This window comes from Lemur catta, chromosome 4 (assembly GCF_020740605.2).
Source record: "Lemur catta isolate mLemCat1 chromosome 4, mLemCat1.pri, whole genome shotgun sequence".
Lineage (NCBI taxonomy): Eukaryota > Metazoa > Chordata > Mammalia > Primates > Lemuridae > Lemur > Lemur catta.
In genome coordinates this window covers 42,371,952-42,660,309 of record NC_059131.1, presented here as the reverse complement: position 1 = coordinate 42,660,309, position 288,358 = coordinate 42,371,952, and the positions used below count along the sequence as shown (strand labels likewise).

Here is a 288,358-nt window from a genome sequence, read left to right as displayed (position 1 = left end):
ATCTATAAGATCTTTATTTTTACACATATGTACATGTATTATGCTATATGTTGTGTCTACATGGTAATATATGGTGTAGTTAGCCAAAAATCCCCTAAGGAATTCTATTCAGATTAGCTTAGATAAATGAGCACTCATATAAAATATATACTAACGAACCCAAATGCATTTTAGTTCATGTGACTTAAGTAAATCTTTAATAAATAATCTGTTTTTAAAATTTTTGGTAATAAAAATTCTTCAGAATTGTCAGCATACATTTTTACCTGGGATTACTGGTCAGGCAGGTTTATATTTGTTGTTGCTATATGTTTTAAGGTGTCAGGGTTTGACACAAAGGTTATAAAACTATAAACCCAGCCTAAAACCGAACGATCTTTGCTTGTGTAATTCTTTGATAAGTAAGACTAATTTAATATTGTTAGCTTAATGAAAACAGCCATATCTTCTCAGTTGTCAACAAAATATCCATATATTTAACTTTAAGGTTCTTACTTAGGTGAAGACCTGATATTAACAGGCTATAAAAATGGTAATAGGGAAATAACTTGAAATGATGGCTTGCTTTGTCTAATAACACAGTTTTCATAAGTAATCTAGGTGAATAGTTAAAAATAAATTAGGTACTGTAAAAGAGATAATGTTTATAAATAAATTTTTCATGTAATTTGATATTTTATAAGTTATATTGAATTAAGCAATAGATATTCATTAAGTGTCTGAGTTATTTTCAAATAAGAAAAACTGAAACATAAAGTGCTTTACATAAATATAAGTTTATTCTAGGCATCTTCAATTTCGTAGAAAAACTAAATATATTTGGATGTATTAATACACATAAAAATTATGTTATGGAAAAACATGGTTTTATAAATTATAAAATGGTTCTCATCTATAAAATATGGATATGTAACAGTTCAAAATTGCTTGCTAAAAATTAAAGTTACTAAGATTCAAAATACTAATTAATATATATAATTCTATATACAAGGTGTAACACAAAATGTGGTTTTGATGAGAAAAATAATAAGGCATAAAAATGGTGCTTTGTTGGAAAAAAGTAATTTTGCCTAATTCAGATGTTATTTAAAGATTGTTTCAAAATATGAATTTAAGAAGGAAATAGAAACAATATAAAAAAGAACCAATAAGTAGAAGAGAGATATATGAAGAAAGTATGGGTATGAAGATGTATTTCTGGTAAAAAGATTAAAAAGAAAAAAAGAATAGTTTTGTATGAGAAACAATACTGTGTGATAAATTTTTTTCTTAAAGTGACTAGTTATTTAAGAAAGAAGTACAAGACAAAGTATAAAGCCTAAATATGTTAGAGTAGGTCTAAGCAAGTCATGATAAGGTTCATGAAGGATGAATTTATGAAAGGAATTTTGTATATGATCAAATTGACTATAATTAGAATGGAGTTATTTATATCTTTCTTTCCAAAAATTGAGTTTGATATTAAAAGTACACTAATACAAAACTAAAAATTTGGTCCCCTACATTAGAACAACAAGGTTTTCTTAAAATATTGAGCTACTCTTAGTAAAACTGGCACAGGTTTTTATTTTTAATTCTAAAATCTACTTCTTTAGCAGCCATCTTCTGAAATGCAGAAAGTTTCTATTTCTGCCACATTTCTTCCTGAGATCCATTTAATTCCCCTAATTTCAGATTAGAAATGCTGTCTTTTTAATTCAAAATAGTAATCTCATTTCTTGAGGTAGAATTTTCCTTTTAAGGCTTCTCAGATTCATATCTCAGAGTTCAAGTTTTGCTCTATCTTGAAGCACATGATCTGCAGCTCATGGATCAATGCCTTCAGCTCTTTATCCCATTGAGAAGTCCTGGGATGATAACTCTGCCCTTCAACTTTTTTGTCAACTTATGTTAACTTTTTTTTCCTTCTAGTTCTAACACTGTTGTTATTGCCTGATGCTGAAATGTTTATAATGAAAGCCTAGAAAAGCAATGTTTTCCTTCAGTATAACTTGATTCTGTACTCTTGGCTTTTCTTGATGTTCCTGAATTGTTCCATGTAACCAGTAAACTTCCCACGCTCTTACTAAGAGCCATGTATTCCCCTGCTGAAGGTACTAGTTTTCTTGTTTACATTTCTCTGTAATATAGTGTACACTTATAGCCTTGGACACACTTTTTCCTTTGTCTGATTAAATTCAAATATCCTTTTATACCAGGTTCAACTTCCACCTTACCCAAATGGGCTTCCTGTAAGGAAAAGTAATCACACTGCTGGAAGTTTTTTGTGTTTTTTTTTTTTTTTTTTTTTTTTTACCTTTTTGATAACTGGCCTTAAAAAATGAAGATTTTACTTTTTATTAGGATAATTCTTTATGTTATCATTATTAAGTATTTTGATTACTTGGAAAAACTAATCTTTGAAAAGATTAAGGTTTTTACATCCATGTAACTTCCTGTACTGTGTTTGAAGTCTTGATTATCACTCTGGTTAAAGAAATGACTATGATATCATAGTGACCTGTGATCCTGTTTTGATCAAGTGTTTTGAACATTTTGCTATCTTTGTCAGGCTTCCGTAGGATCAAACTTCTAAATTAAGTCTTTTGGGCCTAGAATTAACTCTGAGATTTCCCAGTTGGGCCCTGGAGAGCATCAAACAATGGATCTCTCAACTTGTAGAGATATCAAATGATTAGGATTATTTTGTAAGTTACATGGGAAACAGTGTCAAATGATGAGTGATACTAGATCTTGCAGTTACATTTATGGGTATGTTATTGATATAAACATTTCAAAAATTACATAAATTCATAGAAATCTAATATTCTGCCAGGTGCAGTGGCTCATACCTGCAATCCCAGCATTTTGGGAGGCCTAAGCAGGAGGATCACTTGAGCCCAGGAATTCAAGACCAGTCTGAGCAAGAGTAAGACCCCAATTCTACAAAAAATAGAAAAATTAGCCAGGCACTTGTAGTCCCAGCTACTTGGAAGGCTGAGGCAGGAGGATCACTTGCCTGGGAGTTTGGGGTTGCTGCAGTGAGCTATGATCACCCCAATGCACTCCAGCCTGGGCAACAGAGCCAGATGCTGTCTTTAAAAAGAAAAAAGAAATATAATATTTTATCAGTCATAATTTTGGTTGCTATGTTAAATCTTCTTTAAAGTTATATTTGTATGTATGAATATGTTACTGATATATTTTAAAGATTATGTGAAATTTATAAAAGTCCGATGGTTGGGATATGACTCTGTCAGTCATGAGTCTGGTTGTTATCTTAAAATGCTGTATGTAATTAAAATAACTACACTTCCTTGCCCATTGTGAACTTTCATCAGATTTTAATCATGACTATTCTAAGTTTTTGTCATCCACAGTTATTGTTTTGATTTTTCTCTAAAAGCATCTGCAATCAGCTATAGTCCAAAATTTATTTTCAAGAAAAAGATTCTAACAAATACTGTGGAACACAGGCTTCTAATAACTTTAAGATCAATGGACTAAATAAAAATTTCCAGAACTCTAATAAAGAAAATGAAGGGTTCACGAAACTGCTAATTGAGATCAAACAGAAAAAAATTATTACATGAGATTAAGTAACTGAATGAAGAATGTTCTTATGACCGTTACTTGAAACATTTTTGATTCTATACTGAAATATTCTGTTTTCCAGATTTAATCTGGGAAAAAAAAAACAGTTTTTGCTGTTAAGCTATCTGTAGTTTACAGCACTTTGGTAAAGTGTACTTTTGTGAACAAACATGGAAGCATTTGCCTTATCTCCCTACTTGATTCCAAAATTCAGAAATTATTTATGAGTATTCTTATGGCAATATGGTTATTTGCATCAGTCCGACAAAAATCTGTTCTCTCTTTATAGCAGGATACGAGTAGAAATAGTAGTTATATTACCAACGCTTTGACTGGAATATCATATTTGGGGATGTGCACCGAATGCCAGGCTTCAAGGGTTCCTGGCCTTCAGTGAGTAGATTAAAAACTATTACTTCCTGACAGGCCCAGAAACCTTAAGACTGAAAGGGAAAATCTAAAGTCTGCCTTGGTTTGGCTTTCTAACCTCAAGAGGTTTTAAATCTGAGATTCCTATGTGATTAATGTAGAGAGAACAAGTTATATTTCTAAGGAAGTTATAATACACCTGTTATTAGATTATAGTTCTGTGTATTGTTTTCAAGTTCTTGTTATCTGCCTATAGATCCTAAATTTTTCTAGATTATTCCAATTCAACTTTCTTCTATGGAATTACTAAAAACAGGAATTACTCTGTTCCTGAAGCCCTGTAAGCTGATACTAGATGAATTTTAAGGAGCAAGTCTCATTCCTTGATGTATGAGCCACACAGAAAGTTCACCAAACCACCTGATGTCATAGCCAGAGACATTCAAACTGCAAACCAGGATAAGAAGTTGACATTTTCACACCAAAGACAGCTTTTACCAGATGTCAGAACCAGATTTTATATCATAATGAGACTCTTACCCATCTTGATGCCTGCCTTTTTCACTTGGCAGGATAATAGTGTAATTGAAATTTCACAATCAGTAGCTTCTGCTGGTGGTAACTTGAGAGAGCCTGACCTAAGAAATACTTTTAGTATCTGTTGCTAATGCTACATGCTGTACTTGCATAACTTCCTCCTGGGAAGCTGAGACCCATAGACATAAGATAAGAAAACAAGCCACATGGTTATAACAGTTCTCACCTAATTTCCTATTGTCATTTTATTTATTAAATTGGTTGCCTTTAAGCCTTGGTTCATGGGCTCAAAACTGTTATGCAAACTGGGATTGTCATGTTACTATTAATTTTATTTTGTATTTTCCCTTTTTAAACTTTGCATCTGTTACTTGTTAAATTTTTGTGGAAATACAACTCCTAACAGAATAATGCTGGCCCAGCACATGGAGTTGATAGCGAAAGACCAGAGAACAGATGAAACTGAACTTAACAATAAACTCCAGGTAAACTTAGCCTGAGAGCTACTCCCTTCAGACCTCCCTTATTGCTCAAATGTGGCTAAAAGGAATTTGAAACTGACTTCTAGCCACCATTTACTCTCTTCAACATGGGATCAGACCAGCAACCCAGGACAGTGTCCATCCTGGTACCAAAACCTATTTACAGTGTGATTGGTCACTGATGCTTTTAGAGGAAGATCTTGATCAACAGGGGAAATGTGAAAGCTGTCAGAATCAATATGGAGTCCCTTATGTTAAAAAAAATCCTGACAAATAGAGCTGGGGAGGGCCATGCATAAATGCCTAATAACAAAAACTATCACAAAAAAACTCTGCAAAACCGCAACCCTGCACAAAGGCCGTCATGATCTTACACAAAAAATACTTCTGCAAAGACATCTGCCTAGCAACTGCCTATCCACCTCCAACTGGCATCACCCTTGTTATTGATCCTTGTAGCCAGGGATAATTATCTCAAAACAATTTTGTAATCCTCATCATTTTTCCTTTAGAAACCTTTTTCTTCCTTTACCTCCCTGAATAGACACATAGTTTACTATGGCATGTATATTCCCATTGCAATGCCCTATTCACAAATAAGTATCATTTTATTTTAAAGAGCCCTTGTTTGTTATTTATATTGACATTAGTAAACCAAAAACAGGAGTAGGGCTGGTAGACACAATGGGTAAGTAAACTGCATTAAGGTCTTTTGTTCCTGTTAAAGGAATATTTCTAATAGAAAACTATTTATGAAAGTTAATTTGGAAAATGACAAAGTCTTCTCAACAGCCCTAATGTCACATGATGGGGACCAGAAATGACTCTTCTCCATTTCTAAACAAGGTAAATAGGGAGGAATGAAAAGTTTATACTAAGGATACCTAAGGCAGCCATGAAAATTCATCTGGATTTAGAAAGAACTTCAATGGAGTAGGTAATTAAGCATTAAGCAATTAAGATCGAATGTTTATAGCAGCACAATTCACAATTGCAAAGATGTGGAAACAATCCAAGTGCCCAGCAATACATGAGTGGATTAATAAAATGTGGTATATATATACCATGGAGCACTACTTGGCTATAAGAAACAATGGTGATATAGCACCTCTTGTATTTTCCTCGATAGAGCTGGAACCCATTCTACTAAGTGAAGTATTCCAAGAATGGAAAAACAAGCACCACATGTACTCACCATCAAATTGGTTTCACTGATCATCACCTAAGAGCACATATAGGAATAACATTAATTGGGTGTCTGGCAGATGGGGCAGGGAGGGGATGGGTGTATACCTACATAATGAGTGCAATGCACACCGTCTGGTGGATGGACACATTTGAAGCTCTGACCTGGGGGGGTGGGGAGGAAGGGAGGTAAGGGCAATATACGTAACCTAAACTTTTGTACCCCCATAATATGCTGAAATAAAAAACAATATTTCCAATTTAAATTGAAAACACATCACACATGCTTGTATGATTCTTCTTTGGATCACTGAAATGCACTCCATTTAGACCAAACATCTAAAGGACACTGCTAAATATAAAATATAAATATTTTTTAAAACTCTTATAATGCAGTAAACATTTCTGTAGATTGAAGAATATATTCAATTGTACAAGGTTGAACAATGAATAAAAACAGTAAATATGCTTTTGTTTGCTTCTTAGAGATTAGTGTAGAGCTGTTGAATATCAGTTGCAACTTAATAACATACGCAGATTTGGGGTTTTTTTTTTAATTGCTCAAAACTTGGCACATTTTTTTCTGTTGAATGAAACCCCATGCAATTAGCTATAAGGAAAGCTACAAACACGTTAGGGCCACTTTACCTAAAGAGAAGTAACTATTCATACATCATCAATAGCATAGTGTGCATCACTTATCCTAAATCTAGCAGACCATTCCAAAAGCAACTACATCATTCACTTCCTATTCAAAAAAAAAAAAAAAAATTTAGTCCCTCCAGCAGCAGTTCTCTTCCTTTTCCCAAGAAGTGTTTGAAACACTCTGTGTTGAAATTACACAAAGGAAACAAAACAAGTGATCTTGTGAATGTCACAAAATGGCAACAGAGAAGTCTCCTAGCAGCCCATGACCACTTGGGAAGAAGGCAAAATTAAACATCTGCTACTCCAAAGAAATTTTTTTTTTTTCCTTAAATGGTCCAAGTGCCAATCTGGAGATTCCATTTTGAAGTCACTGAAGTTATATCAAGATACACTTTTTATTCAATGAGAGCACTCAGAGGTGGGTGGGACAAGTTTCCATGTCAAATAAATCAAAGTAGATGATAAATAAAAAGCAGAAATGAAAAATGATGTAATACAAAGCTATTTCACTCTGCCAGATGCTTCTGTAGCAAACAAGAAATCCCAGCAAGTCAAATGCATGTCCTGTTATCTTCCCAATAGCTTCAATAATGAGTTATTTGGTGTGGAAGCAAGCTTGGGCCCCTGCTCTTGACAGTTTTATAGTCTTTGGTCAAAGTTTTCAACAGCGTTTGGGGCAGGCGTGACTAGGCAGCTAGATTACACATACTGACTTTCCACTTGCAGATACACAATATTTACTTTTCAAGATGAGCCAGTAAACCAGCTGAGCAATTAGGCCACAGATTCTTTATGCCTCATGAAAGCTAAGCAGACTGTCAACGTAAAAGCCTCAGAAACACATGCAGGCTGGAATCTCCTCTAATGTGTCTTCATATAATCACTATGAAAAAGACTACTGATCATCAGTAGTCTTCTATATCACAACTGAGTATCTACCAAGCGGAGAGTTCTGGTTCTGTGGGTTAGGGAGACCCACATCCAGGCAGTAAATAGGATGAAACTTCAGAAACAGAGGCAACATTTTACAAAAAATCTCCTAAACTCCTCTACCCTCCCTGTCATTTAGCTTGTCATTCGAGTTTCTCCACATTCAATTTTCTCACCTTTTAAACCAATATTTCCTTAAAGAAACCCTCTATTCTAGCCAAGTTGATCTTCTCATGGTCCCCTGAATATGTGGTGTGTATTCCCACCTCTCTGTTTCTGCTCAGAGCATTCGCTCCACTTAGAATGTCATCTTCCTGCCCTCCCTATCTCTCCTTCCCCATCAAAACCCCACACCTCCATCTAGACCCCACGCAAATGCCACCTCCTCCATGAAAACTGCTTGGCCACAGGGATTTCTCTCTTCTCTGACCTCTTGTAGCATTAAATGTTTTACACTCATTTGATACTAATACGGCTACATGAATATCCTCATACTATCACAGAACTTTTTATTTATGTGCATTTTGCCCACCCACCAATGGGCCACTTCTACTTGGGTGGCTACCATACTGCAAATTCAACAAATCTACTGCCAAGCCTGTATCCTTCTTAAACTTCTCCTACCAGAACCATCATTTACACATTTCAGCCAGGCTCAAAACCGTGAGGTCACCTGAGTCTCCTTCCTCTTCCATGTTTCCCATTCAGTCAGTCACCAGGGCCTGTGAATTCTAGCATCATCATTTCTCTTACAACCCACCGTTTCCATTTCCACCGCCAACATCCTCGTTCAGGCCTTAATTTCCTCATCTAAACTATTTCAAAAGTCTCCATGGCCCTTCTGTCTGCAGTTTCCTTACCTCCAATCCAATCTAAGCACCCCAGCTAGATTAATCTTCTCAAGTACAGCTCTGACACACATGATTTCTCCATAAACATCTTTAACGACATATCAAGGCCTATCAAATAAAGCATAAATTCCTTAGTCTGGCATAAACTAGGCCCAGTGGAATAGATGCTGTTGTGTGCCACCTAGATCCTCTTATACCAGGATATTCATTCCCCCAGATGCCAGCAATGCTGGCCTCTGACGGGCCATAGTTTAATCCTTGTCTAGAAATTGCCCTTGGCAAAGGAGCTATTTGGATTGAGTTTTGCCCCCTCCCCAGGGGCAACACGCCATGACTGATTGCTGTGAGAATACAAAGGGCCAGCCCCTTTGCCTCAATTCAGGACAACTTTGTAGAGCTACGCCAGCTTCTGAGTGCCACATGAGATCAGCTGAGGGCCCTATTGCAATTTCATTTCAGTTCAACTTCTCCTTCTGCCATATCCTGCCTCCCTCACTCCCTCACAGAAGTTGATCCCAAAAGCAGTCCCCAATGAACTGCCAGTACTGGAGTCTTCATCTCAGAATTTGTGCTCAGGGAACTCAACCTAAGACACTCAACCACCTTTCTTTTGTATTTTCCACTCTTTTATTTTGTGTATCCTATATTCCAAACTGGGTGATCTGCCATTCCTTTAAGACACCTCATATATTACCACTCACTCATTCATCCAAAAAGTGTCTACTGATTATCTAAAATGTTCCATACTATAAGAGGTATTGGCCTAAAGGAATACAGACAAGTAAACTGGCCATTAGAATACAGTATGAGCAGTGATTTCCCAGCTGAGACCAGAGGAGGAGCAAGGAAGAAGGGTGTGCTAGATGGAGAAGTGCATGCACAGAGTCTGGGAGATATGAAAACTCACCTGGTGGGTCAGTGAATTGCAAGTGAACTTCAAAATGGCTGAAGCCCACCTGGCTTGTGAGCAGCAAGAGATGAGCAAGAGAGGTCAGCAGGTGCAGAACAAGAAAGGTAAGTAAGCCTTATTTGGGAATCTGGACACCATCCCTAAGGCACAGGAGAGCTATGAGAGGGCTTTAAGAAGAGAAAAAACACAATGATCATATATGTACTTTAGAAAGATGGTTACAATGTAGAGAAAGAATGAGCTGAAGGAAAAGTTGAAGGCAGGTGGCTACTGCAGTCATCCAAGCAAAAGAAGGTGAGCTGACCCAAGGAGATAGCAATGGAGACAGAAAGACCTGGACAGATTCAGGAGATATTAAACAATGTATAAATTAAATTAAATTAAATTAAATTAAATATAAAGGCTGTGATGGTTTTCTGTGTGAAGGGTGATGGGGAGGGAGGAGTGAAGATTATACCATGGTTCTGACTTGAATAACTGGATATACATTGTTCACTGAGGTAGGAAATTGAGGAAGATGCAGATTTGGGGAGAAAGATAATGAGCTCAGTTTTGAACATGCAGAGTTGTATATATAAGTGTGAACAATGCACAGATATATAGGTCTAAATTCAGGAAAGCAACCTGGCATCACCAGCATATATAGTCATAGAAACCTGGGGGTGATATTGAAAAGAGCCATCAGAAAAGCAGGAGGAAACCCAGCAGAGTGTGGTGTCAGAAGCCAAGAAAATACTTCAAGATGAAGCAAGTGGTCGACAGCATCAAACATTGATCAGGCCAAATAAAATAAAAGAAGTAGAAAGAGTGTCTACTGATTAGAAACACCTCTGTGCCTTTGCTCAAACTATTCCTCCAGTTTGGAACATCCCCTCCCACAACCAGAGACCATAGAAACATTTTCCATCTTTCAAGGATCAGCTCAAATTACCTCACATTTGCATGGTGAATTACTGAACATCATCACACGTTACCTCATTGACTGATGGTAAGATTTTGAGGGTTAAGACCATCTCCTATGTATCTTGGCATCTCCTTCAGCTCATTAAAATGTGGATTCTGCAGCTTTAGAAAAGGAGCAAAAAGTGTAGGGAAAGCTTCATCAAAGAACAAAACCTAAGCATAGGAAAAGCCAATCCACAGGGCAGAACTATTGTTTCTCCCTGTCAGCAAGAGTGTACACAGAAGACAAGCCCATGTCTGTGGAGGAAAGTCATGAAGAAATGTGCTTGATTGTTTAAAAAGGAGCTTGATATAGTCTTCATCCCCATATGCCAACTTAGTACATGAAATGACAAAGACAAGGCCACACTGGCTTCTCACTGTGACATTAATTTTGTGGATCTATCTAGTGCTAGATCTGGAACAAAATGCTCACATCTTCCAGAGCCTAGCTGCCCTCGCTCACCCTAAGAGCGAGGCCATGAATAGCCTCTGATAAGCATGCATTCCTCTTCTGACTGGTGGCTGTTTTTCTTTGTCTTGTTTTTTTTTTTTTTTTTTTTTTGAGTGTAAACATCTAAAGAGGAAAGCCTATTTGAATAGGTGCAAGTGCCAACTTCATTTACCCCCTCATGTTTAATGAGCCTATTTTGTTTTATGGGTACTTCAAAAGAGCTGAGAGGAGGCGGCTACATACAGAAAACATGAAGCAACTTGCTGAGCCTTCATTGTGAGGTCAAGGACTTCTTTGTCAACACATAGCAAACACATATCCAAACCCAAACTAGAAGAGAAGAATTCTTGCTCCCCTCCAAAGTGTCAACATGAGAGAGAGAGTTTCAAGGCAGCTTGAAATTCTCAGGCTTTCAAGGTCGCCAACACAGTAACAATCGAAACAGTAGTAATGTGGTACATTTTTTGGAGACATTCAGGCCAGACCTCCAAAATTTGCTGCATAACTGCAGGGACAGGAATTATTCTTCCCTTCCCCCATTCCTGCCCAAGCAACATTCCTCTTACATTCTCAAGAGGCCCTGGCATTTAAAACACTGGCAAATATTTACCCAACGCCAACAGAGCACCTTAAATACGGTGGGTCCTTGATGGTGGTGATGCTCAACACCACTAACAAATAGCCCTTTAAGCAGTACTTTTTATAAATGAAGGGAGGGCAGAGTAGAGAAGACAAAAGTTCACAAGAGTAGAAATTCCCAGCAGCTTCAATCTGCAATATGTTGCCTAAAGAAACATCAGGTCAGTAAGAAGTTAGTAAATACATATTAACACTAAGCACTGCAGGAGTGTGGGGGCCCCCTCTTTTTCTTGCCTCATTTTGTTATTTTGGCACTGCCTCCATATTAATACTGCAGATACCACTGCATACTTCACTTCTGGATGCCTTTACCCCTTGTACTGTGATTTCCACCGACAACCCTGAACAAGTTGAAAACAGAAGATCCACTTCATACTAATCCATCCTCTGAGCGCCCAAGGACACATGGCATCATAAAAGTGGAACTAGCTGTATAAGGAGAGCATTTCAGACAGGAGAAAGAGTCTTATAAATCAAGAAGGAAATTAGGGATTTAGTCCAATGCCAGCATTTTACATGATTAAAAAAAAAATTTTAACAAGCTGAGACATGAGAGAAAGTGTTTTACCAAGATCACGTAATTATAAGCATCTTCTCAGAATTAGTTTTATTCTCTGTGTGTTCTGGGTTTTTTTTAATTTTTTTTATTTCAGCATATTATGGGGGTACAAATGTTTAGGTTACATTTATTGCCCTTGCCCCACCCAAGTCAGAGCTTCAAGCGTGTCCATCCCCCAGATGGTGTGCACCACACCTATTAGGTGTGTATATACCTATCCCTTCCTCCCCTCTCCCATCTGCCCAACACCTAATGAATGCTATTACTATATATGCACTTAAGTGTTAATCAGTTAATACCAATTTGATGCTGAGTACATGTGGTGCTTGTTTTTACATTCTTGTGACACTTCACTTAGGAGAATGAGTTCCAGCTCTATCCAGGATAATACAAGAGAAGCTATGTCACCATTGTTTTTTGTGGCTGAGTAGAACTCCATGGTATACACATACCACATTTTATTAATCCACTCATGTATTGATGGGCACTAGGGTTGTTTCCACATTTTTGCAATTGTGAATTGTGCTGCTATAAATGTTCTAGTGCAGATGTCTTTATTATAGAATGTCTTTTGTTCTTTTGGGTAGATGCCCAATAATGAGATTGCTGGATCAAATGGTAGATCTACTTCTAGCTCTTTAAGGTATCTTCATATTACTTTCCACAGAGGTTGCACTAGTTTGCAGTCCCACCAGCAGCGTATGTGTGTTCCTATCTCTCCGCATCCACTCCAATATTTATTGTTTTGGGACTTTTTGATGAAGGCCATTCTCATTGGAGATAAGTGATTTTTCATTGTGGTTTTGATTTGCATTTCCCTGATGATTAGAGATGTTGAGCATTTTTTCATGTGTTTTTTGGCCATTAGTCTATTTTCTTTTGAAAAGTTTCTGTTCATGTCCTTTACCCACTTTTTGATAGGGTTGTTTGATTTTTTTCTTTCTGATTGTCCCGCATTCTATATAGATTCTAGTTATCAGCCCTTTATTAGATGTGTAACATACTAATATTTTCTCCCACTCTGTAGGTTGTCTGTTTGCTCTCATGATAGTTTCGTTGGCTGTGTGGAAGCTTCTTAATTTGATCAGGTCTCATTTATTTATTTTTGTTGTTGCTGTGATTGCCTTTGGGGTCTTCCTCATAAATTCTTTGCCTAGGCCAATGTCTATAAGAGTTTTTCTTTAACATTTTCTTCTAGAATTCTAATAGTTTCACACCTTAGGTTTAAGTCTGTTATCCACCATGATTTGATTTTTGTGAGAAGTGAAAGGCGTGGGTCCTGTTTCAGTCTTCTACATGTGGCTATCCAGTTTTCCCAGCACCATTTATTGAATAAGGATTCTTTTTCCCAGTTTATGATTTTGTCTGCTTTGTCAAAGATTAGATGGCTATATGAGGATGGTTTTATATCTGGATTCTCAGTTCTGTTCCATTGGTCTATGTCCCTCTTCTTGTGCCAATATCAAACTGATTTAATAACCACAGCCTTGTAGTATAGTTTGAAGTCTGGTAAATTAATACCTCCATTTTGTTCTTATTGCCTAAAATTGCTTTTGCTAAACGGGGTCTTCTCTGGTTCCACACAAAGCGTAAAATTATGTTTTCTACATCTGTGAAAAATGGTGTTGGTATTTTAATAGGGATTGCATTAAATGTGTAGATCACTTTGGGTAGTATAGACATTTTAATAATGTTGATTCTGCCAACCCATGAGCATGGTATGGCTTTCCACCTGTTTACATCCTCTGCTATTTCCTTCCTCAGTGTTTCGTAGTTCTCCCTGTAGAGGTCTTTTACCTCCTTAGTTAAATATATTCCTAGGTATTTTATTTTCTTTATTGCTATTATGCAGGGTATTGAGTCTTTGATTTGGTTCTCAGTTTGATTGTTGTTGATGTATAGGAATGCTACTGATTTCTGTACATTGATTTTGTAATGTGAGACTTTGCTGAATTTATTTATCAATTCTAGTAGTCTCATGGCAGAATCCTTGGGGTTTTCTCGATATAAGATCATATTGTCAGCAAAGTGCTATAGTTTGACCTCTTCTGCCCCCATTTGGTTGCTCTTGATTTCCTTCTCTTATCTGATTGCTCTGGCTAGGACTTCGAGCACTATGTTGAATAGAAGTGGTGATAGAGGACAATCTTGTCTGGTTGCAGTTCTAAGTGGCAATGTTTTCAATTTTTCCCCATTCAGTATGATGTTGGATATGGGTTTTACCATAAATGGCTTGTATCGTTTTTAGGTAAGTCTCACCTATGCCTATTTTGTTACGCATTCCTATCATAAAAGGATGTTCAATTTTGTCGAATGCTTTTTCTGGGTCTGATGAGAGGATCATGTGGTCTTTATTTTGCTTCTATTTATGTGGTGAATTACATTTATAGATTTGCATATGTTGAACCATCTCTGCATCTCTGGGATGAAGCCCACTTGGTCGTGATGGATTATTTTTTTGATAAGCACCTGAATTTGGTTTGCTAGGATTTTGTTGAGAATTTTTACATCTATATTCATAAGAGATATTGGTCTGTAGCTTTCTTTTTTTGTTGCATCCTGTCCTGGTTTGGGTAACAGGGTGATATTGGCTTCATAAAACGTGTTGGGGAGGATTCCTTCCTTCTCAATGTTGTGGAATAATTTCTGCAGGATAGGTACCAGTTCTTCTTTGTAGGTCTGGTAAAATTTGGGTGTTTATTTTGCTAATCCACGTGTAACACTGTTTTGAGTACTTTCTAGAGGGAAGGTCTTGTCTTGATGAATTTCCTCAGTCTTTGCTTGTCTTAGAAAGTCTTTATTTCTCCTTCGTATACAAAACTTGTTTTGCAGGGTACAAGATTCTAAGCTAGGCATTATTCTGTTTGAGAAGAGTGAGTATGGGGCCCCAGTCTCTTCTTGCTTGTAAGGTCTCAGTTGAGAAGTCTGCCCTTACTCTCATGGGTTTTCCTTTGTAGGTTACCTACTTCTTTTGCCTTACAGCACATAGGAGGGCCTCTATGGTGGTTATTTTGGTCAGTCTGATGACTGTGTGTCATGGTGTCTTCCTAATTGCAATGGATCTCCCAGGAGTCCTTTGAGTTTCTTGTACCTGAATATCTAGATTTTTGGCAAGGCCTGGGAATTTTTCCTCTATTATATCTTCAAATAGCTTATCCAACTCTTGTGTATTTTCTTCTTCACCCTCAGGGATGCCTATGATTCTCACATTAGCCCTCTTCACATAATCCCACATTTCTTGTAGGCTTTGCTCTTTTCTCTTATTTCTCTGCTCTATCTCTGTGACTGACTTTTTAAATTGGAAGGCATTATGTTCAGTCCCTGAAATTCTTTCTTCTGTTTGATCTACCCTGTTCTTGAGGCCTTCCACTGTGTTTTGTAATTCTTTGAATAAATTCTTCATTTCCAGAAGTCCTGTTTGATTTTTCTTTAATATTTCAATTTCTTTAGTGAATTTTTCTTCCAAGTCCTGGATTTTTTTTGTGGTTTCTTTGTGTTGGTTATCCATTTTCTCTTGCATATATTGAGTTTTCTTACAATCCATGTTCAAAATGTCTTCTGTCATTTTAGTATTCTGAATTTGGTTGATGTCCATTGCTAGAGAGCTAGTGTTCCCCCTGGGGGTGTGCTTTCCATTTGATTCTTCATACTTCCATAGTTCTTTTGCTGATTCCTTCCCATATGGATCAGCTGTTGCTTCTTACCTTTAGATTTTCGTTTGGATAATGAAACACCCTGTTTAGTCTCTGAGCCAGTAGGTGGTGTTTGTGGGTGAGATTCGACCACACTCTGTATGATGAGTCAGTAGATGCAGTTGAAAGATGTACAGAATGTCCTCCCTGTCAGTAGGTGGTGCTTGCTGGGAGGAGCAGGATATGGTATTGTTTTGGGGTCATGTAACCAGCTCTTTTTCCTCTAGAGAGGGACTCTAGTGCCTCAGGTGGTGGGTGGGGCCCTGGTGTATCCTTGGTGTGTCCTTATTCTCCACCTCAGTGGGGGTGGGGGGAGAGTGAGGCTGGGCAGAGCTGGGTTGGTTGAGCCTGCCTTCAAGCTCCACAAATGCTGTTAGCAGGGGTCAAAGGTCTGTTCTCTGCTTCTGGGAAAAGCTGCCAGGGATGGGGCTGAAATGGCCCCACTCAGCCAAATAGTCTGCATGTGGAGGTGGGGCTGTCTGAGACCTGCAGTCTGAAGCAGGCCTCACTCCTTTCAACCCTCCCCTATTCCGTGGTTTCCCCCCAGCCACTGCTGGCAGGCAGGATCTCAAGCCAGCAGATCTCCCCTGGCTGTGATCCAGGCCGGGAGGTTCCCTGCCTAGGATCACAGCCTGAGCTGGGAGCATGGCCCTGCCATGGGAGGAGGCTTGCCCCTCAAGCACACTGATCTTCCCCTGAAGGCAAACACACCTCAATAGGCTCATTCACAAATATCCCTTCTGTGCCCCTGGGCAATGTGATCAGACCTGTGTGTACAGGATCTGGTCTGCAGGCCTGTCCCCTGGGTCCCAAAGATCAATCCCTAACCCTGTCAGGGAGAGGAGTGCTGGTCTCAAGTCACCCACGGGGTGCCCAAGCTGGATGGATGTCTCTCTGCCTCAGGATTTGCCCCGCTCTCCTGGAGTCACCTGGGCAAGCGGCACCTGGGAGGGCTGGTGGGTAGGGAGCTCACAGTGTGAGTACCGCTCAGTCTGCCATAGGGCCTCAAAAGGAAAGATCCCATTCCCTGCAGATGCCTCTGGGTGGTGGCTAAATTGTCTCTCTCAGCAGCCGCGGGTAGAGAAGGGGGAGAGGAGAATGAAGCAATATGGCACCTGCCGATTGGCTCGGGTCTGTGGGCCAGGAGGTTCCCTGATGGAGCTGGGAGCCTGGTGCCCTGTCCACACAGGGCTCACCACTCACTGGTGGCAGCTGTCTCTGGGCTAGTGTTAGCAGTTCTCTCCAACCACTCAGGAGCCCACCAGCAGTCCAAGATGCAAAGGAGGAGAAATCTAACCGCTCCACCTACCAATGTCGCTGGTCTCCAAGCTTCTCAGGGACCTGTCTCCTTCCACTTCCCTTCCACATTTTCTTCCCGTGAGTCTCCTGTAGTTTCAGGCACCCTTGCCACCACCCTCATGTTTGTCTGCCTATTTATTGTTTTTCACTTTCTTTTAAAATCTATCTTTCTTGCAGAGACACTCTGGCTGGCAATTTTTCTCATCCGCCATCTTGCCTGTCTCTCCTATTTTTTGTTCCCTCTGTTCTTAATAGCTGCAATATAAGAATCTTATCACAATATAATTTTATGCTACATTTTATCATCTTAATCACCCAAACACACACACACACATGCACACATAACTCACACCTGTCTCAGAGGCCTTCAGGAAGAACATGGATACAGAGGTTAAACAATTTAGACAAGAAAGAACATTCTCCAAACACTAACTATATATTAAAATGAGGAGGAAGCTATTTGGATTCAATCAGAACATTCTCTCTTGTAGCTAATAATAATAATACATAGCATTTTTTAGATGCATTATGACATCAAATGCTGACAAAAATCCTATGAAATAGCACTATTATTATCCCCATTTTAGAAATGAGGAAACCAAGGTTTGAAGAGGTTAAGTAATTTTCCCAAGGTCCTGGAGGTCCTGTGGCTAATCACTGAAAACACAAGGATTGGAATCCAAGCTGTCAGAGACTTCCTCTTCTCCACGATGCTGCACTGCCCAGGTTTAGGCTTAACATACGCAAGTAAACAACATGCATGAGACTGATTGGCAAATAGATCTCTCAGAGCTTTAAAAAAAAGTTTCATTCTATATACAAAATTTGAGATTTTTCCTCTTTTATACTATGTCATAGAATTGCTGACCTAAAACAGAAGAATTCAACATCTCACAATTCTCAAGCTGCCTTTTCTACTGAAGCGTTGCATTTTATTTCACTAGCTAATTTTGATAACTAATTAATATGGTTGCTTCCAGCTTAAGAACTATAGTTATGCACTTATTTTAATATTTTTCAAGAACTTGGAAGTTAATAACAGTTAAGTAGCCAGGTTAACCAACTGGATCAAAATAATTCAATAATGTGGACTGTTACTTCATAAAATACAAAAGTGATTAGAAGTATTCAAAACATACAACTGGCCAACCCTTAATGACAGGTCAATTCTGGATTATCTGAGAGAAATTTCTCACAATGTTATAATGAACCAACAGTTAGTTTTAATCAAAATAATAATAATCAATAAAAATAACAGTGGTAATAATTAAAATTTCACATGATAAAATATATTATTTTCTAAATTTAATAGAAGAATAAAATATTCTTGAAAAAATTTAGATGGCAAAATTTTGACTTGGTATGAAAAAACAGTCACAAAAAGAAAATAAAATGGGCTAAGGTAAAATCAGTAAAATTAGATATACATGAAAACCTCATAAATGAATAAAATCCTCATTTTAATTTATCTCCAAAGAATTGATCCTGATATAAAAAGTTTCAGAAAAAAAATGGAAAAATTAGAAATACTGTAAGTATGTATATAGAAACTTGGTGAAAGAATTATAATAATTTAGTGAAATTTAGTGTATCTCTCACCATAAAAATATGGTCAAAATGGCGCAGAGTACACTAATACCACTTCTATTCACCATAGTGCTGGAATTTCAAGCCAGAAAAATTAAAGATGTTCATTTAGCCTCCAATATAATTTGGATATTTGTTCCCTCCAAATCTCATGTTGAAATTTGATTCCCACTGTTGGAGGTGGGGCCCAGGGAGAGGTGTTTGAGTCATGGGGGCAGATCCCTCAGGAACCCTGAGTGCTGTCCTCAGGGTAATGAGTGAGTTCTCGTCTATTGGTTCCCATGAGAACTGATGGTTAAAAAGAGCCTGGCACCTCCTCCCCTCTCACTCTTCCCTTCTTCCTCTTGCCTTGTGATACCTGCTCCCCTCTGCCTTCTGCCATGAGTAGAAGCTCCCTGAAGCTCTCACCAGAAACACATGCTGATACCATGCTTTTTGTATAGCCTGCAGAACCATGAGCAAATGAACCTGTTTTCTTTATAAATTACCCAGCCTCGGGTATTTCTTTATAGCGATGCAAAAGGACTAAGACAGCTTCTCTGAAAAGAGCTAAATCTTTTGATGACTTAGGAATTTTTTGTCTGTTTGTCTTTCAGTTCAATGTAATCTATTAAGTTCAACTATAATATTTGAGTTGGAGAATCTAAATGCACAAAAAGAGCTTACTTGCTCCACCAATCCCATGAATATTTTTCATGGAATCATGGCACCTAAAGGGAGAAGGGACCTAAGAGAAGTCATCCCCTTTCACACCCACAACTCCGAGTCACGCCATGTCTCTCACTGGAGTTCCCTTGAGCAAGGGCAATCTGTCCCATATACTTTCAGGGGACTTGGAGGAAAACTTCATGAAAGTTCTTTGATAAAAGAGCAAAAGAAGGTTATGTCTCTCCACAGAAGTCTAGAGAAATAGGAAGAGATGGGGGAGAAAAGAGAGGATATGTGGAAACAAGCGTTGGGGAATAGATACTGGGAAAAAGAACAACTAGGGAATATAATAAAAATGGAAACAATTTTTTAAGTTCTGGAAACATGTGCAAATTGGGATAGCCCAGGATATGAGTCAGAAGAGGCTTGGTTTAAAAAAAAAAAAAAAAAAAGGACAACCAAAGAAAAAGAAAAAAAATGAAGATGGCTTTGCTGTTTTAGTTGTTCTTTTACAAACATAAGTTTACATTTATTAAACAAAACAAAAATTAGAGTTGTCACAATGTACTATATGTATAGGGAAAAAAATTTTGAGATAAAATATAGAGTCCAAGAATATATGTAAATCAGATGGGAAAAAATAAGATGCAAAATAAACCATACCTTTTTTGTTTATACATTTGTTTTTAAAGAAATCACATGGAACAGCTAACATGATTCCTTCCAAAATATTTCATTTTCCTTCTCTTCACCAGCTTCTTCACGGTGTGTCCACCCACACACCCTGATGTTACTGGCACGTAAATCAAATCTTTCATAAAAATCAGAAATAAAAAGTATATGAGCACAGGAGGTTCCTGACATTGGCAAGATTCCAATCCACACATACTCCTGGGCCTGATCCACTTGCATACTTTAAGAAGTCAGTTTGTTCTTGGTTCATTAATGCAGAAGGTGCTACCAGCCTTAATTTATGTGTACTAATATGCTCTCCATAACGAGCAAAATTTCTCTGACAAGTTACTTCAGAATTGTCATATGAGATATTGCTGCAAGGTGTGTAAACTCTTCCTAACTACAAATTTGCAAGCAGACAGTGAGTGAAGTATCAGAAGATTTAGCAAATCTGGCTCCATGCGTTTATGACCAACAGTAACGTGAGAAACTATGCAAGGATGCACCATTGTGTTGAGTGTGACATCTGAGCAGGGAAATCATCTCTTCTGACAAGAAACTTGCATGCAACACAGACCACTCCACCCTTCAGAAAGATCTAATGCTGACCAACAATAAAGCAAATAAGGCTTCTCTCAAAACAAACAAACAAACCAAAAACTCTTTGAAAGGGACAAGATGCAGATCCTATAGAATAATCTTAGCTGAAAAAAGGTCCAAAAGGAGGCACAGTAACTCCCCTTCTGCCAGAGGCTGACTCCCAGGGAGGGGCTCCCAGAGCAGTCTTCAAGTCTGTTGACTTGTTTTTTCAAGCTGTTAATGTAACTTGCAGCTACATTGGTTTGTTTTGTTGTTGTGACATGGTCTCCATAGATGTGCATTGAAATTGTGCCCAGCTGTGCCGAAGCCAAGAACCATGCAATCTGGAGGTTGTGCAAGCGAGATTACAAGGCTCCAAGGTATCCAGTGCCTGCGCTGCTCATCTCTTCTGCTTACCTCGAAGCTTTGCTTGTCCAGCCTGGGCAACCAAATGCTGCATTAGGACCAGATCCAAATGCTGTAGAAAAGTGGCCGCATTTGCAGAGAAGGAATAGAGCTTTATCTTCAAATCAGGGCTTTCTTTGCATATCTAGAGAATAGTCAGTGATAACCAGGATGAGTTTAGTGATTGGTTTTGTCAGTTGTCCCTCTTCCTTTCTATACAGAGCTGAACTTTTTCATCTTCATTCTTCTCAGGAGTCCATTGCCCTCATGTTTTCTTCATCCCTGCTCCCTCTCAAGAAATATACTCTCAAGAAAGAACTTGATCACACCAGACTTAGCACATACAAATACAGAACATCTAGCTAAATTTGAACTTCAGATAGACAACAAATAATTTTTTAGTATAAGTATGTCCCATGCAACATTTGCGACATACTTATACTAAAATTTATACTAAAATTAGTCATTGTTTATTTGAAACTCAAATTTAACTGCTTGTCCTGTATTTTATATGGCAGCCCTACTCTAAAGAGTAAATGATTTGTGATGTTTTTACCTCGCCTAGGTATACTGACTGAATTTTAACTTAGGGTCAAAGTCCCCATACCGTAAGCCAAATTACTAATTAGGAGATTTTGGCAACAGACTGAAAGAAAAATATATCAGGTAAGCAATCATTTATTATTCCTAGCCCTAAGGAGTCATGATTTTTAAATTGCAAAGGCCTCCATCCTCAAAACAGAAAGCATGGTTTGATTCTTACCTGCTTGGACTTAAGGCTACTCGATCAATGTTTAATTCAAATCAGACAAAGTGATCGTTCATGTTAATTGGTGCTCTCTTCTTCTGGATGGAGGAATATTGCTCAGAGATATAAGCCTCTGCCCCAAAAATATCTATTCCGCCAGTGTTTTCAGCACACTAGAGACACAGATGGTGACAGCTGAGTATCCCAGGCCTCAGCTCACAACTTACCAACAAAGACTTTCACATGTCATACACATTGACAGAGCCAAGAATGAAACATACACCCTTCAAATCTTCAGAAAACCTATAGTTGGAGACAGGGAGAAGGAGGAGGTGTGAAAAGAATGGTAATGAAAGAGAAAATAGAAAAGAGAATGGAACAAAGCAAAGAAGAAAATTAACTTGATGTAAAAAATGTAAATGGGAGTGAAGTGTAAATGGGACACTTGAACCAACCCCAATTGCCCAGAATAGGTGGTTGCCACTGGTTGAGTTGAGGATCTCTGGGAAGAAACCTTTGAAAGAGGCTAGAAAAGAGCTTATTCAATATACACTCCAGCCTCCTTCTGGAATGCCTTCCTGTGTATTACACAGGCAGGTAGACTAAAAACTACCGTTTTCCAGGCTCCCTTGCAATCTGGGTATGATTTAGGTTCCATCATCAAATGCACTTTCAGAACTTGAATTCAGAACTGAGAGAGGCAAGGAAAGGGGCTGGACATACCCATCCTTCTGCTGCTGGGATGGCTTGTTAACTCCCCAGTTTAGCAGAAACAGCCTCCTGACCACAGCCTCTCCCGATCAAGGCAAGTGACGCAATTCCCCTGATGGCTTGGTTGTGGTGTGGCTTGAGGATTTCCTGGAAACTCCAGCCTAAAGTGTGTTTCTTCAACCCCCAGGCCGTTTCCATAGGCCATTAAATACTCTGTCACTAATACATTTCAGCTCGAGCCAGCTCCAGTGGAGTCTGTTCTCTGCAATTAAACACTAACTGATACAAGCCATTGCCCTACTAAAATATCTATTCCACTAGTTAGTGGTCCTGAACTAGAGATAATTTTTCTCCCTACCTAGAGGCACTTAGCAATGTCTAGAGACATTTTTAGTCATCATAGCTGGGAGTGGAGGGGGGGCATGGTAATAAGTATTACTGGCATCTAGTGGGTAGAGAGAGGCCAGGGAGGTTGCTGAACATCCCACAGTGCGCAGGACAGCTGCCCACGGCAAAGAACTATCCAGCCTAAAATGTCAGTAGTGCTGAGATTCAGAAATCTTTTTGTAGCAGACAGAGCACCCAGTTTGAAAATTTATCATTAAAAATGCAATATTTTCAATGTTGGCTTTGAAAGCATCCTCTTTTACAATGCAAAAATAGTCCTCAAAGAAAGTACAGGAAAGTTTTGTTTTCAACCAATATGATGATATGTTATTCTCTTTATTCCAAGATTTACATGATTTTCACATTTTAATATTTCTGAAACCATGTCATGACCCAAAATAATTAAGGTGTACTTTTAATGTGGTGATATTTTTTTCTTGTTCTTCCTTTTTTTAAAATCAAAAAAACTATTATTAAATCTATACTACATCTTAAAACTGGTGGCATCTTAGAGTCAAGGAACTAGGATAGTCGAAGCAGGGATTTTCCTGAGGATAAGCTGGCCACATTGCATGTGGAGAAGGAGTACTGAAAGTGGCCAAGGCACCTTGGGCTCACTCCTGGCTGCACAAGAGAATCACTGTGGCACTTTTCCTTGGTTTCCATGTGAAGCCCAGGCATCAGTTATTTTTTCAACGCTCTTTGCAAGCCAGGGTCAAGAACCACTACTTTAGGGCACCTTGAAGGAGATGGATAAAAGGGGAGAAAGGGATGCCACTATCAGGAAAGACAAACAAAAAGTGATGGCAGAAAATCAGACGGACCTCCGAGCTCCACTCTCCTGTCCGGGACCAGACCTCGTTATTATCGCCAGGCAATTTGCTAACACTCCAGGCTTGTAGCTCTTGAGTAACTTTCCTCAGCTCTCTAGGGCCCAAAGAAAATTACAACTGGAGAATTTAACTAATAATGGATCCCGACAAGAAGAAACAGAATATGCTTTCATTTACTGCAAACTTAGCACACATTCAGAAGCAAGATGTATCTTATAAATACATTTCCTGTAACTTGTAAACACCTCATTCCTCCACAAAGTCTAGCTTCTGCCTTGAATGAAGAAGTGCTCAGTATTTGCTAAAGTGGATTAAATCTGCTCCCTAAAAGTGCTACTGCCTCTTTTAAAAGGGAGAGCAAAAATTCAAGAGAGAATAGTAAGGGAGTGCAAATGACCTAGCCCATTCTAATTGCCATCTTTATCTAGCAATGGGAAGAGATCTACGTAGGTTCAAATACATGTTGCCTGAGAAAGTTGCTGCTATTGCCAACCCAACCTCCCCATTTATTTGTTAAATTTTTTTAAAGGCAAAACCAACACAATAAATTCTACAGTGTCCCCTAATTGCCTGAAGACCCAAAGTGCAGACTTCTAAAACCAGACAGTGGCTAAGATCCTGAAACCATGCTCTGCTAGACCCAGAGGGTGTGCTTCGGCCCTGATGCTGCCAAGGAGTTGGTTTCCAGCAGTTAAGTCTGAAACCCTATCCTATCTCTTTAGAAGCAATCATTCTCCTAATTCCAGCAGAGTCAGATTTCCTTTGTTTTACATTTATTTATTTAGAGACTTCTAAATATATGCTGGTCTGTTGAAACAGCCTCTGGGCCCAAGTACAATAAAAACATTAATTAAAACACACGATTAGAAACACCCAGCAGCGAGCTTGGAACAGCATCAAATGAGCTCTGCCGTTGAAGTGTCAGTCATAGAAAATAAAGCCTGTTGGGGACCTGCAGTGTGCCCCTCCGGCTCCTGCACAGATTCCTGACCAGGGCTGAGGTGAGCTCTCCCTGCCGGTGGATGCCCACACCCGATTAGTCCATTTCTCTCCAAACTCTTTATTTGGCACAGTCTCTTCCTGTCCGTCCTTTCATTCTGCAATGGACTAACGAGAAATTTACAGAATCCCCAAGCCTGGCAGAGATCTGGGCACGGGAACCTTACATAACCGTTGCTTTGGCAGGGCAGGACCAGAAGGGACGGGTGCCCTCCGCTGAAGTGTGCCCTGCAATTTGTGGGCATTGTCACTCCTCTGAGACTGTCTACGCTTGCTTCTGGCTCTGAACACTTCTGAGTCCAGAAACAGCAGCAGAATTAACATAGAATGCACAATGCAAGAATCAAAGGGAACACCAAGAGGATACCATAGATTCAGACAGTGTAAACACTGCAGATTTGGGGAGGAACCCATCTACAAAATAGAGGTAGTAAACCTTCACTCCCTTGTGGCATAAAAAATTCCCTAAATTACAAATTTGTTTACACAGCTAATTAGACATGAAAACTTTAAATCTAGCACAGGCCTGTTAAGAAGTAAGATCTTGTTATATGCAGACATGTTCTGTCAAGGGCTCACATCCTGCAAAGGATGCCATCAATGGGAAATACGACTTTACTGTAAGTCCTATCCTTTGCTTAAAGGCTCACAAGTGAAACAAAAGCAAAAGATCTTGCCTTCCTTCTTTATGTATAATCTTCCCACAAGCCTCCCATCTTAGAAAAACAAGAAAAGAGATTTGAAAGAAAACAATAGCAGATCAATGCTAGGTAGGAATAGTATTACAAAAGTGGTGGGAACGTATTATTTACTGTTCCACAGGATTCTGTATTATTCATTCCTCTTTATTTTTCTTTAATGACAAATGTGCCAATATCTTATTACACAGACGCTACCACCAAAGTAGATAAAACTGCCTTTTATCATACATCTGGCCCAAATTATATCTCTGGAATCCCTTTTCCATCAACCACGGTATTTTCTACAATTTTGCGATTTTTGTTGAATTGGTTGTGTCTTGTGTGCGCCTGCTACTGCATTCTGAAGTGCCAGGCTGGTACCTAAGAGGAAAAATAACATTTTTCTTCACTCTTAACCCACATTCTGACTTCTCATGCTGAATTCAATCCCCAGCTAATTAGTTCAAGAGCAAGCAACTTTAACCAAAAGTCGGTATTACTTTCCTGTTTCTGAGAGCTGGGCTCTCCCCAAATGTAGGTCTCTTGTTACCCTTTGCATTTTAAATAAGCCATTTTGGAGCATGGCTCTTGTTTTTTCTTTAATATATGCGCCCCTTGGGGCTGCGATGAAGCTTGGGATGGCTCCCTGCCGAAGTCAGGGCAACAGGACGTCTGCAAGACCCGGCTTTGTCCTGCAGTTGGCGTCCATTGTGGGGTCCCAGCGGAAGAGCGAGGTTACAAGTCAATCTTCTCAGAAATGCAAGGTCCCCAATACTCTGACATAGAGTCCTCAATCTCACTTAGGTTCCTCTATTTTGTTTTGTTGCAGTATTTCCTTTATTGATAGTTCATCGAATAAAGTATTCCACGGAAGTCAATTTTTCAGGTAACTGAAAGACTTGTTAACGTAAGAGTTTGATGGAAATTCTTTCTGAAATGTTAAATGGGTACCTGGGTCTCGAACAAGGTACGCTAAATGTATTCAACTTTTTCTTGGTGATTTAGGGTCATCTTTAAACTATAAGTTATCACATAGGGATATAAAACAATAACAAATGCATAGAATGATTTGCCCCTACATTAAACAGCCCCAGGCCACTCTGATGGCTTTTGTTACTTTGGCAAATTTTTATTTTTTTTTATTTTTTGTCTCCTCCTATATTATCAAACTATCAGTGGTCACTTTGCACTGATGTTCATATGTCAATCTCTAGAAGAAAACTTTCAGTTTATTCCCTTCAGTTTACAGATGGCTAGAAACTCAAATATACAAGTTTGTTGTAACAATATCTACCTTAAAATAAATCAGTTCTACGTGGTATTCTGAGGCTCTGCTTTCTGCTCTAAATGCATAAGCATCAGTGCATGAATGTATGGTATCTATTCTGATTGCACAAAGGCCTGTAGGACTTAATTCCAGGTCTTTATCTGTATCCCACAGAGGAGAGATTGCCAGATACTTGTCCTCCAGTATTGTACGGTCAAGTTCAATAGTGAGCAATCAATTTGGTCCCTCTCAGATTCTTCTCTTTCCTTCTTACTCTTGTCTTTTCTTTGTCCCTCTGATTCCTGCTTTGAGCCATTTCAATAAGCACTAAATCATCCACTAAAAGGAAAGAAATCATTAAGGAAGGAGCAAAACATTTTCATGTATACAAGTTGAACTTTGGATTTGTTTGTTTTGGTTCGGTTTGATTTGGTTTGGTTTTTGGTGAGGGGAATGATGAAAATACATTTAAAATTTGAGAATATTTAAGTATTTTAATTTTTAAATTTGCTTCTCATCAAAACGAAAGCTTTAAGGTTGGCTATATTCACATAGGTACCTTCCACTCTCATATGTGGCATTCTCTCCTGATCATAAAATCTTAACAACTGTTTGGAATTCCTGTTCAAGATGATCCAGGCCAAGTTGACCTGGAATGTTAAAAGAGCCCCCCAAAAAGGTAAAAGCCCTTATTCAACGCTACCCTATATGACGCTGGCACTGGTTCAGGATAGGGTGATCGGCTCACCCTGGTCTGCTGAGGACCATCTGAATTTGAAGCCACAAGTCCCACATTCAAGGAGCCTTCTCAGTGCTAGGTAAATCGAGACAATTGGTCACTCTACTGCAGGGTGATTTCTCAAAGGTCTCTCATGTTTCCCTCCAGATAGAACTTTTTATCTTCAAAGCATTTCTAAGAATTCAAAGACACTGTCTTCTTTTTTCTTTCTGCCAAGTTTGTCTAGCTAATTCTTTCATAGTATCATGCCTAACATCGATCTCCTCTTTTCTTGTTGCTACCAACTTGGACCTTTATGCCCTGCTTCTGGGCTACTTCCATGAAGTCTTCCTGTCTTCACTCCAACATGCCTGCCACTTTCAGATTAATCTTTTTAAAAATCCTATTTTGCACAAGGTTCAGTTGAAGTCCCAGCTCCTCCAGGAAGTCCAGCATCTTCCCAGGCAGGAGGGGAAAGAGTGGCCAGGGAGGAATAAGGAGTGGCAGGAGGTATTAGCTGCTCAGCACTGGTGGGAGTGCTGTGGGGCCAGTGGAGGGGCTGTCACCTCCCAGAAGCTGCTAAGGAAAAAATCAAGACAGGATGCAGAGGGGAGAGACAAGCAGAACACTAAGGTCAGTAATCCAGAAACGGAGTCTGAGTCAATCACCAAACCAAGGAGGTCTAGCCACAGACAAAAAACAGCCAATGTCAATATGGACATCCAAGAGCCAGGGCGTGCTGGGCCCAATAGAGGAGAAGCAGGAGAGCCGTACCAAGCAAATCCAAAGGACAGCCCACTTTGCCCCACAGCTAGTTCAAAGCAGGGCTGGCTGCAGGACAAGGGAAAGCAACAGCAGAAGCAGGAACTGCCTGTACCATCCTCTCTGCAGTTAACAGGTGCTAATTTGGAAAGCTGTTTATATTTTAATGTATGCATCCCTTAAATGCAAAGACTATATCTTAGAATGCTCTGTATTCCCCACACCTAGCACAATACGTAGTCAATAAATATTTGGTTTGAATGATAATATAATGTACTCCCATAATCTAATGGCCATGTGTATAGAAAACCACTCATGAGAAAGCTACAGTGACTCCACTTCTGTTCAGGAAGTCTGGAAGCCATCTGCCCGGTTGGGGTTTAAGATACACTAATCAGCAAGTACAGAGTGGACCCAAATCCTCCCATTTCTCTTTTTAAAACTTCAGAGCAAACATCAACTCTCCTACTTCCTTTTATATCCTAGTTCAAACCCCAAGCATAAGAAGAAAAAAATTAACAAAACAAACTACCTTTCATCAAGACTGCAAACCAAGCCCCAGGCCCCAAATAGCCTTATGTTTTCATGCTATAGTGTTTATTAGTACTTGAAGTTCAACCAAAGGGAATGAAAAATTGATCTACTTGTTCAGTTTCTCAACTTGAGAGTTTCCAGCACATATGCTAAATCACTTCTTGAGCATATGTTGTGATGTGTTCATGCTGAGAATCCCTTTAAAATGGCCCAGTCTTCAAAAGACTTTGCTAAGAATTTATTTTCCACTCAGTAACATTTTTTTTAAAAGATCCAAGTTAAAATCAAGGCCTATTATGCTAGCTTTATGAATGTAATTACCTTTCTTTATTGACTGATTTATGAAGTCCCTGGAGTAAACAGGAAAAAAAAAAAAGTAATAGTTAAGATTTACAAATAATGTACTATTGGAAATAGCCTCAAGTGAGAGCCTTGTTTTAAATGCCAAAGTAAACACCTGCAACTATCAAAGGGGGCTACTGTATTTTGTTTTCTATCCAAAAAATTTTTCAGGTGTAATTTTGGAAACTCTCTAAAAAAAACAAAAAAGGAGGGCCTCAAAATAAATCTCTGATAGGAATTTACATGACATGCATAATGTTGAAAATATTCACCTGAAGAAGGGGATTACCCTAAACTTTGTAAATCATCTAAACTAGGATTTCTCGATCTCAGCACTATTGACATTTTAGACAGGAGAAACTGTCATGTACACTGTAGGAATACAGCAGCATCCCTGGTCTCTTCCCACTAGGTGCTGGTAATAGCTTGCCCCCTCCTACCGCTACAAGGTGTGACAATCAAAAATGTCTCCAGATGCTGCCAAATGTCCCCTGGAGGGCAAAATCACCCCCCTTGAGCTCCACTAATTAAACTAGAGAAACTTTTCTTAAAATGTGAAGGATCTTAAAACATCAGATTTGGAAGTGCACAGCGAAGAAATCAGTGATGCCACTGAAAAGATGCACAAACAAGGCAATCAGCTTTGACAGACAATAGAAACAATGCACAGAAATAAACACACCTGAAAAATGGAACCATGAGATCTAACCTGTAAGAACAATGGTATGCTGAAGAAAACCAGAAAAGCCAGCATCAGTAGAATATTTGAAAAAGTATTTTTCTTAATCTTTTATCTGGGTAAAAAAAAAAAAAGCCACATCAGTCTGGATGAAAAAAGTCAGTTTTGCAGAAACAGTCTGCAAAAAATGACAACTCCTCTTTCCCCTCCAAAAAAGTGATTGTAATTTGTCATGTTTATCATTTAAAGGAAAAGATTTTACAAATTTCCAAGAAGTCAATACTAATTTGGAAAGAGGTCAATATTTTTATGTATGCATCCTTGAATGTGAAAACTAGCTTAAAACTCTGTATCCCCCACACTTACCACTATAGGTACCCCATAAATATTTTATTTAAGTGATAATGAAAAGTGCCTTCATGTTCTGAGAAGTTTTAAACAAGACATTTCAAAGTGTGGGAGCATGAATGATTTTGAACCTCTCGCCCGTAAATAAGAAAAGCTATATGGAAAACCCCAGACAAAGCTCAGCAGTAATATTAGAGTGGGAAAAGAAATTGTCAGGGAGTTAAAAAGTTCTGAGTTAAATCCCAGCTTTATTGGCCCTAGATATGTAACGTTTGTTCTGTTTACTCCTCCTTGGAACAAAAACAATAATCCTACCTCAAAGGACAGTTGAGATAATTATATAAGATAAAGTACACACAGCAAGGGGGAAAAATCATCTCTCTTGAACTCCCTAAGAAAATGGAATTCTCACCCCAAGTGCAGCACCTACTTACTAACCAAGGTAACTTTTCTCTTTGAAGTCAAAATCTCAAATCATAGCAGTCCTAAAACAAAGTGTCAGCAAAGTCCCACACCAACAACAATAATGCAAGAAAAAAACATCAAGGAGAGCAAAAAGGACAGACATTTAAGAAAAAGTGGATATACTAATAATAATAGGTCAATATAAAGTCATTAGTTAATTTGGTAATCTTTTATGGAAACTCTAGGTATAAAGAGAAAATTATAGCTAAACAGAAAATAATATCTCTTCTATAAAGTATTTTAAAACTTTAATTGTAGAATTTACTAATAATATTTTTTAAAAACAGTTCTGTATGTGTGTCAATGCTTTTTCAAAAAAAAAAAAAGATTGATTAAGCTAAATGAGTTTGGTTAAAATCCTCTTTCAACTTTAATTTTAAAAGCTTTTCAACTAAGGCTACCTCTGGGGTCATGGAAATATTCTATTTCCTAATTGGGGTGTTGGTTACACAGGTGTATAAATTTGTCAAAACTCACCAATTACTAACTTAAGATCTTATATTTGACTATATATGAAAAATATTATATATGTGTCTATATATACATATATAATATATATACATTTATGTGAATATATGTATTTATATTTGTACATATGTATCTGTGTTTGTATATATCTTTGTATGTATATTTAGATATATAAAACTGTTTTAAATTTTTTAATATAGCAATAAATTTTGGCCCAGATATTTTTCCTCTCCCTCAAATTGGTCTGGTCAAAATAATAAATAAAAAGAAAGAAAATTGATTCATGGAAACCATATAAATATAAGTTATTAAATATGAAATGTCTGACTTCCTTAAGTACTAAGTAGCTGATATCTCTGACATTTCACTTCGACATTCTTGTTTTATTTTTATTGTGAAGGTATATCTCGTTCTTTCAAAAGCATGGTTTGGCTTGTATTATCTTTCAGCTTTTTTTAGAGCAATTTTTGTTGCTTTTTTTTTATTCAGGATATTATGGGGGTACCATGGATAAGTCAAAAATTCATGTTATTTTTAATATGAGTTCCATCATGGAACCAATGCTGCACATACAATTCAAAATATCAACGAAGTTTTTGGGAAGAATGTGGTTAATGAATGCACAGTACATTGATGGTTTGAGAAGTTCCGTTCTAGTGATTTTAATCTTGAAAATGAGCCACGTGGGCGACCTGCGACCAAGGTGGATAATGATGAGCTGAAAGCTGTAGTGGAAGCAAATCCATCTCACCTACCCATGAATTAGCAGCAAGGTTTGATGTTACTATTCCAACAATACTGAACCATTTGAAACAAATTGTCAAGGTAAAGAAGCTGGATAGATGGGTTCCACATCAATTAAACGAGTGTGAGAAGAGAAATCATCTTGAAGCTTGCCTTTCTTTGCTGTCACAACATAAAGGCAAACCATTTCTACACCACACTGTTATATGTGATTAAAAATGGATTCTTTTTGACAATTGCAAGTATTCAGCACAAGGGCTGGATAAAAATGAAGTGCCGAAACACAGTTCGAAACAGAATACTCATCTAAAAAAGCTAATGGTGTCTATTTTTTGGTCTAGTTCTGGAGTTATCCATGACAGCTTCATGAAACCTGCTCAATCGATTACGCCGGATGTCTACTGCAACCAGCTGGACGAAATGATGAGGAAGCTTCAGATTAAGCAGCCGAGATTGGTCAACAGAGACAGGCCAATCCTCTTGCAAGACAAGGTTCCACCACATGTTACAAAAACAATTCTGCTCAAACTACAGGAGCTGGACTTGGAAACTGTCATTCATTGTATTCACCGGACTTTGCACCAACTGACTACCACTTCTTCCAGGCTTTGGACCACTTCTTGCAAGGAAAAATATTCAATTCTCAACAAGCTATGGAAAATGCCTTTTGAGATTTCATCACCACTTGCTCTCCAGGCTTCTTTGCTGCTGGCATAAACAAGCTACTGTTAAGATGACAAAACCATATGGATAGTTTAGGTGCATACTTTGATTAACTGTACCGCTTTTCTTTTTTGAGATATAATAAACTAAACTTTTGACTTAAAATTAGACATTTCATATTTAATGACCTAAATAAAAAGAATTAGCACAATAGCCTTAACTCCCAAGATCACCAGCTAGATTAAAAGACAAGATTTTGCTTTCATTGCTTTTTGTTGCTATTGTTGGTATTATTTTATTTCTAATTGTTATCTGCAAGAGAAACACTTATATCCAAGACACATTAGTAGTGTTTCTTACCTATTTGGGAGTTAGGTTCAGAATCCTTTGAGTTAGGGTAGAGAAATGTATATAGGCATATATAGAAAATTTGGAATACACTTCCAGATACCTTATAGGCCAGATGAAAAACTTTCAATTTACCTAATGGTCAATGGCCTATCATTGCTGTATGACTATAAGAGAAATATAGGATATTATCCTAGTAACCAATAAGGGTAATTTCTTAGCACATATCATTAATAGAAATGAATATGGTTACTATATAGTGGATAATACAGATTAACAATGAAACTTAGCAATACTGAATTGTTATACTGAATGTATCTGAAACCATATAGCAAGACCATACATAAAAGAAATTTTGACCAAAATGCTAAAAGAAATTAAGTGAAATCATAACTACCAGACAAATAATCAAATAAGTCATTTTCTAAAAGAAAACTAAGGAATGAATGCTAGAGCAGCAATAGTGAATGTAAGCAATATCAGCCATAGTTAAAAATTAAACATTAGCAAGTTGGTGTACCTGATTTTCAAGAGATTTAGAAAAGAAATAAAACCCAAATTCAAAATTTTAAGAAATTTGCAGATGGAAATTTTCAGATCTCAGAGATACAAATAAACAACACTAAAAAAGAACAGACTTGAAAAGACCAATAGTTGGCTGCTTGCAAACAGCCTTCTGTGACCCTGCTCTAGCACCTACCTCTGCAGCCTCACTGCCAGCTGCCCAGTCGAACCAATGTCCAGAAACACGGGACTCTTTCTAATGCCTCACTTTTTAAAAATGAATGAATAGCCAAAGATTATCAGATATTTGAAGAAAAGCTTTTTTAAAAAAGAGTCCAAGACAAATACTGAGGAAAAATTATTTCAATATCAAACTATCTGAGGGTAAAATGGAGTCATTTTCAGACACACAAAGTCTCATGCAAATTCCTGGGCACCGTTTCTCTGGAAGGTACTGAGTAATGTACTCCACAAAAATGATGGGGTAAACCAAGAAAGAGGAAGATTCAGCACAGTAGAGAGAGAATTCCTTGAGAAGGAATGATGATGGCATCAAAGTGAATATCTCGTAAACAGGTAGGTCGTAGGTCCAAGCAGCAACCAATCCTAATTGAAACAGGAGGACCAAAGCAATAAAATACATTCCTCCAGGAAAAAAACAACATGGAACTTGCAGATTATCTTACAGATTTTACCACATGGAAAGCTGTAATGAGAGCCACTTTAAAAGAAGTTTGTAGTTTCAAAAAATATAAAAACTAAGCAAATGAAAAAATAAAACAATTATTAATTTCAAAAAAACTTGGAAACTGTATAAGAAATGCAATTATAGTATAAACTACATACTACATATATATGTACAATGTTTTGGTATATTTAAACTTTATGTAGTGTATATAGTATAAGCTAGATATAATTTTTAGTATAATCCATATATGATATAAACTGTATATACACATAAGACTAAATAGTATAAACATATAGTATAAATTATATATATAAACTATATAGTACAGACAATAGACATCATATATAGCCTATACAATTATAAATACATAGTATAAACTATTTATTATATACACATTATAAACTACATATTATATACATATACAACAAACTATATATATATATATAACTACATAATAGTTGTTATAAATCACTAAATATGTGTTCAACAACGATTATGATAGTAATATTTTGGAAGGAATGGAGTGAGGAAAGGAGCTGTAAGAGGGCCAAAATAAATAATATTTAAAAATGATGAATCAAGTAATAGCAGTATTTGCATAGTATTTTGATACTAAAAGTAAATACCAGATTAAACAGCTGAAAATTTTGAAAATGGTTACCTGAGGGAGGCAGGGGCATCCAGAAGGATAGGAGGCAATGTGGGGTCGAGGAATTAAGAGAATATTATTTTTTTCTATAAGCCTCTTCGCATTATCATTTAATAACTGTGTACTCATTCCTTTGACTAAAAAGGAAAATATTAATTTTTTTACAAAAGGAAAGAAGGGAGGGAGGAAGGAATGAAGTTATTTCCTTCAAGTAGATTTATGTACATGCTGTAATACTGTAAAAATATTTATACAATCATAGTTCTAGGCACTACAACTCTAGAAGAAAGTGACTGCCCCCCAACCCCAGCTTTTCAGTCTATAAAACACTCACCCTTAGAGTTGAAGTATTCAAGTTCAAGTTCAAACCAAGTGACTATATTAAGTCTAAAAACACTGGTCGATGATTAGTAGGAAGGAACCCTGGGCTGCCAGGCTTTGATTACAATTACTTCTCACACCCTCTCCTATGTGTTTTATGTGGGTCACATTCTCCCAAAAGGATTAAGGACCTAGGACACATCTAACTGCTTTGGCAATCCTCATAGTGCTTTATATATAATAGATAATTCAAAAATTTAATTACAGGTACAGGAGGGGTCGGACAAAGCTATTTAATTAATGGGTATAGGAAGATAGCAATTAATACCTTATTCATAGGGATACAAGAAGAAAATATATCATTCAGAAAATAACATCATTGTAAGCATTCCCAAGGATAAGTATGCATGTTCACTAACGAGTAATCCCAGGAGCAAAACAAACCCTCTATTACATAACTCTTATTTTACCTTTCTTAATCTTTGGGTAATTAACATGGAAAAAAAAAAAGTTGTTTTCTGGGCCATTCCACAGACAAATAGTTTCCCAGCAGAAAGAGACAAGCAAATAAGCCTGAGCATGTGATGGACTTGGAAAGCAATGAATCTTAACAAATTTGCAGTTGAATTATTGAACTATTAAGACGGCACAGTGAAACAGAAAGGATCTGGGTAAATAAATAGGGTTTTGTTACCTTTGTTTCTTTGCAAATTTTGTTTGTTGCAGCTGCTTGTTGCCATGAGCACCCAAAGTTATGACACTGCCATTTACACTGGATATTTTTATTTGGAAAATAAGGTTTCACTTACATAGTTGAGGTTCATCAACCACATGAACTGAGAGTGCAAGGTTTACCCACACACCATAGATTTATTTGGTAAACCACTGATCTTGTTTATTTTTAGATGAACTACAAAAGGGTGGTTCTTCGGTTTAGAGAGTCTTTTCACTGATTCATTCAACAAATATTTTTAGAGTATCCACTATGTGCTACATGCTACAGTGTACTATGGGGCCCATTGGCTAAGTGCTAGAAATAGGTGCAGAGCAAAACAGAGCATTTACAATCTAGTAGGTTAGTTGGACAATTAAGCAGTTAAACAGGCAATTATAACAAGATAAGTTAAGTGCTTGTTACATACATAGCAGAAGCACCCGACATATCCTGGGGCCTCGGGGTGGGGAGGGCTTAGTCAGGGAAGCTTCCCAAGGGAAGTGATGTTGAGTGGCACTTCAGGGATGACTAGGAGTTATCTGTGCCAAGGAGGATGAAGAAGGTGCAATGAGGCTGAGGAAGGCCAGAGGCCAAAGAAGGCTGTAACGAGGACACTGCAATAATGGAGTAAGGAGACCGTGGTGGCCTGGATTTGGGGGATTGCAGCAGTGTTAGAGAAAAAGAGATTTGAGAGCCATTAAGGAGTCAGAATTGACAGGATTTCATGACTTATTGGATGTGAGAGATGAGGAAAAAGAAGGAAGGAGACACAGCTTCAAAACTGGGAGCGTGGTAAGTACCATTCACTGAGCTCGGGCACACAGGAGGGGGCAGTTGAGGAAGAGATGAGGATTTCAGTTCTGAGTATGTTGAGTTTGAAGAACATGGCAGACATTCAGCTGGAGGTTTCTAGTAGGCAGTTGGACTATAGGGTCTGGGCTGCAGATGTACATTTGGAAGATAGTGATCCCAGAGCAGACAGTTTTGATAGCCACAGGTTTTGATTAGATCACACAGAGAAAGTCTATAGAGTGGGAAAAGCAGGCCCAAAGACAGACTCTGGGGCCAACTGACCTTGAGAGAACAAGCCAAGGAAGGAGATCAAGAAAGAAGCCGAGAAAGAATAGAAAGGAGAGAGTGCTGTAGGGGAGGGGGAGAAAAACACATTCTCCACCTGGAATCCTACAAATTAAACTGACAGAAGACAGAGTAACAAGAGAAAAGGTGTAAAAATTTGATTTGATGTGTAGTTTTTATGTGATTCAGGGGTCTTCCTACAAAAGAAGTAAAGATGAAAGAAGTAAATAGGCCTGACAGTTTATAGATTGTGGAGATTGGGCAAGACAAAGGGAAGAAGGTTTTAGGCTTCTAAGGGCTACTAACTGTGGGTAAAGATAAAGGGAAAACGAATGGAACGTAAGGGCTGTCTTAGCAAGGTTTGTTTGTTAGGGTCCATCTTGGTGCCGACTTTCCATCTTCTTCATGGCCATAAAATCTACCCAGGAGAAAGGATTTGTGGCACTTCTCATTTTTCAAAAGTTTCTGCTTATAGTAAATTCAGGAAGCTCTAGAAAGACTTCTTTCTGCATCTGTTGATTCTCCATTTTCTTCAGCTCAAAACGATCCCTATGCTGCAGTGGCATATTTTGGAGTGGCACAGTCTGTTCCCCTTCAGTGGTAAAGCATCACACACCAGAGGGAAGTCAATTCAATTCAACAAATATTCATTGAGCACCTACTATGTTCCAGGCACGTGCTACGGGGCAGTGAGGACAGAGCAGTGGGAAACACAAACCCAGTCGTTACCATCAATAAAAGAGAAACCGGCCGTGGGATTTGGGGCTGTAGAGAGCTGCGTGGCTTATGCAGTAGCCATTTCAGTGGGGGCGAAGGTGAGAGGTCGGGCCATGCTGGGTGGAGGTGAGACTGGGAGGTGAGGAGGTGCAAGTGGAAAATGGAGATAACTCTTTCAAGAAGGATGCCCATGAAGGGAGGCAAGAATACAGAACGGTCACTAGAGGATATGGGGAGCTGAAGATGATGGGTTATTTTGTTGGTTTCATTAATTTTATATTATATGAGAATCTTGAACATGCTTATATGAAAAAAGAATGCTCCATAGAGAAAAAGAGGTTAATAGAAGAGAAAAAAGGCAAGGGGTGGAGGGGTGGGTAGTTGATGAAGATGGTGTCGGAGAGGGAAAAACAGGACATGGGGTAAGTAAGGATGTAGCTTATCTTGTGAGCCTTCCCTGTATCATCCCCTGCCCTGTCCCAGCCCCATCCCAGCTCTGGAGGGAGCAGCCAGCTATGTAAAGATTATCCCGCTTCACTCCTAGAATCACCTACAAGAGCCTCAAATGCCTAAACAAGTGGAATTTGGAAATAACTGATAGTACTCTCATGCCTCAGAGCCAAAGACTCAGGTATTTCACAAGACTGTCCACAGCAGCCCTTCTTCCCCACCCCCACCAGGCCCTGAACTACGGGGTGACCAAGCCACCTCTCTGCCCCCTCCCACCAGCCTCTCCTTGGGCTGGAGAAGTTCCTCTGCTTTTCCCACATCCCCAAGATACTTGTAAAAAGAATGGGGGGTGGCGGGGAGGCACTGAGGAGAGAAGCCTGCCTTATGTCCCAGGTACCTGATTCGCTATCCACATATCACACACAGACTCCTGCAAACCTAGGCCTTGGGCCCGGATCCTATCCTATTCCTCACTGATTTTGGAATAGGTTTCCTGGCATGACGCTGCTTTACCCAGTCACTTTATCCTTGCTGTTCTGCAATATAAAATCACTCCCTGGCCAGTCTCCCCAGATGAGCTCCCCTGGGGGCACCAGTGCCAGCTTGGAACTGGACCAAATTTACCTCCCTTCTGCTTGACCTTCACCAACCTTCCTCTAACTGCCCCATGCCCAGCTCATGCTCTCCTGGGTTCACCGCATGCCGTGAGGTCAGTGCTGTCAGCACCTTCGATGGGATACCAGGGCTGATAAGGAACTTTGCATGGCCTTGACTCTGGTGGCCTGGACTTGGGGGATGGTAGTGGTTTAAACAAAATAGATTTAAGCCAGGCAGGGTGGCTCACACTTATGATCCTAGCACTCTGGGAGGCCAGTAGTACATACCTGTAGACCCAGCTCCTTGGGAGGCTGAGGCAGGAAGACTGCTTCAGCTCACAAGTTTGAGTTTGCAATGAGCTATGATGACGCCACTGCACTCTACCTGGGGCAAAGCGAGACTTTGTCTCAAAAAAAAAAAATAGATTTAAGTGAAATCACCTCCTTTTGCTAGCCTAAAATCTGGATTATTAATAATATTACAGGCTGTCCAAGTGGATATTGAGCTGGGACTTGACTAATTGTTGACGGATATGAAGGAAAAAACACTGAATCAACCACAGCTCAGGTTTCCACTTGCCATTTATTAATTCTGTGGGTTTTGGCATATTGCTGAACGTGTCTCTGAGACTTACTTTTCTTATTTGCAAAATGGGGATGAATATAGCTATGTTTTAAATATTTTATGAATGACCTCATGTAATCCTCACAACAAGCTGGTAAGGCAGGTTCTATTAACAGCTACTACTTGATGATCCAGGTTTAAACCAGATAGCCTTATTCCAGAGCCTGCACCATTAACCACTGTGCTCAATTGAGCTAATAATACCTTCCCTCCAATTTTCAGGGCCATAGAGAAGAGCACATGAAGTAATGTGTAAGAAAACACTAGGAAGATTATTGCTAAATGGGTACAAAATTGCAATTTTGCAAGATGAAAGAGTTCTGGCGATGGATAGTAGTGATGGTTGCACAGCAATATGAATGTACTTACTACTGAACTGTGTGCCTAAAAATGGTTAAAATGGTAACTTTTACATTACATCTATGGTACCACAATTAAATTTTTCAACTAAAAAGATACTTGATAATTATAAAGTGCCACACCCATGCAAACTATTAATGGTGTTTTTAATTCTATTTAATTTATAAAGCAGCAATTTTCCTAAAAGAAGATTTTATGTGATTCACTTTCAATCCTCTGAATGTCTAGAAGAGATGACGGAAAGAGAGGAAGCCTAGTGTAAAATGACATGTCTGTACGTCAGTAGCCTCAGTGGCAGAATAGAAATGAGGAGGGGAAGTGAGTCTAGGTTGGTTTTACATGACAGTCTGAAGATTCCAGGCCTGACTGCAAATATATTCCCTAGCCACCTTCTGCATTGCCCAACCAGTGTCTTCCAAAGGGGAAGATCAATGCTGTGGCTCAGGAGACCACATCGTATAAGCCCAGTTGCTAATCCGCTCATGCCCGTCCACTTCTTTTCAGGCTGAAGCTACCACCGATGATTGCCAGCATCGTGGGGCCCATTCCCAGCAACATGCACTTTCCTACCTCACCTCTGCTACCGTGGGCCTTTATATCATTCATTATACCTATATCATTAAATTCCCTATGGCATCTTCCTTTCTTCTATAAATAATTTTTAATAAAAAGTACATATTCATTATAGTAAATTTAGAAAATATGAAAATCAAATTCTCCTGGCTAAGTATTAGATATTGGCCCAATAACTCCAGAAAAATATTTTCTGATTCTCTCAGGGATAAAAAAAGTGAAGTACAATCCTATTTTGAGGGTGAATTAAGTTCCACAATTTTCCTTAAAGGTTTATTATCTGACACTCTGGTTGCATTCCCCCCTTAAAACAATATCATGAAGGGCTATTAGGTTTCCAGATCAGCTCAGAAAATCCTCCTTAATGTCTAATGGAGCCGAACTATGGTGTGATAGAGCTATACCACCAACCTTCTAGGAGGCAGGGACTTTGCCATTTCTGAACCTCCAGCACTGGCACATACTGGACACCAAGCAATGGCAATCTCTAACTTTGCCTTTCCACGGAGAGAGGAACTGACTTTTTGGGCATCTCCTCCCTCAAGCAGCACTAACAAGAGGACCCAAAGTTTCCATAGTTGGAAGGAAGATGAAACTGTCTGGGTTAAACAAGGGAATAGTCATCTTTAGTGTGCTTGATACTGAACTACATCCCTACTGGGATGAACCACCATAGCAGTCCAAGGTGAGAGACCCGATCCCTTTCCCCAACCATCTAACCCCAAATTCCATCTTTCCTCTTTGATGTGTAGATGCAATAGACCGTCCCAAATTCAACAGATGCTTGTGCATTGTCCAGAACCCCTTCCCTTACACCCTCGCTGGTGATCCAATGTGGAAGAAACAGCCAGCCTTGGCTGAGAGCTTGGGCGACATTGCAAGGCACATGAGGCAGGAAGAAGTACTGCCAAGATTTCATTTCTGTTTTTGCTGGTCTCTACTGTGGTTTCCAATGAAAAGAAAAGTCTTAAGAAGGTAAAGTTGGCAGGGCCATGCTGTGTCAATGGGCTACTTTCAGCTTTGAGGAGCAGTTTTTTTTTCCCTTTTTCTAGGGGTACAGTCCTCTGGAAGGTTAGAATTCATCTCTGGCATAGTACTTCACTGGAATCAATTGTGTATGTTTAAAATTGTGCTTTTAATGTTATTTTAAGTACCTATTTTATAATTTCAATAAAACCACTCTCAAGCATGATGTAATGCTGATTAATGACACTGCTCTGGTACACCATGAGCTTTCAGTTCTGCCTTGTGCCTCAGTGCTCACCTGAGGCATCCCATTAATCATTGTTATGCCACAGTCTGTCCTATCATATTGCTTAATTACCATTTCTGTTACTCATTCATCTACTCTATTAATCCCCACAGAACAAATTCATCAAACCCTGAGGCCCTGAAGCAACAGTATTCCTGGTCTTGCCAGAACCTAGCCCTAGAAGCAGCTTATCCATAAAAGATGGAAGGATCCCAAGTCTCTTGATACTCAAGAAAAACTAACCCTAACACATCACCTCTATGCAAGGGAATCTTGTCTCCCTTTCTTCTTTGCAGACCCAAATTTTATCCACCTTTCAAGGCTCAGCTAAATCCCTGCATTCTGCATAAATTCCTCCTTCGTTTTAACTCTTAGTGCCAATATCACAATCTATATCACTCAATTATTTTATTCTATTCATTGTAGTTTTTACATGAATATTATATATTAATTCCACTATACTGAATTTCTTTTGGGCAGGCTTCATGTTTAATGGTCTTTAGTAATCATGAATAATAAATAATAATAACAACACATTTTCTATTTGATATACCAGAAACTGGGCTCAGTGGTTTACACAGATTATCTCAATGAATTATGTCAACAATCTTTGATGGAAATACTTTTATTGTCATCTTCACAGAGGTGAAATTGCCCGTGTTTACACAGCTATTAAGTAGTAAAACAGATATACAAATGCAGGCAGCCTGAGTCCAAAACCCAAGAACTATACCATTAAGGACCACTGCATCTTCGCATAACCTTCACAGTGCCTGGAAGTGTGCTAATCACATTATTAATTAGCTAATTGTTTCTCTTGGATGAAAATCCCCATTCTGCGTAATTGAAAGAAAAAGAAAGAGAAATATGTAGATCTAGAATAAAAACATAAAAGGGTAAAAAGTCTAAACTTGAAAGACAAAAAAAATGATTGGCAGGTATTTGAAGTGGGAGAAAAGTATTCAATAGACCAGGTGTACACAATTCTACCTTTTACAAAAGATATTTCCATATAAAAATTTAAAATTTTGAAATTTAATAGGAGTATGGTGAAGTCATAATGTTCCTTGATAACAAACTTTTATTTTAGGAGACATAATAGTGACTGGACCAATAAACTAGAACCAAGACGTTTCTAGACACTTCATCACTGACTCATACCCACCATCTCCTAATCCTCTTCCCTCATGTAGTGAATGAACCCACTTGCTCCTTCTCCTAGTGAGGAGCTAAGAGCAAAACTGCATGTGCTCTGATCTCTTCCACCAAAAACTGAACAGTAGGATGTGCCAAAATAGGAATGGACTTTCTAGTCGTAATTTATTTTCCAATATAAGAATCATCAGAAATAATCCTTTTTATTTCAGAATATTTAAAAGATAGATATATCATTAACTCTCAGAGAAGAGATATTTTAAGTTACTGCACACTTACGCAAATTGTCTTATTAGTAGGCAAAGCAAATTACATAGCTGTTAAGATAGGCTACCTGCTGGAGAGCTTCAGTTTCACCAGCTACATTTCATATCCCATTTTTGTGCATGTGTATGCATGTATATATGCATAGGAAAAAATTTCACCGAAGTGTTTTAGCGATTATCTTTGAGAAATAGAATTTGGGATGTACTTATTTAGATCATTTGAATTTTTATAATGACCATGTGTACAGTTTTACCAAAAATTACACATCTATTTATCTTTATACCTTTGACTTAGGAGGTGGTTTGTACCATTTGACCAGTTAAAATTGAAAACCTGCTGGATATCTGGAACATTTGAGACCACTGTCAGTCACATATGCCTTATTGCAAGGGTTGAGAGAGTAGGTTTTGTCAGGAATGGTAGGAAAAGAACAAGAAGACTTTAGCTGCTAGGAGTGAACCAAGGATGGGAATACACCCAAAATGAGAAAGGATCTACCATGCTGAGTCCAGGAACACCTCCAACTAGCTTTGCCTACTTCACGTTATCACATAAACCTGGAAACTGACATTGTCAGACAAAATGAAGTTAGCGTACTCAAAGTCTAATTCAGATTTCAATACTCATAAATCATACAATTTTGAAAATTAGACACAGTGAGGTCAAAGAGCACACTCTAAGTGAATACCAAAGGAACACTTTTACCATCTCTTCCTCAATTCAACACATTTTCACCTTTTTGGTGTATATGAGGATTGTTTGTACATGCTCACAGAAAAAGCACTAATTATTCACATAATCACTCAGCTTTTTGGTTTTATATTGCCTTTCTGTATTTGATTTTTTTTCTTAGCTAAATATTGTCTTCAGAACTGAATCTCAGGGAAGAGCAGATTTGTCTAGGATTCCTCACACTTGCTTCCAGAATGCTGGTCAACATAAGAGACATTAGGTAAATAGCACTCTTCATTAACACCTTAACACCTTAGGAAAGGTGTCTATAGCCCCCTCCAAGGCACAAGAATGAAAAAAACAAAATCAAATTCTATAAACAATTCATGTAGGCCTAATAAGTGCTCAGCATTGGCCTGTAGCCCTGTCCTGTAGAGGTACATAAAATACTTTTCAGCCATTGTCATATAGGTCTTCAGAACACTTTGGTGAGATAAATAATTAGCAAATGCCACAAGGAGCTGCAATAAGTAGCATAAACCAAAGGAGAGGGAACCTGTCCTGCATATTTGGGGACTCAAGGAAAACTGAGGCCTGCTACCTCCCAGTTTGATGTTCCATTCACTTCAGAAAACCACCTTCAATTCCAATTTGTATCCTAAAAAACTGTCCCAAGAATCATTTGTTTCTAGTGACTCCGGACATTGGCAGAATTGGAGAAGCCCTGGAAAATCTTTTAACATTTGCCTCTTATATATGAAGTCTCATTCAAAAGACTGATTCTAAACACAAGGAGGCTTAACTGGTAATATCTCTACTTTGTTTAAATTATTATTCAATGTTCCAGTTTTCCATAGACTTTCCTTTAACCTTTTATAATTACTGTCATTGCAAAATAGTCTTGGATTAGCTAACTTGTGCCATCTAAAGGCTACAGTGAGAACCTCTTTGACCAAAAAACAAAAACAAAAAAAATTCATATCAGACTTTCTACAAAATGAACTCAACAAGGAATTCATGTTCTGTGTGAGGCTAAAATATAAAACAGATAAGTATTTAGGCAGATGTTATGGATATTATTTCAAATTAAGATAAAGGAGAAAGAAAGTCAAGAAACCTCTAAGCCCTAATCTTAGCTTCATTGCTGACCAATTGTGGGATCTTAGGCAAGTTATTTTAACCTCCCTGTCCTCAGATTTCTCATTTGTAAAACCAAAAGGCTGAACATGATTTCAGAAAAAAACTTGCTAACATAATTTTTTAATTTTATGAAAAGAAAATCTTAAATTTATAAATATTCACATGAAATTCAAGGAAAATGGGTAGGTTAAAAGAAGGATCAGTGTCTATTAATGCAGAAGTAAAATAAGTTAGAGGATTTCACTCCTTTCCCACATTTTTAAATAAATATTGTAATTCAGAGGATCTCTCTTCCATATGTGTGTATGTATTGTTTATTGTATATAAACACTTTGACAGATACCGACCAGCTGTTTATCAAACTATTTCCTCCTTTTTCTAGGCATGCAGTGGTATACATTGTCCAGGCTCCCCCATGGTTAGACATCAACTATGGGATCGAGTTCTGTTAAAGGAGTATTAGTAGAAAGATATGTGGCACTTCCACGTCTATCCCATAAAATCCTCATGTGTGTGACCCTCCACACTCTTCCTCCTTCTGCTGGCTTAGTGTGGATGTATGTGACAAGTTTGAGAGGAACTGGGCATCTCAGTTACCACTTGGAGGAGACTCATCTCTCTACCAGAAAAACCTGTTTGGGATTTCTGTGAACAAGAAATAAACTTATTTTACGTTTTAGACATTATACATCAGTGGGTTTGTTACATTGTGAGCTATACTCTAATACAACAATAACTTTTTCATTCAAATTGGCCAAGGGCAAATATATGTTCCTTCTTTCTGGGATCCTCTTTAAAAATGCTAGATCTAAAATCACGTGACACATATGATTTTCTTTGTGCTGTGAACTTCAATAAGAATGTGCAAATCTTGTTACCTCAAGTAAAAGAAAGCATCGTGAGCCACAGTGTTAATAAATAGGATGACATAACCCGAGCTGAAGGAAAGACAGAAGCAGTTTCTGAAGTAACTCTTAATAGGCTCAATGGCTAGTACAATGTCATCCTGTACATAGCTGATGTTCAAATACATTTCTTGAACAAAACAGTGAATGAATGAATGGCTCACAAATCTAATCATTTCTAAAGTGGAGTATGAAAAAAGAATCAATATTCCCCATGCCATAGAATGGCTGGATTATAATGTATTCAGGACCAGAAGGTTATCAGCAATGTCTGTCAGTACAAGAGAAAAATGAATATCATAATCAATTCTATATTCTACTGCCTTATTGGTCCAAGAAGAAACTGGGGTATGTGGACATTTATTCAATAAACCCAGTGTAGACTTCTACCATGAGCCAGGCTCTGTGTCCCTCCCCCAACAGGTACGTGTCCCTTCCCTCCAGCGCAGCTCTTCACGTGGGACCTCAAGACCTTTCAGGAAACCTCCTAAGGCTCCTAGTCCCTTCTGGCTTTTTCAGTATTATCACCCTCATTAACAGAGTAGGACTGTGATTCAGAGCACAGACTCTGGAGTGGAAATCTGCACCTGACATTTTTAATCTTGGAAATTTGGGAAAATTACTTGAGCTCTCATCTTCTATTAATAGGAGTACTAACAATATCCACCCCTGTGGTTCTTGTGAAGATTCATTGAGAAACTCCAAGTACGGCACACTGCTTGGCACACACTAAGTTAATCCTCAATAAATTTCAGATATTATTTCTCTTCCTTAAGCATACAAAGTTTTAAGATGTCAGGCACCAGTAGAAATAACACCAGACAGCAAGTCAGAATTCCTGGGTTGCAGTTTCAGTTCTGTTGTTAAATAAATATTTTAATGTCACCTCTTGTCCCTGAGTCTCAATTCTCTTATCTTTTAAACGAGAGGAATGGCCAAATGCCTTGTGTTTTCCCTTTCAGCTCTATGATTTCATGTTCTATGTCTTATTCAGGTCTCTGTAATCGAATGCTCAACACTTTGCTCCACACATAAAGTACAGACAGACAATTACATAACCTCCCTCTGACACCTACTCCAATTATTTTAAGCCACAAGAGTTTACCCCTGGCATCTTTGCCATATGGTAAAGTGTATGGAAAGAGGAAAGGCAGGTGGAGCCAAACAGGACTCAGATGCCCTATCAAACACCCTGAGGGCAGATGTTACAGCTGAGAGTGGGACCCATAGACACATCTGCAGAGAGCATCAGTATCTCACAGAAACTGCCACATTAGTCTAGCAAAGCACCTTAGAGATAAAGAGTAGAATTCTAAGCACAAAAAGCACTCAAGAAATATCTGTTGCTTTGTTTATTTATATAGAATACTCATTTGCTGACCCTAAAGGACTGAATTTAAAGAGACTAGGGAGGGAGGAAAACATATGTTTCTTGCTTCAAGTAAGGGATTATATATTTTGTTTCCTTAGGGCCAATGCTTAGTATTAGTTCTCAATATATATATGTCTGATGAATTAATAACCCTGGATCTTCTGGCCCTGCATTCAGGAATCCCGGCTGCTAGAATTTTGTGAATTAATATTTATAATTTCTCTTAATGAAGATTGTCATATATCATCATAATAATGTGCCCCAATGAATCAATTCTCCCTGTGTTTGTGCTCCTTCTCCTTCTCCAATAAAAAGGTGAGGACTTTTTCTTCACCCCTTTGAATCTGGGCTGTCCTTGTAACTTGCTTTGACCTTCAGAGTGTCACAGAGGTGACTTTGTAAGGTTCCAGACTTTGGACCTCCTTGTAGCTTCTGCCTTTGCTCTCTTAGGACCCAGCCACCATGGAAAAATGCTTGGATTTGAATACTGAGGACAGACCATGTAGAGAGGGAGGCCCCAGCCTTGCAACCATCCCTGCCAACATCTCAAACATGAGGGTGAGACCATCTTAGACTACAGCTAGAGCAGACCCACCAGGTGAATGCAGGTTCATAAAGGAGTCTGAACAAGACCCGTAGAAAACTTCCCAGCCACTCTACAGAATGACAAGAAATAGTAAATTGTCGTTGTATTAAAACAACAAGCGTTGGGGTAGTCTGTTACACAGTCATGGACAGTCAATACAACACTATTTCTGTACCAGGATCAGAACAGTCACACAGTAAGGAGTTTCATGAAAATATGATTATACCAGCAGTTCTGTAAGACAGAAAAAGGGAAAGGGGGGGAATTAAATATTGTATATGATAAATAACAAAATACCAGATTTAGTCAATATGCAAATTACATAGGAAATGCAATGCAGGAATCAAATACCACCCAAATCTATTTATTGGTTTTGGGGCTCTGCAGAAAACAGTTTCTCAACTGTAGATTTTTAAAATTATTTATCAGTTATTACTCATTGTATTAGTTATCTGTTTCTGCATAACAAATCAACCCAAAGCTAGTGGTTAAAAAGGACAGTAGTAATTTATTATTCTCATAGTTTCTGGGAAATCTCACGTATGGGGGAGGTTTGGTTGGGCAGTTGTGACTCAGGATTTCTCATGGTGTCACAGTCAAGGAGTAGGCCAGGACTACAGCCATCTGAAGGCTTGATCGGGACTGGAGATGAGATCAAGACACTTCTCAGATGTCTTGCTCCCATGGCTGGCAAGTTGGTTCCTCTCCACTTAGGCCTCTTCTTGCAGCTCCTTGTGCATCCTCGTTACATAGCAGCTGGCCTCTGGCTTCCCCCAGAACCAGAGATCCAAGAAACCAACGCAGAAGCTGAAATGCCTTTTATGACCTAGCCTCCAAAGTCACACTTCATCACTTCTGTCCATATTCTATAAGGCACACAAAACAGCTCTGACTTAATATAGGATTGAACTACACAAGGGCAAGGATTATTGTGGGTCCTCCTGGAAGCTGGCTTCCACACCTCTTATTGCCAAAACAAAATTGAGAGCTTATACTAAAAATGCATATACATCAAAATCATTAAAAGTAATGTTACAAAGTGAAATCAGAAACCATAAAGAGGCAAGAAGGAAATTAATTCTGTCTGAGCCTTTGGGTAAGATATTTATTAAAAGCCCATAATTCCTTAACAGAAACCCTTGACTGTAGATATGTTTCAGAATTTAGAATTGTTTAGATTTTAGAAAGATAAGGAGATGCACACACCAGGTATTACACAATACCCTCTAGTGGGGCCAGAAGCAACAACCTAAAATCAAACACATTGTTATACATGCAGCAAAATGTATGAATTCTCAAACTAAGTAGGATAAAGACTTTAAATAGTCTCACATCCATTTAGGTCAGATTTTGAAAACAAATTTTTCTTAAAAGTCTGAGTTTTTAGAGCTTTTTGGATTTTGGATCTGAATTATGGATAAGGGGTTGTGAGAAGTTGCAGCTATAGGTCCCCCTGGATTGCATACCTCTGTCCCTACTTCCAGGCCTCGCCTCCTGTCAACTCCCTTGTACTGCTGACTCAGTCTGTCCCACATACTTGAATTCTCACAGCTCACACATTCATATCTGAGGGCGCCTGAGGACCTATTTTCCTGTCATCGACTTCCATTCAGGGGCTGGGCTGTCGTGTTGCCCAGCCTACCCCAGCCTCTGTTTTCAAGTTTGTAGCAGCCATTTTAGCACTGACAGCTCACGGTAACTGAGCATAGCCTAAAAAGTAGGACAGTTACCACACTTGGGCCATAGATTTAGCTGAGTTTCCCGACAGTGAAGATAAAGAAGTGTGTAAGTTGTTTGAAAGAAACCAATGTTTTCTTTACCTCAAATCCTGATAGGAATTTAGGCAAATGTGCTATTAAAAAGGACATATTTCTAATCTGCTAACGGAGGCATCCAAAGCAAGACATGACACCTGCAAAAGCCACAAAGTAAAAGATTATTAGTTTGTCTGAAATAAAAATATGCAATTCTAAGCAGGGTTAAAAGACGAGTGACACATTGGTTGGAAATTTTGTAGCATGTAAAATAGAGAAAGGATTAGTGCGAGCTCCTACAAGTTAATAAGGACCAAAAGACTAATGAATAGGAAATTCACAGAAAATATGTTTAAATGCCTGATAAATACAAGAAAGATTCCTGACATCACTAGGAATGAGGAAAATACAATTTTAAAAAGTGAGGCACTATTTTTTATCCATCAGATGGGCAAAAATTCAAAAGTTTGATAATATAATATCAAGTTTTTATAAGGGTGTAGGGAATAGCACTTTCATACTGTACTAGTGGAAGTAGAAATGGTACAACTTTGCAGAGAGTAATTTGGCAATATCTGTCCCAATGTTAAATGCAAATATCCTTTAATCATTGATTTCACTTCTAGGATTCTATTAGCAACATGAAAAAGATACAAGTAGTAGGATTTTCACTGAAGCATTGCTTGAAATAGAGAAAAATACAAATAACCGAACTCCATTAATAAGGGACTGGTTTAAAAAAATTATGATATAACCCAAGAGTTTGCAATTTTTGGTCCTTTGGCCAAATGTGGCAGCCTGTTTTATACTGTCTGCCAAAAAAAATGATAGTTTTTAAAGAATTAAGGAAGATAAGAAGATGAAGAGGAGAAAGAAGAGAAGGAGAAGAAAAAAGAGAAGAATATATGAGAAATATTATATGACCCAGAAAGCCTAAAATATTTACTCTCTGGCCATTGGTAAAACCAAATCATAGAACACTAATCACACCATGAAGACCAAGGGAAAATATGGGTAGCTATGGTTAGAACCAAGCAGTGAAATGGACAAATTTATCCTATTCCTATTATCCTTCAGGCTACTGTGCCAATACCCAACAGTACTTGAAGATATAAATCTCCCAATGACCCTTTTATATTTTTTTAATTTTTTTATTTCAGCATATTACAAGAGTACAAATGTTTAGATTACATATATTACCTTTGCCCCACCCAAGTCAGAGCTTCAAGTGTGTCCATAGACCCTTTTAAAGTTCACGAGGTATTTAAAACATGAGCCCCATTAAAACATACACACACAAATTCAAAGTGGCTGTCTACATTGATCATTATCATTAGCATGGATATACATGCACCAGGTATAATCAGTGACTTGTGAAAACTTTTTCACATTTTAATTCGTTGAATAGTAAATAAGACAGCAGACTCTAAACACCTGCAGTGAAAACAAAGGCTGCTGAAGGAAATTTGTTGAAAAGATCTGCTATATACCCTGCTTACTTCAGAGAAAAGCAATGAACACCTGGTTCTTAAACTAGAGCAATTACCCAGGTGCTCTGGATGTGGGAATCTAGGGCCAGGAGATGCAATGCAGGTGTTTTAGGGCCTGTTAGAGGGAACTATTACATAAGGTCCTTTTACTTCAGAGAATCTTAGTTATCATTTGTAGATTAACCATAGTGGTTGACTTAGTAGACAAGGGGACAGATCATTCCTGGGCTGGGCAATGCAGAACTAAGGGATTCAAAAGAAAAGAAACATCTCCAGAGCCAGGACTTGCTTTGGTGGTTTGTAATAGAAAGAGGTGGTTCTACTCTCTACTTCCTGTGGGACCCTTCTGCAACTTGGGCAAGTTCTGTAACCTCTCAGCCCCTGTGTTGCTTTACCCATAAAGTAGGAATTTCTACCCTGCCTGCCCAAAAGTAGGACTGAGGCAGATCACTTCATGAGGACTGATCTAGCAACAAGACCTATGATTCTGGCTTGAATTCAAAAGTCATGACTTTTTTTGGTTTTTGTCACAAGAGCCATTTATATTCTTTCTTTGTTCTAACAATGCTGATTATCCATGTCTTCCTGATTTATGAATTTGTAAATTTTAATAGTAACCACTTTTGGCTCATGCTTGTAATCCTAGCACATTGGGAGGCCAAGATGAGAAGATCTCTTGAGCCCAGGAGTTAGAGGTTACAATGAGCTATGATCGCATCACTGTACTTCAGCCTGGGCAACACAGCAAGACCCTGTCTCTGGGGGTGGAAAAAAAGTAAACTTAAAAAATTAGTAACCATTTTCCACCAGGGGTAGAGGATCCAGTAAAGTGAGTAATAGTGATCAAACCCTAACCTGTGTTCTGTTTACCGCACAAGAAAACCCAGGCTGATATTTTCTTTTTCAATAATAGCACCTTGCCTGTAAATATTGCTTTACAATTGACAAGGTCTGGACAAAGTAAGTAGCTGTATCTTTACTTGCACACGTGGATACCAAAGTCAGCTCCAGAACCTAGATCTCTTGGCACTAAGGAGAGTTCTCTTTCCATTATTTTCACCTCCAGACTTCAGTTAAATGATCCTGGACTACTGTGAATAAGAATTTAAAGGCTTTTGGGGGAAAAAAAAAATCTCAAAACCCACTCTGCCCACTGTGCTGAAAAGAGCATGAGCCTTGGAGTAAGATACACCTGGTGTCAAATCCTGGGTTCCTCACTCTCAGTTACCTTAAATACTTCTAATTCTCTGAGTCCCCATTTTATCTATTTTATATATGTTGTGTATATATATATATATTTACACATATGTGTTTATGTATCTGCTCTTCAGTGCCTCAATGCCAAGTTTTAGAGTGTGAAAGGAAAATAATCTGAGTATAAGCCTTATATCAAGTTAGTGGTCCCGCCCTTTGGCCTAGCATAGACAGTATGGTATTATAAACCTTCTACAGGAAAATAACTTTCAAACACCCCAATAATAGGAGCCTCCATGCATATCAGTTGTTCCACTGGATTATCATGGATACACAGGAAGAGAAGCCCTGAATAACCAAGAGACAAAAAAGTGACCTGAATAATTTGATTAAATAGGGAAATAATGTCTCATTGTTGGGTGTTGGCTTTTATTTTATTTTTTTAATATTTGCAGCAGAAGAAAAAATAGTGGAAAGATCCTAACATCAAAATGCTACCCATTTGCATCATACATGGCATAGCTTAAACTCCAAAAGCCAGGGAAGTTGATTCATCTGCCCAGATTTCCCATGATTTTAGCAGTTTAAAAACAAAACAGAACTGGACTTGACTCTCACAAAATATTTTTCTTAAAAGCCTTGAAAAAGATCCTAATAGTTTTCAAAGGCCAGGCCTTAAAAGCAAAATGATTTTGCAAAAGCCAAGTCTGATTTTGTTGAAACTACCACAGCCAAATGAAAACTACACCCATCTTCGGTGAGTTAGAGCAGCAGCCGAGTGGCATACCGAGCAAACGCCAAGGCTACGGTAAATCTAACTTACACGGGGAAAATAATGACAGATGAGATGTGAAGGAGCTCAGAGTCAAGCTTTATCCCCAAACAGAGACTCATTAAGCACACAGTGTACTAACCACAGTGTACCCCACAGGGATAAATTCAGAACTCTTGGCATATGAGATGTTAGGGCTGGAGCAGCTCTGAACTTCTTTTATTAAGGCACGAAAAACATGAGAAGCATGCCTCTGAACCTGAGCCAACTCGTGAGGCTGCCATGCCCTCCTGTTTGGGCAAGAAATTGAAAAACATTTAACCTGCAGGTGATTATCTGTCTTCATCATGTTATTCTAATTTGTATAATAATATTCTGAAGTTAGAAAATTAAAGATAAAACTTAAGTAAATGGGATTAGGTGAGGAAGACCCTATATCTCAACCCAAGTTCACATTGCCAATTATTATCATTAATATTATTTCACCTACCTCCCCTAGCAATAGACTTCAGCAGGTACTCTAGATTTATGTGCCCAAAAATGAATTGCATAGATCTGTTTTGAAGGAAAATTCTGTGTTTGAGGAACAGATATATAAGGCAACAATGCTTATAAGAAAAACACAGTGAAAAGAAAAGGGCAATGGAAGGATATTGAAAAACTAGGATAAACACAGTGAGTGATGAAATCACATAATGATGAAATCCATAAAGCAGGATTAGGACATGCATACAGAGGAATAAATTTAAAATAGAGAAGGGGAAAGAAGCAGACATAAAAAAAATTTAAATGACAAAGAAAAGAAGAGAAAAGGGCAGAGAAGAACAGAGAGGAAGGAGAGACAAGCACTTACAGGGCAAGAAGAACATACTTGTACCCATCTTGGAAAGCCCCTGGGGATGGGTATATTCACACCTAATGGGTGTGGTGCTCACTGTCTGGGTGTTTGGCATGCTTGTAGTTCTGACTTGGGTGGTGCAAAGGCAATATATGTAACCAAAGCATTTGTACCTCTGTAATATTCTGAAATTAAAAAAAAAAAAAGCCACTGGGCAATGGAACAAAGTGATCTTGGAAAATGATTATCTTCAAGATGTTTTACATTTGGATTATTTGGTCTTCTATTAATTGCAGAGGATAAGGTATTTTTAACTGTGTTCATATGCCAGCCAATGTAAGTCAGAGCTTTCAAACTATCAATGCATAATTACGCCTCCGAACTTTTTTCCCAGTGAACATATATGTAGGTAGAAAAAGTCAATATAAAGGTACTATAATGGAAAAGTATGATGAGTATTAAGGAGTCTAGTAGCAATAAATGTGCATAAGGAACACAGAAACACCTACGCTTTCCACCAAGAGAAATATAAGGAATTTCAAATAGAGGAGAGCGCAGTCTATTAACTGTTAAGAAAGCTTAATATCTTGGCCTTATGTATAATAGGAGCAAAATTAGACTGATACATAACTGGTCCATTTCTTACAGAGTAATTCTTTCAGTCATGTCATTCTAAAGCCATCTTAACCAAAGAAATTCTAAACGGAGAAACTCAAAGACTGCAGTCAGTATCCTCAGTGTGGTACCATGCACCTGTGGTCCCAGCTACTCAGGAGGCTGAGGCAGGAGGATTGCTTGAGCCCAGGAGTTTGAGACCAGCCTGGGCAACATAGCAAGACCCCATCTCTACAAAAAAGTTTTTAAAAAATTAGCCAGTCATGGTGGCACACACCTGTAGTCCTAGCTACTTGGGAGGCTGAGGTGGGAGGATCACTTGAGCCCAGGAGTTCAAAGTTACAATGAGCTATGATCCCACCACCACACTTCAGCCTGGGCAACATAGTGAAGCCCTGTCTCTAAAAAAAAAAAAAAAAGAAGATGCCTTCTCAATGCAAATTTTTGAAGCCAGCATTTCTTTAACATCTAAAATGCTGTGGTAGGCAGAATTTTGGCCTGCATGATCTTTCCCCTCTGCTATTACTCCCCTGGTTATGTTACATTACATGGTAAAAGAATGTTACAGATATAATGAAGGTTTCTAATCATCTGACCTTAAAATAGGGAGATTATTCTGGATTATCCAAATGGACCCCAAATATCACATTTCCTTTTAAAAGCAGAAAAGGAAGTCGGAAGTCAGAGAGATGCAACAGAAGAGGGAGTCAAAGAGATTGAGGGCATGAGAAGGACTTAATATGCCAATACTGACATCAAGGTGAAGGGGTCACGTGAAAGGCATGAGAAGGAACTAGACACTGCCAACAATCTGAATAAGCTTTTGTCTTAAAATTTAAGTTTTATTATTCAGGTATGGACAGGCCAAAAGATCAGGAGACAACTGTCTTTGTATTCTCCACAGGAAGAAATGGGTGAGGCAGGGTAAGCAGGTTTAGAATTGGCTAGTTTGAAAAATACCACTGGGCTCTGGAGCATAGAGGTTGTCCCTGGTTGCCTGGCATCTGGCCCTGAGGCAATTAGAGCAAGCAGATAGCGGCCCAGAGTGTGAGAGTCTGATAAATGAAGTGATTGGAGCCAGGCACAGTGACTCAGGCCAGTAATCCCAGCACTTTGGGAGGCTGAGGTGTGAGGATCGCTTGAGGTCAGGAGTTCAAGACCAGCCTGGGCAACACAGTGAGACCCCATCTCTACAAAACATTTAAAAATCACCCAGGCGTTGTGATGTACGCCTGTAGTCTCAGCTACTTGGGAGGCTGAAGCAGGAGGATCACTTGAGCCTGGGAGTGTGAGGTTGCAATGAGCTAAGATGACACCACTGTACGCTAGCCCAGATGACAGAGTGAGACCCTGTCTCTAAATAAATAAATATTTTCTTTTAATTTTAAAAATGAAGTGATTGGGTTATGGGCTCTGGATTTGTTCATTTGCATATGAACGGTATGCTCAAAGGCAAGTCATCTACTATCTAGAGGAATTGGCTAGCCCAAGGAGGTACAGGCTCTCCAGAGCCAGCAAGGTCCCAGATGTCAAAGCTTCAGAAATACAGAAAATAAAAAGGCATGATTAACACAGCTAGGACACAAATTCCCACTAGTCTCCAGAAAGGAATGCAGCCCTACCCACACCTTGATTTTGGCTTTGTGAGATCCTGAGCAGGGAATCCAGCCATGCCATGCAAGATTGTGTTCTACAGATCTATGAGATAACAAACAGATATTAAGCTGCTAAGTTTGTGGCAATTTGTTACAGCAGCAAGAGAAAACTCATACATATGCCAAGTCTTCGTTTGTGGCATGTTTCTAATTAATTCTTTGGGCATGTTATGTTCTGCAGTACTTTCTGCCACTTTCACAATTACAAAAGGCTAATTAGATAAGCTATCTTCAGTGACTACTTTTGGCAGGTTTACATCAAGCTAAATATAATGTGAAATTTTTAATGCTATTCATCATTACAGCTTGGAGGAAAATTAAATCAATATGTGCTTAGGAAATTACTTTGAGTTTGTGGAGCTCAGATTCTTAAAACTTTAAAGCATTTTAAGGCCATGTAAGATATAGCAAGGACTGATAACTGCAGCAAACACTATACATTCCTATTAGAAAATATTAGCTGTATTAACATACAGATTTGGCCACAACTCCAGATCAAGATGATGTTATAAATTCATCCTCTGAGCCACTCCTCACTCCAAATAAGCCCAGGGCAATGAAATATAAAATATAAAAAGTAAAATTTTGAAGAAAAAATGTAGCCAAGCTTATAAAAAGACAAATATATCTGTGGGTCGAAAAAAAATTCATTCATTCATTCATTTAACAAGCTTTTATTAATATTTAGCATCTATGTGACATTATTGTACACAAAGGATACTGAGCTGAACAGAACAAAGTTCCTACTCTTATGGAACTTAGATTCCAACAGAAGAAAATTCTAACAGAAACACAAAACAATAAACCAGGTAGATGCAGCAGGCACAGGCAGCCAGGAACTTGCATCCTTAAAGGAAACAAGACTAGAAGAGCCCTATGTGAGGCAGAAGACAGGAGCCGGTCGCCACACTGCTTGAAGTAAGGGACTAGGATGGAAAGGAAGCTGGAAAGAGCTATATCTCTGGACCTTCCTCTCAATTTTGCTGTGAGCCTAAAACTTCTATAATAAAATTAAGTCTTTTTTAAAAAGTTAAAAATCTTGGAAATGAAAATTTAGTTTAATTTTTTTTTTTTTTTTTTTGAGACAGGCGGTGGCATGCTTATAGCTCACTGCAGCCTCCAACTCCTGGGCCCAAGCAATCCTCCTGGCTTGGCCTTATGAGTAGCTGAGACTACAGGCACGCACCACCACACCTGGCTAATTTTTCCATTTTTTGTAGAGATGGGGTCTCACTATGTTGCCTAGGTTGGTCTCAAGCTCCTGGCCTCAAGTGATCCTCCCCCAAAGTGCTAGGATTACAGATGTGAGCCAGTAGGCCCAGCCCACAGTTTAATTTTTTTAAAACCATAATAATTGAGATAGTAGAAGAGAGAATTAATAAATTACAAGAGTACTGAGGAATTTACCCAGAACTCGTAACAGTGGAATAAAGAGGTACAAACACATTATAAAAAATATGGAGGATCCATTAGGAGTCTCCAACATATACCTAATGGGAGTGCCACAAAAAGCACATTGAGGAAATGGTATAAACTTTCCCAAAATAGTAGAAATAAAGTAGTCTTCAGATTAAAAGTTCATACCAAGTGCTATATAGGATAAGTGGACAAATTAGGCCTGGAATTGTTACATTGCAATAAGATGCTAAAGTAAAAAAAAAAAAAATCTACCCTTAGAATGCACATGTTTATTTTTAAAATCTTTAGAACTCTAAATACAAGAGTTCATATACTGATTGAAATGTTCCTTAACAGCTCTGAAACTGAATGGAAGACACATGTAAGTAAATTTGGAATTTCCACTTAAAACTGTCGTAAGAATTGTATAACAATATTAAATTTATCATGTCTTACTAAAATGCCTCTCTATTTCAGTGATTCTGTGGAGTAATGATATTGAAATAACCCAAAAAGTTGAAATAGAGGAAAAAATAAAGTCAAACATAGGGAAATGAAATATTAAATTGCTTGTATTATCTGGAAAAAGGGTAAGGTTTTTATTAACTTCAAATTTTGATAATTGAATTATGCATGTTGTATAGGATAATTACTAAAAGATTACAACTACAATATATAGGTATCAAATTAATGATTTAAAAAAATCAGCCAACCTGGAAAAAAGCAAACAAGTAGAGAAAAGAATATAAAGTAGGTATATCAAACAGAAATAAATAAAATGACAGCATTAAATAAAAATATATCAATATTTACCTTCAATGTAAATAGACTAAATGATCCAGTTTTAGAAACAAAGACTTTTAACCAGGATTTTAAAAGGACATTGAGAAGTTGAAAGTAAAAGGATATAAAAATCGTATATTATACAAATAATAAAATAAACCTGGTGTATATATATTAATATTATACCAAATCAACTATAAGGGAAAAAAGTATTAGAAATAAAGAGGCTTCATGATGATAAAAGTTTTAATTTATCAGGAAAACATAATTTTAAATTTGTATGTACCTGATAACATGGCCTCAAAATATGTGAAAAAAAAACTGAACTACAAAGAGCAATAAAGGAATCCACAACTATGCTGAGTGATTTGGCATGCCTCTCTTGGCAAATGATAAAAACAAGCATAGGACAAAGGACAAAAAATTTGAAAAACACAATTACCACCAAATAGACATACATAGAACACTGAATCTAACAATTGCAATGCACATTCTTATCAAGCACACCGGAAATGTTTACAAAAATTGACCATAACTGGACCATACAGCAAGTCTCAACAAATTTCAAAGAATTGAAATTATATAGAGAATGTTCTCTGACCACTATACATTTTGGAAAGATAGCTACAAAATTTACCATTTTTCTGAGAAAGTATGAAATGGGTCAAAAAAATAAATAATGAAAGAAATTAGAATATAATTTAAATAAATGATCATGTAAAAACCCGAATATCAGAACTTTAAGATCCAACTAAAACAGTTCTTAGAGGGAAACATATAACTTAAACTGAATAAATTAGAAAATAATAGAGACTGAAAACTAATAAGCTAAGCATTTATCTCAAGAGATTAGAAAATGAGAAGCAAAATAAAACTGAAAAAAGTAGAAAGAAAGAAATAATAAAGATAAAGTAGATAGAAATGAAATAAAAAACAAACAATGGAGAAGAACCAAAATAGTAAAAATTCCTTCTTTGAAAAGGCTAACACAATTAACAAAACTTTGGCAAAACTAATCAGGAAAAAGAAAGAAGGAACAAATGAAAAATATCTGAAGCAAAAAAGGGAACACCACTAGTGAGGCTACACAAATAAAAAGGGTATATTATTGACAGCTTTTGTCAACAAATTTTAAATTTTAGATAAAAATAGAAAAAAATTCTTTAAAAATACCATATACAACTGGAATCAAAAAAAAATAGAAAAGTCTAAAGAAAGTCCTATAAATATTAAAGAAATTAAATCAGTAGTCAGAGTCTGCCCCCCCAAAAAACTCTAGGCCCAGATGATTTACTGGTGCATTTTTTTTTGAGGGGGGATTGTTTTTTGGTTTTGAGGGGTTTTTTTGGTGGGCCCATCAGAGAGATAGAGACAGAGAGACAGAGGGACAGAGAGAGGAAGGATGGGGCCCCATTACTGGTGCATTTTACCAAACATACAAGAAATAAATAATTTCCATTATACACAAATTCTTCCAGAAAGTAGAAAAATAGGAAATACTCTCCAACTCATTTAATATGGTTAGCATAATTCTGATACCAAAACCTAACAATGACATTATAAGAAAAGAAAATTATAGGCCAAACTCACTTATAAGCTGTGATGCTAATTTTATCTGTTAATTTGACTGGGCCATGGAATGCTCAGATTAAACACTGTTTCTAGCTGTGTCTATAAGAGTGTTTTCCAGTGAGATTAGCACTTGAACAATGTAGTCAATAAAGTAGATTGCTCTCCCCAATATGGTTGGGTATCCTCCAATCCATTGAGGGCCTGGGTGGAACAAAAGATGGAGGAAGGAGGAATTCACCCTTTTTTTCCTACCTTACTGCTTGAGTTGGAACATCTCATTCTCACCTCCTCAGGCCTTCAGACTTGTACTGAATTACACTACTGGCTTTTCTCTCCCTCCAGCTTGCAGACAGCAGATCGTGATACTTCTCAGCTTCCATAATTGCATGAGTTAGTTCCTCTTAATACATCTTGTTTTATGTATATATTTGTTCTGTTTCTCTGGAGAATCCTGACTAATACATGAGCATAGATGCAAGAATCCTAAGCTAGTAGTTAGCTAGACTTGATTAACAAACCCAATCTAGCAACATATAAAAATAATAATAGATCATGATCAAGTTGGATTTATCCCAAAAATGTATGGTTGGTTTAATATTGAACTATTAATTAATGTATTTCACCATGTTAACAAAGGAGAAATTGTATTATCATTTCAATAGATAGAGATAAAATCACTTAATAAAATGTAACATCTATTTATGATTTGATGAAATAAAACTGGTAGCAAACTAGGAACAGAAGAAAACTTTAATCTGATAAAGAATATTTACAAAAACATACAGCAAACATTATACTCAATTTAAATGCTGGAAGTTTCCCACTGGAGATCAGGAAACAGACAAGGAAGTTTTCTATCACCATTTCTAGTCAACATTACACTGAAGAGTCCAGCCATAAGGAGAGAAAAAGAAATTAAAGTAAGATATTACAGTAGTAGGTCTCAACAGTGGACCTAAAATGTTCAGTAAACTACGCTGTAAACAGAAGTGCTGTCATCCAGGCTTTGTTGTTCCGTTTATAGAGCATAGGCAGGGTAGATTTAGCATAATTCTTAAGGGCCCTAGGATTTTCAGAATGGTAAATCAGCATTGGCTTCAACTTAAAAGTCACCAGCTGCATTAGCCCCTAACCGGAGAGTCAGCCTGTTCTTTGAAGCTTTGAAGCCAGATATTGACTTCTCTCTAGCTATGAAAGAACTAGACAGTGTCATCTTCCAATAGAAGGCTGTTTCACCTACATGGAAAATCTGTTGTTTAGTGTAACCACCTTCATCAATGATCTTAGCTAGATCTTCTGGAAAACTTCCTGCAGCTTCTATGTCAGCACTTGTGGCTTCACCTTGCAGCTTTCTGTATGGAGATGGCTTCTTTCCTGAAACCTAATCAATCAACCTCTGCTAGCTTCCAGCTTTTCTTCTGAAGCTTCCTCATCCCTCTTAGCCTTCATAGAATTGAAGAGAATTTGGGACTTTCTTGAATCAGGCTTTGGTTTACAGGAGTGTTGTGGATGGTTTGGTCTTCTATTCAGACCACTCAAATTTTCTCCAAATCAGCAATAAGGCTATTTGACTTTCTTATCATTTATGTGTTCACTGGAATAGCACTTTTAGTTTCCTTCAAGAACTGTTCCCTTTGCATTCACAACTTGGCTGTTTGGTGCAAAAGGCTTAGTTTTTAGCCTATCTTGGCTTTCACCTTCCTCACTAAGCTTAATCATTTCTAACTTTTGATTTCAAATGAGAGACATACGACTCTTCCCTTCACTTGAACATTTAGAGGCCATTTGGGGTTATGAATCTGTAAAGAAGAGAAAAATGGAGCAAAGGCCACTGGGTGGTGCAGTAAGAACACACACAGTATTTATCTGTTATGTTCATCGTCTGATAGGGGTGTGGTTCGTGGCATCCCAAAACAATTACAATAGTACCATCAAAGATCACAGATCCAGATCACCAGCAGATGCAATAATAATTTAAAAAGTTTGAAATACTGCAAGAATTATCAAAATGTAACACAGAGACACAAAGAAAGCACATGCTGTTGGGAAAATGATGCTAAAAGACTTTCTCCACACAGCCACAAACTTTCAATTTCTAAAAAAGACACAATGTCTCCTCATTAATATAGTGATAAAGAGATTTAAAAAATAAAAAGATAAGTTAATAATTTAATTTTAAAAGAAAAATAAACACAATGTCTGCAAAGTGCAATAAAAACTAAGCACAATAAAATGAGGTATGCCTGTAACTGGCATAGAACTAGTATCCAGAATATAAAGAAACTAAACTCTTACAAATAATAAGGAAAACGTAGATAACGCAAGAATAAAATGGTTAAAAGCCTCAAGCACTTCACAAAAGAGGAAATCCCAATGACCAATACCATATTTTTAAATGTTCAGTTATTTATCAGAGAAGTGCATTTTAAAAATGTGATGAAATACCACTACTCATCCAACAGATGAGCAAAAATGTAAAAGTCTGATAATATAGACTGTATTATACAACTTGTATTCACTGTAATAACCATATTAACAGTCACCAAAACATAGAGCATCAGGAACTTACATAATGTGAAAGGTATAAATTGGTACAAATGCTTTGAAAATGTGTTCCATTATCTAATCAAGTTGAAGATATGTTTACCTTATGGCCCTGTAATTCTACTCCCAAATCTTTTCTTTATTGAGACAGGGTCTTGCTTTGTCACCCAGGCGAGAGTACAGTGACAGCATCATCACTCACTGCAACCTCCAACTCCTGGGCTCAAGCATTCCTCCTGCCTCAACCTCCCAAGTAGCTGGGACTACAGGCACACACCATCACACTCAGCTGTTTTTAATTTTTTGTAGAGACTGGGTCTCACTGTGTTGCTCAGGCTGGTCCTAAACTCCTGGCCTCAAGCGAATGTCCTGCCTCCATCTCCCAAAGGGCTGGAATTACGAGCATGAGCCACTACGTCTGGCCTACTCCCAAATCTTTATCTTTGAGCTATGCATGTTTAAATGTGCCAGGATACTTGTACAAGAATGTCCACAGAAGCATTGTTTATCATTACCCAAAATGGGAAACAATTCAAATGTCCATCAGCAATAGAATGGATATAAAGTGTGGTCTTAATCAGCAACAAGAATGAACAATCCATAACAACAACAATATGAATAATTCTTAGAACAAGTTCAATAGGAAAAAAGGCAAGTCACAGAATACATACAATAATGATTCCATCTATATAAAGGTCAAGAACAGGGAAACACGAACTATATTATTCAGGAATGTGTACCCAAGTAGTAAGATTATAAAGAAAAACAAGGAAATTGTATCTATAAAAGTCAAGAGAGTGATTTTCTCTGGAAGAAGAAAAGGAGCTTGGGATTGAGAGGAGGATAATTGATAAGACAGACACAGGAAGCTTCCTAGGTGTCAGCAATGTGCTATTTCTTGATCTGGGTGCTGCTTACATGGGTGTTCACTTTACAGATATTTGTTAAACTGTACATATAATGTACTTTTGGTATGCTATATTTCACAATATTAAAATTATGAAAATATTTAAAAGTCCAAATGGTCTGAAGGAGAATAAATAAGTCAATCTCCCAGTCAAAAGAGAAGCCTGCGATTTTGAGAAGAGACACCTCTAAGGGCCATAAGTAGATACATCACTGAAGACTTTTTGAGCAGTGATATAGTTTGGATATTTGTCTCCTCCAAAGCTCATTGGAAATTTGATCCTCTGTGTTGGGCGTGGGGCCTGGTCAGGTCATGGGGGCAGATCCCTCATGAATGGCTTGGTGCCTTCCTCTTAGTAATGAGTAAGTTCTCCCTCTGTTAGTTCTCACAAGATCTGATTGTTAAAAAGAGGCTGGCACCTTCCTCCCCACTCTCTCTTGCTCCCTCTCTCCCTATGTGACATGCCTACTCTGCCTTCTGCCAGGCTTGGAAGCTTCCTGAAGCCCTCACTAGTTGCAGATGCTGGTGCCATGTTTCTCATACAGCCTGTAGAACTGTGAGCCAAATAAACCTCTTTTCTTTATAAATTACCCAAGCTCAGCTGTTCCTTTATAACAACACAAATTGGCTAACACAAGCAGGGAATAACTATGAGACCTGGGCTTCAGGAATTTTAAGCTAGCAGCAACACGGTAAAAGAGTCTGAAGGCAAGAAAACTGTAGGGAGAGAAGGGGCTCAAAAACGGATTGCATCTGTTAGATCAGGGTGGGTATGAGAACTTGTAGGGAGGTAAATTACACAGAACTTACCAGCTGGTCAGCAGAGCAAAGAATAAAGCAGAAAGAAAGATCAACTATGGCTCTGAGGTCTCAATCCTGGGTGACTTTTTTGGATGGTTAACTCAAAAGGGAGGCATGTGAGGTAGGGCAGATTTGAGCACATAGGTGACAAGTTCCATTCTGTACATAATGACACAGAGGTATCAGGAAATTGTCCCACTGCTGATCCTTTGCTGCCCATCGGAATTGTGGGCCTGTTAGATACTGGATAAATACAAGAGGGAGATTCCCTTAGTAGAGAAGGATGGGCCATACATATAGATTTGGGAGCCAACCACAGACAGCCAACAGTGGATCCCCGTGGACTGGATAAGTCTAACAGTGGATAAAAATGAGGAAAAAGAAGAAAAGGATGCCAAGATCAGATCCTTGAGGAACAACTAAAGTTATAGAGGAAGAAAGATGAGACAGAAAAGGAGCTGGCAGAGAGATAGGAAAACCAGGGAAAGGTAAAGAAGCCAAAAGAGAAAAGAGTCTCAGGATTTGGCCAATAGCAGGGAAAAGCACTGAGAGAAAGAATTGCTCAGTGACTGAACAATTATTAGTCAACCTTGTGAGAGTGTTTCAGCACATTGTTGGGGGCAGAAGTGAGGCTGCAAATGGTTATGGAATTTCTGAATTCCTCTGGATTAAAACAGAGGATACAAACATGATTCTTTCAAGACTTTTGGGAGTGAAAAGGTGAACTAAAGGAAAGTAACATGAGAGAATCATAAAATCAAAAGAAAGACAACCATGGTTTAGGCAGATAGGAAAGTTAACAACAAAAAAATATAAAAGAAGCAAAAAGGTGGTCAGAGTACATAAATGAAGGAACAATATTCTGGGAGCTGAAAGAACACAGTGCAGGAAATAGTGTTTGAAAGGAGGAAGAACACACCCTTGTCAGAAGCAGAAAGAAGACCTTTGATATTAAAGTGTGCAGTGTGAAAGGAAAACTCAGACAAAAGTATCACTAATAGAAAAGTGCTCTTACTTCTAACATGTTGTAATGGAGCATAATAATTAAAAGAATTGGTTCCCCAAATAAAGAATATAGCAGATATTTAAGGGGAAAGGTGCAAGGGTACCAAGGTAACAGTATTTATGGTCTATTTATGGCAAAAACAGCCATTGCCTCACGTATTACTGGCTCAGCAAGTATCATCACCTATCTGAGGACAGCAGAAGTCAGGAGTAAATTTGCTTCCAATAGGGACTTTTCAGAAAGAACTGAAACAAGATTTCATTATTGCAACTTTGACTCAAATGGTACAAACACAACTTATGTAACCAAAACGTTTGTACCCCAGTAATATTCTGAAATTTTAAAAAAAATTCATTATTTCAGCGCTGTATTAGACAAAGTATCCTTGCTTTTTTTGTTTTGTTTTTGCTGTTGTTCATGATGTACTATTCATGTTGTTCTCAGAGTTAAAGTCATCTGCAGTCAGTAAGTGTCACTATATTAAAGTGTGGACCTTGAGGAAAACCCAAAATGCTTGAGAAGTCCAATGTGGCAAATATGAGAGGGAGCCAGCTGTAGATTGCATTCCAAATATTCTAAAATATCAGAGATAGTGAAAACAGGAAAGTCATCCAATCCATCCTTATTAATATATGTTTGAGGGAAAAAATGAGGCCTAGTAAAATGACTTATTGAAAAGCAAAGTTTGGAACATAGGGCTACCAACCTGTATAGTCTAGTGTTCTTTAGGTCGTAACGCAGTATCATGTAAAATTAAAGTCCTTTGGAGCCCAATTCTTTCTTTGTGAGTGACATAATACATGCATGGGAATGGAATCTTAGCATGAGCAGTAGAAGGCACACAGCATTTCTTTTTAAATTCCTAAAACAAATTAGAAGTGCTATAGTAATACATTTAGAAGAAAAAGTTATCCAATAGTATAGAATTTTATGTTAAACTGGCATTTTAGAAAATATTTCCAATATGTCTAGCTTCCTAATTTCTAAATTTAATCAGGAGCTTATTTATTTAGAGTGAGATAAATTAATCCTAAGAACTATTAAAACAAATGTACTTATTTGATCTCATATTAAGTATGGAAAATTTTTAAATCTCTTGCTAATATCAAATCACATTAGTAAGCTGTTTTGAAAATGAAAAGAAGTTTAAGTACAACTTGAAGACAAGATTAAAAGGGCAAAGAAATACTTCATTATTCTTCTACCACATTTTCATCATATCAAAGAACAGTGAAATCTGTTAATATGTGTAAAATAGCCAAATGAAACTAATCAACTTATAAAAATGAGGAACCCATGGAAAATATGTCTATAAAACTGTGGCACCAGTTTTAAAATAATCAGTTTCTGTTTTTAATTATCTTCCAATTTACAGAACAGCAATCTGAATACATATTCTAAGAAAAACTGTAATTAGATAAGGCCCATTTTCTTAAAGTTATTCATTTTAGATTTGAATGTGAAGAACTGTCAAAAATAATATGAAGGCAGCTGTTTCCAATTACACTTATTTTGACAACTGACAATGAGTAAACAAACCAAAAATAGTTTGATATTTTAAATAACATTGCTTCTTAATACTAAACAAAATAATTAAGCTTCATATTGGTATACAATTTAAAAAAAACATGTCAATGTTTAAATGGAAAGGAATTACTTTCTCAAGTTCTCAGAAATTCATTTTGATACAAATTCAGATATATGGTTGACAAAGTATATTTTCATAAACACAAAAATTCCAAAGAAGTAATGCCTGTAAGTCAGATATTCAAATCCACTCAACACAAGCTTTATAAAAGATTTCCACTATCTTTATTTGAAGAATGAGTCAAAATACATTGTTAATACAATAATAGAATAAATGTAACTCTAACCTCTTAAATATTTTTCATTCTGCCAAAAGTAGATTCCTACCCTCATTCTTAAACAAAAACAAAACAACAAAATCCCTGTATAGCAGAGGAACTTCCACTTTCTGACTTTCTATTTGGAAGGAATTTTTTTTATGTATCAAAACAAATGTATAAATAATTCAGATGAGGCCAAAAAAAAGGGGGGGAGGGGAAGGTCGGAAACATGAACAAGAGAACTAGTTGTCAAGCATACAAAAGACCTAGAATAATATAGCAAAAACAATGCAGCAATCTGGTTTTTTCTCATCTAGACTACTATGAAACATTGGGGACACCATTTAATCTTTGTATCTTTTGGCTAAAACATCTTTCAAATAAGGACCCATCCTTCCTTCATTACAAATCTGCAGTTTTCTTTAAAGCTTTCATTAAGACCTTCCAACGGAAGTAGTAGGGTTTTCTCAACAGAAGTGAAGATTCAAAGGCAGCTTTCACCTTATGCATGACATCCTACAGACCACTAGGAGCCCTGCCTGCTCCCAGATAACCACGTCCAATTAGCCTGATGCCACCTAAAATTTCCACTAATTTATTGTAGTAGCAGAGTTTATATGGGGATAAGGAACTAATTCTAAAAATTCCCATTATTAAAGTACAAAATGTTAAATTCATGTTAATTATTTTTCCAGCAAACTAGCTAGCTGTGCCTGGCTGGGAGCAGATAATAAGGGAAGGTGACACTAAACTATTAAGATTTCGGGTCAGTGGATATCCCTACTATGAATAGTAAGGGCAAGGAAAAGATTCAGAACATCCTAAAGGCAAAACCGTGGGGACACTGAAGGTGGGGTCCTTAAACAAAGCCACGTGGGAACAGCCATGTTGTACCAGACACTTGCGGAGAGCAGGAGAACCAAAGAACACCATTTTCCAACTTCACCATCTTATCGCCTAAATATTTGCCACTGCCAGAGGTAGCTTCATGCACAGTATAATAGTATTATTGAATGCACCAGAAGAAAGCAATATGTCACAGTAATGTAAGATTTATGTCTTTCCATATTTGGAAAAATGGCCTATTTCTTCATATAAATCTATGGCCTTCGTTCCACCTTCATATACTAATTCTGCTTATGCCTAATTCCTTACCTGCCTGGTCCTGCAGCAGGTCAGGCATAAACCACAGGGCCCGTTGGGACCATCCTAGCTTAACATTAAATGACTAGGCTGAAGTCCAGAGGGAGCCAGGAGTAGCCATCCTTGAGTATTTCTGAAATGAAAAGCCATGACTTGCCTTATTTGTCAAGCCATTCCATGGACTAACATTAGGATCAAAACCAGATGGTTAGCCTGTTTAAAGATTTCCCTGTTTTTCCCCAGAAAAAAATACACCCTAGTTAGCTTAAAAACTATAATCTAATTTTTATCTTTAAAAAAAAGTAAATATTTCACACACACACCAAAAAAACATAATTTACTTGGGTGGAAGGGAGGGGAGGGATAGAAAAGGAAAAGAGAAATAAACTGAGGTTTGTGTAGGGCATATGTGATTTGAACTCTGGACATAGACATAAGATCTTTACCATTAGTAATTGTTCTGCTATTCTGGGGGAGAGGAAAGATGAAGCTAGGGCTGAAAACAATTCAGGATCGACCAGAGATTAAAACACTAATTCCAGTGCGGGTGGGGGACAGGATTCAGAAATACTGGAAAGCTTTGTTTTCCTCACCCTGTGTCTTGGAACCGCCAGATCAGAAGTTGGCAACTCTAGATTAAACATCATAACAGCTGGGATGAGGAAACTCTTCACAGAAGGGCCACCCCAAAAGTCAGGAATGAAAAAATGCTAGAGGAATAAACACAAGGAAATCCCTCAGGAAAACATATCTGGCCACTGGGTGGGTATCAGCTTTGTGTCATACTTGGTATGCACTTCAATTTTTTTCCTTTAAAATAAGGATTTTTTTTTCCTGTCAGAAAGTTTTGTTTTTAGGTATTTGCCCATCTTTCACAGAAATTTCAATTCTAAGTAAACATTGCTTATAGGGCTTTATTTTGAGGGGGAAATGAGCCTAATCCCCTGATCTAGGGTTAAAAAGATTCTCTCTAAGAACCATTGGCTAGGGAGGAAGAAAGGAAATGTTGAATAATTTCTTCTCTTGGTAGAAGCAAGTTATTTTTCTACATCATTTATCCTGAAGGGAGTACAAGATTATTGCTGAGTCCTGGGATAGCTTTTGGTGGAAGCACAATAGCTATCCTACCTTCACTCTGCATCATTTCTCTATGCCTCAATCTATTTAAATTCCTTCCAATGCCTCAACGTCCAGTTCTGTCATCTTTCCTCTCAAATTATAGCTTGTTTTTTAACCACAGAAAAGCTATTTCTACACAAGAGAAGCTGTACATTAAATTTGGCCCTAAATGTTTACACTTTTTCATTCACATGATTTATTATTAATGGCCCTCTTCCCACCTTCTCATGACCTCTAAAGCGCTTCATGTGGTGTGAAAACTGAGGGCATTTAACAACTACAGCAAGGTAGGAACTTAACCCATGAACGGGTAGTCAAAGACCCTGTAAAATAATCCTTGATCAAACAAGGATCAAAATCAAGGACAGAAAAAGGGTCCCAATAGACAAGAAAAGATCCTCAACAGAGCTTTCTCATCTTAAGGAGGATCCAGAAAAACAAAGGTTTCGTATACAACGTAGGCTTTTTCCCCATTGAACAATCAATTCTTTATGTAAATGTGAAAGAAAATTTCTGGAATGTATTGACTTAAGTTGCCACATGGTTATGTTTCTTCTCTATACTAAGGAAGAAATGGAGTTCAAATACAATAGATGACAGTTGTCTTAGACTTTTTTTAACTGACTTAAGGAGAACAAGGTACTAGAATACGGCACCAAAAGGTCTCCTCTGGAAACTTCGAAGAATCTAAGCTGGTTATCGGACAGGGCTTCCTGGAAAAGCTCGGTGAGAGCTCCTTTAAGCCAGGAAAGGCTATATAGAGTGATGTATTTGAACACTGGCTTGGCAGTCAGGCATATTCTGGATGTGAATTCTGCCTCTACCAGTCACCACATCAATGATCTCAGGCAAGTTATTTAGCATCTTGAAGCCTTGGTTTCTCAGCTATAAAAATGAAGGTAATACTAACCTCCTCAACCAGGTTGTTAATGAGAATTAAATGAAATAATATATGTAAGTTCTGACACATGAAAAGCAGACAGTAGTAAAATAGCTGAACTGTATCTAGTGATGACTAAGTTTCAGGCACTGTTTATACGTATTCTTAACTTAATCTTCACAACAATCCTATGTATTACATGCTACGAGTAGCCACACGTCACAGGTGAAGAAATTGAGGTTTAAGGAATTTGCTTGTGCTCCATTCAGTTAGGAAGTAGTAAAGGTAGGAGTCAAATCCAACTCCTCTTACCCACTATGCAGCTTAATGCTACTCTACTACAACCATTATTACTGCTATTACCATTCATTACTCATCTGTACACTCCCAGTGCCAAGCACAAGCCTAGCATAACAGGCATTCAATAAATACTTCTTGTACCAAATTTAATCTCTCAGCATTACTTAGCACTTCAGCAGGAAGTGAACAATCCAATCAACCAAATAACTTGTACTCATATTCACAATACCAAAAAGCATGATTGTCATTTTTTCATTGGATTTGTTTTTATTAATTTCAGTGAACTGAATGAGAGTTTGGGTAGATAGAGTACATTCTACTATTCATGAGTGTCAAAAGAAAATTACAGACCAATATCACTTATGAATATAGATGTAAAAGTCCTCCGCAAAATACTAGTAAACCCACTTGTAATCCTAGCACTGTGGGAGGCCAAGATGAAAGGATCATTGAGGCCAGGAGCTTGAGACCAGCCTGAGCAACAGTGAGACCCTGTGTCAACAAAAAATAAAAAATACAAAATTAGCTGGGTGTGGTGGCGCATGCCTGTAGTCTCAGCTTCTTGGGAGGCTGAAACAGGAGGATCGCTTGAGCCCAGGAGTTGAAGGTTGTAGCGAGCTATGATCAGACCACTGCACTTCTAGCCTGGGCAACAAAGCAAGACTCTGTCTCAACAATAAAAAAAGAAAATACTAGCAAACCAAATCCAGCCACATATAGAAAGAATTATATACTGTGATCAAGTGGGATTTATCCCAGGAATGCACAGTTGTTGAACAACTGAAATCAATGTGATAATCATGAGTAGCCTCAAAGACATGACATGTAGCATTCTGCCATTTTACTAAGAAGCAACTTGGAACCACACACCAGTGTGCAAAGGCCAGTCACGAAGATGTGCCTGGTGTGTGCACTGAGACGGCTCACTGAGAAGGCAGAGTTGGCTTTTTCTACAGATCATTATCTTTGTAATGACTCCTATAAAGTTGTGAAGGCAGAGGTTTCTTTGTGGAAAAGTGGGCTCAAAAAGTCAGCCTACAAAGCTATAGCAGTATTCATGAATTTAGGAATTCAAAAAATGATTTGGGACAAATCACGAGTAGATATTAAGGCTATACCATATAGAATGTGATAATTGTGAAAACTAAAATCAGGTCAAGTTAAAGCTACCCAGGTGGAAGACCAAATGAATTGCCAAAAAATTCTGGTGCAAACTTTCAAAACCTAGTTCATCTTTATCTTATAATTTTTCTAAGTTGTATTATGTTCATGATTTTCCATTTAATTATCTTCAGAAACTTTTAAATGTTACAACATTTTTGCATTTTCCAAAGTAGTACAAGCAATCTGATGTCAAACCAACTATAATAAAGGATTTAAAATGTGCATAAAGAAAATATGAAATTGCTTTGCATTATAACATTAACTTAACCACATTACAGAGTAAATATTGGGTTCTTTGAACATCATAAGAGTAAACTAATGGCTCAGAAACAACATGTGTGATCTGACTAAATTAGTGTTACTATGGAAACGTGATATTTTCAATTTCCTGACCCTTAAGATTGATTTCAACACTGCAACATGCTGTGTTTTCCATTTTGCTGCTATACTTTAGGACAATAGAAATGCATACTGCAAATCAAAGTTATTAAAGACTCAGTTTAAGCTGAAACCAGGAAATAAAAGTAGGAAGAACTATATTCTTCTCTTAAAAAGTTCAGTCATATGTCATCTATGGTTTATTCCATAACCCAAGTCCTCATCCGGCTTGTCTTTATTTTTCCCAACAGTTTGCTGGCAGATTCACAAACTCAAAATAAATAGAATTTTTCCACTATCTAATTCTGAATTTGGCAGGGTAACTCAATGATGAATCTATTCCTACCTCAAAAAATGTTTTCCTTTATACATTTCACTCACCCATACTCAAGTCTGTAGACTAGAGAAATAACACAACTTTATCGTGGGAGGTATTTCCATCAAGTTTCTCAGGAATAAGTCAAATGAGAATTAAATCTTAACATCTGAAATTGCAAATAGGAATAATCCATTTGTTCCACCATTTTCCATCTTGGACATATTCCAGGCCATCTGAGGAGAAATCCCATAGGCTTTATGACTACGAAGAAGACATTCCTCATATCCCAAACTAGTAAAAGCCATTCACGATAGAAGGTAGTACAAAGGCTCACAGCTTCACTTAACCCACAACCCAATTATTTTTGAAAGTACAGACATGTTCACAGCTCACACAAACTTTTAACCAGCTAACTTATGTAGGACTTACAGTAGTAAAATAATTTAAACAATATTTTTTATTATTTCCTTCACTATACACAGGTAAGTGAAGGATTACTGTTATTCAAACATGCTTTCTCTAGTAATTTTTTCTTACTTTTTCTATTTAAACTTGGTCCCAGTCACTCTATACCTACCAAGTCTACTTTTATTTCAAATCCTTTCAAAAGAGTCTTAAAAGCTTATTCATTCTAGTTTGGAATTAATACCAGGGAAATGACACAACATGAACCACCCTGTTTGTTCCATGTAGGTGCCTGGAAATAACTTATAATTTCTATATGGAAAAAGACAAACCTGGGTTATATACATGGACTTTTACTGTGGAATCTCTTAGCATTTCTTCTTCAAGCATCACTTTCAGTTTATGTAAGGAAACTTGTCCCCAGGGTGTTATTTTATGGGAATTTATGGATTCATACTGTATAGAGCCTCCAAATTAAGTTTACCAAAGCAATTTTGACCATGTCGCTACCTTACTCTAAAACCTTCAATGATCCTCTTTCTTTCCTCCATAGCCTACAGGCTAAAGTTCCAAAAGGCCCTCCACAATCTGGCAGAAATTAATGACCGGGTCCCTACTTTCTACGCTCTCCATGCAGACTCTCTCTTCCAACCACGGCAGGGAGAACTTACAATTCCTAAGCAGCAGAACATGAGGTGTGCTGTGGACCAAAGAAAGCTGTGTATTGTATTGTATTCCATCTACTCTTTTTCCAGTGGGAGTTTTATTGAAGTTATCCTGTTCTTTCTTCACAATTACATATTGGTTGTGTAGGAAGTACACTCTTGAAATCATTAGACTGTGAAGAATTGTATCCAGACACAATGAAAAAGAAGGGACAAGACCCCGAGAGCCTAGGCTTGGAGCTTGAATTAACTTTAGATGCTCTCCCTTTGGAGAAGGGTTGCAATCCATGAAACAGTGTTCGGGTAGGGAGGAGGACAGGCATGGATGCTGAGTAGCCTGGGACAGACTGTAGAGGACTCTGCGGTTGCCTCCCCAACACACTGTCCACCCTCTTCTGTGGACCAGCTATGCTGCTTGAGTGGCAGCAACACACATCTCCAGCTCTAGGTGTATCCTCATTTGTCTAGGCCAGTCGTTGTCATCCTATCCCCCTCACAACAGACATTGGCTCTGTAACCTAGACCTAAGACATTCAGTAGCTGTTATTCTTCCAGCCCCTGTGGTTTAAGGATGGTATAATCAGAAAAAATCCGAGAACTCAGTTTAATGGCTAAAAGAAGCAACTTTCTTCTGGATTCAAACAAGGAATCATGTGGCCAGGTGTGGCAGCCAGCCTCCAAGATGGCCCCCAAGGATTTCCGGCCTCCTGAGATTTACACATTTGAATAATCCCCCTCTCACAGTGTATCAGAGTTGGCAGAGTTGGTCTATATGATCAATAGAAAAGGGTAGAATTGACATACTGTCACTTCTGAAATGTGTTACAATCTCTCTCTCTCTCTCTGAGAGAAGCCAGCTGCCCCAGCTGCCATGCCATGAGAAACCACATAGAGAGGCCCATATGACAAGGAACTGAAGTCTCCACTACAGCCATAAGAGTTGGCTTGGAAACAGATCCTCCAGTCCCAATAATGTTGACTGGCATCTTGATTGCAGCCGCACAGGAGACCCTGACACAGAGCCACTCAGCTAAGCTGCACCTAGATTCCTGACACACAGACACTGTGAGATAATCAATGTTGGTTGCTTAATCTGCTAAGTGTGGGAGTAATTTGTTACTCAGCAATAGGTAACTAATACACCTCAGGAACCACCTTGCAACCAAGAACACCAGGCTGAAGGTATAGAGCAGGTCGTGAGGCTCACAGAGAAAGGGAGCAACAACCTGAGTTAACCCACTCCTGCTCACTCTACCTCTAGTTCTCTTCGGTTACATGAACCAATAAATGCACTTGATATTTTTAAGCCAGTTTGAGTTAGATTTTCCAGTATCTGCAAAGAAAAGTATACTAATGCAGAATTTGTGTGGGGGTACTCAATGTTCCCAAATGTCATTTCCAAACTACCCTGATCTCTGCCGGTTTGTTCATGTCAGAGTCCTTCAGTCTCTGCCCACTTATTCTTACCCATCCTTCATGGCACCATTCAAGCCTTACCTTTTCTGACCTGGCAACCAGTGCCAGAGGGTCACTAGATAATCTAAAATCATACAGTACTTTTGTTGTCACTTCGTTTATTTGGCACCTGTCATACACTACTCTATCTTTAATGAGCATATGTTTATCTAGATTGTCACTTCCTTAAAAGTAGAAACATTTTTATATACCCTTCAGTGGTATTTACCATAAAAGGCACTCATTAACTACTGACTGTTTGAATCTATCGGTCAGGACTTTTTAGTGTCCTGGCAGGTCAGATGCCAAGATACCTGCTGCGGCAAAAGAAAAACTCAGAAGAAAAGAGGGGGTTACCTTTTTGTTCATTGGCTATATTTTCTCAATTTCATCACTTTCATATACAATAATGCAGGATTTTTTTAAATGCTACTTGGTTCCTGACAATATCATCCCATAAAACTTTCTGCATATTTGAAGAGGATGCAAAGCTGTCCAGGTAAGCTACAGTTGAGAGAGAGGAAGGAGAGAGGGAGAGAGAGACAGGTAAATGTACTAGCCATTCTGAGGAGCCTGAATTCAATAAAGTAGGAATACAAAATGTCCTTTCCTCCCATTTACTACTTTAACCCTGCTCTGCTGAATCTCCCTTTCCCATCCCTTAACATTCTAAGCAGCTCCCACAGCTTTGAAATAACTACATTACTACAAAGTCCAACCCCATTTAAAACCTCAATTTCAGCTCCTCCCTCCCCATGGGTAGCTCAGGCATTGGTGGCCAAGGGCTGAAATAGAGAAGAGGCATGGTCTCTACCTCCCTTCCCTCTTGAGTGGTGGGCTTTGGGGTGGGAGATAGCAGAGGAAGAGGTGACAGGGACAAGCGTCTCACTTCAGTGCTGCAGTTGTGGTCTTCCCTTGGCTAATGCTGTCGGTGGGTCTCTGTGCGATAGGCATCCCAACACTGGCTCTTCCATGGGGTACATCTGTGAAAGTTTGTTAGAGACTCATGGGAACCTCCCCAGGGGGGTGGCTTCCTGCTGTGGGAGCTCCCTCCACCTTGCTCTTCTCCTGCCCCCAGGTGTTACCCCTGGCATGACCCCCACCGCCTTTTGAGCAGGGTACCGCAGGTCAGCTAAGCCAGGATACTTCCCATGGTGGCTTCTTCACCCCTGGGAAATCCATATACATTGCCATGCTACAAGCAGGGTGCAGGCCACATCACTGCCTCACTTCTTTCTGCCTCACTTTGCTTCTCCATTTCTTTACCCTCATAGGCACTGGGGTCAGATCAGCTGGTCTGATGACTACGAAATAAAATATCATTCTCCTCTTTTAATCCCACTCTTTGTCGGCAGTCCTCGGAGCACCCCTGCTTTGGTTTCAAAGGGGGAGCCACTGTACTTCTCACTCAGCCAAAGACTCGCAACTCTAACCATATGTCTGTCTCTCTGACTCCCCTTGTCTAGTGAAAAGTTTAATGGATTGGGCATGAGGAGTGGTTCAGTTTCAGATGATGACTAGGGAAATGCAGAGTCAGTTTGTCTGACTCTTACTAAATCCTGGAGACGGTTCCTCACCTCCAACATGCAGAATATGAGGGACCTGGTGCCTCTCTGTCCTTAGCTTTGGATCCTAGTCACCCATTCTGAGACACACATCACAGAAAGGGAACCTGGTGTGGTGGAAACAGCAGATTCTTGACTTTGCTTATCAGTGTCAGGTAGCCCAGTACTACTGTGGCGTCTTTTCATTCTCCACGTCCATATTTTCTCAGCTGTAAAATGAGAATACCTGTTACTTGACCAATCGGCTTCACACATACACAGGCTAAATGCACAGAATCATTAATTGTGTATATAGAAGAGCATTCAGTAAAAAAATATATCAGTGATGTCAGTTTCTTAGCACTGGTTTATAATCCTAGCTTGTCAAATATTATGTCTGAGGTAATAAGACTATTGTGAAGATTAAATGTGATCATGCATGAGGAGGGCTTGGCATAGATGAGTAAGTGCTCAATTAATATTATCCATCATTATTATTTTTATCTCTGTGACCTTAGACAAGTCATTTAAGCCCCCACGTCTCCATTTCCTCATTTATAATTGAGGATAATAATAGAGTTCTGAAGAGTCTATGAAATCATTTTATCTGAAAAGCAATTGTAAATTTCTTTGTAAATGTTAGATAGTATTTATGAACAAGGACATTGAACTTTTAAAGTATTTTCCTCTTCTAAAATGCTATGCATTTACTATTTGGTATTTATGAAGAAAGAAAAGAAAAATGTTTCCTTGTCAACAGAGTGTGTTGGAGTCATTAATAAATAAAATCAGCAAACACTGCCTCATTTTATCCATGAACTCACAAATTTCCACACAGAGTAAAAGAATGTTCTTCCCTTATATCATACTTTCAATTCTTATCTGTTCTCCAAAATGTTTTACTTCCTCAATGTATGCATTTCAAGCACCTCCAAATAACTTAAAACAGAAAGGAAATTATTTAATATACAAGGAAAAACTACTAAACAATCAGCCAACAAACTTTAGTTACAGGGGTTACTTGTTCTAATTTTTCACATCTAAGGTCTTACTAAGAAATTTTCTTTCTTCCATACTCCCTTTAAATATGAACATTAATCATATCATGAAGATATTAGCTCCATTTTGGAAATCCAGATTTTACCATATTCCTTTCCTGTTTAGTAAGGTTTAAAGTGTATTTTTTTTAACTGAGGTATTTTAATTTACATTCATTGGCTAGTCTGTCAAAAATATCTTGACTGCATCAGCCAATTGAAATTTGAAAGAGACATAAATCTAAGTTTCTATTGTCACAACATACCATAATTATTTATTGCAATCTTTCAGTACAAAATGAAACAAACTCTCCAATGTCTGCCTTTAAGAAATAAAGTAGCAGTTAACGTATTTGGGCTACTTAAGACATTCAGACTCACAATTATTTCTAATTATTAAGCTTTGAAAAAGGAGATTTGTCTTGGGAACAGAATTGATTTCACGTTTGAAAGTTGGAGCCTCTGTGCAAATTTAATTTGCAAGTGGCTCTATTTTTCCATCAAGCAAAATATCTTCTGAAAGGCCTTCCCTAGATACTTACATGGTCCTTTGCAATTTGAGAAGGGTTTCCCATGCATTATTTTATTTGATGTGTGAGATTTTTGGGGAGAGAAGCAGAGTAGATAAGGAAAATGAGGCTCAGTGACTTGCTCCAGATAAGAGGAGCTGGTAGAGCAAAAAGGAGAACATGGATCTCTTCATTCCCAGCCCAGGAATCCTCCCACCGTAACAGGCTGCTTCAGAAATCCATGAAGTTATCTGAATCCTGAGAGAACATCTCATCTATCACCTGCCATCAACCAGTTAAAATCATGCCAGTTAAAAATTAGCCATTTAGGGACCAGGTGCAGTGGCTCATGCCTGTAATCCTAACACTCTGGGGGGCCGAGGCAGGAGGATCGCTTGAGGTCAGAAGTTTGAGACCAGCCTGAACAAGAGTGAGACACCCATCTTTAACCGCCCCCCAAAAAAAGTCAGCCATTTAAAATCATGCCCCCCAAAAAGTAATAATAAAATCACATCCAGCATTAAAAAATTCTTACATTTTTCATGTATTTATTCACTCATTGAAAAATTATTTGTTGAGGGTGCACTATGGGCCCAGCATTGCACTGGCATTTGGCATGCAGTGGAGTAAACCAGTTCCTACTCCCTTGGAGCTTACAGTTCATGGAGACAGAAGCTATTCACGTAGTCCACAAGTCAATAGATAATTCCAAACCGTGAGGAAGGCTGTCCAGAGTGAGCAAGGCATGTTTTGAAAGTGAGACCTCACCTTAGCTAAGGTGACAGGGAGACCTCACCTTAGCTAAGTAAGAGGGAGGGCTGGGATATGAGGAAGCCGTAGAGAAAGGAGGCACATCCCAGGCCAGAGAAAGACATGCCAGGCTAGAAGAATCACATCTAGAGAAGCCCTGAGGCAGGAGGGAAAATTGAACATACTTTATGATAGCAATTTTATTTAAGCAAAGGGGGAAAAGTCTAGTAGGAAATACACCAAAACATTAATGATGTTTTCTTCTAGAAAGGGACCAGCAGTGTTCATTTTCTCATTTATGATTTATTGACTGTTCCAAATTTTCTACATAAAAATGTAAGCTTTGGGATCTGGAGGGAGAGAGTCAGAATAGAAAATCCAGCCCAAAAGACTCCCGTGTGAGAAAAGAAGGGGAAACAGAACCCTCTCCCTGTCGCTCCAGAAATCCAGGAGCTAGAGTGGGAAGCTGGAAGAAAACAGCACAAGAACATAATTTGCTTTGACAATTTAAAAGCGCCCTGAATCCTCAACAATGTATAAAGCTGTGAAAGAAAAAGAACTAATGTATCAAACTCTATTATATGGTAAGCACCACACTACATTCTTTATAGCATTTTCTGGAATAGTAATATACAGATAATGGTGCCTATTTCCACAATTTACCCTCCAATTTTATTCCTTTCTCTCACACTGACCTATGAGATGATCATTATAATTCCCATTTTATAAAGTGAAAAAGACAGTGAAATTTATAGAGAGCTTAAATAATTTGCTCAAAGTCAGACACCTATTAGGTAGAAGAGCTGAGATTAAAAGAAAAGCTCTGACTCCACAGGAGCTCCTAGGATTCCTGTCACCTGGGTAAACATGATAGGGATTGTTTACATTAAGATATCCCTGTAAGAATTGGAAAAAGCTATGACTGTGGTTGCTTTGTTGTTGGCCAAAGAGGATAGGACTGTGCTGGTAGGATGGTATGAGGCCCGTGCAAAGCACAGTATTTTTAAACACTTATATAGTGTCAGGGATCGTTCTAAGTGTGTTAAAAATCTCATCTGATTTACTTTTCATAACAACTTTATGAGATAGGCATTATTATAATATTATTCCACTTGCAGATAAGGAAACTGAGTTATAGAGAGGTACAGTAGCTTGCCTAATACTACACAAAGCTGTTATTCAAAGTAGGAAAGCTGATGCCAGAACCCGTAAACACTAAGCTATGCTTCATCTCCTAAATTCTTAACTGACTCTCTTGGTCCCCTCTATATGTGAATGATCTATTTCCAAAACTCCTTCCATGGGCTGGTACCCTTGCTAAGACCAGGGAAAGACAAGTTTCCTTTAGAAACTTGAAGCAGGGCCAGGCAGTGAATCATGGCTGCAATCCTAGCACTTTCGGAGGCCCAGGTGCGAGAATTGATTGAAGCCAGGAGTTCGGAACCAGCCTGAGCAACATAACAATACCTCATCTCTTCGAAAAATAGAAAAATTAGCCGGGCATGGTGGCACATGCCTGTAGTCCCAGCTACTTGGGAGGCTGAGGTGGGAGGATAGGTTGACCCCAGGAGTTTGAGGTTGCAGTGAGCTACGATGACACCACTCCACTCTAGGCCAGGCAACAGACAACAGAGTTAAGACCCTGTTTCCCCCCCTCCCAAAAAAAGAAAGAAAGATAGAAAGAAAAATGAAATGAAATGAAACTTAAAACCATAGAAACCACCTGACCCTGACTACCATTTGCCTAAGGGTCTGAGATCTAGCCTGAGGGAAGTCTACTCCTGAATCTGAGTGGGGACTAGCCAATAAAACCTGGGCTCTGATTGCCCAAAAGCAGTTTGCCTTGTGAAAACCAAGTATCTAGCCTAGTGGTTCTCAAACTGTAGCTATTACATCAGAATCCCTCAGACGAACTGTTAAAATGCAGATCAATGGGCCCACTCCAAGAAGTTCTGATTCAGTAGGTTTGGGGTGGGGCCCAAGAATTTGCATTCAAACAAGTTCCCAAGTGAGGCTGGTTTGCTGGTGGAGGAACCACACTTGGAGAACCACTAGCAGGACAGTCCTGAGAAGCAGGACAGTCCTGGGAAGCAGGACTCACAAGAGTATCAGCACCTTGCCCCAAAGCCCTGAAACTGAGAGTACATCTCATCTTAACTCCCTGACCCCATAACCTGGTTCTAGAGTAGGTAAAAGATGGAGAAGAAACTGTGGCTCTCAAATCTGCCGTGAACCAGGATTGGAAGTGTTTCCTGAAAAACAAAAACAATCAATTTTGGGGTGGTGGAAGTTTGAATGTTTTTCTTTTTTCTTTTCTTTTCTTTTTTTTTTTTTTTTTTCCTATTTGGAGGGAGTTCTGATTGCTATGTCATTTGGGTGATTATTTTTAATGTGAAAGGAAAAACAAGATTTACCCAAGCTTTAAAATGTTGGAGGGAGTTACATTAATCCCAAAATCTCTAATTAAGTTCACCTACAAATATAAAAAACAATTCCATTTTACAGTTTTGAGTTTACCAATGTCCCAAAAAAAAAAACAAAAAAAAAAACCCCTAAAGAAGTAAATTAAGTAACACCCGAGCGCCCTCTAGTGGGAACTGAAAGCTCCATGTCCAAAGGCTGCATATGTGTGTCCTATGCTAAATAAAGGAGAATTCCATTAATTTTTTTAACCCTTTGAAGTTGATGAGTGGTTTTTTTTTTTTTTTTTTTGGTTTTTTTTTGTTTGTTTGTTTGTTTTTGAGACAGAGTCTCACTCTGTTGCCCGGGCTAGAGTGAGTGCCGTGGCATCAGCCTAGCTCACAGCAACCTCAAACTCCTGGGCTCGAGCAATCCTCCTGCCTCAGCCTCCCGAGTAGCTGGGACTACAGGCATGTACCACCATGCCCGGCTACTTCTTTCTATATATATTTATGTTTTTAGCTGTCCGTATAATTTCTTTTCTATTTTTAGTAGAGACAGGGTCTCGCTCTTGCTCAGGCTGGTCTCGAACTCCTGAGCTCGAACAATCCGCCCACCTCGGCCTCCCAGAGTGCTAGGATTACAGGCGTGAGCCACCGCGCCCGGCCAATGAGTATTTTTTATATTAAGGACAAACATAAAGAAAAAGAGTGGTGGGAAGAGGTATTTTAGAGAGCGCTATTATGAAAATAGAAGGAAGTTAAATGTTAGATCGTGTAAATATATGTCACTCCTCAAAGTTTCACCTACTAGTTTTAGCATCCATTGATGATTTTGCCAGAATGAATAATTGCCTGAATCAATTATTACTATTATGGCAGAACATATTTTTATTTACATTATAGGCTCTAAAGCACTTTAACAATATGTTGCTATACAAATACAGAATTCTAGTAAACTCTTGAGATTATCTTGTTCTGCTGGTCTCCCTTGAAAATGCCTAAGACTTTTATTGAAGTCACAGGCCTGTGTCCATGTACTTGACATTTTGTAAAGTGCCCTTACCTACTGCATGGACCTCTCTGGATTCAAATTAGTATAGCACATACTTGGATGTTCAGAGCCAGGCCAAATGGTGTCAGTATAAACCAGTTTATCTATTAGATTGCTTTATTTCTATAGAAGCAGTACCATCTTCTCAATTCCTTATCGTCCAATCATCTATAACCTTTGACCTGAGCCCCACCCTCAAATGCAAGGAATTACCCACTCTTTTTCGTCACTGGTCCCTCCTCCCCATTCCTGTTTCTAGCATCCTGGTGCAGTGTCCTCACTTTCTCTCTGCCTTCAATCTACCTCTAATTTATTTTACATAAATACCTGAGAATAGTCTTCCCAAATCACAGCTCTGTTCACATCATTACCCAATGCACATTACAGACAGAACCCCAAGGCTTTTTACGACCTGGTTTCAACTTACCTGGCTTTTGCACACCCCTATTGACACATAGGAACTCCCCGTTGTTCCCAAACAATATCCTGAGGGTGTGTGTGCCTTTGCTTAAACATTTCCTTTCCACCATATCCCTGCATCCAAATCTTACCAACCCTTCAAGGCCTAGATGGAATCTTCTTTATGATTGTCTCTCTCCTGACTCTGCAAACTGGAAATTATTTCTCCTCCTCTGAGTTTTGTATTTATTTTATTCTTCTGAGTTGTTTTTATTTCATTTCAAAGTACTAAAGGAATACAAATGTTTTTGTTACATGGCTTGAGTCATGGCTATAAATGTGCCCATCACCTGAATAGTGTTCATTGTACCCGTTAGGTAGATTTTTGCTCCTCCCGTTCTCCCCCCACCCTCCAAATGATTTCCAATGACTTTTACTTCACTCTATGCACTTGTGTGCTCATCAGTTAGTTCCAATTTATTATAGAGTACATATGGTGTTTGCTTTTCCATTCTTGAAATATTAATACTTCACTTAGGATAATGATCTCCAATTCCTTCCAAATAGCTGCAAAAGGCATGAATTCGTCCTTTTTTATGGCTGAGTAGTATTCCATGGTGTACATATACCACATTTTGTTAATCCACTCATGAATCAATGGGCACTTGAGTTGATTCCAGACCTTTGCAACTGTGAATGGTGCTGCAATAAACATTCAAGTGCAGGTGTCTTTTTGATAAAATGACTTCTTTTTCTTTGGGTAAATACCCAGTAATGGGATTGCTGAATCAAATGGTAGGCCTACTTTTAGTTCTTTGAGAAATCTCCATACTGTTTTCCATAGGGGTTGTACTAATTTTCAGTCCCACCAACAGTGTATAAGTGATCCTTCGTCTCTGCATCCATGCCAGCATTTATTGTTTTGGGACTTTTCAATAAAAGCCATTTTAATAGGAGTAAGGTAATATCTCATTGTGGTTTTAATTTTCATTTCCCTGATAATTAGTGATGTTGAAGATTTTTTCATGTTTGTTGGCCATTTGTCTATCTTCTTTTGAAAAACTTCTGTTCGTGTCTTTTGCCTACTTTTTAATGAGGTTTTGTTTTTTTCTTGCTGATTTGAGTTCTTTATAGATTCTGGATATTAACCTTTATTGGATGTATAGATTTTGAACATTTTCTCCCATTCTGTAGGTTGTCTATTTGCTCTGTTGATTATATCCTTAGCTGTGCAGAAGCTTTTTAATTTAATCAAGTCCCATGTATTTATTTTTGTTGTTGCTGTAATTGCCATTGGGGTCTTAGTCATAAATTCTTTGTCTAGATCAGTATCTAGAGGATTTTTTCCTATATTTTCCCCTAGAACTATTATGGTTTAATGCCTTACATTTAAGTCTTTTATCTAGCTTGAATTAATTTTTTTGAGTGGTGAGAAATACAGATACTGTTTCATTCTTCTGCATGTGCCTATCCAATTTTCCCAGAATTATATATTGAATAGGGATTCTTTTCCCCAGTGTACATTGTTGTCTGCTTCATCAAAGATCAGTTGGCTCTAGGTAGATGGTTTTATATCTAGGTTCTCTATTCTGTTCCATTGGTCTATGTCTCTATTTTTGTACCTATACCCTGCTGTTTTGATTACTACAGCCTTGTAGTATAGTGTGAAGTCTGGTAATGTGATGCCTCTAGCTTTGGTCTTTTTGCCTAGAATTGCTTTGGCTATTTGGGCTATTTTCTGGTTCCAAATGAAGTATAGAATTATTTTTTCTAGATCTATGAAATAGACTAGGTTTTTTATATTTCAAAATACTAAGGGGGTATTGCATTGAATCTGTAAATCACTTTGGGTAGAATGGACATTTTAACAATGTTGATTCTACCAATCCATGAGCATGATGTGTTTCTCCAATACTTTGTGTCATCTGTGATTTCTTTCCTCAGCATTTCATAGTTCTCTTCTGAGTTTTATTTCTAGTTCCTCTGTGCCATTTATTATTTTCAACCCTGTGTTACAGAACAAGGTAGTTAACAAGTACCTCAGACTTTGTGTCACCAAAGCTGACATCATCTTCTCACATTCCAAATCTCTCAAACACCTGGGAGTCATCCTAGAGTCCTCCTTTATCCTCACCCACTACTTTAATCACAGACCTAATTCTGTTCTCCCTGAACATCTCTAACATTCACTCCAATTGTACCCTCTTGCGATGCTGTAATTCATGTCTTCTCATCAACCATGGAACTACAGCAACTAGCCTCTTTCTTGTTTTCTGATCTTACCCCTTCAAATTCATCCTCCACACTACCACATGAGACATCTTTTGGAAATTCAGATCTCTACATCACTCTCCTGCCTAAACCTACAGGAAGACCTGCAGTTTTCCACTTCCTACAGAGTGTAATCCAAGATCCATAGCACAGAATCACCCATCCTCTAGTTCTGCATTGTACCACTTCCACCTTCATTCTACAGTCTAGTAATAGCAAGCTGATTCCAGTTTCCTGAACACACACTTATTTTCCAGTTCTCTGCCTGTGTTCTGCCTGGATTGCTCTTCCTCTCATTCCCCCTCTTCCAGAGCTTCCACATTGTGTTACCTCTGGGACACCATTCTTGGTTACAATGAGTTGTGCCAGCAGTGGCCCCTGGTACCTTCAGCCCCACTTCTGTACCTGGTGAAGTCATACTTCATCCTTGGTTCAGTTCAAACTTCACCTTTCCCAGGAAACTTCCCTGGAATTCTTCAGTAGTCTGTGCAGAACGCTTCTATCACAGCATCTTGCCGTATTTTTTTTTTTAAGTTAGGTGGTTGTGTATTACCAGACTTAAGGGCAAAGTCCATGACTTATCTTTGTAGCTCCAACTCATAGCTCAGCACATCATCCATTCAATAAATGTTGGCTAAACTGAAATGCTATGTTCATGCCATCTCACTTTCAGGATGGTGATTTGTTAGAGAGGAGGAATTCTGGCTTATAGTACATATCTTTACATTCCACAGTCATACACAAAGCTAACTGATATCAGAATCTCCTGAAGAGGTTTTTTTTTTAAATACAGTTTCCTAGAATTGAGCATATTACAAAGGTGCCATTCTATATCATCAAGGAATGGATTGCAGCCATTTCTCTGATAGTGTAATTTTAATGATTTTCTTAGGATATATGATCAATTGTTTGTCAATAATTTGATTGTGATTAGTGAGCTAATGCTGAGTAAGTAAAGGCAATCTGTAAAAAGCGCAGGACACAGCCACTTTGCTGGAATGGGCAGATACTCTGTTAGCATCTCATATTTATTTACCTGGGCATGTGTTTGCTCTAATGTTTACCTTTGGTGTTTGTGAGATGTGCTGCAAGTAAAATTGCCAGGTCAAGATCCAAGTTTAAAAAAGAGAATAAGGCCCTGGAGTGAGTGGAATGTAATGGACATGAAGAAGTTTGTCAATTTTAATATAATTTATTATTTTTAGTATTAAATAACTAAATTCATTTATATTCAATTTCCTTTATTATTGAAATCCCTGCAGCAAAAATAACTTGGTTATTGCCCACCTAAAACTCTCTAGCCTCTAATTTCCTTTTTCTACTGAAACAATAGTTTTGATAACATATTTACATAGTGAGAAGTATCTCAAGAATGATACTATTGAGTTATAGCAGAAGAGATTATATTCAATAAATGGTGTTGGCTAACTTCATGGAACTTACAGATGAGGGGAGGAGGAAATCATTAACATCAAAATGACTAACCTGAACACTGAATTCATCTTTTTTTTTTCTAAATCCGGCCTTCTTCACACCTGAGACAGGGATATCCTGTCTTATTTGACTCTTCCTGCTCCCTCTTTCCTACATCCACTGTATTACCGAGTCCTATTGATTCAACCTCCTAAGCATTTCATGAATCTGCCCACTTTTCTCTAATGAACTTCCAATAGCTCAGGTTAGACCCCGATCACCTCATATCTGAATTTCCGCAATAGCCTCCTAATGAGTCTCTCTCCCTACATTCTTGCACTTTTCCAATCCATTCTTCCAAACCGTAGCCAGAGTGATCCTTCTAAACACAAATCCAGTCAGGTCATTCCCCAGCTACACTCCTTCAATGGCTCCCATTGAAACTCCTTAAGGAGGCTCACAGAACCCTGCCTTTTCTGGCCCCTGAATATTGCTCCAGCCTCATGTCTTGCCACTTTTCCCCTCAAGCATTCCTTTCCAGATACAATGAAGTTATCTCAATTCTCTCACATCTTAGCTTTCGTATATGTGTTGCCTTTGCGTTAACCCCCCTTTTTCTATCCCTTTATCACTTGCCTCTTTACTTCCTCGAGAAAGCTTGACCTGACACCCCTCCCTGCTGGTTTGTGTTGGATTCTGATCTCTCTGCTCCCTAAGGCATCTTATATTACGGCCATCATAGTTGCTACTGCCCTGAATGGTATTTATCTGTTTACTTCTCTCTTTTTACCCACCAGAATATAAACCCACTGATGGTAAGTATTGTGCCTCTCATGTTGACTCCCATACCTCTAGGCTTAACATAATTCAATAGTTAATTGGTTGAACGAATGGATGGATGAATTAATAAATAAATGAACAGTATGATAAGTGTTATGATAAAAAATTATCATAGACCACCCTCAGGTTTAATGACGCACTAGGCCTCACAGGACCCAGAAAAGCCATTATGCTTATAGTTTACTACAGCAAAAGAATACAGATTTAAATCAGGGGGAAAAAATGTTCATAGGGCAGAGTCCCAGGAAAACGAAATGCAAGCTTCCAGTTATCCTCTCCCAGAGAAGTCTCACAGACAGCACTTAATATCCCCAATAGCAATGTGTGACAATACATGCAAAGTGTTGCCAACCAGGAAATCCCACCTAAGCCTTGGTTCCAGGGTTTTTACTGGGGGTCAGTCACAAAGGTATGGAGCATGGGTATGACTTATCTTACTCAGTCTCCCGCCCCACGGCCCCCCTCCCAGAAGTCACACTGATACAGTGTAGTCCAGGGCCCCAGGTATATAAAAACGGACATTCACCACAAATCACATTATCAGCAGAAACTATTTGGTATAGCCCAAATTCTCAGGTATAAAAAGATACTCTTTAACAGAAAGTATATTTCAAGGGCTCAGAGCTCATCTCCCAGGAGCCATTCAAGGACCAGTCCTGAAGATCCCTGGAATGTGCAGGGTTTGGGCAAGCCAGGCCTCCTGAGTTAACCCCTTACTTATTACAGAAACTCAGTAGACTATGGTGGGCTAAGAAAGGCCTGCCAACAGAAATAACATCTGAGCTGTATATTAAAAGACAAGTGTTAGCCAGAAGAATTGGAGATGGGAAACACTTCAAGCAAATGTAGAAACAACATAAGCAAAGCCACTGAAGCATAAGTGAACATGGCTCTTCAGGGAACTGAAAGTAGCTCCTGTGGCTGAAGTCCCCTCTACTCACAGATTCTCAAGCTTCCATGAAGTTCCTATTGTTGCTTCTCCCCAATCCAAATTTATCTTGTCTTTAAGCTGTCTTTTGTTTTGTTTTTTTTATTTTTTTTTTAGAGATGGGGTCTTGCTCTTACTCAGGCTGGTCTCAAACTCCTGACCTCAAGCAATCCTCCTGCCTCCGCCTCCTAGAGTGCAAGAATTTCAGGCGTGATCCACCACACCCGGCCAAGCTGTCTTTTAAAAAAAAACTGGAAAAATAATTCCTACATAATGCCATATTTTTTTAATCTACTTTTTATAGTATGCAGAACCTTTTTTTTTTTCCTCCTCTAGTCATGAAGATAGAGCCATGCAGACCTTTATACCCTCAGTTTCTCAAATAGTTTCTTTCAAAATATGATCTACATTTATTTTGAAACTCAAAAACTAAGTATCATTTTGTTTCCTCTTTTTAAACAATCTCTCCTATGGGTAGTTAGATCAATGTGCCCTAGTTACTTCCTGAGTGGGAAGAATGGTAGGATAGCAGAAAATATCAGGAAAGAGGAATAAGCTGATATCTCAAATATAATCTCGCTACATTTGTGAATGTCCTTGCCAATTTATCAAGATAAGACAGAGTCTTCCATATCATTTGAATTCCCAACAGCACGTTGCTCATGAATTTATACTAGGCCAAGTCTGCATGGCATGCTCCACTATTCTCTACAATTAAATAAAATGATAAATGTGAAATCAGCATATTGCCTATACCCAACAGCCTCGATAAATTATTGTTGAAACAGAACCCCAATACTTTAAGTACCATTTCAAATTTATCTCTTTATCAAAAAGGGTAACAACTTGAGTGTATATAGAATTCAAGGCTTGAATGAAGTATACTATCTTACCAATGTTTAAAAAAATTAATTAGGGCCGGGCTTGGTGGCTCACACCTGTAACCCCAGCACTTTGGGAGGCCAAGGTAGGAGGACTACTTGAGGCCAGGAGTTCAAGACCAACTTGGGAAACATAGTGAGACCGTCTCTACAAAAATATTTAAAAATTAGCTGGGTGTGGTGGCTCATGCCTGTAGTCCTAGCTACTTGGAAGGCTGAGGCGAGAGGATTGCTTGAGCTCAGGAATTCAAGGTTATTGTGAACTACGAGCAGTTCACTGCACTCTAGCCTGGGTAACAGTGAGACTCTGTCTCCATAATTTAAAAAAAAAATTAATTAGGAGGTCATTAGGCTGAGACAACTCTAGCACCCTGGATTCCTACTAGCAAACCAAAACCCAATTCAATTGTAAACACTAAAATGAAATTTAAGCTTAACCAATCAGAAACTGCCAACTAACCTCTAACTAGGGACTTTCCACTTTAACCAATCAAATATTTTGTTTGTCTTGCTCCCACACAGACCTTATAAAAGTTGTTCCCTAATTCCCCCTTGGTGGAGTCCTGGACCAACCACTTTAGGTCTAGCACTGCCCAATTCGTGAATCTCTGCCTGTGCAAATAAATTCTTTAAAATTTTAATGTGCCTAAATTTATCTTTTAACAAAATCAACCAAACTTTACAAAAGTTAAAAACTAAAACTAGACTCAAACTGTACAAAAGGAATTCATATAACCAAAATGTTGGTACCCCCATAATATTCTGAAATTTAAAAAAAGAAAAAGAAAAAAAGGGAGGAGATCCTGCTACTTGTACACATGGATGAACCTGAAGGACACTTTACTACATAAAAGAACCAGATACAGAGAGAAAAATATTGCTTGATCTCATTTATATCTTATTTAGATTATATGAAATCTAAAAAAAAGAAAAGTTCAATATACAGAGATGGAGAATAAAACAGTGGTTACTATGGCCGGGTGGGGGAGAGGAAATGGGGAGATGTATGTCAAAGAAAACAAAGTAGCAGATATGTAGGATAAATAAGTAAGTAAGTCTAAACCTAAAGGACAGCAGAGGACTATAGCTAATACAGGCAGACCTCATTTTACTGCACCTGGCAGATATTGCCTTTTTACAAACCGAAGGTTTGTGGCAACCCTGCATCCAGCAAGTCTGTTGGTGCCATTTTTCTAACAGCATATGCTTACTTCTTGTCTCTGTGTCACATTTTGATAATTCTTGCAATATTTCAGATTTTTTTCATTATTATTATATCTGTTATGATCATCTGTGATCAGTGATCTTTGATGTTACTTTTGTAATTGTTCTGGGGCTCCAAGAACCTGTACCATATAAAATGGCAAACTTAACTTAAAAAAAAAAAACTAAAATTTTCCATAAGAAAATATTGGAGTGGGCAGGGGTTGGGGGTTGGGGATGGATTAAACTAGGCTGTATATCTAAGGCCAAAACCAAATTAAAGAAAGCCTAATGAGAATCAGGCAGAGGCCTAAAAGAAATCTCAAATACCCTCTTCACTCTGATATTCCTTTGTTTAGAGTCTGTATTTAAGGGGATAAAATGTGAATGCATGTGCTAAAGAAATTGCTGGGTTTTCTCATGTAATGGTATAGGCTTCGTGAATGGTTAGCGGTATTAAGAATGATGCACATGGAAAGCTGAAAAAAGAGATAGGGATTGCTAAAAGAAAGAAGCTGCAAATGTGGGTGCTGGAGCAGAATTTGTGTGAACTTAATAATTTTTGAAAGCTGTATAAAAGACTGAAAACGACAACAAAATATTAAAGTTAATATTACTCCTCAGCTTCAAAGCCTCCTCCCTCATAAGACGGATGCAGATGTATAACCACAAAGAGAGATTTTATTTTAAATGTAAATATTTCAAAGAGTATTGTATGACCTTGAACGTCATTTCTTTAAAAAAGAATAAGCTGTGCAAAGCTAAAGGCTTGTGATTTTACTGAGAATTAATGCTGATAATGTAGAGCTATTTTGCAAACAACAGTCCATTTATTAGCAACAGCTCATGCCTGGCTGCAGAACCACCTGTTTCATATCCAAGACACAGTAAGTGTATTTTAGTACAAACTCTTTAAGTTACTCTAAGACATTCTAAATTTGGACCAACATTATCGTCTTATCCAATGAGCCAAAACTCAGATGTATGGATTGCTTCTCTCCTGATCAGCTTTGTATCAATTGTTAAAGGGAACCAGAGAAAATCGGCTGAAGGATGGTGTCTGCGTTGTTCCTGAGCTAACATTAAAGTTGGCTTATTTCAAAATCAGATCAAAGACATAATTATTCCGTTACAAAAACACAGAACAATTTTAAGGAGCAAGAGAAAATGTTAATGTGAGCTGAAATTCCCGCTAGCATAATCAACCAAAAACAACTCCAAAAGTCTCCTCCAAATTTTAATTCACATTAATTACAAATGACAAACACAGTTAATAGAAGCCATAATGGTCTGAACTAATTTGACTAAGCATGCAATGCAGTGTTGGCAAGGTCAGGCTTTTTTGCTCAATTACTGCTCATTCATGCTGACTTTACAGAAACTGTTTTATTTTTTAAGAAGGAACAATGATCCCACTATCCTAAGAACAATTAACCAACATGAAAAGCTAAATAACAACCCAATGGGGAGATTTCATTTAGTTACAATCCTAAGGACACACAAACAGACACAAAATTCTATTTGTAAATTGATTCTGTTTATCACAAATCTGTAAAACTTTCCATGAGACAGTTTGTGACAATGTATGAAGGCATCAAGAGTGTAGTCAATACAGGAAAATCCATCCACCAGGACAAACAGCAACAATTGGTGGTGGCAGTAGTAACAACCAAAATGGCGATTGGAGTTAGCACAGCATAGAGCAGCATCCGTGAAACTGTGGATCTGGACTCTGGATACTGAACATAGCTGTTTTGAGATCTGGAAAAATTAGAGGGGATCCCCTCTTTGGGACAGACCATTTTCTGATTCTCTTTTATTAAGATGAAGGGAAACTTCAGTAAACACAGGCTGAAAGGTTTTTACTATCACTTATTCTCAAAAAAAAAAAAAGAAAATGCTGCAGCAAGTGTCACCCAAGCATTGTCTAACCTGGTGCTATCTTCTGCCTTAAGGTGGGAGTTTTTAGTTACCCTAATGGTCCAGAGCCCCAAAACTGTTCAGTTGGCTAGTTCCTGGGGAAGGTACAAAAGAGATGTCTGCTGCCTGTACCAGCAAGGCTGGGTGACCACTCCAAAGGCGGGAAATGTTCTCGCCCCTGTTACTGCTTTCCTCACAGCAGAAATTGTGGGCCAGTGGTGCTATCTGCTTTCTCAGTGGAGCTATCTCACAGCTTTCTTAATGAATTCATGACAATGAGGAACAGGTGTTTTCATTTCTTAAATAAAAATATTTAAAAGGAACAAAAAATTTTCGCAAGCACACTTTTTAAACACTTAACTTTTCACAGACAATGTGTGAACATGCTCTGCTTTGATTGTTCCAAGTACACAGTCTACATTCTGGGCAGTGCAGCACAGTGTGCACCACATGTACAATCCTTATGAAAACTCTGTGCAACTGACATTGCTACATACACGCACATGCACCACGTATTATTTGGGACTTTCTTAACTGTAAATGTCAGAAGTCCAACACAATTTTTTTTTAAATATGTCTGCTGATTCACATTTCTGGAAACAACCCAAATATCCACTAACTGATAAATAAAGAAAATGTGGCATATCCATATGATGAAATATTATTCAGCCATAAAAAGGAATGGCATACTGATACATACTACAACATGAATGAATCTTGAAAACAACCACCATCTTTTATGCCCACTGCTGCAATTCCACATCCAATCCATGGATCCCACCATTTCTCACTATTCATCAACTTTCTCTTGGCTTTATATCCTGAACTCCTTGTCTAACCTAGATTTTACAGTCCAGTCTTTATAATCACTCTTTTGCAAATATCCATAATGTCTTTGCCCTCTCGCCCTCTGTCATCCTTGCCTAGTGTGTTAGTCAGCTTGGGCTGCCATACCAAAATACCATAAACTCACTGGCGTAGACAACAGAAATGTTCTCACGGTTCTGGAGGTGAGAAGTCCCAGATCAAGGTCCAGCAGGGTCGGTTCCCAGTAGGGGCTCTCTTCCTGGATTGTAGATGACTGCCTTCCCACTGCCCTCACATGATGAGGAGAGAGAGAAAAATGCCCGAAAGCTCTCAGGCGTCTCTTCTTATACGAATACTAATCCTATCAAGGCCCCACCCTTATGACCTCATTTAACCTTAATTAGTTACTCTAAATGCAGTCACATTGGGGATTACAGCTTCAACATATAAATCTGAGAGGGGACACAATTCTGTCCACAGCACCTACTAAAACCCCAACCTTAGATGAATCCTAACCCCCACTATTTCCATGCCTGCACTAAACAGTTTGCTTGAAAACTTTGCTTGAAAAAAATTCACCCAACTGAGTAGTTTCCCTTAAAATTCATGATTACGAACCTCAAAGGGCATGCCACAATGCACCACTGTCTGGTCATCCCTCGTGTTTACTGAGTAGACTTACTCCTCCATTCCCCAAAATAACTTCTTTCCTAAACTTCACTCACCTTCTCTTCCCCAACACCCTATTCTCAGCTGCTGCCCTTGCCTCAAACTTCATTAGAGACTGAAGCTAAATAAATTTCCCTGATCCCCCCTTAGGCAAACCTTCCAACTCACCTGCATCTGTTTCCATCCTCACATTCTCTCCCACTACAGAGACGGCAACTTTCCTCCTCCTGGGTGTATTACAGGATGTTGAATGACGGCTTTTCATATAATATCAAAATTTGAGTTAAGGCTCCCAAACTGAAAACAGTGAGTGATAATTACCCCAACATTCTATAAAATATAAGATAGCAAAACAAGTCCATAATTATCAACTCCCATCACCCATTCCAGACAAAAGAACACTAGGAATTTGGAAGTGGGATTGAAGGGAGTTACTGAGGTAGAGACTTGCCAGCCTAGTTAGAAATGATGTGGCATTTTTCTTCCCGTCCCTGTGGAGGAAGACAGGCCCCCTTGGCCATCCCCACCCTCAGCCAAACCAAGCAATGGGAGTCCAGGAGAACCACTGGTAGAGAATGAGGAAAAGATTGGCATCTCCCTCCCCAAACAGACATTCAGTAAGCCGTGCAATAGTCCTGTGTTATCATGAAATAGGAACCAAGCCCAGGAAGCGAGTTCTCAGGAAGACCTGACATATGTCCCCTAGAGCTAGAGGACCTGGGAGAGTTTAAATCGACTTTTTCATGTTTGATTGCTGAACATTTTAAACCCTACCACTTTGTCTTACCCTAGAAGACAAAGCCCTACCTAGATCTGAGCAAGCTGACAAGAAAGCTCAGGTGCTCCTTCCCTTGGCAGTGGTGGGAGATTCAAACCATGTAAGCCTCTGCCCACCCTCACACACGGCCTCTCAGCCTAGCCCCACTCCAAAGCCACAATAAAAACTCCAGGCCAGTCTCCTCTTCCTGCTCTCTCAGGCCGTCTTCAGACCAGGTTGTGAAGCCTTTCCTGCTCTCCCCAAAAGCCTCATTTTGTCAGCAATAAGCCTTTCTGTAGTCTCTCTCCCTGTGTGTATGTATGTGACATCATCAGTCTTGACATCCAAACCAAATTTGGGGTGAGGGTCCATCCTACTACTACAAAGTGGTCATAATAGGGACACTTAAGATATAGACACTAGGGCCTGCTTCCCACATAGAGAATTTGGAAGGCAGAAGTTGACTGGAGCCACCTGAAATGGCAGGGCAAGAAAAGAGGTCACTAGTTGAGACAAGCTACAATTCTACCTGTTTGGGGGGCAAGAATGTATGAGACAACTTAAGAAATCCATGTGGAAGGTACCTCACCTGAGAGGGCCAAGAGCCAGAACAAGAGGATCTCAGCAGTAAGAAGCTGTGCCACAGACCACGAGAAGCAGAAGTTGGGAGGTTAAAAACGGTCACCCAGAGAGCACCCACATTAGGAAACTGTGCAGTCTGCTGGTCCCAACAGAGGTCACCTAGATAACCCACACCTATACCCCACATCATCGCCAACTTTTAGATGTCTGCAGCAATGGCAGAAGAGCCATAAAAATCATGGGGGAAGATCAGGCAGGGTAGGTCACACCTATAATCTCAGCACTTTGGGAGGTGAGGTGGGAGGATTGCTAGAGGCCAGGAGTTCGAGACCAGCCTGACCCACATGAGACCCCATCCTCTACAAAAAATATAAAACTTATCCGGGCATGGTGGTACTCACCTGGAGTCCCAGCTACTCAGGAGGCTGAAACAGGAGGATGGCTTGAGCACAGGAATTTGAGGTTGCAGTGAGACATGGTGATGCAACTACACTCTAGCCTGGGCAACAGAGCAAGACCCTGTCCCTTTTAAAAAAAAAAATTTATGGAGACAAAAGGAGGCTAAAAAATAGTGAAAGAACAAATTATACCGTTTCTCACCTCTCTGGAGGTGGAGAAGAGTGGTCTTGAATTGCATGTGAGGCCTCTGGCTTCTGCTTAGGCTGTAGAAATCTGGAAAGAGTATCCCACCCTTACAGCAATAATAACAGTAACAACAAAACCAGACAATCTGAAAATTCACAACTCTTCTTGACCCCATGAGAGAACTGAAGATATGAGGCAACCAACTAGCTGGAAATCTTAAGAAAGATGGACACCTCCAAAGAGAAGTGGGACATGAACTCTTACCTGGCACAGTCACCACTAAACACCTTGGCAAGAAGAATTCTACCACATATTTTAACTAATTGCTAACAACTGAGGGTGAGGTATTGCTATGGACTAAATTGTGTCCCTCAAAATTCATATTTTGTAGCCTTAACCCCCTATATGATGGTGTTTGGAGATGGGGCCTTTGGGAGATAATTAGATTTAGATGAAGTCATGACAGTGGAGTCCTCATGATGGAATTAGTACCCTTATAAGAAGAGATCAAGGAATCATCTCTCTCCCTCCTTCCCTCCCCCTCCCCTGTCTTTCCCCCTGACATGTGAGGACACAGAGAAAGTGGCCATCTACAAGCCAGAAGAGAATTCTTACCAGGAACTGAATCGGCCAAACCCTCCATCTTCAACTTCTCAACCTACAGAAGTGTGAGAAATAAATTTCTATTGTTTAAGCCAACCAGTCTGGCCCAAGCCAACTAAGAAAGCTGCCCAGAGAATGTAGAACCCCCAGGGGCCCCAGACATAACAGGAATTTGCAACAACTCACAAGCTCTTCTCCATGGACATCACTGGGTAATGGCTGAGACAGTGTGCCTCATGGCACAGGCCTGAGGAGGGAGGACAGCAGTCACTACGGGAAAGGCAGAAGCCCCACTGGACTCCTTCCTCCCTATTTCTCCAAAGGAACAGATGCCTTAGAAACTGTGGGGAGGCAACAAGCACTGATACCTTTAAGACATTGTGAGAACCCATTGCAGCTGGGGGAAGAAATAGAACACAACCCTCTACCCCTGGGGAAGGGCAGAACACAGACTCAGAGCTGGGAGAGGCATGAGCACTAAAAACACTACCCCAACCCAAGACCCCAGAACAGAGTGCCTGCCTGAGACTGAGGGCTAATCACAACAGACAGCAGCAAGCCTCTTACCTCCCAACTCCTGGCTAACAAGCTTCTGAAGAGAATTTAATGAAAGGGCTATATACAGAGGGGAGGACAGGTCCCAGGGCTAACGAGCAATGCTGCAGCACTGAGGGACTAGCAACAGTGGGAAACTCTTATGGCCTGAGCAGCAAGGAGGAGAAGCAGTAGAATTGGAGTGAGAGCTGCAACCAGGAAAGTCGGGCTATCTGGTAGGAGCTACAGCAACAGAGAGACAGCCATTGCCACACCATAAAGAATTATGGCTCCTCATTTTTAGTTTCTCTCTCCTCTTGCCCTCTGATCTCCGGCTGGTACCTCCCATTGGCTGACCCAACCAAAGCCAGACGGCCAGGGAGCTAGGGCATTGCAATCCATAATGATCAGTGCTCTGGGGCACAGAGCAGAGCCAAGAAGGGTGGACAATTGATGGAGGGGGCAAACAGAAAATACCCAGTATAATGCATCCTAGCACTCCTCCTGCATCAATGCTGGCTCCAACCCCACAGCCTTGGCAGCTTCTCTCTCCTCATTTCTTTTCTCTTTTCTCTCTACTCTCTCTGTAAGTGATGTCATACATTTCCATGGTTTGTGATGTCAATGGCATGATGGTTACTTTTATATGTATATTACCTTAGTCCTCTCCTCTCAGTCCTACACTCAGATCCTACTAGCAGTGGACAGCTACTCTCAAGTGCCTCAGACATTGAATTTCTGACCCACCTGAGCCCAATAGTCTTAATTCCTCCCTCCTTGTATCCAATTCATCAGCAAGTCCTATCAATTCCACCTCTAAAATATATTCCAGACAAAAACATACTCTGGGGACAAGAGTCCCTATTCAATAAATGGTGCTGGGAAAACTGGATAGCCACATGTAGAAGACTGAAACAGGACCCACAGATTTCACCTCTCACAAAAATCAAATCACGGTGGATAACAGATTTAAACCTTAAATGGGAAACGATTAGAATTCTAGAAGAAAATGTAGGAAAGACTCTTACAGACATTGGTCTAGGCAAAGAATTTATGAAGAAAACCCCTAAGGCAATCGCAGCAACAACAAAAATAAACGACTGGGACCTGATTAAATTAAAAAGCTTCTGCACAGCCAAAGAAACAGTCATGAAAATAAACAGACAGCCTACAGAATGGGAAAAAATTTTCACATACTACACATCAGATAAAAGACTGATAACAAGAATCTATTTAGAACTCAGGAAAATCAGCAAGAAAAAATCAAACAATCCTATCAAAAAATGGGCAAAGGACATGAATAGAAATTTTTCAAAAGAAGACATAAGAATGGCCAAAAAACGTATCAAAAAATGCTCAACATCCCTAATCATCAGGGAAATGCAAATCAAAACCACAATGAGATACCACTTAACTCCAGTGAGAATGGCCTTTATCAAAAAATCCCAAAACAACACATGTTGGCGTGGATGCGGAGAGACAGGAACACTCATACACTGCTGGTGGGAATGCAAACTAGTGCAACCCCTATGGAAAGCAATATGGAGATACCTTAAACAGATTCAAGTAGACCTACCATTTGATCCAGCAATCCCATTATTGGGCATATACCCAGAAGAACAAAAGTCATTCTTCAACAAAGACACCTGTACCCGAATGTTTATAGCAGCACAATTCACAATCGCAAAGATGTGGAAACAACCCAAGTGCCCATCGATCCACGAATGGATTAGTAAACTGTGGTATATGTATACCATGGAGTACTACTCAGCTATAAGAAATAACGATGATACAACATCTCTTTGGTTCTCCTGGAGAGAGCTGGAACCCATTATACTAAGTGAAGTATCCAAAGAATGGAAAAACAAGCATCACATGTACTCACCAGAAAACTGGTTTCCGTGATCATCACCTAAATGTACATCAGGGAAGGATACCAATTGGATATCAGACTGGGATGGGGGGAGGGGGGAGGGGGTGAGTGTATGCCTACATGATGAGTGCGTTGCACACCCTCTGGGGAATGGTCATGCTTGAAGGTGCAGACCCGGGGAGGTGGGGGGGGGAGGGGATGGAGGTATGACTACATGATGAGTGCCAGGCGCACCGTCTGGAGAATGAGAACAGACGCGCTTGGGACTCTGACTCGGGGGGATGGGTGGGACATGGAAAATGTGTATAACCTAAACTTATGTACCCCCATGATGAGCTGAAATAAAAAGGAAAAAATAAAAAAATAATAACAAAAAAAATAATAATAACAAAAAAAAAATCATCCACTTTAAATAGGTGAATTGTGTAGTACACAAATTATATCTCAATATAGCGGTAAAAAAATAAAAGTAATTTTCCTCCCAAAAAAATAAAATAAAATAAAATAAAATATATTCCATATCCATCCATCCTTTCTCCTTGTCACCCCATGCCACCACTTTACTCCTCATCGCTACACTTCTCCCTTGTCCTCCTCGAATCCATTCTAGACTTAGCAACCAGATGGACCATCTCAAAATGAGTAGATCATGCTACTTCCCTGTTTAAACTTTCTAGTGTTTCCCCACATCCTGTACCATGCTCTGCCTTCCTCTACCTCATATCCGCCACACTCATGCTTACAACTCTATACCTACATCCTCACAAAAGCCAAATTCTGTCCTGACTCAGGGGCAACCCTTCCCTCACAAGTCACCGCTCCCATGTGGCCTCCATGTTTCGGAAGCTTTCTTCTTCTCATCCTTCAGTTTGGTTTAAATATCTCCTCCTTAGGAAGGTTTTCCCTGATCACCATATTTGAAGTTTGTTTTTCCTCCATCCCATTATTCTCTCTCTTTTACCTCATTTAAATCCTTCTTAGCATTAACCACATTCTAATTTATCTGCTTATGTGTTTGGTTGTGTTTTTGTCTGTCTCTCACACTATATTGCAAGCTCCATAAAGCAGGGATTATGCCCTATGACTGTCTTGACACCTCTGTATCCCCTAAGCCTAGCAGAGTGCCTGGCATAAAGTAGATACTCAATAAATATTACTACACCTTATCATGTTTTCCACGTGCCAGGGACTATGCTTAGTTCCACAAAAAATAAGATTGTATTTAAATATAGGAGCCCCAGGAGGTAGGTATTATCATTCCCATTTACAAATGAGGAAACTGAGACATAGAAAGGGGTAAGCAACTTACCAATAGTCATGTGTGTAGGAAGTGAAAGAGGCAGTCTGATGCCAGAGCCAGCACTTTAACTGCTATGCGATACCTATGCCCACATTCACTTCCACAGATGAATTAATGACTATATAAATAATTAGGTCATTAAATATGAAATGTCAGATTTCAAATCAAAAGTTTAGTTTATTATATCTCAAACAAGAAAGAGTATGGTTAATCAAAGTATGCACCTACACTATCCACACAGTTTTGCCATCTTAACAGTAGCTTGTTTATGCCAGCAGTGAAGAAGTCTGGAGAGCAAGTGGTGCTGAAATCACTAAAGGTGTTTTCCACAGCTTGTTGAGAATTTAGTATTTTTCCTTGAAACAAGTGGTCTAAAGCCTGGAAAAAGTAAGTGGTAATCAGTTGGTGCAAGGTCTGGTGAATACAGTGGATGACAGAGAGTTTTCAAGTCTAGCTTCTGTAGTTTGTCCAGCATCATTTGTGCCACTTGTGGTTGAGCATTGTCTTGCAGGAGGATTGGCCTGTCTCTATTGAGCAATCTCAGCTGCTTCAACACAAGCATCCTCATTATTTCGTCCAGCTGGTTGCAGTAGATACCGACTGTAATCAATTGACCAAGTTTCATGAAGCTGTAGTGGATAATACCAGCGCTGGATCACCAAACAGATACCATTAGCTTTTTTTGATGAATATTCGGTTTTGGACTGTGTTTTGGCACTTCATCTTTATCAAACCATTGTGCCCAACACTTGTGATTGTCAAAAAGAATCCATTTTTCATCACATGTAACAATATAGTATAGAAATTGTTCACCTTTATGTTGTGACAGCAAGAAAAGGCAAGCTTCAAGAGGATCTCTCCTCTGACACTGTTTAATTCATGCAGAACCCATCTACCCAGCTTCTTTACCTTGCTAATTTGTTTCAAATGGTCCAATATTGTTGGAATAGTAACATCAAACCTTGCTGCTAATTCACACATAGGTTGAGATGGATTCGCTTCCACTATAGTTTTCAGCTCATTATCCACCTTGGTCTCAGGTTGCCCATGTGGCTCATGTTCAAGATTAAAATCACTACAATGAAACTTCTCAAACCATCAATATACAGTGCATTCATTAGCCACATCCTTCCCAGACATTTGATTGATACTTCAAGCTGTCTAAGCTGCATTGGTTCCACAATGGAACTCGTATTCAAAAATAATGTGAATTTTTGACTTCTTCATGGTTTCTCAAAAATTGCTCTAAAAATAAATTTGAAAGATAATCACAAGCCAAAATATACGTTTGCAAGTCTGAGGATGTACATTCACAATAAAAACAAAACAAGAAGTGTCAAAGTGAAATGTCAGAGATATCAATTGTCAAACTTAGTACTTAAGGAAATCAGACATTTCATACCTACTCTAAGAATACAGTGGAAGGGCAGACATAGATTGTATCCCTAGGTCTGCCTGGGGAAGTCAAAAGGGAGAGTACTGAAGACTGAGTTTGCCAGATTGACACATGGGAGGAGTGTGTGCCAAGCACAGAGAATCATACATGCAAAGGCACCGAGGCGGAAGAAAGAGTGGCGTGTTGCAAGGGAACAGGAAGTTCAGTGTATTTGGAGTATGAAATGAGAAGATGTAGGGAGGAAAATAGGTAGTAAGTAGAAGTTGATGAGGTTAAGTAGGAAAGATTTACTCTATGCAAAGCAGTTTAAATTGTATCCTATAAAGACTTAGGAAGCCACTGAAGAAGTTTCGTCAGAATGGAGACACAATTACATTTGTGATTTATAAAGATCTCTCTGAGAGTAGTGTAGAGCTTAAAGTTGAATAGGCTACACTGTTTCAAGAGAAAATATTCTCAAGGACTCCTCAGTTTCTGTGATACTTTTAATTATAATGTTACTATATAACAAGATATACACTCCATGTTCTTGTAGCTTTTAGACAATCACAAAACTAAAATAAATGTATAAACTGTCTAAACCAAACTACAAACCAAATTAAAATTTAATGAAACATAATTTCATGCAATGATGGTTTACTCCAATGAAATTGCTTACTCAAAGCATGCAATGGTATTAACTATTTTGATGCAGGTCCATTGCAGTTTGAAGAAAACCAGAAAAGGATATCAGAGAAATATTGTTGGTAGATTTAAGTTAGATCACTTTTAATGCCCTTTAACAGTCATAGATAAATTCCCTTTAAATTATATTTTGGCTATCAAACCACACTTGGTGTAACTATACTTCTAGAATCTGACATCTCTTAAATTGAACTTCATGGATCATAGTAGTAGTAGTAGTTACAACCTCAAGAATTTAAATTTTTTATATTTTTGCTTCTGTGCTAACCTAAAAATGTTTACTGTAAACATATTCTGTATCACCTGTATAACTACTTCATAACAAAGCTCTGCCACAAGATTTTAGTGCCAATGTCTGCTATTGAGTTTATGAGCTTATTACTACTATTTCAATTGTTTTGGATTTATGTGAGGAAACAGAGGTGAGCTTAAGATGTGAATGCTGCTTTCCAGCATTTGTAGCTGGATGAAAGCTAATTGATTCAAGGAGTTCTAAAGGAAAGAAAGGTGTTCAATATTCTGAACAAAGGAAACTAGAGGAAAAATTAAGAAAAGGCTGCATCAAAGCTGAATCTACCATTTATTGAGTGCTGACAATGTGCTGTGCTGAGTACTGTCATATCCACTGTTCCATTTAATCCTTACAAAAAACTTGTAAGCTTTATATTATTGCCCATTTTCATGAAGACACTGAGGCTCAGAAACATAAGATCACACAACCAGCAAATAACAGAGATAAAAGATTGAAACCATCTGGGACTGACTCCAAGTCTACTCTCTAGCTATAATATTAAGCAATACTGTGTGAATGAAAATGATTATATAGTACTTAAGTGCATTACCAAAAGATAATTTAGTATTCTTACTCTATAAATCCAAAGTCATGCTGAATTGTGGCAAGTAGATTTTCTGAGATTTGCCTTTATGAAAGGTTTCAATGGATTAGTCTTGAAAACACTGTGGCAACTCAAGGTAAAGTCAAAGGGAGGAAAGGCAAAAACTTTTAACACTAAATACCTATAAAAAAATTAATGGTAATACCTTCTATGAGCATGGAAATCCCAAAGCAGTAAAAGCAAGGTGTCATGAAAGCAAGGTGTCAAAAAGCTGCTTTGCCACCAAATCACTCATTTGGAGCTCAACATGTTTTAATTCTTAAAACTATTGTTGAATGTGTGTTGGGTTTTATTGCTGTTTGGTTTTCTTTGGGGAAGTCGGTTATGACCTTAAAAGGGATATGTATATCATAATACAAAAATGATGATTCGTTCATTCAAGGAACAAGAATTCCTAACAGAATAGATTAGAAGGGGTGGAAGAAATTTACATACTCCCTAAAATTTATCAAATTCAAATTCCAAAAACTTTTTTATTTCACAAAACATTTATTTTAAATAGTAGCTGACATTTTGCATTTAAGAGTTGGTTTAAAAAATATGAACGTTTGACCAAAAGTGGCAAAGAACTGAATTGCTAAATATCAGAAACAAAAATGAATCAGAAACGACAAAAATTTGTAAAATTATGATGTAGGTCACTGAGAAATGAATAAATTTACTAGAAATCAGTTAACACAAACCTCTGCAGTAACATATTTATGTGAAATTTATGAAATAAAAGCCAGGGCGGAGGAGGGGAGAGGGTGATCTCTTTCTATGGCCCACCACACAAATTCTCCTAATTCTTAGTTCATAGAGCCAAATAATAATAATGTGTTGCCCTATGACTTCTATTATTAGAAATAAACATAAATTTACTCTACTTATTAAACACTTCCATTAGTCTAGGACTTTCTTTTAAAGTACGATAACACAAAAAAAGTATTATTTATCTAATTGCCCTTCACTGGAGGATAGAGACAAATGACAACTCAATCGCGTTCTGGTAAGTTTGACCCTCTCTGGGCTTCGTACAAAGTGGCCAAGGTATCCGCTTCCCCTGCTTCCCGCAGGCACCGGTGAAACGAAACCACATGAAGCTCCGCCCCGCGGCCTGCGGAGTGAGCCAATCGGGGCACAGCCCGGGCTGAGCGCGTGCCGAGTGTCATGGCGGCCTGCAGGCGCTGCTGCTCCTGCCTCCGACTCCGGCCCCTGGGCGAAAGTCCCCTCCGTCTGCCAGGGCGCGATCGGGCACTCACCCAGTTCCAGGTGCGAGCACTCTGGAGTAATGCGGGGTCTCGAACCGTGGCCGTTGACCTAAGCAACAGGTAAGGAACAGCGTGCCTTCCTTGTCTTTTCACAAGGCATCCTGTCCAGCCAGCTCGGGTACATTCATCTCCCAGGGTAGAAATCTGTTAGCTCAGGTCTCTTTAATCTCACTTGACCTCCAACCAAAATTCCAAATTTCCCTTTCCGGGTTTGGAGTCTGTCTTCTCAGACCCTCCCCCTTCCCGCGCTGCCTCTGTGCCCTTTGCTTCTTGAACCTCCCTCTTGCTGTTCCGGGATTCCTTTCTCCAGCCGATTCTGTCTGTCCACCCGACTTCGTTCTCCTTACTTTCAAGGACCCCTAGGCTCTGAAGTGGGAAACATTCAAAGTCGGAAAAACGAGTTGAGTTGACAGTGTATGCTCACATCATCCAGTCCAATGGATTGCCCAAAAGTGTGGCCACTATAACCCTGGGTAGGAAGGGAAAGGAAATGTCAGTTTATTGAACGCCAGGTTGTTTGTTTGTTTAGACAGGGTCTCACTCCGTTGCCCGGGCTAGAGTGCAGTGGCATCATCATAGCTCACTGCAACCTCAAACTCCTTGGGCTCAAACGATCCTCCTGCCTCAGCCCCCGAGTGCCTGGGAGTACAGGCACGTGCGACCACTCCCAGCTAATTTTTCTAGTTTTCGGGAGAGACGGGGATCTTGCTCTTGTTCAGGCTGGTCTCGAACTCCTGGGCTTAAGCAGCCCTTCCGCCTCGTCCTCTCAAAGTGCTAGGATTACAGTGACCACAGCGCCTGGCCCTAAATTTTTTACATGTAATTTTTAAAAATTTTGACCCCAGTTAATAAAAAAAAGCCAAAAAATCTGGCTTTGGATCCAAGCCTTGGTCCCTAACTTAATGAGTGACTGACCTTGAACAAGTTACTTCATCACTTTCTTGTGCAAAATGAGATGAGATTGGATTCAATCGAGGGACTGCAAACTTTTTCTGTAAAGGGCCAGATAATAAATATTAAGTGTTTTAGGGTTTGTGGACTACACACTGTGTGTATATGTGTGTGTATTTACATACCCTTTAAAAATGTAAAAAACATTCTTAGTAGAAGAGCTGTACAGAAACAGGCCATGAGCTGTTGATTGCTGACCCCTAGACTAGATGATCTCTAAGACTCATTCCACCCCTGGCATTCATTCATTCTGATTTTGGGGGGGAAAGGACATCTTCTCCATTCTTCAAGTACTGCACATTCTTCTCTGAAGAAGTGCCCCAGAACATTTCATTCAACAGACACCTACTATGAGATGGGCACTGGGTACTCAGAACAATGAGATTCAGTTCCTACCTTCCATATTTTCCATAAATAATCTACTTTGACTCTTTCATTTATTAATCAAGCTGGACATCTTTTGTAGCTAGTTCTTTTTAAACTTGCGATATATGTTGAAATAACTAGATGCATAAATGTCATACCTGTCAGATAGGTCAATTCTTTCATCTTTAAGGTTGTCATATGCAAAATTTATTGAGTGACTGCTATGTACCAGGCACTTTGTTAGCATATGTATTCTTTACCACACTCTGGGAGGTTACTATTGTGGTAGGCATTTTTCAGATAGTATGTTTAATGCTTACAGCATATTGAGCATCTAGTATGTACAAAGCACTGGGGATAAAGGGGCTGATGAGAGAGTGAGAAAAACACACATTCAGTGCTGGGAAGATTAATGTGGGAAAGATGTGGCCAGGACACTAAGGGAGCACAAAGGAATACTTATCCAGTCCTAAACTTGCCATGGGAGATGAATCTTGAAGGATAAGGAGGAATTTACAATGATTCACATGGCAAGGACAAAGCAGAGAAAGTGGCAAGTGCAATTGCAGAAAGGTGAGAGTGCATTTTAGGAACTACAGGTAATTCATTAAATAAGAATTTTGCAACAGACCAAACCATGAAAGTCTTTTTTTTTTTTTTTAGTTTTGTATTACTGAATATTTCTTGGTGGAAGTTGGAGAATGGTGGCTATATTCCGTATCACTCTGCAAATGTTTCTAAAATGTTCTTTAAGCATCTCTCCCTGAAGTTCTACTTTCTGTGGCAGATGGCTCCTGTCTTTTCCCCCCTCTCCCTTGGCTACCCCCTTCTACTCTTTCCACCAATAGGATCTCCCTGTTCATCTTATCATCCTTTTTATTATTTTTTAAAAGTATTTTTGATTAGGTATTTACTCACATGGTTCAACATTTTAAAAGTTCAAAAATCTTCCATACATTTCCATAGCCAACTAGTTCCAATCCCCAGAGGCCACTGATGTGTTATTGATCTTGTGTGTATTAGGAGGTATTTTATACATATAATATTGGAGAGTAAATTGGTGAGGTGAAAATCAACCATGAAATATAAAAGTAATAACATGGGCCAGGTATGGTGGTACATACCTATAATCCCAGCTACTCAGGAGGCTGAGGTGGAAGGATCGCTTGAGCCCAGACGTTTGAGACTAGCCTGGGCAATATAGTGAGACCCCCATCTCAAAAAAAAAAAAAAAAAAAGAGTAATACCATGTTTTTACCAAAAATAAAACTGAAAGTGCATGGACAGAAAAAAATTATATAGGTTAGTTTAACATCAGCTGAGATCATGAAATATAATGGAAAGCAATCACCTGGTTCTTTGCATAATGTAGATTGCACATACCTGGAAGAAAAACAGGTTGAATTTGGGCAATAACCAAGGTGGGACCATAGGGCTATCTAATCTAATGGGTATCCTAGGACGCCAAAAGGAGAAACTGGTTACAATTCTGGGTAGGTTCAACAGAGGGAACAGAAAGTAGGAGGATTTGGTGTTTCAACAAATATATAAATCCAGCATACATATTAATATTTGTGAACATCTGGGATACAGTAGACTTGTTTGTTTTTCTCAGTGATGCAGTCAGTTGCCAATGTAAATATATAAGCTTTAAAAGCTTTACAGGGCTTCCCTGGCTCTACTTCCCTGCCTGTTGATACCTGGGAGGCCTGGCTCTTAGGGAGAGGATAGTAAACTCGTTGGCTTGTGCTTCTGAGTACATGTGCTCTCTTCTTCTCTGATACAGTGCTAGTTCCTACATTTAGATGGGGCCGTTTAACTGATTTTCATTAGTGGAACCGGAGAAGAAATGACATATGTCATCTATAGACTAAAGTAGTCCCTTGGAAGGACTTTATTCCAATGAAGCCTACCGTTATTCAGAGAGAATTCATGTTCTTGACCTCTGTATTCTACTGCCTTCTCTTGTTTGCCTCTACAAATCATATCACCATTAAAGAATAAAGATTTGCCATCAATGAGCATATTCAACAGAATATGCCAACATGGGCAAAATGCTGAGGCAGTAGCCCCATTAGTGGAGTTGAACTTTGGCTTTTACAGCTCTTCTTTATTGTGTCTTAGGACCACTTAGATCTAGTTAGAGATCCTACACTCCCCTTCACAGGGATCACTTAGGTATTCAGAATTCATGTTAGTAGATGGAATGCCAATTCCTGGTAGGTCTCGAGAAGTACTGGTAGCATATTCTTTATTCAGGATTAAACAAAATTTCAAGACCCCAAATTTGCATTTTGCCACATAAAACCTTAATACTGATTTCAGCTATAGGTTGATGCGGGTCTTTATGATGCTATGTAGTATGACTGGCTCTGAGCATCTCATTCCTTTCATCTGTTCCACCTGTTAATCCAGCACCAGCCTTCTCTCTGCACTTCATCATTCCCATCAGTCAGGGGAGACCCATTTTATTATAGGCTGTCAACATTATAACATCTGTGTTGAATAATAATAGAAACCCAACTAAAATTTCTCAAATATTTCCTGCATTTAAAAAAAATCCTCATATTTGAAGGTCAGGGCTGATAGTACAAAAGAATTGCATTTATTAACATACATGCATTAACTGTACATGCTTTGTTCTGACTTTGAAATTTAACAAAATGAGTCTGAGTAGGTAAATATGCTTTGCATTAACTCAGCTTCTAGCAAAGGTATTTAATGGGTGGAAATACTAAGGGTTGTCTCTTCATCCCCTTGGTATGTGTACAGAATAATCTTATTTGGAGCAGGGCATTGGAGGTGTCTGCATGTGTGTGTTTCGTTTGTGTATTTTTAGCACCAGAATATGATAGAATGTTTCTGAAGCAGAGCTCATGGGACTAGAGCATCTTCCTCAGTATGTTCAGGGGTCACTGACTTGCTTTTGTTTCACAACACCCTGTGATGAATCTTGGGCTGTTTGACAAGGAGTTTTGCTGGTCTGTTTCAAGACTTCAGTAACCTCTTTTTGCATTCTTGGCAGAAATGGTAATACAGCTGACAGTGCTGCCTATCTTACATAACTAAAGCAGCTTTATTAGGGTATAATTCACATACCATACAGTTCATTCATTTAAAGTGCAAAACTCCCTGAGCACAGTGGCTTATACCTGTAATCCCAGCACTTTGGGAGGCTGTGGTAGGAGGATCACTTGAGCCCAGGAGTTCAAGGTTACAGTTAGCTATGATAGGTCTACTACACTCCACCCTGGGTGGCAGAGTGAGACTGTTTTTAAAAAAAAAAGAAAGTACAACTCGATGGGGGCATTAGTATATTCACAGAGTTTTGCAACCATTACTACAATCCATTTTAGAACACTTCGTCACCCCAAAAAGAAATTCATTAGCAATCACTTACCATTTCTCCCCAACCTCCACAGCCCCAGGCAATCACTAATCTACTTTCTTTCTCTATGGATTTGCCCATTCTGGAGATTTCATATAAATGGAAACATATTTATGGTCTTTTGTGACTGCCTTTTTCTAGCATAATGTTTTCAGGGTTTATTCATGTTGTAACATGTATCAGTACTTTATTCCTTTTTATGGCTTAATAATAATCCATTGTATGGATTATACCACATTTAGATTATCGATTCATCAGTTGATGGACATTTGGGTTCTTTGCATTTAGGGGCTATTATGAATAATGCTACAATGAACATTCATGATAGTTGTGAAGTAGTACTTCATTATGATTTTGATTTGCATTTCCCTGGTGGCTAATGATATTGAGCATATTTTTATGTACTTCTTGGCCATTTGTGTATCTTTTGGAGAAATGTCTATTCAAATACTTTGCCAAGTTTTAAAATTGAGTTGTCTTTGTTGTTAAGTTGTAAGAGTTCTTTACATGTGCTAGATATAAGTCCCTTATCAGATATATGATTTGTAAATATTTTCTCCTAATCTGTGGCTTTTCTTTTACTTTCTTGATATTCTTTGAAACATGAAAGTTTTTAATTTTGATGAAAATTGATTTATCTATTTTTTTCTTTTGTCACTTACATTTTTGATGTCATATCTAAGACTTTGTCTAACCCAAATCTATGAAGATTTATTTCTATGTTTTTTTCTAAGAATTGTATAGTTTTAGCTCTTAGCTAGTCTAGCATTCATTTTGAGTTAATTTTTATTTTTACATGAAGATTTACTCTTTTTTGCATATGAATATCCAGTTGCCCTGGCACTGTTAGTTGAAAATACTGTTCTTTCCTCATTGAAGACTAGTCTTTCCCCTATTGTCAAGCATGAAGGTCCTTGTAAGCAATATTTAGGGTTTTTTTTTTTATTGTTTTCTTTTTTGACAAGGTCTTGCTCTGTCACCTGGGCTAGAGTGCAGTGGTGTCATCATAGCTCACTGCAACCTCAAACTCTTGACCGCAAGCCATCCTCCTCCCTTAGCCTCCCAGGCCTGTAGTCAGTTACTATACCTGGCTAATTTTTCTAGTTGTTGTAGAGACGGAGTCTTGCTCTTGCTCAGGCTGGTCTCAAACTCCTGGCCTCGAGCAATCCTCCCGCCTTGGCTTCCCCAAAGTGCTAGGAATACAGGTATGAACCACTGCACCCGGCAAGGGGTGATAGTTTATCCTAAAAATAATGGGAGAAATCTTTAAGTAGGGAAATGACCCTGTTTGTTTGCTAAAAGGTTACTGTAGTCAACAAGGCAAGGGGTGACAGGAGACTATACTAAGACAGTAAATGAGAATTAACATTTAGGGAGGCAGTTAGCTTCTGAACCCCCCACCCCAAAATACTTCGTCTACAATTCAGATTAATCCTGTGTCTTGGTTTCTGTATTCCTTAAGCAGCTCATAAATTCCCCTTGTACTTTTGATGATGATGATGAATTTTATCCCTTATGGTTTGTTTCTTGCTGGAGGTTAGTAAGAGGAGACTCAGTAGCCTTTGGTTCTTCTGTTAGAATCTTTCATTATTTTATACTAAGCTGGAATTGTACTGATGACCTAAGAGTTTTATATTGCTTTTTTATTTTTAAACAGAAAATTAGAAATATCCTCTGGAAAACTGGCCAGATTTGCAGATGGCTCTGCTGTAGTACAGGTAAAAAGTCCAGGTTTTTAAATTTTCATCTTAAAAATGGTTATGGAGTCTATTACTGAGTATCTTTAGAACACCATGTAACTTCTTTAGAATTGTGGTACTGGAAATTAATTCAGATATTACTAAGATCATTTCAAGTGTCAGAATCATTCCAGACAACCACAGAGTCAGGGAGCTGGATGGCCTTTAAAATCCCTTCCAAACTTGGGGTTCTGTTTTATACTGTTAATAAATTCTGTTGTGCTTTTCTAGAGAAAGTGATTTTGGTATTTTCTTCAATAGTAATACTTGGAAATTTTTTTCTTTATAGCATAAATTTTCTCATAAGAAATAGAAAATATGATTCAATTCATTAGATGTGACTAAACTACCAGTTAGCTTTTTTTTCCTTTTCATTCTATAGTTTTTTAAAAGCTCAGGGATCAAGACTGGATTACTTGTGAATAATTATTTTCATTGTAATCATGTCATAGAATAACAGGTCTATTTCCTTGAGTTTAATTGGAGTAAGGATTCATTCAGTTGCTACTTATATACTAATATCTGATTTCAAAGGAATTTACCAATGTTGTTCATGTTTAAGTCAGGTGACACTGCGGTGATGGTCACAGCGGTCAGTAAAACAAAACCTTCGCCTTCCCAGTTCATGCCTTTGGTGGTAAGTATTTGCTGATTTATTTGAACTATAATGTAATGTATATGTAGAATTTGTAATCTTTTTATCGAGTGTCTAGTGAGTGAAAAATATAAAGTTTGCATAACAAAGGGTTTTTCTTAGTTGTATGATATTGAGTCATTAGAAGAATGTAAATTGGTTACTTAAGAACCTATTGTCATACTAGTGGTGAGGATACCTTAGAATTTGTAATGTCCAGGTACGTAAGTTGATGTGAACAGTGGAAGTGTGTCAAGTACTTTGACATTGAATAAGCCTTCATAGTTTCCCTTCAGTATGAGTCTGTAAATACAGTCTGCCCTCTGTATCTGTCAGTTCTGCCATCTGTGGATTCAAACAATGGTGGATTATAAATATTTGGAAAGACCAGGCGCAGTGGCTCACGCTTATAATCCTAACACTTTGGGAAGCCGAGGCAGGAAGATCACTTGAGGCAAGGAGTTCTGAGTCCAGCTCTGACAACATAGTGAGACCCCATCTTTACAAAAGAAAATTTAAAAATCAGCCAGGCATGGTGGCATATGTCTCTAGTCCCAGCTACTCTGGAGGCTGAGACAGGAGGATGGCTTGAGGCCAGGAGTTTGAGGTTGCAGTGAGCTATAATGATGCCACTGCACTCTAGCCTGGGCAACAGAGGGAGACCATGTCTCAAAAAAAAAAAAAAAAAATTTTTACTTTATTTTTTTTCAGAAAAAACAATTGTACCTGCTCCAAACATGTACAGACTTTTTCTTATTCCCTAAACAATATAGTGTAACAATTATTTATATAACATTACATTATATTATTTACATTGTATAATATTAAGTATTACATGTAATTTAGAGATGATTTAAAGTATACAAGAGGATGTGCATAGGTTATATGCAAATACAACACTATTTTATATTGGCAATTTGAGCATCCGTGGATTTTGCTATCCATAAGAGGTCCTGGAACCAATCCCCCACAGATACCAAGAGATGACTGTATGTGTTTAGTGAAGAGTTCCTTAGGATTTTATGCCTTCTTTCCATTATGAAAAGGAGAATGCAGTTATATCAGAGTTGATGCAAAAAAAGCAATGTTTGACTTGATCAGAATGAGGAACTGTGGGGAATAGTGAGGGTAGGTACTCATCTGACTACTAAGTGGGAGACTTTTTAAATTAATTTGCTGAAACATTTCTGTCACCTCTCCTTCCCCCAAGAGATACAAAATGCTTAAAGTAAATAAAATATTCTCTACTCTTAGTCTAGAATATGTTGTTAGCAACCTCAGGAAAATTAGTATTTACATAGTTCTTGGGGTATAGTTTGTTACTTAAAAAAAGAATCATATGAACTTCATTTTTTTACTGCTACTTCAGGTTGATTACAGACAGAAGGCTGCGGCAGCAGGTAGAATTCCCACAAACTATCTGAGAAGAGAGATTGGTACTTCTGATAAAGAAATTCTTACAAGTCGAATAATAGGTAAGATATTAACAGAGGCATTAATCCTCTCTGATATGTCTATGTTAGCATCTCTTTCTTTCCATCTGTGTTCTATAGTATATCTTAAATTTTCCTTCATTGCAGTAACATCACCTAAGACTATTCACTCTCTCTGTTCATTCACTCATATGTGGTATCCATGAGAGAAAAAACTTTTGATTCTTCACTACTGAATCCACTATACCGATATACTGTATACTGCTGGCACAGAATAGACATTCAGTAAATATTTGTTGACTGAATGAATGAATCTCTATTGAGCATATGAATTCCATGGCCCATGCTTCCACTCTGTTGACTCTATTCCTAGGGTTTTTCATTTTCACGTTAAGCATAGTAATTCCTAAAAGCATTATGTTTATCAACTACTGAAATATGTTTATAACATTCCAAATCTTTGACATCCCTAAATATTGTGATTGTTTATAGTTTTTAGCTGTTCTACCCAGGAATTGCTGGTTTGTGTATACTTATATGCATTCTTGCTATTGGTCTTAAGTCTCTTTCCTCCACTTCTATATGTAAATGATGCCTTTGGAACCAGAAGGAAAAGTTGCCCTGCAATCTTTGCACTTAATGTGCTGCTACCCTGCTTGTTTTTTGTTGTTAGGGCATGGTGTGTATTAACTGAAGCATTGGCATTTATCTATGTCCGTCTTAGTAAATCAGTCCAAGGGGATTGTTTTTGTTTGTTTGTTTGTTTGTTTGGTGTACAGAACAGCTACCTATATTAGTTCAAAAGTTTTGAACTGTAGAGGAATGCTGTCAGTACTATTTAATGTCTTTTTTCTTTCTTTTGGCAGATCGTTCAATTAGACCTCTCTTTCCAGCTGGCTACTTCTATGATACACAGGTAGGTTCTACTTTAGTTTTATTAGTTTCCAGATCAACCAAAAATTACTTAATTAATCTCTGTAATACTTACTAGGCTAAACATTATAGAGAATATAAACTAAGAATTTTCGATGATGCTGTTGTATTTTACATTCAGTTTTTTAAAAAAGATAATACTTTTAAAAAGCTAACATTTATTCAGTGTCAGTTTGAGCTGACATCTGAATTATGAGTAAGAGTTTGCCAAGGTGTGTCAGGGAAGCATTCCAGGCAGGTGGATGGGAAGTGAGAACGCCCTGTGGCCAGAAAGAAATTGGTGAGTTTGAAAGGTCAGCATGATTGAGGTGGGTGGGGACCAGATCAGCCTGGGCCTTGTAGGTCAGTCATATTAGTTATAGACTAAGACAATCAAACACAACTAAGTTTTATTACCTGTGTTTATTACTAAATCCTCCAAACCTACTGAATCCTCTGAATAATATGCTTTATTATATTTTAAAACTTCCTAGGTCAGGCACGATAGCTCACACTTGTAATCCCAGCACTTTGAGAGGCCAAGATGGGAGGATCTCTTGAGGCCAGAAGTTCGAGATGAGCCTGGGCAATATAGCAAGACAGTGTCTCTCCAAGATGTAGGAGAACTTAGTGGTACTCACCTGTAGTCCCAGCTGCTCAGGAGGCTGAGGCAGGAGAATGGCTTGAGCCCTGGATTTCAAGGTTATAGTGAGCTATGATTGCGCCACTGCACTCCAGCCTGAGCAATAGAGCAAGACCCTGTCTCTCAAAAAAAAAAAAAACTTTCTGAATATTATTTCATTCAGCATAATGACCCATATACTTTAATTGAATAACCATTTTATTTGAAATAAATAAATATGCCTTGTAATACATCTTTGCAAGGATGTCACAGCCTCAAGGAGGTTATTTTCTTAAGTATATGACATAGGCACATCATTCCAGTACAAAGTAATTCATTGGTTTGTTTCATATATGCTTATAAACAGAAGACAATATTTTTACATACTAGAAATAACTAACCTTTACTGAGTACTTGCAACATGGCCAATATTATGGTAAGTATTTTACATACAATATTTCTGTAATTCTCACAAGAATCCTTTAGGAAGATGCCATTATTTTTCCCTTTTAAAGATAAGGAAACTTTTGAGGTTTAATTTAAGTAATTTACCAATATCAATGAGCATTTAGTTAAATGATAACCAAAATTAAGGGGTTTGACTAAAAAGCCCATGCTTTTAACCATATAGTGCTCTTATATTTTAGGCCAAGATATTAACCTAAATGATAATTCTGCCAAATCAAGTAGATTTTTTTTAAGTGCTTTGAATTTTTTTCCATTATACCAGGTCCTTTGTAATCTTTTAGCAGTAGATGGTGTTAATGAACCTGATGTCCTAGCAATTAATGGAGGTAAGTATAAAAGTAGAGATTAAAATTATCACTGATTTTATAAAGTGGGAAAATATTTTAATGTCAGCTTTTATTTTTCTCTTTTTTTTTAAGCTTCTGTAGCCCTCTCATTATCAGATATTCCTTGGAATGGACCTGTTGGTAAGTGAGAATTTGAAAATAAGAATGTTTTTTCAGTAAATGATGGTGGCATGTAAGAGCAATAGCATTCTAAGACTCCTTTTGGGTCTTTCAAACATTTTCTTCCTTGCCCTGGGTTTTTTTCTAACAGCAATATGTTATGATGTTATAGATTTTTTGTTCCTAGATATTTTGATTTCTTAATTGCCTCTTTCTGTTAGAGGACCTTTTTTTTGGACTTGGAAATTGTCAGAGTACATACTCTTTCAGGATAAAACAAACATGTATGTAACTTATAGCTCTTACAAGTTGTAATCATACAACATAAAATGATTCATTGAGTAAATAATTATTGAGTGTCCTAAGTGCTAGATACTGACACAGGCACTGAAGGAACACGCAGACTAGGCCCTAGCAGTACAGACAGGAAAAAGGCAGTGCTTGCTTTCAGCATAAATAGTAGAGACAGGTAATTATTTGCAAACAGTACTATTATAAAAGCATAGTCAAAGTGCTAAGAAAATGATAGAAAAGAGCAGGTTTAGTTTTGCGGGGTCAAGTTGTCAAGGAGGCCTTCTCAGAATAGTCCACATTTAAGCGGAATCTTAGAATCAGATGTTAAGAGAATACAGTCTTAACCAGGAGATGTACATGAGCAGAATTACAGAGGGATGGAAGAAATGGTATATTTTGAGCAATTCAGAGTGGTCCAGTGAAGCCAGAGGTAGGGTGGGGTAGGATGATCTGTGGGTCTTAAATACCATGGTAAAAATATGGATTTTGTTCTGGGGTCACAATCAGAGATAGGGGATTGAAGCCATTGTGGGTATAATGTCTTGAAAACTGGGAGTTTTTATTAAAGAATTGCCAATTGCCATTTTAGGGGCAGTACGAATAGGAATGGTTGATGGAGAATGTGTTGTTAACCCAACACGAAAAGAAATGTCTTCCAGTACTTTAAATTTAGTGGTTGCTGGAGCACCTAAAAGTCAGATTGGTAAGTAGTTTAAATACTATATTTGTTCTGGATTTTACTTACAAGTTTGAGCTTCTTAAAATGAATTTTAAGGGTTTTTTTGTATGTGAGTTTCATCAATACCCATAAAGATTTTTGTTTTAACTCTCTCCTATTTTGGTAGTGTTTTTTATTTTATTTTATTTTATTTCAGAGATAAGATCTTACTCTGTCTCCCAGGCTTGAATGCAGCTTCAAATACCTGGGCTCAAGCAATCCCCCCACCTCAGCCTCCTGAGTAGCTGGGATTACGGGCACTAGCCACCATACCCAGCTCAAATTTTGATAGTGCTCTTGCTTCATATCAACCAGTACCTAAAATTACAGAATGTTATACAACTTTTAATGAAGTATATAAAAATCTTTATGTACCAAGTTAATTTCAGTAGTTATTTTTAGACTAATAACTTAGTTACTAATTTAAATGACTTAGTCTAAAAAGTTCTAAACCTGATAATAAATTAATTGTTTTATTAGTTTAAATATTTTAATTTGGCTAATTCAGTGATTCCAAGCCTGTTTGGTGTGCTCTGAGAAAGAGATGACCTATTTCTGGCAGGTGGAAAACTAATAATAAAATAGAAGAAATGCACTGACCATTTCTTCACTTATTCCTTATAATAAACATGTCATAATTGCATGAATGAAAATCGGCCTCGTTCTGTGGAAGGACAATGGGCTTTAGCAGGCAGAATGACCTGGGTCTGAAACCTGGCTCTGGCACCATAACCATGTGACCTTTGGTAAATTATATAAGGGCTCTTCTCATCAGTTTATTTTACTGTGTGACATTTGATGTCGGGGACTTTTTGACGTGAGATGTTCTGATGTGGGAACATTTTGATGAAACATAAAATATTAAACTTTTAGTGCTTTCCTGCATAAGTAATGTATGAAACACCTCATTTCCAGCTTCTACATTTGGTCAGTAATGGAGTTAGAATTAGGTAATATATGATACACAAAACACATTTAATAGGAGTTATATGTTATTCATCCCTTAGTTGGGGATTGTGTTGTCAAACCAAATAACAAGGCTTACACAAGATGGAAATTTATTTTCTCTCAGGTAAAAGAAATTGCGAGGTAGTCCAGAACAGTAATAGTGGCTCCATGATGTCTTAAGAAATCCAGATTCCTTCTAGCTTTCTGCTCTGCCATACTCAAGGTGTGATCTCATCTTCACACTTATGAACTGGCCACCAGAGCTCTGGCGAACTCATCTGACTTATAGGCAAGAGGAAGAAAAGAAGAGGAGGATAGCAGAATATCAGGTGCCAGCCTAGCAAGTCTACCTCCCTTTTAAGGAGCCTTCCCAGAAATCCCCACATAGCAGTTTCCATTTATATCTCATTGAGCAGAACTGTGACACACAACTGCATCCTTGACTGTAAGGGACCCAAATTTTTAACTTTATATAATTTTAATTAATTTCAGTGCAGATAGCCATATGTGGCTAGTAGTTACTATATTTGACAGTACAAATCTATAGACAAAAAACTGTAAGGAATTTTCTTATGAAGTATTTTTAGAAAGGAATTGCTTTAAATTTTAATTAGTAAAAACAAAATTTATTTGGGGAGTAAACACTTTTCTCTACCATATTCTTTTCACATTCTGTTTTTAAAATCCATTTATTGAGATATATTTTACACACATTAAACGCAATATTTTTTTTAAATCTTCAATTTAATTTTATAAAAGTGAGAGAGCATGTCATGGAAATACAGATGAGAACAAGAATATAGCCATCTCAGTATCATGGTATCAGAGGAAGTTTCCTTATGCCTGGAGTGAAATATTGAAACTTTACCTTCCTTTACCATCCCCCATTTGTAACATAATTGTTTCCATATTCCTCCACATTTAGAACCACATCAGGCATTGTTATAATTTTTGCTTTTGCTTCAACTGTCAAACATAAATTAGAACTATGGTCCCCAACCCCTGGGCCACAGCCCGGTCCCTTACAGTCAAGGGCGCAGTTGTGTGTCACAATTCTGCCCAATGAGATATAAATGGAAACTGCTATGTGGGGATTTCCAGGAAGGCTCCTTACAAGGGAGGTAGACTGCATCACTGCCTGAGCTCTGCCTCCACCACCACCCTACCCATGCCCCACCCCACCACCATCATCACCCCTCTGTCTGTGGAAAAATTGTCTTCCATGAAACTGGTCCCTGGTGCCAAAAAGGTTGGGGACTGCTGATTTAGAAAGCTCAAGATCCATTTTTATATCTGTTTGGTGGTCCACCACTGGTATTATCCACTAGAGCTTCTGAAACTTAGTCAGTCAGTGGATGTCTATGGCAACAAATTAGACAAAATGATGAGGATGCTTGCAATTAAGCAGCTGAGATTGGTCAGTAGAGACAGGCCTTGACAATCCTCTTACAAGACAAGGCTCAACCATGTGTCACACAAATAACGCCGCTCAAACTACAGAAGCTGGACTTGGAAACTCTCTATCATCCATTGTATTCACCAGACCTTGTACCAACTGACTACCACTTCTTCCAGGCTTTGGACCACTTCTTGCAAGGAAAAATATTCAATTCTCAACAAGCTGTGGAAAATGCCTTTCATGATATCAGCGCCACTGGCTCTGTAGGCTTCTTTGCTGCTGTCATAAACAAGCTATCATTAAGATGACAAACTGTGTCGACAGTGTGGGCGCATACTTTGATTAATTGTACTGCTTATTTGAGATAGATAAACTGCACTTTTGATTTGAAATCTGACATTTCATATTTAATGACCTCATACAATGGTAAAACCCAATTTTGGCACTTCCCTACTTTACACAGGAGTTTTATTATTATAAAACCATAAAAGCAGCTATAATCATGCCTGTAATCCTAGCACTCTGGAAGGCCGAGGCAGGGGGATTGCTTGAGCTCAGGAGTTCAAGACCAGACTGAGCAAGAGCAAGACCCTGTCTCTACTAAAAATAGAAAAAATTATGTCAAGCAGAGTCCTACAGATGGTAAAGAAGAAAAAAAAATAGAAAAACTTAGCTGGGCGTCTTGGCTTGCTACTGGAGTCCTAGCTATTTGGGGGCTGAGGCAGGAGAATTCCTTGAGCCCAGGAGTTCGAGGTTGCTGTGAGCTAGCCTGATGCCACTATACTCTAGTCTGGGCAACAAGACGAGACTCTCTCTTAAAAAAAAAAAAAAACATAAAAGCAACCTTTTTATGATGGTCACTAGGGTCCTCTATATAGTTGTCTTATTTGAAATAGGATGACTGCGAAGATTTCCCCTCATGTGCAAACATTAGACAAATGTGACAGTAAGTCACAGTTAAGTGGGAGATCACATCAAATAATTGTTAAACAGGAGAGATTTATTGGATTCCTACTGTGTTGCATATTTTTACATTTTTTTAAATACATATTAAAAATAAAATACATATTAAAAATAAATGTACTTGTATACTTTTAAAAGTTGAGTTTTATATTATGTGATTTATATCAAAATAAAACCCTTATTGGCCGTGCTCAGCTCACGGGAGGACTGCTTGAGCCCAGGAGTTCAAGACCAACTTGGGCAATAGTGAGACTCCTTCTCTACAAAAAAATTTAAAAATTAGTTAGGCATGGTGGTACACACTTCTAGTCCCAGCTACTTGGGGAGCTGAGGCAGGAGGATTGCTTGAACCCAGGAGTTGAAGGCTGCAGTGAACTATGATGACGCCACTGCACTCTAGCCTGAGCAACAGAGCGAGACCCTGTCTCTAAAAAATAAAAATGTCACTTAAAAGTATGTGCATAATTTAATTATTTTTTTCTGTTTCATTTTCTATGAGAAATCCCTCATTAAATTTAAAGAGAATATAAACCTAAATTCTAATATCAATGTTTCTTTATTCATTTACTGCTGTTTATATTTTAGAAGTATGTTGATTCTGAGGAAAGAAATCAAGGTGGATGTATCACTAAAATAAAATTGATCTATACTATTTATGTCATGTCATGGTATTTTAAAATGTTATAATGGTAAAAGATTCAATGACAGTCATTATTTTTCTTTTCTTCGAATAGTTATGTTGGAAGCCTCTGCAGAGAACATTTTACAGCAGGACTTTTGCCATGCTATCAAAGTGGGAATGAAATATACCCAACAAATAATTCAGGGCATTCAGCAATTGGTAAAAGAAATTGGCGTTACCAAGAGGACACCTCAGAAGTTATTTACCCCTTCACCAGAGATTGTGAAATATGCTCATAAGTAAGAACATCTGTACAAAAGAAAATATGAAATTGTCACCAGATTTAATTTTCTCTTGGGGGAAAAAAACCTTCCATGGAAGTATTGCCCATGGATTACTTCACAAATAGCATTTTTCTATCTCGTCATTGTCATAAGTATCTATTTAATGCCTTAAAAAGAAGAAATCCACATCCCTCTTCTAGGGCCTAACTTTGAATCTCAAATTAAAGTTAGAATGTGTTTATTGGTTAAGGTACAGGTAATCCCCATATCTTTCTTTGTTTTGGAAAAAAGAATAAAGCATAAGATATTTGAATATCTAAGAAAACTATTAGGGTTCTCAAAAAGATATCAGATATAATACCACTACATGCCAAGTGGTTAGAGCAGTGCCTGGCACATGGGCACTCAGTAAATATGAATCAGTCACTAGAAAATTATTTCATTTTATTGGAAATAAATTGCAAAGATTTGGCCCAGTGTGGTGGCTCATGCCTGTAATCCGAGCACTCTGGGAGGCCAAGGCGGGAGGATCGCTCAAGATCAGGAGTTTGAGACCAGCCTTAGCAAGAGTGAGACCTCCATCTCTACGAAAAAAATAGAAAGAAATTAGCTGGACAACGAAAAATAGAAAAAATTGATGGGGCATGGTGGCACATGCCGGTAGTCCCAGCTACTTTGGAGGCTGAGGCAGGAGGATTGCTTGAGCCCAGGAGTTGGAGGTTGCTGTGAGCTAGACTAACTCCATGCCACGGGCAACAGAGCAAGACCCTGTCTCAAAAAAATAAAAGAAAAAAGAAAAGGTTAATATTTTCCCTTAATGTCAGTCTCACATCTATCAAGTCAGAAATTAAAGAATTGTGTAAACTGTCCCTAACAAAAGAGTTTCCTGTGATAACTCAGCCAAAGTGGACAGAATGGAAGAAAGCAAGAGGTTAAAAACAAAGTATGTGTGAAAGGAAAAATCTAAGGTGGGAATAACTGAACGATTAAATATAAGAAGGGTGGATCATAGCACCATGTGTGAATGATTCCCCCTGAGAGGTGGAAGAAATTTGTGTTCTATATCATGAAAAATAAACAGCAGTAATAAACAGGTATATATAAATATTTTTAATTATTTGTGAAATGGTTATTAAATTTTTCACTGTTATTAAATATTTGTTTTATTTGTTATAGAAACTGCCTCATGTTTCCAAATATTGTTATGCCTAACATTTATTTTGTGCTTAATATAGACTTGCCATGGAGAGACTCTATGCAGTTTTTACAGATTATGCACATGATAAAGTAGGTATACTTGAATTTTGTCTTATATTGTCCTAGGAATACTTTTTTATCATAACTCATGTAATTTTGCTTGTGAATGTTAGTCCTATTTTTATTAAAACTCTAAACAAAAAGCTGAATAAAAGCCTAGTTGTTTCTCCAATTCTTTTGTTTATTAATACAAGTTTTAGGGAAGTGTGCAAATATATTTGAATGAGCTAAATACATAATATTTCTCATAAATCAATGACTCGTTCTAATCTTTTAAAGAATATTACCATTAGAGAAATCTGAATACTCTTATAATGTGTTAATTGTATAATAATTAAAAAATAGAAATGCTAAATTTTGCCATTTATATATGATAAGTGAACCTCAACTTTCTTTTAGATTTCTAGAGATGAAGCTGTTAACAAGATAAGATTAGATATAGAGGAACAACTAAAAGGTGAATTTTATTTATATTTTTTTACTTAAAAAATTTTAGAACAAATAATAGGTTTTTTTTAAAACTTTTGGTTGTAAGTTCTCAAAGAAATCAGTTGTTCTCATTGCTTGTCAGTTTTGTCTTTAGTAAACTTGCAATGATACATCACAAAGTTACTGTTGAATTAACTTCTTCTATGAATGTGGCTAGCAGCACTACACTTTATACAGAGTAACCTTGTAAATGTGGAATGTTCCAATCTTCTGGATCAGACTCTTACCCTCCAAGATCTGTAGCCTTGTATCCTGTCTTTTGAAGCTCCAAATATATTCTTGGAAATTCCTGAGTTCTTGATTTGTGAAAATAGCAATACTAATAATACTTTGTGAGGATTTAATGAATGAATCATTTACATCTATGCCTACCATGCACATAGTTAAGTTTTCAGTAAATGCTAACTGTTGCTGCTGTTATTCTTAATATAATATGGAATTATAACATAAGTTTTAGATAATTTAGCTCTGCAGAAATTTTTAATCAAGGGATCTTATTGTATAATATCAGTGTCACAGAAACTGAATGTGAATGAAGCATGACATACAGATCTTGTTAATTTTTCTTATAGACAAACATCCTCACATGAGTATCTTTTTTAAGATTGAAAATGCTGCTGTTAGCATTGATATTAAGGCCATTACTTGCAATTATCATTGAAAAAGTTTAGTCATTTCTCACTACATTTCATCCTATTTATTAAGAGGGAGAAATTATATAGCACACGTTGCCTTATTTAAAAAGAAAAGTGATTTGTATTTGTATTACGCATAGACTCTTTGGGTTGATAGGATAATATTTTAAATGTTTTGTTGTTTTCCCTTCCAAGTGCAACCCAGTTAAAGCATAGAAGTTCATATTAAAGTATAATATTAAAAATTACTCTTGTGTGATAGAGATACAATACTTAATATATTTCTGTGGCCATTTCTTATTGTTATTTTAAAGATATGTTTAAGCTGGACGCAGTGGCTCATGCCTGTAATGCTAGCACTCTGGAAGGCCAAGGCAGGAGGATTGCTTGAGCTCAGGAGTTCGAGACCAGCCTTAGCAAGAGTGAGACTTTGTCTCTAAAAAAAAAAAAAGATTTGTATTGTATTAAAAAAAAATTGTTCCCCAATTTGCAGAGTGAGATAAAGATTCCTAAGGCAAAAGAGTGAGGACAACTACTCTTAAAACTATCAGACCTTTTCATAAAGCTTGGCTGGGTTTGTCAGGTAACATAATACAACAGGGAGCTGATTTCAAAACACTGTTGTTCTGGTAGAAAGCAAACCAAGTTCCCAAGAACACATTTGAGGTACTAGGTGTTTCTCACTTGCTTGAGAACGTTTGACTTCTCTACTTTGTTTACCTGAGAACTAAATGTTCAGAGTCAGCTCCCTTGGTTTATTCCTATAATTAATTGATTTTGGGCTGTGAACTTTAGAGAAACTCTATCTTCTAAAAAGAGAAAACCTTTGTTTTGGTTTGTCTTTTTTCTACAGAAAAATTTCCAGAGGTCGATCCATATGAAATAATAGAATCCTTCAATGTTGTTGCAAAGGAGGTTTTTAGAAGTATTATTTTGAATGAATACAAAAGGTAAATATAATCTTTTTTGATGGAATTGAAGCATTTGCTGTCTCTGCAAGTGGGAATTTACTCAAAAACTGGCTTTTTTCAAGTGAACAGTAAAGAATTACATTTGTTTTATGAATGGGCACCTATTAAAGAAAGAGTATGTGGCTTGTGTGGATGGATGTGTGACCATCTCTCTTGGCCTTGTGTGTAGAGCAGTACTCCATAGTCTGACTGCACGTCAGGATTACCTGCAGAGCTTTTTAGTAACACAGGTGTACAGGTCACAACTCCAAACAGATTCTGATTCAGTGGGACTTCAAGTGGTACCCAAGTATTTGTATAGTTTTTTAAAGTTCTGCAGGGGATTATGACATGCACCTGCAGTTGAGAACTTTGAGATAAAGAAATGATGTGATTTTTCTGATTTCCAGCATGGCTTTATGTATTTATTTCCTTTATTACTATAGGTGTGATGGTCGAGATTTGACGTCACTTAGGAATATAAGTTGTGAGGTAGATATGTTTAAAATTCTTCATGGATCAGCATTATTTCAAAGGGGACAAACACAGGTAATATATGTAAAAAGTTACAATTATTTACTGAATTAAGATTGCTTCATTAGATCTAACAGCAGTATATTATGTAGATGCTATGGGGTTTTATTATATGGTGTGCATTATTTATTCAGATCAATATCTGGGTTTTCTTAATATACTTTGACAAGTATATTAAGAGGTAAAATTGTATTTTTGAGGTAAAATTGCCATACAATAACTGCACATGTTTAAAGTGTATGATTTGATAAGTTTTCACATGTATACAACTGGGAAACTGTTACCACAGTCAAGATAATAAACATACCAAACACCCCCAAAAGTGTCCTCATGCCTCTTTGTAATACCTTCTTCTTGCTCCCTTCTTCCTCTAGACAACTACTGATCTGCTTTTGTCTCTATAAATCAGTTTGCGTTTTCTAGAATTATCTGGTATTTTTATTGTAGTTTTCTTTTAATATTAGGTGTACAAAATTGAGTCACTCATATTCTGCAGTTTATGGCATATTGTCATCATGGGTCTGTTCCCGCCCTCATTTGTTTTCTCTGTTTAGCCTATAACTCAGTCCTGTTCTTTTTCTTTACATAGGCACCCACTCTTTTATATTTAACATATATTATTCTAGTTCACGTTCTGTTCATTTATTTACCTCTATGTTTATCCATTGTTTATGGTATTATACTTTATACCTTTCTTTTTATTACATTAATCACTGCTTTAAATTCTCCAATCTGATAAGTATAAAGTGATATCTTGTTGTTTTAATTCGTATTTCCTTGATTACTAATAAGGGTGAACATCTCTTTATATGGTAGCCAATCAGCATGGTCACTGTATAAACCATGCTCTGGGGGGACTGAACACCTCTGGGCACTATTTTCGCATAGATGGTATCCCCTAGAGTGATACAGTACGGTAGCCCTGCTGCAAGTTTGCTGTTTTGTCAATTTTCTGTTCACATCTTTTGGCCAATTTTTTTCTTTTGTTAATATGGTTTACTGTATTTTACCTGCTATTTTGCAGTAATTTCCTGTATGTTTTAAATATTTATCCTTTTCAGTAACAAACCAGACTTTATATAAATGTCTACCTCTTTGTTGTTTGCCTTTTAACTTTGCCTGTGGTAGCCAACTGTATGTCTAGAGTAGACTTGAAAGCTTTAGTTTTGATATAGTTAAGACTTCCCTTTTTCACTTTTGTGGTTTATCTTTTTAATACTTGTTTTTGTTTTTTATTTTTTTATTGTTGTTTTTGATACAGAGTCTCGCTCTGTTGCCCAGGCTAGAGTGCTGTGGCGTCGGCCTCCCTCACAGCAACCTCAAACTCCTGGGCTCAAGCGATACTCCTGCCTCAGCCTCCCAAGTAGCTGGGACTTCAGGCATGTGCCACCATGCCTGGCTAATTTTTTCTATATATTTTTAGTTGTTTGGCTAATTTCTGTCTATTTTTAGTAGAGACAGGGTCACACTCTTGTTCAGACTGGTCTTGAACCCTTGACCTCGAGCAATCCTCCCGCCTCGGCCTCCTAGAGTGCTAGGATTACAGGCATGAGCCACCGCGCCCAGCCTGTGGTTTGTATTTTTAAAGTTTTATTTAAGAAATCCTTCCTTACCTCAAAGTCACAATATTACCCACCTCCTTTTTCTTTTTATTAGCTTTCTAGTTTTAGCTATCAAATTTAGACGGTCAATCTATCTTGCAATTTATTCCTACACATGGTGTAAAGTGGAAAACCTCTATAGCGATCCAATTTTACATCATTTACTAATAATTTATTTTTCCCACTAATTTGTGATGTCACCTTATAGTCAAAGTTTATAATACATTTTTTTACTGTATTCTCATACACTGTTTTGTGAATTTCCTGGGCCAATGTCAAACTGTTTTAATTATTATGATTTTGGGGTATATCTTAATGTCTGAGAAGCATATCTTCCCTATTTGTTTTCCCCTCCCCAAAACTGTCTCACAATTTAGGTACATTTGCTCCCTCATTGGAATTTTAATATTATGTCAAGTTCTCAAAAAAATCCTTCCAGGACTTATGTTGAAATTGCACTGAATTTATTAATTTGAGGGAGAAATCATATTTTTACTGTTTAAATCACAGTCTTTACAATGAATATAGTCTGTCTCACCTTTGATTCAGGTTTTCTTTTATGCCCTTTAATAAAGTTTTTTAAGTATCTTTATTAAGATACTCTGTATACCTTTGTTATCCATTCTGACAGTCTCTGCCTTTTAACTGGAATACTTAGTTCATTAGTGTTAAATTTAATTATTGTTGTGATTAAATTTAGATCTGTTTATTATTTGTTTTTTCATCGGCCCCTCTTTTTTGTTTCTCTATTCTTATTTTCTGCTTCTTTTTGGATTAATTGAATATTTTTTAGAATTTCATTTTTGTTGCCTTTTAGCTATACCTCTGCATTATTTTTCATTGGTTACTTCTCACAGCCTTTTCAGAGTTAATTTTGTGCCACTTCACATAAAATGATTTTACAGTCATTTAGATCCATTTCTTCTATCCTTTATGTAGTTGTTTTATGTAAATCCTACAAGACAATGTTATAAGTTTTAGTTTGAACAATCATATCTATTTTAAAGAAGTGAGGAGGAAAAAGATAGTCTTTTATATTGACCTACGTATTTACCATTCCTAATGCTTCTTATTCCTTCCTCTATATTGTGTCATTTCTCTTCAGTCTGACAAGAATTAGACTTCCTTTAGTATTGTCCTGTGGGTCTTCTGACAACAAATTCTTATTTTTGTTTATCTAAAATATCTTTATTTTGCCTTTATGTACAAAGAATCTTGTTGGCTGGGTATAGAGTTCTGGGTTGATGTTTTTTTTTTTTTAAGCATTTAAAGATTTTCCATTGTCTTTTGTTCTCTATTTTTCTCTGATGAGAAGTAAAGACATACTCAAATCATTGTTTCTTCTGTGTTATTTATTGTTTTCATGTGGGTACTTTCAAGATTTGCTCTTTATCTTTGGTTTTCAGTGGTATGACTTGAAAGGTGTGATTTTCTTTGGATTTATCCTGCTAAAGTTTCCTGAGCCTGAATCTGTAAATTTGTATCTTTCATCAAACTTGAGTAGTTCTGGCCATTATTTCTTCAAATATTTTTCGCTACCTCATTCTCTCTCTTCTCTCCTTTGGGGATTGCAAGTGCACATATGTTAGTTTTTTTTATACTGTCCCACATGTACCTGAGATCATGTTCTTTTCCCCTCTTCTTCAAATTGGGCAATTTCTATTAATTCATCGTCCTTGTTGATTGACTTATGTCCTTTCCATAATGAGATAACAAATTTTTCAGTTCTAGATTTCCACCGATTCTTTTTTATGTCCATGACTATAATTATAATAGCTATTAAAAATCTTTGTCTATTAATCCAACATCTTAAGCAACTCAGGGTTGGTCTTCATTGTCTTTTCTCTTGAGAGTGGGCCTTTTTCCTGTTTCTTTTAGGTTGTATTCTGGATCTTGTAAATGATACATTGTAGAGTGTCTTAATTATGTCTCTCTAAAGAAGTTTGGGTTTTTTGTTTTTTTTTTTTTTAATTTTAAGCAGGCAGTTTTATTGTCTGCACTTTTATCAAGGCTTCCTCTGTGGGCTAATACATAGTATTTCTTCCTCTTCCTGTCTTCCTTCCCAAGAACTCTTAGTGCAGTAGTTTAAATATATGTAGTCTATATGATGTTAAAGCATTAGATTATTGAGGTTTACATTTAGCCTGAATATTTATAAAATGAATAAATATTTATAGTATTAAGTACCATGGCAAACTTTGTATAGAATGTATTTATCCCATTTTTTAAGACCAAATCAGATTCTTCAAATACTTTTAGTTTTCATCTGTGTGGTATTTTAAAGGCTAAGTAATTTTTTTTCTTCTTTTTTTAGGTGCTTTGTACTGTTACATTTGATTCATTAGAATCCAGTATTAAGTCAGATCAAATTATGACAGCTATAAAGTAAGTTATGTTTTTCTGATGTTATGTTTTATGATGTTCTGGTATATAATTAAAGTTCATGTGGTATATTATTAGTCATTATTACTTTTTTTAACCTATATTTTTGTACTCATTTTTCTATTTACATAGTCATGATTTCAAGGGATTTTTTTGTGTAGTGTGTGCATATTGTCTTCTAGATCATTGGTTTGGAACAAATATTCATAAAGCATTTAATTCTTTAATATGAGTACAGTTAGCTTATTCTTTGTCTCTAGAATCATTTCTCAGCACAGATTTTCTGGGTAATCTTGAATGGATAAGTTTTTCTTTTAGAAATGAGAGCAAATAATAGGTGAAAGTCCTCGTTGCTGAAAATAATCTGGTGGCTGTTAATGTAAAACCTTATCTAATCCCAAACCACATTGTGATTTTGTGTTCAGAAATACTTGGCTCCCCTTTCTTTCTGAAAAGTCAGGCCGGGTGCAGTGACTCACGCCTGTAATCCTAGCACTCTGGGAAGCCGAGGGTGGAAGGACAGTTTGAGGTCAGGAGTTTGAGACCAGCTTTAGCAAGAGTGAGACCCTGTCTCTACTAAAAATAGAAAGAAATTAGCCGAGCACCTAAAAATAGAAAAAATTAGCCAAGTGTGGTGGCACATGCCTGTAGTCCCAGCTACACAGGAGGCTAAGGCAGGAGGATCACTTGAGCCCAGGAGTTTGAGGTTGCTGTGAGCTAGGCTGACACCATAGCACTCTAGCCCAGGCAACACAGCAAGACTCTGTCTCAAAAAAAAAAAAAAAAAGGAAAAAAAGAAAAGTCAGCAATAAAGTCACGTTGATCAGTTTGATAATGAGGATCTGTATTGCAGTCCCCGCTAGCATTACTACATCAGAGTCCTGAGACTCACAGCCAGTTCTTTCTTTCCCCAGTGCCTAATATGACTGCTTGCCTTTCCCTGGTTAAAGGTCTCAGAACACCGTAGGACTCCACCTCCTTTTTCCTACTGCCCAACTAGTGATAATCCCCAATATCTTCTAGATAGCTACTCTAATTGTTTTTCATGTGTCTGAGAAAACTGACAGTGCAGCTCTGTGTGTAAGGATGGAATGCTCATCTTAATGCTCTCTTTTGGAAGTTCTTCTACTTTGTCTGTAGTTGCATCTGGGACAAAACTTGGTTGCTCTGCCCTTCTTTACTTTGTCTCCTGTCTTTTCTAGAAGGCAACATAACTCAATAAGAAAGAGCACTGGGTTTGGCCAGGGTTCCTGCATATTCTAGTCTTAGGTCTGTAACTTCTGTAAATGAGAGGGCACACATCAGCCAACCATGCCAGCCTTTCATTTCCATTTCTTATAAAATGCAAGTATTAGGTTATTGATGCCTGTCTTCCTCTCTGGCCCCCCAAATCTTTGATTCCTGTAGTCTTCTGAAGGAGTTTAGCGTTTGGATTTCTTTTTCCAAGGCTGCAGTTCATGATTATGCAGATTCTGCCCCACCCCAGGACTTTTTCTAAATCCTCTTCACAGAGAAATTCCTTTATAATTTCACCCAAAGGGCAGCACTATTTGTGCTAACACTCTGTTGTATGCCTGTCTTTTCATAGATAAATCTGGTTTCTTGCTTCCAGGAATTGTGTTTTTTCTCATCCTTAATTTTTTCCATTTTTCTAGACACTTACACAGCAATTCTCTTTTCAAACTCTGAAAAGAACTTTGCCTTTCAGATCTTCTGATTGCTCTCAGCTATGTCATTTCAATTACTGATCTTCATTCTATATGTTGACTGTGAGAAAGAGTGTAACTCTGAGATTTAACTAATTGTGGTTATAACATTTAGGATTCTCTCAATAGTTACATATGTTTTTGTCTTAGTTTTAAAATCTAGATTTTTAAGGGCTTGTATTTGAAGCAAAATTGGTTTCCTAAATCTGTGTAGAATTCATTCATAAGCCACAGAAAAAAATAATCATCTCTCATTCATCCTTCTAATTCTTCCGGTTTTTAGTTTTAGACCAACTTTCATTAATGCCCAATTGTTTTTAAAAATCTCCTGAAATCATTTTTAGTTGTTTATTGAAATAAATTTGTTTGTATCCATATAATGTTTTTAATATTATGCCTTTTGTTTGTAGTGGGATAAAAGATAAAAATTTCATGCTGCACTATGAGGTAAGGTGAATTTTTTTCCCCAACATTTTATTTTGAAAAATTTCCAGGGTACAGTAAAGTTGAAAAAACTTTACAGTAAATAACCATATACTCACTACCTGGATTATGCCATTAGCATTTTACTGTGCTAGTGTTAGCATATATCTGTTAAGGTCAATTTGGGGGCTTTCATTTTATTGCATATAGAAGGGATTTAGAGAGATAAATAATAGTTTTCCACTCAACAGCTTTCTGTCCTAAGTCATACATAAAGGTTAAAGAAAGTATAGCAAATAATGTTTTTTTAGGCAAGAAAGAGTGGTGTCTGTATACATGTGTTTCAAACAAAAGTGAAGCTTTTCAAATACTTCAGCTGACAAATCACCTCCCATTAGCTCATTTAAATGTTCATATTTTTACTCAGTTAATTAGAAGTAGAAGATCTGAATAAAATAACATTTAATGTTTCTTTATATGAGATCACTGTATTTAATTGAGTTCATGATTGACTTCATTCACACTTAATCCTAAGGGACCACATATAACACATAGTACTTCTAATTTTATTATTTGAAGGATACAGCATGGGAGGCTAATACAAAGTAGCAAGTCACTTCACTTTTGATTAACTCTTGTTGGCTGCCCAGAATCCCAACATTTCAGTTTTGTTGAACCTGCTGTAATCAGTAGATAATGTTTTATGTAGAAAGTGTATGCATAAACATGGAGATTCATACAGGTCTTAGATCCCTTTTAAATATCCTGTTCTGGATATACTCAGATGCTACAGAAGCCAGAGAGGAATTGTAATTGAGTAAAAGCACATTCTTTGTCATGAGCTGGAGAGCATGTGGCAATCTAAAAAAGGGCAGCTGTGGAAAATGCAGCTTTAGCTGATTACTGGGGGAGGGGATGAGGGAGGGAGCTGGAAAAGGATATGGGCCATTATTGCCACATTATCCCATTTTTTAAAACCTCTTTATTGTAAAATAAAGTACAGGTACATATACAACAAAGGATGGCTTAATGAGTTTTTCATAAGGCAAACACCCTTGTCACCAGCACCTAAGTCAGGAAGTAGAACCTTACTGGCCACATCAGAAGCCCCTTCATGTTTTTCATCCCAGTCGCAACCTCCTTCTTCCCCTAAAAATAACTATGTTCTTCTAAGTTTCATAGTAATCACTTCCTTGTATTTCCAGTATTTCCAGTGTACAGCTCTAGATACTACAGTTTAGTCTTGTCTGTTTTTTTTTAATTTGATACTTCTTTAAGTCTCTTTTAATCCATACATTTTTCTTCCATTACATTCTTTTCTTTATAGTCTGTCTGTTGAAACCCCAGAGCCATTTGACCTGTAGAGTCCCCCACAATCTTGGTATTAGTAATTGCACGTTCATGGTGCAGTTCAGCATGTTTCTCTGTCCTTCCTGTTTCCTACAAATTGACTGCTAGATCCAGAACCTTTGTCAGATTCATGTTCTGTTGCTTCTTTTTAAAATTTTTTTCTTAAACTGGAATTCCAGATTTTTATGGGTAATCTCTCAAATCTTAAGTGATCACAACTAATTCATATTCCTTTAAGATAACATTTCCATCAAATAAAATGATTTGTAACCTCTGGCTAAAATAAAACGCTTATGAAAAAGATCTTTGTTTCCTTCATATATTTTTGTCATTACATTTTGTTTGAGAAGGGCTTTAAAATATGCAACTCTCTGTCCGTGTATTTTTGTTTTATATCTCAAAGAGGTGGTGAAGAGAGACAAGTCCATAAAGTATGAATTAAATTGCAATTTAATGAAATAAAAATGTAGGCTTTGGTATGGAAAAAAAGACCTGTGATTCCTTAATGTGTATTTCTTTATAAATATGTATATGCTTTTCCTTATTTCAAAAATATAATATTTTGTTATTGTTAATAATTTAAATGTTCTAGAAATTTATGTTGTAAATTCTCATAACCATCCACTTCCCACCCCCTAATTCACTTACACACTAGAAATAGCTACTGTTAGCAATTTGGTATGTATTTTAAATTTACTCCAGACATTTTCTGTATATTTATGAACATACTTTTTTTTAAGCAAAATTGGTATTCTACTGTTTTATAACTTGTTTTATTATTTTGGCAATATATCTTGACCATCTTCTCATGTCAGTTTTGTATGTTGTTTTTTTTTTTAAGTTTCCTCCTTATGCAACAAATGAAATTGGCAAAATCACTGGTTTAAACAGAAGAGAACTTGGGCATGGTGAGTACAAATCTATAAATTTATATGGTGTTCTCACAGACACTTGGTACATTTTTTGCTTACTGTTTTCTATTCTAATTTAGGCGCTCTTGCTGAGAAAGCTTTGTATCCTGTTATTCCCAAAGATTTTCCTTTCACCATAAGAATTACATCTGAAGTCCTAGAGTCAAACGGTATGGTATTGAAGTATTTCTTTCCTAGTAGAAATGACTAGATTCCCTATTATATTCTTAACTTTTCAAAGGCAATAGCCAGGCAAAGTGGCTCACACCTGTAATCCCAAGACTTTGCGAAGCCAAGGGAGAAAGAATGCTTGAGGCCAGGAGTTTGAAACCAGCCTGGGCAACATAGCGAGACTCCGTCTTTACAAAAAAATTTTTAAAGATATGGCATGCACTTGTAGTTCTAGCTACTCAGGAGGCTGAGGTAGGAGGATCACTTGAGCCCAAGAGTTTGAGGCTTCAGTGAGCTATGATTGCATCACTGTACTCCAGCCTGAGTGAAAGAGCAAGACCCTGTCTCTAAAAAAAGAATGAAAAATTACAAAAGTAATGTTACATTATGTTTATTACCATAGGGCATAAGCCTATTGCAAGAGAAGATATGTTTAATTAATCATAAACTTGTCTAAATCTTTGTTCTTAGCTAATGAGTTGTTTTGAAAGCAATATAAAACAAGTATTTCTCGTATTTATCTGTTACAATAGATCCAGTTTGGGTTATTTGTTTCTTTATTTTACAAACAAACCACAGAGCAAGACTGGCTTGGAGAGAGGAAGGGCCAAAATAGAGTGATTGTTAGGTAGGGCATACTTAGCATGTATCAGTATCACACATAAAAAATAAGTGGACATCACAGAACAAGTCTGGGCTAAAAGGTCAAATTTAAATAAAAAATTAGTCCCTGGGTCAAAGCAAAGTGCAGAATTAAAGGCAGAAAAGGCACAGAGTTCTTAAGGGTGTATCCGATATAGATCAGATGGTCACAGGTTTTGAGGAAAAAACATCAAAGTAATCTCAGAATATAAATTAAAGACTTTTCTGTTCTCTGCTGGATGTGACTAAACTAATGGGCTTATGCCCCAATGAGAGAGCCAGAGCCCTGTATCTTTAATTACTTCTGATTAAGCAAAAAAAGAAATATTCTAGTACTTCTGGGCTACTTCTTAGAATCAGAATCTCTGTAGTAATACTGTCCAATGGAACTTTTTGTGATGATAGAAATCCACTGTATCTGTGCTATCCAGTTGAGGAACTGAATTTATTTCAACGGACTTAAATTTAGGTAGCCACATGGGGCTATGGTATTAGATCATGCAGCCCTGTAGTTTGTTTATGGCTTAGGAGAGCTTGCCTTAAGTGCTTTTAAAGAGGAGGAAAAAAAGATTATTGAATATTTATGTTATACTTCAATATTTGTGAGGAAGTAACCAGTAGGAATTATTTTCTACATCTTAAAAATCAGTATAATATAAAGTAAGTATTTTCTTTTTATAGGGTCATCTTCTATGGCATCTGCATGTGGTGGAAGTTTAGCATTAATGGATGCAGGTAAAAGAATTATGTCTCAAAATTGCTAATATTTTATACACACCTGATTAGTATAAAATATGAGATTTCTTTAATGGGATTTTAGTAAGACTGGAAGTCAGATTACAGATAACCAAACCAGGCAAGAGGCAAGATAGCTGCAAAATAGAGCTTCAAATATCAACGTATCTGCTGGAATTCTTATTTTTAGCTAAAAGCGAGTACACTGAAAATTATTTACTTGCCTTGGTGACCCAGTGAACTTTCTTACCTCCCAAAAGGTAGAGAGCTCCAGAACTGATTTCAATTACCAAGGAAGTTTTGATTAGTAAGCAGCAGTTTTAGGACCCATAAGAAAAAGCAACTACGTAATCTTCCTGTCGATTTATATAAGCCATGAGAAGAACCGCGCCACTCAGAAGTGTACATAGAATTTTAGGAAGGCAGACTACAGTGGTTCAATATAATCCCTCGATCTGAAACACTTAAACGGAAAGAGTTAGCATCTAGGAGGTTCTGCAAACCAATTTCTGCCAGTCAACAATGATGCTATTTGAGAATTAAGGGAGAAGGAACCTAAAGATACTAAAGAGGATGCCCAAGTTCTCTGATAAATTCACACATTTACAATACAGATATGAAAGATGGGAAGGAAGACATAACCAAGGATAAAATGAAAAAAATAGTGTGGGTGTATAATAATATGTAGAAAAAATATTAATAAAACAATAGAACAGGCCAAAGCAAAAAAATGCTAAAGGCACTTTTCTAGTCGTTTTTAGTGGAGGAAACATAATCTGATATTTAACATAGCTAGTAAAATACTGCTACTATTTTCATTGTCACACATTCACTTAACAAATCTGTGTGACACCTGTGTGCCCAAGCACTGATCTAACCTCTTGGGACATGGTGATGAACAAAGCAGTCCTTGTCCTCCTCATGGAGCTTGCATTTCTCAGTCTTCCAAATCTCATAATGGGAAACACTGAACAAATTCTGAAAAAGATGAACTGAAAGGTAAAATAAAAGAAGACATCGTAAGAAAATCTTTAACTATTTTTAATGAATTTAGGTCTTTTGGTAGACAAAAATCCATCCTAGGTAATGATGAGAACTTCAGGATGAGATTACTAAACCATGATCACAGTCTTTGAGAAATTAGGGACTAATATACCAGGGACAGAAAGGGTATTATTGGAAGAGAAAAAAAGGATTTTCTCTAAAGTATAACCCAGTGAACTTGACAGTGACCTTTGACAAGATTTTTAATAGCTTATTTTAAAGTTTTGTTTATAAGTATTTTAGAAAGGAAAGGGGCTACAGAGAGGAGTCAGAAGGGACTCCCCAGAAATAAGTCATGTCCTAGTAAACTCATTTTCTGTTTTGAAAAAAATTATTAGATTTGAAGTGTGGGGGCGATGCTGTTGATGCAGTGTATCTAGAGTTCAGCTTGACAGTTTATGATATCTTTGTGTAAATGTTGCAGAACCTTAGACTAGATGGTAGGCTCACCATCCATAACTGGTTGAAGGATGAGCAAAGGGGGCTGGTTAATCTAATCAGGAAGTCAGAGAGGTATCTCAAGTGGAAGACTTGAGGATGCTCAACTCTATCCCTTTCAATGATTTTGTTATTGAGAACACTGGCCTGCCAATAAAAAGGATACTGATAAAAAGGAATGGGTGACTGATTTGTTAAATGACAAAATAGAGTGGGATTTAAAAAATATGGAGCCAAGGCCAGGCATGGTGGCTCACGCCTGTAATCCTAGCACTCTGAGAGGCCGAGGCAGGAGGATCCCTTAAGCTCAGGAGTTCAATACCAGCCTGAGCAAGAGGGAGACCACATCTCTACAAAAAATAGAAAAATTACCCGGGCATTGTGGTGTGCACCTGCCCAAGTCCCAGCTACTCAGGAGGCTGAGGCAGGAGGATCACTTGAGCCCAGGAGTTTGAGGTTGCTGAAAGCTATGATGATGCTACTGCACTCTAGCTGGGACAACACAGCAAGACTCTGTCTCCAAAAAAAGAAAGAAAGGAAAAAAGGAAAAATCCTAGATTTTGTATGGACCACAAAAGACCCTGAATAGCCAAAGCAATCCTGAGCAAAAAGCAAAACTGAAGATATCATACTACCATACCTCAAAATATATTACAAAGCTATTGTAACCAAAACAGCACAGTACTTGCATAAAAATAGACACACAGACCAATGGAACAGAATAGAGAACCCAGAAATTGATCCACATTATCTACAGTCAACTGATTTTTGACAAAAGGGCCAAGAATACTAATTGGGGAAAGGGCAGTCTCTTTAATAAATGGTGCTGGGAAAACTGGATATACATTTGCTGAAGAATGAAACTAGACCCCCACCTCTCACCCTTTATAAAAATCAACTCAAAATGTATTGAACACCTAAATGTAAAACCTGAAACAATAAAACTACTAGAGGGAAACATAGGGAAAACACTTCAGTAAATTGGTCTGGGAAAAGATGATATGAATAAGACCTCAAAAGCATAGTTAACAAAAGTAAAAAAAAAAAAAAAAATGAGATTATATCAAACTAAAAAGTTTTTGCACAGCAAGCAATCAACAGAGTAAAAGGACAACCTACAGAATGGGAGAAAATATTTGCAAACTACTCATCTAACAGGAGATTAATATCCAGAATATATAAGGAACTCAAACATCTCACCAGCCAAAAAAAAAAAAAAAAAACAATATGAGCAAATGATCTAAACAGAAGTTTCTAAAAAGAAAATGTTCAGATGGCCAACAAATATATGAAGGAATGCTCACCATCAGTAATCATCAGGAAAAGGCAAATCAAATCCACAGTAAGGTATCATCTCACCCCAGTTAAGATGGCTATTATAAAAAGACCTAAAATAACAATTGCTGGCAAGGATGCAGACAAAAGGGAACTCTTAAACACTGTTTGTGGGAATGCAAACTAGTACAGCCACTATGGAGAACATTATAGATGTCCCTCAAAAAACTATAAATAAAACTGCCCTATGATCCAGCAATCCCACCATTGGGAATTTATCCAAAGGAAGGGAAATCATTATATTGAAGAGACATCTGCACTCCCATGTTCATTTATAGCACCTATTCATAATAGTAGCCCAGATGTAGAATCAACCTAGGTGTCCAACAACAGATGAGTGGATAAAGCAAATGTAGTAGGTATACACCAAGGAATACTATTCAGCCATAAAGAAGAAGGAAATCTTGTCATTGTGGCAACATGGATGGAACTGGAGGACATTATGTTAAGTGAAATAAGCCAGGAACAGAAAATTAAACACTGCATGTTCTCACTCATATGTGGAAGCTAAAAAATAATCTCATAGAAATAAAAAGTAGAACAGAGGATACTAAAGGAAGGCTAGGAAGAAGGGAGGGATAGGGAGAGATTTGTTAAAGGATACAAAATTACTAGATTGGAGGAGTTAAGTTCTAGTGTTCTATACCACCGTAGGATAACTACAATTAACAATAATATATAGTTGCAAATAGCTAGAAAGAGGATGTCACCTCTTCTCAACACAGAGAAATGATCTTTGAGATGATGGATATGCTAATTATCTGATCTGATCACTACATTATATGTATCAAAACATCACTGTGCACCCCATGAATATGTACAATTTATTATTTGTCATTTAAAAATATAAAATTAAAACCAAAACATATATATCTGGGGAGAACTATGTAACTATTCAAATGAATGAGGTAGAGCTTTGTGTGGTGACATGTGTCAATATCCTAAATATCTTACCAAGTGAAAAAGGCAAGGTACAGAATAGTTAATGCATGTGGTATGCTGCCATGAGTAAAGAAAAGATTATATTTACATTTATACTTGTGCACAGAAATTTTCTGAGAGAATACATTAAAGATGGACTGGGGTTCAGGGTGGAAGAATTTACCAAACACTTTGTAACTTTTCAACAAAAAGAAGAAAAAGAAGGCATCAAAAGCAAAGCAACAGATAATTTAAGAGTCGTGAAGTTTGCTATTATTCTAGAGGTTTTTGCTGAATATAGTGATTATCTATTAAAGTTGGTTTAAGTAGCTTTATTACATGCTCAGAAAGAAATGAGGTAGTCAGATGACCTCTTAAGACCTCTCCAGCTCAGCTTTGGTGACTGTCAATTCACAGGACATCATCCATGTACATTAAATGTCAACAGAATGACAAATATGGGTTGGTGTACACATTATATATGAAAGTACTTTTTTCCAATTATAGGAGTTCCAATTTCATCTGCTGTCGCAGGTGTAGCAATAGGATTGGTCACTAAAAATGATCCTGAGAAGGGTGAAATAGAAGACTATCGTTTGCTGACAGATATTTTGGCAAGTATATTCCCAGTTTTAACTATTTGATGGTGAAGACTGTACATACTTTACAGGGATCATATGCTTAGAAGAATGCTAGTACTCAAGGAATAGAGGTACTTGTTCTTACTTTCCTCTTCTGCACCTCTGCATTGGACTTTATAGGATATGACTTTAAAATATGTATTACAGTATAAATATTCATAATGGCTCACTTTAGGATAATTGTAAATTAATCCTTATGCATTTAGGGAGAGGGACATGTAATCTAAAATTAAAGTGATATTTCTAATAGCTTAAAAAGTCACAAATTGGAAGCAATAGTTAATGTAAGAGATACTTCTTTGTGTTTGGTCTTAGAGGATATGGTTTACTTCTAAAGCTTTTTTTTTGAAATTCTTCTGTATTGAGTATGGGTGAGTTTTATTTTTGTTTAAAACTATATTATAGGCCGGGCCCGGTGGCTCACGCCTGTAATCCTAGCACTCTGGGAGGCCAAGGCGGGTGGATCGCTCGAGGTCAGGAGTTCGAGACCAGCCTGAGCAAGAGTGAGACCCCGTCTCTACCAAAAATAGAAAGAAATGATTTGGACAGCTAAAAATCTATATAGAAAAAATTAGCTGGGCATGGTGGCGCATGCCTGTAGTCCCAGCTACTCAGGAGGCTGAGGCAGTAGGATCGCTTGAGCCCAGGAGTTTGAGGTTGCTGTGAGCTAGGCTGATGCCATGGCACTCACTCTAGCCCAGGCAACAACGCGAGACTGTGTCTCAAAAAAAAAAAATAAATAAAAATAAATAAATAAATAAATAAAACTATATTATAATTTCTTAAATTTCTGAAGGGAATTGAAGATTACAATGGTGACATGGATTTCAAAATAGCTGGCACCAATAAGGGAATAACTGCATTACAGGTATTTTTTAAAACCCATTTTGTTTCACTTTTGTAATATTCAAATTATGTCATAAATACTTACATATTATTTTGGCTTTTTTATGTTAGGCTGATATTAAATTACCTGGAATACCAATAAAAATTGTAATGGAGGCCATTCAGCAAGCTTCAGGTAAGACAGTATGCCTGATTCTCTTTCATTATTTTCTGTAATACTCATTAGGCTTATTATAAAATAGTGCTTTAAAAAATGGAATTTCATATAACTTAACTTAGATTGCCAAGTATTAACTTATTGGGCACATGACTAGCCACCAAAATAGATGACTAGTGAAATTTCAGTTTTTATAAATTAACTCTCTTAAGATAGGACTTATGGAAAAGACAGTATGAGTAGATTTTCAAGGTAATGGGGTTGTGGAGAGCTTTGATTATTAAGCTAAAAAAAAGTTTGGATTTTACCCCTTAAAAACTAAGAATGCATCTATTTCAGATCACATTTATTTTATGTAGTTATAACTTTGATTACGTTTTTATCTCTTCTAGTGGCAAAGAAGGAGATATTACAGATAATGAACAAAACTATTTCAAAACCTCGAGCATCTAGAAAAGAAAATGGACCTGTTGTAGGTAATACATTAAAATTATTACTGATCATAGGAAGGTAAACATAAATATGTGAATGTATTTTACCATTTTTTAATTTTTTTATCCCATATGCAAAATAAAAATATTCTAAATACTTTTATAGTTAAAATACTTTAAGTTTGGGGGATGTTCTTGGACATTTTTCTGTCATTTTATTCAAATAGCAAACTGTTTTTTCTATTTTATAGTGAAATATTTTTACATATGTCTAGGGAAAAAAAAAATCCTGAGTGATCAAGACATGGTTGAGGTTTGAATTGTTTAAATATTTGTCTGTATTATATTTCAGAAACTGTTCAGGTCCCATTATCAAAACGAGCAAAATTTGTTGGACCAGGTGGATATCATCTAAAAAAACTTCAGGCTGAAACAGGTAAGAGCTGTATGAAGTTTAGGGTTTTTCATTAAATGCTGGATCAGGCCAGGCACAGTGGCTCATGGCTATAATCCCAGTACTTTGGGAGGCTGAGGTAGGAGGATTGCTTGAGGCTAGGAGTTTGAGACCAACCTGGGCAACAGAGCAAGACCCCACCTCTAAAAAAATTTTTTTTTTTTTAATAAGCTGGGTATGGTGGTACATGCCTATAGACCTAGCTACTTGGGAGGCTGAGGCAGGAGGATTACTTGAGCCCATGAGTTTGAGACTTCATGGAGCTGTGATCACACCACTGTACTCCAGCCTGGGTGACAGTACAAGGCCCTGTCTCTTAAAAAAAAAAAAAATTCTGCATCATTTAAAGTTTGCTCTTTCATCTCTACTGTGTTGCTTTAAACACACACACACACACACACACACAATTCTGGATCATTTAAGTTTGCTCTTTCATCTCTACTGTGTTGCTTTAAACACACACACACACGTCTGGAAAGTATCCAGCCATTGTTCTCATTATAGTCACAATGCCTGGATACTTTCTGGACAGACCTTGTATTTGAGAACTGAGAGAAAGACCAGGAGAAAAGCGTGTGACATGTCTGGACCATGAGTTTTCTGTGTGCCTCTTAATAAATCAGCAAATTATGGTCCTTAACTATATTCAGGAAGGATGACCAAGAATTCATCAAGGGTTTTGTTAATTTGGTTTTTGGGTTTTTTTGCAACATTTAAAAATTGAACATCTAGAATTTTTAGTTTTTCATGTTAGAGGAGTTATGCTCTAATTGTTTCTTACTATTACTTCTGCTACTTTCACCTAATTTTATTTAGACTCTGATTTACAGAGTATATGTAGAAATAGCATGGTTTATTTTTTCTGGAAGCTGTGTTTGGGTTACCTAGTATTAATATTTACCAGCGTTCAGGCTATTGAAGGAGGGTGAGAAGCAGAGTCATTTTAGCTAGTTTCTAAGACGGAGAAACTGACATGATTTCATCCCTCATCCAAGGGGTAAGACGGAAAAAGAAAAAAGGGTGAAGAAAGAGTTCTAGTATAGTTTCTACTCATAATTAAGAGAGCAAAACCAGACCTTTCAAAAGTAGTACTGATACGTTTGATCCTACCAGATGGTAGGCTCCAAGAAAGCAAGGATGTTGGTTCACTATTGTATCCCCAGGGCCTAATGAAATGCCAGATACATACCAAGCGTTTAGTGTGTGTTGGTGAATGAATCCCTTCATTCGTAAATGAATGACTAAACACAGCATAGCTCTGCCCAGCTGCTTCCAGGTGTTCTCATATCTGCTTTTAAGACTAGTCTCCACTGGAATGAGCAAGTTAACTTTAATATGTTAAATTGTCTCCTTAAAAGGTGTAACTATTAGTCAGGTGGATGAAGAAACATATTCTATATTTGCACCAACCCCTGGTGCTATGCATGAGGCAAGAGACTTCATTACTGAAATCTGCAAAGATGATGTAAGTATAGATCTTTAGTTGCTTTTTCTACTTTTTGTTGCTGTTTTCTTTATGAATCTTATGGCCTATTTTGTACTTACAGCAGGAGCAGCAATTAGAATTTGGAGCAGTGTATACTGCCACAATAACCGAAATCAGGTAATACCAAGTAATATTCTATGTTGGTTTTTAAAAGATTTATATTACAAGCCCATGTTAACTTCACATTTGCTTTATTTACTTTGAAATCATAAGGTGTTTAGATTGTGTGTCAGTTACCATATAATAATAATCATGTTATTTTTTAAGGTATATTTTATTTTTTATACCAGTTTGTAGATTTTCAGTAACATGATTCTGTGGTTATAATTATAATAAATTCTTGTAACTAAATTGTTTTCTTTTTTTATTTTACTTTTACTGTGGAGGGGAAGATAAATTGTTTTCTTTAATCAAATTTTCTACCATTTTAATTTTCCCAATAAACAATCAATAAACAGGCCCAAAATAGACTTAGCAATATTTCCTTTTTTAAAATATTTGTTTATTATTATTATCATTATCATTATAGATGGGGTCTCACTATGTTGCCCAGGTTGGGCTAGAATTCCCAGGTGCAGACACACACCACCATGCCTGGCTTTGGTGGCTTGTTTGAAAGATAGTACTACTACTTAATGCTTAATTAGCACATATTTTTAAATGTCATTTTCAACCTCGAAGCATTTTTTTTTTTACCAGCTAAAAAGATTATGTTTTGAAGATCAGGAAATCCCCTTAAGAAAAAAAGGAGATTTTCTGATGCAGCAAGAGTGTTCAAAGCTATTTGAAATGAATAATAAAAGACAATGGGATAATTTGTTTAATCTCGCAGGTAAAAATAAATGGGATGGCTTATTTTAGTAGACTAGAGAAAAAAAGGCCAACAAGCTTTTTAATGAAATAAGCATTCCAGTTTATCTAAGCACCTTCTGTAAGTCACTACCTAATAGGTTAATGATATTCTGCACTATTTTAAAATATTTAATGTCATTTCAAAAATTTTTAGAAATTATGAAGACATACAGAACAAGAATATATATTCTAAAAGCTTTTTTACTGCACATTTTTTATCTTTTCTTTGTCCTTTGATTCACAAGTATGTAAATATAGGTTATATTTTCAATGGAAAAGTAAATATCTGTTTTAAGTAATTATATTTTTTATAGTTAAAAACATATGCTACAGTTGATTTTTTTTTTTTTACTTTTTTCTCCTATAAAAATATAATCAGTTTTATTTGTCAGTTGACATACAGGTACTTATTGTTTTAACCAGGCTTTTTATTTCCTTTTTGTAGAGACAGTGGAGTAATGGTAAAATTATATCCAAATATGACTGCAGTACTACTTCATAACACACAACTTGATCAACGGAAGGTAAAAAGATTGATAACTACCTTAAAATTACCATACTGAAATTACTTAGGTTGGTGAGATTTGTACAGTTTACCTATTGCTAGCCTAAAGACAGAAAAAAAATGGCAGAGATGCTACTGGCAAAAGGTTTTACAATATTTACCACAAATACTTATGTTTCTCCTTCCATGATGGGACAGAAACATTCTGAGTGTTTTGAGGTAGAACAACATCTAGACCTAGCTCATAGCAGTTACTAAAAATACCTACATATAGCCCTGTCTTCCACTGACTAAACAATCATGGCAACGTAATTCTTAGGGTGTTTTTAAATTTAATTTTTGTTGTAATTCATACATCTGGAAGAATAAGAATATGAGACAATTCAAGAAAACAATGGGGGAAGTAATAGGAGTGTCTATTTTTACCATATATTAAAATATAAAGTTATAGAGAATAAAATAGTATATTACTGGCTCATAAATATATAATTCATACAACAGAAAAAAGGGACCAGAAACAAACCCCGTTGTAGACATGGGACTGTAAATACATGCTAAAAGTTCTGTTATAGTCAGTGAAAAAATAAACTTTATTTAATAAATCATATTGACACAGCTGATTATCTTAAAGCAGGATCTCTGCTCATTTTTATACCAAAATCCTATCTGGATCAAAGAGATAAATGTAAAAAAAAAAAAAAAACTGAAATTTAGTACTGGGGAAAACTTTCTCAGCATGATATCAAAATATAAACAAATTGATGAAATTTGACCTCATAATTTTTTAAAGTTAAATGGCAAAAATCACAATAAGGTTGAAAGATGGTCAATAACCTAAGAGAAGAATGCTTACAACATATGACAGAGGCTTAGTATACAAAGGGCTTTTGTAGATCAGTAGGAATGATTATCAGTAGAAAAATGAGCAAAGAACATGAACAGACAAATCATTTTTTTAAAAAGCCAACCAAGATACTCAAGATCAACAGCAACTTTTTAAAATGGAAATAAAATCAAGATATTTTTAACTTTCAGATAGTTGAAAATTCCCAGTATCGATAAGAAAAAAAAAATGGACATTTTCATTCATTACTATAGGAGTATAGCTTGGGACAAACTGTTTGGAAGGTGTTTGGTGAATGTCTATGAACCTAGAAGTTCCACATGTAGGACTTTTTTCAGAGAGGATAATTAGAGTAGATGAATATATGATCAGTGCTATGCTGTAACTTTTCCTCAAGTTTTTATGTTGAAAAATTTCAAGCCTACAGAAAAGTTGAAAGGATAATACACTGAACACTTATATACCTTTCAGCTAGATTCACCAGTCATTAACATGTGCACCATTGGAATTTAAAACAAACTAAATGACCATCTTTAGGAGATTGGTTGATTAATTTATATAGTTTGAATGCTTAACTGTAATCCTTCAGGTATTAATTGCAAAAGACGTCCTTAACCTATAATTGAATGAAAAATGAGCAAATTATAAAACAGCAGCACAGAGAGGTCCACTTTGATAAATGCAATATAAACCTACTAAATAGAAATTTGAAGGGATACTCATTGAAGTGTTAATAGTAGTTATCTCCAGTAGAGGGGTTTTGGATGATTTTTACATTCTTCTGAATATATCTATATTTTAAATCTTTGTAATTAACAGATTTTACAAACAGAAGAATCAATAAAGCTGTTTTCCACTTAGGGAAAAATTTGTACTTCCATAGACATTAGGTAATTATGCACAACAATTAATATATTAACATGTTTTCTTTCAGATTAAACACCCTACTGCCCTGGGATTAGAAGTTGGCCAAGAAATTCAGGTACCTGTGTTCAACCTTTTAGGCTTATAGTTGTAAATTGTACTTGAAGTTTGAATTATTTTTTTCAAAAAGTTAGTTGAAAGAATAGAATCAACATCTATGATGTACATTATCTAAATGCTTTTTTTTTTTTGAGAGATGAGGTCTCCCTATGTTGCCCAGGCCTCAAACTCCTGGCTCAAGTAATCCCCTAACTCAGCCTCCCAAGTAGCTGGGACTGCTATGCCATGGCACTCTGCTCAGTGCTTCTTTTTTAACCTCACGGTTGCTTAAACAGACTCATAAAGGATTTAAGACACAATTCTTTCCCTCAATAAGCTTACAGTTCAGCTAAAACAGTAGTCATCTTTAGAGCTTTTAAAAAATACAGGAACAGGAAAAAAAAAATAAAAATAAAAAAATTCATGAACTGGTCAGGGTTGGCTTTGCAGACTCAGTGATTTGGAGACAGACATGAGAAGTCTGGTAATTTAACATTACTGAAGACTTTGAATTTTATCTTTGAGGAGTTGAGACTTTGTTTCACCACTACTTGAGGCTGAACGTTTTTGAATTTGCTATGAGCCATGTTGTTCAGGCCTGGAATTCTGATAATGAAATTGATCTTTTTTTTGTAGTCCTTTATGAGTAGATGAAAGAAGTCATTGCCAATCTGGGTTTTTCTGGCTGTACCACATTCTGTTCCAGTTATACCTAATACTCATGACCTAAGTAACTAAGGCTTCTAGTTTATTTCCAAGCCGTAGTTCCATTGTTCAAGTAGCCTCCAGGGAAAGATGAGAACTAACACTGTGTAAGGTTTATTTGTGTGTTTGGTTTTTTTTTTTTTTAAACATTAGAAGGGACTTTAAACCTGCCATGTTTTCCCTGACTTTTCATTTTTCAAGGTGAAGCCAAATGAACACTAATGTGATGGTTTTTTGAGCAGTAGTGAAAATCTGAGTGACCTAAGCATAATCTTGTATATTTTGTAGCACAATTAGGCTCAGAAAGCCCTTGCCTAGGATCATTCCCCATGGCTTTGACTGTTCTTCCAATATAGCACTTGGCCTAGAGAGAATAAAAATGCGCAGATGACTTTAACAGATTATAATTGGACAACTAAATGCCCCTGTCTCTTTTTTTAATGATAATTACTTAACCAAATTATAAATACTAAGTGTATACCTCCACTTAGCATTGAGCTGTGCTTTCAGCAAATAAGTAAAAACAATCATTGCCTTATCTGGACCATGTAAATTTAAGTGTCTTTTAATCTGGATGTCACTCAATGTGCTGTGACTTTAAAGGTAGATCTATTTCTTTGACACAGGTGAAATACTTCGGACGTGATCCAGCCGATGGAAGAATGAGGCTTTCTCGTAAAGTGCTTCAGTCTCCAGCTACAACTGTTGTCAAAACTTTAAATGACAGAAGCAGTATTGTTATGGGAGAACCTATTTCACAGACATCATCTAATTCTTCCCAGTGATTTTTTTAAAGAGAATTCTAGGGTGATATGCTGTAGAGAAAAATTTTAGTATCTTCTGATGTGTAGATTTATACATAATATAAATATATTCTAATTATTTGTATTAAAATGCTCATTTACACGTGCCATTTTTTATTTCAAGAGCAATTCATATTCTTTTAATCCTATTTACATTACAAATCAATAAATATTTATTGTTAAAAGTAAATCATGTATACATCTTAGGAAAGATTACCCTTTTGTTTCTATAATTCTGAAACATCTGAATCTATTCTACTCTAATCTATTGTATTATATATGCTATTATAATGGATCTCTTCCTATATATCTTATTTTTCTTCTTTATATACACTAGTGACAGTATACCCTTCGTCATCTTACGGCTCACAAACTGGAACTTGCCATTTTCAAAGCCAGTGCCTATCTCCTCAGAACAATTACCAGATATTGTAAGTTGAGGGAACTAATTTGACCCATTTTTAATAAGATGCCTTTATGTATGTGTGGTGGCACGCACCTGTAGTCCCAGCTACTCTGGAGGCAGAGGCAGAGCTTGAGCCCAGGCCAGGGGTGTACAACTTCCAAGACAGAAACGTTCTATTTTCTGGGCTCAAAATACATTTTCTCCACGTCAATCACAGCAATTACCGGGCTGTATTTTTATGTACTATATTATAATGACTTAACTCATTTTCTGAGGTCCCCTGTAGATTAAAATAAACTATGAATCCAGATTTTTTAATTAGAATTCATTATGTTTCTCATCAGGCGCCTGCTCTGTGTAAGACACTGTCACGCGTTTTAGTGTACTGCTGAAGGGTGTCCACACGTAAGTGGCCTAGTCAAAACATAAACACGTTTTGACAAGACCACTGATAAGCTGTGACTACAACTCCCAAGGTGCACTGCCGGCTCAACGTGCGCACCTCGCCCGGTTTTCACTTTTCAGGCTACTGGGTTGTAAAGGACTGGCGGCTCAACAAGCTGAGCTGCTATTAAAGAACGAATAAAGGGATTCTCCCAAGAACGAACAGGGATTGAAATAAACGACAGACACGCTACTACGCCCAGCGCGTGACTCGTATCCCCTGCACGATGTGTGACAATTAGCGTGAATGCTGAGAGAATTCTTCCTCCGGCTATTCAGCGCACAAGACCTGTCCATAGATGATGCAGGAAATGTCCTCAAGAAACTGAAATATCAACACAATGCTCGCAGATGTGTTAGGAAGGTAGCTCTCCGCCACTTCCCTCAACTTCGCAGAGTTTCTGGGGTTGCAGACACGGCAAGAGCACTGTATTCTCCCGAGGTGGAGCTTTCGATGGCCAGCTACTAAGAGCCAGACCGTGACACGGTTTGGCGGGTAATAGGAAACTGTCAACAGACTTTTGTACGAAAGTAAAATCGCCTGGAGATTTTAGCGTCCAGACACTTCCTGGGCAGCTGTTTAATTGTAACAGATTCCATAACAAGTTTTAGTGGATTTCGGTTCAGCTGAGAAGACTCAACGTTCCTTCGTCTTTACAGAAAGAGGTTTAAACGCCCCCCCCCCCCCGCCTTACAGGCTGACGGTAAGCCTGCCATTAAGAAACGTGAGCAAATTGTGCTCCTGGTTAGTCGCATTAAAGGCTGCGTACTTCCCCGGTTTGCTCTGTCTTCAGAGCTGAGTCCCACCACACGTCACATGCCAGAAATCCAGCAGCGACCCAACGAAACCCCTACCGCGACTCTGCTCCTGCGGTCTTCCACAGACAAGTGTCTCCTGACGCAAGCGGGCACCGACAAATCGCGAGAACCTTCCGCTTCACCGAGATCCCGGGCTAGGAGGCGGGGCCGAGAGAGGAGGAAGTCCCGCCTTAGGCCCTCCCACCTCAGTCGCGTACCCTTCCTCGCGAGAGTGCCTAGCATTCTGGCCTGTGAAGCGCGTGCAGAAGCGGAGGTCCGTTCTCTGGACTCGTCGGCCGCCGTAGCCCCTGATAGGACAGCCCGTGTGAGCCTGCTGGAGGAGGAAGAGAAAGGCAGAGAGAGTCGGATTACAAGATGGCGGACCTGTAGTAGTTACCGCGGCGGCGGTGGCGGCGGTGGGAGACCGAGCGAGCTCTGGGGGGCAAAGGGGAGGGAGGCGGGTGTATGCGGGGGTGAAGTGAGAGGTAACAGGGACTCCCGGCGGGGGTGTCTCGGTGGCTCTTGTCATCGTTTCTCGTGGCTGAACCTTTGGAGCCATGGTGAACTCGGGCCTCTTCGGAGCCGCAGCCGCCGCCACCGCCACCGCCGCCACCACCGCCGCCACCGTCTCTCAAGAGTGAGGGGCGTGGACGAGGTGAGCGAGGAGGCGGCGGCTGGAGCAGAGGGGACAGCAGCCACCATGTCGGATACGCGGCGGCGAGTGAAGGTCTATACCCTGAACGAAGACCGGCAATGGGACGACCGAGGCACTGGGCATGTCTCCTCCACTTACGTGGAGGAGCTCAAAGGGATGTCGCTCCTGGTTCGGGCAGAGTCCGACGGTAAGGTTATTGAAACGGTAGGACTGGGAACAGGGCGTCTGGTTGGGACACAGCCTGGGGTTTAGGCCTTGGGCCCGGTTACTCTTACTGCCACCTCTTGGGACAGCGCATTGGTCTTGAGCTTGCCCTTATCTACGGTAAAAACAAACTGTCCGGATTTGAAGCAGATTCTCTGTTCCCCCGCCTCCCATCCCTGTTAAGGATTTGACTCCTTCCTCTCCAATTCCTCCTTTTGAAGAGGGGAGGGCGTGAGAGAGACGGAGGAAGTAGTGAGAGACTACGTAGTGACTGCTCGCTCTAGGAAGCTAACATCCCGTCCCCCTTTATTTATTTTCTCATCCATTATTCGTCTAATACAAAAGATTCAGCGAAACTTTTCTGAGTGTCCTTTTTCTCTGGATTTTCCCTGCGGGCCCCGGTTGCTGCAGTCGACAGGTGCTGGGGAAAACCAAAAGGCACCTTTTCCTGGAGTTATTGCTGACTGTTGCCACGATACGTGTACGCACAGGCACATACATCTTTAGTCTGGGATCCCTCCAGGCTGTCTTTGTAGAAGGTGCTATGAAAAAGTGAATACCTTAGAGTCTAAGCAAGTTAGGACACCAAAGCAGATTGTAAACTCGTATTCGTTGATTTATTGTAAAATATTTTAAAATTATAAAATGTAGAGTCGTAATTAAAACACCTTTTACAGTGTCACCTAGGTGTCTTGATTTGAGCAACTGATAATGTGCAGTTAACAGAAAAATAACCGCCTTTATTCTTGGCATATTTTGTATTCTTGCACTTTCTCTTTTATTTTAAATAGTCACAGACATTTATTCTTACATAAGGTGTTCTTTTGTTCTTAATGAGAAAACGATAAATGCAGCACTGTAATTTGTGTACTAAGTATTTAGATACCTGTCATGGTTCTTTGTAATGTGTTTTATTTGGTAAACTGAGAATGCAATAAACCTTTATTACAAAGAGTGGATTCAAGTAGTCATTCAGAGCTTAAAATTTTCATTTCAGTAAAATTTTAATAGTTATCTATTCTCATCTTCTTGGTCTGAATGTTGGTTTTAGGTGGATTTTCTTCTTTAAGGGTTTATCAGAATAGAATGAAATATTTTAAATTAAATAAGCCTACGCCTGGAAAGAAGATGTGACTTGGAATACATTTTATTACTTCAGATGTCTGACTGAAGAGACATGAAAAGTTTGGTGGTTTTTTTAATGTATATTTTTATTCAGGGTTTTATCATTTAAGATTTACAATATGTTATTTTTTTTTTTTATCTTTCAGGATCACTACTCTTGGAATCAAAGATAAATCCAAACACTGCATATCAGAAACAACAGGCAAGTAGTTGTTTATCTTTAATTTGAAAGACTTCATCTGTGATCAAGAAGTATTAATCTGACAAAGATGGGAAAGCTTTCCTGACAAGAAAAAACATGTTTGGTAAACAAAGTTACAGACCATGTGTATTTTCTTTGCAGGTTAAAAGTTTCAGACTGAAAAGTGAAAGTTTTTTGTACCGGCAACAATTTATTATGACCTTTGAATTGAGCCACTGTTAGTTTATGTTGGAATACAATGTATTCATTAGTCTTATTTAACTATAGTTAGCCAGGTCTCTTCTGTACCCTGTACTCTAAATCTTTTATTCTGAATCATGCTTAAAGGAGTGGCATGAAAGAAAATTCAAAGGGATACTCTTTAAAGCAAGGAAAGCCTATTTGTGGTGTGAAATTAGATCCTTTGACTCAAGTAAAGGTAGAAGTTTTGAAGTAGCAGCATTTTTAATTATTGTATTTTTTTGATATAGTAACCAATGGATACTTTATGAAAGTGTACATTGCCAATTATGTAACATTTTCTGTTAATATTTATTGTCTTATTTGGGAAAGACAACCTGTGTTGTGTTTTAGCATGCCTAATTAATCTGAAAATGGTAGCAGTGATTCAACCTTTTTTTCTGTAAATGTTTTTATTTTTATTATGAAATATATCAAAATTGAAAAGTACGGAGAATAATATAATTGGTGTCTGTAACAACACCAGATTTAACAATGTTAACATTATATCATACTGTTTCAAATCTTTTTGTAATGTTGAACATTATGGATAGAGTTTAAAGCCCCTATGTATCCATCCCATTCTATCCATTCTCCATTCTCCTCATAGGTAACCACTATTCTGAAGTTGATGTGTATTCTTTCTGTACATGCTTTTATACCTTTTCTGCATATGTATGTATCCATAAATAATATGTAGTCTTTTGTGTGTTTTTGAACTTTACACAATTGGTATCATACTCTTACATGTATTCTGCAGCTTGCATTTTTCACACATTTATTTTGAAGATTTGTTCATGTTAACAATGTAGATCTAGTTTTCTTTTTAAACACTGTATGGTATTCTGATGTATGATATACACCTATTGTTAGACATTTGGATTATTTCCAGTTTTTGTGTGTGTGTGGTATGTAAAGTCAATATGGCAGAGATTATTGAAGGAAAACAAATTATTTTAGGATGATACTTACAGCAACAATGCCTGCTTTCTTCAAGGTCTATGAAAATTTGGATGCCCAGAAACAAATACTTCATAGTTGGAGGAATAAAATTGTTTATTACACAGTTTATTAATAATAGTAAAGTCTTACTGTTAAATAATTGTTTTATGTATGCAATACATTCTTAATCATTTCTTTGAACTATTTTAAAATTTTCCATATTCGATTAGTAGCTTTTTCCTCTGTTTAAAAAATGTCATGTGTTCTTTTTGGTGAAGAATCAAATTAAACATTTGTCCTGAATTGAACACCTGAAGATGTTTCCTATACCTTAGATATTTTAAGGTAAATTTTTCTAAGTCAGCCAGGCAAATGGTTACTCTCTGTCTTTGCACTAAATTTTACCAGATAGTCACTTTTGGTTTGTTTTTGTTTGTTTGCTTGTTTGTGGGGAAAGAAATACTATTGATTTAGTATCATTTTTCCCTTACCTGCATAAATATAAAATTATCAGGAACTTTGTTCTTAAATGTGACTAAGTCATAAGCAGTTCCCCACAAATTTAGTTGTAATATGGATTCTTCTCAGATGGTATATAAGACCATTGGCTGTTGTTAATTTAGAAAGATCACATTTTGGCAAAGGTTCATATATAGGGTAGTCCCCAACATTAAAAATACACAATGGTTCTATGAATATTTTAAAAATGTTTGGACATAGTTTCCTGTATAATATTTACTACTATAAAATTGGCTCTAGATAAATGGCATTTTTTATATACTAAATATAAAGTGTTGGAGAAAAATGCTTTGTTTAAAAAAATTTTACACCATCATTTGGAAATGTTTTCTGTAACTAATCACATTTAAATACTTTTAGGGCTTTTTTAAATTGTTTTTTAGTTGAGTTTTTTTTAAGTAAATAACATTCAGGTATAGAATAGAACTCCGGTAAATGAGAATAATATGAAAAAGCTTTGTATATAAAAATGAAAAACCTGTGTGAATAGGGTTACGTGTTTTATTTTCTTTATTTAAATTGAGTGAAGTTTTTAAATAGAAATCAGAGAGCCATTTAGGGGTTATGTTAAACTCAGTTTCCTTGAAATAGATTCATTTTTTTATATTTTCACCCCAAATCTTGTTCATTTTGTACTTCTTACCAAATTACACAAATTGGGATTTCTGAATACGTTTAAAATTTTCTGTTTGTTAGAATTATCCTTTTTAAAATGTCATCATTTAAGTTATTCAATGAATTAATCTCGAAAATTATCTGTTTCCTAAATTTACATGAAATACATTGTTTGTTAGTGGCTTTTTAAATTTTTGTTTTAGAGACAGGGGTTCTTGCTTTGTTGCCCAGGCTGGCCTCCCTCCCAGGCTCAGAGGATCCTCCTGCCTCAGCCTCCCGGATAGCTGGGACTACAGTAGTGGGTTTTGTTTTGTTTTGTTGAGACGGAGTCACCTGGGCTAGAGTGCTGTGGTGTCAGCCTAGCTCACACCAACCTCAAACTCTTGGGCTCAAGCGATCCTCCTGCTTCAGCATCCTGAGTAGCTGGGACTACAGGCATGCGCCACCACCTAAGTTTTTCTGTTTTTAGTAGAGACGGTGTCTCGCTCTTGCTCAGACTGGTCTCAAACTCCTGACCTCAAGCGATCTTCCCTCCCACCTCGGCCTCCCAGAGTGCTAGGATTACAGGTGCGAGCCATCGCTGGCCAGCAGTGTTGTTGTTTTTTTGGTTTTTGGGGGGGGTTTTTTTTGAGTTTTTTTCATTAGTGGATTTTTAACAAAAATCTTGAGTAAGTGAATAAGATGTTTATGGGGTATTTTGCTATATTAAAATACATTGAATAAATTCAGAAGGGAATATATAACGTTCTTTTAACATTATAGTTTTAAAATGAGCTAAGTACTAAATTATGTGCTCAGAATACATCCTTTTTTTTTTTTCAGAAGTGAAGTACTGAATTGTGGGCTTGAAATAAGTTAGAATGAGTGGAGTTGAATGTATCAAATGACTGAATAGCGAAAAGGTCATCATTGATTCACATCACTTTCTTCCTTACTGTGCACAATAATGAAGTAGTTAATGGGAAGGAGAAGATAGACTTACATACTTAGCAATAAACTTGTTAAGTATTTAAATAAACACACGTTGCTTAGGTTAAAAGGTCTTTGGGGGGGGGAAAAAGCATGTTGGAAAGAGAAAAGAATAACTACAACACAACATGAAATAAAGTGCCTGGTATGTGTGTCAGATTTTTAAGTTATTTAAAATCAATCCGATTTTTTTTTGTTTCTTTGGTTTTTTTGAGACAGAGTCTTGTTGCTCTGTTGCCCGGTCTAGAGTGCAGTGGCGTCATCATAGCTCACTGGAACATCCAACTCCTGAGCTCAAGCAAACCTCCTGCCTCAGCCTCCCAAGTAGCTGGGACTACAGGTGTACACCACCACCCCTAACTAATATTTCTATTTTTAGTAGAGAAGGTCTCGCTTTTGCTTGGGCTGGTCTCAAACTCTTGATCTCACGAAATTCTGCCACCTCGGCCTCCCAGAGTGCCAGGATTACAGGCGTGAGCCACCGAGCCTGGCCTAGTCCCGTGATCTTAACCAAATCAAAAGCAGAGTCAAAGCCAGGCATAGTGGTGGACACCTGTAGTCCTCACTACTTGGGAGGCTGAGATGTGAGGATTGCTTGAGGCTGGGAGTTCGAGGCTATCATGCACCACTATCATGCCTGTGAGTAGTCATTGTACTCTAGGCTAGGCAACATAGTGAGACCCCATCTCTTAAAAAATAAATAAATAGAATCATAAGAATATATACCTATTAGATTTAACACAGTTGTGTGTTACTTGATTTAGGAGAGTCCTCATCCCAGTTTTATTGGTAGACAAACAGGTGGAACTCTTACAGAATAAGGTAGCTGATAAAATGTTTTAACCCAGTCCTCATTCAAAGGAATGCATTTCACAGATTAGGCAACTAAAGTACAGAAAGATTAAGATTTTTGACTGAGATTATACAGCAGGTATTTTCAACACAGAATATTATAAAAGTAAATTGTATTCCGCAGACTTGAGCAGTAGGCAAAGAAGGGAGAGGCTGATACAAGCAGGAATCATTAAGAAAAACTTCACTCTTGATAGTGGTGGTTGCTGAAAGAACTGTGGTAGGGAAGGAAATAGTACACTGCTACAAAAGGTCCTAAGCCTGTTTGTAGCAGAGGTTTCTTATTTAACAGCTTGCTTTGCTAAAGAGACGGGAGCCATTATAGGTTCTTGAGTAGAGGCCTAAAATGATGAAAGTGATACTGTGTTGAGGGAAATGAGTGTGGCAGTGTCATGAGTAATAAGGGAGCAGGGTGGAGCAGAAGAGCTTTGGGTAGCAAGACCTTTTTGTAATAATTAAGATACAAAAAAGATGAGTCTGTTCCAGTGTGATAAATGGACTTGAAAAGAAGGAACAGAGCTCCAGTATATTTTCAAGAAAGTGCTGGAAGATTTGGTGAATGATTAGATAGTAAAGAGAAGGAATCAAAGGTCTCTGGTAGTATTTTTGAGTCTTGGGACCAGGAAAATGATGACTCTTTCCAAAAAGTGGGAAGTTTATGAGCAGGTTTATGCTAGTTATTTGGTTTGAGGCTTGCTTATTTATTTATTTAATTTATTGTTTTGAGACAGGGTCTCACTATGTCACCCAGGCTAGAGTGCAGTGGTGTCATCACAGCTCACTGCAACCTCAAATTCCTGGGCTCAAACAATCCTCCTGCCTCAGCCTACCTAGTAACTGGGACTATGGATACGGGCTACTGCGCCCCTTAGTTTTTCTGTTTTTTATAGAGGCAGGGTTTCCCTCTTGCTCAGGCTGGTCTCCAAGTCCTGGCCTCAAGCAATCCTCCCACCTTAGCCTCCCGAAGTACTAGGATTACAGATGTGAGCCACTGTGCCCAGCCCTGAGGCTTGCTTATTTTTTAAAAAAAGCTTACTATGAATGTATAATGCATTGTCATTGTTAAAAATTCAAAAGATACATAGTGAAGTCTCTTCCCACCACAGACTTTTCCCATACAGTTTCCCTTACTAGAGGCCACCCACGTTACCAGTTTCTTATATATCTTCCTAGAGGTATACATACATAAACAAATATGCACACAGTATATAGTCTCCTTTTTATTGGCATAAATGGTAGCATACAATATACTGTTCTGTGCTTTGAAGTGATAGTAAAACAAATAGAAAGATCTTGCAATGAACATCTGAGTTTAGAGGTAGGGTAAGAGTTCTGGCAGGAGAGATTCTAATTTAAAAATCATCAAAAGCCAGCACAGATGTGTGCCTGTAGTCTCGGCTACTTGGGAGGCTAAGGCAGGAGGATTGCCTGAGACCTAGAGTTTGAGGCCAGCCTAGGCAACATAGCAAGACTCTGTCTCTAAAAAGAAAAGAGTCATCAAATGGAGAAGAACTTCATTTTCTTCTTTTTTTTTTTTTTTGGAGACAGGGACATGCTCTGTCACCTCAGAAAGTTAGAATACAGTGGCATCATCTTAGCTCATCGCAAGATCAAACTCCTGGGCTCAAGCAATACTCCTGCCTTAGCCTCCGGTGCCTGGCTGATAGAGACAGGGTCTCACTATGTTGCCCAGTCTGCTCTTGAACTCCTGGCTTCAAACAATCCTCCCACCTCAGCTTCCCAAAGTGCTGGGATTACAGGCATGAGCCACTACACCCAGGCTGAATTTCACCTTTTAAATGGAGATACTACCTATCTCATGATAGTTGTGAGTTACCTATAAAAAATGCTTCAGTGTAGTACCTGACACATAATAAGCTCAGTAAGAGAACTATTGAGAACTATTATAAGATTCATAATGATCTTGTAATCCTGATTTATAATCCTGACTTAGGCAGGATTGTCGCCTTTTCCAATGAGGAAGATCAAAGAGCTTGAATAATTTGCTGAAGGTCACAAAAATGGACAGTGAAGCTGTCAGTGGTGCTCAGGTTCTAATTCTAATGCAGGGTTATTCCCATTGTATCACAATATATCACAGATTTTGGAAAGATAACCTATTGCTACTATTTGTAAGCAGTGTCATCATGTCTTGAACTATACATTGTAGTGTTCTATATTTTTAAAAATCAAGTTCAGAAAGAGTTTAGGTCAGGAAAAGGAACTACTAGAGGGTTAGAGGTTGCACTGTTAGGTTAATCTCACTCATTTTCAGATTTTAAAATTGATTCTGAATCTGTAAATTGAATTTTTAAAATATGCTGTTATTTCAGTTTATTTTTTTAAATAAGTATTTCTTTTAGACAAACAGCTTTGTACTGAAATTTTGTCATTGTAGTTAGGGGCAAAGATAGGATTAGTCTGGCAAGTAGTAGGATCTCAAATATTTAATGACTCTGAATTTTATTCCTGTTTATGAAGTGATTCAGTACTATGGAGGAAAACTGAAATAAACAGTCCATTGATGTATTAGACCCTTTTAAATGTGTCACAAATGGTTTTGTGAATATGATTTAGCAACTGGAGACCCTTTGCCCCGAAAGGTGTTATAAACCAAGTTGTTTGTTTCTTTTTGGCTTTTTTTTTTTTTTTTGAGAAAGAGTCTTGCCCTGTTGCCTGGGCTGCGGTGCACTGGCTTCATCATAGCTCACTGCAACCTCAAACTCTGGGCTCAAGCAGTCCTCTTGACTTAGCCTCCCAAGTAGCTGGGACTACCGGCATGCTCCACCAAGCCCAGCTAATTTTTCTACAGAGTCTTGCTATGTTGCTCAGGCTGATCTTGAACTCCCGGCTTCAAGCAATCCTCCTGCCTCGGCCTCCCAAAGTGCTAGGATTATAAATGTAAGCCACCATACCTGGCCCAGATAATATTTTAAATCAGAGATTCTTAATCCAGGGTCTAAATGATACCTTACAATTGTATTTAAAACTTGGTGTATGGCTGGGCACAGTGGCTCACCCCTGTAATCCTAGCACTCTGGGAGACTGAGGTGGGAGGATCGCTTGAGCTCAGGAGTTCAAGACCAGCCTGAGCAAAACTGAGACCCTGTCTCTACTAAAAATAGAAAAGCTGGGCGTAATGGTGTATGCCTATAGTCCCAGCTACTTGGGAGGCTGAGGCTACTTGGGATCGCTTGAGCCCAGGAGTTTGAGGTGGCTGTGAGCTAGCCCAGGCAACAGAGTGAAACTGTCTCAAAAAAAAAAAAAAAAAAATACAATGTAATCCTAGCACCTTTGGGAGACCAAGGCGAGAGGATTGCTTAAGGCCAGGAGTTTGAGACCAGCCTGAGCAAGAGTGAGACCCTGTCTTCATTAAAAATAGAAAAATCCTGTGTCCAAATAGATAGATAGATATTCTTTGTCTAGATAGATAGATAGATAGGTAAAAAGAAAGAAAAGAGAAAAGAAAGAATTGGGCTCTGGAATGTGTTCTTAGTATAGAAGTTTGAAAACAACCATTTCTTATAATAAAACTACATTATGACAACCTAATTCAGTAAGGGCTAAATTGTCAAGCTTCTCCAGCCCATTTTTTACTCCTAGCATGGGCTTGCACATAATCACCTTTTTCATCCTTTTAAAGGACCTGACCAAATGTAACTGACTTATTCTCCCTGAAAGCTCATTTAAAATCTGATTTCCATAGGGATATAGTGGTGATTAAATGTTTTAGTTAATAGAAGAAAACTGTAAACTTCTTTTGGTTTAAACAGAGGCATTAATAATGTCCCAAAGAGATGAAATCATTTGCCATGCCCAAATGAGTGGAAAATGTAATAATAGCACAAAATACAAGGGTTGGAAACAGACTTTGTTGTGAAAAATTGAGCTTGGCTGTGTCTAGGTTTTTTGGATTTGCGGACACCCTGCCATTCTTGTGCAAGATCTATGCTCTCTCTCCCAGGAGCTTTTACTCTGACCCTTGTAATAAACAGTTTAAGCAGCACTTCATCTGGGTATTTTATTACTGAAGTGGTGGGGAAGGTAGGTAGGATAGGATTTATGACCCATTTGGTGTATATACGTAGAGCTAAAAGGTCCCTACTCTGATGACACTTTCCTACCCACTTTTAACCAACTGGAGATACAATTAGATCATTTCTGAAATTTGATTTATCAAAACAGTTACCTGGGACCCTTGTTAAAAATATGGATTCTTGGACTTCACTCCAGACCTCTCCCAGGGGAGAGGCATGGGAATCTTGTTTTTAACCATTCCCCAAGGACCATCTTCTTTGCATTGAAAAAGAACTCTAAATATAAATCCCATTTAGTTTCTGTGATTTTTGACTAGATCGGGGAAAAGAATTTAGGTTAAGAATGGGAAGGAAAGAGCAAAAGAAAATGATGATGAAAAGGGGAGTTTAGTTACCGTAATTCAGATTTCATTGTTTACCTGGACCTTCTCTCAGAAACTGGATTGAAGCCAAAATGGAAAGGGTCTTCATTGGCTGGATAAAGGGTTTTGGATTTCATTCTGTAGTACTGTCTCCATCTGTAGATAGACTATCTATAGAATAGTCCAAAGTGGAATGCACAATAGGAGCATTGGGGTTTGAGAAGAAACCTTCTGTTTATATAATATATCAAAAGAAGATACTGACTTTTGTTAATATTTAATAAACAGTACGTCAGGTGGTGAAGAGTCAAAAATATACATGGTATTCTAAGCAAAGAATAACATTTCCATGAAGTGTTCCCTACTGTGATATTTTGAAATACAATTTTGGTCTTTGTCCAGTTTGCTGGCATAGAACTCCTAAAATCCTTGGAATCTTCAAAATGGTAAGTGTCTTCTTGTGTGCTAATCAGTTGACTGGTGACTGGCAGCCCCTAGGTTGCTTCAGAAAGGGAACTGAAGATCAAGGCATGATTTGAAGGTTGAGACTTTCAGCCCTATCCCCTCCCCAGAGAGATTGAAGGTTAAGTCTTTGACCAGTGGCCAATGATTTAATCAGTCATGCCTCTGTAAAGCTCACACGTACTGGGTTCTGGATTAAGAGAGCTTCCAAGTAGCTGAACAGGTGAAGGTTCCTAGAAGGTGGTATGCCTGGGAAGCCCCTTACCCCATACCTCACCTTGTGCCTTCATTTGTATCCTTTAAAATATCCTTTATAATAACCGTGTGAATGTGAGTTAAGTGTTTTCTCTGTGAGCTGCTCTAGCAAATTAATTGAACCTTAAGGAGGGGGTTGTGGGGATCCCGATTTATGGCTGGTTGATTGGAAGCACAGGTAAAACAACGTAGGGCTTACAATTGGCATCAGAAATAGGGGGCAGTCTTGTGGGACTGAGCCTCGACCTATGGATCTGATGGTATCTCCAGGTAAATAGTGTCAGAATTGAGTTGGAAGAATTCTGCAGCTGGTGTCCACTGCAGAATGAAGTAATTGGTTTTGGTGGAGAGAAATCCCTACACACATCTTGCTGAGCAGAGGTCTCGAAAGTGATTTGTGTTGTGAGAGTGTGGTAGGAGAAACTGAGTTTGTTTATTCCTGTATTCTCAGACCCACCGATGGTGAATTATTGTAGCCCATGTGTGCAGATAACTGTTTACAAATATTTTTCTAGTTTATCCTAACCCAAACAAAATGGACAGGTGCCTTAAAAAGCGTTGATAATAATGTAAGTGCAAATGAACAAGATAATGGTCAAACTGACATTTATGCTCCTACTGGAAGCTATTTGTCAGCCATGTGACAAAACAGAAACAATGATATAATAGATGTGACAAGAAGTTGCCCCTCCCAAAAAGTTTAGAGTTATTAAAAGGATAATTTTAAATACAGATTTGTATCCACTGTCATGTATGGGTGTACTAGGCCCTAAGGGTACATTGGGTCTTAAAATGCTAATTAATGATATAGAACCATTACAGTTCAAACATTTAAAAATTTTGCTCATATTATCTTTATATAAGCTTTTTCTATTTTAGTTTGTGTTTTATAATGTATTACTATGAAGTCTCTGAGAAGGTAACTGAGAAGTTCTGAGTAAAAGTTTGTTTGTAAAACGGGTTCGAAAAGTTTGGTTTTTTAAAAAGGTTTGAAAACTTCTGTAGATGGGGGAGCAAATGAAGAATTTTAAACAAGAATGACCTGATAAAATTTTAGCGTAACTCTGGTAGCAAATTTCATTTTCAGAAAGCATAGCCAGAAAGAAGGTAGAACATAGATTTCCAGCTATTTGTACCAGATTACATAGCAAATAAGAAGTCTTCATCTGAGCTTTGGATTAATTAAAGAGTATTTTTCATTTACTGTTTAGAGCTAAAAAGTACTGAAATGTTTCCATTGTCAAGACTCTATTAATCTGGGGTTCATTTTTATTTTTATGTTTCTTAATGTTAGGTCATAATATTTATAAGTACTACTCAGATGGACAAATCATCAAACAGAAGGTATTTTGTAGATTATATTTTTGGTAGAGTATAAACTCAATTTATGTATTTTTTTTGAAAATAAAAATTTTAGCCATTTTAAACTTTCATTATTATGAAACCTTAAAAAAGTATTCATTTTATTGTGTAGTGACTTCAGTGTTTAAGCATGTACATTTGTGCATGTGTGTTTTAATTTAAACACAAGTCTTCTACAGGGGATAACAACCTTTTCCTAAAAGCATAACTGATCTTTCGGTAGAGGACATTCTAGGAGAGTGCTTATTTGAACCTTGGGTTGATTTTTCTACGACCTAGAATGCAGAACCTGGATGCTATTGGTAGTACTTGTAGGTAGAGCAGATAGCTTCATTTCACCATTGTATTGCATTCATTTCTTAAGATCTCGAATTCTTTCCCAGATTTAAAAAAGAAAGGCAAAAATGGAATTAAGCCTTAAATATTTCCAGGTAGTAGTTACCTTACTTTTAATCAGTTGACAACCAGTTCAAAGTAACTGGTAGGTAGGTAGCGAATGGAACAACTGATTTTCTGGAAACAACAGAAAGTAGATGGTTGGAACGTCTATGTTACAGTTTTGGCCAGGAGTGGCTAGCCTTTCCATTACATATTATCTTGATAACATAAGCCAGAGCCTACTAACCTGTTTTAATATTTCTTGTTTTAGAAAATTGCCCAATGTCATTTTTAGTACCAAAACTACTATTTCATTGCCAATATATTACTAAAAATGTCAATTGAGTATATATTAATTACATTTATAAGAGGGCATTTGTCATTGCTGTGTTGTTTCCAGTTCACTTGTTTTTTATTTATACTTTGTAGATATTTCTTTTCTAATGTGATGATGTAGAAATCTTTATTTTTAAACAGGATACATTAATTGTTTGGTCAGAAGCTGAGAACTATGATCTGGCTTTAAGTTTTCAAGAAAAAGCTGGTTGTGATGAGATCTGGGAAAAAATTTGTCAGGTAAGGTAGTTTTTATAATATTTAACTTATGTTTGCATGCGGTCTTGAATTTTTGTTTCCTTTTTACTTTAAAGACGTGTACTAGAATGTGGGAGACATGTCTTAGTGTGAGACTTTGACAACCTAACCTGGAAATTTTTTATATTCTACTGCAAATTCTTTTACTTAAAAAACAAAAAACAAAAAAACAACTTTGTCATAATTTTGTTTTACCACTTTAGATTTTGATACCATGTATTCATAATTAATACCCTATAGAATGGCAAGATCTTTAAACAAACTAAAAGAAGATTAAATAATGATGTTGAAGCTCTTAGGGTTTTTTTTTTTCTTTAATATTTGATCATGTGTTTGCCTAATGTTTATGAATACTGTGCCAGGCAGTAATGATCAAAAGTACCCATGACTTCGGGTAGTCTGAAGGTAATGAGTTATCTCAATTGATTGTTCACAGTCATTTACAGATGGAGCTCCTCATTCTACTCATTCCCCGTTCTCACTACTGTACTTGGCTAAGTAAGATTAGCATCTTATGTTAGTATGATATATTTGCTACAGTTAATAAGCTAATATTAATACATTATTATTAGCAAAAATCCATGCTTTATTCAGATTTCTTCAGCTTTTCCCTAATGTCCCTTTTCTGTTCCAGGATCCCATGTAGGATACCATGTTTCATTTACTAGTCATGTCTCCTTGTCTCCTAGGCTTCTCTTGGCTAGGACAGTTGGTATTTGGAATTTTCAATAATCATGACATTCATTTTAACTATCATTTTCTATAAATGGGAGATCACTGTGTTTCAGTAGTTGCCTAATACAATACTTTGTAATGGTTTTTTTTTTTTTTTTTGGCTACTATCGTGTTCACTTATATGAGCTTTACTGTCTAGTGATTCTTATCACTAAAGGTTCTTGAGCTAGTTTTTTGGATATGACCACAGTCATTTTTTTTCCCTTTATCCTTCCAATAACATTGCCACATAGTGGCTCAAGAAAAGTATGTGTGAACCTTCGTATTCTTTATAAGGCTTATTTGACATGTGGCCCTGAGTTACTAAACTTCTCTTAACTGGGAGTAGATAGTTTGTTTCTTTCTTCATATCTTACTGTGCATCAAATATTGCCAGAGCATTATTAGCATAAATTATTAAATAGCAGAATTCCAGCTGATAAACAATTAAAATCAGTAATCAGTAAATATGATTTTGCATAATTCATGCAACATACATAGAATAAAATCCAAATTGTTATTGTTTTACTTGTTTTTAAACTTATGGATGGTGATAATGAGAAGGTCCTAATTTTCACTCTTTTATTTATTATCACCCCATGTGTTTCCCAAGGATTGAGGTTGAATTTTTTGTGTGCAAAGTTTTCTATAAAATGGTGGCCGGGCACAGTGGCTCACGCCTGTAATCCTAACACTCTGGAAGGCCGAGACAGGAGGATCACTTGAGGTCAGGAGTTTGAGACCAACCTGGGCAATAGCAAGATGCCGTCTCTGTAAAAAATAAAAAATTAGCTGGGTGTGATGGCACACACCTGTAGTCCCAGCTACTTGAGAGGCTGAGGCAGGAGGATTGTTTGAGCTCAGGATTGGAGGTTGCAGTGAGCGATGATGACACTACTGCACTCTAGCTTGGGCGACAGAGTGAGACTCTGTTTCAATAAAAAAAGAAAAAAAAAGTTTTCTGTAAAATGAGACAATTTAAAACCCAAAAATGACCTCACTTATAGACTTATAAGATGTATTCAGCAAATATTTGCTGTTCTGTTCTTGATTCAATATAAGTTTGGATCATGTATTCATCCATGAAATGGCAAAAAAACGGATCCATGCAAATAATAAAAGCATATTAGGCCAGGTGCGGTGGTTCACACCTATAATCCTAGTACTCTGGGAGGCCAAAGCAGGAGGATTGCTTGAGCTCAGGAATTCAAAACCAGCCTGAGCAAGAGCGAGACCCCATCTCTACAAAAAAGAAAAATTAGTCAGGCATGATGGCTCACACCTGTAGTCCCAGCTACTCTGGTGGCTGAGGCAGGAAGATTGCTGGAGCCCAGGAGTTTGAGGTTGCAGTGAGCTCTGATGATGCCACTGTACTCTTGCTGGGGTGACAGAGTCTCGCTCTGTCTCAAAAATGAAAAAGCATATTAAAGGGTATAAAACTATTAAAATCATTACTTTATTAAAAAAGAGAATGTTATAGTAATATGTGTGAGGCTGTTCAGAATATTAACAATATATAAAAGATAACTTTTTTTAAATTATAAATTCCTGAAGTGATATTTTATTTTGTAGTCTTCATCTTCTCCTTAATACCAGCATGGTAACTGACACATATTGTGCGTATACTCAGTATACATTCAATGAATGAATAATGCAGAAGACAGGCATCTTATTTAGAACTAAGGTGTTGATTTACATTATCTGCTAGAACATAAATTTATATGGCAGGTAGTATTTTCCAGTGATTAGCTTTTTAGATTGTACCCTGTCCTATCAATGATATTATAGGTTGCTTTAAGAGTGACATTTAGTGATTTTGAGATAAATGGAAGAGTTACCCTCACCAAAATTCAAAATTATTAGGCATAGTGAAGTTATTAAAAAACTATTTGTGGTTATTACATAACTTAATACCATAAATCTACGTAACAGCTGAAAATTTCAGGTTATCAGAGAATAGAGTTAACCTTAAGTTATAGGTTGGGAAATTTGTAGGTGAAATTATCTGGAATTATTTACTTAGACTCAGATAGTTGACTCTACACCTCGTGTATTTTCCACGACTATACTTCACTGTTGATCAACAGTGACTCTGAAGTTCAATGGTCAGTGATTTGATTTACAAGATTTTAAATTATTTTGTATTTTAAAGTAACTAGCTACACTTGGGTATTTTTAGGTTCAAGGTAAGGACCCATCAGTGGAAGTCACACAGGACCTCATTGATGAATCAGAAGAAGAACGATTCGAAGAAATGCCTGAAACCAGTCATCTGATTGACCTGCCCACGTGTGAACTCAATAAACTTGAAGAGATTGCTGATTTAATTACCTCAGTTCTCTCCTCACCTATCCGTAGGGAAAAGCTGGCCCTGGCCTTGGAAAATGAAGGCTATATTAAAAAACTACTGCAGCTATTCCGGGCTTGTGAGAATCTAGAAAACACTGAAGGCTTGCACCATTTGTATGAAATTATTAGAGGAATCTTATTCCTAAATAAGGCAACTCTTTTTGAGGTAATGTTTTCTGATGAGTGTATCATGGATGTCGTGGGATGCCTTGAATATGACCCTGCTTTGGCTCAGCCAAAAAGACACAGAGAATTCTTGACCAAAACTGCAAAGTTTAAGGAAGTTATACCAATAACAGACTCTGAACTGAGGCAAAAAATTCATCAGACTTACAGGGTACAGTACATTCAGGACATCATTCTGCCTACACCATCTGTTTTTGAGGAGAATTTTCTTTCTACTCTTACATCCTTTATTTTCTTCAACAAAGTTGAGATAGTCAGCATGTTGCAGGTAAGTATACTGAGGTATTCTTCACAATTCTGTTTTCAGATATTTAGTTCCCTTAATCGTTCAAGCTGGTGTTCATCCCCTTTTTTTAAAAAAGATTTCTTCTTTTTACTTTAAATGTACTGTTAGTATAAAAAAACAGACTTTAGCTGTGGTTTTATGAAGGAGAATACATTTTTCATGAAACTTTTTATATTATTAAATGATTAATGATGCAGCTGGGTTTTTTTTAATTTAATTTTTATAATTTTAAAATTGAGATAGGCTGGGTGCAGTCACTCACGCCTATAACCCTAGCATGTTGGGAAGCCGAGGCGGGAGAATCACTTGAGCTCAGGAGTTCAAGACCAACTTTAGCAATAGCGAGACCCTGTCTCTACAGAAAAAAATAGAAAAATGAGCCAGGCATGGTGGTGTGCATCTGTAGTCCCAGCTACTGGAGACGCTGAGGCAGAAGGATCACTTGAGCTCAGGAGTGTGAGGTTGCATTGAGCTATGATGACGCCACTGCACTGCAGCCAGGGTGAAAGAGTGAGTCTCTGTATGTATGTATGTATAAATAAATAAATAAATATCATATCTACATAACATAAAATTCAACAGTTTACCCAATTTTAAGTGTACAATTCAGTGACATTAAGTACATTCACAGTGTTAACGCAACAATCACCACCATCTATTTCCAGAACTTTTGCATCATCCCAAATAGAAACTCTGTACCCATTAAACAGTACCTCCCCATATCCCCTACTCCAGCTCTTGGTAACCACTATTCTACTTTCTGTCTCTGTGAATTTGCCTGTTACAGAAACTGATGAGTATCTTTTAATCCATTTTGAGAGACATAGTTATTATTAGAGTATGTATGTATGCTTAAAGCTTCCCAAGTAATTCATATTTACAACCAGGATTGAGAAACACTCAGTAATTTTCAGGAAATTTTCAGGTTATTTGCTATGTGGAAGTGATTTTATTTTGTCTCGAGTTGTAAAGTAAGAGTTTTATACCATGTTTATCATGTTAATAGTGTACACCCTAACAGTATAGTAAGTATGCTTTTGAAGAATTTGCATGACTTGTGGTATTAGATTATACTTAGTTTTCTACATAACTACTTTTGTTATTTCCATAACAGTTACTAAGTATATTGAGCAGCTACTGTATACTTAGTGTTGTGGTTCTCAAAGTGTGTTCTGTGGACCCCTCAAGGTTCTTGAAGCCCTTACAGAGGAGTCTATGAGGTTTTCCCTTTCCCACTTCATGTCAACATGAGGCTGTATTTTTTTCATTATACCTCAGCCCAAAGAACTGAAAAAGATAGAAGAATCTAGTTGTCTTTTTGTTAAGCCAAACATTAAGGAGATTTACAAAAATGTAAGAGAGCTACTCATCTTCCTAAATTTTTAAAATTTCGGATTGTATAGTGTCTCTTAAAAATATTTATATAAATATAATGACTTATTTTAAAAATGAATTTATAAATATTTTCACATGCTCAGTCTTAATTTTAATTGTGGTAAATATTGATAAGCATAATGCACGTAATAAAGACTATTTAGGGTCCTCCATAATTTTTAAGAGTTTAAAGGGGTCCTGAGACCAAGTAGGTGAGACTATCTGTCTTAGTGTTAGCTATTAGACTCCATTTTATGACATTTCCAACCAGTAGTCATCTTTCTATTATTACTTTATTTTTTTATACAGGATTTACTTTTCCAGATCATCCTTTCACTTAGCAATTTTTCACTATTCCCCAATAATGAGTGTGAGGGAGGATAGATGTTCACATTAGGTTCTTTTTATAGTATATGGAACTTGTTTGTGGGTTTTTTTCTTTTCTTTTCTTTCTTTTTTTTTTTTTTTTTTTTTTTTGAGATAGTGTCTCCCTCTGTAGCCCAGGCTGGAGTGCAGTGACACAATCATATCTCACTGCAGCCTCGACTTCCTGGGCTCAAGTGATCCTTCTACCTCAGCCTTCCGAATAGCTGGGACCACAGGCGTGCGCCAACACACCCAGTTAATTGTATTATTTTTTGTAGAGACAGGGTATTACTCTGTTGCCTACACTGGTCTTGAACTCCTTGCCCCAAGCAATCCTCTCGCCTCAGCCTCCCAGAGTGCTGGGATTATAAGCATGAGCCATCTTGCCCAACCAAGGTCCTACTATTTTTTTAAAAACCATACTGTATAATTCAGAGTGCTGTTTGACTTACTGACAGAAAAACCATTATAGTCTCAGGAGGTTGGAAATAGAGGTACACTCTGTAGTTGACGTAAAGGAACCAGTGACAGAAGTTCAAATGTAGCTTTTAAATGACTGCTTTTGACTTCAGAAGGGTTTCCAAATCCATCATAGTAAAATCATAAGTAGTTTTTAATATTTAAAAAGAAATTATACAAAATAATCTAAATGTTTGTAACACTTTGTCATTTTATATATTTTGTCATAGGTTTATTTGTGAAGGCTATAATTACATCAATCAAATGCAGCTTTAAAAAGAAAATCATTAGCTGGGTGTGGTAATTCAAGCCTATAATCCCAGCTACTCAACCTGAGGTCAGTTCAAGGCTGCAGTGAGCTATGATTGTACCACTGCACTACAGCCTGGGTGACAGAGTGAGGCCCCACCTCAAAAATAAACAAATAAAATTAATTAAAGTCTTACTCATTTCTGGTCCATTTTGTGAAATAGATACTGTGAACCACCACATTTTTTTTATCTAGGGTTTATTTGTAATTTTATTTATTTTTTTTAGGGACAGTCTTGCTCTCTCACCTGGGCTGGAGTGTGGTGATATGATCATAGCTCGCTGTAACCTTGAATTCCTGGGCTCAAGTGATTCTCCCACCTCAGCCTCCCAAGTAGCTAGGAATTACACCAACACACTCAGCTAATTTTAAAAAAATTTTTTGTGAAGTCAGGGTCTTGATACGTTACCTTGGCTGGTCTTGGACTCTTGGCCTCAAGTGATCCTCCCTCATTGCTAGGATTACAGGGTGAGCCACCATGCCCCAGCCTGTCTAGGGTTTAACACTTAATTATCTCCTGTGTGCCAGCAGTGACGCTGAATTATGTTTTCAACAATGTGTGAAAAGGAAAGTAATTAAGGTTGTGGCCAGTGGCTTCTAAATGCTCATTTCCTAAAGCCCAACTATGAGGTTTCCATACAGAAATTTTTTGGCTAGGCATTAGGTGTTTCCAGACACCCTTCTGGCTATCTAGTATACATATCTATGGCTTCTGTTTTTCTTTGTTTTTGTTTTGAGACAGGGTCTTGCTCTGTTGCCAGGACTAGAGAGCGGTGGCATTATTATAGCCTCACTGCAGTCTCAAACTGCTGGGTTCAAGCAATCCTCCTGCCTCAGCCTCCTGAGTAGCTGGGACTGTAGGCATGTACTATGGAGCCCAGCTAAGTTTTTTATTTTTAATAGAGACAGGGTCTTGCTCTTGCTCAGGCTGGTCTCGCACTCCTGAGCTCAAGCAATCCTCCTGCGTTGGCCTCCCAGAGTGCTGGGATTATAGGCATGAACCACTATGCCTGGCCTCTGTAGCTTCTTAAATGAATACTAACCTGCTGTTTCATGGGTTACATAAGGCATATGAAAATGTAAACATTTTATCTAACTGGGCCAAAGTGAGGTAGTACAAAGGTACTTGCCATAAATCCTAGCTTAAATTAGATTAATTAACTGAGAAATTACGTGAGAGAATTTAGTGTAGTCACTAACTCTTACTATGTACACTAATATATGTTAACATTCTCTTAAAGCATAATGAGGCATTAAATTTTAGCTAATCTGACTTTTCTAGCTCATTGCAGTTCAAAATCCCTGTGTCCAGAACTGAGCAATACACTTTAAAAATGTTTTACAAATTAAATTCCTAAAAGCCAATAAAGTAATTTCCACACAAACAGCTATAGAATAAGATCCTTTTCAGAACAGAAAGTTTTCATTTCTCCTCTTACTAGAAATGATGGAAGACAGGAATCTCAAATATTGACATTTTAACACATTTCATATGTTTCCATTGTTCCATAGATAAGAGTTAAGATTAAATAAACCCAGCAGGATCAGTGGTTTAGTTCTTTTTCTTAACATATTTTGCAGATGATAAGTTTTCAGCACCAAAAGAGAAAAATTTCTAACTTTTCATTCCAGTTACTAATTAAATATGTAAAACCCTCAAATGCCTTTTATTTTTTTATTTCTGGTTTTTATTTTTATTTTTTTTGTTTTTTTATTTTTTTTGAGACAGAGTCTCACTCTATTGCCCAGGCTAAAGTACCATAGCATCAGCCTAGCTCATAGCAGCTTCAAACTCCTGGGCTCAAGTGATCCTCCTGCCTCAACCTCCCAAGTAGCTGGGACTACAGGTGCTCACCACCACACCTGGCTAATTTTTTGTTTCTATTTTTAGTTGGCCAGCTAATTTTTTCTATTTTTAGTAGAGATGCGCTCTCATTCTTGGTCAGGCTGGTCTCAAACTCTTGACCTCAAGCGATCCTCCTGCCCCGGCCTTCCAGTGCTAAGATTACAGGCATTAGTCATCACACCCAGCCTCAAATGCCTTTTAAAAAACTGTTGAAAGTAATAATGGGTTTTTTTGTTTTATTTTTAGGGCCTTTGTTTTGAACTCATGTAGGATTTGACATATTAAATTTTATATTATTAGGTTTGATCCATTCTACCTTGTATATGTTTTCTTTGGTTTGATCCGTGATTTTGAACTATGTAGGAACCTATCCTTTAGTTTATTTGGTATGAGTGACAAAAACCTCATTCATTATTTTGGGGACATGGATTCTAAATCCATCTCTGTCAATAGGTAGCCTCGGATGAGTTTACTCTTTGCACCTCAGTCTCCTAAAATTTAAAATTGGCTAGGCTGGCTGGGCAGGGTGGCTCACACCTATAATCCTAGCACCCTGGGCGGCTGAGGCCAAAGGATTGCTTGAGCTCAGGAGTTGAAGACCAGTCAAGACCAGCCTGAGCAAGAGCAAGACCCGATCTCTACTAAAAACAGAATAAAATTAGCCAAAAATCTCCCGTCTCTATTAAAAACAGAAAAAATTAGCCAGACATGGTAGCATGCACCTATAGTCCCAGCTACTCGGGAGACTGAGGCAGGAGGATCACTTGAGCTCAGGAGTCTGAGGTTTCTGTGAGCTAGGCTAACACCATAGCACTCTAGCCTGAACAACAGAACAAAGACTCTCTCAAAAAAAAATTTAAAAATAAATAAAATAATAAAATTGGTGAGGCAATCTCTGTATAATGTTGTAAAGTCTGGTCTGATTCTAAAATTCTGTATTTATGTGATTCTAAAAAATGAATGGGTTCTGTTTTGCTTTGCCTGTTTTTACATTATTGCAAAGAAAGTTTGATTGAGAATTTTTAGTAGCAACCCTTCTCTTTTCCCCTACAAGGTTTTGTTATGTTATCCAGAAAAGCAGCCACACACAATTTGACATATATATTTGTATTTATTAAAACAAAAGCTCTTAAAACCAAGTGGAAAACAAAAACTAAAGTGATCTAAAGAAATTCATTTAATTATTTGGAGAACTAAGATTTTGGAGTAAACATTCCAATTATGTGATAGTCTTTAAGTAGTTGATCATTTACTTCCTTAGTACATATATTGGAACAGAGTGATTTTGTCGCTTAAAGAATATTATCAAGAGTAATGTTGGAAATCAGGGAAAAAAACCTGGAATCAGAAAGCATTTTCTCAATAAACTATAAGACTTGAAATTATCTCTATGTATAATATTTTATGCATTTCTAGCTGTCAGCTCACAAGTACTGAACCATAAGAAGAGTTTAAATGAAAAATTGAATTTATCAGACAGGACAGGAAGCAGATTTAATCTGGGAGAGAGATAGGAAGATAAAAATTTATAGAAGGTATAAATGGAGGTATATATGTATTTATTCACTCAAACCTAAAATATTGAGACTAAAACTATTTGGAAAAAAGTGATTTGAGGGATAAGTAAAAAATTGCTTATGCATATGAGCTCCCTTAAAAGATGGATGGTTCAGGCTGTAGTGAATAAGGTCCAGAAGGAGTCAACAAAATAAATAAGAAAGCAAACATCATTTTAAGTCAGACTAGTGGGTTTATCTCCTACTGTTTTGTTTTTCAGTAGCACCAATTGATGTTTCGTGGGAGAGCATGTTATATACTCTATGATTGTATCTAGTGGTTTTCATTCATTTATTTTTTCATATATGCTCTACCTTATTTCAGAAAGAACTTAAGGGATTGACAGCATTTAATGGATGTTCCTCAATAAGAAAAAGGGCAGGTATTTGAGGTATATCCTTTACGTGTTACAGTTTGGTTTTACCATCAACCATACAGGTACCACTGCTACAGACTTTATTTAGAATATGCTACTTTAATTAATTAAAATTAATGGAAATTGGGCACAGTGGCTCACACCTGTAATCCCAGCCTTTTGGGAGGCCGAGGTAGGATGATTGCTTGAGGCCAGAAATTCAGGACCAACCTGGGCAACATAGGAAGACTCTGTCTCTAAAAATATATTTAAGTCAGCTGGGTGTGGTGGTGCACCTATAGTCTGAGCTACTCAGGAGACTGAGGCAGGAAGATCACTTGAGCCCAGGAGTTCCAGGCTGCAGTGAGCCATGATCGTGCGACTGAACTCCAGTTGGGACAACAGAGTGACACTGTCTCTGAATGAATGAAAGAAATTGCATGTCATAAAAGTGAATTTTGAAGAGAACCGAAGCTTAAAAACACCAACAATTTTTCACCACTTTTTAGCAGATTTTAATGGAAATCATCTCTAAAGTGAGTTTCAATATTTATGTCAGTTTTTTCCTTTGTAATTTTATAGTCCATGCTTGTTTGTAGAAAATTAGAAAATAGATAAGCAAAAAAGAAAATTACTCATTATCTATCATTAAGAGATAACCACAGTTAACATTTTAATGTGTATCCCTTCTAGACTTTAACACACAAATTTATATTTAAAAAATAAAAATGCACACTATTTTTGTCCTTTTAAAAACTGTGTAGGGAAATTAACAGTTATCTGTCTTTTAATACCTCAGAGTCCGCAATCTAAAAAGCAGTTATTGTAGTATTTTGTCATCTAGTTATATCCTTAGGGACCACAAGACCATGTAAGACTCTGTACCAGTTGGCTATAGATTATTGTATTTCATGAGTTCTTGAGTTTTAAAGGGCTTTGTAATTTTATCTGCTCAAGAATTCAGCCTCCTTTACTGCTTTCTGTGTTGTGTCTTAGAATTCTTGTTTTTTGGCCGGGTACTATGGCTCATGCCTGTAATCCTAGCACTCTGGGAGGCCAAGGCAAGAGGATTGCTTGAGCTCAGGAGTTGGAGACCAGCCTGAGCAAGAGCAAGACCCTGACTCTACTAAAAACAGAAAACTTAGCTGGGCTCCATGACACATGCCTGTACTCCCAGCTACTCAGGAGGCTGAAGCAGGATTGGTTGAGCCCAGGAGATTGAGGTTGTAGTGATCTATGATGATACCACTGCACTCAGGGCAACAAAGTCAGACTCTCTCTCAAAAAAAATAAATAAAAATAAAAAACAATTCTTATTTTTCTAATCTGCTATGGACTGACAATGAGATCCTCAGATTTATTTGAATTGTGTTTAAATTAAGAGTAAATAGGGCCAGGCAGGGTGGCTCACGCCTGTAATCCTGGCACTCTGGGAGGCCGAAGCGGGAGGATGGCTTGAGGTCAGGAGTTCGAGACCAGCCTGAGCAAGAGGGAGACCAGTCTCTACTAAAAATAGAAAAAAAATTAGCCAGTCAACTAAAAATAAAAAAAAAATCAGCCGGGCATGCTGGCTCGCACCTGTAGTCCCAGCCACTCAGGAGGCTGAGGCAGAAGGATCACTTGAGCCCAGGAGTTTGAGGTTGCTGTGAGCTAAGCTGATGCCATGGCACTCACCATAGCCTGGGCAACAAAGGGAGACTGTCTCAAAAAAAAAAAATTAATTAATTAATTAAGAATAAATAGATCCTCAAAGGGGGCTAGACAGGCTATCAAAGTTAAAGTAAATGAATTTTCATGTAACACCTCTAGAACATCTATTTTTGTTTTCCAAAGAGTCCGTTGTAGTTGAGAAGTATAGTTAAATTAGGTGTTAGTGTATATATAACTAGAATTGAATGGTGTCATCAAATTTTGGAAAATTGTAACACAGATAGACCCTTGAATTTTTATTTTCATGATGAAAATGCTATTAGGTTTTCAGCTACTTGTATTATTAATGTAATTTGTATAAATCATATAAATGGGTGTAATTTTATACTTTTATTAATATTTCATAGTAATTATTTCCTCTCATGCAGGAAGATGAGAAGTTTTTGTCTGAAGTTTTTGCACAATTAACAGATGAGGCTACAGATGATGATAAACGTCGTGAATTGGTAAGTTATTCATGAAATTCAAAGTCTTAAAGAGCACTTATTCTTTCGGCATGGACAGCTTTTAATCTTGAATTTGTTAAGAGACAATTTTTTATAATTAGTGTGAGATGAAAGATATGTATTTAAATTGAACCGTAAAATGATTATTCAAAGTTTCTAAAATTTTTGTTTTGTATATTTTAGAAAACTCTTAAGATATTCTAATGTATCTTCCCCTCCCCACCATGAGAGAATTTGTATGCCTTATAAATCCCCAAATCAGACAATTGGTTTATGTTAGGACAAATACAAACTCATACATTTTTATGGTTGTAGATGTTAAATTATAGAGATGCTTTTCTTTTTAAACAAGAGGTAAGAAGAATGCCTCTTGAGTATATGATGATAAATAATTTGGTTCTTTGGAAATGTTTTTTGTTTTCAAATGTGTTTATAAGCACCTTTTTTGGGATATAAACTGTGTTTTCGGAAGAGAATAATGATTGCTATTTACCAGATGTTTGTCATTTTTTCAAACAGTATAATCAGATATTTGGAATTTTATAAAATAATGAAAAATTGCTGACTTAAAACAACCAACCATCTAAGTCATCTTTCATGTATTTATTATTAGCCTACTCGGTTTTCTCACTTGAAAAATTAGTGTTTTTGACTAAGGAATCTCTGATGTCCTTTTCAGTTCTTAAAATTATTGTTATGTTTTTGAACCCAGCCAGAAGGAGCCCTCAAACCATTATAGGATGGTTTCAGCAAAAACGTGTGTTCTTAATTCAAAACAAATGCCTTACATGGCATTTTCTTTTTTTTTTTAATATTTTAATTATTAAAATTTTTTAATTTTTTTTTTTCTTTTTTTTTTTTTTTGAGACAGAGTCTCACTCTGTTGCCCAGGCTAGAGTACCATGGCATCAGCCTAGCTCACAGCAACCTCAAACTCCTGGGCTCAAGCAATCCTCCTGCCTCAGCCTCCTGAGTAGCTGGGACTACAGGCATGTACCACCATGCCCGGCTAATTTTTTCTATATATGTTTTTAGTTGTCTATGTAATTTCTTTCTGTTTGTTTAGTAGAGACAGGGTCTCGCTTTTGCTCAGGCTGGTCTTGAACTCTTGAGCTCAAACGATCCTCCTGCCTCGGCCTCCCAGAGTGCTAGGATTACAGGCATGAGCCACCATGCCCAGCCCTTACATGGCATTTTTGCACTGAATGTCTTTGGAGATTTAATTGGTCAGTGTTTGAGAAATAATGCAAGGTTTACTTTTAATTGGTTGCTAGTTTTTAATAGGTTTTTAATGTAGGTTTTGAGAAGCTAGTTTACTCTGAAAAGATGAGATCCTTCAAAAGGGTGAATTCCACACTGTGGTATATTACATTATAGTGTACCCCAAGTTTATTTTTATTTTTATCGACTTCTCATTGTAATTTCTAACATTACAGGTTAATTTTTTCAAGGAGTTTTGTGCATTTTCTCAGACATTACAACCTCAAAACAGAGATGCATTTTTCAAAACTTTGGCAAAATTGGGAATTCTTCCTGCTCTTGAAATTGTAATGGTAATTATATGGTTTCTTTTTGTTTTTGAAATTATGAATTTGTAATATATTTATATTATACATGGGAAAGTATTTATTATAGTAATGCATATTGAATTCTGTAACTTAGTTTATTATTTATCTGATAACTGAATTATTACAAGAATATCTTCAGTTTTCAGATTTTTATTAATTTAATTTGTAGTATCAATATGTAATCACTTGCATATAATATAACCTCAAGTGAATAAAAACTCCACATGATTTTGCAAGTTTATTATCTTTTCTGTAACAATATTAAGTGTATTTCTTAGAAACCAGTAAAGTATCTTTTAGATCAGTGAGTGGACTAAAGACAGAAACAAGGGGGCTTGTGCTGCAAGATAGGGTTAGGGCACATTTCTTTGACTTTTGTTTATATGAGTTTTATTCAATGATATTTAGTATATGAAAAATTAAAACAAAAATTTTAAGTATTCATTTTAAAGTGATAATCCATTATATGTTAACATAAATAACATAACTTTTATGAAAAAATAATTTTTCCAAAACAGAATTTGATGAGAAGAGTGACATTGTTATACCTTTTTTTCTCTACTCCCTCTAATGTCTAGCCTAAGAGAAGATGGCTAGATTTATATAGCAGCTTCTACATTTAATTTGTTGAGATATCACATGTCATGTAGCCTCTGGAAAACCCCACTATACTTGTGATTGAGAGTGAAAAAGACAAAAAGTCTTAGTATTATTTATTATTATGAAAATAGTTTTAATCTTGTGCACTTCTGCAATGGATGTTAAGACCCCCTTGCCAGAATTCCCTGAACCTCACTTTGGTAACAGCAGGGTCAGGGAATGTTTTCAGAATCACCTGAAGATTTTTTTTTTGTAAGTTACAAATTGTGTGTCCTTCATTATGTTGGAGGAGAAAAAGCATTCAGGATCATTACCTTAGAAAACTAAGTTGTGGGGAAAAGGATAAAAATGTCCAAAAGAAGTTTTCAAAAGCATCCTCTGTTAGGTGAGTAATGAAAGATAGGATCTGTTATTAAGGAATAACCCTGGCAAATCCAGGACAAAAGAGAGATTCTGAAAGACTGAGGCCTTAGCTAGCAGACATTATTCAAATTTTTGCATATCTTTAAATAAATCTCTTCCCCAGATTTTTTACAGCATTTTTAAAGCGTTGCTTTATAAACCTTTGCTGATCCTTATATTTAAGTTCTCTGAATAGTTCTTTGTTTTGGTAAAAACCAGTAGAAACGAAATATTGAGCTGCCTGAAAGTTTTAATATTTGTGAAATGAAAGAATGAAAAGGTTGGAGAGGTTATATGTGTGTGTGTGTGTGTGTGTGTGTATAGACAAAAAGTGTTTGTATTATTTATTATGAAAATAGTTTTAATCTTGTGCACTTCCTGAGAAGGAAATCTGTATATTGATTGTAGTGTAACATCTTAATCCAAAAGTTGAGAGGTAGTGCATGGATTTGGAAAAGAAAAAGGAAATGCAAGAATAACTCTTGTTAATAGTTTCTAAGTAACATAGTTTTCCTTTTATCAGGGCATGGATGATTTGCAAGTCAGATCAGCTGCTACAGATATATTTTCTTATCTAGTAGAGTTTAGTCCATCTATGGTCCGAGAATTTGTAATGCAAGAAGCTCAGCAGAGTGATGACGTAAGTAATTATGTATGATTCTGTATGAATTACCTGTAGAGTAGTGTTTACAAACTATTGCAAGAAAAGACATAATCATAATGTTAATCTTTTTTTCTAATAAAATAATAGATATCTGATCCGTTGTGACTTTGGCAAACTTAGAATGTGGCAATTGATTTTGCTTATTATAAAGAAAAAACAGGCCGGGCGCGGTGGCTCACGCCTGTAATCCTGGCACTCTGGGAGCCCGAAGCGGGTGGATCGCTTGAGGTCAGGAGTTCGAGACCAGCCTGAGCAAGAGCAAGACCCCGTCTCTACTAAAAATAGAAAGAAATTATCTGGCTAACTAAAATATATATAGAAAAAAAAAATTAGCCAGGCATGGTGGCGCGTGCCTGTAGTCCCAGCTACTCGGGAGGCTGAGGCAGGAGGATTGCTTAAGCCCAGGAGTGTGAGGTTGCTGTGTGCTAGGCTGACGCCATGGCACTCACTCTAGCTAGGGCAACAGAGCGACACTCTGTCTCAAAAAAAAAAAGAAAAAACAGATATTCAAACCAGTATTAAGATTATAATTGAATCAGATTCTTAAATGTTGGTCTTTAAAAAAGTTTGAAGTATTAATGAAATATAATTTAAAGCCCTTGGGAGATTTGCAGGTCAGGTACTTACCTAATATAACTAAAAAGTTGCTTTCACTTGTTCAATTTATTTTTTAAGTAGGAAAGAAAATTTAATGATGAGACCAATGCTGTGTCTTCCCACTACAAAAATATTTAAACTTTCCCTTAAACTATTTTAAGAACAAAATGAACATATAGCGCTAATTTAAAGTACTCTTTTTTATATTAAAAATATTTTAATGTTAAATAGAAGGTAATTAAAATCTAATTATATCCCTTTTTAAGGAAGGTTTTTGATTCCCAGTTTTAATTTGATCCTTACATGAATTACTATGAAATTAAATTACAGTTGTTTTATGTGTTTTGTGTTTAATATCATAATGTCTACTTAGATTTGTACTTTCTTTATTAGTTATTTCCATTTTTTATTTAAAGCAATTTTATTTTAGAATCAATTTGGGCTAATGCTATAGTTTAGGTAGTAGAAAAGTAATATTTTGTATTAAGCATCAAATGATACAAAATCTGACTTTAAAGAAATAAATACCTGTTTTGTTTAATCAGTTTATAATTTCAGTGTTAATATTTTTATCTTAATGCCACCCACCCTTTACAGCAGGTAACTTTGAAGTTAACATTCCCATTGCTCCATCCTCAAGTGACGTAGGTGGTTAAAGGCATTCATCATAAAATGACCATGAATCTCTCTGAGACCATACTAATAATAAATGATTAACTTCTAGAATTCTTAAAGCTTTGATTTTTATTTTCATTAGAAATATGTCCTTGTTTACTTAATACGTAAGATTTAGAGAAGCAGTTATTGATTTTTCACTTTGAAAAGTCTCTTTGTCAATTATTTTTCCTATAACCACAGTCTTCAAGGTCTCAAGGTCTTTGATTTTCCTGAATTTTCTGAGCTCTAACTCAAAACTTGTGTGTGTGTGTGTGTGTGTGTGTGTGTGTGTGTGTGTGTGAGAGAGAGAGAGAGAGAGACAGAGACAGAGACAGAGACAGAGACAGAGACAGAGACTCACTGTGTTGCCCGGGCTAGAATCCCATGGCATCAGCCTAGCTCACAGCAACCTCAAACTTCTGGGCTCAAGTGATCTTCCTGCCTCAGCCTCTGAAGTAGCTGGGACTATAGGCACGCACCATGACACCCAGCTGATTTTTCTATTTTTATGAGAGACGGGGTCTCGCTCTTGCTCAGGCTGGTCTCGAACTCCTCTCCTGCCTCGGCCTCCCAGAGTGCTAAGATTACAGGCATGAGCCACCCGGCCAGGCCTAACTCAGAACTTTTGTTTAAATTTTTTGCGTTTAAAAATTTTGTTGCCTCAGAGTAATTGAGCTAGTCTACAAGAGGAGATAAATTTTAAAATATTTTTTTCAAAATTAGGATGCTGTATTCTATATTGGGCTGGTGGTGAGTTAGGTCAAAAACAATAATATATATTCAGTGGGCAGTTGATATTTTAATGCCCATTGAAGTAAAATGCTCAACATTCACACTTTTCCTTCTAGTATAGTACTATGGAACAGATTTGGTTTTAGCACATGGATCACAATATTCAAATATGGATTAAGATAAAAGGAAATATTAACATTTTTTTCTATAGTAAATTTAAACTAGAAGAGCCAATGTAGGAATAATTACTGTCTTTTTGTTATGTCACAGATTGCACATATTTTTCTATTAATGGCCTTTGAAACCTTCAATAAAACTTAGAGAATCTGGATAAGTAATGCAGTTATGACTGAGCTACTTATTTTGGCAGGTATTTTCTCATTTAAGGGTAAATTTGTATGTTAATTTCTTAGACATAGTAGTAGCATTAGGGTTATTATTTTAAAAGAGTCCTTATTTTTAAAAAATTTCTATTGAAATATTTCTATTATTTATATGTAGTTTGCATCAAAAAAATTCTAGAGGGTGGGATAGGTAGATTAAACAAGATTGGCTGTGAGTTATTAATTGTCAAAGCTGGGTGATGGGTATATGGGATTTATTATTCTCTAGTTTTGTATATATTCAAGATTTGGCATAAAAAGAAATTAAAAAATATGTAAGCTAATCTCTATTTGTTGAGTGTTCAGTATTTTGTATTAAACAAATCACATTTTATTTCTTAAAATTTTTCCAATTTTTTTTTTTTTTTTTTTGAGGCAGAGTCTCGCTTTGTTGCCTGGGCTAGAGTGAGTGCCGTGACATCAGCCTAGCTCACAGCAACCTCAAACTCCTGGGCTTAAGCAATCCTACTGCCTCAGCCTCCCGAGTAGCTGGGACTACAGGCATGTGCCACCATGCCCGGCTAATTTTTTGTATATGTATTTTTAGTTGGCCAGATAATTTCTTTCTATTTTTAGTAGAGACAGGGTCTCGCTCTTGCTCAGGCTGGTCTCGAACTCCTGACCTCGAGCCATCCACCCACCTCGGCCTCCCAGAGTGCTAGGATTAAAATTTTTCCACATTTTTAAAGTTTTTATTTTGAAATAATTTTAAGCTTACAGAAAAGTTGGAATAATAGGCTGGTTGTGGTGGCTCACACCTGTAATCCTGGCACTTTGGGAGGCCGCGGCAGGAGAATCTCTTGAGGTCGGGAGTTCAAGACCAGCCTGAGCAAGAAGAAGAGCAAGATGCCGTCCCTACAAAAAATACAAAAATTAGCTGGGTGTGGTGGCTGCCCCTGTAGTCTCAGCTACTCAGGAGGCTGAAGCAAGAGGATCACTTGAGCCCAGGAGTTTGTGGTTGCAGTGAGCTATGACGGTGCCACTGCACTTTAGCCAGGCCGACAGAGCAAGACCTTGTACTTTCCCAGATACCCTTTACATAGATTCCCCAATTGTTAACATTCAGGAAATACCCCCAATTTTTAAACATGAACTTAAGTTTTCTTTCTTCAGGCTGTTTTGCCATTTCACTGATTTAAGGAATTAGACCGTTAACAACTTTTATAGAATTTGAGGAGCTTCTGTTGCAGTCTTCCAATATGTCAGAATGGGTTGAAAAAAGTATTGGATTTTATATATAGAGAGAGAAGTATTGGGTTTTTTTTAATATATATATTTGTATATATATAAAAATAAAGTCAGTCATCCCTTGGTATCTGTGGGGAATTCGTTCCAGGTTCAACCCCCTACACCCTCCCACCCCAGGTTACCAAATTCCACTTTTGCTCAAATTTCTTAACAAAATGGTGTAGAATTTGCATATAACCTATGTACATCTTCCCATGTACTTTAAATTATCTCTAGGTTATTTATAATACCTAATACAATATAAATGCTATATAAATAGTTGTTATACTGTATTAGGGAATAATGACAAGAAAAAAAATCTGTACATGTGCAGTATGGACGCAACCATTTTCTCCCCACCCCTGAGTACTTATTTTCAATCCATGGTTGGTTGAATCCATAATTACCAATTCTGTGAATATGGAAGGCTGACTGTATTTTACACACACACACACACACACACACACACACACACACACACGCAGGCACACACGTGTGCACACACAATACCAGTAGCATTCATTTAGGTTGCTGCAAAGCAAATTATTAAATTACATACACAGACTTTTTATTAAATTTTCGTGTTTACATTAAAAAGCAAACTGGAAATGTTTCCACAACGTCCATCAGTTATTTTTACCATTCTCATTCAGAATATTCTTCGATCTTTGATTTTTTTCTCTCTCTTATTTAGTGTATTCATCAAAGCTAAGATCCACAGATGCTAATGTTTTCTTGATTTTACCAGAAAATGTCAGTAGAAGATATTCATCTAATTTTGTCATGATTACCACTTAGCTGATATTGACAATAGAATGACATTAATTACAAAATGGATCTCAATTTTAAGAGGTTAAAATTTTTAAGAAATCTGTCTTAGAATCAATTAAATAAGATATGTTCTTTCTTTTTCCCAACCAGAAAATAGAGATGCCAGTGCAGAATCTGAATAAATTCTGAATTCCGTACATAGGTACCCTAGATTTCCCATGTCGGTAATCATTTTGGTGAATATTGCAAAATTCTTAAACCCACTTAATGTACTTTAAAAGCAAAGTATGTGCTTCTAAGAATGGTTTGAGGTTGGAGTGAATGAAACCAAAAGGAGCATCATTTTTCTAAAACTTTGATTTAGAAAGAACTAACATTGAAATATCTCCCAGAAACTGTGGTTAAACTCACTTAGATGTTGCTATTCTCCAAGGGCCAGATAATAAATATGACTTTGTGGGCCCTATAGTCTCTGTCACTACTGCACATTCTTGACTGTAGCATGAACTGGCTGTTGACAGTTTGAAAATGAATAGGCATGGCTGTGTTCTAATAAACATTTATTTACATATGTTAATTTACAATGAATAAAACTTCATTTACAAAGCAGGCAACCAGCTGCTTTCTCAGAATACCGTAGGTAAATGACAGTAGCATTTAAAGGCTGATTTTGAATCGAAGGTTATACTTGCAGAAGCTATAGTAGCAGTTTGAGAGAAGTAAATCAAAGAAACCATAGGAATAAGCAAGCACTAATAGGAAGGAAGTTGTTAGAACCTTTTAAGACTATATACTAAGAGGGTATTCTCTAGAATAGATTTTGGTGCCTTGGGATTGGAATTAATTCACTGAGGTTACTCTATAATGGTTTATTTTAAGGTCACCACTTGAGGCCAGGAGTTTGAGACCAGCCTGAGCTACAAAAAATACAAAACTTAGCCACCACGCCCAGCTAATTTTTCTGTTTTTTGTAGAGATGGGGCCTCGCTCTTGCTCAGGCTGGTCTCGAACTCCTGGCTTCAAGCAATCCTCCCACCTTGGCCTCCTAGAGTGCTAGGAATACAGGCATGAGCCACCTCACCTGGCCTGCCTGCAAATTTTTGAAAAGCCAAATTCTAATGGTTTTACCTAATAAAGATTTTATTTTATTCATGTCACTGAGCAGCTCCATGATGCCAAATGCTCCATGATGTGCCCTTCCTGTCTCAAATTTGAGTACCTTGAAAAAGTTATAAAGAATAATATCCGGTAGTGTTTATATCTTTGTCTGGCAGAAAATTCTTATTATCTCTTAAAAAATATGTAGCTCTCTCTAGCTATGTTTCACTACAAAATATACACATTGTCTTTTTTCACATCCACAAGTCACCAAATTATGGGACTGTCAGTCATCACTTATCTCAGTCTTTCCCCTTTTATCTTTGCTTATACACCCACAGAGTTTTGCCATTGGTACTTACAGGAAGCAGGATTTGTGAGAAACTGTATTTGAGAGAGAAGACACTAGTCAAAAATTTGAAGAGTGTATGTTGAAATAACATTTCAGTATATAAGCTATACCTTAAGTCTTCTTGACACTGTTTCTATTTAGATGTAACTTAAATCTATCATTTGTGATTATTTTTGCCTAGTTTTAAATGAATGAACTTATATAAGAGGATTATTGTTATATATAGTTGAGCAAATTATTCAAAGTGCCAATTAATTGGTAGAGTCCAAGTTTTGTACACTGATGTAAACTTAAAGTAAGAAAATGTCATCGTACTGGTCTGAAGAAAGCTCATTGACTTTCTTCACCTTTTTGTAATTTTCTATAAGGTATGTTTTGCTAAACGTGCTAGAATAAGAAGCTGAAGCAAATTAATGTGGAATCTGCTTTTCCCCCTCTAATTGAAATAGGCTTGTGTCTAGATTTAATAATGTAGTTCTGTGAATTTTATTTCATAATTCCTCTTTGAAGAAATTCATTCTGTTTATGATGCCATGATAGAATTGATTCATTGGCATTCAAACTTTGAAATATCATAGAAGGTAAAGTTCCCATTTTAAGTAGTGAAGATGCTGTAGTTTGGTTGATTCTTTGCCTTTGAGGTCAGATACAACTTCACAAGGGAATATTATTTTTGGACAGCATAGTGTGCAAAATTTGCTTTTTGCTATCAAAACAACATTAGCAGTAACAAAAAGTGTGTTATGCCAAGAGTGTTTTTATGACTTTACAGAATTCTCCCAATTTAAGACATTTATCTTGATTTCATGCAGTTCCCTTATTTCATTCTCCTTCATTTACCACCTTTCTTCCTCTAATAATAAACATATTCTCAAATTTAGTGAATTGATGTCAAAACTTTTTCCTTTGGCATGTAAAATAACTTTTTGTCTTAGGATTTCTACTTAAAAAAATATATAGGCAGAATACAAATACATTTTGTATCTACAAGCTGCTTTGTAGCCCTTTATTCCTTAATTAATTAATTAATTAATTTTTGTTCAGATAGGATCTCATTGTCATCCAGGCTGAAGTGCAGTGGCATGATCATAGCTCACTGCCGCCTTGACCTCCTAGACTCAAGTGATCCTCCTGCCTCAGCCTCTTGAGTAGCTGGGACTGCAAGCTGGAACCATCATGCCTGGCAAATTTTTTTTTTTTTTTTTAATGTTTTGTAGAAATGTACTCATGCGATATTGCTCAGGCTGGTCTCCAACTCCTGGTCTCAAGCAATACTCCCACTTCAGCTTCCCCAAAGTGTTGGGACTACAGGTGTGAGCCACCACGTCCTGCCTTTGTAGCCCTTTATTTTTTGTTTATTTATGTTTTTGTTTTTGAGACATGGTCTTGCTCTGTTGCCTGGCTAGAGTGCAGTGGTGTCATCATAGCTCACTGCAACCTCAAACTCCTGAGCTCAAGTGATCCTCCTGCCTCAGCCTCCCAAGCAGTTGGGACTACAGGTGTGAGCCACGTCATCTGGCTCTAGCCCTTTATATTAAGACCCAAGAGCATGTTACTGATGTAATAACAAACCTGTTTGACATTAGATCATTGTGTAACATATTGTTCACTTACCTCCTATGGAGACTTTTGGATTATTTTTTGTCATTTTTTTTTTTTTTTTTTTTTTGCTAGGAAGGATTTTCTAGTTAGAGGTTGATATAATCTATGTTTTAGGGTCACATGGTATGTGATCTTGCTTGTTTAGTCGACCTCTAAATTCATGCCTAAGGCTGAAACCTAGAACAGGAATCTCTTAGAATCTCCAGTGAGCAAGAATCACTAGTAAGTGATTTTGTTTTCTGCTTCCCTATAAGCCTGGGGCATGCTCTGCCTCCTCCCCCCGCCCTTTTTTTTTTTTTGAGTGGGATTTTTCACTCTACTATGTTTATAGAACTTTGAAAGCATTAGGAAAAAAAGTTTAAGCTCTTCCATTCTTTGTTTTTTCTCTATGTGATTCTGATTTTGTTCTTTCAAATGATGTATTTGTCTCATATCCAAACCCGGTCTAAAGGAAACTTTTTTCTTTCAGGATATCCTTCTTATTAATGTAGTAATTGAACAAATGATCTGTGATACTGATCCTGAGCTAGGAGGTGCTGTTCAATTAATGGGACTTCTTCGTACTCTAATTGATCCAGAGAACATGTTGGCCACAACTAATGTAAGAAACCCTGAGATAAAAATGTTTTGGCCTAGTCAGTTTTAGATGGTTTTATAATAAAATTTTGAGAAATAGCAAATACTTAAGTTATTTGTACACTTGGTATTCAAGTAGCAGTGGTATTCTTTTAGCAATTCATTTGCAGCAAAACACAAGATTGTAATCTGTTAAAATCTTAGTAAATTGTTAGGTATTCTGTTTATGACCCTTGGCCTCTGTGTGTTAATTTCTTAAAAATTAGTGCACAACATTGTGAATATACTTAACACCCCTGAACTGAACACTTAAAAATGGTAACTTTTCAAATGGTAAATTTTTTGTTGTTTGATTTTATCAAAATTTTAAAAGGGGAAAAAATTAATGTATACTGAGTGAGCTCAGCTGCATATTGTCATAAAAAATATTTAAGGATTAAGTCCTTAAATCCTTAATACTTAAACATTAAGTACTCCAGAATATTAATAGTGGTTATCTTGATGTACAGGAATATTTTTCCTGTATATAGTATTTTCTCTCAATCACAGAATATATACATTGTTTTTAAATCATTATAAGTTTATGGTCTCAATTATGTAAAAAATAGTAGCAAAAAATCAAAAGACATTATTTTCCAATTATAAACTTCTTAAATTTAAAAAAAAATAGATCTAAATTTCATCTATTCATCTAGTGGCTTGATAAATTGATTCAATGGTTTTTAAAATTCTTTCTGAATTCTTACCAACTTTCTGTTGGTAAAATCTGGGGTTCTGATTTTTAAGCAGTGAAGTTGCTATCAAATGGCTTGATTGGTTCTTTTTTTTCTTTTTGAAAGTGTTTTTTTCTTCAAAAACAGATTCAAATATTCTTTCCTTTCACTTGAATGTTATTATTTTTAAACATGAGAGAATTTTATAAAGTCCTTTTTTTGGTTACATTCTTGGAGAAAAATCAATACACTGCAAAGAAAGGAATTGATCAGTGGTGGTGATCATGGTGCATGCTGTTCTGACTTACATATTATTTGGTTTTTTTGTCTGTGTTGTTTATTTATATGTGGTGAGAACACTTAAAATCTATTTTGTTGGCAATTTTCAAGTATATGATACATTGTTATTAACCATAGTCACCATGTTGTACAAGATTGATTGGCTCTTCATTGCATTTCAAATCACACTTTCTTTTGTTTTCTTTTTTTTTTTTTTTTTTATGAAGACAGAGCCTTGCTCTGTCACCCTGGCTAGAGTGCAGTGGCGTCATCATAGCTCACTGCAGCCTCCAATTCCTGGCCTCAAGGGATCCTCCTGCCTCAGCCTCCCCAATAGCTGGGGCGACGCAGGCACATCACCACACCCAGCTAATTTTTCTGTTTTTTGTAGAAACAGGGGTCTCTTACTCAGGCTGGTCTCAGACTCCTTACCTAAAGCAATCTCCAACCTCAGCCTCCCAAAGTACTAGGATTACAGATGTAAGCCACCATGCCTGGCCACAAACACCTTTTGAAAAGAAAATTGATTCGAATAATTTTCCTTGGAAGAACTTTTATGATACTATCTGATACTTATCTTTCTTTCATTTTTATTTAGTATGTAATGTGAAGTAGACTTGATTTTCAGTTATGTGGAAATAAGATTAAAGTGAATATAACTCATTTTTTGGTTCTTTCACAGTATATAACTACTTTTTGGTTTTTTCACAGTATCTTAAAGTATCTGTAAATGATCTGCACTGCTAATTCTTGAAGATGTTTTATTAATTACAAAATAACAAAGTATTTTTTTTAATTCTATATGTTTCAGAAAACTGAAAAAAGTGAATTTCTAAATTTCTTCTACAACCATTGTATGCACGTTCTCACAGCACCACTTTTGACCAATACTTCAGAAGACAAATGCGAAAAGGGTAGGGTTTCTTATTTATCTGCCTATGGTTTCTGTTTTTAAAGAAGGATAAAATAAATTTATATGACAGGGAAATTACTACTAAAAAATTTAAACTGCAGCATAAAATCATGATTTCCCTTGTTTCTTAGTGGCTATGGAAGAGAATGATAAAGAAAATGTGGCAAGGCTATACTTCCAGGCATCATTTCTAATTCATTACTAGAGAAGTTTTTCTGACCATGTAGAGCACTGAAAAAAAAAAAAGAAAATGGGGCAAAATGTTATCTCAGTGTGGGAGAAATGTAGATACATAGCAAAAGGAGATTGTTCCAAGTTGTTAGAGTTGATAACTAGTGTGAGTAGGAATAAACAGTATAAACATTTTAACTTAACCTCTAAATGCACAATCATATGCCCAGATATATATATAAGGGCCAAGGCTTTTTAGTATGTATTTTTAATTGCATTTCCATATTATCTTTTTTATATATATATATATAATCATTAGCTGCGATTTCAGGTTTCAGGTTCCAGTTTACTAGAATAGAGTGAAAACCTAAAGGTATTTCTAAAGCAGTGTGAGTGCAAAATCCTACTGTGGTTTTAAATGTATCCATCCAGTATTCATGGTTGTGTATCTCTAATTTGGAGACAGTTTTTTGAGTTCTACTGTATTCATCTTAGCCATAGATATTACAGTTCTCTTAGATTTCATCAGTCTGCAATATTTAAATTATCATACTACCGTAATACATACTAACATAAACAAAGTATTTTTATAAGCATAAAACTCAATTGGTGAAATCAGAAATATGTGGGGGCATTATAGAACATTAGCCACTATCTGAGAATGTTAGTTAACCTGATGAGTCACTTAAGAGGAGGTCAGTTAAGAGAATCTTTACAAAACTAATAAAGTTGTAACATGAGCACACCCTACATAATACCATCAATTCCATTCTGAGTATATGGGGACTCTCGGGAATGTGCATATCCCGACAGATATAAGAATGTTGCTGTATTGTTTGTGGTAGGAAAATGAATAGTGTGGTATAGTTGGTATAGTCATATAATGCAATAATATACAGCAGTTAAAATAATTGGATTGAATTGGGGTATATCAACCAAATGATTCTCAGAAATATAAAGGTGAATGGGTAAAAAGCACATCACAGAAGGTTTTATTGCAGAATGGTTCCATTTATATAAATTAAAATAAATGCATTTCTAATGTTCATTTTAAAATAAAATACTTCCAGGATACAGGAATACAGTGATAATAATACAACAGACACCCATATACTTCCTGTTGGCTTTATCAAAACTAACTTGCCATATTTTTATTCAGATTTTTTAAAAAGTAAAAAATATTACAGATATAATTGAAGTTTCATTTGTGCTTCTTCACATTCTTATTCCCACCCTCACACCCCCAACTATCAGGATATCCTGAATTTGGAGTTTATCACTCCTATATTCACTTATGTTGTTATGACATGTATAATATGGTATTATTTTCTATATTTGCAATGTTGATATAAATTTACTATTATACATATTCTGCATTTTTTTCTTTGTATCCACTATTTTTGAGATCTATTCATATTGATACCTAAAATTCTTATTTATTTTTAACTCATACATAGTATTCTCTTAAGTGAGTATGCTCTAACTGGGATATTCTGCTTCTAGTGTCCGTTTGTTTCTAGCTTTTTGCTATTACAAATAGTGCTCCAGGATACATTCTTGTATTTCTCTCTGCACGTGTGCCTAGATGTGCTCTAGGGTGTGTGCCTAGAAATCAGAACTTATTTATAATGGCCTACTTAATTTAGTTTTTTAAAAAATTCAAAGCATGAATACATTGTTAACATGTATCTTATTATGGAGATTTAAAAATTCCTGTATTTTCTGTTTTTAAAAATGAGATGCAAAGACATATCCTAATTGTTGGATGGTGAATAGGAGAAGGTAAAACAAGATATGTCAGTTTTATCTCTGGTTATAATCTTATTTTTTTATTAGAACATTTTTCGTATGTTATCTTTTAATAATTTCACATCTGTACCCATTTCTGTAAAAGATTGCAGAGATAGGTATAGTATTCAACCAAAGCAACCAACTCTTAACGGTTATTTTGAGGGTGAAAGGAGATTATGAATGAAGACATGCATTGATATTATAAAGTACTAGGGAAATGTGAGATGATATTACTGAAGTAGCTGATTTTAATTTTTTTTATTAGATAATATAGTTGGATCTAACAAAAACAACACAATTTGTCCCGGTAAGTATAAATTCATATTTTATGAACTCATGCAAATTATAAGCTTTTTCCTACTCAGATTATAATGCATTTATATGAGGCTAAGAAAAGCATACTTCAGCATAAAAACAAAACCCAAGCATAGATTTTTTTTCTTTATTGTAAAGAAAAAATTGTACTTTGTCCAATATAAAAGATGGAAAACTAGTTGGAATTTTTTTGTTTTCTTCTGTAAATTTTTAGCTTGCTTTTTGACATTGTTTTGAGAGATGTTTTCTGAAAGGTGAGGATTTAGTTTCTATTTTTGAAATCTAGTAAACAAAGACTAGTTAGTTTGGAACTAGTCTTTATAACCTCCTTACACTTACTATTCATGAATCTGAATCTGAACTCGGTTGCTTCTACTTAGAACATACGTATCAGGTATGGGCCTGATATTACTGAAGATAAGTGTGTTGTCTATACCTAGCATCCTGTCTTTTCTATCGTGCCTGTGAAAGCTCCAGGAAAGCCAGTTTCAAATAGGAAGCTGTTTGGAGATTGGATTAATTAGAGATATGGGTAATTTCTTGTCCTAATTTAGAAATATGAAACAAGACATTTATTTAACTCTGTAGATCATTGTTAAAAAAGTCTTTTGTAGGCCTGGCACGGTGGCTCAAGGCCTATAATCCTGGCACTCTGGGAGGCCAAGGCAGGAGGATTGCTTGAGCTCAGGAGTTCAAGACCAGCCTAAGCAAGAGTGAGACCCGTATCTACTAAAAGTAGAAAAATTAGCCAGACGTAATAGCACACACCTGTAGTTTCAGCTACTGAGGGTGCTGAGGCAGGAGGCTCACTTGAGCCCAGGAGTTTGAGGTTGCAGGGAGCTATGATGACACGCACCACTACAGTCTCCTCGAAGCGACAGAGAGAGACTCTGTCTCAAAAAAATAAAAAAATAAGTCTTTTGTAAATAAAATTTGGGAATTAAGAAAGAAGAATTGTTTTTAATGATGAGGGTCTAGTTCAAATTTTGGCTATAGTCCTGACTGTTATACAAATTGGTCTGGAGCAAGTGAAATTCTTTACTTGCATTTAAAGTAGAAATGATTTTGAAATACCAGAATTGTTATTTTGTGTATTTGATGGCTATTCTGATATTTAAAATTATGCTAATTTATTCATGATAGCATTGTAGTTTTACAAAATATTTATGTCTATAATTTTGAGTAAATAGTTGTACTAGATGATGTCAGTTTTTTATTTTCTAAGGCTATGATTTCATAATTTCTTCACAGTAATATTTCTTTATCTAAAGCATTTGTTGTAGGGTGAATGATTGTCCATATAAGCCCCTGACATACATTAAAATTTGGTATTCAGGAAGCAATTCAAAATTATTCCATAAATGTATAAACCAAAGCCTCTTGAGGTGGGGAAAAAGCTAGTTTATTAGCCTCTCTCTGTGGATATCATGTGAGTTGATGTTTAAAAAATTGTTGTTAAAAAGTCTTGATGTAATATTTTTCACTTGATATTCAGATAGCCAAAAATATCCTTTGCTTAAAAATGTCTTTTTAAAAAGCATATTAATTTTTCTTGGGAAATTTGTATTGAGTCACTTTAAGCAAAATATGTGAGGTAGTTTGTTTCCTGTGGACTCTTGTATAGATTTATTAATATTAATGATGACAGCACTTATTAAGGAAACATTACCAAGAAAACCTCAGTGAAGATTTTATCATCATGTTTGTAGATTTTTATTGAGATTTTCTTCCTGTTAGTATCATTTAATATTTTGTACATATAAGAGTCTTAGAAAAATATCTGTCTAGTAAGTAAAACTGATAAGATACTGCTGAAGATTCTGCTTAATGAAAAAATAAAAATCTATATCATTTTTAATTGATATAATGAGGAAATACAATTTAACTTCTCTAAAATATAGGATGTAAGCTTTATTCTCTATTTAGATGTATTCAATATTTTATTTTCATGAGATGACTTTCTTTTGTAGATAATTATCAAACAGCACAGCTACTTGCCTTAATTTTAGAGTTACTCACATTTTGTGTGGAACATCACACATATCACATAAAAAACTATATTATGAACAAGGACTTGCTAAGAAGAGTCTTGGTCTTGATGAACTCAAAGCACACTTTTCTGGCCTTGTGTAAGTATAAAAATGTTTTAAGAAACAATATTTTTAATAGAGATAAAAGCTGAAGTTACCCATTTGAAGTTACTTATTTATGTTTTAGCAGTGTATATTCTATTGAGATGATTGTGAGAAGTCCTACTCTCGTGTTTTCTGTTCTTATTAAAGGTAGGTTGTAGTGGTTCCCCACCCACATATTGCTCACATTTAGATTAAGTTAGCATAACTTTTGTTGTGATACAACACCATGTGCAATGACAGCGTTTCACTAAGAGAACCAGTCCTGGTGTCTTTTACATATGCTTCATCAAACTGTCATTTAATAGTGACTGTGATTATCCTTATATTTGCTTTAGTGTTGGTTTTTGGAAACTGTAAACTTCTCTTTCATCTTCACAATTTCACATGCAAATGGAGATAAGGAAACCTCCTTCTCTGCCCAAATGAAAAGAGCTTTATGGCTTTATCTTGACCATAAAGATACAGTTAAAATGTAAACTGGGCACCGAGGTTTAGGCCTATAATCCCAGCTACTCAGGAGGCTGAGGCAGGAAGATTCCCTTGAGGCCAGGAGTTTGATACCAGCCTGGGCAACATAGTGAGACCTCGCCTCACACACACATATTTAATTTAATGTATAGAGAAAATGTTAATCTCCCAAGCCTTCCTAATTTTTGTGGCCTTAAGGTAGCCAGTGTTAACTGCCTGCATTATTTCTTTTCATTCTTTTTTCAGTACTTGTACCAGTTAACATAAATACATTCACACATGTATATGGGATTTTTTGTTTTTTGTTCTTATGAAAACAGGATCACACTAACACATTTCTCAGCCTCTTGATACTACTCTAGGTTGATTTATATGGTGTAGACTAATTTTGTTCCTGAAGATAACTGAGTAAGATTTCATAGTGTGGCTCTTCCACAAATTGTTCTTCTATTCTCCAGTGGATGGATTACAAGGTTGTTTTTGCTTTTTTGCCGCTCCAAACTACGCTGTGGTAAATAGTATAACACATACATTTTTTAAGTACTGATTTATTTATTTCTGTAAGATAGATACTCAAAAAATGAGATTGCCAAGACAAAATGCTTATATGTTTTATACTTTTTAATATATCCTTTTAAATTTTAATTTAACTTATAGCCACCAGATTACTTTCCCAAAAGATTGAACACTTGACATTCTCCTGCTACTTGATGTTACTGTTTTTTAAAATGGTATCAATCTGATGATATAAATGTGGTATGCCATTTTTGTTCTAATTTGCATTTTCCCCAACAGCATGTTTTTATATTTTATAACATACCTTTATATTATACCTTATGTGGTCTATTTCTGTTTTATTCTCAAACAATATTTAGAACGTTTTGTGACAGTCACAACTTCTTCATTTAATGACTTCCATCTATGAACAGAGGATTGGAATGAGAGACTGACTTACAAAATCAGAAGCCTTGTGTTTTAAAGATTTGGCCAGTGGTGTCTGTAGAAAAAATTAAACTAGGGGAAAGGTTACAAGTTAAAGGACCAACAAATATTAAAATGAAGGATTGAAATTATAGTTCTGTGTGTTCCATAAGAATTTTAGCTTTAATATTGCTAACTTTATTTAGCTAGGGAGAAGACTAGTTAAAAGGGAAATTCCTTTTAAATATTCTAAAATGTGAAAAGCTAAATTATACTGCCTACTCATTATTGTTCTTTTACAAATACAGTCTGATCTGCCACGATGCATGTTTACCTAGGCAAAATAGCTCACAAGCAGTTGGTAAACAAGAGAATGATGTCATTGTAATGTGGAGGCAGTGTTGGTTCACAGATGATTTTTCCAAGACAAGGGGGAGGTAGAATAGTGGGAATGGAACTGTAGCTTCATCAGAAAAGTAAAAAAACTTTAGATCTCCTGTTATGTTACTGGCATTAGGAGCCTAGTTGGCTGTTTTCAGAAAATTAAAAAGAAGTATCTGTCTCTAAAACTCCCTCTCCCAGAGAGGCAGGGCAATCTTGGCTCTTGGGAGGTTGCACCACTCCTGTGCCCACCTTAATGACAGCCCCCCACTGATTCTGAGCTGCCTTCACTGCATAGTCTCAGCATCCACCAGCACTGCTCTAAGTACTACAAACAGTTGCATTGTGTGGGTTTTGTGTATTTTTTAATCTGTCTGCCATCCAGCTGCCTACCTGTGTAGTTTATTTATTTCCCAGATACCAATTACTTCTTTTTTTTATTAGGTATGGCTACAAAGTTATACAAGTTTTGAGCAGTCTTCCCCCAAGGCTATTTTTCTCAAAGCCCAATTATTTTTAGTGTGCAGTTTTAATTTTTTTTAGAAGAACATATACATTGCTTTGTACATTCTTTATATTTAAAAATATCTGTACAATTAATATTAGTAAGATCATCAACTTTTTCTCTGTAATATTTTTAATTAGGTGCTCTTCGCTTTATGAGGCGGATAATTGGCCTTAAAGATGAATTTTATAATCGTTACATCACCAAGGGAAATCTTTTTGAGCCAGTTATAAATGCACTTCTGGATAATGGAACTCGATACAATCTGTTGAATTCAGCTGTTATTGAGTTGTTTGAATTTATAAGAGTGGTAAGTCTACATTAAAGAACTCTTAGTAATTATGTGTAAAAATAAATTATGTGTAAAGGAGGAATTATATAAAAATAAAAGAATTACATGTAAGTAAAGTGATTTCTTCATTCTGCTTTTTCTCCTGAAATTGTTTATTCCATGTGTCTTAGAATCTATTTCTAATAAACTGAAATTTTAAAAATCGGTTACTTTTTTATTCTTATTTGCCACATGGTTATAGTTTAGTAATGTTAATATTTTAAATTGTGAAATTCAGCATAGTAACCCATATTTACTCAATTTTTTCAGTTCCATTCTTATTGGCCAAATGTTCCAGGATCACATTTGGCATGTAGAGACATTTCAATCAAGCGTGCCTCATTCATCTGATCTTTTAGGAAAAGGTGGTTTTCTCTTTTAGGGGTAGTGATTAAGAAATGAATAGAAAGATTAAAAAATAATCCCTGTGGTAGACATTGATACAAAATGCATAAAAGGTGGATGGAATGCTAGAATTTTAAGTTGAAGAGACCAGGAAGTTACTACTTTATTCTATAGATGAGGGAATTAAGATACCTAAAGTGATTAAGTGACGACCTATTCAAGAACATCCATTTGGGTAGTAGCACAGTCAGGGCTTGAAGCTGTATCCCAGCTCAGTTTTAGGCAACAAAAGATTTGTCAGAAAACTATCTGGAGAGAACTCTATGTGAATAACTGGGATAAGACAGGTAACTGTAGAACCTGTACACCAGATTTACCTCTCCTGCACACATACACACTGAAATCATTCCACTGAGTAAATGGCCACATGGTTGGAAGGAACTTAAAAAAAGTAAGTCAAAGCTGGAAATTCATTCTCTAGTTTTACTTCTTAGAAATCACATTTCTACTGATGACGTTCTATTCTCATATGAAGATTATTTGTCCGAAAGGATGAAGAGGTTAGAAGTGTAAAGAAGGAACCAAACATGGTTAACTAGCTTACTAGGTATCTGAATCCAGGTTCACAGTGCACTATTCTGATGAATCAGAACTTTTTATATTTTTATAAGCTTTATTTTTTAATTTATTACTTTTATATTTTTCTCCTTTAAAATTTTGGTGAGATACTGATAAATGAATTATAGGATTATTAACCCCATCCCTATTCCCATGATTGAATTATGTTTTTCTGAGAATAAGTTTGAGTATTTGATAAGGGTATATTGAATCCCAAAACTCGGTTTATCTTTTTCTTCCATATATAACACAGAACCATTTTATCTAGGTTTCTTAATTTTTCTTCTTTGCATGGTTTTCGATTGTCCAAAGGAACTAGTTTAAAGACTTAAAAGACCTTGATGCAACTAGATTGTGGTATATCTTTCAGAGAAGTTGCCTATGTATTTCTTGCTATCAATTAGTTTATTTCCCAAAGATTATACTGCTGGAAGACTGCAGGAATAGACAAGTGGAATTTTGGATACTTTATCAGATCTGTATATGTAATATAGTCAGAGGAATCTATGCTTATTATTTAGATAAGGTATTGTTTGTTTTCTTTATCTTCTTTTTCCACATGTGGGGAGCCAGTCTCTTATGCAGGAAGCATCTGCCGGGTTCTATATAATATATGTGGCAGAGGTAGGCCTCTTTCAAAACTTTACACATGTGCGAAAACTTTTTTCCAAGTTTTCTGTGGAGTCCTGACTTATGAGTAAAGAAACTAGGACATTTATTTTTGGAAGGTGATTTTGAAAAACTTTTTTTGATCAGCTTTGGAACTACAAAAAAAATTTTTTTAAGTCCGTCTCATAACAAGCATTGTATCATATTTAAATGTAAATTTTGTGCTTATACAGGAAGATATCAAGTCTCTTACTGCACATATAGTTGAAAACTTTTATAAAGCACTTGAATCGATTGAATATGTTCAGACATTCAAAGGATTGAAGACTAAATATGAGCAAGAAAAAGACAGACAAAATCAGAAACTGAACAGGTATTGTTTAAGTATATTGCATTTATAGCCTACGAAATTGTGTCCAAAATTATCTGTAGTTTAGACCTTTCATGTGAAATTTACTGAGGGATTTTCTTTCCATCACTCACTAGCACAGGGTTGTATAGGAGGGTAGGTGCCCTCCCTACCCAGAATCTTTACATGATGAATTACTACTCCGTATTGTAACTCAAGATGAATTTTTAGTTTAATTGACAACATCCTAAATATTTTGGAGTATTCTCTGGCTACATCTTCTTCATGACTGAGGTGATTTTGATATAAATTATACTCAGTTAAAATTACTTCAGTTCCTCTTGGTTATATATAGTTTTTCCCTTAATTAGATCATGAACTTTAAATCATTACTCAATATTTGTGATGTATTTCTTACAGTGTACCATCTATATTGCGTAGTAACAGATTTCGCAGAGATGCAAAAGCCTTGGAAGAGGATGAAGAAATGTGGTTTAATGAAGATGAAGAGGAGGAAGGAAAAGCAGTTGTGGCACCAGTAGAAAAATCTAAGCCAGAAGACGACTTTCCAGATAGCTATGAAAAATTTATGGAGACTAAAAAAGGTATTACAATTTTGAATTTTTGTATAGTACATCCCTTTATTTAGTTCAGAAATTATTCAATTGCTTGTGAAGGTTTGGTCATAGTTTATAAAGCAAGAAAGACATAAATTTTATGTCTTTCATGAATATGAATCATGTTGCTTTAAAATTTTGTACTTTTCCAAATATGTTTAGGAATTCTTTTCATGTTTAAAATGTTTTTCTTGAAACTTGCCATTTTGTGATGCTGTTCATTTGCTATTTAGAAATTGCATTGTCTATTTATACTTTTCTTTATGTGAACAGTCTTGGCTTTATTTCTATACTAAAATCCCCAATAATAATAGAGACCATGTAGATCCACAGAAACCTTCTGGAGCACTCTGCCTAAACCTTATACAGCTGAGAAAACTGAGCTCAAAGAAGTAACTTTGCTCTTTGAAATTTTAAAATTATTATAAAAGTTGCATAAAGATACACTATCAAAAGAAGTGAAAAAGTAAAATGTCTCCTGCTTTTTAACTTGTTTTGTAATAACTAATCACTTTAATTGTGGCCCAAAGCATTATGATATTTTTGGAATACTGTCCTACATATATCATTTCAGTGTTTAATAAAAACTTATATCTTGAAAGATAAAAGTATTTCCTGGATTTATTACATATAAGTCGGTGATTTTGAATATGACATTTGCTAAAGGCAATCCTCATTAGAGAATTAATTTCATTGATTTGTTACATTTTCCTTGAAACTGTTATTCCCAGCCTCACTCATTTTCCACTTACTAATGCAACAAGTTTTATTGGCTTTAGCCTGGGGGAGCAAATAGCCTACTGAAATGTCCTAAGGAGTGGGTATCATTGGTAAACAAATTCTTCTACCTTCATTCATTACAGGTCCTTCCCTGGCTACTGTCAAAAGAGGCAGTAAGGGCGTGCTCAAAATACTGTATCCAGTGTTGAGTGCCTTGCTGTTAAGAATCATATACAAAAATAGTAGCAACCAGATGTTAAAGGAGACTAGACATCTATGTCATAAAAGAAACAGAAAAAGGAAACTGGAATATTCAGGGAATAAGACACTTACAGATTTGATCATTATCTTTGGGTATTTGAAATATTGACTTGTAGGAGAAATTTTTAGGTTTTAACAATGGGTAGAGAAGTGTACAGTTAGCAGAAGCAACAAGGAGACAATAAAAGGAAGAGCTAGACAGCTAATGAGTCCTTGGACGTATACACTAGATACTGCAATGTAGAATTCTCGCATAAATAAGGTGGCTGATTTTATTATATGATTCTTAAGGTCCTTTCTAATACTGAGATCTCTAAGATTCTGGCTAATAAAGACCACTGCACACATCATGCTCTTTTAGCTCCTAGAAAGCAAAGGCAGTGTTTTATAAGTTTTTAAATTATTGTTCTTTTCAGATGCTTTGATTTAGTAATATTTATAGTTCAAAATTTCACTTTTGCTTTAGCAAAAGAAAGTGAAGATAAGGAAAACCTTCCCAAAAGGACATCTCCTGGTGGCTTCAAATTTACTTTCTCCCACTCTGCCAGTGCTGCTAATGGAACCAACAGTACAAACAGTAAACCTGTAGTGGCGCAGACACCCCCAGCAAGTTCTAACGGGTCCTCTTCCAAAACCACAAACTTGGCTACGTCAGTACCAGCCACCAAGGTATGTGAAACAGCACTGCATACAAACTTTGCTTTTTCCATCTGCGAAATTATTTCATGTTTACTGAAGAAAATTTGGATAATCAAAACAATTTCAAAGAAGGAAGAAAAGTTGCAGATGTTGTCATCAGAAAACATGACTGCTAACATTGTATTGATTTATCTTCAAATCTGTGAGTTTTTCTGGCACATAATTGACATCCATCTATAAACACAGTTTTGTATCCTGCTTTTATTATTTGTTATAAGAATTTTTCTGGAAAAAAAAAATTTTTTTTCTGTTACTAAAGCATTTATGACTGTAGAATTTCATTTTATTTAGCTGTATCATAATATATGTAAGCATCCTCCGCTCTAGCCAGTTCTATTTTGGAGCACTTAAGCTGATTCTGATGTTTCACTGATCTGACTACTAGTGTTATTGCATTTTAAGTTACTTTTTTGGATAGGTGAGTAGTAGAATGTCTTCACACATAGTTAAATTACTCTCCAGAAAGTCTATACCGTTTTATGCAGTCTGTGAGTGTGCTTGGCTCACTGTAGCTTTGCCAATACTGTTATAATTACTTTTAATCTTTGCCAGTTAGGTAAAGAAGACAGTATATAATATCTGATTTCTAATTGTGTGTCCTTTATTACTGGTAAGGTTGAATATAAGCCTTTTGAATTTGCTCTTCTGTATATTGTCTGTTCATTGTATCTTTTATTATTATTGGCTGTTTTTCTTATTGTTAATGTTGAGTTAAGGATATTATCCTTTTTGTCATTCTCATAGCAGATGTTATTTCCCATTGGTTACTTTTTTATATGTAAAAGTTTAAACTTTATATGAACCTCTTTTCTTATTCATTTACAGTTTTTATTATATGATTATTAACCATCCTTTTTTCCCCAAAAGGGGGTGGCTTAAAATAAAAAGGCATAAATATAGGACAACTGTTAGTAGAAAGATAAGAGGAAAATACCATAGTAATATGAAACCTAACTGTAGGAATTCATCTTGTTTTGAACACAAAATATAAGTCTAAGTTTATTGTTTTACAAAAATGTAGAATCTTTATTCAGTTTTATAGGGAGTTAGGTTCTCCCTATTAAAGATCACAGCAGAAACAGCATTTTCAATGGGATTCTACTATGCTTGAAATACATTTTATGTTTTTTTAACTAGAAAATTTTAAAATTAATTTATACTTTATGATAGGACAATTTAGTGTAATATTGTGACATTACATTAAGAATATTTTCTATATGGTTGTATTGTCTGGGTTCAAATCTTGGCTCAGCCTTTTTCTATCTGTTTCACCTTGAATAAGTTATTTAATCTCTCTAGGTTTTGTTTTTTTTTTTTTTTTAGAACAGGGTCTTGCTCTGTTGCCAGGACTAAAGTGCAGTGGTGTCATAATAGCTCACTACAACCTTAGACTCCTGGGCTCAATTGATCCTCCTGCTTCAGCCCCCAAGTAGCTGGGACTACACGCATGGGCTTTTTGTAGAGGCAAGGGCTTCGCTTTTGCTCAGGCTGGTCTCGAACTCCTGACCTCCAGGGATCCTCCTGCCTTGGCCTCCCAAAGTGCTAGGATTATAGGCTTGAGCCACCACACCCAGACATTTTCTCATTTTAAATGGGGATAAGATGTCACCTGCTTTATAACCTTGTTGATAAGATTAGGTTATTAATAAATGTAAAGTGCCTAGAACACGGCTTGGTGCCATCTCAGTGTATGTGAGTTTTTTTTTTTTAGTTAAAGTAATACATGCACTTACTTTCAAAAGTCAAATATTACTGAAAGGCAAGTTTATATTAGGAAAAAAAAAAATCAGTCCTCTGTTCCTTTCCACAGACATAGCTGTAGACTCTTCTAGCTGTTTCTTCTATTTCTAAATAATATGTCATACTGCTATGTTGTTTTACTAAGTTGAGACTTAATTTGTTAATTTCGTACGATGGTAGATGAGGATTTAGCTTTCTTATATACACACAAATTGAATACTTGTTACCACATCCTCACCCTTAGACCCCCCATATCACAATTTTTTATTAAAATATTTGATAATTTCATAGTTATGACAATATATTGTTGATTTTTCATGTTTTTAAATAGTTTTTCTTTATAACGTTTCATCTTTTCTAGAATAAATAGTTGCCACTGTTTTTATTTGTTATAGTAGTTATGTGCCTCTTGCTAATTCTTTAAGTACCTCTCAGGCTGGTTTCTATATAATCTCCACTTGGAGACATCTCTCTTGAAATCTCATCTCTCATCCTGTTTAGTCTAGATTGGTGGCTCTCTAAACTTGCTACACACCTGTTGTCCATAGCAATGGTCCCTAACCTTTTTGGCACCAGAGAGTGGTTTCATGGAAGACAGTTTTCCACAGAGGGGGTTGCGGGTGGAGAGGCAGGCTGAGCTTAGACAGTGATGCCAGCCATGGGGAGCAGCATAAATACAGATGAAGCTTCCCTGGCTCACCCACCACTCACCTCCTGCTATGCAGCCAGGTGCCTAAGTTTCACAGAAGACAATTTTTCCTTGGAAGGGGAAGTGTGTAGGCAGAGCTCTGGCGGTGATGTGCCACCTGGTTCCTAACAGGCCACAGATAGGTACCACCAGGCCACCACCCTGGGGTTGGGGACTGCAGGTCTAGAGGCTTCCTTGGCCATCATCCTAAGACTTTTCTTTTGCTTCTCTCCTTCCTTGCACTATTTGTTTCCTGGATCCCATGTCTCTGTTCTCTTTCTTGTTTTTTTCTCATTTTGGTGGAGCATATTTTTTAATAGTTTCCTGAGAAAAGAATCATATGAGAGGTAAAATTTTGAGACCTTGCATGTATGAAAATGTCTCTATTCAAACCTCATGTTGGATTGACTATCGACTCAATGCAGAGCCAGATTGGAAATAATTTTCTCTCAAAAATTTGAAGTTATTGCTGTCAAGAAGTCCAAAGACATTCTTGTTCTGGTCTTTTTGTGTGTGTGATTTTAATTTCTTCTTCCTGGAAGCATTTGGAGTTCTAGCCTTGTGCATCTGAAATCTTAATGCTGATATGCTTTGGGCATTCTTGAGTTAAATAGTCATGTTCCTTCAATTTTGGAATATTTTCTGCCTTCACTATAACGTACTGTTTGGATGGAGCTTTCTGGGTTGGTATTATAATTTTCATAACTTTTCTCTCCTGTTACTCTTTGTTTGTTTTCCTGTTCTATTTTTTGTGATATTTCCTTGAGTTTTTAATTTACTGTCTTTCCAGATAATTTTTTACTTTTAAATGAACAAAATTAAATGCAAGCACAAACCCATTTTTCACCCTTTTTGACACTAACAGCAGGTTACAAAATATATTTGTTCTACATCTTTTTTAGAGGTGCGGATAAAAACAGTGATTGTTCTTGGAAGACAAATTGTTCAATCACTATAGATAGAGAAATTTGAAATTAAGCAAGATAGGACTTCACAGAAGTAAAGCACCAGTTTAATTGGCTCTCAACCTTCTTAGCAAACTGTGGCCACATTCCTAAGTGGTAGCAGGTTCTTTATCGTCAATGGCCCTTTGATTTAGCCAGTTTCACCATCGGTGTTAACTGCTATAGTCGAAGGCTTGCAAGACATTGGCTACTAATGAAATTAAAGATTTTTTAAAGATATGAATGCTAAAAAGTACAAAATATTTCTTTAGTTGTATAGTTATAAAACGTGCACATTTCCCATGGGGAAAAATATTTATAAAATCAGAATAAGATGCCATTGGCTAAAAATAAACACTACTTTTGCCACAGTTACACAGTAGAGAAACAAGCATCTTGCTTTTTCATGTAACATATTTACTTAGGTGAGCTCTCCATATCAGGACATTAAAAAATTTCATGCATAGGATTCAAAGTGTGGATATACCTTAATTTATAATTGATGCTACTGATGGGTATTAATGTTGTTTCCAGCTTTTTGTCATTATAATCATTGCTGCAATGTGACGACCTACGGACATTATTTCACACACATGGGTGTTTCTATATAAAACATACAGTTATAATTTTGATAAATATTTCCAAATACAAATGCTCAGTAAAGTAGGAATAAATGGATAATTTCTTAACATGATATTATGTTTATGATACCAAAAGCTTAAGAAATATTTATGAGAAGCATTCCCACTAAGTCAGGAACAAGACAGGATGCCACTGTTACAGCTATTATTTAACCATTGTTCTAGGGTTATTGGCCAATGCAGTTAGGTGAAATTATAAAAATCAGAAAGAAGATACATAAACTATCATTTTTGCTGATGATTTTAAAAACTTTTTAAAGTCGTGTTTCAGTAAGATCTATTTCATTGAGTAAAGGATGATTTTTGAATTCCATCTCCTTTGATTTGTTAATACGAATTATATGTTATAGTTTCCTAACTTTTGGATGTTGAAACATCCATCCTTACTTAGCATAAACTCCACTTATTTCTTTGATTGGTTTGTTTCAGGAAAAAATTTCGTTGTCTCTACAGAGGTTATCGTTAATTTGTTTTGATCCCTTCTTTCATATTGTAAATTTTATTCAAATATCATATAAGCACATGAAAAGATATTCAGCATCTTTAGTCAGTTAGGGAAATACAAGTCAAAACCATAATAAGATACCACTTCGTACCCTCTAAGATAACTGTAATAAAAATGATAGACAAAATCACGTGTTGGCAAGGATGTAGACAAATTGCAACCCACACACATTGCTAGTGAGGATGTAAAATGGTGCAGCAGTTGGAATACAGTCTGGCAGTTCCCCAGAAAGTTAAACATAGTTAACATAAGACCCAGCAATTCTACTCCTAGGTATATACTCAAGAAAACCAAAAATTTATGTCCATTCTAAAATGTGTGTACATGAATGTTAATGCAGCATTGTTCATAATAGCCAAAAAGTAGGAACAACCCAAATGTCCATCAGCTGGTGAATACATAAACACAATGTGGTATATTCAAACAATGGATATTATTTGGCCTTAAAAAGGAATGAAGTACTGATAATGGGTCTGGGGACTTTTTCTTTTTTGGTGTGTGGAATGATACAAATGTTCTGGAATTAGTGGTGATAGTTGCACAACTTTGTGAAAATACTAAAATCTCTGAATTGTATACCTTAAAAGGATGAAGTTTATGATATGTAAAAATTGTTCACTTTAAAATGATGATTTTATTGTGTGGACTTAGAGCAGGGCCTTACTTTTTTGAAATGTTAGTTATCTGTAGTTTCCCCCCAACTCTTTCTATGAAGCCTCTAATTTTTACTGACATAGCTAGTCTGCTACACCTGGGAAGTATAAGCTTGGCTGTGGATGTTCTGAGAGCCTGCATAGGAAAGATTACTGTTGTGGGTAGGGGTGTCTCTGCTCAGTAAGCAGAATTTAAGCTTATTCTTCCATTTTCAGCCTTGCCTTACCCTTGCCATTTACTGTGCCTAAAGTTCTGAAGTGTAGAGTCCTTCTCTCTGTAGAATTCATTGTATTCTCTATGAAGTTCATTCTTTATTTTATAGAGTCATTTTCTGTATAGATTACATTTTTTTCTATACTTGGTGGTGGTGGGGGAACAGGAATTTACTGGCTGTTGTAGGGGGTGAGCGTAGAATCAATGACCCAGTTATCTGCTGTACCAGTTTAACTGTGTTCTCTGCTTTCCCCAGTATTTTGGTGTCTTTACTGCCATGTCCTTTCTGGGGTTCTTTAAAACAAATCAGTTCGTCATTCCTGTATCCCTCTGTAGATAACTTAGTTCTTGGCCTCCTTCTGTTATATGAGTTACCTTGCTTCTGATTTTTCTTTTCCAAAAATGCCTTGTTAGCTTTCGTCAGCTCTTTTCTCCTCTCCTGTTTTCTTTCTTGGTATATACTTCTAAAAATTTCTTTATTTTCATTTTAGAAGTTTTCAGAAGACAGTGGAAGTAAATGCATTTATATCAGTCTTCCAATGGCTTCAGTCATTGCGAGCTCTCCTCTAATTGTACAGATAATAATGCTTTAAAAATACTAGCACTAAAAAAGAAAAAACTCTAGAATTTTACTTACTAATACAAATGCAAAAATCGTTAACAATATAACATATCTCATCCATAAACAAATTTTTTAAAGAGTACCCTGCAAAAACAACTCAAATGTCCAACAGGAAATTTAAGTATATGATGACATTTATACCATGAATATGAGAGTTTAAAAGAATGAAATAGAACTTTATGTACTAACATTGAAAGCTTTCTATAATGTATTTTTTTAAGTGAGCATGATTGTATAAGGGTGGGTGTAAAAATTGCAATCTGATATTTTTAAAAAATACATTTCTAGGTACTTACTAAAAGTCTGGAATTTACCTCCTTCACAGGGTGCATCTCTGGACTACAGGCCTTTTTACTTTCAACATTTCACATTTTGCATTTTTATTCTTTTTACTGTAAACATTTTTTAAATGTTTATTAGTTTATTGTGTACATACACATATATAAGTAAAATTCAAAATTGTATAGCTGAGTTTTTCAGTTAATCTTAAGCAAAAAAATCATTTTAAGTGTTAACCATTTGAGACCAAAATGCTTGTACATTATGACATATAATTCTCAGCATAATTGACACTTCTTAGTAACTTGCTGTCATCTTTATGAATATCAGATTTGTGCCTTTTTATACTGGAATTATTTCTTCTTTCCCCTCTCTTCCAATTTCTTTGGCTTCAAAACCAAATAACAGAAATAACGATAATAGTAATAGCAGCTAATGGCACTTACTGAATACTCACTACGTACCAAGCACTGTTCCAAAGTACTTTACATGTTTTCAATTTAATTTTCAAAATAGTTCAATGAGTTCTAAATACTACTATGCAAATGCACAAATGAAAAAGCTAGCCATAGAGATATTAAATCACTTGCCCAAAGTCTTTTAAAAAGTGGTAGCATTGAAAGACAAGACTATGATCAATATATTCTTAACAATTTAGCCATACTGCCTCTTGCATATCCAGACTTGTAAAAACATGTATGATTAAGCTGAGAAAGGAGGATTCTCAACACAAGTAAGTTTTATTTAGTTCATAGACTCTTTGATAACTGTGTCTAGTCAATTAGAGGCCTTTTTTGGTTGACTAATATTATAGTGTTTTGGTTATATTCTGGTAAAATGTTAATGCCAGATAACTGGGTTGGTTGGGTATGAAACAACTTAGATATGAAGTATGAGTTACTTCAGTTGTATTTGTTCATCCCCTAGAGTCTAGGGCCTAGAGGTCTGAAGCGTTTGAACTAAATAGTGTTTATAGTAGCTCTCTTAACCTATAGAACATGTGCGTAAATTTTCATAGGATTTGTTAAAAATGAATGGAATCCTGTGGACATGGGTAATTTTTGAGAATGTCCTCTGAGCTTTAATAGCATTTTCAAAGGGGTCTATTATTCATAAAAGGCCAAAACCCTGAATTAACCTCATCCTTATTTTTCTTTTGGTTAGAGAGCTAGCCTTAAATTTTCTTAGTCATTGGTTTTTAGGAACCATTTCATGTGTTTATTATATTCAGCCATTTATACTGTTCTTCAAAACACATGGTGAACAGACTACAAGGAGACTTTTTGTCATTGACTGGCTGTTATCCTCTCTAGAGTAAAATTAGACAAATGAACTAGTTCCTCTCCAAGGTCCTTTACAGCTTCCAAATCTTGTGATTCTTTGTTAGTCCTACTATATGGAAAAAGCAATTTTCCCACAGTAAAATTTTGCTGAATTGAGCTATGAGGTATCATTAAAAGTCCAAGAACCAAATAGAAAAGTTGAGGGTTACTGAGAGTGCCACCAATTACTTAGTAAATGTTCATGATTTTAAGTAGTTCCTTTATCAAATTCAAATGTGTTAATTTCAGATATGTGATTTAGAAAAATGATTTTTGATATCTTTAAAAGTGACTAATTGTACTATGTTACATATATTAAAAAAAAAATTCTTTTTCAATTCTTCAATAGGGAAGTTTGGTTGGCTTAGTGGATTATCCAGATGATGAGGAGGAAGATGAAGAAGAAGAAACATCCCCCAGAAAAAGACCTCGACTTGGCTCATAAAATATTTATTGGGGGACCCTCAACATGTGGTCTTACTAAAATGCTGCAACTGTTCAATGAGCTGAAAATCTGAATCAGAACGCTTTCTCACTTGAATTTACAAATATACAAGGAGTAGCAAAAGACACTCAGTATATCAGCTAGGAGAGTTTAGTTCTGTAAAAAAAACAGGCTTCCCAGGAACTTGATTGCTTGCTAGTAATTAAGGGGTTTGCCTTTCAGGCTGTCCAAAAAAAAAAAGTTAGTAACCAGAACCTGGGAGAGAGCTTCTCAGCAAGGAAAGTCTCAGGTCAGGTTTTGGGACGGTTTGGGGGAGGGGAAAGGTTGATAAAATAATATTAATGCAGGGTTGTTCCACGGGGGTATCCAATCTAGAAACAATTATAAAACTTCAGTTGCAAACCCAATAACATTACTTGTTATAATGGTGCTGGGCCATGTTGTTGTTTTAATCAGTTGCCTCTTTTTAAAAGAAATTTTTATGGAAAGCAAATTCAGCTATCATAAAAAATGAAGTTAAACTGTTGGGACCATTTCTTTAAAGATTTAACAGAAATTCAGCCTTTTAGGTAGTTGGAAGGAATACACCCTGTATTACAGCACATGTTGAGTTTTCAACACCAGGAATTTTCTGTATGTATTTTGATGAGAACAAGCTGGATTCAAAATGGACAGTTTTGTTAATATAATGGTAAAATTCAGCACTTTTAGAGATAACAGAGGCCAAGAATCAGTACCGTAGTATTCCAAAATGATTTTCTCTAGAAACTTGGGAGTGCATAGAACAAAATGCTTTCAGCCACCTACCAATACAATCTTTTGTGGAAGATGCTTTGAAGTCACTTTCTGAAGTTGTCTCTTTACTCCAAAACTGCAGGCAAGTTTTAAAGTATAATTTATAAAGACTAATAAAGAAGTGCTGAATTAAGTGGCATTTAATATCTAGAAGCCATTTTGATCCAAGAAGTTACTTAAGTAACTGAAGTCAAAGTCAGCATGCAGTACGTGAAACTTTTCCATAAACAAGGGTGTAATATATATGAAAGCTGCTTTTTAAAAACGAGTAAAAGCACATTCCATGTACGTAAATGAATTTAAAAAATAAATTGAGGCAGTTAAAAGTTTTTATTTTTAGAACAGCAAGTTAACTGTAAATATTTTAATGTTAGTTTGCTCATCTATGATCTGAGATCATGCTGAAGTGAGAAAAATGTCCCCAAACAACAATTTAATGGATTGGGAAAAAAAATTAGTACTTCCAGCTACAATCTTTAGATCACCCTTGTAATGTGTTATGGGTCCATTTTTCCTGGAGTAGCTTAAACTGAAGCAGTTTCCCTGTTTTGGAGATTTTGTAGTTAATTTTAATTTTGGCTATTGTTTGGAAAAGATGGGCTGTCTGTGTAGATATGAAGTATAGTTTTTCCATAAAACAGATGTTTATTTTGTATTAAAAATACCACTGTACTTGTTTTACACCATTTGTATACATGTGGTGATATTAATGCTGAACTGTAAAATTCAGGAATTAAAATGTGACCCTGTAATTCCATGATTGATGCTTGTGTTTGGTTTGTTGTAAATATAAATCAACTACATTTTGAGATATGTCCATTTTACAATATTTTTATAAAAGCCAATAAAATGATCCATAGATATTTTTTATAAACCACTAGTTCATACACCAATTGGAATGAAAGAATTCTAAACAAATGAGAGTCAGCTGCACTTTAAATATCACTGACTACTTATAGAAGGTGAGCCTTGGGCAAATCTCAGCACCAAAGGATCACAGCATGGAGCTTTTCTTACCTCTTTGATTAAAGATATACATATAATAAAAAAGACCTTCCACCTCATAAGCAAGTGACTCAGGATATTTTAAACCAAGATCGGTAAAGTTACCATATAAATACACTTACTTTCAAGCAAGTTTTATCAAGGTCCTTCTCTCCCTTAGCTCTTACTAAATTTCTTCTTATAATCTAAGAAGCCCAGGCCTAAAACAGTTCCCTATTTACTCTTGAGTCTTGTTAAATAACTTCAAGTTCCAGTAGGAATGTTTCCTTTGTGTCTTATGAAGACTTCCTTTAATTTTCCTTTCTGAAAAACTGCCATAATTCTTAAACTTTGTTTTTTTGAAGCAGGATCTCTGTCACTCAGGCTAGAGTGCAGTGGCATAATAACTCACTCAACCTCAAATTGCTGGATTCGAGTGATCCTCCTGCCTCAGCCTCCTGAGTAACTACTGTGCCCACCTTTTTCTGTTTTTTGTAGAGAGGGGGTCTTGCTCTTGCTCAGACTAGTCTGGAACGCCTGGCCTCATGCAATCTTTCCTCAGCCTCCCAAACCCAAAGTGCTAGGAGTATAGGCGTGAGCCACTGTGCCCAGCCAGGAAACTTTTCTTAAAGCAGAAATGTGAATGTTTTCTTGAAATACAAGTAACAGTTTCATGGTACATAAGCTTACCCACAACAATATGAGAACAAGACTTGAAATATTCCTTGAAAAAATAACTATGAAGATTCCATGTTAGCTACCGTCTTAAATGACTACCCTCAGGCAGATCTGGGTTTTTATATCTTTATCTTCACTCAGTGAAGCAAGCCAGAGCCATTTGTATGCCTCAGGTCCTCTTAGAATGGTATCTGTGAACGTGTATCCAATATAAAGTCTATTTTTTAATAAAAAGTTACGTCAAACAGATTTCTGTGTTTTAATCACTAACTTTTCCTCTTACCCATTTACTGATGAAAATGTAACAAATGTAGAATACTGGTTTTTCTGCAGGTTAACGGTTGGAACTATGTAACTGAAGTGAGCAAATTAAAAAAAATAATTTTGGTATCCCTTTTTAAAAGTATGTAATTGTAGGCTGGGCGTGGTGGCTCACGCCTGTAATCCTAGCACTCTGGGAGGCCGAGGAGGGTGGATCGCTCAAGGTCAGGAGTTCGAGACCAGCCTGAGCGAGAGTAAGACCCCGTCTCTACTAAAAATAGAAAGAAATTATCTGGCCAACTAAGATATATATATAGGAAAAATTAGCCGGGCATAGTGGTGCATGCCTGTAGTCCCAGCTACTCGGGAGGCTGAGGCAGGAGGATCGCTTAAGCCCAGGAGTTTGAGGTTGCTGTGAGCTAGGCTGACGCCATGGCACTCACTCTAGCCCGGGCAACACAGCGAGACTCTGTCTCAAAAAAAAAAAAAAAAAAGTATGTAATTTTAGATAGAAGAAGATAAAATGGAATTAGAAATTAAACCTCAGTCATCTTATAACTAGAATAGGGTGGATATGGGATGTCAAAACACTGGAAGTTCCAGAAAGAAAGTTCTCAACTCCTACTATTCTGGTTTCTCTTTAAACAATTCCAGGGTCACTATACAAAAGACCTACACCCAATGGTAGCATTGCCTTCAACAGGCTGGATCAACTGTTCCCTTTGTTTTAACAATAGCTTTTCTAGAAAGAGTGGGTAGTTGAGTATTTTTACTATCCCTCACATCTATTTTCTAAGTCCTGTTTGCTCCTGCCTCAAATATAAGTCTAAAGTGGTAAATGTAAAATCCATCTTACCACAGCCCAAGATACCTACTCTTGATTGGATTGCTTCAGACCTGGTACTACCACAACTACCCACCCACTAGCCCACACACTGGTCTCCACACAGCAATAAAAATGAAAATTTTGATCATATAACTTCCCTGTTTTAAAACTTTCCAGTGACTTGCCACTGCCAGTATTACAAAATTTAAAATCCTCATGTTCCCTACAAGGTTTTGTACAATCAGTACCCCACCTATCTCCAATTTCACATGCTAGCCCTCTCCACTCACTCACTCTATATATTCTCCAGTTCCTCAGTATGTACTTTATTCTCTCCTGCTGCAGAACCTGAATTGTTCCCTTTCCTCTTCTCCCTGCACTTATCCTTTCATTCAGCTTGAGTATCACTTCCTCAAGGAGGCTTAGCCAGCCCGGATCATAGCACTCTGCACTTTTCCTTTCTAACACTGCTCTTTGGGCCTTGTTCACCTCCATGAAGGCAGTGACCCTGTCTCTCCAGTGGACTGCTGCATCCTTAGCACGATGCCTGTCACAAACAGTAGGTAAACAAGTTTGAATGAATGAATGTACTATCAACTATACCCTCTCTCCAGAAATTTGTATTAAACTGTAAGTATAAGTAGCTGTCTTCACTACCACCCTTTACACTAAATGTTTAAAATAATGAGTTTATATTTGCATTTACAAAACCAAAAGTATGTGTTTGAAACTTTTTAAAAGGCTCCACGTAAGGGTTAAATAATTTATTTTTAAGAAAATTTGAATTTGTTTTGCTAAATTTTTTAAAATTATTACTTATTAATAACTTCTTCTTTAAGTTTCTCTGCAAGCAATCTCCTCTTTAGTAACGTTTGCTTCTCCTCTGCTGTCATTTCTGGTTTCTCTGTCATTTCCTTTAAAAAGAAAAAAAGAAAAAAAATTGGCTACAGCATAAAATGGGTTCATTTGTATAAAATTCCCACCATATTGCCTCAGATGAACAAAGATTAAGGGCATTAAGGGTAAACTAGACACAGACTAGGTTTCCTAAATCTCTTCATTGTAAAATCAGACTTCTTGGTGAAGCCTGTTGAGATGGTGACTAGGGTACTAATGCTGCTTTATGATGAAACATTTCGAACATTTCAGAGGGCTCACAAAAGACCAGTGACCCTTATGCATTTGGAGCAGGGCAAGTGAAGAAACACCTTAAGAAAACAATGTATAATGAAACTGCTATTATTTCTACCTCACAAAGTCCTCATCAACACTATCTCACTTCCTAGAAAGTACTCAGCAGCTATTGCACTAGCAGGGTGGTTACTATGAATGGATCTACAAGCAAAATTCCTCAGAAGCTTTCTTGTACACATTCCACCTCTAGATTTGCCGATTTTTGACACATTAAGGCTGGCCATACCTCTGCCTCCCCAGGTTTTCCTTTCTGCTCCATGTTTTGTTTCTGCTTAGTCCTCATATCCTTTCTCATGGACATCAACTTATCTCTCTTCTGCTTGAGATAGTGTTCTCGTTGCCGAAGCTCTTCTGTTCCAAGTGCTGATAAATTCTGGGTCAAGTAAGAGAAGGAACTATTTAAATTGAAGTCTACATAAGAAGTGGCACAGATACCCACTGACTGATTCAATTAGAAATTTGAGTTCAAGATCATAACAAGACTCAGGTGTATGGCTGTTTATATTGTTTGTTCCTAGTACCTTGCCATTTTCCTCACAGTTCTTAAAAAGTGTTGTCTTTTACTTACTGCTATTGGTCCTTCAATGCTTGCATGTTCTAAGCCAGGAATCTTCAGGCCTTTTTGTGGGAGGGAGGAAGTTTCAGGCAATAATTCCACCTTTCTTGCCAAGGGTTGTACTGGCTGATTGGCAAAATGCACTTTAACTTCTGGTAGTAATTAGACAATGAGACCAATTAGAATATTATAAGAAATACTAAGTATCAGTCTAAGTTCACCAAAATGAGCTAATGTTAATATTTGTTTTTCTTCGTATTCATTCAATCAGCACATATTCAGTGCCTACATTGTGCCAGGCAGTGGATAAGAATAATAAACATGGTCTCTGTCCTTAAGGACCTTGAAGTACAGTTTCTCACCTTACGAATAATGACATTTCAACAAGTACCAAGCCCCTGTTTGTATAGTACTATAGCTATAAAAAGACAGAATCCTTGTCTAAAGATTAGAACCACGCTATAATGTAATCAAGGTTGCTACATAAGCCAAATAAATAGTACACTAAACCTTTACTAATAATGTAATCAGTTTCCAAACTTTTGCTTGCAGGTAGAAACTGTAAATCACCATATATTTTCAGAAAAATTAATGTAATGCTGTAAATTTTTGTATTGCAAGTGCCAGTAATACCGATAATTTTTGTTTGTAATTATGTGTTGAAGATAACTATAAACCCTACAATGCATTAAAAAAATGTAAAGATTTCTAAAGCAAGCAGAACTTGGAAGCACGTATAAACATGAACATTCATTACTTTCCAATTATTTGGTGACTGTGCCAAGAGATAGAATTAACATTCTAATTGCTTCTCTGAACCACTTTTTATTATAAAATTTTTTTTGTAAATATAAAACATTTTCAGTGTAAGTACATGGGCTATGAAAGAAAGCACAGTGAGACAAGCAAAGACTTACATTAAAATGATGCTAAGAACTAAAAGCATGATGGAAGACCACAGTACACATGTCTCTAAATGATTAAAAATCATGCCAGCATACATACTAGAACTGGAAACAGAATTTGCCTGTGCAAGAAACTTGGCAGCAGACCACTGCTCTAGCATGGTCTGCAGTGCCAGGGAGTGTGGAACAAGAAAAGCGCTACAGGCCCTTGGACGGTAAGGGAAATCTCCACGGAAGAAATGAGCTGGAGCCAACACTCCAAACTAACCTAGACAGGGAGCTAAAGAACTAAATTAAACAGAAATAAAGATGAGCCTAAACAAATTGGTCATAATATGCAGAAAGAGTTAAAACACTGCCATTCTTACTGACGGTGACTTTACCAGGAGTAGGGTTAGCTCCCAAATATAAAACCAGAGGGCTGGAGAGGGACAGTTCAATTAATTCCCAAGGAGGGAGAAATCCATACATATAAGCATTTAAATTCAACTCTACTACTTATTCTGGACAGTTCTTGCCTTGAGTTGGTTAATTATGAACATATTGTGTACTCTCAGACCTAGAGAGGAAAGTACTTGAAACCAAAATACTTAGGTTCTCTGATTTCTGGGAAAAGAGGATCAGAAAGCCAGAAACCCTAAAGAAAGAGCCTCTCATCTCTGGCAACTCTTAGCATCAATCTGAGACATACGCTATCCATTCATTGCTAGCAGCAACCAGGGAAAGATATGAGCAAAGGGACAAGACAGGAGGTTTAACACCTTCATGATTCTTCCAAAATTAAGTCTTCATAATCAGTTTCCATCACTTTGTATGGAGTGATTCCCTGAAATATCAGATATGCCCGTTTTTTGAAAAAAAAGTCATGAAAATTAAAATCATTACTTTTGAAACTATCTGCCATTCTGTGCCATTAATGTGCATAATTATATGTGGTTTGAGATCAAGTTTTCTATAGCTTCCCTTAATAGATAAGGAACTAGACAGAGTAAATTTATTAAAATTACATCAGACACAAGATTTAAGCAGTATATATACTTAGGTCGGTATAAAACAGAAAGCTAAATTTGGGTCAGCAAGTTAAAATAGAGCACAGACATCTAAAGCATGAGCTTCATAGATATAATTCAAATGAGGTGATTTCTACTTACAATCTGCAGAATATGAAAAAGAAAACAAAGAAATGGTTAAACTTCCTAGGAAGAAAGAAGCAAGATGACTTCATAAACCTGCCTCTGGTTCCATATGCCCCCATTATTTTGTCAACTAAGAATATAGTTCCTTAAAATCAACAGGTACTGTCAGTAAACTAGGAATAGAGGGGAACTTCCTCAACTTGATAAAAAAATATCTAAAAAAAAACTACAACTAACACCATACTTAATGGTGACACACGAGAAGCTTTCCCACTAAGATCAAGAACAAGGCAAGAATGTCCCCTCTCACCACTGATTCAAATCATACTAGAAGTCCTACAGAATCCAGTAAGACAAGAAAAGGAAATAAAAAGTACACTGGGAAGAAATAAAACTGTCTTTATTTGTAGAAGACATGATTATCTATGTAGAAAATCCAAAAGAATCAACAAAAAAAATGGAACTAATAAGTAACTATATAGCAAGGTAATAGGATACAAGTTTAATACACAAAAGTCAATCACTTTCTTTTATACCAGTAATGAACAAATGAAATTTGAAATTAAAAACACAGTATCATTAATACATTAGCATCCCAAAAATGAAATAGATATAAAATCTAACAAAACATGCACAAGATTTATATGAGGAAAACTACAAAAGTCTAATGAAAGAATCAAAGAAGAGCTAAATAAATGAAGAGATATTCCATGTTTATGGACAGGAAGATTCAATAGTGTCAACGTGTCAGTTTTTTCCAACTTGCACTACAGATTCAATGCAATCCCAATCAAAATCCCAGCAAATTATTTTGTGGCTATTGTCAAACTGATTCTAACATTGATATGGAGAGGCAAATGACCCAGAATAGCCAACACAATACTGAAGGAGAAGAACAAAGTTGGAGGACTGACACTACCCAACTTAAAGACTTCAAGCTACAGTAGTCAAGAGAATGTAGTACTGGCAAAAGAATGGACAAATAGAACAATGGAATAGAATAGAAAGCCCAGAAATAAATCCACATAAAAACAGTCAATTGATCTTTGGCAAAGGACCAAAGTCTCTTCAAGAAATGGTGCTGGAACAACTCAACTGGACATCCACATGCAAAAAAAAAAAAAAGAATCTGGACACAGAATTTACATCCTTTACAAAAATTAACTCAAAATAGATCAAAGACCTAAGTATAAAATATAAAACTATAAAAATCCTAGAACATATGAGAAAGTCTAGATGACCTTGGTTATGGTGGTGACTTATTAGATACAAGACCAAAGTCAAAACCTATGAAAGAAATAAGGTGAACTTCATTAAAATTTAAAACTTCTGCTCTTACAGAGCAATACCTTACATAGACAATATCAAGAGAATGAAAAGACAAGCCACAGGCTGGAAGAAAATATTTTCATAAGACAAATCTGATAAAGGACTGTTATCTAAAATATACAAAGAATTCTTAAAACTCAAGAATAAGAGAAAAAAAAACTCAATTAAAATAATGGGTCAAAGACCTTCTGTTGGGAGCGGTCTCTGATTACGGGTGAGCACATAGCCAATAGAATCATTGCTGGGAGCCTTGTCAGGGCCCTCTACCAATCACTTCCCGCCACGACTACCTGCAATGGTATATAAGCCCACTGTCCTTCCTGTTCGGGCTCTCTCGCCATGTTAACTAGACTAGATGCCTCATTAAACTGCTGTTGGAAGAACTCCAGTTTGTTGCGTCGTCCTTGCAGGCGAGTGCGGCGCGACAAGTGGTGCCGAAACCCGGGAACTTCTCGCACCGGCGGAGACGACCTCTTTGGAGGTGAGTTCAGAACCACAGCAGCTGGGGCGGCTTTATTTTGGACCCCTGCCCTCTTCTGACGCTGGCACCGAGTGCTTGTGACCTACCCCATGGGGAACTCTCCTAGTTATCCCTGACCGTGTCCTGCGCCGTTTTGTGCAGGACGTGGACCGGGTGGCCCCATGGTTTCTCCACTCGGGGTCTTTAACGATTCCGAGTTGGGATAAGCTAGAGCAGGACCTTCGCCGTGCCCGAGAGTCTGGTCCCCTTTGGGAGTGTATTCTCCCTGTGTGGGCACTGGTGCGCTCCTGTTTAGAGGACGACCGTTGCAGCGGTCCGGTCCGGGAAGGTCAGCAAGTACTCAGTGATCATCAAGATAGTATGTCTGAGAGAGGCAAAGTGGGTCCGGCTCGGCCGGGGCGGCCGAGGAAAAGGCCGGAAAGGAAACGTAAGTCCGCGGGTAAACAGGAACGGCGGGGACGCCCGCCGCCTGAAAGGGACATGGAGGAGGTGGCTCTCAAAATGGCCTCCCTCCACATGTCGGCTTCCTCTTCTTCCTCTCGTCCTTCTTCTTCCTGTTCTTCTTCATTGTCTCGCTCTTCTTCCCGTTCGCGTTCTCGCGAGGCGGAGGAGGGGCTGTCTCCGCAGGAGAAGGCGGAGCTGGAGGAGGCGGCGGCTAGATATGAGGCGGAGCGTAATCGCCCGCCCCCGTACGCTACTGCCCCTCCTTTTCCCGTTGCGGGATCCGCCCCTCTAAATATGGAGGGCGGAACCTCGTTTGTGCTTCCCCGAGCTAGAAAGAAGATACAGAGGGAGTTTGCTTTCCCCGTCTTTGAGGACGCTAATCAACATCGCTTTCACGAACACCTAGATTACAAGCAACTAAAAGCTTTGGTTGAAGCTGTCAAGGCTTATGGGTGCAATGCCGCTTACACCCGTGGCCTACTGGAACGGCTAAGTGCGCATGCCATGACCCCCAGTGATTGGGCTGGTACCGCGCGGGCCTGTCTATCCATGGGGCAATATTTAGATTGGAAATCCATATATCAAGAAGCCTGTATTAATCAAGCTCGGCAGAACGCGCAGCAGGGCCAGCCTGCCTGGGATGCCGATATGCTCTTAGGACAGGGTCGTTGGCAGAATAATCAGCTTAATTGGTTCTCCGAACCGTGCCAGAGCCCCTTAATATAATCTCTGAGTCTGCTTATGTTGTTCAGGCTGTCCGTCACTTGGAAACAGCCCATTCTCTTAACTCTCGCAGCACGGTGTTCTCCTTATTCTGTGCTATCCGTGCTGCCATCCATTCGCGCCGGTCCCCATTTTTTATAACGCACATTCGGGCCCATTCCCTTTTGCCGGGCCCCATGGCACGCGGCAATGCCCTGGCGGATCATGCCACTCACGCTTATTGGGTTGGCTCTCCGTTGGAGGCAGCTCGCCAGTTTCATTCTCTATACCATACTCCTTCACTGACGTTACGTCTCAAATTTGGCCTCTCGCGGGCAGCCGCACGCGATATTGTGCTGCAGTGCGTGGCCTGTGCACCTTTTCGTCCAGCACCTCATGTAGGTGTCAATCCTCGTGGTCTTCGGCCACTCCACTTGTGGCAAATGGACGTCACTCATTACTCCTCCTTTGGCACTCTTTCTTATGTCCATGTTTCTGTTGATACCTGCTCTGGCATAATTCATGCCACTCCCTTGACAGGTGAAAAGGTAAGTCATGTCATCACCCACTGCTTAGAGGCTTGGGCTGCCTGGGGTAAACCTCAGGTTATCAAAACTGACAATGGCCCTGCCTATACCTCACAAGCTTTTCGTCAATTCTGCACACGCCTAGGCGTGGAGCACCGCACGGGCCTTCCCTATAACCCCCAGGCCCAGGGTATCATAGAGCGTGCCCATGGCACCTTAAAGGCCTATCTCAAAAAACAAAAGGGGGAGACGGGGACGAGCCCTTTGGGCTTACGTACCCCTAAGCCTGTGCTCTCTCTCACCTTGTTCACTTTAAATTTTCTTTTGCTGGATGATCAGGGGCGCTCTGCTGCAGACCGCCACGCCAACCCCGGTTCCCCTTTATCAGAGCAGGTCTTGTGGAAGGATGTCCTGCTTAACAAATGGAAAGGCCCGGATCCGGTTGTGAGCCGGTCCAGGGGAGCTGTCTGTGTTTTCCCGCAGGACACTCCTGATCCAGTGTGGGTCCCGGCACGCTTAACGCGGCGAGTGCAGCGGTTGGCGGATGTGGAGGATGCAGATGATGGGGCGTCCGCTGCCAGGGATGCTGCTGCTCCTGACCTTTCTGCTGCTGGCCGCATCGGTGACGACGGACCGGCGCTGGGCCATCCTGTCGGTGTTCCCGAGACCGATGCCGGTGACCCATGATGCCCAGATCTTCCCCCGGCTGTTCGCTACTAATGCCTCTTTGGGCCTTGCCAATCTTACATGGAACTCCTCCTCAACATTTGAGACGTCGGTCCACGCTATTCAGCAGCGTAATCTGTCTTTCCCCTCCACACCTGTTTGCCTCTGGCCCCCTTTTATCTGGATCACTGCTACTTCCTCTGGTCCTGGTGTTCTCAATTGCTCCACGGCAAACTGCTCCTATGCCCGTTGCTGGAATGCCTCCAGCCAGTCCATGGCAATTGTTGCCCGTATGCCTCGGCATATTCCTTGGCCGGTGGAGGCTCCTAGCTTCTTGACCCTTTTCCGACAGTGAAGAGATTTTGGCGTTACTGCAGCTGTAATTTCCACATTGGCAGTGACTGCCGCACTGGCAGCCGCTACGGCTGCAGCGGTAGGCTCTGTTCAGACAGCACAGACGCTGAACAACCTATCGGCATCTGTGGCTACAGCTCTGGACACACAATCCGCCGTCAACGCGCATCTGAAGGGTGGTATCATGATACTGAACCAACGTGTGGACTTGGTCCAGGAGCAAATAGATGCCTTATGGCAGCTGGCACAGCTGGGCTGCGAATGGCGTTTCACAGGACTATGCATTACCGCGGTACCGTTTGATAATGCTTCCGCCGCGGCCAACAAGTCTCGTCAATTACCTGCTATGTTGACAGGACACTGGTCTAGTCAATTTACCGCCTTGACCCGGCAGTTGCAATTGGAGATCACCCACATTAACTCCACACGCCTGGACTTGACAGTGACCAATGGTCTCTTTCCTACATTTCAGTCAATAGTCCGAGGACTTCGGGACTGGGCTGGCCTGGGGTCCCTAGGGTTCATGGGGATCCTGGGAGCAGGTTTCGTGATCTGGGGGTTCCTGCGCGTTCGTGCACAGCGCCGCAGGGACCGAGTGGTGGTTACCCAAGCCCTAGCCGCCCTCGAGTGTGGTCAATCCCCTGGCATCTGGCTACAAATGTTACGCTCCGAAGGTCAAGACCGCTTCCCCTCTCGCACAGCGTGACATGGCCCATGCACTCTGAGGGGTTTCCCCATTGCACCAGATTGTGGCGTGTCACCCCCTTACCAGCCGTTGCACCTCCCAGAGTCTCTGCTCATTGCACGGGAGACGGTGGCCTTTGCACCTGCTTCAGGGACTCCACCCCCTGGATCCGGACCTTGAGGTTGGAGTCCCCAAAGCTTGTGTTGCAAAACAAAAGGGGGAGCTGTTGGGAGCGGTCTCTGATTACGGGTGAGCACATAGCCAATAGAATCATTGCTGGGAGCCTTGTCAGGGCCCTCTACCAATCACTTCCCGCCACGACTACCTGCAATGGTATATAAGCCCACTGTCCTTCCTGTTCGGGGTCTCTCGCCATGTTAACTAGACTAGATGCCTCATTAAACTGCTGTTGGAAGAACTCCAGTTTGTTGCGTCGTCCTTGCAGGCGAGTGCGGCGCGACAACCTTCACACACACATCACCAAAGAAGATATACAGATGACAAATAAGCTATGAAAAGATGCTCCGCAACATATGTCATCAGGAAAATGCAAATAAAACAACAACGACATACCACTAGACACCCATTAGAATGGCCAAAATCTGGAACACTGACAACACCAAACGCTGGCAAGGATGTGGAGTAACACGAATTCTCATTCATGGTTGGTGGGAATGCAAAATGGTTCAGCCATTTTGAAGACAGTTTGGCAGTTTCTTACAAAACCAGACATACTCTTACCATATGATATAGCAATATCATATTTACCCAAAGGAATTGAATATTTATGTCCTTGGTATTTACCAAAAGGCACTGAAAACTTATATCCACATAAAACCTGCACAGGGATATTTATAGCAGCTTTATTATTATTGACAAAACTTGGAAGCAACCAAGATGTTCCTCAGCAAATGAATGAATAAACAAACTGTGGCACATCCAGACCATGGAGTATTATTCAGTGCTAAAAAGAAATGAGCTACCAAGCCATGACAAGACATAGAGAAACTTTAAATGCATATTACTAAGTGACAGAAGCCAATCTGAAAAGGCTACATACTGTATGATTCCAACTCTATGACATTCTGGAAAAGGCAAAACTATTGTGACAGTAAAAAGATGAGTGGTTGCCAGGGATTAGGAGGAGAGACGGGTAACAGGCAAAGCACAGAGGATTTTTAAGGCAGTGAAACTACTCTGTATGATACTTTAATCATGGAGACATGCCATCATACATTGTCCAAACCCACAGAATGTACAACACACCAAGAGTGAACCCTAATGTAATCTTTGGGTGGTAACGTGTCAGTGTAGGTTCACCAATATAACAAATGGACCCTGATAATGGGAGTGGCTATGCATGTGTGGGGGCTGAAACTACATGGGAAATCTCTGTATCTTCTGCTCTATTTTACAGTGAACCTAAAACTGCTCTAAAAAAAAATAAAGTTGCTCCCCAAGTTACATAAAAAATTAATGGGTAAACATCAAACTTCTCTCAATTACAGAAGTTCTAAAGTGTAGAAGAACGCAATATTTAGAGTCAGAAGACCAAGGGAAATCACAATTTCACCATTTAAGAGCTCAGTGGTCTTGAACAAGTCACTCAGCTTTTTTGAATTTCTTTTTTCAAAAAGATAAAAGAAAAGTAAGGATTATATTCACCTCACAGGTTTTTTTTTTTTTTAATCGAGAAAACCGTGGGAATCCATGATAAAATGAACTGAAATCATGACCATGATTCAATTTCTATTTCAGGAACACTTGTTTTCTTATACGGGAAATCAAAGCACATTGGATTTGCTACATATTGAACAAGTTTATCCACTAACATTTCCTACAAGGATTCTCATCAATTTTGGTTTCAAAGATATAATTTCTGACTCAATACTTGGACAAACTGGCTACATCTTATTTTCTACTTGTGCTTTAATTCATTAGGAAAGGAATTTAATATTATCTTTCCAAGTCCAGCTTCTCATTCACAAACACCATATAACTGTGAGCAAGGAAAAGAATATCAAAGGTTATGTGAACTTACTTTGCATGCTGCAGCCATGGCACTAAGGCTGCTGACTCTATCAAGGAGTTCTGCTCACTGCTCTGGGTTCCAGCATTTACTTGGAAATTCGGAGACCACACCCTATCTTTCAGCTGAATATCTCTTACCTGCAATTCTTTTAACTAAATTTACAAAGAATTTTAAATAGCAAAGCCATTCAATACTCCCTCCCCGGGTTTTTGAAGGTTAAATATGTGTGAGAAAGTAACACACTCTATACAATGTTTACAATTCACATTATTAGAGAAAGTTCAGTGTACCTCAACCTTACCTGAGGGAGGGTGTGCCAAATGTTCACCATCTCCTTGGGAATTACTCAGTTTTGTAGCTTCAGTATTATGCACGGTGGGCTCTTCTGTTTTAGCCTCTGATAACTTCAGGATTCCATAATACAATTTTTAAAAAACACAATTTAGATTAATTTTGACTAATCTACTACCTTAAAAAATCCAAAGACATTTCTTAAAAAATCATTGTCTCCTGAGAAGATAATGAAGAAATTCTACTTCCAAAGTTTTTAAGCTGTTGCTAGCATTTTACAAGTTCTAGTTTGTGAGGTAAGTAAACATTTCATTTTAAATCATGCAGTGCTAAGGGTAACTATATGGTTAGGACGTTGGATTTTGCAAAAACTAGGTTAAAACCCAGGCTCCACCCTATTCATGTGACCTTAAACAAGAAACTGATATACTCTAACAAAAATAAAACCACTGAATTATAAAGTGTTTTTCTACTTAAAATAATACATATACCACTACTACAAAATGCTTAGTCACAAATTGCTTTATTTCCATTTTTAAAATGGAACAGTATAAAGCAAAGAAATAATTTAAATCTTCGAAAGAAGCTGATATTAATTTATTTTTCCTTAGAAACAGAGGAAAATCCAACCACATGTACTTATTAGGCAATTCATGGGTATCTAAACCATAATCCCCTATATGCTGCATGATGGACACATGGGGGTTCAGTATTATTACCATCTCTACTTCTGTATGAAAATTTCCACAACAAAAGATCTCAAAAGAAAAAAATCAATTGTATGCCCCCAAAACATAATTTTATTCAAAAAAACTTCACATACTTTACACATAAATCAGAGAGTTAATACTAATGTCTTCTGTAGTAATTTTAAATTGGTTTTTGTTCTACACCCTTATATTTAAAAATCCTTATTAATAGCTAAGAACTTCACCTCCATTTACTAAAACATTATTTACTCCGAGATACTAAATCACCTCTTAATCTTAAAACACATCTCCTCCTCCTGCTCTTCACTGGGTACCTTGGAGTAAAATAGGTTTTTCAAAGACAGTGAAACGACACAAGCATGTATCATTGTGATTCAGACTAGGGGAAAAGGGAAGACAACTCTCAAGTGATTGAGAGTTTGTATTAGGTTTCTCTTTCCCTTCAGGGAGATTGGGAAAACATGGAGAGGCAGCTGGAGAAGGGAAGAGGAAGGAATAAATACTAACTTCCCTCACCTCAGCCAGATACATGTTTAATTTATCCCCAGGCAAGATTAGGCAGTTTATGGAAACGGTTGTTAATGGAAGAACAGTATGCCAGGGAATATGTTACTGAATCATTCAGCTTTAAGCTGATAATATTAAAGCCTGTGGGGTACCTTTGGTAGTTGTAGTTGCTGTTCAACATAGTAAAGTACTCAAGGAGAATGGGAAAGTAACAGGTTTTTCTTAATCTCCTTTTATTCATAAAATTTAGGAGAATTTTTATAAGGAAGCTCCCAAAATCACAATGGTATTATAGTTTTTGAGTTAATAATCTTGGTCTCTATTATGAAACTTAAAAGGTAGGTTGCTAGATGAATTATAAAGTGAATAAAATTATAAAGAAAGTATTATAAAGAAAGTAACTTGCTTTAAAACAAAGTATACATTCTTATTAGAAAGTATATACTTTCTACCTTAAAAATATAAAATTTAAATACTTAAATATAAATACTTAGAATTTGCCAGGGCAATATGAATACTCTGAGGTGTATTTCCACATAAGCTTAAATTTTAACAGCAAAAATTAGGTGTAAACTTAATAAGAGTAACAGCAATTCTGTTATATGTTCTGCAAGCACCTGTTTTTTTCTCTTCCTTTCTTCTTCCTGATCATACTCCTCTTTCGATTTTCTGAAATATACAAAAATAAGGTAGAAAAGTAAATTTTCCTTTTTAGTCAAAGAACAAATATTCAACATACTAACCCAAGCTTACGATATAAGCAAAGCATTCTGGACACAAGGTGGAAATAATCAGGCTTTGCTCTAAAGTAACTTACAGTCAAATGGGAAGGATGTATGTAGGCATATACAGCATAATATATTCAGCAACAGGAAATACAGGTCTATCCATTTCTTCTAGAAATTGAATGCATCCTAGCTGATCAAAGACCAACAGATTTGAAATCCTAAACCCAAATTTGAATGGCAAATCCTATGAATGAAGACTTTGATCTTCCTTTAGAGAGGTCAGTTACACCCCGCCTGATAAGCACCATCGCTCCCCTCATTCTAGTTTTTTCCAGTGGCATCTGAGCTATCATAAAGTACTCCTGGTGCCACTGTGCCAAAGCCACTTTTGTAAACAGCTCACTGAGACAGTCTGATTTAAGAAAGTAGCCAAGGTCAACTGTTGTACATATTCATAACTAAGTTCTACTACTTACACAGTAGTATAGACCCTCAAAAGCTCTTAGAAAATGAAACCTAAATGTACAGTGCTGACCAGTTTTCAGACCACCAATCAACCAACGCAACCAGTCCAAGTCAAAACTTTGCCAGTCCTCTGAACCAAATACCCTTACCTCTTTTTAAACCTATAAACTCAAAGCATTCTGTGTTGTCTCAGGCTCCCATTTGCCCCTGCCACCCAAAGGAGGATCTCGCAGGAAAGGCCTGAGTTCACCCACACATCTGCCTCCCTCCCATAATCACGCAAATCTCCTGAAATTACCCATTAAGTGCTAGAGCTCCCGCCATAGTTTCCCACTAGGCCCATCCTCCTAACCACCATCCTTCCTATCCTCTCTTCTGCTTTGGAGGTGGGACAAGATGGATAGGTAGGGGGACTACAGAATGCTAGAAGATGGTCACTTGTGGTGGTACAGCTGGAGAGGTATGCCCAAAGGCCATGGTCCTATTCTGCAGGTGACACAGTGACTGCAAGTGTCTTTTTGTCCTAAACCTAGTACATTCTCACTGAAGATTTAAAAATTAGGAGTTGCAATTGCCCCTTCCTTCCAAAATTCCCATATAAGTCAGGACACAACAGGCCCAAGATAAAAAATAAATGTCCACTAACCTTTCCTAGTTCTGTGTGAGCCCCATTAGTGGGCTGCAAGCTCCATACTAGGCATTTGACTGAGAATCATGTAATGGGGAAGAGGAAGAGACCAGCAAGATATTTATCTGGGATAGACGCCTCTTGCTGTCCTCCCTCCCTTGCAGGTCACTGTCACCCAGTCAGCTACTCTATCCGTGGAGTCTGGATGTCTAGTCTCCTACTGTGAGACACCTAGAATGAGCCACTTCAATACTGAGATCCAGAAGCCGTGGAGTATGCTGCTTAGCTCAAGTCATTACACCCTTCTCCAGGGATCAGGCTGGGTCTACTGCAACTTTTTCCCATTGGTGGCTACTTTCCTAGTCCTATGATGAGGGTGGGAAAAGACCCCCTCATCTGAGATGACCTGGTATGAGTCATGTGAAAATAATTTTTTCTACCCATTAAGAAACATATACATAGTTATACAATGATAAATTGCTTCACTAGCCTTAAAAAAATAAAAGTTTTAAAAAATAAAATAAAATGACAAATCATTTTGATGGTCTTCAGTAGAGAATTTAGCTATTTTATTAGTTCATAATATTTTCTGGGTAAAAAACATACATACAGATATTATAATATTACGAATTATTCAATTAAAAAATAAGAAGAGTACCTAAGAACTTCCCTCAGGATTTTCATCTCTTCCTGTTCAAGGTCACTGACCACATCAGAACCATCTGTTAAGCAGTCAGGTAATACACCTGTTTAAAATCAAAGACCACATGAAAGACTATCAACTCAACCAAAAACAGTTCACTGTTCATCAAGTACAAATTAGCTTAAGATCACTTTAAAAAACATTCCAAGCTATTACCTTTTGAACTATCATCTTTTTAACCTTTTCTCATTTTATGGAATAATCCTCACCAAAAATGCCATAACTTTACCTGGAAATATCTCTTAGTAATTATTTGTATTGGCTATGAAAAATAACAATGATATATGGCAGTACAAATTAATTAATATAAGCTATTCTCTTCCATAATCGTATAGTGTCTGAGGATATACCATGGAAATTATTAACCTAAGGTTAATAATAAAACTATGCTCTCAAAGGTATCCCTTAAATGGGAAGAGTTAACAAAACAAAATATAATTTTGTTAACTGAAACAGCATTTATTACTCTTCATTCTTACGACAACAAATGCTATTGAAAACGGCCTGCTTACTATATGCAATAAAAGCATGGTGCTAAGCACCTTGGAGGGATATAAAGTTGAATAAAACAATCTTTGCCCTTGCAGCTTCTGTTCCGATGTTAGTCTAATAACCATAAACTAGGGCAGTACCAACTTCAGCCCAAGAAAATAAAAATTCATGGCAAGTAATTTAAAATGTTAGCTTAATTTACTTTATTACTTATATCTTCCTGAGAAGCAGGTAGAGTGGCAATAAGTGTTCTGTTCATATCTATAATTATATTCCACAACATTAGCAGAATGTCTCTTAATTTTTTTTTACCTTCCATTTCTTTATCCATATATGACTATAGGATTTTGGATCTGCTCTAAAGTAAAGTAGCTTTATTATTCTAATCCCCTTGATGTTTAAATGTGTTTTTAAAAATTAAACATTTGAGATAACTGTAGATTCACATGCAGTTGTAAGAAATGACACAGTAAGATGCCACATACCTTTTACCCAGTTTCCCCCAGTGGTAACATCTTGCAAAACTATAGCAGTACAACATCACAACCAGAAAACTAACATCCATACATTCAATTAATCTTAACTGCATTTTTGCTCAATCAAAAGATACAAAGTTATTATTCCCCTGATAATCTTTCTAAGGAAAATTAAAACTACTACAGGAAGGATAATAACAGTACGAAGTACTTCAAAACCATCAAAATAATGCTCTGATTTGCATTTTCCTGAAATTCTTTGATCAGATATAACCAAGAATCCAGAGAGCCTTCAAATTTTCCTCACTACAAAGACAATTTTCAAATAATCTGCAGTTTTCAGTACAATCAACATTGATGTAAGGTACTCACCCTCCATCTAAGTTAAACAACATTCTTAAATACGTGTATTAAAAATTCTGTAGCAGAAATTAAGTATTAGTTTCTGCTTAAATGTAGGCAAACTGTCCCACACTATGGTGTGACAACAGCCACTATTCCACATCATTCCCCGCTCCTCCTCCCTTGCTAACATAAGCCAGGTTTTGTGCGGTTATCAGGCAGCTAACTACTTAGAGGCAGGGCCCTCCCCAATCCCAGGAGGGTGACTCATGGTTGGTTTAATCTGATCATAGTGATCTCATTTCTCCTGCCAGATGGTTTTAGAAAGGCAAATGACCCCAATCCTGATCAATAGGACCTGAGGAGAAAACTCCTAGAGGGCTTCCAAGAAATTGCTGTCTTGCTAACAAAAAGAGATGTACAGGAGGAAACATCCCTTTGCTTCATGAGAACTTGTTAAGTCTGCTTTCAATGCAGCCAGAGTACAATCATAAGAGAAGATCCTGAGAATGGAAGAGTATAAAGAGGGAAAGTGCCAGGGTCTCTGATAATATCACTGAGCCACTAAGCTAACCCCAAACCTATCTTCTTTCCCTCCCTTCCTCTGGACTTCTTGTTCTGTGAGATGATAATTTCAAATTGCTTAGGCCATTTTCATTGGGGTGTTCTGTTACTGGCAGCCTGAAGTATCCAGATAATACAAGCTATATGTATTTATTCTCTTTTTATTAAAATCTCAGTAAGTTTCCAGTTAAATTCCACATTGGAAACTAGAGTGCCAATGTCAAGTTCACTGTTTCTTTTATCAAAACTGATCCCCTCAAAAAAAATTTACTGGCTGGGCGCGGTGGCTCATGCCTGTAATCCTAGCACTCTGGGAGGCCGAGGCGGGCGGATTGCTCGAGGTCAGGAGTTCGAGACCAGCCTCAGCAAGGGCGAGACCCCCGTCTCTACTAAAAATAGAAAGAAATTATCTGGCCAACTAAAATATATATATAGGAAAAATTAGCCGGGCATGGTGGCGCATGCCTGTAGTCCCAGCTACTTGGGAGGCTGAGGCAGGAGGATCACTTAAGCCCAGGAGTTTGAGGTTGCTGTGAGCTAGGCTGATGCCACGGCACTCACTCTAGCCCAGGCAACACAGCGAGACTCTGTCTCAAAAAAAAAAAAAAAATGCAAATTATCAAGTCCTACCCCAGACCTACTAAATCAGAAACTAGGACGCAGCCATATGTATTTCAACAAGCCCTCCAACTGTTGCCAATGCTTGCTAAAGCTTAAGAACCACTGTCTCCTACAATGTGTTAATGATAAGCCAGGAGGAGAAGGGTAGTCACTTTCTCTCAACAGTAACTGTAACTCTGACCACTAGAAAATACTGAATTTATAATCATGATGGCTGGGCAGAAAATCAAGCTCTCTGAAATCTGAAACATCATTAAATCGAATTCTAGTCTGCTTTCTTTAAGATGTCAAATACATACAGATCAGGAGGTTTACATTCTTAAATCTCTTAAGTCAGCCAAAGATTTTTGAACTTGAAATAAACGTATACAAGGCAGCTACATTTAAGACTATATTAGAATCAGAATAGTCAAAACTGTAAAAAAAAAAAAATGCATTTAGCATTTAGATTTCTAACTTCAACATTTTACCATTTCTCTCTTGAATTATTCGAATGGCTTGCAGCTGCATTTCAATGTTTTTCTGGACCATCATTGCTTTAAAGATAGTAAAATCTTCTGCTGCCAACACAGGTTGCAAGATAGCCTGTGGAAAGAGGTCTGGAAGTTAAATGAAGATTCAAGTTTTAAAGCTATTTCCCACACATTCAAATCATTTCCACTACAACACAGTGCATTAATTCAAGAATGTTGCATTATTATTTATAATTAGGTGACTCAAAGGGACACTTTTTAAATTTTATTTTAGAAGCCTTTAAAATAGGGTTCCCAAGAGGTTGACTCTCCAAGACCCCACGCATGCATAAGCTAAGGTTGTCAGTGATGCATCTTCCAAATAAGCCAGTGCTAAGTGCCTCTGAAAAACAACACAGGAATCTGGCACACTTTTTTAAAGTTATCGCTTCAGTATATGGATTGTGTTTTAGCCAAAACAATAATATCTATTTGGCTTATATTCTGTCACTTGAAATGTACTGTATAACACACTGGCTGACACACTAGAAAAAAATTTTTCCCCTTGGGGCCATGATGTTAATAACTAAAATAGAACAAAAACTTCAAAAACAAAACAATCCTTTCTAATTTAATTAAAAATTTGTTATTTTTTATTGTTTTCTGTGTGTGAGTTACATGCAACTTGAGAAATAGTTCATGTGGCTCCCAAGGTAAAGAGATGTGGGAGTTACGTATGCTTCATGAGGCCCCAAGATCAAAAACTAGCATGAGTTAAATACAATTCACAAGTCAGTTAATGTGTTAAAAGTGTAACAAATTAAAAATAAAGGTGTCTACTGTACAGTATCCAAATTAATACTTCCTTAACTATTGAGAACATTACATAGTCAGGCACAAACCAATTCCCAAGCCAATCAATAAGTAGAATAAGATTTGAAATGCATGAAAACCCAAACAAAAACTCAGGTCTTCTTTATTTCAGCTTTACATGAGATTAATGGCAAGGCAGACCACACGCAACCAAGGATGTGCCATTTACTAGGCAGACAGTAGCCATAATGTCATAAAGAACACCTCGACAAAAGCTCCATCAAAGAGCTCCATTCGAAAGAGGAAGGAGTACTTCCCCCAGCAACCAGCTCATATCCTAGACACCCGCGCAGTATAGCAAAACAATGGTAAAGTGCAAAAACAGTTCTCTGTGACAGGGAGTCAACTGCAGGGAAAAAAGATGGAATGTTTCTTTTCTCTTAAATTCACAAATACTGTCTAAAAGGCCCCAAAGCAGGGGATGGGAAATAGGCTTCATCTGTGTTTGACTGAAAGTTGCAGCCCAGAGCTTGGTATTGAAAACAATTGTGGGCAGCCTCTGTGATTAATCAGCGATGCCCGCTAGAGCACCTTTATGGGATTATGCCACCACATAACTTTGGGGCTTCACAGATTTCTTATTAGTAATACTATGTACTTTATCCTCATCACTAACACCTGAAAGACATTTCTCTTGATGGCAATGTGTCAACCAGAGCTTCTATCAGCAAGTCAAAGATAGAACTGATACTTAAAGTTATAATTCAGGGCTTCTCAAAGTGTGGTTCTTGGCCGGGCACAGTGGCTCAGGCCTGTAACCCTGCCACTCTGGGAGGCCGAGGTGGGAAGATTCTTTGAGCTCAGGAGTTCAAGACCAGCCTGAGCAACAGTAAGACCCAGTCTCTACTAAAAACAGAAAAAATTAGCCAGGCATGGTGGCACATGCCTGTAGTCCCAGCTACTTGGGAGGCTGAGGCAGGGGGATCACTTGAGCCCAGGAGTTTGAGGTTGCAGTGAGCTATGATGATGCCACTGCACTCTAGCCCAGGTGACAGAGCGAGACTCTGTCTCAAGAAAAAAAAAAAAAAAAAGAAATGAAAAAGAGGCTATACTACTGATCCCATGAACAGTAAAAGGAAAATAAAGACATACTATGAACAACTCTATGTCCACAAATTTGATTAACTTAGATGAAATGGACCAATTCCTTGAAAAACACAACCTGCCAAAACTCATACAAGGAGAAACAGATAATCTGAATAGGCCTATATCTATTAAAGAAGTAGAATCAATAATTAATAACTTTTCAAAACAGAAAGCATGAGGCCCAGATGGGTTCAATGGTAAATTCTACCAAAAATTTAAGGAAAAAATTATATCAATTCTCTACCATCTCTTCCAGAAAATAGAAGCAGAGGGAATATGCTGTAACTCATTCTATCAGGCCATCATTACCCTAATACCAAAACTAGACAAAGACATTACAACAAAGGAGAACTATAGATCAACATCTCTCATGAACAGAGATGCAAAAATCCTCAACAAAATATTAGCAAATTAAATCCAATGTTGTACAAAAAGAATTATATACCACAACCAAGCGGGATTTATTCCAGGTATACAAGGCTGGTTCTACATTTGAAAATCAATCAATATAACAGACATCAACAGACTAGACAAGTATCATATGATCATATTAATAGACACAGAAAAAGCATTTGACAAAATCCAACACCAATTCATGATTAAAAAAACACAAAACTCTCAGCAGACTAGGAATAGAAAGGAATTTCCTCAACCTGATAAAGAACATCTATTAAAAAAAAACCCTACAGCTAACATCATACTTAATGGTAAGAAGCTAGATGCTTTCCCACTAAGATCAGGAATAAGGCAAGGATGTCCATCCACTCTCATCATTCTCATTCAACCTCATACTGAAAGTCCTAGCTAATACAGTGAAACAAAAAGAGGAAATAAAAGGCATCCACATTGAAAAGGAAGAAATAAAACTGTTTTTGTTCACAGATGACACGACTATCTGTAGAAAATTTTTTTTAAAAATCAATTTTAAAAAACTTCTGGGCACAGCATGGCTCACGCCTATAATCCTAGCACTTTAGGAGGCCAAGGTGGGAGAATCCCTTGAGGCCAGGAGTTCAAAACCAGCCTTGACAACACAGCAAGACTCTGTCTCTACAAAAAATTTTAAAATTTCATAGCTATGGTGGTGCATGCCTATAGTCTCAGCTACTCAGGAGGGTCGATTATGCCCAGGAGTTCGAGGCTGCAGTAAGCTATGATCATACCACTACACTCCAGCATGGGTGACAGAACAAGACCCCATTTCACGTAAAAAAAAAAAAAAAACCTTCTAGAACTAATAAGCATTTAGAGCAAAGATGCAGGATACAAAGTTACTACACAAAAATCAATTGCTTTCCTATATACAAGCAATAAACAATTAGAATTTGAAATTAAAAATAATACCATTTATATTAATACCACAAAAAAAGAAAGTACTTGGAAATAAATCTAGGCCAGGCTCATGGCTTAAAGCTGTAATCCTAGCACTCTGCTCCCACACACACCTCCCGCTGCACCCCGACTCCTACCACCGTTAAAAAAATATATTAATACAAAAATTAGCCAGGCATGGTGGTCCGTGCCTGTAGTCCCAGCTACTTGAGAGGCTGAAGGGAGGAGGTTGGCTTAAGCCCAGGAGTTTGAGGTTGCAGTGAGCTATGATATCATCATTGCACTCTATCCCTGGCAACACAGTAAGACATCTGTCTCCAAAAAAAAAGGAAATCTAACAAAATATACATAAGAGTTATATGAGAAAAACTAAGGTGCTGATGAAAAGAAACCAAAGGTGATCTAAATAAATAGAAAGTTATTCCATGTTCATAAATAGGAAGACTCAATATTGTTAACATGTCAGTTCTTCCCAACTTGATCTATAGATTCACAAAAACCCCAGCAAGTTATTTTGTGGCTATTGATAAACTGATTCTATGATTTACATGGAAAGGCAAAGACTCAGAGTAGTCACAAAATATTGAGAAGAATAAAGTTAGGGGACTGACACTACCTGACTTCAAAACTTATCTTAAAGTTATTAACACAATAATCAGGACAGTGTGGTTGGTATTGGTTACACAGTAGACAAATAGATCAATGGAACAGAACAGAACCCAAAAATAGATCCATACAAACACAGTCAATGGATCTTTGATAAAGGAACAAAGGCAATTCAATGGAGAAACAACAGTCTTTTCAGCAATTGGTGCTGGAACAACCGGACATCCACATGCTAAAAAATAAACAATGACCTCACACCTCTCTCAGAAATTATCTCAAAATAGAGCATAGAGTTAAATGTAAAAAATAAAATTATAAAACTTCTAGAAGGTAACATAGGAGAAAAACTAGGTAACCTTGGGTTTGGCAATTACTTCTTAGACACAACACCAAAAGCATAATTCATGAAAGAAAAAAATTGATAAATCAGACTTTATTAAAATTAAAAACTTCTGCTCTGTGAAAGATACCACTGTTAACAGAATGAAAAGACAAGCCACAGAAGAAAAATTTTGCAATTTACAAAACACTTATCTGATAAAGGACTTGTCTCCAAATATGCAAAGAACTCTTAAAGCAACAATTAGAAAATAAACAATTTAAAAATGGGCAAAAGAAAACAATGAAGTACCACTACACACCTATTTGGCTAAAATCCAAAAAAACCAACAATACCAATTGTTGGGTATGATATGGAGAAACAGGAACACCCAGTTATTGCTGGTGGGAACACAAAATGGTACAGACACTTTAGAAAACAGTTTGGCAACTTCTTACAAAGCTAAACTGTCTTACCATGTGATCCAGCAATCCCACTCCTAGGTGATTATTTTCCCCCCAGGTCTGTTTCCTCTGAATCCTTGGTGTTTATCAAAATAAGCTGGAAAATTTAAGTCTACACAAAAGCCTGCATTTTATAGCAGCTTTATCATAATTGCTAAAGACTAGAATAAAACAAGATGTCCTTCCAAAGGAAAATGGATAAACAAACTGTGCTACATCCATAAAATGGAATATTATTCAGTAATAAAAAGAAATGAGCGGCTGGGCGCGGAGGCTCACACCTGTAATCCTAGCCCTCTGGGAGGTTGAGGCAGGAGGATTGCTTGAGCTTAGCAGTTCAGACAAGCCTGGGCAAGAGCAAGGCCCCGTCTCTACTAAAAATAGAAAGAAATTAGTGAAACAACTAAAAATAGAAAAAAAAATTAGTCGGGCATGGTGGCGCATGCCTGTAGTCCCAGCTACTAGGGAGGCTGAGGCTGGAGGATCGCTTGAGCCCAGGAGTTTGAGGTTGCTGTGAGCTAGGCTGATGCCACGGCACTCTGGCCCGGGCAAGAGAGTGAGACTCTGTATCAAAAAAAAAAAAAAAGATAGATAAAAAAGAAATGAGCTATCAAGGCACAAAAAAATAGAACCACCTTAGTGCACATGGATTAGTGAAAGAAGCCAGTCTGAAAAGGGTATATACTATATGTTTCCAATTTTATGACATTGTAGAGAAGGCAAAATTATGGAGACAGTGAAAAGACCTGTGGTTACCAGGGGTTTGAGCCAAGGCCAGAAGAGATGAATATGTAAAGCACAAGAGATTTTTAGGACAATGAAACTATTTTGTATGGTACCATAAGGGTGTACTGTATACATGACAGGTATTTGGCAAAACCCACAGAACTGTATGACGCAAAGAGAGAACCCTATCGTAAACAATGGACTTTAGTGAGTAACAATGTATCAATATTGGTTTATGAATTATAACAAATGTACCAACTGATGATGCAAGATGTTAATAATAAGGGAAACTCAATTTTCTATAAATCTAAAACTGGTCTAAAAAATAAAGTCTATTAATTTTTTTTTTTTTTTTGAGACAGAGTCTCGCTCTGTTGCCCGGGCTAGAGTGAGTGCCGTGGCATCAGCCTAGCTCACAGCAACCTCAAACTCCTGGGCTTAAGCGATCCTCCTGCCTTAGCCTCCCGAGTAGCTGGGACTACAGGCAAGCGCCACCATGCCCGGCTAATTTTTTCTATATATATTTTTAGTTGTCCAAATAATTTTTATTTCTATTTTTAGTAGAGAAGGGGTCTCGCTCAGGCTGGTCTCAAACTCCTGACCTCGAGCTATCCACCCGCCTCGGCCTCCCAGAGGGCTAGGATTACAGGCGTGAGCCACCGCTCGGCCTCGTCTATTAATTTTTAAAAATCAAAATCTTACTAGCACTCACACAAAATATTGTTAATTATTCTGCGCAGATTTTTAGAAACTGAATGGTGACATCACATATGTAACCTTTCAACAATGCAAATTATTGGGAAAAAAGAACAATTTTCCCAAATTACTATTATTATAAAACAAGCATTTCCGAAAGTGTTATTTCCATCTTATAAAGAAAGGTCAAAGCAAGTCAAGTAAAAAAAACAAAAACACCTTTTGTTTCTTGCCATTAGAAGTCCCTGGCTTTGGCCATACATTGAAATTAATGATAAGCTTTACCCTTACCAAAAAATCACAAGCAATGAAGGAAGTCACTTTTGTCTATTTTAATTGGAAAATACCACAGCTTTTCACACTGGCTTCTTTCACTAATCAAAATTCCAAAGTTCAACTGAAGACAATTGAAATAATAAATATTTCAGTATTTATTACATTATCATATTTTTATGAACTATTTAGAATTATATCCTAAGTCATAGGTATTTTTTTAGAAACCGTACATATATAACAAAAAAACACACTGTTAAAAAGTTGGGTTTTGGCCGGGCGCAGTGGCTCACGCCTGTAATCCTAGCACTCTGGGAGGCCGAGGTGGGCAGATCATTTGAGCTCAGGAGTTCGAGACCAGCCTGAGCAAGAGCGAGACCCCCATCTCTACTAAAAATAGAAAGAAATGATCTGGACAGCTAAAATTATATATATAGAAAGAAATTAGCCGGGCATGGTGGCACATGCCTGTAGTCCCAGCTACTCGGGAGGCTGAGGCAGGAGGATCGTTTAAGCCCAGGAGTTTGAGGTTGCTGTGAGCTAGGCTGACGCCACGGCACTCACTCTAGCCCGGGCAACAGAGTGAGACTCTGTCTCAAAAAATAAATAAATAAATAAAAAGCTGGGTTTTGTTGGGTTTTTTTTTTTTTTTTACTAGAGCTCTTCATCTGATGCACTCCTGCCTCTCTTGCTGGCTTTAATACGCAAAGAGTATGCCAGGATCAGTGATCTAGGTGTAATGATAAGCAAACCAGCTGAAAAGAATTTTGCAAGTCTGCTCTAACAGTACTCAATGGGAGGTGGCAGCTGGTTTAGAAAATCAAAACCAAACTAAGCAAACCAAAACAAAACAAAAATTACCTCCTAAATTACCTAGGGCACACAGTTGGTTTCTTGAGTTCTTAGGAACCTCATATTGGCATAATCTAATCTTCATGTATGTGCCTCAAGCTGTTTTTCCAAAAACGATGACAGTCTTGTGCTGATTCAGTTGTTGCTATTTGGTATCTAAAAGTTTGCGCCAGTAAAGAATAATGCTAACTAGTCCACAGAGGGATTGAATCTGTGATCCTGGCCTAATGAGCACACTGCTAATCAACCACCAAAATAGCTACCATTAATTAAGAGGTGCTTCCATTTATTTATAGACCACCTGATATACTCCAGGCATTGTGCTAAATGCTTTATGTACATTATCTCTTAAACATCACAAAAATCTTTCAAAGTAGATTCTATCCCTATTTTATGGATGTGGAAACTGAGAATCAGAATGGTTAAGAAAATAAAACTGTAAAACAGCTTTTGTCTGAGGTCTTACAGCTAGTAAATGTAAGCTCTAGGACTCAAATGCAGGTCTGTTTCAAAAGGCTTTCTAATTTGTATATAATAAAATTGTACCACCGATCAACTCCAAATCAATCAAAATGTGTATAGGAGAATAAAAGAGAAAGGTGTGCTGATCTTGATCCGAAAACATTATTTTAAAACTCTGAACATCTAGCTTTACAAATAATATAAAGTTATCCTGATAATGCAAACAAAAGACAATTGTGTCTACAATTACTACAAACATCTTCATTCATGAATTCAGATTCATTCACAATAGCTTAAGAGGTTAACAAATTTTAACCAAAGCACAAAAGTATTCCTGAAAAAGGAAAACACAAACAAATACCAGTGGTTTAAAAGAAATTTAAATGCCAGTTAATAATTTTCAATCAAATTCTTCCTATTCAACTAAAAAGAAGAAAATAATGCCTGTTGTTATTTCTTAGACTAAAACTATCATACACATAGAACAAAAACTACTGCTGAACTGTAAAACAACTTTTGCTTTATAGAATTATAAACTAATAAAATCTGACTTTTTTACATTAATTGGGAATACCAATCGCATTTAAATATTATTTTTTTAAATGTCATGTTATATTAAGATTTTCTATCTCTAGAATTAGAGGTCATTAAATGAGAAGTTGTGCAAAAGAGAACTGTACCAGGAAGTGCTGGATTAAACAGTACTCAAAGCAATCTCTTCTAGGCCTAGTAACAAGATAATTTAACGTGCACTTATTGAGAACTACCTGCTAGGAACCAAGTTCTCACCTCTGTGCAAGTAGCTGGGGATACAAAGTTACTAAAAACAGCTCAGAGGACTTACAACATAGCAGGGCAAACAGACTTGTAGGAAACTGTAATTCAATACCAAAGCGGAATACCAAAAATATCAGTGTAAAAGTACCTAGCAGTGAGGTAGAATGGGTTCTGGTCTGACTAGAAGAAATGGCAAAGCTGCCATAACCAGTAGCATTTCAGCCAGGCCCTGATGATGAGAAAGATTTCTCTAAATTAGGGAAGGGATGGTAGAGTGGGTTGGGGAGGGGGCTGTACATTCCAGGTTAAGGGATAGCATGAGCAAAGCCAAGTACCTATCAGATGCTTATAAGAGTGAGTGGCTTGGAATAACGTATTACACAATGTATTGGAGAACTACAACATGAGATCAAGGCTGAAAATGCAACTTAGGGTCACATTGTATTATAGATAATTTTCACTGTATCTTGTCAAGGAATTATAGTTTATTTGGTAGAGCATGGGAAGCCCAAGCCAGTTTTTGAGAAGAAGACTACTTGGGTTGCAGCAACATATCCCTATCCTCAACTTCAGGGCAAGGGCTCTCAGTTGGATTGCTTGGTCTCATTTACTGGCTCTGCTAATACTTATTTAGCTGTGGACTTTGGACTAGTTGCTTAGTATCTCTGTGCTTTAGTTTCCTCCTTTCCATATTGAAGTTAAACAGTACCCATATCTTAAGAGGTGTTAGTAAGATTAAATGAGATAATACATGTCAAATTCCTAAAATATCAACTAGCACAAGTTCTCAATAAACATTAGTTATAAATACACATATCTACTTCATCCCAGCTCTGCACAACTGAGACAAAAAAAGAAGTTCCAAGAGAAGGAAGCCCCAATAGACTCTAGATCTGCTAAGATTAAAAAAGAAATGCCTAAAAAATAAAAAACTACAGAATTATCAGAGATCTATATAAATAAAACAGTACTTTGGATAAACCCTGTGATCTTATTATAGTTCTGAGTTCAGAAAGTTCTTTTTTAATTATATCAGTTCATTAATACCTCAAATTATCATTGGTCAAGGGTGCTCTAAAAAGAACCCCTATATGATGGATTATCTTTTCACCTCTCACAATGTCTAAAATATTATACTTTGACAATCAAACATTCAAATTTAAATGAAACCCTGGGCATTTTTGTTGAAACTGTATGTTAGCAGAATAACAACAAGAAAAACCTGTGATGTACGGGTCTTTGCAAGAGGAGAAGTACATGCTTCTTGAAATTGATCTTCATTAATTCCAATTTCTTTTAGGTAATTTTCTAACAGCTTTTCAACCTAAAAAAAGAAAGTTTAACTTGTATAATTACATAGAAAAATTCTAAATGACAGTTTGCATATTAAGTATTGAGTTCAGAAAAGTATAATCAAATACTTTTATGTAAATATGAATCTACGTGGTATTACATTACATTGTAGTGACATTGTCTTTCACCAAAAAACAAAAAGTTAATGTTTTTGCAGAAAATCACATGAATTTTATTTCCTTTACTAGAAATAATTGAAGTCAGGATTATGAAGTTCAGCATGACATAATTCTTCTGCTACCTAGAGGCATTTTTAAAAATCACAAGAGTACCATGACTAAATGAATAACAGGTCCCTGAATGTATTAGCAGAGTAAGAATAAAATTTAAAGATTAGATGCAAGAACCTGTAAATAGCTGTTGTAAAACCATTTCTTAGATTCTTGAGTAAAAGAGATAAGAAGTCATAACAGTAAGATGTTCAGAGAACTCATGGAGCCTGATATAACTAGAAGTATTGTTAGAGTAGACTGGATTTTTGTAAAATTAAAGAATTTTAATGAAAAAAATCCATTTTTTAAATTGAGAAAAGCTACAAGTAATATCCTAATTACCTTTAAAAATCAATAAAAAAAAATACTCACTAGTTCTTTGTATTCCTGATGAATCTCTGTATAGGTCAATTTGCTTTCTTCTTCATCATCAAAAACTAAATTTAAAAGAAAATATTGCATAGTATAAAAACATAAATCCTTTTATTAATACAAATAAATATAAAAATCTACTCCTTACAAATAGAACTATCATGCTTATAACCTAGCTCTTCAACTTTGAATTCCTTAAGTTTTTCTTTAAAAAAATATATAAACGTATATATATATAAATATATACTACTAATTGTAAACAAATTTTTTCTCCTACTTGAGAAAAAACACTACCTCATATTTAAGACAAACACTAATTTTCCACTTTTCAATCAATAATATAAAGCAACAATGTCTTCATAAACTTTTAATGGAATATTAAATCAGGCTCCAGATTACTTCACTGTACTGGAACTTTGCTGATACAAATTTTGGTGAAAATGATTAGGGCATTTATGCTATGGTAGATCAATAATGAAGTTAAAATAAGTAAAACCACAGCAAATGTTTACTGAATGATTTTATGTGTGAAACAATGTAGATTAGAAAGATAAATATTCCCTCAAGAAGCTACAATCTAATTAGGGAAACAGGACAAACCCAGGAATTGTAAACAATAAACATTTTTTTTCATTCCCCCAGAATGACTTTTCTAAAATGCAAAACTAACTTCTGCAATTTTTGGTTTAAACCTCTTCAACAACTATTCATTGCCTAGAGAATAAGCACAAAAACCTTAGGTCAGACATGGCTCTCCATGATTAGATCCCATGTCTAATCTCCCACCACTCTTGAAACCCAAACCTTACGCGCCTAACAATACAAAACTGCTTGAAACATCTCCAAACGTAACACACACCACTTCAAACCTCCATGCCTCTGCTTTACTCCACTCCCTTCCCCCTTTCTCTCCCAACCATTCTTCAAAATATTGCCAAGTGGCACATTCTCCACGACTTGCTACCCACTCCCAACTGCAAGGCTAGTTAGATCCCTTTCCCTGAACTCTTATAAGATACAGCACCATGCGCCTACCATTATTATAGCACCTACCACTCTGTATTTTATTGTTTACCTGCTTGTCCTCCCCACTAGACTATAAATTTCTCAAGCATGGGGTTTTGTTTTATTAATCTTGCTATCCCCAGCTTCTGACCCAAGGACACAATAAATGTTTGTAGAAATAAAGGCTGATGTCACAAAGTTGTATAAAACTAGTCTTTAAATGATCTGAAGTAGAGAAGAGCACAATGACAACCCCAAGTCAGTGAAGTATAAACAGTTATTTCAAGTGTCACTGGCATTTCACTTCTATTAATATTTACCCTGGCATCGGCTCTATGTAATACTGTACATACAAGCAATACAGCAGCTACTTAAGCTATTTTCAGTTTATTCTGAAAGCAAATCACTACAGTACATGTTTATAAGGCTGTAAATTATGCTTCCCCATAAAAATCACACAATCAGATATGTTATTGTTGAGATGCAGCCACTTTTGACATTTGGGGATAGAAAGATGAACAATGCTTTAATTTTTTTCCATTTCAGCATTTAGTTTCAGTGGGGTAAATGCAATCAAAAGGTGACATAATTTCTTCTCTCTTCTAAAGGAGGTCAGTATTCCCCATGCCTTATCAGTCTCATAATAGCATTTTAAATTCTCAAAGGGAGTACAAATATAAGTTATTTTGTTTTTGAACATCCTTAAAAACTATAACACTTAATAACTATTATTTGCATTTTGATTATGGCAATGAGAACGTAATGAAAACATTCAGTGGTCAAACTAAATTTCATCTTTACCAGATTCATGAAATCCTAGGGCTGAAAGAGGTCTTAGAAGGTCATACACGAAAGCCAACCGTTGGATAACTGAATCTCCTCTAACATCTCAACATAAGACAGACGTGTAGATGACTAATGGACATTACTACCCTCTAAGTCTTCCCAGGCGAAACCACCACAATAACAGTTGGGCACTCGTTCATATGACATGGTTTCTGAGTCATTCTCCCCCCAAATGGGCTCCAATTTGTCTCCAAGAACTCAATGTAGTTTCAAGCGTGAACTGATCAGAACCCGAAGGTGTCAGTCCCTCACAAGGAATATTATGCCACACCTATACGTCTCATTTGTTAGAAGATAACCACCACCACCATTTTTGGTATAGCCAAGAATCAGAGAGGTCAGCAAGGGGAATACAGGCCACCGAGATGACTGGTTCCGGGCCTGCTGGAGTGATCATATGCCCTCCTTCGCAGTCAACTGTTGGTCTGGGGTGAATCATTTCGCATTCCTTAAACTGACTACACAGGCGAAATGCTAGAGATAATAAGGAATTCAGAGGTAAAATGACGCTTCTCCCCTCAAAACACTGGGAAAGCTGTTAAAATACGCCCACCCAAACAGTCCACTCACCCAGGGCAAAAACCTTCGGTATGGTATGAAAGACTGAACACAGGACTAAAGTCTGATGTTTTTTTGGATCTGAGCTTGGGCCCAGGGAGAGGGGAGTCTCGGTCCCCATTTTCAGGTCCGAAGGAAAACACCAGCAGAGGGGACGCAATTCCTCCAACGTAACCAGCTCTCAATCTGGCCGACAGGGGTGGAGACAGGGGAGAGGAGAGATGGTTTGTGCCGACCATCTTCCTTCCAACCGCTGGAGTGAGAGGGGGGAGAAACCACTGTCAATTTTACCTTCACATTTCTGCTCCACAAAGTCCAAGATGGGGATGGACCAGTCCGGGCCTCGCAGGAACCCCGCGATGCTCTCCACCACCCATTCTACCTCTTCCTCTTCTTCCGCAGCCATCCCCCCCACCCCACACTGGGCAACGCGGATCCCTAGGCCAGACCCCCGTGTCTGCGAAGGACTTCCGGCCGCCGGGGGCCAGAGGGTGTCGGGGAGGAGTCGCCCCCGCAGTGGCCCCACCGCCTGGATGGAAGCTACGAACCAATTAACGTAAAACGGTCGCTATGGCAACATGCGCAGCCTCCCAGACTGCAGCCCGGAAGTGATTCCAGTTTTCCCAGAGCTTGCGCACCTCAGAGGAGGGAGACATTTGAAGAACGTTTCTGATTGGCTGGTAAAGAACAGCAGCGAATGAAAAAAATAGTCCTCCGCCTATCGGCCCGGAGTTGCCGGAGTTGAGCGCAGAAGCGTTGCCGGGGGCTGGAAATCGCCGAAGTACTCTCGTCGTTCCCTTTCCTGAGAGGTGCGTGGGAGCCGAGGCGTGGAAATGGCTCAGTGAGGAAGAGCGGTGGCCCGGCGTCCGACGGACAGGGCTTCGAAGGCTGTTCACCGCTGTATAGGCAGCCTCTTATTTTCAGACCCGCTGGCCCAGAAGTGTTTGTAATTAAAGGGTTGTCTGAAAATACAAAGCCAAGCGAAGTAGCTCCGTAAGACTGGCTCTGCAAGTCAATTTGCGTGTGTATGTCCAGGCGGGTCTTTGATCTCTCATGCATAGATAAGGATAACTAGAATTAGGGGCTGTTCAAGGGCAAAATCAAAGTTAATATTCATTTAAATATTAACTGAAATTCGGGACCGAGTCTATGTCAAATAACTCCAGCTCAACTTTTAGATTGCGGTCCATTCTGGAATGGGTTCTTCAAAGGTCATTGTCAAGGTCCTTGGAGTGACGAAATACCTTCAGACAACCATATATATATATTTTTTAAACATAAATAGGATCATTTATTATACAGTTTTTAGACTTAATGTATGTTTTATCTTTTTATTTAAAATATAAAATTGTGCATTCTGTACAGCTGCATAGTATTCTATAAACTGCCCTTCAGTCTATTTTTATTTGTGTGTGCACACACGATATCTTATTTGAATACATGAAGGTGATCATTAGTGTGCAAATTTTTTTCTTTTTCTCCCTCCATGGAGTGTGTGTGTGCTGTAAATTATTCGATCATTTTTTGCATCTACAAACTGCTGAAATAAATGTTTGAGTCTCTAAGAACTGTTGATTTTATTTACTATTCCAAGGGATAGATTCTAGCAGAATTGCTAAATGAAAGAATACATACCTTGATTTATTTGACCAATCCTCAATTGCTAGATTAAATTACTTCAATTTTTTAACCCATAAACAGTTGTGTAAGATATATATACTTCCACATATGTTTCTGAACCCTACTCTCATTATTTTCTTTGAATAAGTTCTCAAGGAAAAGTTACTGAACCGATTTTTTTAAACCTTTTTAAAAAATATCTTTGCTGATCTACTAGGTTAGAAACAATTCATAATTTTAATTTGCATTCCTTTATTGAAATTGAAGAGTTTCACGTTGATTAGCCTTTGTGTTTCTTCCTGTGTTACTTTTTCATATTCTTTGACCATTTTGTATTGAAATATTTGGGGGTTTTTTCCTAACTGATAAGAGCTTTTTATGCCATATTTTAAGAATTTTAACCCTTTGCCATATATTGCAATGACATTTTTGTCATTTGTTTTTAATCTTCAGAAAGCTATTTTTTTGTTTTAAATGACAGCTAAAAATCATATACATTTATTGTGTACATGTTTTGAACTATGTACAGACAGTCCCTGACTAACGATCATTTGACTTAGAATTTTTCAACTTTACCATGTTGAGAAAGCAATACAAATTCAGTACAAACCATAACCCTATCACAAGTTGAGGAGAGTCTGTATACATTGTAAAATGGCCAAATTGAGCTAATTAACATATGCATTACTACACATATTTATCATTTTTTGCAGTGAGATGTCATTTGTCTTTAAATTTAGTTCATTGTATCTTTTGCTTATAGAAGTTTTATATTTTCCATGTAGCCTTTCAATGGAAGGTAATAAGTTAATTATTTCCATTGTAGATAGCCATGCTCCAAACACCGCTTACTGGAAATGGATGTGGTAAAGTGTTGTGGTTTTTGGATTACTGAGAAGAGGTAAAAGGAAAGAAGGACATCAGCATTCTTAGGCTAAAATACTGTGTCTCTCAAGGTGCATTACTGTCATCTGTTGTACCTGTTTTTCTGTCTTCAAAACCAGCTTAAAATAGAAATCCCACCTTGTTTTTCTGCCAGTTTCTTCCTTTCATAAATAATCTGCTTGTATGGTTTCTAATGAGCATGAAGGCCACAACCACTATCCAACTTCATTCCTTATTACTTGGCATTAGAGTTTTTATCTCCATTCTCTTCCATGTGCTCTTCAATTCCACTGGAAGTAGATAACTGTGATGTACAAGCTCTCCTGTCTTTTATTTTCTTAGTTTTGTTGCTAAATGTGGGCAATGTGGATTCCTTCAGGCCTGCAAGTTCTCTCAGTTGTTTCAAAATTTTTTGATTTTAATTTTCTCCTTAAAATTTAAGGCTTTTCTTTTTATTCTCCTCTTGTGATTCTTATAATCAGGATGCCTACACAGGTTTGAGATAATATATTCAATATGCTTACCATGAAATAAACACAAACTCAGAAGAACAGTATGCACACTCTTAGGACAATGCATGTGGATGTGCTGGGGTAAGAGGAAGAAGATGGCATGAGTGTGTGGTTTGTATTTTACCACAGGTCATTTCATTCAGTCAGTGGTGCTTTCAGTGTTTCACAGTAATGCAAAGCATACTGTTGGAAAATCACAACTTCTCATTTTGGAAATTTTATTACTCTTTTTATTTACTGCATATAAACAAGTTTTCATGTTAAAGATACATGTAACAGAAGAGACTGAAATAGATGCACACACATAAACATATACATACAATACAGTACACACATACACACAAGTACACACATACAGCACTTTTGCCATAGGGTCGACACGAGATTTAGTTAGGGAACACCTATAAAAGGTACTTGAGTCATGCTTGATACTTAGTAAATGCTTAATAAAGATTAGCTATCATAATCATATGTAGTTTTAGATGTTTGCTTAAAAGGTTGCAGCAAGGATATAAGGAACTATTATTTTTCTTTTTAATTTTTTTTTTTTTTTGAGATAGGTCTCACTTTGTTGCCCAGGCTGGAGAACAGTGGTGTCATCATAGCTCACTGCAGCCTCAAACTCCTGGGCTCAAGGGATCCTCCTGCTTCAGCCTCCAGAGTAGCTGGGAGTACAGGCATGAGCCACCAAGCCCGACCGGGTTTTGCTCCGGCTAGTCTCAAACTCCTGGCCTCAAGGGATCCTCCCACCTCCCAAAGAGCTAGGATTACAGGCATGAGCCACTGAGTCTGGCCAGGAACTATTCTTTGTATTTTGCCTTTCCTTTCACTGACAAGTCATTTGTGTTCTTTACTGCAGCCCTACACAAATCTGCTTCTGCCTATCCCCTGTGGTACTGAGCCTCTGCCCTATTAATGGGTTATAAAGTTCAAGATGACTGCATTCCTCCAGGATTTTCAAGAACCATGTGAGTAACAACTACTCACATTTATGTAGTGCTTTACACTTTACAAACGTATTACATCTATTTGACTTAAAGCAACCTTGTGAGCTAAATAAAGACAGTATTAAAATTTTCCCCACCTTAGGCTGGGCGCGGTGGCTCACGCCTGTAATCCTAGCCCATGGGAGGCCAAGGCGGGTGGATCGCTCGAGGTCAGGAGTTCGAGACCAGCCTGAGCAAGAGTGAGACCCTGTCTCTACTAAAAATAGAAAGAAATTATCTGGCCAACTAAAATATATATGTATATAGAAAAAATTAGCCGGGCATGGTGGCACATGCCTGTAGTCCCAGCTACTCGGGAGGCTGAGGCAGGAGGATCCCTTAAGCCCAGGAGTTTGAGGTTGCTGTGAGCTAGGCTGACGCCACGGCACTCACTCTAGCCTGGGCAACAGAGTGAGACTCTGTCTCAAAAAAAAAAAAAAATTTTCCCCACCTTATAAATGGTATATTACTAATAGGACTGCCATAACAAAGTACCCCAGACTTGTGGCTCCAACAACCGATGTTTATTTTCTCAAAGTTCTGGAGTCTAAAAGTCTGAGACTGAGATGTTGGCAGGGTTGGCTTCTTCTGAGGCTTCTCCCCTTGACTTGCAGATGGCCGTCTTCTCTGTGTGTCTTCACATGGTCTTACCTCTGAGTAGTCTATGTACTCATCATCTCTTCTTAAAAGGACATCAGTCATACTGGATTAGGGTCCCCTAATAACTTCATTTTAACCTAATTACCTCTTTAAAAACCCTACTTCCAAATACAGTCACATTCTGAGGTACAGAGGATTAGGACTTCAGCATATGAATTTGGGGGGGACCCAATTCTACCCATAACAGATGACAGAACTGAAACTCTGTGAGGTCAAGTGTCTTGCCCAGGCTCAGAGCAAAGTCTGGGCTTGCACTTTTGTGTACTTGACACTTAAGTAACAAGGTAACTTCCAGTTTTCACTTTACAATATATCATGGAAATTTTTCCATGTCCATGAAAATACTTCCACCCAATCCTTTTTAATGTTACCTAGTTTTTCATTGTGTGAACATAACAATTTATTTAAACAATCCTGTATTGATCTAGGCTGTTTCTTGCCCTATTTAAAAAATAATTCTAACAATTCTACAATGAGCAACCTTGTAATTAAATCTTTGCAGCTAATCTTTATCATTTTGTGAAGATGAATTCCTAAAAGTGGAATTGCTGACTTACATATTATGCAGTTCTTGAAGATATTTGTACCTAAGTTTTTTTCGTTGTTTTTTTTTTTTTTAGAATAAGCATTGGATATCATACAATAATCATGGTCAAATGTTAAGTAATTCTTATCCTTTTCATAGTAATGTCTTACCTGGATGAATCTACACATCCATACACATGTACAGATATATCTCCGATAATTTGGAGACTGCTAAATTAATCAGGGGAGTACTAGAGAAATTATTGTGAATTCTGGAGGAAGCTGACCCTTTTATTTCACAAACGTATTTCCAACTCCAACACAACGCTTGGCACTAAGAGACCCTCAATGAATATTTGATTAATACGTGAATAATGATCTGAGTACATAGTGCCTCATATTTGCCTAAAAATAATCTATTTATCTTTACTGCTCTTAGGGGAGATGGTAAAGGTGTGACTGTTGGCAGAGCAGGGTTTTGTTTTTTTTTAACTCTAACAAAACATGCTTACATTCTAGATTAGATGGCTTAAAGTTACTATTAGCAATAGGCTTAAAAATACTGATGTAACAGAAGTGTTATTTTCAAAAATAATTTATAGACCCTATAAAACATCACTAATAAATTCAGCTTTCAAGTAAAGAGAGGGGAAAAGGTCACTGCTTTAATCCTGTTAATTGCCTTTATTCCGGCTATAGAAAGACCTTTTAGAAGTTCTAAATTATAGGTTCTTTGCAAATATTCTTACTTGGTTATTTGGCTTATATAACCGCAAAGGGATGTTTCCATGAGTTGGCAAATAATTACCTGCCATATCTTCAGATTTTGCCAGTGAATCCTTAGATTTTTTTTATTGCATTTGCAAATGTAGCATCCCAGACTTTCCATTCTCTTTTCAATTCCTTTTGTTTTCTATTCCTTATGATCTATAAAATATTCAACAGCTCAATTTAAAATAGAAGAAGAGAAGTAACAAAAATACATTGACTTTTTGAATTGTGGCTAAACACATTCATTTGGTATAAAATGCCATAAGCTAAAATCCTTTCTTTCTTTACTTATTGAGTGCATACTTTGTGTGAAGCATAATGCTGGACACTGAGAATACAGAGCTCTGTGGACATGGTATATTCCTTTTTTTTTTTTTTTTTTGGAGAGCCGGGTGGGCTGGAAGAGGGCCCAACCCCACCTCATGGATGTGGTATATTCTAAATTCCAACTGTATGACAGTTTGCTTTTTTCCAGGATAGGTTGTGGTTTTCTAAATTCAGGTTCTTTGTGGATTATTCTTTCTTTTTAATTTACTTCTCTTTATTCATTAGGGTTTTTTCATTGTTTTATTGTTTGATTTGTCTATGTGTAAATAATTATTCTATCCCTTTTACTTTTTCTCTTTCTTTTTACCTTTTATTACTTTCTAAGTTGACTCTTCCATCTGTCTTCCATTGTGTTTTCCTACCTATTTTTCTGAGTATTTTTTCTTTTAGCTAAAGTATTAGTGACTTTGGGGAGGACAGCTAATTTATAGAAACTGTTTATGTGTACTTAAGCTGTGATTCTAGTTCTCTTGAAAGCATCTGTAGCCTAGACTAATGGCCCTTAAACTTTTTTGATCAGATACTCCATCAGTAAAAAAATTTTTTAACATTTCCCTTAATATATGAACATATATTTATTTATGTTCAATACAATTGTATTATAACACATATACAAGTCATATATGTATTATATCAATACATATATGAATGTAAATAATTATATAATGTATACTTTAAAAACAAAACTCAACAATTGAAATTAACAAAGGATGAGACAAAAATATCTAGGTTGAAGTTCTAATAATTTTTCCCTGAGCACCAATGGATCATTTTGCACACCCACTGTGGAGGCCACTAAGTTTGAGTTTTATTCTCCTAAGATAGTAAGGAAGCCAATGAGCATCCTACTTGTTCTAGTCCCTTTTAGAATATTCTGGGATAAATAGTGAAGAGCATTTTGAGATTCATATAGGGAACCCAGGACATCGAGCTCAAGACTTTCAAACAAAAAGCGTCCTTCACCTTCAGAGTGGGGCTGGGAACCAGTCCTAAAATGGGAGATAGTGGGGGTGGGGCTTCATAATGGAACTTTTTCAGGGATGGCAGAGAAGCACACTTTTATATATTTTTAAGTTTTATCTTTATTGCTTCTTCTGTTGGAAAAGTAATATATATGCATTAAAAAAATTCAAACATTACAGAACTACAAAATAAAGAAAGTAAAAATCTCCCATTTTTCCTACTATCTAAAGAAAACCTCTATAACTGTCTGGTTATTGGCCGCTGGATTTTTTTAAAGCACATGCTAACAGGTATGATCACCTTCTTTAACCAAAATGAAGCCATTCTCATTTATACAACTTGTTTTCTTTTTTTTTTTTTTTTTTTGAGACAGAGTCTCACTCTGTTCTCCAGGCTAGAGTGAGTGCCGTGGCGTCAGCCTAGCTCACAGCAACCTCAAACTCCTGGGGTCAAGCGATTCTCCTGCCTCAGCCTCCCGAGTAGCTGGGACTACAGGCATATGCCACCATGCCCAGCTAATTTTTTCTATATATATATTTTTAGCTATCCATATAGTTTCTTTCTATTTTTTTAGTAGAGGCGGGGTCTCGCTCTTGCTCTGGCTGGTCTCGAACTCCTGAGCTCAAACAATCCGCCCGCCTCAGCCTCCCAAGTGCTAGGATTACAGGCGTGAGCCACCACGCCCAGCCACAACTTGTTTTCTTAATTTTCCAAGGAAAATTTTTCCATGTTCATACAAACAGGTCGTTTGTTCTTTTAAAATGATGCATGGTATTCATTATATGGTGTGTCTTTCCTTGTTTAATGAATACCTTATTTATACTCATTCCCACAGTTTTGCTCTTATAAACAATGCTTCAATAAACATCCATGTACTTGTATTTTTGCCTAAGTAGTTTCATAAGAGAGAAGTGGAATTCTGGGTGTAAGGATAAGAAACATTTTTGGAACAATAAAATTTTCCATCGGTATTACTAAATTGCCCTCCAGAAGATAGTACCAACCAATACTCTCACCAAAAGCTTGAGTGCCTATTTTCCCACAACCTCTTCAGCACTAAATACTATCAGTGTTGTAATGTTCTTTTTGGTCTGAAAGGTAAAAAAATATTTACTTGTTTTAATTTGCCTTTGTTTAATTGTTAACTGAGGATTCATTTATATAGTAATTGGCCACTTATAGTTGTAGGGGCAATGATTTTTTTGTTCTTATTTTTAACTGTTTTATTATGGAAATTTGCAAACATAACACAAAAGGAGTACCATGCTTCAATAATTAGCAACATTTTTGCCAAACCCAGACATCATGTCATTTTATACAGAAAGGAAGGAAGATTGGAAGATGCCATTTAATGTTCTTTAACCCAGGTACTCACCTCTAATTCCTTGGCTAATTCAGAAAAAGTTGTTAACTAAAAGCAGCAGCAAGCAACCAACTCTAGGCCTCTTGCAATAGCTGAAACGTAGTTGCTGATTCAGGCCACCAGATGGCAGGCTACAGGAAAAAGAAAAAAAGAAGAAGGAGAGGAAATCTACATCTATTAATACCAAGATCCTGCTTCTGCACCGCCCAGAAGTATTAGGGAACTTGCTTTCCCACTAGTATTGAAGGGCAGGGGAGATTAGCCAGAAGCATTGTGTTAAACCATAGTAATATATTTTATTTTATTATCAGATAACATGGGGTATTTTGGGGGGTTTTTTAATGAGTTTTATTATCATTCTTAAGGCCGCCAAAAATAATATTTTAATTAGAATTATACCAAATCTGTAAGATTATTTGAAAAAAAAATCAAGATCCTTATGATATTTATTGTTCTGATTGAAGAACATGTTTTCGCCATTTATTTGTCTCCATTGGTATCTCTCAATCAGTAATCAGTTTTCCTTATATATATACAGTTTTCCTTATAAAGAATTTTACTTGGGAATGGGCTTATTTGACATATATTCTAATTGGGTTTTGATGATTTTATGGAAATATATTGACTTTTGCAGAGTTAACGTTTAATCTCTGTATTCTTGTATTAATTCTAGTAACCATGAGTTAATTCTTTTTAATTTTATTTTCTTACTGTGCAATCCTATATTCTGAAAAATATCATAAAATTTTGTTTTTGACTTCACACTGTTTATTTCTCTTTTTTCTATTTCCTATTGCATTACATTGACCCAACAATATTAAACATTTAATAATGATTAAAAATGCATCTTTACTAGATATAATTGAGGGCTTTTTTTGTAGAGACAGACTCTCCCTCTGTCACCCAGGATAGAGTGCAGTGGTGCAATCGTATCTCACTATAACCTCAAACTCTAGAGCTCAAGCGATCCTCCCACCTCAGCCTCTGGAACAGATAGTAATACAGGCACAGCACCACACCTAGCTAATTTTTTTTAATTATTTTTTATAGAGACTGGATCTCACTTTGTTGCCCAGTCTGGTTTTGAACTCCTGGACTCAAGTGTTCTTCCTGCCTCGGCCTCCCAAAGCACTGGGACTACAGTCGTAAACCACTTCGCCTGGCCTATAATTGGACTTTTTATTCAGAATAGATACTCTTCATTATATTTATTTTAATTTTATATTGTAATATGTTTTTAGTAAGAATATAAATGGGTGTTGAATTTCGTTGGGTGACTTTTTAGCATTTACTCAGAGAATCATGTAATTTTTCTTATTTAGTCAATTGATATGGTTATCTTATTAATAAGTTTCCTTATATTGTCAGTTCTCCATTCTGAGGTAAATTCTCCTTGACCTCAGTGGGCTAAAGTTTTAATGTATTTTTGAACATTTTATATGTTCTGTGCCTAGTAGTCATACTAAGGTTTGTCTTCCTAAATTTTTTTTTTGTTGTATCACATCTTTATTGGATTATAGGGTCTGAGCTATGTTTAGCTCATAAAAGAACTGGATAACATCCAATCATTTTCTGTGTCTTATGTTCAAGAATAACTATATAGTGCTTTTTATCTACTTCAATATTATTATTATATTCCTAAGGCAGTTGCAAAAAGAATGCTATTTTTAAAATTTAAAAATGAAGATAAATAAATGCTTTTATTACAGTAGAGATGTTTTATAATTCAAAACTGTAAAGAACTGTTAATAAAGGTTATTTTTTTCTATCCCAACATGTTAAAGAAAAGCCTGCCAAACCCATTATAAAAGATTATTACTGTCTGGGTGTGCTATTACATAAAGCAGACAAAATCTTTTATTTTTCTCAGCTGTTCTGCTCAATCATGGAAAGAATAAAATGATGCCTAGTGATTCAGCATCTGAAATGTTATACCAAGCCAAAAGTTGCTGCATACTTATTTTTCACAATGTTATTGCACTTCTTAGGTGCTGGTAGGTAATATCCATAATAAGCCATTACATATCTTACTAGCTGGTAGATAACAATATTCCAAGGAAGTCTTTCTTGGAAGAAAAAAAGCATTAAGGAATTTGACGATTTTTTTAATCTAATTGTATGTGTTGCCTCTAGAAGTAACTCATGGGTTGGATAATAAAACTTAGTTCTGGTAAACTGCAAGATGAATAATATTGATAGAGTTTAATTATGACCCTTCCACTCACAACTGGTCATATTCCAGGCAGCATCATTCAACAGAACTTTCTGCTTTAATGGAAATGTTCTATTTCTGTGTGTCCAATGTGTCTGTGTGTCCAATGTGGCTCCTGAGGACTTGAAGCTCATAGTACTGTGGAACTGAATTTTTTTAAATTTTATTTTAATTAATTTAAATTTAAATTTAAGAAACTACATGTGGCTAGTAGCTACCATTTTGTACAATGCAGCTTCAAAGTATGAAATGTAAGCAGTATGGTTACATTAAAAACTCAGAATGTTTCACCGCTAAACGTTTCCTTATTATGCATAAATAAATTTCATTTGCCAGTATTTTGACAACTGAGAATCAGAATCTGCTTACTTCTCTAAAGTTATTTATAATTGCATTTTTGGTTTAAACTTACCATCTGTCTGAGACACCTTCTTTGCCATTCTGAGGAGTATTTGTTTTTCCTATCATTGGCGTTTTGTTGCTGCTGTTTCTCTTTATTTACATGCTTTTAGTTCTGTCTTTGTAATTTTGCATCCAACCGTACTGAATTTTTGCTGGTTTGTTTTAAAAAATAAATAAATCATTTGGTTTAAATACTGGACATGAATGTTTTGTCATATACAAATGATAGCTAATTATATCAAAAATGGTCATGGGTAAGAAAATTATTAAGAAGAGTTTGCAAAAACACTAAATGAGAATTTTAAGAATAGAATCAGCACTCCTGTATGGAAATTACAGCTCTATCATTGAACTGCAGCCAGGCACGGTGGCTCAGGCCTGTAATCCCAGCACTCTGGGAGACGAGGCGGGAACATTGCCTGAGCTCAGGAGTTTGAGACCAGCCTGGGCAAGAGTGAGACCCCCATCTCTACTAAAAATAGAAAAATTAGCCAGGCATTGTAGTCCATGCATGTAGTCCCAGTCACTTGGAGGCTGAGGCAGGAGAATCACTTGAGCCTAGGAGTTGGAGGTTACAGTGAGCTATCATGATGCCACTGCACTCTACCTGGGATGACAGAGTGAGATTCTGTTTAAAAAAAAAAAGAGGCTGGGAGCAGTGGCTCACGCCTGTAATCCTAGCACTCTGGGAGGCCAAGGCGGGTGGATCGCTCGAGGTCAGGAGTTCGAGACCAGCCTCAGCAAGAGCGAGACCCCGTCTCTAGTAAAAATAGAAAGAAATTATCTGGCCAACTAAAAATATATATATAGAAAAAATTAGCCGGGCATGGTGGCACATGCCTGTAGTCCCAGCTACTCAGGAGGCTGAGGCAGTAGGATCCCTTAAGCCCAGGAGTTTGAGGTTGCTGTGAGCTAGGCTGACGCCACGGCACTCACTCTAGCCCAGGCAACAGAGTGACACTCTGTCTCAAAAAAAAAAAGAAAAGAAAAGAAAAATAAACTCCCCTCCCCATTCCCCCACCTTTTTTTGAAAAAAAAAACCACAAAACCATTGACCTGCTTTTTGAAAATGAATCCATTTTACTGAATCCATTACTATAATTATACTGTAAACTTGCTAAAAAATGTGCCCTTCAATATACACCAGTTTTACATGTAATCTTCGCATCCAGCTCCTTTTTTTAAAACTTTAAGATTTATTTCTTATACTATTGTAATAATCTTGCATATATTGTTTCTTGTGTTTCTATAGGAGCAGTTTAAATGTACATTTGAAAAGCATTATAGTTTCAAATGACCTAGTGGGATCAAGGAATTATTTTAATGAATTATCTCATGATTAACAGATCTCAAAGTACTATTTTTAGAGAGTTTGGGGCAATCATTCATTTGATGCTAAAGCTTCATCACTTAATAAATTAAGTCATCATTTAAGTCATAATCTTCAGTAGTTCAGAATAACGGCAGCTGCCTTAATATAAAAACACCAAAACCTAATTTTAAATGAAATTATCTGTAACTGGAATCCAGATATTGAAAACATTGAAATACAGGTTTAGCTGGATACATAAAAATTCAAACTGAAGTTCTGAAATATACGTTTTCCATCATGGAGAAAATTGCCTGTGAAGATGCTGAGTCTGGAGGTGGGGGCCATTCTAGGTGGTGTAAGACAGTTGACTCATCAACTCTTCAGAAAGAAGTAGACAAGAGATGCTACCTCATTCAGATCAGTAACAGAGGGTTAGCCTAGAGTCCTGATAAAATATATGTTATTACCTTGGTCCACACCAATTCATAATGTATGGTATAAAATTTAATAGCTGGATGTGGTGGTGCCCACCTATAGTCCTAGCTACTCGGGTAGCTGAGGCAGGAGGATCACTTGAGGCCAGGAGTTTGAGCTTTCAGTGAGCTATAGTTACCCCACTGCACTCTAGCCTGGACAACAGAGCAAGATACTCTGTCTCAAAAAACAAACAAAAAGAATGTTCAAAATTTGTTGCTATAAACTTCCAAAACTTTTGAAGAAGTTATTGTTATGGTGATGTTTGGGGAATAAAATAGGCATTTAAATTAAAAAAAAAATTGGGGGGGAAGATGGGGTCTTGCTTTGTCACCCAGGCTGGGGTGTAGGGGCCCAGTCGTAGCTCACTGCAGCCCCAAACTCCTAGACTCAAGTAATCCTCCTGCCTCATCTTCCCAAGTAGCTGGAACTACAAGCATGAACCACCATGTCTAGTTAATTTTTAAAATTTTCTTTAGAGATGGGGGATCTCACTATGTTGCCCAGGCTGTTTCGAACTCCTGGCCTCAAGTGATCCTCTGGCGTTGGCTTGACCTTCCAAAGTACTGGGATTACAGGGGTGAGCCACTATGCCCCGCCCAGACATTTAATATTAATTGAATCAATGAAAGACTGAATGAATATGTAGCACCTTGCTATGCCCTGAGGGTAAAAACAGACCTCAAGAGGGCGATATATATTAAGTAAAAACCCAGATAAATATATCATCAGGTCCTGGATTGGAGAATTTGAGGATCCCAGCAATTGTGGCAGCCACAGGGAACCTGTCCAATGTAACTTTAACTGCCCACAGGAAATCTAACCCTAATTAGCACTATTCCCATTGGGGCTTCACGTCCAAGTTCCTGGTCTGCGAAACAAAACCCAAAATAGTCCTACCGGACACAGTTGTCAAACATTAGAAGACCTACGTAGGAGAGCAACTAAACTACCACTCAATCTTCTATTGTATGACCAACTTCCTTCCTCACTTGCAAATTACTGAATATTCTTAACAAGTTTTCAAGGACATACTAGAGTCTGAGACCTCAGTCTGGGCAATCCCTGAGCAGAAGATAAACCTAGCTATTTGTATTGCCCAAAGGCCAAGGACTTCTGTTGTCCATAGCCACTTTCCAGGGTGCCCAAAGCACACACTGGGTATCCTATGTGTACCCCTGAAACAGGAGCCAAACTCTATAATCTATTGCATTTGGGGAGAGTCTCAAGTGCTTTAGACTAAGAACTGCATAAAATTTGCAAGATAACAGTTTAGGAAAGAAGTGGATTCCAGAGAAGTGTTACACTATTTTCGTTTACAAACATCTTGACTTCCCAAAGCTCTGGTAGCTATGGGAATAGTTTGGTCTATAATCAGTCCAGTAAGGAAAACAGAAACTACTGTACATAGTTCAAACAGAAAGGGATTTAATTCTGGGAAATGTTTACAAAGGTGTTGTAAGGGCTAGAAGAGAAAGGGAGAGAAAGGAAGGAATGCTGCCCAGAAATGAGAAAGCTCTTAGCCTGGAGCCCTTCAGCTGAATTTTCTGCGGGAGATCACCTGTGGCCCGTGCTGAATCTGCCATTGAGACAATCTCCACCATACGTGTGGTCAGACCAGAATGGCTTTTCTCCCACCAGTAACTGCTGTTGACTAAACTTAACTGGAAGCCAGTTGGTAAAGGATTCTGGGAAATGGACTATACAGGCTTCTAGCCCTGCAGTTATAAAATAGAGTACAGAAAGGAGAGTATGACATGGAGCCAATAGGAAAATAACTGGCACAATATTATCAATCAGGTGGATGTTAAATAATTTTTAATTACATTTGATAGAAAATTACTTCTGAATGATTGGAGACGTGTATAGCACTAATCACTTTCTTTCCAATCATTTCTTGGGACATCTTGCTGCTGAGGCTTGCTAAGATGGCAGTAGCACAAGACCAAGATAGGGAGTCAAGGATGGTTGAGATAGGGAAGAATGAACAGCGTAGGTCAGGTCCAGGGGTAGATGCACAGATAACTAACTTGACAAAAGGACAGATTTTGAAAAAGACTCCATCTTTCCAATTAAACATTTTGTCTTCAAAATTGGAGATAGGCGTAGGCAAGCAACAATAAAAACCTTTCCTTTCGTCTAAGTAGCAAGAGCCAATGAAATTCACATGAAAAAATCTAGCTTACTAATTACACGGAAAGTCTCCTTTTATAATAGAAGAAAAATGAGTCAACCAAAAATATAAAAGCTACATAAATTAGCATCCTTCGATGTCCTTAGACAGCTGAATAAAACAGCATAAAGAGTTATGTCTCCAAATTAACTTCCTTTCATATACCACCCAGGCATATCCAAAAGCATTTGTGAAAGGCTCACATTACCATCATTTGATACCTGATGTGGAATTTTTTTTTCACTTCTATTTCCTCCACCCTCACTCTGATTCAAGTGCTTTGTTAGAGTTCACTGGGGTTTTGTGGCTGGAATTAAATGACTCAAAAATGAGTTAATTCCTATTTTGTTAGTTGACATAAAAGACATGCAATGAGCAATGCTGAGCACAATGATTGCTCTAATGCTAAACATGCATAGATCATTTCAGAGATTGTTTTGAAAATTTACTGTACAGTAAAGCACATTTAATTTTAAAATATCTTATGAACTTAAAACATTAGTTTTTAAAATGAAATTTGCTCCTTTCCAGGTTGTATGTATATGTGCACAGACACTTTTAATTTATGACTATATTTTGCGGGGTACCACTCTGAAACGCTGTTTCAGAGACTTTTTTCCAGAATTATGAAACAGTTTAGAATTATAATAATTGGGATAGCTTTCTGGAACTTCATTGTTTAAAAGCTACTACTTTCTATCATTATCAAATGCATACTATATAACTAAGAAAAATTAATATTTATAAAGATAATAAAATAAGCTCATATATATTGTACATTTCAAATTTTCACTTGTGATAAAAAGAATATTTCTATTAGATACTTAAGTTTGTGCACAATTCTCTCCCAATTCTCCTGAGTCTGAGGTGATCAACCCTTTTCATAGTTAAACCTCCTAAGAAAATATTAAAAACGTGAAAGCAATGGATTGAGTTTTATCACTTTGTATAGCTGAAACTTGCCCTCTCTCCTCTTGGAAGAGATAGGGTGAACGAACATTCAAGACACATTCATGGAGTATTGCATAGAGATTCCCAGTGGGTCATTTCACAGATGACCTGTCTTTAATTCCACTCAGGCAGTATGCACAGGTGTGGCTGTGCTGGTCGTTCAAATAGTGACATTTTTCCATACCCATTGAGGTGGGCAGAATAATGGCCTCCGAAGACATCCATTCCCTAATCCTCCGGAATGTGTGAAAATGTTATTTTACATGGCAAAAGGGACTTTGCAGATGGGGTTAAGGTTAAGGATCTTGAAATGGGGAGGTCACTCCAGATTATCCAGGTGGTACCAATCTAACCACATAGATCCTTAAACGTGGAGGACCTTTCTCAGCTGCAATCAGAAGAGCTGATGTGACTATGGAAGAAGGGCCAGAGGGAGACGCAACATTGCTGGCTTTGAAAATAGAGGAAGGAGGCCATGAGTCAAGCAGTGTGGGCAGCCTCCAGAAGCTGAACAAGGCAAGGAAAAGATTTTTCCTTAGGGTCCCCAGGTTGAAATACAGCCACGTCAACAGCTTGATTTTAGCTCAATGAGACCCATGCCTGACTTCTGACTTACAGAAATGTAAGATAATAAATTTATGTTATTTTAAGCCACTAAATTTTTGGTAATTTGTTACAGCAGCAATCGAAAACTATTACACTCCTAAAGCCCCAAATCCACTGCCGCCTTGATCCTTCCCTTGGGACCCTCACTCTAGCATAAAAGGGGTAACTCCTGAGATCCCAGGGTTCCAACATTACAGCCAGCTTTAGTTCTGACTGGACTATGCCCAAGCTTTACCAGCTGTGAAATATTTGAACATCACCTTTGATTACAAGGGCCTAAATCAATGACTTTTAAACTTGACTTTAATCCACCTGGAGTAAAATATACATTTTAATCTTACCCTAGGACACACACATACGTTACAGAACTAAAACTAAAGTTTCATGAAACAGTACTTAACTGCATGCATCACACTCTGATATTTTCAAATTCTATTCCTTCCTATTTTTTTAATGTAAATTGTAACCCATTAAACTGATTTCATGATTTACAAGCAGGTTGTAACCCTCAATTGAAAAACACTGACCTAGGGCCGGGGGTGGTGGCTCAGGTCTGTAATTCCTAGCACTCTGGGAGGCCGAGGCGGGAGGGTCGTTTGAGCTCAGGAGTTCGAGACCAGCCTGAGCAAGAGCAAGACCCCCGTCTCTACTAAAAGAATAGAAAGAAATTAGCTAGACAACTAAAAAATAATATAGAAAAAAATTAACTGGGCATAGTGGTGTATGCCTATAGTCCCAGCTACTCGGGAGGCTGAGGCAGTAGGATTGCTTGAGCCCAGGAGTCTGAGGTTGCTGTGAGCTAGGCTGATGCCACATAGCACTCTAGCCTGGGCAAAAAGTAAGACTCCGTCTCAAGAAAAAAAAAAAAAAACCCACTGACCTAGGTCATGACAACTATATGGGCAAGACGTAGAGTGTCTGACAGACAATATTTTCTGTTTTATTTTTTAAAAAAACATAAATATTTGTTCAGAATTTAAATAGATTCTATATGTAACCTTAATTAATTGTTAAATATTATTAATGTGCCAAAAATGTATTCATTTTCTCAGAATAAATATGAAATCCATGCCAGTTTGGAAATTAAGCCTCATAGTAAGACAGTGTGACCACAGCAGGGAGAGGGTCACTCTAGAAACAATTTTTAAGCAAATAAGTATAGTCACTGGGAACATGTATTTCATGTTCTGCTTTTCTGTTACTCAATTTGTTCATTTCTGCTTTTGTTTTTAATATTTCCCTTTTTCTCACTTGCCTTTAAGAAATTACCCATTTTCTTTTCTAGATATTTTTCAGGTTTATTACATTTCTCTTTTTTCGTATTATTATAATATTTAGAGCTGTGGCCTCATAGCGAGAGCTTATACTTTGTTTCAGTATCCCCTTCCTTTAGAGGTCGTGGAGATTTCCCTTACTTTCTTAGGAGTTTATGCATTTAAAATTATGTTTGCTATAATTTAACTAGCTTTCCTGGGTGTTGGTAGCAAAGGGATTTTAAGATGATGCTCTATGATAGTTAGCTTTCACTACATTATGTTGTGGAACAAAAAAATCCCCCAAATCAGGGTGGCTTGACAACAACAAAGGTTTATTACTCATCCACTGTACATGGCGGTTATAGGCTGTGTTCCAGGATCTTCATTCCAGGATGTAGGCTGAAGGAACAACCTCTGTGTAGGGTATACAGGCCTCATGTCTGAACTGCCAGATGTCTGTCTGCTCAGATGTGGGGCATGAATCACTTGTGCACACATTCCATAGGCCAAAGTAAATCATAAGGCTGACCTTGATGGGAATGGGTTGGTGAACATAATCCTTCCTAGGGAGGGCAGTAAATAACAGGGAATAATAATATAATCTATCCCATGTTATCCCCCATAATGCTGCAGCCAGAAAGGTTTATCCTTGCCTCTCTGTCAAATCAAAACTCTATTTTATTGCTGGATTATGTTTGAGACTTACCATTATAGTATTTATATTTTCATTTTTAAATGTATCTTTAATCATGGTATAATGCTGTTTGTCTCCCTTAATGCTTTTTGCTATAAAATCAGCTGCACTGATCATGTTTTTATGGGCCACACCAGGCTGTGGCTACTATGGGTTATAATAACATTAAGAGAACAGTATATACCTTCTGAACCTGTTTCAAAAATAAATAAATAAATAAAGACAACAGTATTTTTGTAGTTTAGTCTATACCCAGAGCAAAGCCTCATCTCTCCCTCAAAATTCACCAAGTGCTACATGTGCTTCTGCAAGGAGTATCCTGGTGCCCAGGAGGATTCTTCTGGGTACACTTGTCCAGCCTGGGTCCCTAGTCTGCTAAGACAATAGCAATGTTCCCTGCCACCTCCAGACCTCTACTGAGCAGTGTTGCTTTATGCAACTCACACTTTCAGAGACTCCAGGGATTTCACTCTTTTCTAAAGTAATAGCTATCTCTCCCCTGAGCTTTGGTCCAAGTTTCTAGTTGCTGGGACACAGTTGGATAGATAATGTGATTAATACGTTGTTTTATGCTCAAAATTACCTCTGACAACCAAACCTTGTATTTGAAAAGCTTTTATTTCCCTGTCACCCCACTCACCCTTCTCCACTCTCCCTCCTCCCCTTCCTCCCCCCTCCCCTCCCTCCCTACCTCCTCCTTTCTCTCCTCCCCCCTCCCCGCCCCATCTTCTCTCTCCCTTTTTCCCTCTCTCTTCCTTTTACATGAGGCTCCTCTGCTGATAGAGCCTCTAAAAACCAATCCTACCCCAGAACCTCTGTGCAAACTGATATAATTTAATCACCAGGCATTATGAATTTTAAGTCATTCCCCTTTCTTTATTAGAACTTTCTTATTTTAAAACATTTTATCACAGTAATTACACATGGAAATAAAACAACAAGTAGGGCTTGCAATGAAAAAACATAGTCAACTGCCCCACCCTCTGCCACCCCTAATTGAACTTCCCAGAGGAAACCACTTTTAACTGTTTCTGTTGCAAGGCTTTTCTTTTTTTCCCTTTTTTAAAAGAGACCTAGTCTGGCTCTGTGGCCAGGCTGGGGTGCAGTGGCATCCCATCATGACTCACTGCAGCCTCAAACTGCTGGGCTCAAATGATCCTCCTGCCTCAGCCTCAGTGTTGCTGGGACTAAAGGCGTGCACCACCACCCCAGCTTCTACCAAGACTTTTTACTGATTACTTCTCTAATTTTAAACAATGGGCCTTTACTACTGTTTCTTGATTTACTAATAAATCACTGCATTAGATGAGATAAGTTTCCTTCTTCGTCCTATCTTCTCCTTCTTCCTCCTGCTTTCTGTGCTTATACCGTTAGTTTCACATTTACAAAGCTGGCATTTCTATTTTCACTAGTGACCATATTTAAGTTTTCTCTGTTTTGTTCTTAGACTGCTAAAAATTGAAAACCATGAACAATCATTTACATATTGTAACTATGTAAATATTGCCAACAGAAAAATTAGGTAGCGGGATTTCATTTTCCTCTCCACAGGGCCTCTACAGGTCCTGTAAAAGACTGTTCAGATTTAAGATCACAGTTTTATGTGGCTGGTTTGATTTTTTATTTCCATCTCTTTTCACTTATGCTGAAAATCTTGGTTACAGTGCTACTAACATAATGATCAGTAGCTCATAGGTCTATGTTACTTTTTTCCTCCTAAAGTTTTATTTTAAAACATGTCAAACCTACAGGAAAAGATTAAAGAATAGCATAAAAAACACCTGTATCTTTTATCTCAATTCACAAATGGTTAAAATTTTGTTACCACATTTGCTTTATTTCCTCGCTCTTTGTTTTTGCTGAGTCATTTGGAAACACATTGCAGACAGCAGGATAATTTATCACTTGCATGTTTCTCCTAGAACAAGGACATCTTACAACTACAGTCCCCAACTCCTGGGCCAGTATCAGTCCATGGCCTTTTAGGAACTGGGCCACCTAGCAGGAGGTGAGCAATGAGTGAGCAAAGCTTCATCTGTATTGACATCCGCTCCCCATCACTCCCGTCACTGCCTGAGCTCCGCCTCCTGTCGCGTCAGTGGCAGCATTAGATTCTGCATTATGGTGAGTTGTATAATTATTTCATTATATATTATGATGTAATAATAATAGAAATAAAGTACACAATAAATGTAATGCACTTGAATCATCCTGAAATCATTCCCCCTGTCCCTCGTCTACAGAAAATTGTCTTCCATGAAACCGGTCCCTGGTGCCAAAAAGGTTGGGGACTGCTGTCTTACAAAACCAAAGTCCCATTAGCAGACTCAAGAAACTTAATACCTGCTTTATAATGTTTATCATATAACTTGTATCCAAATTTCCCCAATTATCTCCCAAATGTCCTTTATAGCTTTTTTCTTATCTAGGATTCAATCGAGTCTCACTCATTGCATATAATGGAAATGTTTTTTTAGTCTCTTTATTGTCCCTTGCTGTTGTTTTTTTTTTTTTAGTCTTTCATGACATTGACATTTTGGAAGAATACAGGCAATTGCCTTGTAGAATATCCCACATTCTGGAGTTATCTAATTGTTTTATCATTATTAGATTCAAGTGAAACATTTTTTGCAAGAGTATCATAGATGTTATACTTCCCATTGCATCACATCAGAAGGCCCATAATGCCAGTCTGTTCCTTTGCTAATGATGCTAATGGTCATTTGGCTCAGATGACGTCTGCTAGATTTCTCCAGTGGGAAAGTATCCTTCTCCTTTGTGATTAAAAGCTTGCGGGCTAAATCCTGTGAAAAGAATGGGAGAGGAAAGAAAAATAAAATTAAAAAAATAATCTGTGGGGTGATTCTTTGAGGCAGTATGAATATCCCATTTCCCAACCACCTGTCACTCAATGGTTTTAGCATCCATTGATGACCCTTGCCTGAATCAATTGCATTGGGATTTTAAAATGATGATTTTCTTTTCTTTCTCTTTTTTTCTCTTTTTGAGATGGGGTCTCCCTCTGTCACCCAGGCTGGAGTGCAGTGGTGTGAGAATAGCTCACTGCAGCCTCGAACTTCTGGTGTCAAGCAATCCTCCCACCTCAGCATACCAAGTAGATGGGACTACAGGCATGTGCCACCTCACCCAGCTGATTTTATTTTTAATAGAATTAATGGTACAAGTTGAACCCCATTACATCTATATATTGTATAATGGTGAAGTTTGGGCTTTTGGTGTACCCATCACCTGAATAGTGTACATTGTACCCCATAGGTAGTTTTTCATCCCTTACCCCGTCCCATCATCCCCTCTTTTGAATCTCCAACATTCATTATACCACTCTGTGTGTCCTTGCATAAATAGCTTATTTATTTATTTATTTTTGTAGAGACAGAGTCTTGCTATGTTACCCAGGCTGGTCTCAAAACCCCTGGCCTCAACTGATCCTCCCACCTCAGCCTCCCATAGTGCTGGGATTACAGGTATGAGCCACTGCACCCAGCCTAAAGTGGTTTTCTAAATCATTCTTTTGTAATGGTTGTTCAGTAAACCAGTGTAGAGTTGTATCAATATTTATTAAGTCCCTTATGGATGGATATTTAGGTTGTTTCCAGTCTTTTGCCGTTATAAACAATGCTGAAAAAAACACACTGGTATCTTTTACACAAATATGCAACTATAACTGTTAGATGAATTCCAGGAAAAAGAATTGCTAGACCAAAGGCATTTAATATTTTGATAGATATTTCCATGTTGCCTCCGCCCCCCCACAAAAGAGGTGATACTAATTTACATTACCGCTATCAGTACATAAGACTGCATATTTCCCCAATTCCCTTAACTTTAGGCTGTACATTGTTGCCTTAAGTTACCACCACCTTCTATTTTTCCAGCTCACTCTCACTATTTCTTGACTCCCACAATTCTTCCACTCCCTCTGAAACCTACAGGCCATTATCATGTTTTCACTGCCCATAACTTCCCCCTTGTATTTTTTCTTTTCTGCCTCTCTAGTTTATATTTCATGGTCCATCATTATAATTACTCTGTTGCATACTCTCTCAAACCCTTTACCTCTCTCCCTCTTTGCTGTACTTTATGGCCAAACTCCAGGCCCAGTGAAAGCCAACTCTCTTCCTGTGTCACACCCAGCAGCTAAATGTGACTGGGAAAAAAATAAACAACCATGCAGAAGATACTCACTGCAAATTCATGGCCCCAGCCTCAAATGGGCCTTTAATAGAGTCCCAGTACATTCCCTAGCCCACTTCATCTTGACTCTCGTAGGGAACTATTTCATTGCTTTTCCTCTCTTCACCCCTCCAACATCTCCTGATCCCTGTGCTGACGACTTTGCTTCCTATTCACTGAGAAGAGAACTTCCCCTACTCCCACCACATTTACTGACCTACCAGGACCAGGGCCCACATATTCTGCCTTCTCTCCTGTTACTATAGATACACTGTCCATCCTCCTGTCTAAAGACACCATCTGCAGTTGTGCACTGGATTCCATCCCCTCCTACATTCTCAAGGCCCTGTCTCTAGCAATTGTTCTCTCTCTCTCCTGCATCTTCAATGTTTTCACCCTACTAAATCATTCCTATTAATATCAAACATGCTGTAATATTTCCCATTTGGAAAAAAAAATAATCCATTGGCTCCACATCCCTTCTAGTCAATGCCCCACTTGTTAGCTTCCCTATGTGGAAAATTTCTCTACAGACTTGTTTATATTTTCTGTTTCCACTTCATCTTCCTATTCTCTCCTGAAGCCATTCCAATCAGACATTTGCCTCCACCATTCCACAAAAGCAGCTTTAGTCAAGGTACCCAAGAACACAATTTGCATTTGACACAATTGATCATGTTTTTCTTAAAACACTATTCCAATTTCCGCTCAAATGTCACTTTATCATGAAGGACTTTCCTGAATTCTGGGTTAAATAGCCAATCAAATAGTCTCTTTTACTTTGTACTGTCTACCCGTCACTCTGCAGTATTGATTACCACTTGACATATTTTATATTTAATTGTTTATTTTGTCCCCTACTTCAATCTTAATTTGAACAAAACAACTGTAAAATGGCATCTTTAAAATAATTAGGGATATTTGAATACAGACCAGGTCTTAGATGATATTAAAGAATTACATTAATTTTGTTAGCTGTGGTGTTTATGTGAAGAAAAATAAAGTCCTTATCACTTATAGATGTATAACGAAGCATCTGTGAGTGAATTGGCATAATGTCTGAAATTTTATTTAGATTACTCAAGACCGAGTCCGAGATTTTTGGCTTGAGCAATTGGGAGAATAGGGTTGTTATTTGTGGAGATTTTTGAAGACTGTGGGAAGAGGCATTTTTGCAAGGGATGGGAGTGAGGGAAAATAATAGGTTTGGTTTGAACATGTTAAGTTTGAGATGTGTATAGATACCCAAGTAGAGACGTTGAATAAGCATTTGGATATGCTAGCCTGGAGTTCAAGGAAGAGATAAACATCAGTGAGTCATCAAGGTATACATGATACTTAAAGCTGTGAGATGAGATGAGAACATCTAGAAAATGAAAGTAAATTTTTTTGAAAGATAAAGAAGAAGAAGAGGTCTGAGGACAAAGCCTACTGAAGCACTCCACAATTCAGAGGCCGGGAGATGGGGAGAAGTCATCAGAGAACGTGAAGAAGGAGTGGCCAGTGGCGTGGAAGGAAGACAAGTTCAGCAGCCTGACAGCCAAACAAAGAAAGTGCCCCCCCAAAAGCGTTCCCAAAATGGTGGTATAATTAAAGGGTTTAACAAGTGGATATAACACAGTACTTTATTTTCCTATGTCAAAATATAGAACAACTGATATCAGATAATTTCAAATATTATGTATAATATCAGATGCCAGAACTTTTATGGTAATGATATTTTAGAATTTTATAAATATAATATCCATGATATTATGCAAATTATGGTTTGAAAATAGCTAAGTGTCACTAATCTCAGGATTGAATTGTTTTTTATTATCGTAATGGATACTGTTGTTCTCCGTTGAGAGTTTCTTTTCAGGGCCAACACTCTCATGTCATAACTGCTAGGAATTTCAGCTGCTGTTGTCTCACAGCTGCATCCCTCACTGGCAACACCCCATGCCTGCAAGGAACTGCTTCTCCTAAAGTTATACGAAGCAGGCCCCATCAAATGAGGGCAGGAGGGATTCCTGGCTGAAGGCAGGAATACATAGTCCAGCCCCCTTGCCTCAATTTGGGACAACTCTGAAGGGTCATCCCCACTCCAAAACTGCCCATAGGATGACCAGGGCCACCACTGGCACCTAACTGGAGTCAGCTTCTTCAGGGTCTAATCCCACCTTCCTCGCTTCCTCACAGAGGTCTCTCTCTGAATGCAGCTCTCCACCTCGAAATTTATATCTAAGGAACCCAGCCTAAAATAATGGTCTACAGGGGGACACCATCCTCCAATGTAACTGTAGAATTGCAAAATAATTCTAGAATGTGCTATTTGTTGAAAATGCCAGGTCATTTGTTCTATAGAATTTTCCATATCGTGGATTTGGGTGATTGTATCCCTGTATGCATTCTTTTTTTTTTTTAATTTTTTTAATTTCAAAATATTAAGAAGGTACAAATGTTTTCTTTACATGGCTAGCTTTATAATGCTTTAGTCAAGGCTATAAGTGTGCCCATCACCTGATTATTCATTGTACCTATTAGGTAGTTTTTTTACCCCTCCCCTCCTCCCCTTCTCCCCCCACCGCTTCTTGATTTCCCGTGTGCATTCTTTATCTGATACTTTCCATAAACTGGTAGTAATTCTAGAGGCTTGATTAGATTCACCTCCACCCATTTAAGCCTGATATTCTGAAACCCTCTTTTAATTCTCTTTTTCAACCTAGTGAAATTTAAATGTTGATTATCTGATGCTAAGAAGAGAAAAAATGGAAGCTCCCTAGGATCAGGGGAGATCACTTATGGTTGCATGTGCTCCCCCCACAACACCAACCCCCCAAGTGGTATCTGCAACTGAAAGGCCTTCCAGATACATACCCAGGACTGGGAACAAATGACTGGAGAATGTGTTTACCTACAATTTACAGCCTTGAACACTAAATAGCTTCCTCCCAAAGCAGAGTATGATTATCTTATTCTCATCTAGGAATGGAAGTAAAGACAGCAACACCGTCTCTGGATTATTTGCATGTAGAATTCAATGTTGTTACTAATTTTAAGAGCCATCCTGGCTTTCTTCTGTCAAATGGTTTGATTGTGGATCACATTCTTTCACCGACAGCTGGTGTATTCTAAATCAATTAATCAACATGCATTTATCAAGCACCTGCTGTGTGATCAACGTCATTTTTGGAGAATTCATGCTGATTAAATTCTCTGTAAAACAATTAGGAAGCTGTATCCTGTTTTTACTCTGCCCCTCCCCCATCCCCATTCATACAAATGCATTCCAAAACCAAATAAATGCTCTTTTTGTATCAATTTACTGTTTTGAATGATTATTGCTCCATTCTGTTGAGAGTTGATAACACGCTGGACAATTATGAGTTTTCTAACGTAGTCAAAGCAGCTTTGCATAAATGTGTACATGTCTGCATAATTATGTATTTTTAATGTATCTCTTCTTAAGGAAATTTATTTGCTAAGATTTTTATCTATTTATTTAAATTAATGTTACAAGGAACAGAAACAACTTGAGCTGGCACAAGAAAAAAGAACTACTGGAAATATATTAGGCTGTCACGGAATCCAAAGGACTGAACAACCAACCATGAACAGAAGCTAAGGAAGCTTTGGGGACCCTGGCAACAGCTGCTCACAAACCTTTCCTTGGAATTCTGCCACTAACATGACTCAGCGGCAAACTTCTCTAGTCTCTGTTTATCTCGGTTCAAAATTCAAAATCCTGGGGGGAAGAATCTGATTGGCTCAGCAGTGATTGATGGCTGCTGCTGCTCCAATTAGGTATGCCCTGGAGGCAGAGTCCCATACTCTATATCCCACCCACTGCCAATACAGAAGCCACCAGATGTACGACAATGGGGCACTTGAAATATGGCTAGAATGACTGAAGAACTGAATTTTTTATTTTATTTCATTTTTATTGATTTAAATTTAAAAAACTGAAGCAATGTAAAATATGTTCGCATTACACACAACTTTATTATTTTGGTAGAACTACATTTCACTTTGATTGTTACAATTTACCATTTGAATTCAGATATGCTGCTAGTGTGAAATACTCATCAGATTTGAAGACAGTATAAAAAAAATGTAAAATATCTCCTTAGTAATTGTATTTCCAGTGATTACATGTTGAAATGATAATACTTTGGATATACAGGGTTAAATAAATTAAAGAAATATAAATTTTTAATTTACAAAAAAGTATTTTTATAAATCCCCATTCTCCTCATATTTAGAGCAGGCAACAGCCTGCTCTTGTCCTTTGATGACTGTCCCATGTCTTGAGTACTCCACGTAGCCTTCAGTCTGGGCAACTCAGGTGGAGGTGCATCCAAATGTTTTTGGCCACCATAATTTTCCAGGATGTTTTCTTTCTGCTGTTCTTTGAAGTCTTCTTTTTTGACTTTGAAGGACTTATACAACTCTAGTTGTATAACTCTAGCTGTAGTTTTGTAGAATCTGCCTGCAGATGCACTTCATGTAGATCCTTGTCATAGGCTTCCCAAGCAAACAACTGTGTCTGAGCCATTGAAATGGTGTGTCCTGTGTATCTAACAAAGTTATCTCCTGCATAACTCACTTCATCTGGATTCTTTCCAGCATTGGCATAAGGATTCTCTCTCATTACTCTAGTTTTTGGATCATAGTAGGTGGAATGTGGATCTAAATTCCTTACATCTTTTGCAATATCTTCTCAAATCCTGAGACTCTGGACAGTAATTAGTCTCTTAGAGTCAAAATTTTGTCCAGGCGTGTCAATATCATCTGCATATTTCTCTTCAGCTTCATCTTCATTATTACTGTCTTTCTCTGTCTGAGAATTTGGTTCCTCTTCTCCCCACTGGTGTTTTGGAGAATTAGCCTGTTCTACTACTTTTCCTGAGTCTAATTCTTCTTGGAGTTTCTCAGCTTTCAATGTTTGTTTTGCCAGATCAGCTCTGTCATATTCTTCTATAATTTTCATGTGTTCTTCTGGATTGCAGCCATGCCACCTATCCCTCTTCCCATCATAGTCAAACATCAGTTGAGTTTGGACATGTTCATCTGGAGCTATATTAGTACCTGTAAATTTGGTTCTAACTTGCCTTGGTCTCTCAAAGCAGTCTTTCTTATTGTGTGTCATGGTTCCACAATTTTCACATGCTCCTTTGCAGTACTTCATAATTATGGAATTGTCATTTACACCCCTCTTGTACCATTCTCTGGATGAGCTGTACTGCTTTTGTTTCTGTGGTTGTGGTCTCTGGTGCTTTAAAGTAGGTCCTTTTGATGGATCTATATAGTCCATGGCACTGAAGAAATACACTGAGGAATATGAGGGATGATGTCTTTTCCTTCTTCATCAACTTCTGCAGGGGCATTGCCCAATTTTCCCTGTTCTTCTAGCTCCTTCTTTCTCCAGTCATTTTCTTTGGTTCCTCCAAACTCATTTCTTTGGACCCCAAAAGGGGTGCAGCATTAACTGCATCTATAACTGCAGCTGTCATGGTTACCTGGCCTCCCCAAGTCCCGCCATAGCTGACCCCAAAACCATACGACAGAAATGAAGCCAATCGTGCAATGTCTACTTCCCGGCTTCCGCCCTACTCCAGGCAGCCACTGCAGTAGCTTCCAGATGACCAACACATGGGCACTAACAACTTCCTGGGGCTCTGGCTGTCCTGTGCTGAGTCTCGTGACATCTTGAGATGTGCCTATCGCTCTATTTACTCCAAGGTCGGGGTTATGAAGGTTGAGCACCTTATTTTTGGCTTCTGCTGGTGAACTTATGTTTCTGGGGGAGGAGGAAGCACTCTACAAATCTGCCAGTCAAAAATAACTTTAAGACAAGGTAAATTACTACAAACAGTAATTCACTCAACTACCTAACACACAAAGAAACAGACACCCATAGAACTTAAAGGCAAGCATAAAAGAGACATGAATGCAGAGAAACATGAATTCCTAAAGCTTGCTAAGCAAGTGCATAAATAATCTATATATAAGGTATAGATGCATAATAACTGCCAATTACACATAACAACTGGCACTTTTGAAACAGTTACTACACTAATTTACCTATGACTGTCTGTGTTGGTTTGCTAGGGCTGCCATAACAAAACACCAAGACCGGATTGTTTAAACAACAGGAATTAATTTTCTCACAGTTCCGGAGGCTAGAAGTCCAAGATGAAGGTGTCAGTAGGTTTGGTTTCTTCTGAGGCTTTTGGCTTTCAGTTGGCCACCTCACTGTGTCCTCACATGGTCTTTCCTCTATCTGCATACATCCCTGCTGGCTTGCTGTGTATCCAAATTTCCTCTTCTTATAAGGACCCCAGTCATATTCAATTGGGGCCCACACTAAAGGCCTCATTTTAACTGAATCACCTCTTTCAAGGCCATTTCTCTTTCCAAATAGAGTCACATTCTGAGATACTGAGGGTTAGGGCTTCCAATATGAATGGGGGACAAAATTCATCCTATAACATGGTCACTTGTTTTTTATGAAGATTAAAAGTTGAATAAGATGGTATTCTTAAATGAGGTGATAATGTGATAAGTGCTATCATAGAAATACGTAAAATTAATTGGTTGAGTATCTTGGGAGCAAAGGGGACAGAGTGAGTACAGATTCCACCCTCAAACTGAAGCTGGGAAGAATCAGAAAGCCTCTCTGACAGAGGAAGTGACATTTGAAATAGCTTCAGGGGACAATTAGACATTGTTTACTTTGTGCTAGCAGCCATAGTAGCTGTGCCTAAAATATAAAGTCACCAGTTAACTATTCAAGATACTGTGGATAAGCAAGTCATTAGGAAGCGATAAGGTGCTATATATAATAAATATTCTGTTTTATTTTCTTTTTTATTAATTAGCTAAATTCCTATATTCCTTATTCCTCCAGAAAACAAAGTGCTAAATGAAAACCTAAATACATAATATCTTTATTTGCCTTCTTTATATTCTAATAGTGGGAAAATATTTTGTTGTTCTCTGTTGCATTCCTCCTCTATCTTTTTTGTTTTGTTTTGTTTTTGAGACTGGGTCTCACTCTGTCACTGGAGCTGGAGTGCAGTGGCATCATCATAGCTTACTGCAACCTCAAACTCCTAGGCTCAAGTGGATCCTCCTGCCTCAGTCTCCCTAGCAGCTGGCACTACAGGTGCACACCACCACATCTGGCTAATTTTTCTATTTTTTTTTTTTTTTTTGGTAGAGATGGGCTCTGGCTGTTCAAGTTGGTCTCGAACTCCTGAACTCAAGCAATCCTCTGCCTCGGCTTCCCAAAGTGCTAGGATTAAAGATGTGAGCCACCACACCTGGCCTCCTCCTCTGTCTTTGCTTTCTTTGTGTTTTACAAAATAACTTAGGTAAGTCTTAAAAAAAATTTTTTTTCTCAGAGAGAGAAACAGAAAGAGAGAGAGAGAGAGCACCTTCTGTAAGAATTTCACATACCATCCTGTGCTGGATGATAACAACTGAAGGGAACTATTAATTGTGGCAGGGACTAGATGTACTGTACACTTAGTGAAGTGCTGTATTTCTCTTGGACTGGGTAAGTCCTTAAATTGACTTCTAGTAGAATTCTTTACAGCTCTTTTGTTTAAATACCTAAAACATTAGTTTCTTAAAATGAAAGACACATGTAATTTTTTTTTAAAAAGGGTCTTGAATATAAGATAGTTTCTACAGGTCTGAAAATGTCTTTATTTAAAATTGCAAAGTAACTTTTACTTTCCCCCAAATTACTCCAGATTATTACTCCTTGAGACAGATTTTGGGTTTTGTTGGCAAGTGTCTTTCCCCCTAGAGAAGTTGGTTGGACAGGAATCTGTTTCTGTGGTCTTTTGAGGTTTCTGTGGCTCAGACTGTGATGATTATTATAATGTATTAATAAGTTATATTCACACTATCCTTATAGCATGACATGGGAATAAAGTCCTAACTCTACTAATTATATTAGGAAGAATGAGATTGTTTTCCACTAAAAATTAGAATGCTGTGAATTTCTTGTACTTCTCTGGACTCTTACTGCTGTGAAAACTACATCTTGTAGAGAATGTATGAAACTATATATAGCTAGAATGTGCCAAACAAATAATAGAGACTCTTCCTAGAGGAGTCATAATTACAAAATAAGGGGCATCTTGACAACTTGTGTTGCTTTTGCTAATGAATAGTTTAACTTAAATATTAAAATGCCACATTCATCATAATTGACATAACTGGAAACGACTTGACAAAATAACTTGTTTCAAAATTTAGCAGACTAAATGAAATGTGCTCTCTTGGATTGGATCCTAGAATAGAAAAAATCATTAGTGGAAAACTGGTGAGATCCATACAGGCTGGAGTTCAATTAATAGTAGTGTAACAATGTTAATTTCTTAGGAGTTTGGAGGAGACTATTCTAGTGAACAGTTTGCAAACAGGGGAGATGTAAAATGAATGTGTGCTCCAGAGAACAGAGGGAAGGCTTAGGTTTTATAGCAAAAGTTCCCATCCAGGTTCCCAATCATGTCCATTTATGCACATGAAAGACTGAAACTTGCTTTGTTCTGATTGGTTGATGCAGCTGAGTTCCGATTGGTTGAGACGGATGAGCCCTAATTAGTTGGAGTAGGTGAGCTCTGAGAGGCCCAAAGTTAAAGAGGTACAGGTTTTCAGGGGACTCAGAGTATGTGTGTGACCTCTAGAAAATGGATGCTTGGCTCTATTTTAATTTGGGCCCAGTTGGCCACTTGGGAGCTGTCTTGAAGAATTGGTTCTTTCAGGTTCACATTTGTTCACAATTTTGACAAATGTACCCTAGCTATGTAAGATGTTAACACTAGAGGATACTGGATGAAGGATATAAAGGGATTCTCTGTACTATCTTTACAACTTTCTGTAAATCTAAAATTATCCTGAAACAAAAAGTTTATTTTTAAAAAATTCAAAAAAAATTAGCAACATGTTGAAATTATATTTTCCAGCCTATTTCCATGAAGGGGGCTAGGCTCACTAAGCCAGGGATCTGGACTGGACGTGGGGTTATGGGGGGAAACAATATAGAGAACCAAGATGTAAAACCAAAAAGGCTGGGGACCAAGAGTGGTTCTGGATAAGGGGGTTCAAAGCTGGCAGAAAGTTCTTCACTGGAGAGGAAATCCTCTCGTTTGGGAATACAGGTATCCACTAAATGATAATATAAACCTAAAAAGGAGGCTTTAAAAACACATATTATAAAAACAAAACATATATGTAAATGAAAATGATGTATATAACATTGAGTGAGGCATCTTCTAAAAGTGCTTTTGAAATTTAGACTCTACATGTTAATTTGGAAGCTGTCAGAAGTTAATGAATATTTACAGGATAGGTTCTTGCATTTCTCATGGCGTGAAGACAGGGTGGCAAAGTCTTTTGCTGTTTTCCTTGTTCTATGGCTCCGACTATTTTCTTGTTCTGTCTGAGATCACCTTGTAATTTTTTTACAGATTAGAGTGTGATCCTAAGAATCTTCTCTACGCATACATTTGCAGCTTTAGTTTGGAGGACTTTTATACAAAGTACTAAATTCTTTTAAAAATAAAGGTTAGATTGTGGCTTGCAGTCTACTTTAGCATGTTTTCCCACTCCTTTTCCCTTTCTCCAGTAAATTCTGCCGCTTCAGAGCTGGGCACATGACCTAGGCCCAACCCAACACGGTATCCCACTTTTCTGAACATACTGCCAAACTGCAATGACACAAACATGGAGATGCCAGGTGGCAGCCCTGCTAAACTATAATAGGAAGAAGGGACAAGTTTGAATCTAAGCTCACTTGTCTGAAAGCAGAAAGACAACCGCACATGGGGAGGCCTGTTCTGCCTCTAGCCAGCAATCCAGAACCACTGAGGGTCAAATAATTCTTCTTGATAACTTGAAAAAGCTGAACTCTGTGCTCCAACCTGAATTAATACAGAGAGAGACAGGGAACCCACTGGAGACTTAAGAGGCTACAGATTAGGGAATCCTGTTTTGCTCATCACTTTCTTTCAACTCTGTTATTCCCTGCCAAACATAATTAAAATTCATGCCTGTGGCAAAACACTAGCCACTGGGATATAGCTAGGGGCAAGTTGGCCATTACGGGAGACTATAGGATGGGCAGATTGAGAGCTGATATTATAGGATAAGCAAAGCTGAGGTCTGTTGCTAAGAGACAGAAACTGTGAGGGAAGAGTAAGATTTCTGGTGTTGCTGCCCAGTTTATGCGTGAGGTCGGGAGTTTAAGACCAGCCTGAGCAACATAGAGAGATCCCCATCTCTACAAAATACAGAAAAATTAGCCAGGCATGGTAGCGCTTGCCTGTAGTCCCAACTATTTTGGAGGCTGAGCCAGGAGGATACCTTGAGCCCTAGTTTATGGAATAAATTTGGCAGAAAGTATAAAATTGGCAAAAAGTCAGCTGAGGTCTGAAGGGAGACCCCAGAAAACCCCAACTTGGAAATAAGCCTGTACTTGTTCAAAGCCTAAGACAATACCCAAGGCTCCATAATCAGTCCAGCAAGAAGTTGGTGGCTAAAGTAGTGCAATCCTAGAATAGGATAGACAAGGGAGATTTTCTCCTCACCGGTGCCAAACCAGGGCAGCAAGATTGACCCACCAAAGAGCTTATTTCACTGCCAGGGAAGAAAATGTAGATGACATTTGCATTGCAGGACCATGAAGAGCCCTATTTCCACCTCACTAAGAGGAAAGAATATAGCCCAGAGTTACTAGACTTTAAGACAATGTGGTCACTAGGTGAGACTTTGGATTGTCTCATTGGGAGATGAACTGTACCTAAAGATGTTACATTAAAATCAGCAAGGGACATTTTTGGAATTGTGTAGATGGAAAGACAGTGTGGATGATGTCAGTGAACTGTGGTACCAATATCTTACCAATATCTTTTTTTTTCTTTTTTTGGAGACAGTGTCTTGCTTTGTTGCCTGGGCATGAGAGCAGTGGCATCATCATAGTTCACTGCAACCTCAAGTTCCCTTGGGCTCAAGCAATTCTCCTGCCTCAGCCTCCAGAGTAGCTGGGACTACAGGTGCGAGCCACCACACCCAGCTAATTTTTCTATATTTTGTAGAGATGGAGGTCTCGGTCTTGCTCAGGCTGGTCTTGAACTGCTGACCTCAAGCAATCTTCCCTCCTTGGCCTCCCAAAGTACTAAGATTACAGTGCACCATCATGCCCGGCCCAGTATCTTTCTTAACTTGGCTGGCTATCATCCTTTTTTTCTCTTCCTGTATCAGATTCTCTTCTCTGGGACAAATGTGGGCATATATCACAAGCCTGCCCAATCTTAAAACTCCATTCCCCAGACCCTGTGATTAGTATAGGGGTGGGCATATGGCCCAAGAAGGGTTTATAAGAGTTCTTCTCTGGAACTCATATAGAGACATTGGGAGACAGCAGTCTCTTTCCACTGGGACTCCTAAAGTAGATGATGTAAGCCTAGAGCTGTGGGCAACCTATTTTTCCGGCAGCCTGGAAAATGGAAGAAAATGAGGTCACCACACAGAGGAGCCTGAGCTGAGATATTGGGGGAGGGGAAAAAAGAGAGAGCTGATGATATAATTTCCATCTGGGCCTGAAGCCAAGTTTATTCAGGAACTAACTCTCTCTCTCTCCCCCTCCCCCCTACTGCCTTCAATTTCTCCCTTTTTGGCTTAGAGTTGTCTGAAATAGTCTTTGTATACTTTCATTTTTTTAAATATGAAAGTACTACATGTTCACTATAAAAGAAATTTGGAAAATACATATAAGTATCAAGAAAAAAATCATCTATTCTCTCATGATTCAAGTAGAACCAGGTTAATATTTTAGAGTTTTTGCAGTATTTTAAATGCTTATTTTTTCATAGTTATATCATAATAAATTTATTTTACATAGTGTGATCATAATAAATATTCAGGCTTATATACTGCTTTTTAAATTTAACATTATAACATTTTCCTATGTTCTTAAACCATCTTATAAATATAATCTTCTTTTTTTTTCTTTTTTTGAGACGGAGTCTTGCTTGTCCCCTGGCTAGAGTGCCATGGTATCATCATAGCTCAAATTCCCATGCTCAAGAGATCCTTCTGCCTCAGCCTCCCAAGTAGCCGGGACTATAGGTGCACACCACTGCACCTGGTTAATTTTTTTTCTGTTTTTAGTAGAGACGGGTCTTGCTCTTGCTCAGGCTGGTCTCAAACTCCTGACTTCAAAAGCAATCCTCCCACTTTGGCCTCCCAGAGTGGTAGAATTACAGACATGAGCCACTGCGCCTGGCCCTATTTGTATAATTTTAAAATATTCAAACCATTTTGGATCACAGCCCTAGTATTTGTTTTAAAAATATAATTATTGGCCCTAAATATTAGAACATTTTAATGGCTCTTGATATATTTTAGATATGATTCCTTATTTAGATGAATACAAGTATACACATATGAGAAATTTGTCCTTCATGAGCAATCAGAATTAAATGAATCAAATATATAAGGTTAAGTAAGAGAAAAACAAATAAGACACCATCAAGCCTTCAATGAATAATTCTTTTTTTTTTTTTTGAGTCACCTGGGCTAGAGTGCCGTGGCGTCTGCCTAGCTCACAGCAACCTCAAACTCCTGGGCTCAAGTGATCCTCCTGCCTCAGCCACCCAAGTAGCTGGGACTACAGGCATGCGCCACCATGCCCGGCTAATTTTTTTTTTTTTTTTAAGTTGTCTAGCTAATTTCTTTCTATTTTTTTGTAGAGACGGGGTCTCGCTCTTGCTCAGGCTGGTCTCGAACTCCTGAGCTCAAGCTATCTTCCCACTTCTGCCTCCCAGAATGCTAGGATTACAGGCATGAGCCACCATGCCGGGCCTTCAATAGTTCTTTTTAGGGGCAAAAGCTATCCTGAATTAAACAAATTCAAAATTTAAGCTGCATACCTTTACAGGAACAAAAAGAAATAAAAACACTGATATTCAACTATGGCACCTGATATACATCTCTTCCTAATTAATATAATCTTTTAAAAATATAATTTTAGCATTTTTCCACTATGAAAGTAATATATAAAGCAACGCAAAATACCATTGATACCTATTTCCTAAAATGCAGGTACAAATAAAATGCTGGGAAAAGTGCAAATTAATGTAACCCTTTGGGCACATCTTGTCAACTATTTTATTTTTTGTATAAATGAATAAATAACTGGGTATATAAATTTATTTATTATATTCCATCAAGTACATGTATTTACTTTATCAGTACTCTATTTGTAGACATTTAGATTGCTTCCACTGTTTTATTATTATAATAATACAATAATATATATTCACTTATATGTTTTAATATATTATGGATTATTTTCATTGGATTGATTCCCAGAAGTGAGATTACTGAATCAAAGGTCATTGAATTAAGATTACAAAATCAAACATTTTCTGGATCTTAATGTAGATTGCCATATTACTTTTCAAAGAAAGTATATCAGTTTATAATGCCAACAGCAATAAATGAGAGTATGCATTTCAACCCACCCCTTCTAATCTATTAAATTATTCCAATGTATTGCTCATTTAAGACACAGAAATTGACATCTTGCTTTAATTTAAAGTTTTAAATTACTAACTGGGATACTTTTTGACTATTTGTGTGAAATTATGTTAGTCTTCACTACCATAATACCAGTAAGAAGGCATTTTTTTTTCTCATGCTTCTGTCATATTAGGAAGAAATATCCCAGGCTCTCTGTCTCTTTACCTAAAAGTGAGAGGTGGATCTAACTAATCAGCACTCACAGACACTGTGGTCCTTAATGTCAGTCCAAAAAACTGGCAAGACCACTGCAGAAATAACAGCTGGGAAATCTATTAAAAACACAGTTTCCTGGATCCCACTCTTGGAGTATCTAATTTTGCAGGCCTGCAGTCGATCCAGGAATCTACATAGTTTAATAGTTCTACAAGTGAGGCTGATATCTTGTCAGATTTGGACCCCAGTGCTCCAAAGCAGAGGTTAGTGAAGTGTGATCTCTGCACCAGCAGCATCAGCATCACCTGGGAACTTGTTAAAAATCCAAATTTTTGGCTGGGTGCTGTGGCTCACACCTATAATCCTAGCATTTTGGGAAGCCGAGGCAGGCGGATTGCTTGAGGGCAGCCTGAGCAAGAGCAAGACCCTGTCTCTACACACACAAAAAAAAAAAAAAAAGAAAAAAAGAAAAATTACCCGGGCATGGTCGTACGCACTTGTAGTCCCAGCTACTCAGCAGTCTAAGGCGGGAGGATCACTTGAACCCAGGAGTGTGAGGTTGTAGTGAACCATGATGACACTACTGCACTCTAGCCTGGGTGATGGAGTGAGACTTTATCTCAAAAAAAAAAGAAAAGAAAATCCAAATTTTCGGGCCCCCACCTTAGAGCCACTGAAACAGAAACCATAAGGGTGAGGTCAAGCAATTTGTGTTTTAACCAGCTCTTCAGCTGATTTTGATGCAGAACCACTGCTCTAAATATTATTGTAAGATGAAGAGTTGAGAGTCATACAAAGTATACCACCTCCTGCTTGGAAAGTCAAGGGAGATGACATCTGAATTGAGTCTGAAGGATGAGCAGACTTTCATCAAGAGACAAGCAGCAGAGGGATCTATCAGGCAGAAAAAAAACCACATGGGGAGGCACAGAGACAAAAGAGAGCAGGGTGCATGAAAGGGCAAGGTGGCTGGTCTGGCTGGAGTGCAGGGCACAGCCGGGGGACAGGAGATGAAGGAGGAGAGTTGACAAAGTGCCCCATCTATTATTCAAAGGAGTGGACATGTGTCATTATATGGACACCCAGCCTCCATCCCTCTTCCTAACTGCATCCCAATGTCTGTTGGGGGAATTATCTCACCCCTATTGTGAAGCACTGTCCAGGATGATAAACCGAGTGCTCTCCTGGTACAGAAACCAAAGGAGTCCCTGCAGGCTTCTTCCTCCAGACTTTCCAAGGGGTGAGCATTTGACCTAAGCTAGACAAACTATACTCTCTGTGCCAGGGCTTTTTTTTTTTTTGAAGGATTTACAATATTTTTATTGTGGAGGATTCAAACAAACACAAAGGTAAGAGGAATAATGAATCTCCATGAACCCAAATTCATTTTCAAAAATGATCAACTCGGTCTGCTTTTTTTGGTGTGTGAAGATGGGGTCTCACTGTGTTTCCCAGGCTGGTCTCAAACTCCTGGACTCAAGTGATCCTCCCTCCTCAGCCTCCCAAAGTTCTGGGATTACAGGCCTGAGCCACTGTGCCTGGCCTCCATCTAGATTTTTTTAAGAATTGTGCATTTACTTGTGGTAGGTATGAATTTGCTCCAAAACACAGGTGTGCAATAAATATGACTGTGACCTTGGAGTAATATGGGAAATGGTGGGAGGGTAATTACACACTCCAGAACATTTAGCGAAGGACCCTGGTCCTCAGACCATTGTAGCTGCCACTTCAGATGCTCTATAACTCCTCATGGTCCTTTGAAAGCAGGTGACTCCGCTCCCTCCATGCCAAGGGTGGGCTTGGGCAACTCTCCCAGAGCTTCCAAGCCATAGCATCTAGTGCCCACCTACCCTGAGACCCCATTCAGGCATCTCCTCATCCACACACTGTGTGTAAGTAGGACACAGGTCTCTGCCAAAACCACACCCTCCACCCCATTCCCTTAGGGGCAGCTTAGTTTAATTCCTTGTATATTTTTTCTTCAGGCTGATAATACAAAGAAGCTAAAAACACCCTCTGGTAGTGAGAAGAGCCCACATGTAGTTTTCCTGATGGAGATGGAAACACATTTCCATTATTTTCAGTCTCCTAAGGTGAATGGCTAAGAATTGGATACTACTATATCAATAAATTAGGCTGCCTCCCAAAAAAAGGTATCTACTTCAAGAACACACTATGGCTGAAGCTTAAGAAATTAACATGGTAAAATATTATTTTGGATTAAAGGCTTTTTTAAAAAGGTTTATAAATTCTGTCTTTATGTAAAAGTGCAGGATGCTCTAATTTTAGACAGATTATTGCTAATCATATGTACAGTAATAAAGATTTGCCATATTCAAATTGGAAATGAACACTTTCTTTAATGAAATCAGTCTAGGGGAATTGTGGTGTTCAAATGTAGGTGTGAGTTGGCCTAAGTCTAAAACCAGAGGTGGACGACAAGCAAACACAGAAACTAATACCCAGGAACCAAACCCAATTAGAACCAGCAAGAAGAGATCATAGAAGTATGAATCTAAAAGCAGGAGTCAAGGCACCAAACTGATGAAAACCCAGTGTTCAAGAATCTAAGTCATAAGAGGTCATTGAGCAGCTTCTGTCACCTTTGAGACCTAACCAAAGCCACTTTGTCTGTTCAGTGATTGTCCATTTCTTCTAGTAAAAATAACAGTACTTCCAGAGGTTAGAGGTGGGTGGGATCCATGCTTCCTCTTCTATAACATTGTTTCTATGATTTATTACCATGAAAAGTAGTCTCAGACCAAAATTTTCCACAGACATAAGCTTGTATTAGCAAAGAGACCAAAAGAAAGCAGTCATACAAATGGTTCCTATAAACTCAAAGAAGTCCACACCCCTTGTTCTTGGCGCTCTAACAAACACCTTGCAGCCCCATGTAACCGTATTCTGACAAAAAACAAGCTAATATTCCAGTCACCTCAAATGAAAGAATCCTGGATTAAGAAGGGTGACATGAAAGTAAACAAGTTCTAGACCTTGGGTGCTACTTGAAAAGCCGTTGGGCAGCCGGGCTGCCAGATTGTTATTCTCCATTTACAGAGTCAAAGAACCTGTACGGCGTATCTGGAACACTGCTCATTTCACTATGAAAAAATACATCTCTTATGGTACGGGTGCAGATAGCGATATCTAAAGCGCTACACTAGCCTCCTCGGGAGGGTGGCCTACTGATTAGGCTCCTTACATGGTTAGCTATTAGCCTTGGCCTTGGGGTGTGAACTCCTGATCTGGGTGTTCAAAATGTTAAACAGTTGTCTCTGGGGTGTGAATTAATTTATGCGCGTGCACATGAAAGAGTATATTTACCAGAAAATTCCAGACAAAATCTCAGACATCTTTAGCTAATAATGTTTAAACCTAATTTTATTTCCCAGAGTATTTTTTTTTCCTCCTAGGTGTCTAGGTGTGGGAGTAAGATTGATTTTAAAAATAGTTGCCATTACTCAGAAACGGATAAAATGTAATAATGTCTTACTAGTAGTCAAGGGGCAAAAATCCTACTTTAATTAAACAAAGCCGAATGTAGTGGTTCGTGGTCCCTGAGAGAATAGGGAAGGACCTGGCTGGCCATAGGCACTCTGGACCCAGGGACTCAAGGACACGGAAAGCTCATCTCATTCTCTCTCTTTTTTCCTGTCCCTTTGCTTTCTGCATACGTCTTCCTCCCAGGTCTATTTCTCTCTGTGTTTTGGCCTCATGCTCTTCTATTTCTGCTAGGAAGGCATGCAAGCCCCTCTAGCTCACTTCCTTCTAGCTCTATGACCTCAGAGCAAAGGGCCTGCCCACCCCCACCCCAGGACATGCTGGGGAAGGACTTGGATTATCTTAATTTGTTTCACCTGCCCTAATAATAATCCCTGGGTTATCCTTATGGCCAGGAAGTTGGGGTACACTCTAAGTCTGGGTTACTTGCCTTATGCTTTTTGGGTCTGGGAGGACTGTTATGAGAAGGAGTAGGTTGTTTTAGCAGCACATATACTAAAATTGGAACAATACAGAGATTAGTGTGGTCTCTGCAGAAGGATGACATGCAAATTCAAGAAGCATTCCATATTATTATTTTTTTTCTTTGAGACAGGGTCTTGCTCTTTTGCCCCAGCTGGAGTGCAGTGGTGTCATCATAGCTCACCGCGGCCTCAAACTCCTGGTCTCAAGTGATTCTCCTGCCTCAGCCTCCAAAGTAGCTGGACCTACAGGTACACACTACTGCGCCCAGCTAATTTCTAAATTTTTTGTAGAGGTGGGGTCTCCTTCTTGACCAGGCTGTTCTCAAACTCCTGGCCTTGGTCTCCCAAAGTGCTAAAATTACAGACGTGAGCCACTGTGCCTGGCCGCATTCCATACTTTTTATCTGAAGTGGTCTTAGCACACACAAAAATGTAACTATATGAGGTGATGGTTAATTAGCTTGATTGTGGTGATTATTCCACAATGTGTACATATATCAAATATCAAGTTGTACACCTTAAATATATACAATTTTTATTTGTCAAATATACCTCAATAAAGCAGAAGGAAAAGGAGAAAGAATAAAACTGTAGTTGCCACAGCCTCTCTCACCCTTTGTGTTTGCCTTGCTCTGCCTTTCCATATGTGGGATCTTTGGCCTATTTATGTTAAATTGGATGTTATGAAAAACAAGAAATATTAAAGCTTTCTATGTGTTAAGATTTTGTAGCACATAAACTTGATCTACTTCATATTTTTCAGTCGATGGAACCACGTAGAACAGCTGGCATAAGAACTTTCTGGGGTTTTTTCCTCAAGTGATACCACTGACATGGAAATCTGAAGGTTTTTATGAGCAGATATAGGCTAACATTGATTCAAAAAAAGGCACCACTATGCTACAGAAGTGAATAGTACAACCAAAATAAATTACCTTAATTCGTACAATGAGTTGAATCTGAGACTAGGTAAAACAGCTGGTTTACACATTTAATCATTGTCTATAGGTAAGAAGCTCAGAGATTTTCCAGGTGAATGATGCCCCTGATAAATATATCTCTGTCTTGTGGACAGTAAAATGATTCAACAAATGCCATATGTAGTATTTAGCTCTTGAGGAGACCTATGGCCTAGTTGGAACACATCCTAGTTGCTGTGCCTACTGGAGGGTAGAATGAACAGATTGCTGGTAATAGCTCACTCCACATAGTGTCTGTCAGATATAAAGTGCCAGGTCAAGTACTGACCACATGCAATGTGGACACCATTATTCTTCCACTTCTTGCAGTTACTAAAAAGCTTTAAGGAGGAACAAGGAGACCAAGTTGCAAGAACACTATCAGACAACAATAAATTATGGTATGATAGCTGACCATTATATTATGATGACTAGTTGATAGTGGCATTGATTTAAAAATGCACAAATAATAAAAGTTGCAATTTTAAGTGTTCATAGCAGAAACACTTTGTTAGCAATTTTCTGGAATGAAATTCTATTATTGAATATATTCTGAAGAGGAATGCCATTGTAGCAAAAAAATATATTACTATTCTTACATGAAGGATAGTGGCCTTGTGTAGGTGGATAAGACCCAAATAAAGGTGGAACAGTGTGTGATGTAGTCAAAGTTTCACTGTGGCCTAGGTGATTGCTGAGAATTGTACTCAGAGTACTGAAAATAAATACTGTTGGGTATATGTGAGTGATACATTAGTACCTTGCTACTCGAAATATCGTATGTGGGCCAGCAGAATCAGCATAACCTGGGAGCTTATTAAAAATGCAAATTATTTGGCCCCACCCCAGACCTACTGAACCAGAAATCCTGGGAGCTGAACTAGAAATCTGGGTTCTACAAGCCCTCCAAGTGCTTCCCAGTGCATGCTAAAGTTTGAGAGGCACCACCCTAATTAGTTACAAGAACTCTCCTGATGGCTTATGGAATTGCCCAAGCAATAGGACTTGAGGATGTAGAAGTGTGCGATGTATGGGTTTCTCTTGCAGCCACAAACCAACTTAGTAGGCCTCCACTGTTGCGGTGACTGCTTTCACCTAATTGTCAAACCTACGCATTAGCTAGCTTGAAGCAGTCTCATCATATTAGCTGAGTTGAAACAATCTCATTTTCCTCATCAATTTTTTTTAAGTCATCAACAGGAACCTCTCAGGTTTTACTTCTAGAGTTTTGTACTGTTATATTTAAGCAATATCACATGAAATACACAATACTAAGGCATTTCTTTTGTTTGTTTGCTTGTTTTAGAGACAGGATCTCACTTTGTCACCCAGGCTGGAGGTCAGTGGCGTGAACATAGCTCACTGCAATCTTGAATGCCTGGGCTCAAGTGATCCTCCTGCCTCAGCCTCCTGAGTAGCTGGGACTACCAGGGCATTCCACCATGCCCAGCTAATTTTTAAAAACTGTTTTGTAGAGACAGGATCTTGCTATGTTGTTGCCCAGGCTGGTCTCGAACTCCTGGACTCAAGCAATCCTCCTGCCTAGGCCTCCCAAAGTGCCAGGATTATAGGTGTGACCCACCACGCCCATCTTACTAAGGCATTTCTACTCTATAACATACTCTCCTTTAAAAATTCATTTTTCTTTTGACTATTTTTTCACAAGACTGGAAGGCTTGAATTTACTTATGTCACTTAGTAGGGTGAGTTCCTTTCAGCATGTGTTACAGCCAAAGCTGCATAACTGATTCTTTATTATTTATATATTAATTAAAAATTAAGTTGTAGGAAGGTAGTTTTTGAACAAGTTATCAATCAGCATCAACAAATATTTATTAAGTGTATATTATCATCAATGTCTTGTTCTAGGAGTAGTAGGATATATATAAAGTGATCTAAAAGATGATTATCATTTAGCATCTGGTTAAGGAGAAAATATAAACTTGAAAAATTAGATGACAATAACGGATAATAAAACAAGAAATATTCCTAAGCATCATATGATTAATTATAAAATAAGTGGAAAAATTCAGTGAAAAGGAGGAAATAACTGGATTGAATAGGGGTGGGAAGATTTCATTCAAGGTTCCTTCACTGAGTAACTGTTTAGGAAGTACCTGCTATCGGAAGGGCCCTGTGCAGGTGCTGGAGAGAATGTGGAACTTCAGCAGGAACGTAACAAGCAAAGGTAACATATTCACAGTTTCCAGGGATTGGGAGATGCACATATTTGGGGTACCATTATTCTTTCTACAACATATGTGTAAGCTTGGTGTTATTTCTTCCTTAAATGCTTGGAAGAACTTACCAGTGAAGCCATCTGGGACTGAGGTTTTCTTTGTGGGAAGGTTTATAATAATGAATTTAATTTCTTTAGTACATAATGGACTTCAGATTTTCTATTTCGTCTGTTAGCTTTGCTAAGTTGCATTGGAATGTGTCCAATTCAAACAAACTGGAGGTTGGTTTGTTCATAAGACTCTTGGGGTTGTTCATAATAGACTCTTACTCCACCCCCTCCTCATGTCTGTACAATCTGTTGTGACGTTTTCGTTTTCATTCCTAATACTGATAAATTTTAATTTTGTTAATTTTCTGTGTTATACTTTTGTTTTATATCTCACTGATTTCTCTTTTTTGTTACTCATTTCCTTCTACATTCCTCAGGTTTTATTTGGGGTTTTATTTTTAGCTTCTTGAAATGGAAACTTAAATCATTGTTTTCCAGCTTTTCTTATTTTCTAATGTATACATTTAAAACTATAAATATCCTTCTAAACACAAAATTTGCTTCTAAAAATTTTATGTTGAGATAGTAATTTTAAAAAGTGTTTTCCCCTACATCATCTTTCATATTCTGATTTTTAAAAATATAGCAAACATGTATTATTCATTATGACAGAGGCCACCAACCAAAATCCATTTATTTCTTCTGTTATGATAATAGGAGTATAGCTGGAGACATGGCAGGACTAATAATCCTATGGGATATAAGTTCTCTCCTGTGCAATTTGAACAGAAGTTAGTGTACCATCACTCTTTACCCTGGGTACAGGGACAAAACCCATGGGGAAGACAGATTCTGAGAAAGGAAGGAGCCTGGAGCGCTGAATTGCCTATGGAGGAACCGTGCCAAATAGCAGCCTTGACTGTTCCATGAATTAGAAATAAATGTATGCTATGCTAAGCCATTACATTTTGGTGGACTATTTTTTGCCATAGCTTAGTGTACCCAAATTTACACACTTGCAAACAAAAAAATCCCATGAAATACTATTTTTAAAATGTCTATTACATTTGCTTCAGTAAATCCACTTCCAAGAATTTATTCTATGAAAATAAGCAATGATGAGAGTATGGAGCTACACAGATATTTATTGTAGTACTGTTTGTAATGGGAAAAAATGTAGGAAACAATCTATATGGCCAAAAATATAGGATTTTACTTAAAAATTGGTTCCCATGTAATTCAAATTACATTTTAAAAGCTTAGTTAGTGACATGTGTATATGGTCCTGGTATATTGTTAAGAGGGAAAAAAGAGTAATATACATACATTGTCTATGAAATGATCACAAGTTAGCCAGTTAGCTAAGTTGTGAATGCACAGGAAAAATTCTTGAAGAAAATTAAAAGTGCTACTCCAGTGAACACAAGAATGATAAGAAAGTGAAACAGACTTATTGCTGATATGGAGAAAGTTTTAGTGGTCTGGATACAAGATCAAACCAGCCACAACATTCCCTTAAGCCAAAACCTAATTCAGAGCAAGACACTAACTCTTCAATTCTGTGAAATCTAAGAGAGGTGAGGAAGCTGCAGAAGAAAAGTTGGAAGCTAGCAGAGATTGGTTCATGAGGTTTAAGAAAAGAAGCTTTCTCTATAACACAAAAGGCAAGGTGAAGCAGCAAGTGTTAATGTAGAAGCTGCAGCAAGTTATCCAGAAGATCTACCTAAGATAATTGTAGAGGGTGGCTACAGTAAACAACAAATTTTCAATGTAGATGAGACAACCTTCTATTGAAAGAAAACACCATCTAGGACTTTCATTGCTAGAAAGAAGTCAATACCTAGCTTGAAAGGACAGGCTGACTCTCTTGTTAGGGGCTATCTAATGCAGCTGGTGACTTGAAGTTGAAGCCAATGTTCATTTACCATTCTGAAAATCCTAGAACCCTTAAGAATTGTGTTAAATCTACTCTGTCTTTGTTCTATAAATGGAACAACAAAGCCCAGATGACAGCATATCTGTTTACAGTATGGTTTGCTGAATATTTTAAATGCACTGTAGAGATCTACCCTCAAGAAAAAAAAAAGAGCTCTTTCAAAATATTGCTGTTCATTGACAATGTACTGGATCTGATGGAGAGGTACAAAGAGATTGATATTGTTTTCACAACTACTAACACAACATTCATTGGGCAGCCCATGGATCTAGGAGTAACTTCAACTTTTAAGTCTTTTTTTTTTTTTTTTTTTTTTAAGAAATATATTTTGTAAGGCTATAGCTGCTGTGGGTAATGCTTTCATGGATGGATTTGGGCAAAATAAGCTGAAAATCTTTTGGAAAGGATTTACTATTCTAGATGCCATTAAGAACATTCGTGATGCACGGGAGGAGGTTTAAATATTAACATTAAGAATTTGGAAGAAGTTGATTCCAACCCTCATGGATGGCTTTGAGGGGTTTAAGACTTCAGTGGAGAAACTAACTGCAGATGTGGTGGAAATAGCAAGAGAACTAGAATTAGAAGTGGAGCCTGAAGATGTGACTGAATTGCTGCAATCTTGTGATAAAATTTTAACAGATGAGTAGTTGCTACTTGTGGATAAGCAAACGAGTGATTTCCTGAGATGGAATCTATTCCTGGTGAAGATGCTGTGACCATTGTTGAAATGACAACCAAGGTTTTAGAATATTCCATAAACTTAATTAATTAAACAGTGGCAGAGTTTGAGAGTATTGACTCTAATTATGAAAGAAATGCTACTGTAGGCAAAATGCTGTCAAACAGTATTTCATGCTACAGAGAAATCTTTTCTGAAAGGAAGAATCAATTGATGTGGCAGACTTCACTGTTATCTTATTTTAAGAAATTGCCGTAGCCACCCCAGCCTTCAGCAACCACCACCCTAATCAGTCAGCAGCTATCAATATTGAGGCAAGAGCCTCCACCAGCAAAAAGATTATATCTCACTGAAGGTTCAGATGATTGTTAGCATTTTTTAGCAATAAAGTATTTTTAATTAAGGTACTTACACTTAATAGACTTCAGTATGCTGTAAACATAACTTTATATGCACTGGAAATAAAATTCATGTAATTCACTTTATTGCAATATTCACTTTATTGCAGTGATCTGGAACCAAACCTGCAATATCTCTGAGGTATGCCTGTATATAAAATCATGATGCCTTAATTTGTTTGCTTAAGATATGTATGTGTGGGTATCCTAAGCTGATAAATGAAGACACGATTATTTATATTACTAGAGGTTAAGAGAGGGTTACAAAGAGGTCTCTGTGCCAGAACATATTCATTTCTCTCTTTGAACTCCTGTGGTTGTTACTGTCTACGCTAGCCCCTTGCTACTCAAAGCTGGTCTCTGAGGTATCCCTGTAACTGTAACATAATGCTGGGATATTTTTTGTTTTTTTATGAGGCATTTGGCTAACTTACGCTGGCATGTGTTTTTATGTTACCAAATATAACAAATATTATATTTGGGAAATTGAAATACCATCAGCAAATGAAATGTGAAATAATGCCCTTGACAGTAATTTCTTTTCCTTTCTGCCAATACATGGCAACGTGAACAAGTTGCTGGATTGATGGCAGTGTTCACAACCTCCTGTCTCAACTAAAGTTCAAAAAAGTCAGTATTAAATTTTGGACAAACAAAAGCAGTACAAGTTGAAACTATAAAACTTTAGCAGGAGGGACTCTTGTCTGGTTTCTCTGCCTGCAGTCTCACCTCTTTCCAATGCCTCTACTACAGTGCTGCTAGAGTTTTTTTTTTTAAAAGAGAAATCTGATACCATTCCCCTGATTTAAAAAAAAATAAAAAGAGGCTTCAATTGTACCCTATTGCCCATAGAATAAAAGTCAAGTTCTTTAGTGTGATATTTGGGTTTCTTCTCAATATGACTTCAACTTTCATTTCTCACCCATTGTCCACCTTTGGAAACTTCTTCAGCCCCGTAAATCTACTCATGGCTCCCCAAACACCCTATACTCTTCTATACCTGATACTTTGCTTCTGTTCTTCTTCTTCCTGAGATGCCCTATACTTCCTCATTGAACACCTATTTTTCATTCAAGGCCTGCCTCAATAATTATTTTTCTGTGAAGCCCTTCATTACTTTCCATTAAAACTGAACCTTGTTTCTCCCTCAAATAGCATATATTATGCATTGCACTGTTTTAGAATAATGAGTTTGTATTCCTTAGCAGACTCTAAGATCCCTGAGGGTTCATGTGTCACAAGGAAGTATCTTACTCATCTTCATATGTGCACTGCCTGGCGGGTAGCAAATACTCAAAATGTGTGTTCATTGAACAAACAAAGAAAAGGAACTAAATAGGAAGTTCTCATATTGGACAAAACACTTGGTATAAAATTTTAGACTGACATTGCAGCTATGACATGTGGGTGGTGTTTCTTACAAGTTTGGGGAGCATTAAATGTTATTGAAAGATTATTTTTGAAATATATAGAAGTTTTTTGGTTAATTTCTTTACTGCCTCTTAGCAGTCATTTTTTAGTATTAGTTAAGACGGAGGTCCTTTAGTGCAGAAAAACAGAGGTATTATGTTACCTACAGTTCAGAGAAATCCTGGTAGCTCCAGATCACTTGATTTCTAAGCCAGGTGGAGTTCTACTTTCCTGCTTCTCTGGAGGCAAAGGATG

The 288,358-nt window shown here is 37.4% G+C and overlaps 3 protein-coding genes, 1 long non-coding RNA gene and 2 pseudogenes across 7 annotated transcripts; 4 read left to right on the top strand and 2 right to left on the bottom strand.

Annotated features, from left to right (window-relative positions):
* Window positions 1–103,185: 103,185 nt before the first annotated feature.
* Window positions 103,186–145,976, top strand: PNPT1 (polyribonucleotide nucleotidyltransferase 1). Of its 2 annotated transcripts, XM_045549646.1 has the most exons (28): window positions 103,186–103,432; window positions 109,735–109,795; window positions 110,379–110,453; window positions 111,820–111,925; window positions 112,750–112,799; window positions 114,148–114,211; window positions 114,305–114,352; window positions 115,215–115,328; window positions 119,388–119,574; window positions 120,795–120,846; window positions 121,216–121,273; window positions 122,794–122,890; window positions 123,337–123,439; window positions 127,340–127,410; window positions 129,524–129,560; window positions 131,728–131,794; window positions 131,878–131,967; window positions 133,292–133,345; window positions 137,591–137,697; window positions 138,521–138,592; window positions 138,682–138,745; window positions 139,120–139,203; window positions 139,511–139,594; window positions 140,971–141,077; window positions 141,160–141,215; window positions 142,396–142,474; window positions 144,234–144,281; window positions 145,594–145,976. In XM_045549646.1, exons 1-28 carry the CDS (start codon window positions 103,272–103,274, stop codon window positions 145,750–145,752), a joined length of 2,355 nt encoding a protein of 784 aa, XP_045405602.1. In that variant the 5' UTR covers window positions 103,186–103,271; the 3' UTR covers window positions 145,753–145,976. The 2 variants fall into 2 exon arrangements, with proteins under 2 accessions (XP_045405602.1, XP_045405603.1); XM_045549647.1 differs by lacking the exon at window positions 103,186–103,432 and having other exon boundaries at window positions 109,754–109,795; window positions 110,383–110,453.
* A 1,681-nt stretch (window positions 145,977–147,657) lies between these two features.
* On the top strand, window positions 147,658–207,103 carry PPP4R3B (protein phosphatase 4 regulatory subunit 3B). Of its 3 annotated transcripts, none has more exons than XM_045549644.1 (16): window positions 147,658–148,260; window positions 149,549–149,604; window positions 161,054–161,152; window positions 164,064–164,687; window positions 173,051–173,128; window positions 174,565–174,681; window positions 176,222–176,338; window positions 184,251–184,382; window positions 186,161–186,263; window positions 188,490–188,531; window positions 190,510–190,668; window positions 193,090–193,259; window positions 195,086–195,225; window positions 195,643–195,806; window positions 197,266–197,468; window positions 205,456–207,103. In XM_045549644.1, exons 1-16 carry the CDS (start codon window positions 148,119–148,121, stop codon window positions 205,549–205,551), a joined length of 2,442 nt encoding a protein of 813 aa, XP_045405600.1. In that variant the 5' UTR covers window positions 147,658–148,118; the 3' UTR covers window positions 205,552–207,103. The 3 variants fall into 3 exon arrangements, with proteins under 3 accessions (XP_045405600.1, XP_045405599.1, XP_045405601.1); XM_045549643.1 differs by having other exon boundaries at window positions 147,659–148,260; window positions 195,622–195,806; XM_045549645.1 differs by lacking the exon at window positions 188,490–188,531 and having other exon boundaries at window positions 147,659–148,260; window positions 195,622–195,806.
* Window positions 207,104–209,844: 2,741 nt separating this feature from the next.
* CFAP36 (cilia and flagella associated protein 36) lies at window positions 209,845–240,501 on the bottom strand. The gene is made up of 10 exons (XM_045549648.1): window positions 240,189–240,501; window positions 237,489–237,553; window positions 236,774–236,875; window positions 227,104–227,218; window positions 224,094–224,181; window positions 222,232–222,283; window positions 220,408–220,510; window positions 210,858–210,997; window positions 210,516–210,662; window positions 209,845–210,009 (listed from the first exon to the last, which is right to left on the bottom strand). Exons 1-10 carry the CDS (start codon window positions 240,301–240,303, stop codon window positions 209,908–209,910), a joined length of 1,029 nt encoding a protein of 342 aa, XP_045405604.1. The 5' UTR covers window positions 240,304–240,501; the 3' UTR covers window positions 209,845–209,907.
* A 74-nt stretch (window positions 240,502–240,575) lies between these two features.
* On the top strand, window positions 240,576–260,665 carry LOC123636933. The gene is made up of 3 exons (XR_006734706.1): window positions 240,576–240,706; window positions 243,774–243,882; window positions 260,512–260,665. It is a non-coding gene; the product is annotated as an uncharacterized LOC123636933 (long non-coding RNA).
* A 5,155-nt stretch (window positions 260,666–265,820) lies between these two features.
* On the bottom strand, window positions 265,821–268,287 carry LOC123637427 (annotated as a pseudogene).
* Window positions 268,288–280,499: 12,212 nt separating this feature from the next.
* Window positions 280,500–280,599, top strand: LOC123637584 (annotated as a pseudogene).
* The last annotated feature ends 7,759 nt before the right edge of the window (window positions 280,600–288,358 follow it).

What these genes read in the sequence shown, in the direction of transcription:
- PNPT1 (XM_045549646.1), top strand. Translation starts at nt 103,272, where the DNA reads ATGGCGGCCTGCAGGCGCTGCTGCTCCTGCCTCCGACTCCGGCCCCTG. An exon ending in ATTTTGAATGAATACAAAAG is followed by an intron (nt 122,891 to 123,336) that starts GTAAATATAATC and finishes TTATTACTATAG; the next exon opens with GTGTGATGGTCGAGATTTGA. An exon ending in TGAAGTCCTAGAGTCAAACG is followed by an intron (nt 131,968 to 133,291) that starts GTATGGTATTGA and finishes TTCTTTTTATAG; the next exon opens with GGTCATCTTCTATGGCATCT.
- PPP4R3B (XM_045549643.1), top strand. Translation starts at nt 148,119, where the DNA reads ATGTCGGATACGCGGCGGCGAGTGAAGGTCTATACCCTGAACGAAGAC. An exon ending in TCTGGGAAAAAATTTGTCAG is followed by an intron (nt 161,153 to 164,063) that starts GTAAGGTAGTTT and finishes GGGTATTTTTAG; the next exon opens with GTTCAAGGTAAGGACCCATC. An exon ending in TGTTTGAATTTATAAGAGTG is followed by an intron (nt 193,260 to 195,085) that starts GTAAGTCTACAT and finishes GTGCTTATACAG; the next exon opens with GAAGATATCAAGTCTCTTAC.
- CFAP36 (XM_045549648.1), bottom strand. Translation starts at nt 240,303, where the DNA reads ATGGCTGCGGAAGAAGAGGAAGAGGTAGAATGGGTGGTGGAGAGCATC. An exon ending in ATCAGGAATACAAAGAACTA is followed by an intron (nt 236,876 to 237,488) that starts GTGAGTATTTTT and finishes TTCTTTTTTTAG; the next exon opens with GTTGAAAAGCTGTTAGAAAA. An exon ending in CAAAGACCCGTACATCACAG is followed by an intron (nt 227,219 to 236,773) that starts GTTTTTCTTGTT and finishes CTCTTTCCACAG; the next exon opens with GCTATCTTGCAACCTGTGTT.